The sequence below is a fragment of the Elgaria multicarinata genome, chromosome 3 (assembly GCF_023053635.1).
Source record: "Elgaria multicarinata webbii isolate HBS135686 ecotype San Diego chromosome 3, rElgMul1.1.pri, whole genome shotgun sequence".
Taxonomy (NCBI): domain Eukaryota; kingdom Metazoa; phylum Chordata; class Lepidosauria; order Squamata; family Anguidae; genus Elgaria; species Elgaria multicarinata.
The window spans coordinates 52365404-52599578 of NC_086173.1; the positions used below are offsets into that span (position 1 = coordinate 52365404).

The following is a 234175-nucleotide window of genomic DNA, read 5'->3' on the forward strand; positions in this document are numbered from 1 at the left end:
TCCAGCACTGTGAAGAAAAGAAGTACTGGGTGAGGCTACAGCCACTGACATCTTCATTTCCCCATAATTCTGCTAGGCCCTACTATTAGTGCAGGAAAGCAGCAAACATACACACCCCATCCACCCAAGAAATAATTCCATCTCTAGCAACCAACATGCCCTTTTATTTTCAATTACGACAATAGCCTTAAACATAGAATCTCCCCACCCCCAAAAGCCAGGGCTCCCCCACCCACCCTAACAGGCCATGTCAAATCTATGTTGGTAAAGTGATGTATTTATATGCTTACATTGAGCATTGTTAATCTGATCCTAACCTAACTTCCAAGTTACGTTTAGATCACACCAAGGAAAGTGTAACTGAGGGTGAAAATTTTATGTAAATATATATTTATATGTACATAATTATATGTATAGTAAATATGTGTATGTCAATATGATTTATTACTTGTTAGCTGGCTTGCCTATGATTTCACAAGCCTCTTCCCATTTCAAGCTGCTCTCCTGCACAGAATTTTTGGAGATAAACTTTCCTTAGTGTGAATTTATCCTGAAAGCTTAGTATCAGATGAACCAATCTTGATTGATAAGCATATAAACAGACAAATGTCATTTTTTAAAATCTGTATAGACTTGATATGGCCCCATGGGAGAAGGGAAAGAAGATTTACATCCTAAGTTTTTTGGATTCTATTACTATTTGAAAATAAAAGGGCTTGCTGGTTGTCAGGAGTAAAGTATTTGTCTGTGCTGCTTTTGCACTACACACTGTGTCAGAAACCTGCAGGTATTCTGGGCAAATTACATGGCGACAGATGTATCTTCTGGCACTTTTCCCCACAACATCTTGCTGAGCAAGCTACCAGCCCCCTGCTGCCCACCACCTAGCCTGGTCAGTTGGTCTGGGGGACTGGTGATGGCCAAGCTGTGGAGATGGGCAGCTGTCAGTCTAGTGATGAAAAGAGAAGCTGTAGACAAAGAGGCTCCAACAGCTGAAAACCACCATTTCTATTTCGTTCGTGGGTGGGTGGGGGGCATGGAAGGCACTTTTTGTAGGCTCCCTCAAATCTTGGACATTTGGTATGCAAAGCATATACTTTACCACTGAGATTCAGCACTTTCCTGTTATTTTGCATGTGTCAGTTTCACTCTTACCTTTCAGGTGTTATTACAAGAGACCTTTTAGCAAGAAAGAAAGGCTGTATTATGGAGCCTTATAGGTATTAGGTAGATGTAGTTCCAAGTGCATCCTGAATATATTCATTCTCATTTATTTATTTATTTATTACATTTCTATACTGCCCAATAGCTGGAGTTCTCTTTCTCAGCTATTCAGTCCTTATCTGCCCTTGGAATATTTTGCAAAAAATATATATGTCCAGTTCCATAGCCTGGATATGTTTCCACTTCTGTAACCTAGTTTGGTTAAAACCATGTTTCTCTGCTTTTGTGAAAGTTGGCAACTGTACCATGATCACAATGGTACTGAACTGTTTCTTTAAAAGGTGAATATTTAATTGACTAAAAAAACCCTCAACTTCAGTAGAAACAATTTCTCATGCAACTTAAACTCTACTTTGCACATAGCTGATTCAGGGGTTATTTAATGCAAGAATTAGCAGTGGTGAATAGGAGTGCTGCCTCCTGTGTACTCCTCACTTCCACTTTTAATCAACAACCTCCGAATGGCCAGGTCATAGATTGTTGATCATGACATGCGAACCTGGAGCACTGGGTTGTTTGGTGCCTAACGTCTCACTAAGTAATCATACACCAGACCATGGGTTAACTGTTGATTGGTTTAGCCCCCGAACTACCCAGCACTCCAGGTTTGCATGTCACAATCAACAACCTATGACCCAGCTGGTCATAGGTTGTTGATTAAAAGAGGAAATGAGCACACAGGAGCCAGCGTGCTCATGCACAGCAAATCATGGGTTAATTCAGCATGCAAACTTGATCTAAGTCTTAGAGCAATAACTCCATATTCTACAAAGCTTTCTTCAGTGGCTTTGGAAAAGCCGAATCTAGGCTCCCTGTGAGAGGTACAGACCTAAAGTGTAAAGCACTTTAATCTTGTCCATTTGATAAGTCATTGTTCAATTATTATTATTTTTAAAGTGTTTGGGATGGGAATAAGTTTCAGATCAAGTTCTAAAGCAACAACGAGCTAACCTGGCCATTAAAAATTGAGTCTTGCTTATTACATACTGTTTTTCAATTGAGAAAATGTAATTATGATCATTATGGAGTATGGTAATACCATGTTTCCCACCCACTCTCATAACTGCTTAGTCAATTCACTTGACTTTTGCTTCCCTAGAATTTTTGCTTCCTCCTCATGGGCACAACAAATGGGTATTCACCACTGGCAGTACAACCTATGCATGTTTACTCAGAAGTAGATCCCATTGTTTTCAATGGCGCTTACTTCCAAGTAAGTGTGTTTAGCAAGTTTATTTCTTAGGACATTTGCTGTCCATGTTTATTCAGAGTAGGGTTGCCAACAATTTTTCTAGCAAGGCTTCTGTGCCCTTAACTAACTTCATAATAGTCAGGGCAGAAATCTGCAGGTTTAATGGTATCCTAAAATCTGGCACCTGAAACATACCATGTCACCCTTCTCAAAGGTAGGGCTGACACTATCGGAATTCCTGGGGAGGTTGGGTTGCACAGATCCATTCTGAAATGAGCACTGCTTGGTTATTCTGCAGAAAACAACAATTATAGTCAGATTCTCTTTCCTTTTGATACAGAGGATGGATTTCTACTATGATTTTAGAAAACGTTAGAGCCCCAAAAGACTTTCATAGCCGTTTTTCAATCATCTGGGCAACACTCTCAATTTCTTTTCAAATGGAATCAAATTAGTTCTGTTGTTGCCTTTTAGGTGTTCCTGAAGTCAGTGGAAATATACAATAAGACAAAGGAATGGCAAATTAAGGTTGGAATCTCAAACACATTTACTAAGCAGGAAGCTCTCTGAACAGTGGCACTTATTTCCAAGCAAACATGAGTAGGATTGCACTGTATGACTCTTTAAAAGCTTGTGAGCCTGACAACACTGCCTGGCAACAATTACTCATAATACTTACTCATGACAAATTACCTTCATTTCCATTAAAAAATCTCTATATAAAACACTTAGGTATGTTTCTGTAAAGGCTTCAGCTGATACAGGTTGCTAAGCCCCTCACCTGACTCCTCCGGGCTTTCCAAGGTAATCCTACCCCCCTTTCTGCCTCTTCGCTCTCCCCCACCCATGAAGGGGGCAGCGCCAAAGTCTGGAGCATGAGCAAGGCACGGCCAGGGCCCTTGGCAGCTGGGTGGGAGGCCGGTCGCCTGCTGTGAGCTGAGGCCCCAGCCTAATCTCATGCGAGCTGGGCGGGTGGCCCAAGGCTGACAGGAACCCCAGGGAGAGGGGGACACCTGCTCCCCCTCCCCCCGACCTCCCTGCCCCCCAGGTCTGCCAGACAGCGCTGAATCAGTGGCCTCGAAGCAGCCCGTGCCCCCACGATGATATTTAATTAATAAACTTTAAGATATGCTACAACGACGTATGTTACGCTGGGTACAGCTAGTTGCTTGTAAATCCTAGAAATATACCATTTGGGAAGAACTAATTGGACAGCTCATGCACTGGCCCCTTAAGTATCAGTCCTAAGAAAGTAGTGTTATGCTCACCCCACTTCCCCAAAGGTAAGAAGTTACAGAAGTATTCTTAATTTCATTTTAAAGAGCACTGAAAGTTTATGTCATTGTGTAGCATTTGAGTTATATTTACAAATACATAGGTAGAGCAGAGGTGGAGGCACAGCTTAAACCAGGGGTAGGCAATCTGGTGCCCCCCATGTTTTGGTCTACATCTACCAGAAGCTCCATCCAGCATGGCCAATGGTCAGGGATTATGGAAGTTGTTGTGCAAAATTATCCGGAAGACACCAGGTTGCCTACCCCTGTCTTAAACACTCCAGGAAGGAAAGGAACCTCTCATGCAAGCACTTGAGTCATTGCTGACTCCTAGAGGGACGCCTGCTTTCACTGACATTTTCTTGGCAGACTTTTTGTAGCGGGGTGGTTTGCCATTGCCTTCCCCAGTCACGGTCACCTTTCCCCCAGCTAGCTGGGTACTCATTTTACCAACCTTGGAAGGATGGAAGGCTGAGTCGACCTGAGCTGGCTGCCTGAGAACCAGCTTCCGCTGGGATTGAACTCAGGCCGTGGGGAGAGTTTCAGCTGCAGTAACTGCCGCTTACCACTCTGCGCCACGCGAGGCTCTAATACTCCAATGGACAGACAAATCCACTGCCCCACATCAGAAATCTAGAGAAAGCACTAGCCAGGGGGCTTGCATGAGGTTTGGTGGGGGCCTTGGCAGCACACCCATCCCCATTAGGTACCTTAGTGGCCGCAGCAGAGACAGCAAAGCCTTGCCCCCCACCCTGCACGGAAGAGAAGCTGGTGGTGAAGCCCCACTGGGTGGCATGGCTCTGCTTCCCTTACTTTAAAGCAAAGAGGCACCAGGAGCAGGAAGAAATCTGGAGTAGTGCTGCCTCCAGCATTCACCGTTTTAATTCCCCCACAATCTGTCTGGAGCTATGCTCTTTTGGGGTCCGAGAGACAGTATGGGGGAATCAAAATAGCGGTGCCAGCAGCAGCTCTAGTTTGGCTTTTTCCTGCTGCTAGGCTAGGCCCCACCTGCCTCAATCTAATATCACTGGGTGGGCTTTCTGGAGAGTTTGGGCCATCAGCAAGTGCCAAATAGTGCTAAGCCCTGTCAGCAGGCCTGCAGCCAACACCTGCTCTTAGCTTATAGAGCCCAAACTCGGCTTTCTCTGTCTCTTCTTGTTTCTGCTTTCCCACCCACCTCTCACACAGAGAATGTAGCTTACATCATCTCTCACTAGGTGGGGGAAGGTCTGCTTTTGCCCTGTTCAGAAGACTGAGGGTGATTCCAGACAGATGTCTCCTATCACTATCAATCAAAAGGCATTGTGCACTTTTTCTGTCCTTCCTTACGGATTTTTTTTTCTGGTGAAAAAGGCTAGGTGGAAGGAGGAGTGAGAAAACATAGGAGGGTTACAAGAGGAGGACAATGTTGTCAGGAAATCTCACCCACCCCCCTAAAATTCAGTGAATGAGACAGGATGATTGCACAATAAAAATCTCAGCTGGAAGCATCCATAAGGGAAATCATCCAACAATAAGCTCCCCTGGAAACACATCACCTGTGATTTTCTTAACAGGAGAGGTATTTGGCAAATTTGCCATGGACTGTGAAGAACATTTGAAGCTATTCTGACTTCATTAATCCTCTCCTGTCCAAGTGCCGGCCTCACAACAATATCATTAACGTGAGGAGCATGGTTTCTGCAAATATTCTACTCATAAAATCCCCAATAAATGACATTATAAAGGTAGGTCGGCCCAAGCCATTTTCTGCCTGAGGCAAAGGACAAGATAACATGACATCCCATTCCATATACAAAAGCCAACTGGACTGGTGGCTGAATCTTAACTCAACACTGGTGACAGGATAATGTCCTCCACTACATTTGAGGGGAGCAGGTTAATTTAGGGGGTGCAGGGCAGGCCAAGTGGGGCACACAGCTCTGCTTCCAACATTACACTGCTGGACCTTACCCACAATCAACTGTCACCTGAGGCAGCTGCTTTGCTCTGCCTATTGGTCAGGCTGGCTCTGTATAAAGGGATTATTTTCGCCTTTTTATGAGTAGAAGTTTAAAATCCAACATGAATCCTAGGAAGATAAAGGTTAGGTCTGAGAGCTGGAGGTAACTATGATCCATGTGTTTTCTCTGACATGTAAGGCATAAAGAAAAATGTTATGTGAATTTAAGTATAGAGGTGGGCACTAGTGACTCATGATATGTAATTTTAGCTTTGATGCTAAGCGTCTTCTGTGGCCTTTCACTAAGCAAGCTGCTTCGCTCTGTCAGTTTCCTTGCTAAAAGAGATAAAAAAAGAAAGCCAAAGGCTTTTGAATTGCATTCTCACAGATGATGGGAGCGTGGCTTATGGTGGCGAAAGGTTGGCTTTCTTACGTTACATGCATCATTCCCCTTATTTCCCACCAATGTTCTCTTCCTACATCTTTGGCACCTGCTTTTGTTCCACGAATCCCATAATTCTTACTTTCTTTTCGCTGCCCTAATCCCTGACAAAATTAATCCAGTGTTAAAAAAACATTTTTCTGAAGCTAGGATAAAGCATGATTTATTCAAATAGAGGCTGTTTGCTACATCTGAGGTTCATGTTTCTTAAAGCACAGAAATCTAAACGTTCAAGTTACATGCTGTGGAAAGCTGTTTACTCAAAGTGCTGTGGGAAATAGAGAAGGAGGATAGGGTAAGAATTCATATGCTTCAGAAAACACTTTTTTCAAGCTAAAGCTTTAATGTTAGAAGATACCATAGGGAACATATTGGAAGAAGAGTATGGCCTGACCATATAACCCCCACTCCAGAGCAAAATAGAAATAGGGTGGCCATATTTGAGGTGCCCCCCACACAAAAAAAGACTAAATGCATCACAGAGAAGGGGGACAAAAGAGAGCACAGATTTGCATTGTATATGCTATTTCATATGTATTGTGACCAAGCAACTAGTGTGCCTGCTTGGTTTGCTGTCTAGGTGCTAGAAAGTCTTGAAATAATGTGCCCGTCCCCCACCCTGCCCCCAGGAGTCCCTGTGCATCATTTGGATGCACAGGGAGCACCCAGGGTAGGGTGACCATATGAAAAGGAGGACAGGGCTCCTGTATCTTTAGCAGTTGTATTGAAAAGGGAATTTCAGCAGGTGTCATTTGTATATATGAGGAACCTGGTGAAATTTCCTCTTCATCTCAACAGTTAAAGCTGCAGGTGCCCTGCCCTCTTTTAAATCTGGTCACTCTAATATAGCTCCGGCAGCTTTAACTGTTGTGATAAAGAGGGAATTTCACCAGGTTCTCCATATAGACAAATGATACCTGCTGAAATTCCCTTTTCTATGCAACTGTTAAAGATACAGGAGCCCTGTCCTCCTTTTCATATGGTCACCCTAACCCAGGGACAACCCCGGGGGAAAAGACCAGTGCAGAAATGGCCTTAGTCTACTCATTTGAAATTGACGTTATACCGACATTGCAGGTAGAAAATAGCTTGTTAGAAGCTATTTAAGATATATGTGACTTTCAAAACACATTTGTCTCCCATTAAGTATGAAACGGACTTCAAATATTTATGTGAACAATCTCTGTGCTGATAATCGGTGAGTCAAAAACAAGCAAAATAGCAACATGGCAGTTATTGATGCAACAGGATATATACCTTTGTTGCATTCTTAAATGATGTCTCACAAAACAGCAACAGAGCAAGTTTGTAAAACACTGTTTAGGAATGCAACAATGGTATATGTTCTATTCCAGTCTTCCCCAACCGGTTGCACTCCAGATGTGTTGACTACAATTCCCATCATCCCCAGCCAGTATTGCCAATGGCCATGCTGGCTGGGGTGATGGGAATTGCATTCCAACACATTTGGAAGGTGCCAGATTGGGGAAGGCTATTCTATTCTATTGCATTTAACATCAATATTATCTTTCATGCTGCAATCAGTGAAGTGGGGTGAGTTTTTCTCATAGATCACATTTAGCACGTAGCAACACTCCCACAGCGAAGAAGCATGCAGAGAGAATATGCTCCTCAATATATAGCTATTCCAGATCCTAAAAATATAAGAATAAACTGGTATTGTTGTTCTGACTCTTACTTGTAATAGGGTAGATGGGGATGAGGACCACCATCAACCAGGTCTCCAAGTAAAGGAAGCAAAATTTCCCCAGACTTATAATGAAGCTTCGGAAAAATGAGAGAAATGTAACTGAGGCAAGTTACATTTCACACTTGTTCCTTGCATTATCACACTTGTTCCTTCTGTCATGAAGACAAGAAAGAATGGCTATAAATAGGGGTGTGAGTGGGGAGCTATACAGCCAGCATGATTGTACTGGAGTTAGACTGCACAATCACAGGTATTCCTGACTTGAAAGAAAAATAATCAAACAATACTATATGACAATTATGGATATGAGGGCGATCTGGCTGTGAGATCTGTCACCACATTGATAACCAGGGTTGATTTGGCTGATCTGTCTGGCTAGGCGGGTGTCCCCTTCCTCACCGCTCCATGTGTGTCCCTCCCAAAGCTCCATGCTCAGTGGAAGACGACCATCCCAGATAGAAGGAGTGTACTGTTCTTTGGTCAAGGGTATATGATATGGCAAATGCTGGGAGATAAGATGCAGATAAGATCTTGATATGCTGGCACAACAGCCAACAAACCCAGGAGGGGCAAAATACATAATCTAGGAGGAAAAAAGAAAATGGCACAAAACAGAAACAACCTCAACATCCACGGAAACACTGTCAATGCCCACCAATCAGGAGCTGTTGTGGCGACGACAACACCCACATATCACCTACGTAGAGGGAGCCAATGAACTCGTGTTGATGGGGGACATGTTCCCAGGACACTGTCCTGAACCACTCCACACACAACATGTCACAACACCCTGAGTCCAGATCCCCTGTGAGGCAGACAGCAATAATCCCCACTGCTGTGAGTCACCAGGCATTCCTGGCATGCAGGAATTTCAGTCCCCTTATGCTACACACTGCTCACAAGCACCATTTTTGAGCACAACACACACAGAGGGAAGAAAAAAGAGGCCACACAACGCAGCAACCATATAGCTTCTTTGGCAGGAGTCCTGCAGGGAGTATAGGGAAAGGTTCAACGCCAACTGCACTGGCTGCCTGTTAGCTACCAACCACATCCACGGTTATATTGTTGTCCTATAAAGCCCTAACAACTTGGGACCAGCGTACCTAGCAGACTGCCTCCCCTTATATACACCCAGATGACATTGAGCTCCATCAGACAAGCGCTTTATTGCACGCTTGTTACTGGGCAGTCACAGATTTTTATGGGTTTCTCTTGCAACGATGTCTGCCTCCCGCCCCTTCTAGCCTTCTTCACGCCACAAGAAAACACCTGAGTAAGTCCAACTTATTTTAAAGACGGAAGTTGCCACAATCTCCTGCTGTGTGTAGGAGAAGCAGCATGATCAAAACGGTCCACTGAATGGGCCACATGCAAGTTGTTTACTTCCTCTTTCAAAAGAAGAAGTAATGAGGGACAAACGTGTGGGCGGAGAAGCGACGGTAAGCAAACGTGATTTCCCCCTGTGTGATGACGCTCATTTACGACCAGGTCTTGCTGGTCATTCTGAAACAAATGGAATGTCGCCATGAAGAGCCTAGCGCACCTACCCTCTGGAAAACCCTCCCTTGTGCAATTTGGGAGGTGGAAAATGTAACATTGTTTAAATTCTTCCTGAAAATATATCTTTTCACTCAGGCTTTCCTTGACTGCAACTTAGTTTGGGTTTATGTGGCATTTTTAACTTTTAAAGTTTTCAGTTTATCCTGACTTGTATTTTATGATTTTAACTGTCAACTGCCCAGAGAGCCTCGGATATTGGGTGGTATAAAAATCTAATAAATAAATTAATCTAAGCAGGGCATGGATGGGAGGAGACTCTTCTGCTAAACAAGGAAAAGTGTAGGCTAGGACACCCAGTAAAATAACCCACAACCACACATTGCAAGCCAGTGTGATGTAGTGGCTAGAGTGTTGGACTGGGAGTCAGGAGATCCATGGTCCCCACTTGGCCATGGAAACCCACCAGGTGACTTCGGGCCAGTCACAGACTCTCAGCCCAACCCACCTCACAGGGTTGTTGTTGTGAGGATAAAGTGGAGAGGAGGAGGAGGATTACATATGCCACCTTGGGTTCCTTGCAGGAAAAAAGGTGGGATATAAATTCAATAATCATAAATAACTATAATAATCTCCAGTGGCTCACTGCATAGGGCAAGGGTGGGGAAGCGTTTTCAGCCGGAGGGTTGAATTCAATTTCAGAGAACCTCTCAAGGTGGTGGGTGGGGTTGAGGGCAAAGGAGTGGAGCCAAAGGCAATAGGGGTGTGGTTAAAATATGAAAAAATGCCAGCATATTGTAGTTTTAATCTTTTACTGCCAGTAACTGAGCCTTATGAGAGGCATTCCAACTTTTTAGAATGGGGAAAAAACTGCATAAAAGCTAGGAAACCACCAAACAATCAGTGGTTGAGGGAAAGCGGTGTGGCTGGATTCAGGCCCTGGCCCTGAGGTTCACTACCCATGGCGTAGGGCATGGAGTTGGGAAACTGGAGATGTGGATGTGAGCCTCACAGGGGGAATATGGCCCTATGTGCACTTTGGGAGGAAAGTAATATAAGACGCAAAAGAGGGGAAGTTCCCAGGATTTGAACCTGCATTGCTAACACCACAAGGCAGTTCCCTCCCTTCTCACTCAGACACAGCAGCAAAGAAATGGAAAAATCATGGGGCATGTATTTTCTCCCAACCTGAGTCATACATGCCAAGAGAACAGTGGCCACAGGAGAAGCCCTAGCCTAGTGGAACAGCTCAAGTCTCACATGCAGGGGGTCAACAAAAGCAGGGTGGTAGGTGTGCTTGCTCCAGTTCCATGGTAGGGATGCTATCACCTGTTGGGTAACTGTCTGTTGTGAAGCCTGCAAGGGTGGAAGACCCTACCTGGAGTGAGTAGTTAGGCAATCCTAGTCAATGCTGCTGGTCATGGGGTAGGCCTTCCTTGTGGAACATAGGAAGCTGCCTTATATACCAAGTCAGACCATTCATCCATCTAGCACAGCATTGTCTTTATTCTGACTATAGCAGTTCCATGGGGTTTGGCAGGGACATTCCCAGTCCTACCTGGAGATGCCAGGGATTGAACCTAGGACTTTCTGCATGCAAATAATTTAATCTACCGCTGAGCTATGATGACACACACCTTCCTTTGTAGTGGGTGGCATGATGCATTTGCTTAAGCTGGTGGTAGAGAACATGTGTGTGCCTCCAGATGTTGGACTGCAACTCCCATCAGCCCCAGCCAGCATAGTCAATGGTGAAGGATGATAGGAACTACAGTCCAACAACATTTCAAGGGCCATAAATTTCCCATCCCTGGTTGAAGCCAACCAGATTAATATTCACTAAATCATTATTTGCCCTGTAAGCAATCAATAGCACTTTGCATACACTTGTTGTTTGCCTCTATAACGTAGAGTATATGTTGTATTTTCATTTGCAATTCTATAATCTGGAAAGTATGGGGTAATTTCTTAGAAGCATAAAAATATACTGAACAGAATCCAAAAGAAATTGCATTTAACTCAATGGGATTTATTTCTGAACAAATATGAATAGGATGGCGTTGTAAATGTTGCAGGGGGTTGGGCTACATGGCCTCAAGATACTTCAACATCAACCTTCTGTGATGCTATGAATCAAAGGCTGAGTATATTCCCATCTCTGAAAACATGTTTGTCAGTATTATTTTTAATAATCTATTGAAAAGGAGATGGAAGAAACTGCAAAACAATTCTCTATATTTGCCAGTGAGCAAATTTAATTTGGGGAAGAGTCACAAAATTGCTGCCAGTACTGAGCAAAGAAAATGTTCCACAATTCTACTCCCTTAGAATTAACTTTCAAACTTCAACACAATGACAGTTCTTAAATTTGATTATGAGCGGCTAGTAATATGATACATTTTCTCTGCTACATAACTTCCTATGTACGAATATAAATTTTCGCTAATATAAATATAGATGCCAGAACCAAATACAAATAATAATAGAACGTCAAACTGGTTAGAAGAGGATCCGTGCGCTAAAAATACACTCTCTATAACAGGCAAAGTTTTTGCAATGATCTCAGCAGGGAAGCAGCAGCCTGCCAGGGCTTAGAACAGATCATGTGAGATCTACCCCTAAGGAAACCCCTGGTTTCAATGATCAACAAACAGCTCCTGTTTCAGTCCCTAAACAAGCCGCTGGAGGCTAGAGCATTTGCAGTCCACAGATAGATTGGAAAGAAGGGCGGAAGTAAAGCGTCACTCTTTGCCCTGCTCTAACCTACCACAGCGAAAGCACTAAAATCTATGGAGAACGCAGCCAATCCAATCCAAGCTCATTTAACTGTACCTGAAGTCACACTTATGATACTCTGGAGTAAAGCGGGTAATTTGCCAGTAGCAAGGATGGCGGGTCTAGAGGTGTTTGGGGAGATGGAGTGAAGGGTTGTCTCGGGGCATCCTCGAGTTAGCGGGGGAAGGCCCCAGGATCTGCCTGTATCCCCAGAGACGAAAGGAAGGAGACAGCAGGATAAGTCTGGTAAGTGACCTACCGATCCCTATAGTAAGGGTGGAAAAGAGAGAGGTATTATTACTCCACGGCATTGATTTTTGCCTCGTTCTTTGAAACAGGTTCTCACCATATCCCGATCGCTCCTCGTTTTGAATAGCGCTCTTGTGACACTTAATGAGACGTAAAAGATCAGGAAGCATTGCAAAGCTGTAGAAGCTGTTGTTTTTAGGTGAGGGCGGGTGCCTTGCTGCTCTTTTCTAAATGTTTCTCCTTCCCAAGTTATGTAAACTGTTGGCCAAATCTATAGGGCTGAGCATTTCCCTATAAGTGGGGTGTCTGGCTCAGGCGGTGAGACCGCTCAGGAGTGGAATGCGCCTTGCAGAAAGAAGTTTCCGCGCTACGCAGTCTCTCGCCGCTGCAGAAGCTTGCAAATCTTGCAACTCATGCGCCTCCCTCTGCCTTCCTCGCTGAGAAATCCTTGCTGACAAGGCGTTGCTCGTCTGTCTGCACAGTGTCAGTGTGGTCAGACAGCGCTGGCATTGCAGCATTGCTGAGCCTTCCTCCCACCCTCGTGCACCGTTCTTCCTGCCGGTAAAGGCCTGACACGGCTTCAGGAGTCTCTAAGTTCTGCGCTCTGGCCAATCTGTTACATCACAATATTATTAAGAGCAAAGCCGAGGACGAAGGTTAGGAATCATAGCAGATAGTCACCCATATTACCATGTTAACAGTCTTATCGTAGCGAGTGCCAGCGGTGCTTTTGACATTTGGAACGTCTAGAAAAGATGTTCTCTGCTCATGCTTCTGTGCTCTTTCGCACATTTGGTTGGTATTTTGCAGGAAGATATATACTGTATGGCGCAAGGATGCACCTAGCGAGGCACTTGGTGCTAGTTTACTCTGGCTGTCAGCTGGTTTTAAAAAGCTTTCTTATTAAATGGAAGAACAGACCTGTTGATAACCACTGAATAGTTCCTGATAAATATTGGAGCATCTCCTGAGCATATTTAGTTAACTTCCTTTTGACTAAATAACACAGAAAACTGGTTTCCTAAAATTTGCCTTTAATATATTAGCTGAATCAGCTGCCCAGAACAATGTCATAAGTAGTAAAACACTATCCACCCCCCACTATTCAGCTTAGTTTTCCAATTTAAATTTGCAGTTAGTGAATTGTTTAATTTGATTGATTAGTGCTTCTGCAACAGCAGTTCCTGGGTTGTTTAATCCAGGAACTGAGGTGATGAGCAGAGCACATGAGCCGTTTCAGTTTTCAACTAACAACTCAGAAGCACCCTGTTCTTCGGTTGTTTCATGTCACCCAAACCTGGAAACCATAGGTTAACCTCTGGGTTGGTTGGCTCTTAAGCATCCCAGTGCTCCGGGTTCACATGTCAAGCTTCATAACCTACAAAGGAGCTAATTGTGGATTGTCCTGTAAAGAGGAAGATGTGGGCCTGCTGCAGGCAGCGCACCTGCACATTCCTGACAATCCATCAGTCATTATGTGTGAATCAGGTCAATTAACAATCCTAATTGTTTGGTGATGTCCAAACCATGGGCAATAGTTTAGTTAACTCTAAGTAGTTTAACTCCTGGTTCACATGTAACAACAACACAAAGTACGGGTTGAGTATGGGTTGAATTGTGGGTTGTCATTTTGTGCAAACTTTGAATTATGATTAAGCATGAACAGCCCCAGAGTTAACAACCCAACAACAAACATGGGCATTCTTCCTGGGTTGTTTGTGGTTAACAAGCCCAGAGTTAAATCATAGTGCCGGGTTTGCACATAATGACAACCCACAATTCAAGTTTGGGACTTTATCTTAGCAGTCCCCAATCTGATGCCCTCCAGATATTTTGGACTCAAATTCCCATCAGTCCCAGGCAGCATGGCCAATAGTAAGGAACGTTGGAAGTTGTAGTCTAAAACTTCTTGCGGGAAGGCTGCTGTAGATGGCTGGAAGTTCTCCATGCAGTTGTACAATGGAACTGCCTGTTAACATAACTGAGAATTGTCAAGGGTTTTTTTTCCATGAAGATTGGCTGTGAGTTGCATTATCCAGAAAGTCAACATACTGTTTTTCCTTTCAAGGAGGACTGACAGTCAGTGCTGCAAGGATAGTGGATTAACTCCTCTTATAGCCTTTAGCAAAATTCTGGCTTCAATTACTTGCTGTTCTCCATCTGTGTGAGTGGGGAAAATGCTGCCCATGTGCTAACTGACACCCTGCATCCTTGGCACAACTTAGTTCTGCAGTAGAAGTATTGATTCAGTTTTAAAAAAACAAAACTCCACACATACATCCTTAAATGGCCATTAGTAGGCAAATATACTATTGCTTATTCCTTAGTAGTTGTTGAACTTGCTTGAATTGAAGTGCTTGTGAATATAATTGGCCAGTCTCATCCATTTGTCAGATTACTGGATCTGCTTTTGTCTAATCAGCATGCTTAGAACTGTATGAGATGTTTTGTGTGCAAATGCTTCTCAGATCCCTAGTTCATCGCAGTGGGTACAGTGGGCCTTCCTAAGGAGATGCTCTGTGTATCTTGCAGCATATTTTATATTTCTGAGCTAGCTGGGATAGGAAGTGGAGTACCATCCCATCTGCAACCAGTGGCACTAGGTTTGCCTCCTTTTCACCTCCTTGCTGGCTAATGGGATATCACCTGTTTTCAAATGGTAAATTTTGGCTTCTTCAAGGTTCCTGTTTGGATTATCTTAAAGAATAACATGGCTCAACATGATACTGATTCCTGCCTTTTCCTTTGATCTGATTTGACCCTACCAAGGAATTATTATTATTATTATTATTATTATTATTATTATTATTTATTTCTTACCTGCTTCTCCGATTGCATTGAGGCGGGGAACAACAGCAAGCATAAAATACATAAAATACTAATTAAAAACATAGCATACACTGTTAAAAACATCCTAAAAGCATATTAAAAGTATCCTAAAATTCTACTGGATAGGCCTGCTGGAAGAGATCACCCTTGATAGCTTTCTTGAACGCTAGAAGATTGTCAAGCTGACAAGTCTCCTCCGGCAGGCTATTCCACAGTCTGGGAGCAGCAGAAGAGAAGGTCCTCTGGGTAATGGTTGTCAACCTAGTCTTTGCTGACTGAAGTAAATTCTTCCCAGAGGACCTGAGTGTGCGGGGCGGATTGTATGGGAGAAGGCAATCCCGCAGGTAGCCTGGAGTAAAGTACAGAGACAGCTGCTGTTGGACTCAGCAGTTCACTAGCCTTAGTTTGAGGTCTAGAATTGGGTACAATCCAAAACAATGTTGTGCCTAAGGGCCTGTCTAAATGGCGTCTTTGACCTGTGGTGGCTGCGAATCAGCGCTGTGTTGATTATATGATGCAGCCACTGGGGGGCAAAGAGACGAAGATATGCAGCAAAAAAGTCAGGGATTTAGCCCAACTTTTCCCACCAGAGTGAGGTCAACACAGCTGTTGTGCCATCTATCCTCCCTCCGGTGCTGAGCCAGGGACGTGCCAGGGTGGAAGGTGACCTCCCATTGGTTGCAGAAAGCTGGAGGAGTGGGTGGGCCCAGTGAGCCAAATGGTTGCTGGAAAGCCCAAGCTGCCTCCTGATGCCACCCCCAGCAGCAAAAGTGTTTTTTATTTCTAAAGCAGGGGTAAACTGGAGGCATCAAGGCAGCCCCTAACTCCCATTGAAAGTAATAGAAGGAATGATATACAGAGGGAATCTAATAGCTTCATCCCACGTACCTGTTTCCATCGAATTATCCCCTACAGCACTAAGATGGCATTGTTGTTGTTGTTGCTAAATCACACCCCGGGTGGCAGCACTCCTAAGATCCTTTGCAAAGGGTTTAAGGGGGGGAAATGTAAAAAAAATCATTAAAAATCAATGGATGATCCAATCCGATTCAAATTTGGTATGCTTAAAGCTCTCCTTAATATCTATTACTGTGCCAATTTTGATGTCTTTATCCTTAAAGCTTACACAGATGTAAGCATTTATTTAATTTTTCTTTAAACATATCAAATCCTGCTCCTGCGCCTCAGTGGCCTCTCGGAAAACAACAAATGATTCGCTCGAAAGCTACTAGCAAAATAGCTCGGTCCTTTCCCCTTTATAGTACTTCACAGTCAAAGCAGATTATGAACTGGAAAACTTCAGAGTACTTCACAATAAAAGCAGATTATAAGATGGAAAACTTCGGAGTCCTTTGCATGCAATTCACAGTAATTGCACAGTATAACGCTGGTGTGATAAAGCTCTAAGTCCCACTGTGTTCAGTGATATTTATTCTCAAGTAGGCCTACAGCTTCCCTACTAATCCCATGCACGTCTTACTTCTGAGTAAGCATGCTTAGAATTGCACTGTTATGCTTCAATTCTAGGCAGTGGGACTTATCAGGAAGTAGAGATGTTTAGGTTCAGGCTGTTAATCATGATAAAATTCCCATATTTCCCCCCATGGAACTTTGTTGTTAACTTTTGCTGGTTTGTGCAAACAATTGGGAATTTGTTTAGGTCTGTGCATGTACATGTGTGCCTTCCCCTTCTTTATGCAGATACACTATATTTAAATCCTCATGTTAGGAACAAGATGTGTGTATCCTCTGTAAAGTTCTGTCTATACGAATTTGAAATAAATAGTGAGTTTTAGAAGAGAAAATAGAAAAGTTATCCTCTTTTGCAGGCTACTTGTTTCTGTAGCATATTTTTCATTTCTTTTATAATTGTGCAGCAAGTACATGATTTTGTAAAAAAAAAATCCTTGCAGCTGTTCTAGAAACTGGTATTTCTGTAGCAATGGATCTCATATATTGGATGGCCTTTAAGTTTATTTTAAACTATCTGAGCAAGTCTTAATTGGTCTTTCTACAGCATGTTGAAATCTTTAATGAACAGTGAGGCATGCATGCAAGTAATTACAAACCTTCCTGATACGGATTGAATTGTGACATGCTAAAGTATAGTATATGCTTGTGACAAACCACTCAAAAACGTGTCTGCTTATTGAACGGTGCCATCTGAACATAAATTAAAAAGTGGCTACTGTTTATGTGGAATTGTAATGCAAATTGGCCTGCCGCCTGCTGTCATGGTTGGGCTGAATCCAACTGCTGCATTTTCTCCATCGTATTTCTTCCATACTGCCTTTGTTTATTCCCCCAATTCCAATGACTCTCTTTTCCACCTGGCTCTCAGGCTATTTTCTTCCATGTACAGTTGTTTCACTTTGAAGAGTTATTTAGTGTGTGATGACCAGCTTCTATATTCTTGGGGGTGGGGGACGCTCTGTTCTCTAGACAGTGATTTTGGGGCCAGAAGTGTATTTTTGACACACAGGGCCCATTCAGAAGACACCTTAAACCATGGCTTTAACCATGATGGTTAATCCAGAAATCCAGACCATGTTCAGAAGACACCTTAAACCATGGTGTCACTTATTCACTTAAACAAAAAGTGAATAAGACTTTTTGCTTTATTCATCATGGTTAAAGCCATGGTTTAAGGTGTCTTCTGAGCACAGCCTGACTTTCTGGCTTAACCACCATGGTTAAAGCCATGGTTTAAGGTGTCTTCTGAATGGGGCCACAAATTGACCCCACGTGAGTAGTCAAGCACACTAATCAAGTTGATGCCTTTTAGCAGTAAGGATATCAGAGCTGTAGAGTGCACAGGCTCAGGCAAGGCATGAGTGCTCTTCAACATTTTTATTAATGACTTGGACAAGGAGGTGCAGAGAATGCATATCAAAGTGGCAGATGACGCAGAATTGGGTGGGATAGCTAATGCCCTGGAAGACAGAAGCAAACTTCAAAGTGATCTTTATAGGCTGGAGCACTGGGCTGAAAACAACAGAATGAAATTTAATAGGGATAAATGCCAAGTTCTGTACCTCAGAAAAAGAAACCAAATACACAGTTACAAGATGGGGGACACTTGGCTCAGCAATACTACAAGCGAGAAGGATCTTGGAATTGTTGTAGTTCACAAGCTGAATATGAGCCAATAATGTGATGTGGCTGCAAAAAAGCAAATGCTATTTTGGGATGCATTAATAGAAGTATAGCTTCCAAATCGTGTGAAGTACTGGTTCTCCTCCACTTGGCACTGGTTAGGCCTTATCTTGAGTATTGTGTCCAGTTCTGGGCACCACACTTCAGGAAGGATGCAGACAAGCTGGAGGGGGTTCAGAGGGGGGAAACAAGGATGATCAGGGGTCTGGAAGCAAAGTCCTTTGAAGAGAGACTGAAATATGCACTCAGGTAAAACTCACCCCTAGCTGAACAAAGCAAGATATCTGAGCATAGGCAAGTGCTGAAGGGATTTATGTGGTCCACTTGTATTTCTGAACCCGGCTTTCCCCAACCTGGGGGCCTCCAGATGTGATGGACTACAACTCCCAGCATTCCCCAGCCAGCATGTTGGGAGTTATAGTCTAACACATCTGGAGGGCACTAGGTTGGGGAAAGCTTACTTAACTAGTGGCTGCTGGGTAACTTTAGGCTATGTGAAGTAGGGCTGACACTGGTTTTCTAATAAATAGGGTGGGCTGGGGGTCTCCAGGCCTGGTTGTTCTCTACTTTGAATGTTGAAAATCAAGTTTCAGATCTTATGTGCATGATCAGAAAGCACGACTTGCTTTCAAAATGGCATTTCAGTTTGCTGCCAGAGACAGAATGTCTCACCGCAGTGCAAGCCGTGTTCCTGTCCTGCACAGCTGTCTTGCCTCCTGACCTTCTCGCTCAGTGCTGGGTCAAGTGGCACAGAACTGAGCCACCCCTGCTAACAGCTCAGATGGTGTTGGATCTCCATTGTGTTCTGGTTTTGCTGCAGACATTTGCAGCTTTTGTTGTTGTTGCAAAAACAACCCCAATCTCAAAATGGAGATTTACAGTCTGATTGAATTAGCCAGTGGTAGGTGTTGCAGCTTTCAGGTTATACTGAGCAAAGTATTTTGGGGTGGAGAAGCAATGGCTGTCCTCCATTTCTGAAAACACAAAAGCTGGCTGTAACTCTGATCTACCTCTAGCCTTGTGCAAAACACTCAGGAACGTGTCCCCAAATGCATTCCTAGGTGTAATGCTATTTACGCAGCACCTATCACTGACAAATTAATTCAGACTTCAAGTCTCCATTTTAAGACTGGGTCTATCTAAACTGCAGACCTCATGGTGACAACATCCTACCAAATTTTGGGACATTTCTTTTTCTTCCACCATCCCCTGCTTTTTGTACCACCTAGCATGACGAAGAGTTCTGGAGACAGCAAAAGCTTGCACATTCTTTCGTGGCATATTGATTGGTCCCAATAAAGAAATTGCCCAAGTGTGAATTTTGGATTTGTTTTTTTAAACTATGAGTTTCCAGTGTTAGCTGTTTCACAGAGCAGCCATGGTGTTTTCCAGTTTTCTTCTTTTAAAAACATACAGTGCTGCTCTTCTTTCCATTCTGCTACAGGTATCTCGGAGTTCAAGGAAGAGCATGAACTTGTTCAGCCAGGCTTGTTCTAAAGCATAAAACGCCTTCGCTTCTGGCTGCTGCCGCCTTCGTTGGCTGTGCTTCAAGAACACCTCCTGATCCTCTCGTTGCATTCTATTCCCTAACTGCGTTGATTGGGCAAGCTAAGCTAGTGAGAATCCTTTCCGCTGTGCATTCTCATCTGCTAGGATCACAGAATGGAAATTGGGGGGCACAGTTCAAACTGAAGACAAAGTCTGAGGGTGTGCTAGATTGAAGGCTTATATCTAAATGGGTTTGCTACGAGATGCTTGAAGATTCCCTTCTTATAACAAGATGGGGCTGAATATGGTTGATTCTGTCTATGCAAATAATAATAATAATAATAATAATAATAATAATAACAACAACAACAACATGAACAACTAAATTCTAAACCTTTAATAAATTATATATGTCAGTTTCCACACCCCTATTTGTTTATTATGTGTAATTTATCCTGCTTTTGTGTCGTTTATTTCTGCAAAGGATTATGCACCTTGCTCCCTGACCAAGATAAATCATGGCTTGCATTCCCCACCCACTGCCCTCATGGTTCATCCTACTTTCAAGAGCAAATCAGTGCTTGAGTTCATGAATAACTCATGACGTTAGTGTTGACTCCTTCATGCTTCTGGCTTGCAGCTTTTCCCAGCCAGTGACAATGATATCGATAGTATCAGGTTTCCTAGTTGAGGATGTATTGCATATTGCAGGTTTTAATGGTATGTATTAGCATGGATAGGATGTTTCTATATTGTTTCTTCATTTTTTTAAAGTTGCCTGGCTGGTTAGCCAATCCCCCCACCCCCCACCCAAGGACTTAATATATTTATAAGTAAAAGGATTGTCTATTTGGGTTGTAGCTATGCAGAGGGAACAGTCTGTAGTTAAATTTGGGCCTGCCTTGAATATGGAAATATAGACCTGTCCGGTTACTCAAAAACAATTTTAAAAAATCCATCCTTCTTGTAGATTGATTAGGTTCTAATCCTGACTTTACTATCTGTCAAAAGATCCAAGTCGGACTCTTTTTTGTTGTTGTTAATATTTTTATTTTCTACATGAATTAAACATACAACATTACAGTAATAAAAAAAAGAAACATCAAACATCTGCTACATACATATTGAATAAACGTTGAGTACATATAAGTTGAATAGTTTTTATCTATAAATTTTCATACTACAACATAATCCTTCTTAACACAAAAGTGCACCCCCCACCTCGGGATCTATTCCTGATTCCAAAATCTTATCGTTTCTTCTACTGGCGGTTTCCCACTTCCCTTAGTAAACACAAATATTAGGAACTGTTTCCAGATTCCTTCAAACTCATTTATTTTAGTTATGCCTTTCCTCCACTTAATATTACAAGTCAGTTTATCATTAATAGCTATATCCCATACTTCTTTATACCATTCTTCAATAAAATATTCCCCTTGAATCTTCCAGTTCCTAGCTACCATCAATCGTGCTGCAGTCAGCAAACTCGATATCAACTCTTTAGTTTCTTTTCCACATTTTAAATCTTCAAATAGTGACAGTAATGCAATCTTTGGTGTTTGTTCTATTTTCATTCCCACTATTTCTTCAATTTCTAAAAACACCATCTTCCATAATCTTTGTACATATTTGCATTCCCACCACATATGTAAATACGTTCCTTTTTCCCCACATCCTCTCCAACAATTTGCTGAATGCTGATCATTTATCTTATTCAATCTTATCGGGGTTAGGTACCACCTCCACAAAATTTTAAAATAATTCTTCTTTATTCTCACTGACATACTTCTCAACACTCTTTGTTTCCAATCAAGTCGGACTCTTAACCTCTAGCCAATCTGCATTTCAGGCGCAGACTATGATTGGAATTTAACCCACAGGTCAAAAAATGCGAGTTGGGAGAAGCAACTTGCCAGCTAGACTCTTTTAATGGAAGAGCCATTACTATAGGCCCCATCAGAGATTATCTGGGCAGAGACCTGATTAGAGATAAAAAAATATCGAGACAAATGGCCTTTAGTGACAGTCAGTTCTATCATACTCTTCTTGGCTGGCATTTGAGCCAATGACGAAGGAGGAGGCAAACTCCGGTGCTTAGGACAAAAAGAAAATTTATTATGCTCTGTGCGTTTTGGAGGGATTACCTCCTAATAAACCATAAGAGTAGTATCTTGAGGTCAACACCTTCATTCTTTTTAACAAAGTTTTAAGGGGCTTTTCAACATAAGAATACTACATTTTCTTAAACAACTTTAAAAAGATTTTTTTTAAATAATAATCATAAATTCCCACTTTTTATGCACATTGTTCCCATGTTTTTTCTCCTAACAAATTCTTAACAGTAGTGAAAACATTCCCTTTTTGTTTCACTTTCAACATAAATAATTATTCTCCTACTACCCACACACATAAACCTAAGCCATTGCCCTCCCAAGATCCCACAAGCATAAACACAAGTTGACCTGTTTTTTGTTCTTTTTTAATTTCCTCATCTCCAAGAGTAATAGTATTTCCTGCCATCTTTGCATCACCTGATGAAATCAAGGGTTCTCGCTTAGGGGCTTTGCTGGGCAGGTCTCCTAGATGTGTCAAGTGGCGAGATATTAATCATGTGCTGCCCTACATGAAATTTCATTCTGCCCATGTTGCTGTTTTTTTCAGCAGTTAGACTGATGAGCCCTCTTTAGTGGTGGGGTGGAAGACTTGCAAAAAAAATTTAAACAATTTTTTTGGGCACAACTGGAATCATCTTCTGTTTTCTCACTTGCATAGATCTGTTGTAATCTTTGATGCTCCAAAGCACTTTCCTTAAAGTGTGTGATGTAACTTCTATCCCCTTTTGTTTCCACAGATGGTGTCACTAAAGTACACTAACTGAAGTTCATACGTTATCTTGAGGAGGACCTCTCGTGGAGTGGTACTGGCGTGCTTCTGGGTATGCGCTATGCATTGAGCAACCATGGACTGCAAGGAGAAGCGTCTGGTAGGCCTGGTTTGCATGTAACATTAACCCATGGTTTATTTAAACCGTTGTTTGTTGTACTACCCAGGATTTATCTGGCAGACGACTGAACAAACTACAGTTTGTTTTCTCAATCCCTGGGTTGTTTTTTCCCCCACTTCTCCTTCTCTTGCTCACTCCTTGTATCCCAGATGCCTTTGCAGCACTGGCTGGTAAAGAGGCTGGGAGTTCTGACTGCTCTTGGCGGCTTCTTCTGTAGCCTGGCGAAAAAACCCACAGTTCTGGGTTAGGCTGTAATGACAAGCCATGGTTTAAACAACCCACAGTTCAAAATGCAACATCCACCCATGCGTTCTATTCATGAGTGGTTTGTTGTTAATGCCCTGTGCTCATCTTTTGGCACAAACAAATTAATGCAAGGTAACACAAAACTCCAGAAACTGTAAAAAACTTTATTGGTAGCAAATCAAGTTTCATAGACAAGCTTCTTAGCTCTCATGGCAAAAGCATGAGATTAGCTCTGAAATGCTGAATTTGGAAAAGCTGCTTTTGAGCACCTTCACCCCTCAATGACAATCATTGGTACTGCTGGAAATGCCCTTTTATAATAAATTATTTTTAGCTTACAGGATGTGAATGTTAGAAAGATAGGGCACCTGATAATGACTACATTGCTTGTGGTGGTGATGGTGGGGGAGGTGGAGTGATGCTACAGAACTTTCTACAAGCAAATGTGCTTAGGCTCACATTTGCTCACAGTTGTGTAGAGCAACCTTCTGCAACCTGGAGCCCACTAGGTGTGTGGGACTACAGTTCCCACCTTTCACCGCCCAGCATTGCCATGCTGGCTGGAGTTGATGAGTATTGTAGCTCGACACATCTGAGAACACCAGGTTGGGGAAGGCTGGTGTAGAGGAAGCAGTGTGTGAATGGGGGATACACACGTGCCTGGATCTGTATGCGAATAGAGCCAGTGTGCAGCGCCAATGTGGCTCTGCACACATTGTGGCTAAAGTGTTGGACTGGGAGTCAGGAGATTCGGGTTCTAGTCCCCACTCAGTCATAGATTATGTACACTGCCTTGGGTTCCTTTGAGGAAAAAAGGTGGGCTATAAATGCAATAATTAATAAATAAAAATAAAATAAAATTGCTATGATCACAATAGCTCTTCTTGGAGCCACTATTGTTGCAGGATTGATGGCAATTGCATGAGACCAGATATGTATGGGCTACGTTTCATGTGCTTCTTCCTCCATGTGAGTTTGAGCCCAAGGATGTGTGTATGTAGGATGAATGTAGCCCAATTTGGTAGAATGAATGTAGCCCAAGGAATGCAAATTACAGTCAGCCTTGGGACTAACACTTCCCTCATTGGTGTGTGTCACGATTTCATTGAGTGATGTGGAGAGTCTCAATGTGGACCATGATACAGTGGCTGAAAGAAGGAGAAATGGGGAGATGAGAGAGAAATAGAAGAACCAATAGGTGAATAAATCCAAAGTAAAGCATTTATTTCACAAAGTTTCTCCTAGATTTATTGCTCCAAAAGAGAGCCATTGAGAACAAATCCAGAGACAGATTGGCTTTTGCTGCTAGAAATAGACTCTTGAGTTCAGGTGGAAGCATGTTTTGAGTGGGTATTTAGGAATTAAACTATACTCTTCATGCTGTCTCTCTGGCTTCTTGACCTGCATCTTTCCAGAGAAATTAATTTATATGGAATCCTCATTGGAAGGAAGAGTTATGGAGTATTCCTCTCAACTTCTGCATTCCATCTCTTTTGTTATACTTGCCCCACACATGTAGATTTTTGGACAGTTGGTCTAGTTTGCATGGATTGTGGAGGAATATGGTTTCTAGGCCTGCCATTGTAAGTGCCAGGCTGAATGTTGTGTCTGTGAATATCAGGACGAATGTGTAACATCCTTTTATTAGCTGCGTATGTTAGATCTTGTTTGTCATTGGTCTCTTGAGACCAGTGCATAGCCTGATTTGAGCAGGCATGTTACCCTTGAATAGCATATCTGCTACCTATTCTCAGTTGAAGAGGGAATGCAGCTGCCAGGGTGTTAATCTCCCACTTTTTTAAAAAAGTGAGATGTTTTTTGGCTGTTGCAATTGTTGGGTGATGATGCAAGACATTTCTAGGGGAAGAGAGGGGGGAAGGAATACAAATTACAGTCAGCCTTGGGACTAACACTTCCCTCATTGGTGTGTGTCACGATTTCATTGAGTGATGTGGAGAGTTTTTAGCCGGGGAAGGGTGGGAAGGCAGTGTCAGAAGAGGATGTGGCTACACGAACTGGTGTATCTCTGTTCCCTTTCTTCAGAAATCCATCCTCCCTAGCACAGTATGTCTTGTGTCATGTGCTGGCGGCCCTCGCTGTTCAAACTGGGTGGAGTTTGAACTGCAAGGAAAAGGCAGAAGGACAGTGACAAATCTTGGGCTTGGAGAGTGGCAGAGAGCTCTGAGACCCAGAATAGCTGAGCGACACTCTGGTCCTCCATGGCTCACAAACCATTGGCAACTACATAGCAAATTTAGCTTGTTTTCAAGTGGATGTTTTTCTCCACCACTGACACTGCAGCGGCGGGGTCAGTGGGAGGGAGAAAGATTCTACAGAACAGACAGCATGGAAATAAAAATAGAATAGAACAGAATGGAATGGAATCTTGAGTTTCTTGCCATTCAGAGGGTGGGTATAGGTGAAGGTTTGGCTAAATGTTCTATGGCTAATCTGCATCTCCTTGCTCCTTGCCAATAGGCAGATTGATACAGTTGGCCAAGTTACCACAGAGTTATAGAGCTCGCCCTGGTATATTTTGCTATTCGTATGGACTCAAACTCTGCACCAGGTGCATTGCTCTGCAGTACGCGAATGGATATGTGTGTTACTGGCAGCTGTGTGAGTTTTAATTTGAGATCACGAGGAATGGGGGAATTTCAGTAGTGGAGTATCTCTGTCTGGATAACTGACATATGTGCCAGTGAATGATGCAGTTCTTCTGTCCTACGAACTAACAGCAGTGGAGGCTACATTCCAATAAAGATAATAAAGCTAGCTAATAATGGCTCAGTGACCCGCTTTGGTATTGATCAGTATGAGACATGGCAATTTCGATTCCTTGTAGAAATGTTTTCGTGATCTCAGACTATGGCAATGGTGTGTGTTGTCAGGGTTTATTTTTTTGTTGGTGGGGGGCAACTGTAGTGTAAAAGCTCGTTTTATGCTATTGCAAAATATGGGGCAAGTCTGTTTAGAGACCAAGCACATGTGTTATTACTTGGGTTTATCTGTAGCAGTTTCTGTGAAATTATGCTCACATCTTGAGAGGTTGCTTCAAGCTTTATTCTGTTGTTGGGAACACAATTGACAACATCTTTGTACTAGGAGTCCTGATAAAGCTATGGCCTGTGTGTGTATGTGTGGATGATGGATGGATATGAAATTTGCAACATTGGGGGCCAATGTCCCTAAGGCCCTGTATATAATTTGACCCAAGCAGCTTGCAACTTGGATCTGTACTTGTCCATGGAAACACAAGCTGTCAACACGTGGGACCAACATGGACATAATGTAGCCTGTTCTTAACCTTGACTATTAGTAAGAGACCAAGAACCATCTGCAGAATTAAGCGCTCCTCCTGCCCTGTCCTAGCCTGCCTTAGCCATACTTAGTTGTTATGTCTGCATTGATCTTAATTGTGCTGCCGGTGAAAGAGCCGGGGGGAGGTGGGCGGCGGCGGCAAGGACACGGCCGGATTCCCCAGCCTCCTCCTCCTCCGCCTCTTCCAGGGCAGGATCTACACAATCGTTTTTGGGGCGCACTGGAGGCGCACGCAAGCGCCTTCAGTACGCTGTGTAGATCCTTCCTTAGTCTACCCAACTGGTTTCAAATCTCCAAAGTTGCCATCCTTTGACATCTAACACACCATCTGCCCACCTGTCATCCAGTTGCGAAGTGTTAACCTCAGGCAGGTTTCTCACTTGTTTCCTTTCCGTTGTATGCCTTGTGGTCTAGCCTTCTTCATTGCCCCACATTACTGACCAGCCCTTTGCATTCAGCCTAATCTCTTCATTAGGTGGAGAGAGAACTTTACTTTAGGCTTACTAGCTCTCATTGAGATGGTAAATTGGTGTGTGAGCTATAGTCTGCAAGTAGGGGCTCATGTGATTGAATGCTCCTTTATAACTCCCCCCCCCCAATTTAATAACAATTTAAATATCCCCTCACATAAGAAAAGTCTAGCTTAACTTCCTTGGCAGTCTAGTTTTTGATGACTTGCGATTTTTTTGTAGGGAGGATCATCCAGTCACATGAGCCTTCCCTTGCAACCTGAAATGATACAGCCTAGATCAAGGTTTACCACCTTAGTGAGTTGCTGCCGCTGTTCCCACCAGAGATGCAGGTTGCAGGAGAGGTGGGGGCAATTGGCTCCATTTTAGCATTCTCTTTTCTTTCTGAGAATTCAGGATAAACCACCACTGATGACTATATGCCGCGTGGTTTTAAAATGTACTCGAAAATGTCAAGGCTACATTTTTAAGGAGTTGTTGAAATAAAATGTGATATATTGCTGGGGTTGGAAGAGACCCACTCTGTACAGCTGCGTTATTGCTGAGCCCTGAGATTTGTCATTTAGGCTCTGCGATTCACACAGTTCATGCCAACAGTGGCTGAGAATAAGAATTTCTTGGATGTGGCACTGCCTGGCATCCAGCCCTGGCTAAGAACCAGATATTGCAGAACATGAGTGTAAATATCTTAAGAGGTCATCCAGAAAACTTTGAAATTCAATTTGGCAAGCTGTTTATCTGTACTGGTTCCCCGATTTTCTATCAACACCCTACCCCCCACCCCCGGAATATTTCAAAACCAACCTAGTACTGGCAAAAAAAGTCCCTTCTGACATATGCAAAGAAATAGTGCAACATAGTTTGCAAGTCTTATTTTGTTGCTGCTCCTCCCATCTATTTTAACCTCACCGAGTTTTTTTTTTTAATGATGCAATGGGAATTCAGTTCTGTCTAGAACTGTGTATTTTCTCAGGCTCCGTCTGCTTTTTAGGCAGAAACACAGTTCTTACTCACTTGTTCCAGGGGTCCAGATGAAATTCGCCTAACTAATATTACTGTTCCAGGTAATTGTGATCAATTACCAATAACGGAGCAGGGAGGCTTTTTTTGTCTGTGACAACCCTTCATGTTGCAATACTTCTGGGAAAAGACGGTTTGAACTGCTGATCTGTATGGTGTGGATTTGTGAAGTTTAAAAGAGCATTATGTGCTGTGCAAATTCCTTGCACATTCTTACTTCCAAATAATAATAATAATAATAATAATAATAATAATAATAATAATAATAATACCCATTAGCTCTGCTATATTTTTGTTACCATTTTCAGCTTGTTTGTTTTTGTTTCATAGGTGTTTGTGCTCTCCTGATTTGGCATGGTGCAGCTGTTTCATCTTTTTTTCCTTCATAGATTTTCTGTGGTAAGAAAAAAGATGGAAGAAGTTGTAGGAAAACATAGGAAGGTTACAAGTGGGAGACGATGACATCTGGACCCTCCATTATATTCTTCTGTGAGTGAGGCAGGGAGATGGTGTCATAAATGCCTTGTCTGGAAGCACCCATTATGGTTGAACACATGAACTCCAGAACATGTGTGCACAAACACCTATGAAACAAGGGAACACCGCACCCCCTGAGAAAAAAGCCATTGTTAAGGTGGCTCTTACTGTTCTCTTCTGTTCTGTGTGTGGCGCTATATCTCCACTGAAGGTAGAGTATCAAGAGATTTGCACTGTCCCCATGGCTTTCAAATCATAGAATCATAGAATAGTAGAGTTGGAAGGGGCCTAAAAGGCCATTGAGTCCAGCCCACTGCTCAGTGCAGGAATCCACCCTAAAGCATCCCTGACAGATGGTTGTCCAGCTGCCTCTTGAAGGCCTCTAGTGTGGGAGAGCCCACAACCTCCCTAGGTAACTGATTCCATTGTACTGCTCTAACAGTCAGGAAGTTTTTCCTGATGTCCAGCTGGAATCTGGCTTCCTGTAACTTGAGCCCGTTATTCCGTGTCCTGCACTCTGGGAGGATCGAGAAGAGATCCTGGCCCTCCTCTGTGTGACAACCTTTTAAGTATTTGAAGAATGCTATCATGTCTCCCCTCAATCTTTTCTTCTTCAGGCTAAACATGCCCAGTTCTTTCAGTCTCTCTTCATAGGGCTTTGTTTCCAGACCCCTGATCATCCTGGTTGCCCTCCTCTGAACACACTCCAGCTTGTCTGCGTCCTTCTTGAAGTGTGGTGCCCAGAACTGGAAGCAATACTCTAGATGAGGCCTAACCAGGGCCGAATAGAGAGGAACCAGTACCTCACGCGATTTGGAAGCTATACTTCTATTAATGCAGCCCAAAATAGCATTTGCCTTTCTTGCAGCAATATCGCACTGTTGGCTCATATTCAGCTTGTGATCTACAACAATTCCAAGATCCTTCTCATTTGTAGTATTGCTGAGCCAAGTATCCCCCATCTTGTAACTGTGCATTTGGTTTCTATTTCCTAGATGTAGAACTTGGCATTTATTCCTATTAAATTTCATTCTGTTGTTTTCAGCCCAGCATTCCAGCCTATCAAGATCACTTTGAAGTTTATTTCTGTCTCCCAGGGTATTAGCTATCCCACCCAATTTTGTGTCATCTGCAAATTTGATAAGCATTTTCTGCACCTCCTCGTCCAAATCATTAATAAAAAATGTTGAAGAGCACGGGGCCCAGGATTGAGCCCTGCGGTACCTCACTGATTACCACCCCCCAGTTTGAGAAGGTACCATTGATAAGATACCGTCTGGAAAACTCCTGCATGAATTCCTCTTGCCAATAGTAGGCACTGGGACAGGTTTCCCTACTTGCACAGGGTTTCCCTCTGAGCATTTCTGTTGTACGAACTCCATTGGCTGCAGCTTTGCCTTCCTTACTCTCTTGTTTCTGGCTCCTGCAATTCTCCATCCCATTTGCTCTTGATCGACCCATCCCGGTTTCATGTATTACTTTCCCCTGCTTTAATGTTTTTAATTGGCTGGTGTGCACACAAATGAAAGCCGTGCAAAGCCAGCCCTATCATTAGGCAGAGTGAGGCAGCTGTCTCTGGCAGCAGATGTTGAGAGTCATGAAAGGGCAGGTATGCTGGCTAAGGAACAGTGGGAGTTGTAAGACTTGTTTCTAAGTATACATAAGATTGCACCCTAATTGGTTGTTGGATTTTTACCGCTGGGGAAAATATTGGCCCTAGGTATGATATACATTGACTTGTGATGGTGGGTGGGGCGTGGGGCATGCTATTTGCTGCTCTGCCTCGGGCAGCATAACGTTTTGAGGCAGCCCCACACAACAGTATTTGAGGTAATGCAGACAATATGGCAGGGACACGTAGTCATGAACCTATGTGAAGCATGACAGAGCTCTGCTCCTTGTTTTAGACTTCAGACAATTCTCATCATCCCCAGCCAATGTTCAGGCACGATGGGGCCTATAGTCCAGACTCATCTGGGGTTCCATGGTTGGAAAAGGCTGGGCTAAAGAGCTCAAATAGCAAGATTGGAAAATATTTCTCCTTGAGGAAGCTGGAGACATTGCTAGTCAGGGAAAGATAAGACCGAGCTAGACGGACAGATCACTTCAAGAAGGATGCAGACAAGCTGGAGAAGGTTCAGAGGAGGGCAACGGGAATAATCAGGGGTCTGGAAACAATGTGAGATGAAATGGCTTAAACTCCTCAGACATCTCTTCCATCCTTTAATCAATAGCTTGAACTCTCCCCCACCCCCCAAATTTGGAGTAATTGCCACTTGAGAAATACCATTGTCATTTACTTCTTCTGGATTTAACATACATTGAATAAACTGATATGTGGGTGATGTGATGCACATGACACAGCACTCTAAACCATAACAAATGAGAGCACATCCAGTTTATAAATGTGTAGAATTAAACATGAAACATTTCAGCATAATGCACCAGCTTCAGTCACAAATAAGAGCACGTTACAAAGGCTTGACGTATATTTCTAACACACACACACACCCTTTATGTGCTTGTTAGTATCTATCCACTTGCAAGTGGAATGGTTTTGTATCGTGGAGTGATTATCCTGTGTTGTATTTGCTAGGAACAATTGTAATTCACTTGCAGCAGTGAATTTGGGCTTTGTACCAAGGGCCAGCAAATCTAGGCAGTAGTTCTGTTAAGGCGACTGCCAAAGACTGTCCAAAAGATTTTCTTACTATTTCAAAAGTAAGGCTGCTCTGTTCTGTTAAGCAGAGACGTCCATTTCCAAGAACTTCTCTGTGACTTCACAGTCTGAGGTGCCAGCTTGCACTCATTCAAGATGGTGAGAGCGATTTTGGAAAATCTACCTGGTAGCATTGCTATCAAAAGCCCATCTGCTGAATGTGGTGTGTGTGTGTGTGTGTGTGTGTTTAGTACAGGTAGGACAGCTTTCCAGCCCTGCCTCCTGGAGTGCTATTTCCCCTTTTCCTTGATGGGTGTTCCAGTTACAATAAGTAACTGTGTTTTTTAGGCTGCCTAATTACTTATTAGGAATGGTGTTCAGGGAAACGCTGGTGGTGGTGAGAATCTGCACCGTTCAAGACACTTTGTTCCTCTGTGCGGTTAAAGGGTTTGTTGTCTAGGAAACACAATACCCTGGAGAAAGATGCTGCCTTTTCCTTCCCTCCTGCTTTCCTCCTTTCTTTCCCTGCTGATTTCTTTCTTGCAGTTAGTACCACAAACACTCTCTGCTTCTGTTGAATTTTACCCCTCAAAGTTTTATATGCATACACTTTAATTACTGAAATATTGGTGGATAAGATTTTTTGGGCCATGCAACCAAATTTCTGGGCCAGTGCCCTGCTGGCATTCATATTATGCTTATATAATGGCAGGCATGGAGTCATAGTATCGTAGAATAGTAGCATTGGAAGCGGCTATAAGGCCATTGAGTCCAACCCCCTGCTCAATGCAGGAATCCACCTTAAGGCATCCCTGACAGATGGCTGTCTAGATGCCTCTTGAAGGCCTCTAATGTGGGAGAGGCCATGATTTCCCTAGGTGATTGGTTCCATTGTCGTACTACTCTAACAGTCAGGAAGTTTTTCCTGATGTCCAGCCGAAATCTGACTTCCTGTAACTTGAGCCCATTAGTCTGTGTCCTGCACTTTGGGATGATTGAGAAGAGATCCTCCCTCCTCTGTGTGGCAACCTTTCAAGTACTTGAAGAGTGTTATCATGTCTCCCGCCAGTCTTTTCTTCTCGAGGTTAAACATGCCCAGTTCTTTCAGTCTCTCCTCATAGGTCTTTGTTTCCAGACCCCTGATTATTCCCGTTGCCCTCCTCTGAACCTTCTCCAGCTTGTCTGCATCCTTCTTGAAGTGATCTGTCCGTCTAGCTCGGTCTTATCTTTCCCTGACTAGCAATGTCTCCAGTTTCCTCAAGGAGAAATATTTTCCAGTCTTGCTATTTGAGCTCCTTTAGCCCAGCCTTTTCCAACCATGGAACCCCAGATGAGTCTGGACTATAGCCCCCATCGTGCCTGAACATTGGCTGGGGATGATGGGAATTGTAGTCCAACACCACCTGGGGCTGCAAGGGTGGGAAAGGCTGCTTCAGCTAGAGATTCCAGAAACAGAACCTGGGATGTTATCCATTCAAAGCATGTGCTTTGCCACTCAGCTATAACCTCTCTCTTCCAATATGGAGAGAATGCCTGCCCAAATTGTGGGTCTTTTGTACATGCTAATGCTAATGCTAATGCTAATGCAGTGGCAAAAGCTTCCGGTTGGAAATGGCAGCGCAGTCAGTAGGGGTGTACACTCCACACCAAAAATCTGGGGGTCTGTTGGACCTCCGAAATCATGGTGTGGTTAGGGGATGGTTTTAATTTTTGTCAGTTCCCATTGATGATACTAGCGCGGTTCTCCGAAAACAGAGTGGTTTTCTGACGAGTAATCAGAACTCTGTGTGCAGAGACAGAGTTGCCCTGAAAATTGGGGTGGGGAATCGCCTCATCAGAGCTCTGCCCCAAATTTCGGGGAGGAGCAGACCTGCTCTGCCCACCCCTAGTAGTCAGTTCATTCCTGCTTCGCTCCCGACTATCTGCTTATAAAAGGCTTTAGACTGCCTTGTTATCTAACTATTTAGTTTGGGGTTTTTTCCGCATGGACTTCATTTTGTCTCCGTTTTTTGTATAATTACCTGCTGTATTCTGAGGGAGGCTGTGAGGATGGCTCTACTGAAAACTAAGAAAGCCGTAGGAACGCCGCCCACACCCCTGGAACCACCTGCAGCTAAATCTACCAAGACTCTTCGGACAGAAGATGAAGGAGAAAACGTGAGTGCTTTAATGAAAAGCATACCACTACAGTTGTCTCAACAGTCAAAACAACTGGCACGCTTGGACCATATGGATCAACAATTGGCATACTTGGATCAGCTGGACCAGCTCCAGTCGATTTGGGATTCCATAAATACACTACAGGGGACCGTGGACTCTATGGACTCTTCTGCAGATGGAATCTAAAGTCAACAAGCTGGAGGATCGGCTGACTGTTCATGAAACTGTGACTACTGCATCACATAGTGTGTTATCTGCTAGAATTTTTCAGCTGGAAAATAATTCTCGGAGATGTAACCTGTGTGTTCTTGGGGTTCCTGAACAGTCTGCACAGACACATCTGGCAGATTTTATGGGGAAGTTCCTGTGTGAACTGTTAGCACTCCCTGAGGATCTTCAACTGGATATTGATTGAGCCTACCATGTGCCTGGAGGTCCTATGTGTAGATCCAGAGAGGGGCCAGTTATTATTCAGTTTCTATGTGCTTCAGCTAAGGAATTCCTTCTACATATGGCTCAGCGAAAAGGAGAGTTACGGTGGGGACCAACCAATGCAAAAATAATGGTGTATCCTGATTACTCAAAAGCAGTATCTGATCAAAGAAGGAAATTCACCAAGGCAAGAGACCTTTGCCAGGAACAAAATTTACAATATTATTTGCGTTTTCAGCAATCTTCTGAATTAATTATGAAGGCCAAATTAAAAAATTTCATATTCTTGAATCCGCTGAATCATTCTTAATTGGGCTCAAAACCAAAAATCTATCCCATGAGATCTGCGCTCTGACCTATTAGAGTGTTTTGAGGCTATGCTGTGCGAGTATAATTTATTAGCTCTGTTGTATCTTTAAACCCAATAAGAATTCCTGGGCATTGTGCCAAGTTGCTAGTCATTATCTTAGTTCCTCTCTTTATGTTCTCTCTCTCTCTCACACACACACACCTTATGCTTCCTTTCCTGCTCTTTCCTCACCGCTTTTATTTTCTTTTTTTCCTTCTTAATTTTTTTTGCATAAATTTCAGTGGCCCCATAGCCGAAGCTCTCTGGGTGGTTTACAAAAGTTTTTAAACATCAGGGAATATTCATTTTAACCACTTTATAAATACCTTTAATATTTTCTCCCTTTTTGTTCCTGTCATTTACTATACAGCTTGCATATACATTTATTAATTTTTTTGTTAATTACTAGCAATCCATTTAACATAGGTTTTAATATTAATGGACATATTATTATGATTATTTTATAATTACTTGTTGGCTTCTGTTCTTTTTTTCCTTTTTTTCTTTTTCAAGGCAGTCAGCTAATACTTAAATACTGACTGCTGGTTTGATTGAATATTGATTAATTCAATACATGGGGAGGGCAGGATGAGGGAGTTCAGTGTGGTCGCTAACAGAAAGCAGGATATTTTTGTTTTGTTTTAGGTTTTTTTGGGGGGGGGTTAGATTCCTCCCCCCCCCCCGTTTTTTTGTTTTATCCTTTGGGAAAGACAAATATTAGAGCGATTTTTTAATTTTATTTTCAAAGACCAATATGTGTTGTATTAAGGCTCAATGTGATTGTGATTTGAATGTAAGAAATATTTGCAACTTTGGTATGATTTGGTTATGTGGAGGGACAAATAACACGTTTCTTACTGTCCGATGCTTAATGTGATTTCATGGAATGTCTCTGAAATACTAAGAAGCAGAAAAGTGTGCTTTCTAAGCTAAAAGCTTAATGTTGACGTGGCATTTTTACAAGAAACTCACCTGATCGCTGAAGACACCCACTTGTTAAATAAAGACTGGGTTGGTGAGGTTCATATAACAGATACTTCAACACGTTCCAAAGTGGAGGCAATTTTAATTCATAAATGACTTCCTTTTTTCCTGCAACAGGGGATTACTGATCCTGATGGTTGCTTTTTAATTTAGGTTAGGAAATAGATAAAATCATTGCTATTATCAATGTATATGAGCCAAATATGGACTGTCCTGCTATGTTCCACAAATGTTTCAGTAAATTGGTTGATATGACTTATGATTACTTGATTGTCGGTGGGTATTTTAATGAGATCTTAGATCCCTAATTGGATAGAAATACATCCACCCCTGAGACCCAAACAGTGGTGAGACACATGTTTCAGGCCTATATGGTTGAACTCGGTTTGATTGATGTTTGGAGAATATTGTACCCTGATGATAAAGAGTACACCTTTATTTCACCAGCACATCATAACTGTTTTCGATTAGATTATTTCTTGGTTTCTACTTCTTTACTACAGCAAATAAATGCTTGCAGGATTGATACATTGGTAGTCTCAGACCACTCCCTGGTATGCTTGGAGTTCTCAGACTTGCCAAGGTGTTTGGGTCTTTGGCGTTTTAATGTTTCTCTTTTAAATGATGAGATGTTTAAATCTCAGGTCTTTGCTGAGTTGTCTGAATATTTAAATATCAACAAGGGTACTGTGGGTTCCTGCACCATGGAATGGGAGGCCAACAAAGCCTTTATTAGGGGCTGAATCATTGCCTATGCTTCACATAAGAAAAAGCTTAGAACAGCACAACAGGTGCTTTTAAATAAGAAGTTGAAATCTCTTGTAACCCAGTTTGGCAGTTCCCCATCAGCACAATTGTATCAGGAGTTGCAAAATGTTAAATGCGAGCTAAACAATATTCTTTCTCAGCAGGTAGAATTTGCCTTAACTTGCTTGCGACAGATATACTTTGAAAATGGAAACATCCTAGTAAAATTTTGGCACACCGTCTTAAACATCAAAAACATTGAAATGTTATTTCCGCCATAATACATACTTCTCCTACAGATATAAATTTGCAATTTTTAAGATTTTACATGGAGTTGTATAGTAAGGGTAGAGAGATATTGGAGCAAGATATGAATACTTTTTTTTGCTCAGATTAAGCTCCCTTGCTTAGATTCCTTGCAAAGGCAACATCTTAGGTCTGGAAAACCAAGGTCTGGAAAACCAAACCCACCTTCTTTAATTGGAAGCTGCATCCATTTCAAGGATTTTCGAGGTGAGGAAGAACCCCAGAAGAATTTATGAAACAAAGCATTAAGTTGTTGAAAGTATTTGCCAGGTATAAGTAAAGGAATCCCATGCATAACATAGAGAATTCGAGGCATAACATTTGTCTTAGGTGTGTTGACTTTATCCCACAAACTCTTGTTCAGAGGAGGGCAATGAGGATGATCAGGGATCTGTAAACAAAGTCCTATGAGGAGAGACTGAAATAACTGGTCCTGTTTAGCCTTGAGAAGAGAAGACTGAGGGGAGACATGATAGTGCTCTTCAAATGCTTGAAAGGTTGTCACACAGAGGAGGGCCAGGATCTCTTCTCGATCATCCCAGAGTGCAGGACACAAACTAATGGGCTCAAGTTACAGGAAGTCAGATTCCATTGGGACATCAGGAAAAACTTCCAGACTGTTAGAGCGCTACAACAATGGAACCAATTACCTAAGGAGGTTGTGGGCTCTCCCACACTAGAGGCCTTCAAGCGGCATCTAGACAGCCATCTGTCAGGGATGCCTTAAGGTGGATTCCTGCATTGAGCAGGGGGTTGGACTCGATGGCCTTATAGGCCCCTTCCAACTCTACTATTCTGTGATTCTGTGATTTTACAACTCCCATAAGTCCTAACCAGCATAACCAATGATTGGGGGATGGAAGGCGTTGTAGTCCAAAGAGGGCACCAGGTGGCCTACCCTTGTCTTAGAGTTTGCAGTAAAAGTAAATGATCTTCATTCAACATAGGAAGGTGGAGGGTGGACTAAACTAAAACCTTTCAGGCAAATTTCTCATTCATGGCAAAACGTTTGTTCATAGCAAAATCTATACATGGCCTTTAAACTGTGGATAATGAGGAGAACCTTGTCCTATTTTTTGACAGGCAATTTTTTGACAGGATTGAGATCTTATTGGACTTGAATCTTCATCTCAACAAAGATTTAACACACACACACACACACACACACACACACTGGTCTGATAGTGATGATAATGATGAAAAATACTTCATATGCAGGGACGTATCTGTGTTGCTTGAACAGGCCGAGGTAGCCTACATTATAGACTGGGCCTGGCTCATGTCATTATTGTGATTCATTCTTCTTTGCTACTTTTTCTCCCCCTTTCGGACTTTGGTATCTTGTGTGACTGCGTCTGCTGGCCCCATTGGCCCTCTGCCCCCCCTGAATTGCTGCTGCTGCCCAGATCTTGGTCAGTGGCAAGCCCTAGACACAATCAGATTGCTATTAATAGCCTGCACTGCACCTTCTGCTCTGAGTCTCCTCCTGAAATGCTATGAATATTTGATGCTTGGAGGGGAACTTGCTCTCCTCTCCCTCCTGATGACTTCTGGGAAGCCCTGCTGGGAGCAAGAGGCTGCTCTGGAGAGAGCAAGACATGCCACCGTAGCTCAGTAAATTGCAGGGCGCCTTTTCCTCCTGAATTTTATTGAAATCATTAGCTTTAGAAATGCTCAGCTTGGCATCGGAGGTGTTGGATTTATGAATCCATCATTCTCGCTTTATAAAATCCACGGCCGTTCTCAGCTCCTGAGATCAGTTTCCTCCTATTTAGTTTCCCTCTCCAACTTCAACCACTGTGGCCAATGCTGGCCTTTCCTTGCTGTACCATAAGCTCCACTGTTGGTTCTAAATTGATTAGCCTGTTCTCAGCATCATCCCAGGTTTAAGCATCCATCTCTGCCTTCTATCCAGGTATTTCATGGGGTATTTGGCTTTGAATGCAGCCTTCTGAACCCGGTGTGTGTGTGTGTGTGTGTGTGTGTGTGTGTGTGAGTGATCCTAAAGAACTTCCACGTCTTTCTCATCCCTCCCCTTCTCATCCCATCTCCAGCATGCAGCAGCGTGATTGGCAACAGGCTGAATTAATCAGTGGCTTGGTGCTTCACTCTGCCGTTCCTCTCTCTCTCTCTCTCTTTCTCTGCAGCGTTGCGCTCTGCGCACTCTCTCCCTCTCTATTGCTCTCTGCTTCTCTGTGGGTGGCAGCACTGGAAGTTGCTCTTCTCAAGGCTCCAACTGGTGCAGCAATCTTAGCCCAGATGCTTTTTAAGCAGACAGATTTGTGGATGTCCCAGCAAGCCAAAAGTGGCAAAGTAAGTTTACCTTTTGCACTCTCTTCCCCATTTTTTCAGACATTTGAATTCAAGATGGCTTTTCCCCTCTTCCCTGCATCTTTTCCTGAGCTACTGATGTGCCAAAGGCTTTTAACGGTGTGTGTGTGTGTGTGTGCATGCTGGGGGCTTAGAGCAAGTGAGCTACATTGAATGACAGTTAATACATAATGGGGACAACAATCTCTTTCTTTTTGGAGGTGTTTTTTTCTATTACGTGGTGGATATCGGCTGCAAGTGCAGTACCTGGGGTTGTCATGCCTTGAGCTATAATGAATCCTCCTTTCTTTTCAATGGCTCAGATTTGTCTATTTCCTCTACATGTCTGAGCACTGCACCACTGAATATCCCTTCCTATTGGTATATTTGGCGCGGAGGTGGGGAGTGTTGTTAAGGCTGTGACATAAACTAGCAAGGATTGTGTGTGCCAAATTTCCTGGATCTGGAGGATTGCCAAGTATGTCCAGGGGAAGCAAATGTGGCACTGATCCATCCTTGCAGATTAATAAATCTAGGATTACATTTAGCTGTGAGTAGAATGTGTGTGTGTGTGTGTGTGTGAGTGTGTGTGTGAGAGAGAGAGAGTGAGTGAGTGAGAGTGTAATTCCCAACAGTACCCATGTTATCCTTCAGAGCTAGGGAAATGCAGAGAATAATATATGCTTTAATATCGCATTATGTTATATGCCTTAAAAAACACCGATCCCCACGGCACATGTGTTAGCTACGTTGAGATCCAGCCCCAGAGTGAGCTGTAGGTGCAAAGAGGACCACAGGGACAAAGTAGAGGAGCTGCACAGGGTGCTGTTGCTTGCAGGCACTGCCTCTCTTCTCTCAGTACTCTAAAAGGAAGAAGAGGGAGGCAAAGGCTGTGCTTTGCATTGTTGGTACCAAAAGGCTCGCCCTAGCTATTGGCATCCAGCTTTCTTGTACGATCTTAGAAACATGACATTGTTATCCGGAAGAAAGTAGATTTGTTCATACCACAACCAGTGGTAGTAGTCCAGTCAAGCCCTGTGTCGATTGGTAGATCTAGCTTGTGTTGCTAAGTTGGAGTTGCTAAATATAAAAGTTCTGTCATTCTAAGAGACAGGAATGAAATCATCATGTAAACATGGAATTACTCAGTTTATTTATTGATTACATTTCTATACCGCCCAATAGCCGGAGCTCTCTGGGCAGTTCACAAAAATTAAAAAGATTCAAACATTGCTCCTGAAACTGGACAGAGACTCGTGCTGCGGTTATGATTGATCTAAACTCTTAGGGATAAAGCCAGTATATGCTGTGGATTTCCATAGCTCATGATTGCCAGCTATTTTTTGTTATGTGTTCTACATGTCAAATCCGTATTATAAGCCGGTATCACTCTACAAGCCCTCTGTGCCTTGGTGTGGCACTACTTCTGGTCTACTGAGCTGGGGAAGCAAACACAGTGCAATATTGGAGAATGCTTGGCTGCCTCTATCCTATAACCTGGTCCATGAACTCACTTGCTTCTACTCTGGAGGCTGTCTAAACATTCTCTTGGCCTCATGGTGACTGTGAATGAGCACTACAACAGTTATATGATGGAGCCACCAATTCTCAGCCACCGGGGGCAAATAGACGAAGCTGAGCATTGAAAAAGTTGGGGACTTATCCTGACTTTCCCCACTGGAGCGAGGCTCTTCCACCATCTGACCTCGCTCCGGTGTCGAGCCAGGGGCATTCTTGGGTAGAAGGCGACATCTGATTGGTTGCTGGAAGCCAGGCAAGGGGCAGGGGGTGGGCCCAGCGAGCTGAATGGCCACTGGAAACCCTGTGCTGCCTCCTTCATGGGGATTACCTGCTGCCATCCCGCAGCAGGAAAACTGTGGGGGGGTTTAGTGGTAGCATGGCACCAGAGTGGTGCTGTGAAGGCAGGTTCCTGGTGTGCCACAGCCTCCTCCATTCTTGTGCCTTTTGAGGCACATATGCTACAGGTTGTCCAATCAGGCCTTAATGGATGTGATCCAGTGTTCAACCTCTTATGGAGAGGTTTTCACTCCCCCTAAAGGATTAGGTTCGTAGTTTCAGGGTGCTGAAGGATCCAGCATTGTCATTGGAGACACAGGTGACCTCGGTGGCGCAGAGCACCTTTAATCAGCTTAAGCTGATATGCCAATTGCATCCTTACCTAAACAGAGTTAGCCTAGCTACAGTTATCCATGCTCTGGTAGCCTCTTGTTTGGATTACTGTAAGGCTTTATACATGGGGCTGCCTTTGAAAATGGTCTAGAAACGCCAGCTGATCCCAAATAGGGCAGCAAGATTGTTAACAGGGACTGGACTATATGAGCATATTGAGACCTGCACTGGCTTTCAGACATTTTCTGGGCCCAATTCAAAGTGTTGGTATTGACTTTGAAACCCCTACATGTCTTGAGGCTGTCTCCTTACATTTATAGACCTGACTGGACCTCAGAGGCCCTCTTCCAGGTGCCCCCCACCAAATGATGTGAGATGGGTGGATGCTAAGGAGAGGGCTGTTTCAGTTGTGGCATCCCAGTTGTGGAATGCTCTCCCCAGAGAGACTCACCTGGGGAGACCTCACGTTGTGGTCTTTTCATCGCCTGGGGAAGAACTTTTTATTCTCCCAGGTATTTTAGTTCTTCAATTATCTGTTGCATTTTTAGATCTTTACACTGCTGCCATTTGCTTTTTTTAAAAAACTGTTTTTACTGTGGTTTTATATTGTAGTTTTAAACTTGGAAAAGTTTAATATTACGTTTTCATATTGTATGTATGTATGTTGTGGTTTAACTGTTGTGATATGCCCACAGAGCTTCACTTATTGGGTGGTATAGAAATGTAATTAATAATTAAAAAAAATGAAGCTCAGAGTATTTTGCAGCCCTGCTGGAATAATTTGTGAAACCAACAGTTGCTTGTTTTTTTTTTATATATATATATATATATATATATATATATATATATATATATTCTGTTAGAAATTCATAAGAACCCAGAGGCTTGCTCAACCCTCCCCTCCACTGGACTCTTGAGTCTCAGACACATCTAACAGACATGGGTGTGCATGTGTAGGCAGCGTTGATAGTGGAATGAAGCCCACAGGGCACACAAGTGAACAAATCTTTGCCATCAATGTCCCTTTTCTTTCCCATGGAAAGAGAATGCTTTCTCACGCTTTCCCCTTCCACCAGGTGTTCCCATGTGTAGATGCTATGAATTGGACTCAAAAACTATTGGCTAAACCTAGCTCTCTGACCCAGATATCTCTATTCCCACATCCTAACAGCTCATGTTTAACAAACCATGGGCTGCTGAGAAAATGAGTGAGAGCAAGCGTTTGTGCTGGTTTCCACCTGTCCCTTGTGATCAAGTACCCACGGATGCTTCGTCTCTGGGTTGTTATTTGTGATGTCTGAACCCAGAATTTGGGCATGGTGGGGGATGAACAACCCGGGGGATTCGTTGATTCAAAACCAGCATGCACACTCATTTCCACTTGTTTTCTCAACAATCTGCAGTTGGATAACCGTGGGCTCTTAGGAAGTTTGTTAGGATGAATGTTTGCTACTTTTAAGTGGCGGGGGAACATTTTTGTTTTCCTATCACTGCTTCTGAGGTAGAGAGAGAGAGAGAGACTGAGACCTTGAGGGCAATTTACTTTGGCATATAACACTCTGAGGAAAGTAACTGCATGTTGTGCTAATTCTCTCCAGACCAGCTTGTTGTATAACATGAAAAAGCGCTGAGGGAATAACAGCAACAAGGTCAGGAGTATAGGGATAGGTTTACAATGGAGCATCAATGCAGCTAGTGTTGTGAAATGTGTGTTCCTGTTAGCTTGCCTGTTGGTCTTGGTTGCTTTTTATTCTTAATTCAGCAAGCTGCCTGCTGAATACTGTACCTGCTTGCTGATGAGATGGCAACTCTTCAAGACTGGCCATGCTGGCAATAGTTTTGAATTTTTATATTCTCATTCCTAGCAATAATGAAGTCAAGGAAAGTGTATTTGTTGTTGTTGTTGGTAGTGGTAAATCCCAGCAGCCCACGAATGTGATGTTGACCTCTTTAAAGACAGCAAGAAGAATACTCCACCACCACTACCACTCTGTGGTTGCTTTCAAAGGAAATAATTCTGGCGCCTCAGCATTTGAATGCCACCCCCCCCCCCCCGCCCCAGACACATACACCAGTCCTGGCCAAGATAAAACCCTGTTTTCGCATTTAGTTTCTACTATGAGATGATGTCCCTGATAGATTGCATATGGTGGTGAATATGACACTTGTTTGCTCCTCCAACAGAGAAGAATCTGATTGTTTTGTGTGTGTTCCCCTCCACTTGTTGGCGGTTACATAACTGGCACTGTAGACAGAGTTAGTTGTCAAAGTAACTCCTCATGTATCTGTTGCATCTCAGGGGGACGTAAGCTGTGTAATGGATTTATAGAGCACAAAATAACACTGCTAATGAACAATGCTTTTTCCCCTTCAATATTGGAGGAGCACAAACTTTCAGAAATTGCCAAAATAGCCTGTCCTTCAAATTGCCAGTTTGACTGGGGCAGATTACCCCCCCCCCAAAAAAAAAACTCTTTAAAAAATAAAATGCATGATAAACTTTCATGATGGGACAAACAGCATAATCCCAAATTGCATCTGGATCATGCCCTGATTTAGCTGGCATGTGTAGCTTGCAAGCCTGTTAGTAGGAGAAAGCTGCAGAATGCCCCCAGGAGGGCCTGTGGGTGCCTTGAGATTTTGGATGGGGCTGACGAAGCAAGCATAGCAGTCCCGATTGGAATGCAGCATAGTCCTGATCCCTAAACCCTGCTAAAGATTCACAAAGCCATAGGATTGCATGGTTGTTCTCTCTCACTCTCCAGCCCTCCTCATTTGCCTGCAAATCTCCTCTGCTGATACTAATTGTTGTTAAGGATTGTGTTGGCACACATGTTAAACATGGTCAGCACTAATCTGGTTAGCACTGAAGCATTTTGCTGTGGTGTAGGCAAGGTGGGTTAAGGAATTCATGCACAAGAGGAAAGGGACTGCTAGTTGTTGGGTGGTAATAGGACCTGACCTCCCATAAATGGGACTAATCTCCTTTGAAAGCCATCCGAGCCTTCAGCTGTCACCACATCTTCTGTAAGTGAATTATGTATGGAGAAGTACTCTTTTTTGTCTATTGTGAATCTATCTACTGCCAGTTAATTTCATTGGTAGGCTCCATACTTCATTTTAAACTGGTACAAGCTTTTGAATGATTTTTTTTGGGTCTGGTCAAGATACAAGTCTCAATGAGTTCACTTATCTATCTATCTATCTATCTATCTATCTATCTATCTATCTATGAAATTTTTGTGCTATTCCACCTATGCACTTGATCATCTAAATTCCTTGTAAATTTTGTCTGTGATTCTAAAAATACTTAGTAGAGAATAGGTCACATAGGGTGCCATAGGACTGACTTCTGAGTAAACATGTGTAGGGTTGTGTTGCATGTCTGCTGATGTTCTTTTTGCAGGAGCTAAACCTGAATACTCTACTTTTCTTGGATAGTTCATGTTCCTATCTTAAGACTTACCATCTCTGGTTACATCATGCCTTGCCCCCTTTTTTATTCAAGGATATTGGATCTAATTTATTAATTGGTTCCACATTGTTATATTGGAGTTTGCTAAGAAAAACTAAGAAAAATAACAACCTTGTATTTACTGTTATTGGGAAGAGGAAAAATATTTGAATGGGAAATGCAAGAAGATGGGCTGTGGGACAGCGAATAATGAAGTGAACAAATGGCAGGTCTGCACACAGAAATATTATTTGTACTTAATGGTTGAAATGTGCTTAGCTATTGATAGAATATGCAAAATAGAATTGCTTTTGATAATAAACCTCTATAATTGTTGAGCCTTGTGTGGCGCAGAGTGGTAAGCGTCAGTTACTGCAGTTGAAACTCTCCCCACAGCCTGAGTTCGATCCCAGCGGAAGCTGGTTCTCAGGTCGACTCAGCCTTCCATCCTTCCGAGGTTGGTAAAATGAGTACCCAGCTAGCTGGGGGAAAGGTGACCGTGACTGGGGAAGGCAATGGCAAACCACCCTGCTACAAAAAGTCTGCAAAGAAAATGTCAGCGAAAGCAGGCGTCCCTCTAGGGGTCAGCAATGACTCAAGTGCTTGCACGAGAGGTTCCTTTCCTTTCCTTTCCGTAATTGTTGTTATTTACACCTTTCCTTTCCCACTATTTTGACCTTTGTTTCTCCTTATGACTTTTTGGAGTCTGCTCTTTTTGCCTTGAGACCTTTTCATTGCCACTTTCCCGCTGTCCTTTTTTGCAAATATATAAAGGTATTTGAGTCTCTCAACTTTGGCATGCACAGCCATGGGAGGGGAGCCAGCAGAGGATGAATTCATATCCCTCTGTGGGTTGTGTTTCCATAAGTCCTTCCACTATCTGTCTATCATTTACTCATTCTTTCCTTCTTAGCTAAACCAGCCAGGGGCTTCTCTATACTCTCTCTATACTCCATCATGGCTGTTCAGTTGCATCTCATTGCCAGTGTGCCAATGTGGTGTAGTGGCTAAAGTGTTGGACTAGGAGTCGGGAGATCCAGGTTCTAGTCCCCACTCAGCCATTGAAGCTCACTGGGTGACTTTGGGCCAATCACAGACTCTCAGCCCAACCTACCTCACAGAGTTGTTGTTGTGAGGATAACATGGAGAGGAGGAGGAGGATTATGTACGCTGCCTTGGGTTCCTTGGAGGAAAAAAGGTGGGATATAAATGCAATAAATAAATAAATAAATACGATACAGCCGCCAACTCGCAGTCACATCATGCTTTCCCCGTGAAATTGCACTTTTTCGATGTGTCGTTTTACCACGACTTTTTACATTTCTCCAAGGTCACCATGGTTGTTTGTTGTCTGTCAGGGGTTGCTTCAGTTCAGATTAAGAGAGTGGGCATAGTTAGGGGCAGATCCCAGCGCAGGGTAGGTGGGGAATGCAGGGCAGGGGCCAGGGGGTGGGCTCGACAAGCCTAGTAATGGCTGCCATGGCAACATTGAAGTCTGGGGAAAGAAAGTAAAAGCAGTTATGATGAATATTACATAAGTTCAGTGAACTGCAGCAGCACAGATACATTGCTACAGTCTTTCAAAGTTGTGCAGAGTTGCCAGAAAATTTATTATTTATTTATTTATTACTTTTTTACACCGCCCAATAGCCGAAGCTCTCTGGGCGGTTCACAAAAATTGAAACCATAATAAAACAACCAACAGGGTAAAAACACAAATACAAAATACAGTATAAAAAGCACAACCAGGATACAACAACAAATAACAGTTTTCGTGATTTTTGGCCCTCCAATATTTGTTGCCCATTACTATTGTCTGACAAAGACACTTCCATTTACCCTGCCTGGTTAGCCTGTGCTCGCTCCTGCCATATAACCCTGTCATTGCCGCTTCGCACCAGCGATGCTGTGTGGTTTGCAGGGAATGAGTAGGCAAATAGTCATCATATAGACAGCCCCCAACATAACCTCGCTGTATGTGGTGGAGTTGTGAGCTGCTCTGATGGGCTACTATTCTGGCAAGATCCACCATTGCCTACATTTGTGGCAACGTGGGGTTGTGAAATGCTTATGAGGTAAAGAAACAGTTAGAAACAGGGTGAGGTTGATTTGACTATGCAGTTGATCTACTAGGAAGTGGTGCAAATATATGTGTATAATACAACAATGTGGAAGGCAGCAGTTGGAATTAACAAAATGGAAAAATACTAATCAGCACTCAACTGCTAAAATGTTAAATAATATCAAAGCAACTGGGGTGGTAAACAAATGTTTTATATAAGTTTATCATAAATGAACAAACATTTTATATAATAATAATCAAACATAAGTATTTGATGAAACTAAACAAATTGTTAACAGAACCAAAATCAAGTAGTTTACAGTAACAAAGTGATAATTGAAAACTTGAGCTACAGGCCTCCGGTTTTATTTCTGCCTGTTTCACAACAACTGCTTCATCTGGATCAGAATATCATAAACGGCTTAATGTTGCTTATGGTTGGGGAAAGAAGAGGATTTGTTGAGTTTTATTCCTCATATATTCAACAACGTTTTTAAGTCCTCCAAAACATGGATTGACTTTTGATCCCCAGCCAAAAAGACGCGAATCTCCAGGAGTGGTGAGTTCTTGACCAGCTTATAATGCTTTGTTAAAATGGGATGGAAGTTCACACTTAGCATTGCATGCTGGCTTTACTTCCCATGCAATGTAGCCCGTGCAAATCCCTTGGTGCTCCATTGTAGCCGTGCGCGTCTTTGGGATTGGGAGTGTGGAGATTCATTTAATCTTGTAATAAGCTGTACAGTGAAAGAGGCAAATGTTAGTGCTGTGGAATGAGCAATTGCTTATCATGTTGGAAAATAAACACAGACTAGGCAGAAGGCACCAGTGCTGAGAACACAATTGCATTGCCCTACTCAGCATTCTCCTTCCTAACTTATTGAATTCATGCTGGAACCAATCCTGAGCTGTCTCGCCACTTTGCTTTTCCATTATAATCCCTGCTGCCTTGCATTTTTGTGTAGCAGAAGGGTTGCTGCTATAGGCAGACTCTGAGGAATTAGCTACCAAGCCAAACCACTAAAGGGTACTGAAATAAACTAGAACTGCAAAAAAGATAAAGGGACTAACTGGTTTATTGCAGCATGTACTCTGTATAAAAATTTTGTATAGTCTGTAGGGGTTGCTTTATTTGCCTGCATCTTACAGAGGTGGGGAGGAAGAGGAGGATGGAAATGTAGAATGGACGACGCATCCTATTTGCATTTTGGGCTTTGTCGGCATCTTGCTCAAGTAAAATAGTTTACAGACCTTGAAAGCGAACTGACGGCTGGAGACTAGTCAGCTTGTGCTAATCGGTGAGAATTATCTCTCTGGAATTAAAGAAGCCAATTTTCATCACTTGCAAAAGGGTTTACCTCTAGTAACAGAGAGGACTGCATCAAATGGAGAAAAACACACAAAGGTAGCCATGTTGATTGTAACAAAATTTCCAAACTCTCTATTAAGTAATACCTCTATTAGGCTAACCAAAATATCACCCCAAAAGTGCAGGCTTTTGAGATCTCTAGAACTCTTCGTCAGGAACGAGCTTAGAAAAAAGCAGGTTTCTTGAGTGAGGGATGGTAAGGGAAGTGGAAAGGGGGAATCTGACTTGGAATAGGGGAAGAAAAAAATCTGACTTGATGGTGAAGTCATAGCATCTGTACAAGACCCAAGATGAAAGTGGTGGAGGAAAGGTCTGCAGACAGTCAAATTAGGCTTTGCAGGTCAAGTGATGGTTACAGCTTGGACATACAACTGCCCCTAGGATCTGGTTTCCACCAATTCCCAGGAGCAGCTGCACATCCAGCCTATAACCATCACAGGTCCCCTTGGAGATCCTGGAGCCTGGTTGAACTTCCTAGCTAGGCGTTAGTGTTAAATCCTCATACAATACATTCTTTGCCAAAGACAGAATCGTAAACTTGGATGGAACCCCATGGATTATATAGTCCCTGTTCCAAGTCAGGAAATCCTGTTCCTAAGATATTGCTTATGAATATCTACCTAACCTTTCTTTGAAGTCCTGCAGAGGAAAGAGGTTCAATCTATTGGGTTTGCCCCCCACCCCTACAAGAATTCTGTTAACTCTGCAAAGATGCCTGCCATTGCAGAACCTGCAAGGCTTGCATTAACATGTGCTGCCAGGAACATTGCCCATATCTTCCATTTTGTTTGGAGGTAATCCGGCTCCTGTCCAACAGAAACAGGGAGCCATGTTCTTCTAATCCCTAAAACCAGCTGAGCAGAAGGAGAATTGTGTCAGGTTTTATTCTTGGTTCTGCCAGGGGCTGCAGTATCATGACTTGCCTGTGCTTCATGAGAATTTTCTTATTTTAGACATCCAGGTTTTGGGGTATTTTTGTTTTGTTTTGTTTCTTAGCTGCAGAGGGATTTGCATCTTGATTTAAAAAGCTCAAGAGACAGCCCTAGGACATGGCAGCCTCAAAACCAGTCTTAAGCTGTATTTGAGCCACCTTTGCAGGGGTGGCTTCCCTAGAACAGGTTAAAGATCAGTGTTCTTGGGGGCAGGACCATAAACAACGCCTTCCTAGAAGTAGCTGTAGTTGCCAGTAATCCCAGGCTTCACACCTTATTTTAGCATTGCCTTTCACTACCCTCCGCACATCTCTCTGTTGTCTTTACATATTCTCATGTACAAGGACAATCCAGAGGTAGGCAACATGGCTCCATCCAGATGCCTTGCATTGTAATACCCATAATCCCTGACCATAGGCCATGCTGGCTTGGGCTGATGGGATTTGTAGTCCATAACATCAGGAGGGAGCCATGTTGCCTAACATGACTTAATCTATTATATTGTAGATGAGCCACACCCATCATATTTTGGTTCCTAAGGTAGACCATCAAAACTGTGCCCTCCTTTCCATTAGTGAACATGGGTGGGGGGAGGGTGAGCTGCTGGGAACCTCTTCTCTGTGCTGTCTGCACTGAAATGAGCAGGGATTGGTTAAGAGCATTTCTGGGCTTTTGTGCTGCTCTTGTTTAAATGGGGTTTGTATAAGCCCTATGAGGAGAAATTGAAAGAACTGGGCATGTTTGCCTGGAGAAGAGAAGATTGAGGGGAGACATGAAAGCACTCTTCAAATACTTGAAAGGTTGTCACACAGAGGAGGGTGATGATTTGTTCTTGATCATCCCAGAGTGCAGGACACGGAATAATGGGCTCAAGTTACAGGAAGCCTGATTCCGGCTGGACATCAGGAAAAACTTCCTGACTGTTAGAGCAGTATGACAATGGAACCAATTACCTAGGGAGGTCATGGGCACTCAAGATGCCTTCAAGAGGCATCTGGACAACCATCTGTCAGGGATGCTTTAAAGTGGATTCCTGCATTGAACAGGGGTTTGGACTCAATGGCCTTATAGGCCCCTTCCAACTCTACTATTCTATGATTCTAGGACTTCCTAGTAGATGTTGCTGCGGGAAGGATTACTAGAGAGTGACAGTATCCATGGCCTTGTGGGACAGGCCCAAGGTATTGGGCTGTGAAAGCAGTAGTGAGGAACGGGTACAAAACCTTTTCTGCCATGTATGAGTTCCCTTCACTTGCACTGCATTGTGCTGGGGAATAAGCTGCAGTAAGCTGGGGAGATGGAGCATGTAGGGTGGCTTCCTTGGTTGTGACCATGATTTCCAGTGGTTAAAGTAACACTGTTGTGCATTTCTGTGGCAAAGAGAGGATGACCATACAAATAGCCTAGGATATATTGTTCCAGAATGTTGTGGCACATTTATTTTCTGTGTGGCTACTATACTTGATCCAGAATGGGTTGCATACAGGTAGTCTGTCGCAGTTTGTGAGATTGATGTCCAGATAATATTGGTGATTGACAGGACCTGGGCTGTTCCAAGCTGAAGTTCTGAAATGTCTCTTCTGTGGAAGAAAGTTTTTCTAATGTGTGACAAGTGAGGGCTAGTATGCAAGAGGGTGTTGGATTTTGTAGTCATTGTCCCGCACTAATTTTCTGCTGTGCTGGAACATCTAGCTGGAGTCTTCAGCCGTCTGTGATTGGTTCTGTGGAGCTGTTCCTAAACTTGGCTTGATGTTTGTTTTGTATAAACCAATGGGGTCAGCATAAAACAAGTGTGACAGCACTACTAAGCTTACATATAGGAGGCAACTTGTCAGAGATCAACCTGTGGAGGGGGAGGTGCTGCAGTTGAAATGAGATTACATGTTTGATGGTTGCTTTCTATCTGTGGAGCCTTAGCTAGTTAGAAGAGAAAGCCTGAAAGTGTGTGAAGAAGCAGGAGCTTTGGGAGAGAGACAGCTACAGGAAGAAAACCGTATTTCTCCTCTCCCAGTACCTTGAAAGGTGAATAGAAACACCCCGGCAGAAAAAAGAGAATGGAGAGCTCAAGATACAATATTGTTTATTGTGGTTATTACAAGATGTGGTGTTATCCTGGATACTGGGCTAAGATTAGTCAATTCCTGCACTAGCCAGGTCATTTTTCAGTACCTAGCATATCTGGAGGTTGAGGAGGATGGCAATGCAGGAACTGCTCAGAAACATCATGGAGAAATGCAACATTTACTGTTCATTGTACTCCAGGATGAAATGACTGCAAATTTGGGTCTGACCACAACAAAGGCCCTGACTATCCTGAGAGACCAGCTATCCACACTGCTAGAGGGCCATCAGAAGGAAAGGAAGAAAGTGATTTCATGGAAGGTAAGCATGACAATTGTGTGAATTTATGCCACCTTGTTTTGTATGGCTTGGGGTTGTTTTTAATAAAGTGTTGCATATTTCATTGGAAGGGTTCACATTGTAGATCATTGGGGAAAGCAAGACATTTCCCATTACTGAAAGCTGAAAGGTGTTACTTAGGTGCCAGTCCACCTCCAGTATGAGCAACTGAAGTTGGGGCAATGGTGACTCCAGTCCTCTTGATGTTGAGGGAGGCTGGCAGCAATGGCTGAACACTGCTGAGCACATTGCTGCATGCCCTGCCTCCTCTCCCCATCCTGTTCTGGATTTGTTGCCAGTCTAACCCTAATCTGGATATGTAGATTTGGATTTGCATTTGTTCTAGGGACCACCATACTCTAATGGTGTTTCCTGGTGTAGAGAGGGCACTCCATTGAACTATTGCTAGAACTGTGGATCCTTGGATGGGAGTATATGTGCCCTGTACATAAATGATGAAGAAAGGTATGGGAGATGATCTTGTGTGGACACTGTTCATTTCCGCCTCTCCACCCTTTGTTGTCAGCTTAGACAAAGTTGAGGTTTCATTTTGTTGATGTAGCCTTTCCTCCTTTGCTCTTCCTTGTAGGAGGTGTGGAAGACCAGTTTCTTGTACCATGGCAACCGTTGCTCCTGTTTCCATTGGCCAGGGGCATCCCTGATGCTGCTGACAGTGCTGGTACTATTATGCTGTTATGGGAGCCAGCCGCAAGGAAGGTAAGCTTATGTTTGTGTATTGCAATATTTTTCCCCTTGCCTTTCTGTCCATACAGGACTCTAACAGCAACTAATATTCAGTCATAAAAAACATAAAGCGTCGTCGTCATTTCAAATAAATCACTAATCAGCACAAACTCAACTGATGGAGTGCGAAAACCAAACAAGATCACGTAAAGTGGTTGAAACCAATGGCCAGTTTCCATTCAGGTCAAAAGTGTGTTGAAACTGTAGCATCTAGACCTGGTGTCCAAAGACAGATAATGAGGGAACCAAACAGTTAGTCTGAAGCAAAGAATTCTTTAAGGTGGATACTAAGATTACAAAGTGGATACTAAGATCACAAGGTGGATACTACTACCACCACCAGCAGCAAGGAAACCACTGGTAGGGCATGGAATAAGGTCTCTGTTGCAGGTGGGCTCGTAAGGGAAAAGGCGGTCCATTAGCTTAAAAGCAGCAGAACTGCAGGATGTGTGTGTGCAGCTGCCTAGTCTCTCTGTGACCTTACATTCTATCCCTCTTCACTGGCCTCCTTAATGCCTTGTTTATAAAACCCTCCCAAGTCTCTTTGGAAGGTCTCCAGTAGAGAACTTGTTCATCGGCCTTCAAAAACCCAGGGTGAACATCCAGTTCAGCACAAAAGTATTTGGGCTGCCAATGCCTGGCCTTGAAAAGTTCTCCTGTGCCTTTTTAAATAGCTGCTTAGCAAGATGAGATGTTTGGCAAGCATGCTTTCATCCCATTGCTGCAGCAAAAGGATTGAGGATGTTTTACCTCCTGGGTTTCATACTGCAGTTTAAAGCTATGAAAGGCGTAGGAGCCCTGTCTGGCACTGGCAAAGAATCCTCTTGTGTGGAGTTAGGACGTGAGCCAGACAACTGAAGCTGTTTTGCACATTTAAATATTGCGGAGGGGAATATTTTTACGTATCCCCGTATGGTTGTACTGCATGTCAAAGCACAACTGACAAGCGATTTGCATTTAATCTTAGTCTAGAATTGTGAAATTTTGAAATTTAATGTTGATCCATCTTAACCGGTGTTGATCCAGATCCCTCAAAGGACTTGACAATCCCGAGATTTGAAAACTGTGATACCTTTGGAGAGTTTCTATTGGACTCTTTCCCCCCTAATATTGAACTCATACTGTTATCTTATCTAGCAACCTATTCAAAAGCTGTGGACCGTATCCAGCTGTTTTATCCTGTTTGCACGAATGATGTTGCGCAAGCAGAAATTAAGTTCTGAACTATGCGCAAGAGAAGAATCCAATTAAAGTTGTTTGTGCAAGCGCAGTTGCACAAGACGTTGGTGCATTATGCTTGTGCAGCCCCTTGCTCATAATTCTTGTGCAACCCATTGTGCAACCTGTTGCACAACAGGTTATGCAGCCATAATGGGCAACTGCTTGTGCAATGGAAAGAGTCAGCAAAGCTCTGCTAGTGCTATTTGAGTTTGCAGAACGACATCATTGGATACTGCCCAATGTATTCTTCCACAGGCTGCATCAAAGTCATTTGTGGGCCACTTGTTGTTCCCGCTGTACTAAATGCTCCCTTCTAAAGGAGGAAGTGAATCTCTCATACACCCTCCTTTTTCAATGCATCCACACCCTAAGCATAGATCCTTGTTTAGGGTGAAATGGGGGGAGCAAGACAGGGAGGGGGAGAAAATGGGGGGAGATGGTAGAACCTTGGTCATGAACCCAATGTATTTTATAAGGCAGACTTTTTCAGAGAGACAAACTGGAACAATTTCATGCATCAACACGCCTATGAATCCTTTGTGGTCACGATCCCTCTGCACCCAGGCTACAAAACCTCCATCATGAGTGAAGGTTACAATAGCTGGGATTCTTCAGCTTGGAAAAAAGGAGGCTAAGGGGAGACCTGATAGAAGTGTACAAAATCATGCATGGTGTGGAGAATGTGGATCGGGAGACATTTTTCTTCCTCTCCCATAATACTAGAACCTGGGGTCATCCCATGAAGCTGATTGGTGGGAGATTTAGGACAGATAAAAGGAAGTACTTCTTCACACAGCACATATTTAAAGTATGGAATTCGCACCGCAAGTTGTAGTGTTGGCCACCAATTTGAATGGCTTTAAAAGAGGGTTGAATAAATTCCTGGAGGAGAAGACTATCAATGGTTACTGGTCCTGATGGTTGTGTGCTACTTCCAGTATCAGAGGCAGTAAGTCTGTGTGCGCCAGTTGCTGGGGAACATGGGTGAGAGGGTGTTGTTGCACCATGTCCTGCTTTGTTGGTTCCTGGTCAACAGCTGGTTGGCCACTGTGTGAACAGAATGCTGGGCTAGATGGACCCTCGGTCTGATCCAGCATGGCTCTTCTTATGTTCTCATATCCGCCATTGAAATGGCCTGCTAAGCTGTCCTTGCAGGCCTTGTATGTTTTGAGGGACCTGAGCGAGCTGAAGACATGCCTGTTGGTTATGTTATTATAAAAAGCTCTTTTTGCTGTTGTGAATACACAATTTGAATTAGCTTGATCATGCAGGCTGGCCTAGGAGGTGCAAAAAAAAGTTCCTTTCTCTTGGGCTAAAGCCAGAGGCTGTTCTCCTTGTGACCCCTGTCGGAATTTGAATCCATGGTGTTGGGGTGGGGGCGTAGTCAAAATTGCCATGTATTTTCCTGCAACATACATATTTAATTCTTTTATTCAAGTGCTTGTAACGTCCAAGTGTTTTGCTTTGAACAGCGAAGGTTCTGAAATTGTGAATGCCTTGGCGCTCTTCCTCCTGGTGCTCCTTGATCTCGTCTTGATTGGACGGCAGGAGAGACTGAAGCGCCGAGAAGTTGAGAGGAGGCTCCGGAACATCATCAACAAAATAAACGGTGAGGCCTCCTCTTCCTCCTCCTCGGTCCTCTTTGCTATTCTGCACATGTTTGTCACTGCATCCTCTCAAAAGGCAGATCTGTATGATAGTCGGTGCGCCTGTCAGCAGTGGATTGTGTTCCAAAGTTATGATGTTATAGAAACTGTCCAGTAGCCATTCTCCTGAATTTATCAGTCCTGTATTTGTCTTGCATGCGTCCCGCAGCCCTCAAGGTTTTCCTCCAATCTCTATGATTGTTTTCAAGAGAAAGTTGAACCTGGCCTTGATTCTCCTTCCCTCATTTAGCACCCCATTTTTCCAGCAACCAAATGTATCGCCTCCTCTTCTTGATTCCCATCACAATAGCTTTACCGCCTCAGCTTTATAGCTTACATTCTTATGGCACCAGGGGAATATTTTCATGTTATTTTAGTTTTTAAAGGCGCAGACCACACCTTCATCCCAAAAAAGGATTTCAGGGTGGTATAAATATACCTCAGTATTCAACACAATAAAAACAGCTTTAAACCTAAACCTCAGTACTGTAAAACTGAAGTGCCAAAGTTAGTATAACGTTGTGCCAAACATACCTCCCATTGGAGAAGGTATGAGAAGGCCCTCACTTTTATATAGGAAAAGTCTACTTCTCTTACAGACAGTATACAGAGCAGGGCCTCCTCTGGTTAGTTTTATGCCTGTGGGAGGAGGTGCTCCTTCAGACAGGCTGCTGCTCCCTTTGTCGCTTGCAGTGACCCCGTTCCCTTCCCTCCCATTTTGACCTTATGCTTTCTCCTGTGGGCAAATCCCCCTACTATTTCCCAAAGGTATCTAGATGTGGAGGTTCCTGGTGCATTACAAGGGGAACATGGAAGGACATGTACTGGAGACCACAAGGTCTGTGTGTGGACCAAACTAGCTGTGACATTTATCGTACAAGTTAAATTCACGAACTGCATGAATGCTATTTGCCTGCATGTTTTTGAGTGTTTTAAAATGTAAATACCAGCTTTGGAGCAGCCCTGGCAGCAGCAGGATTACAGGATGGAGAGAGAATGCAAACCATCCGCACCCATCCACCCTGGTTGGTAATGGAGCCTTCCTTTCTGAAGTAAATTACAGGTCCACAAGGGTGATTTTCATCAGGACCACGATGGGAAGAAAGTGTTAAGCTCTCACTCCTCCCCGCAGGGTGAGGCTACCCCGTCCACAAGCTGCTATTTATATTTAAAAAACCAGGCATGTTCATCGCATTCACACAATTGATGCCATGTCTAGTTTGGCACTGAGGTGAGTCCAGAATGGATTTCCTTCCACAGTGAACATGTGGCTTCACACTCAAAGCCCTCCCAGTCTGGACACATAGCCATCATTCATTTCCTGTTAATCTGCTTTTCAGATGCCTTAAGGGATGGCAAAGAACTGAACTGGGCAAACGCCACGTACCCTGACCTTCACATGCCTTTTGCCCCATCTTGGTCACTGCATTGGGTCTACAGAGATGGCCATCTGGTCAACCTCCCCGTCAGCTTGTTAGTAGAGGGTGATGTTATTGCTCTGAGGCCAGGACAGGAGTCCTTCACTTCTCTTAGAGGGATTAAGGTAACTCATATTTCTCTTCCCTTTGGGTCATGATAATAAGCATGTGGGAGGTGTGATTTGGTGTGTTAGTGAGAGGTGAAGACCTGTGTGGTGTATGGAAGACCCAAGCCATATATGTCTGAAGTCTGATTTGGATGTCCTTTTGGTTCCAAAGCATCTACCAGATGTAATTGATATATTCTTTCATATTTTTTTCTATATAAACATGAGGACTAGAAACTTCTTTTTTTAGCTTTAGCAACACTGCAGCCTAAGCACTCCCAGACAATTTGTTGATCCTCATTTAGAAACTTCTTTCACTCAGTGTGTTTGAGAAACTGTATTGTGAGAGGAAGATTAGAATATTTATACCATGAGAGGGACGTTTTCCCCTATAACCATAGAAAATGCACACTGTAAAGGCCCATATTGTGCCAGCCAAAATAGCCACAAAGTATGTTGAAGTGTGCTGGATTCTGGGGAAGAATTTCAGTGTGTTAGTAAATGGAGTTCCACTATTGGTGTTGCTGGCATTGCAGTCTAAGTGCATATCTAACAGGATTACTTGTCATTCTTTTCCCCAGGGAATCCTGGGAATTGTATTTCTCTGAAGGGATCTAGTAAACTCCAGTAGAGATTTCGCCTTGCTTTCATCAAAAGATTATTCCCCATATTCTTTGGGGGAAAGCTATAACAGTTTAGATTGTTACAAGTGTAATATAAATATGCCTTTTATGTTCACATGCCATAAGAACAGTGTATCTTCTTCGATCATGTCTGGCTGAACTATCTGTACAAATAGTTTTTTAAAGGCTGATTTGTATGGTTTACCCCTGAGCAGAATCTCTGCTGTGGTACTTCTGAAATGTGTACACTGTTGCTTGACGCGATCCTTGTCCTTAGAGCTCATATAATGAGTTTGTGGATTAACTATTGCTGTCAATCTCCCCAAACCAGGGGTAAGCAACCTGATGCCCTCCAGATGTTTTGGACTACAATTTTCATCAGCCCCAGCCAGCATGGCCAGTGATCAGGGATTATGGGAGTTATAATCCAAAATATATTTTGTATGAGTTACAAGTAACTGTGGATGAGCTTGCCATTGGGGTGGGAAACCCAAGTAAGGTATAGCATGGGATTTGGTGCTCGGAAGCAATCTCAATGCAAATTAGTTCTTAAAAGTCAATGCAGTGTAGGCAACAGAATGTGTTGCTGCCAGTTCTATTGCTCTAAGAAGCAAGAACTTTCAGGAGGGTCTTTGAGTTTCCCATTTATTATTCAGCTTTTGGAGAGCCTGTCTCATATTTTTTCTAACAGGATGATGAGCACATAGTCCTTGAGCCAGGGGATCTCTTTCCTCCCTTTTCTCCTCCACCCTCCCCAAATGGGGAGCTAAAGAAGGGACCTCAGAATCCCCAGCTGTATCGACTCTTTCGTGTCACGAAAACTCCAGTGATTGACAATGTCAGGTAAGGTCAATACTGTTCCCATTGCCAGGACAGTCTTTCATTGGAATTTGCAGTACGCTTGTAGGATGGGTGGAGAATTCATCCATCAAATCAATCAATTTGATCGAGGTTATACCTTGTAGTCATAGAATACCTGGTGAGATTTTGGCTGCTGGTAGATAAGTGTTGTCATCTGACATGCCAGTTCTTGGAATGGAGAGTGCCAGTCTCATCAAATAGTTTAATAGTAGTTTTCTGCCTCTGTACTTTTTATGTACAGAACTGGGAAGTGTGATAAAAGAATAGTAATATATTTGACGCCATGTAAGATCCAAAGTACATCTTCTTTTGTTTCAGGTTGTGTTTGGACATGGCTTTGTCACGGCCTGTGACTGCTTTGGATAATGAAAGGTTTACAGTACAGTCGGTGATGCTCAAGTTTGCTGTTCCTATTGTGCTGGTATGTCCTGTTGATCTGCTGCTTGTGACCAGTCTTGGTTCAATCAGGTTTCAGGTAGTTGGGACTGTCACAGTTGATTACAACTTCCTGTGATGTGAGCAGTTCTAACTCGTGCAATAGACTCTCACTTAGTTTTGAGCAGAAGTTTGAAAATAAGGATGGGTGAATAACCGATGTTCAACCTCACCAAGATTCTCCAACCTTCAACTCACTGCTCATCCTTCCTCGATTTGCACTCTCATTTGCAGTTGCTGTTCATTTTGAGCAAGCAGGAAAATTGCACAAAATGAACAGCTATCAAACTTGAAAGTAGCGCAAAAAAACCCTACATTTGCACAAATTTCCCCCATAGAGTAAAGTGTGGGCGCTTTAAAAGTTGCACGTTTGAGAAAGTTGTGCAGTTTGAGAAAGTTGTCCATTTTTCAAATATACACTTGCGAATGTGAATGGTATTTTCCAAGTGATTTGCAAACGGAAATGAAATTCTCATACATCCCTCTCTGGAAGTCTTCAGGGCTTACTCTTCAGTTGTAGAATATGGGGAACGTTTTCTCTGCAGAAGAGAACTAGACAAAATTTGTGGAGGAGACAGGACACCAGCTGCCACTGTTTATTAATTACAACAGCTATTTATTTCCTGCCTTTTGGGATGCAGATCCTTTCAAGGTGGCTTACAAATGACAAAAAGATAAATGAATAAAATCACAATAAACAGTATTAAAATATAACAACTCATAGACTGGGTTCGGACAACATGATAACCAACAGTGGTTTAAATAGTTGATGGTTGGTTATTTTTAGCCCACTGTGGGTTATTGGGTTGTGTGGTGGCAGTTTTTTAACCAACAGCTGGTTATTTGGCCGAAATAACCAATGCTGTGCAGAGTTGGCTATTTGAACCACTGTTGGTTATTGTGTTGTATGGTTATTTCCTCCGCCACAGAGTCATGAGGCAAGAGCAGTCAAAGCAGTGGCTGCCGCTCTAGTTCAGCCAGCAGGATAGATTTTCAGCAGCAATGGCTGATGGGATACTAGCAGGAGGACTGAGGGGGGAAGAGAGGGCGGGAGATGAGTGAGTCAACTCAGCATGGACTAATAGTCAACTCAACACTGATCCTAAGCCACACTATGATTGATAATTATCATGATGTATGGGGAGTACCCGCTAGGTAAACAACTGTTGAGTTGATTATTATCCCACCATTGACTATTGTGTTGTCCGAATGCAGCCATAGAGATCTTTCGCACAGCGCAATAGATACTAGGCCCCGTGGGGTGGGGGGCAATTCAGCTGGAACAAGCTGTTCGAGGTGGTCTGTGCTTGCCTCCCTTTCTGCCCTCACTAGCCAATATGATCATAGTAAGACCTACCTTCTCAGGTTCAAAATTAAATGTACAAATAAACTGAAGGCAAATGAAGTGAATCAGCACCTTAGTGCATTTTTGTAGCTCCTCTGTTACATCCAAATTTGGGCCTTTAGGAGAAGAGTTTTAAATTTTTAATCTGCTGTGCTTCCAAAGACTTGGGGCTTGGCCAACCCCGGGAGATGTTGGACATTTGTGAACCACCCAGAGAGCTTCGGCTATTGGGCGGTATAAAAATGTAATAAATAAATAAATAAATAAATAGAACCAGGCATTGGATTGGGGCAGTGAGGCTCTGGGTTAATGCAATCATGCCCTGAAGATGTGTGTTTACTCTTCCAAGGAATAGTTATGTGGTGTGTATGTGTGTGTGGTTGACAGAATGGCTTCCTAATGTTGTCTTGTTCCCTTAAATGGCAGATTGGTTTCCTGGTCACCAATGCTATGCGCTTTGTTTTCATGGCTCCTGGAGTAGTCTCTTGGCAGTACACATTTCTTCAGCTGCAGGTAAAGAAGACTACATTCTTGTTTTCTCCAAACTCTAGTTAGTTGCCATGTATCTTCAATGTGTTGGTGTGTGTGTATGCACATGAAGCTACGGTATGAGTGTGAAATTTACTGACTTAATGCTAGTTCATCAAGGAATATCTGTGGTCTGCCTTTAAGGCATTCCATTGTGTGGAAGGCTCTCTGCTTCTGTATTTTTGTATGGGATATATCTGCTGCTGAGGTGTACAGTCTTGGCCTGCTTCCAGGGCCGGCGCCAGACTATATTGCGCCCTAGGCAGGCGCGTTCTGAAGCCGCCGCCCCCGCTTGCTCACTCACCGCCCCCTAACTCGCCTGCCCACCAGCTCGCTCGCTCACTCACTGCGCCCGCTCGCCCGCCCACCCGCCCGCTCACCTGCCGCCCGCTCACCGCTACAGCTCTCCCCTTGCTCGCCCACTCACCGCCCGCTTCCTCCTGCTCCCGGCTTTGAAGCCAGGACGCTGGTGTTGGGGGGGCGGGGCAGAGGCTTTGAAGCGGCGCGCCTGGAAGTGGCTTCCTGGCGTGCCGTACTGAAGCCTCCGCCTCCAACCCCAGCATCCTGGCTTCGAAGGAGCCAGGACGCTGGGGTTGGGCGGAGGCTGGGGCGGCGGCTTTGGAACAGCACACCCGGAAGCCGCTCTAGGAGAGCAGCTTCCGGGTACGCTGTTCGGCGCCCTCGTTTGCTTGGCGCTCTAGGTGGCCGCCTGAGTTGTCTCTATGGCAGCACCGGGCCTGCCTGCTTCTAGAAACATAGCTTCTCTTGCTCTTCAAGATGATGACTATGGTGAGAAGTTTCCTTTCCCATCTGAGATGATAATGGCAACTGTAGGTTCTCCTCTCAGTTTAATAGCAGACTAATAGATTTGTAGGCGATCCAACTCTCTGAATCTGAGCACTGACATTCTGCAGCCTATATACTTGGACAATTACCAGTCCTGTCCAGAAAGAACAGCAAGATTGGCCCAGGAGGCAGAGTGACTGTTGCACTAAAATAGGTGTGGTAGTAGAGCAGTACACCACCATAGTGGAAAATTCCTCTTCATTGAAGTTCTTCCTGTTTATGTGCTACAGTATGTTGAAGCACCCTCAGATGTTTCTGCCTCTATGACTATTTGGATGCACTCAAGTTAGGTATGTAATTGTTAGTGATTTAGATGCTTCAGTTAGTGCAAAATCCAGCTTCTTGAGATAATTTCTCGGGGTTCTGTGATCAGGATGAGGAGGGGCAGATGGGCAATCATTGAGGAGTCAAATAAAGGTAATTTTTTATATCTATATCTAGATATAGATATATGGTCTTCAGTGATTAGCAGTATTAACTAAACAACAAATATAACTATACAGACTAAGTACAAATAACTCTAACCCTAAAGCACCATTAACTGCAAATACAGTATTAGGACAGTGAAAGGGCCAAACTAAGCATTTGGGTAATCTCACATAATGGAGCTACGCATGATAGTTTTCTTTATCTTTATATAAGCACATCTGGCCCTTTTTGGATCAGGACCACAGTGCTCTGGGAGGAGGGGGATTAACTCCATTGGAGTCAATGGAGGCTTTTTTTCTTTTAACCCTTTCACCCAGGTGGGGATTTGAGGGGGGAATGGATCGGGGGGAAAGGTTTTACCTCCCCTCCCAGAGTACTATGATCCTGATCCAAATCAAAACTGTGTGTGCTTACACAAAGGTAAAGAATACATTTATGCCTAGCTCCACAATGAGTGGTCAGTTTGGCCCATAGTCTCTTTCACAATTTCTTGGACTCCTGTTGCAGGCCTCTGCTCCTGAGTTTTGCCATTCTCCCCTGGCTGAGGGCTGCTCGTTTTGCCTCTTTCTCTTTGTCGTCACCCTGCTCCCCCTTATCTTTCTCCTCAGCACCTCCACTTCATCTGCAGCCTTATCTTTTCCTTCTCCTCAGCTGCTCTTCTTTCTTCCTTGGCCATTCTGTGCTTCTTCTGCAACCTCTTTCTCCTCTCAGCTCCTTTTTCCTTTCCCCGCCCAGTTCCAGCAGTCTTGTGTTTTTTAATTCCCATGATGCCTCTTTCTTTTCTCCTCAGTTCCATTCCCTGTCCCACCTTTTACAGCTCATATTCCAAGGCCTCTGACTTTTTGAAGAAGTGAATTGTAGGCAGCCGAGCACATTTTGTCTTTGGTTTGCAGTCTGCTTTTGGCTCCCATTTTTCTGCGGGTGGGAGCAAGGAGAATTCAAGTGGTATCAATATGTCATGGGACTTCTTGTTCTGCATGCCTAAATAGGAATTGAGACAAGCTAGAATACAAGTCTTGCTTGATGGTCCTGTCATTCCACCTTTGGGTGCTGTGATGTCCTGGGCGTCTTACCTGCCCAGGTTCCTCAGTTCTGTTTTGCTGATGTTCAGGAAAAAATGGCAAATGACTTTCATGTAGGCATATATTGGCGTGTGAGAGCCTTTTTTGTCTGCATTTACGTTTCCTCTCTTTAACTTTGGGCATGGCTAGACAAGAGGGGTGGAGGGGGAGGATCTCGCGATATGATGATCGGGAGATCCACCCCCCACCCATCTACATGTATGCACGACGTCTTGGGAGGAAGAGGACGTTGCGCCCTCCATTTTGTGTTTTTTTCTAATCGGAATGAGCGCAGGAACGCTCCTACGCAAAAAGTAAGTGTTTTTTTTTAAAAAAAAACAAAACAAAAAACCCTCTCGCTCCCCTCAGCCCACCCCCACCCACTGATGAGCACAGAGCTCCTGAGGAGCTCCATGCCCGGCTCCTGGCTCCTCGCGGTTACGCGCGAAGAGTCGGGACGAAAATTGGACGGGTGCTCACACGTCCCACAGTCTCGGGACAAGCCCAAGACCATGGGAAAAAACGAAATTAAACTGTAGAGCCATATCCCGGGGCACGGGAGGGATCATCCCTCCCTGCCCCCGGGATCCCCTGTGCTTCATGTGGATGCACAGGGATGATCCTGGGGCGATCCCTGGGATATTGCCCCTTCTAGCCATGCCCTTTGTCTCTTACACTGTATTTTTTGTTTTTTTTAATGTATGTGTGTTTAGTGATTTTGAGCGCTGGACACTTCTTGAAAATCTTGGTGATCATGTTCTTGTGAGCAACCGGTTTCTACAGTCAATGTCCTCTTGCTTTGTGCCTTTGGGGAGATAATGCAACACCTTCAGCTCTGTGTGGTGGCTGTACTAACTGGTGAATTGGAACGGCTTTGCAGGTCAATGGTGTCTTGCCCATCCTCCCACTGCTGTTTCCTGTCCTGTGGATTCTTGCTACAGCCTTTGGTGAAGCCAGAGTCTTGGCCCAGATGAGCAAGGCCTCACCCACTTCCCTGGTAGGTATTCCTCAGCAAGGTACTTTGGGAAGGGAAGGGAAATGAAAGAGGATGGAGTGGGTTAAGAGGACATTGGACCATTGAGTCAGCAAGGGAATCCAGAAGTGCCTTCTAAGTCCAAGAGGTGCTGTGGACCCTTTTTTGCCATTTCCCCTGTGGGACTTGGATCATTTGTGGATACAAGTAGAGGCATTGCTGGGGGTGGCTGGGAGGGAAAGAGAAGCGAAACAGTTGGGTTTGGGGTGTGGGGATGGGAAAATGGGAGTGATAGGAGGTCCTGATTGACAAGCTGCTAGTTGCAGCTCTTGGTTAGGAAGAGTTCCTCCGAAGGCTTGAGTAGCAGGTCCAGGAGCCGACTGGCCTGCCTGCCAGTCTCAACTAGCAGTGGGACTTCGGCTCCAACTTTGGACAGTTCTGCAACATTTTTTCAATAACCGTCTTAAAATCTGTAAAAGATGCAATATTTGGGATACATTTTTGCAATCTCAGAATCTGTGGGGCCCAAGAATAACAGGAATGCCTTTTATCTTGGGAATCAAGGGTCACCCACGAATTAATTCTTATCACTCCAGCTGTTCCTTCTACCTCTCCTGTTCACTGCCCCTCTTCTCCCCTCCCCCCCACTTGCTTGATCTCCTTATTTTCCTCTTCCCTTTTCCATTACCTTGTTGCCAGCACCTCCATCCTCCCTCTCACCTACCCTCATATTGTCAATTGCTTTCATTTTTGCCTTCTCTGCCCTGCAGCCCAAGAAATCCTGCCTATCCTTTGTCTATGATTACATCCCGGATGTGATTCTGAATCTTTGTCCCTTCTCACCCGAATGCTTACTTGTGTCTTGGGTCGGTTCCATCTTGACGTAAGAGCAGTGCCCTCTCTTGTCCCTCTTTTCCTTCAAATCCATTTGGAATGGAGTGGGTGTGGTCCTCTACTCCAGCTTCTTGGATCATGTGTCCTCTTTTCTCACCCTAGCCTTCCCTCCATCTTTGGACTGGATTTGAACTTTTTGCTCTCCCACTCAGCATGATTCTGCTCCCTCTCTTTCATTTCCATCTCTTTCATTTTTTGCCTTCATCTTCCCTCCCTGAATTCCCTCTTCAATGCTTTCTCTGGGCTACTTTTGTATTTTGTACCCCACCCCATCTTCATGTCCTCTGTTGGTCATATTTAATTGGGTAATATACTTAATTCTGGTCAAAAGTTGTTATCTTCTACATCTAGACACCAGTCCAAGATGAACCCCAAATTTACCTCACAAGATACTCGAAAAGTGCAGCCAAGGCAGGATTCTCAATTCTGTTTAGGTACAGCAGGTCCTACAGAGCAAGACCCCCTTTCTCATCCATGTCTCTCACTGGTGAAGTGTATTTCCAAAAGGATGTTCCTCGTGCATCACTTTTCAGTGCCTTGATAGTAACCAATCTGTTCTCTTGCTGCAGCTGGCTAAGTTCTCAGAGGACACACTCAGCAGCTACACAGAGATGGTTTCTTCCCAGGTACTATTTTATTAATCAGTCTTGTACTCTGTCCTGTATGATCGTCCTCATTCTCTCTTTTCATGATCTGCTTTGCCCCCTCATGCTTATTTCCCTGTTGCTGGCGTCTCTTGCTTGTTGACGTTTCCATTTTGCTACTCTGTTACACTCTGCATGGCGGTTGCACATCTTTCATATGTGCGCTTCCTTGTAGGGGATGTTCACAGTATTTCCATTCCTTTGGATTCTCTGAGAAGAAAAAGTCATGTGATTTAACTTTGTAGTTGCTTAGGACTTTTTAAATTTTATTTTAAGCTAACTCTATTTCAAATCCTCTATTAGTCGCCTTTCTCGGTGGAAATAGCTAGTTAAAAGAGACAAGTAAATATCAGGAGTATTTGGGCTGAATTTTATGTATTATATTTCTGGGCTGGGGAATGTGTGGCCTTCCAGTTATTGTTGGACTGAAACTCCCATCAGCCCTAGTCAGCATAGCCAATGGGGAGGGATGATGGGAATTGAAATCCATCAACATCTGAAGGCCTGCATGTTCCCCATCCTTGTTATATATCATGAAACACGCATTGGGAAATGGAAGAATAGAAACCTTGTATGTATGTTTCTGTGGAACCAGACAGGAACACGGACGGGTTATGGAATTTCTAAGTACACGCAGTTATCTATATGTGAAAACCTGACTTAGTAGTTAAGGAGGCAGCACTTTGACAATCTGTGTAGGTCTGCTCTTCTCTACAATTCTCTCTTAGGTGCTCAAATGTCATCATAATGAATCTGTCTAAATCAAGAAGATAGTTTGTCCACACTTCACCCTCGCTCACCAAAAACATAATTTAGGCAAACCAAATAAAAACGATTTGTGGTACTCGCTGTTTTCCTTGCTCAGGGTCAAGAAACCATGTTGATTGCCCATTGACGTCATTAGCAGCTACACAAGGAATTGTGGGTGGTGGTGGAAATATAGTCCTGTTGTAAAATGAGGGATTGGACTGGAGTGACCAGAGCCCTGGTATGGCCAATCCCAAACATTCAAAATAATCGCTAGTTCTGGGTTGTTGTTGTTTTTGGGGGGGGGGGGGGGACCAAAATATTTTTTATTTGTATTTTTAATCCAAAGGGGATTATATGTGTGTGTGTGTGTGTTCTATATGTGCTTCTAGGCCCCTGTCCTCTCCAGTCATGAGAGAGGGAAATTTAACTTCAAAACCAGAAAAAGACAAAGCAAGCTGAAATTCTCGCTAAAAAGAAAGAAAGAAAATAATATCCCATGCCTTCACATGCCAGACAGTGGCCAACATGGGCTAGTAATTTCCTTCCTCTATTCTGCTAGTAGAAGAAATGAAACTAGTAGAAGAAATGAAACTCCGTGTAGGAGGAGGGCGGAATACAAGGGTAATGTATTAGTAATAAACGTAGGCATAAGAACATAAGAGCCATGCTGGATCAGACCCTGCTTATCTAGTGCAACATCTTTTCTCCCCCCGATCTTTAACAAAACGAGCATAATTGGGGTGGACACACCCACACATTTTTTTTTGTCCTAGGTAGGTTGGTAAATTCTATTCAAAATTGCTTCCCAAAGCTGAACCTAAGGTGAAGTCCAGAATTCTGTCTATCTGTAGCATTTATACCCTGCCATTTCATCAGTAGGCCTCAAATTTCATCGCTTTATATGCTCCATAACGATGCTGTCTAAGCAGTAGACAATGCAAACTTAAATATAATAAAAATCCATCGAATGGGTACCTTATAAACCAAATCCTACACCACGTGCATTTTTTGCAATCTGATGAACATCCCAGCTTGGCTTTTTCATGCACTAGATCTCTTTTCTGCATACAGAAGACAATATATATCTTCCTTTTTCTGAAGCAGCACGCTTACCTGTAGCCCTGCCATTCTGGAAATGGATCCTGTTTCCAAATAAAATTTACCTGAACTTCTCCTTGCCTGTACTTCCTCAGTGTATCCATAGGTATATTCGTATGGCTTTTTTCTGGCAGGAAATGATCAGGTGTATCTGGAGCCACTTCCTGCATGTTCTGAAGGGCAAGTCTCCAACGCTCACCTTCACCTCTAGCTTACTTCACAGCCTGGGATCTGTCACAGTAAGTATGATTGCAAGCAGAGATCTAAGAACAAACACCCTAATTTCCTAGAGAGTCCGGAGGGGCTGATTGCCATGGTTCATTGGCATCCTTTGTTGTCGTTATAGGGAAGGGCCGTGGCTCAGTGGTAGAGCGCATGCGTTGCATGCAGGAGGTCCCAGGTTCAAGCCCCTAGGAAGGAATCCTGCCTGGAACCTTGGAGAGCCATTGCTGCCAGTCAGTGTCAGCAATACTGGGCTATATGGACCAGTGGCCTGACTCAGTATAAGGCAACTTCCTATGTTTCTTCTGAAACTCATATGAGCATCTGATATTAGCTAGATGTTTCTAAGATAGTGGAGGTGTTCAGACTATCATGGAGGGAAAAGAAGCCATCATAGCTTCTGTCCCCACCCCTGTGCATGCTGCATGTGTGCCTGTCATTCACATAATTACCCACATTGCAACAGAGGTTGTCGTGCCTTCTGCACCCAGAGCATGGCAGGGTTGGGTACAACCACTACTACAGTTTGTGGATTGTAGGCTGTGTACCATGCCATGCTGTACCACAGGTAATTATGTAAATTACAGGCACAAGGGGGGTAGGGGGAAAAGCCACAGTAGTTTATCCCCCCCCCCTACAATCATTTGAACCCAGACAGTGGCTTACGATCTGATATCGCCATCACAGATGCTCAGATTTAGGCTGTAGCCTTGAGCAAACCCTTCTAACCTGGATGGGCCAGTTAGTTGTTGCTGGATCCAACTGACATCAGTCTCAGCTGGGTAGGAAATCAACCTGAGCTTTCTGGTTTTAAATCAGTCGCGTGTAAAACTGGAGTAAGCATCTTGTGCCCTTACAAACAACATTCCTCATGCCTATTCCTGGGCCTGGCTGTCTGCATCATTTCCTCTTCTCTGTATAAAGCATGGATGGTTTCCAGGAGACTGCTCTTTATGGAGCAGCCTGGACAACCCTCGGCAGTGGGTCATAAAGGACACCCAGAAGGCCATATACCGCCTTTTTCAACTCTAATACTATTTGACCCAAGTTGGCCTATCTGTAAACTGGGGATGCTACTTGCCATGGGTATCTTTCTTTAAAGTATCTTATGGTGGCACCTGCATCTAAACCTATCAAAATGTTTGGAGGTTTGCTCTGTATTCAGTAACATTAAAGGTTGGGAGGATACTTGGGAAGGGCCTTCCTTCTGCCTTTCATTGTGGTTGAAAGCTGTGGTGACCTGACTGATGTTTATCTGCTGCAGTGATTCAGACACAGTCTTGCCAATAGTTTCTTGTATATCTCTGGGGTGTTGTGGGATGTCTTGGGCCTGTTTTTAGGTGCTTTGCTGTGTGGATAAGCAAGGAATTCTGTCCTGGCCTAATCCCAGTCCAGAGACGGTTTTGTTCTTTAGTGGCAAAGTGGAACCGCCTCATAGCAGCCATGAAGACCTGACGGACGAACTCTCTACGCGCTCCTTCTGCCACCCAGACATGGATGAAGAGGTGAGAGACGGGTCCTTGGGCCCACGGAGGATGCTTTATCAAGGCCTTCAGAATCCTGTCCTCATTACTCTCCCCCCCTCCCCTCACCTCAGATTTGGGTTGCAAAAAAAAGCTTTTGAAATACTACAAGCAGGTATTTCAGGTTCTGCAACTCCAATATACTTCAGGAATACTGAAATTCATGCACCTTAAAGGCTTTGGATGTGAGTTGTGTTTGGAGTGAGAGGCCTGGAATGAAGAGGGAGGAGAGCGGAAGGCAGTTTGGAAGTCGGCACTCGGTACCAGGGAAGACGGGGAGAGGAGAGAAAGGGCTGGAGGAGAGGAGGAAGCAGCAACCACATAGTGAAGGAGTGCAGCTGAGAAGGAAGTTCAGGGAAGAAGGCAGCAGTGTGGTGAAGAAGAGAAAGAGGCAGATAGAGCAGCCCTCAGCCAGAAAGGAAGTGTGAACCACTACAACAGAAGGCAGCAGCAATAGATCAAAGGAGCAGACTGAAGGATTGGGGCAAGCAACGATTGTCAGTCTAACAACAGTAATGCTGTACTTTGTAGTGAACTGTGGTTTAAAGTCGGAATGGTTCGATTTGCTTTCGGTGGTTCTGTTTGTTATTTAATTGATAATGTTATTTACCGGAAGTCCTGAAGTTAAGTAAATACTGTAAAATATTGAGTTCACGGCACTCATCACACAGCAGATGGTTAAACTATGGAATACCATAAACTATGGTTAATTAACTATGGTTAAACTATGGTTAAACTATGGCCATCGCCACAAAGTGTGGTGATGGCCACCAATTTGGATGGCTTTAAAAGGGAGTTGGATAAATTCCTGGAGGAGAAGGCTATCCACAGCTACTGGTCCTGATGGCTATGTGCTACCTCCAATATCAGAGGCCGTAAGCCCATGTACACCAGTTGCTGGGAGACATGAGTGGGAGGGTGCTGGTGCACTCATGTCCAACTTGTGGGCTTCCCCTGGCCAGCTGGTTGGCCACAGTGGGAACAGAATGCTGGAGTAGATGGTTCCTGGGTCTGACCCAGCTCAGCTCTTCTTATGTCCTTAGTTGTTTGTCTCTGGAGTGATTGCAATCTGCTGCTCCTCATCCTAATTATAGAAGGAAGGAAAGGAAAGGAACCTCTCGTGCAAGCACTGAGTCATTACTGACTCTTGGAGGGACGCCAGCTTTCGCGGACGTTTTCTTGGCAGGCCTTATAGCGGGGTGGTTTGCCGTTGCCTTCCCCAGCCGTTATTCCCTTTCCCCCAGCTAACTGGGTACTCATTTTACCGACCTCGGGAGGATGGAAGGCTGAGTCGACCCAAGCCGGCTGCCTGAAACCAGCTTCCGCTGGGATTGAACTCAGGCCGTGGGGAGAGTTTCAGCTGCAGAAACTGCTGCTTTACCATATCCTGTAGTGAGCCCGCCCCTCTCTATCACTTCAGAGCAGCTCAAGAAAACCTGCTCAAGGGTCCGTCCTTTATTGACATCTTTTAGTTCAGGGGTGTCAAATGCCTTTCAGCCTGAGTGGTGAATTCCATGTGGTGGGCAGAGTCAAGGACAAAAGAGGTGGGGGTCAAAGACCAAAGGGCAAAGGCAACTCCCCCCTCCCAAACACCAGTGTATTTTAGCTGAAAACTCTTACTTAAACCATTCTGTTTTTGTCTGTTTTTATGCTTTTAAAATTTGTATATTTGCTTTTAATGTTCACTGTTTTCATTTTTATAAACCGCCCAGAGAGCTTCGGCTATGGAGCTGTATATAAATGTAAATAATAATAATAATAATAATAATAATAATAATAATAATAATAATAATAATAATAATTCACAGCCATAACACCATCTCCCTTGCTTTGCTATGCTAATTTAACATGGCAAGTCGCAGAGAACACTTCATAGAATCATAGAATAGCAGAGTTGGAAGGGGCCTACAAGGCTATCGAGTCCAACCCCCTGCTCAATGCAGGAATCCACCCTACAGCATCCCTGACAGATGGTTGTCCAGCTGCCTCTTGAAGGCCTCTAGTGTGGGAGAGACCACGACCTCCCTAGGTAACTGATTCCATTGTCGTACTGCTCTAACAGTCAGACACTTCAGTGTCTGTTAAAATCTAACTCAAGACCTGCTAGACAATGTTCCATCTAGTGATGTGGTTAATGTTTGCTAGGACAATTCTTTGCAGCCAGGGGGTAGGTTAGGAGAAGAAGTCTTAAGAACATCTTGCTTAATACAGTTCCTTTTGGAGCAGGTAGGAGAAAGGAAGGATCACCTTCCTTCTCTACTTACTTCTTTTTCTTCTTATGCTGTATTACAGCCCCATGAAAGGGATGCTCTGCTCTCAGGGCCTTTGTCAGATGTGGTTCGCATCACCAACGAACAAGACCGGGCTGAGTGGTCCACCAGCAACACCCCCAAATCTTCTGATACTCATATTCACAAGAAACCAGTCACCCGCAGCAAGCACCCTTCAGGGTCCAACGTGAGCTTCAGCAAGGACATTGAGGGTGGGGAGGAGGATTCTATGCAGGTAAGACAGGTTTCTATTCTGTTATTGTCAAGTCTTAACTTGTTTTTAGTATATTTGTTTTATTGTTTTAATCAGGTTTTTATTTTATTTTTTTATTTTTTGTTCATATGATTGTAAGTTGCCATTAGAGCCATTTTCTTGGTAAACAGGTAGGTTACAAATCAATTGAAACAAAAAAATAATTTCTTGCAACCTTCTTTCTAGTTTAATGCTGGTGGGTGGCAGAAGTAGAGAGAGAGAGAGAGAGGCCTAATCTACACCATACTGTACTATGAAAGTGGTATATAAGAGGCAAGAGCCACACTACTGCTTTATAGTGATATTGAAGTGCACTGAACTGTTGGGGGCCATTGACACATACCATATTCTGCTTTCATACCGCTATATCCTGCTTGGTGTGGCTCCGGCCTTTTATATACCGCTTTCATACCATTTTCATAGTGCAATATCCTGCTTGGTGTAGATTAGGCCGGAGGGAGGGAGGGGAAGGGAAGAGGGAATGGGTGATTCCTCCCACTTTTGACTCTGATCCCGCCCACCATTAGCATGCGGCCCCCTACAATGGATGATGGCCCTTGACAGAAAAAAGGTTCCCCATTCCTGAGGTAAGGTATGCAAAAAGCTGCAGATTTCAGGATGGGCCTCCCCCCTCCACTTAAGCCAAGAGCAGTTATCTAGCCTATTAAGCAGAATGTAGTAGATAATATGGGAGGGTGAAAGTTGTGAACATGAGAGAGGAAAAGGAACAACCATTGGGTATCTCACTGTGGGGCATAAGGAGTAAGTATGGCTTAGAGGAAAGAAGAGATGCCTGCTTGTCAAAATGCCCCATTGACCAATTTGCATGTGGTAATACAAGCAGGCTTAAGATTTGCAGGGGGAGGAGCAGGGTGGGAAGCAGGGGGAGAAGCCACAATGGCCTCTTCTCCCTATGCGAGTGTCCAAACCCCCCAATGTGTTTTTATTCTACAGAAAAATATGACAGCAGCAGAACTTTCTCAAAGACTGACAACATAACGAAAATAAAAATACAGTGGGTCACTGCCCAACTGATTTTGACTTTTCTCCACTTTCTACTATCACATTTTCTTACAATTTTCTATAGCCATGAGAGCTAGAAACTGGCTTCTTAAAATGGAAAGGTATCATTTCATGTGTGTGTGTGTGTGTGTGTGTGTAAGGTAAACGGTGGCTGGCGCCTAAACTATCACGCTGCAGCCTACGAGACTGAGCTGTGTTGAGAGAGATCCCCTATATTCTGTTGGAATTGATCGGGTATTTCTTTTTAACATTGAGCCAGGTTGAGGCTGACAGCGAGGGACTTGCGTGCGAGGCGGAAGACTTTGTGTGCGATTACCACTTGGAAATGCTCAGCCTGTCGCAGGACCAGCAGAATCCCTCCTGCATCCAGTTTGATGATTCCAACTGGCAGATGCACTTAACCTCCCTGAAGCCCCTGGGCTTGAATGTGCTGCTCAATCTGTGCAACGCCAGCGTGACGGAACGCCTGTGCCGCTTCTCCGACCACCTCTGCAACATCGCCTTGCAGGAGACGCACAATGCTGTGCTGCCCGTTCACGTGCCCTGGGGGCTCTGTGAGCTTGCCCGGCTTATAGGTAAGGATGGCATTATTTATTTATTTAGCACCATCAATGTACATAGTAAAACAATAAAACATCAACACCCTGCCACGTAGGCTAACATTCTAATAAAATCATAAGAAAACAATAAGAAAGGGAAGGGGAATGCACCAAACAGGCACAGGGGAACAATAAAACGAACAGTGTAAAAGTAAGATCAAGTCACGGTCTAAACGCTTTAGAAAAAAGAAAAGTTTTCAGCTCAGCTTTAAAAGCTGCAATTGAACTCGTGGTCCGCAAATGCTCTGGAAGAGAATTCCAGGCGTCAGGGGCAGGGAGAGAAAATGGACGAAAGGGAAGTGGGAAGAGTCATTTCATCATCTTTTCACAGAGTATTAGTAAAATATCCCCTACCTTACACAAAGAACCTAGAATATTCACATTTGGGCTTTGTTGGATCTTGCTTTGTTGGATCAAGCATCCTGAGATGGGGCTGCTGGATGCATAAGGGAGAAGTGATCCTTCAAGAGGAAATCTCACCCCTTGATTTCTTATGAGTTCTGGGGAAACTAGCCCAGAGAGAGCAGGCTACCTGCTTGGCTTTTATTAGGTTCTCGAACTCCAGGGGAACGAAGGGCATGAAGAACGGGAGAAACGCAGGCGGAGAGACTGTGCATGCAAACAGCACACTTCTGGTTTGCTCGTCTTAAACTTTGGACTGTGCACTGTACTGTGTAATTCCTAGACCCAGCTGGCTAATACTGATTTAGTGCAGTTAGGTGTGAAAAGGCAGCATAGATCATGTCGGCAAGCCACATGGGGAATCACTCTCTGTTGGATCAATGTCTGTCTTGCCATGATGAGACTTTTGAGTCATTTGCTGGTGGTTCCAACACGGTACAGGGAGAGAAGTACAACTCGGAGACTGATCTGTGTGCCCTGCCTGCCTTCTTTTACCTAATCTAACCATGCTAAATCAATATTGATGTATTGATTGCTCTCATAGTCTTCCTGCCTGTCCTCCTTAATATTATTTAAATATTTTTAGAGCACCTTTCCAGACATTACTTTCTCAAAACGGTGTGTGATGTATCTAACCATGAAATCACAATACAATAAGAGTTACATTTTAAAACAGCAAAATATAAGCATCAAAATAACTAAACTATAGAAGCTTTAAATCTCTCTCTCTCGAAGCCCTCATAATAATCAGTAACAAGCCATCTAAAACCAATCTGAAGTCCATAGTCTAAAAGACACTAATGTAATATCCAATATTCTGTAACAGCAATTTTAAAAGTTGCAATATATCAAATAAAATAATCTCAAAGATATATACCATGACCTTTTTAGCTCCACGAAGCTAGTAAAAGCAGGCAAAATATGAGAAACCCAGTGGAGAGATTGCTTCCTATGTAATTTAAGAGGGATCCTTCTTGCCTCCTATGGTTGTTTCATACATTCAGCATCTTCAACGCAATTGCTTCCAGTTTTGCATGAGGCCGCTACTAGACGCCAAGCTGGGAGGTGCCGTTTCTGTGAGCTGGTTCCTTCCCATCCCGCACAGATGGAGTTGCTGTGATTCGTGTGCAATTGCTGGACCTGAAGAACGGAGGATTATAATTGTGCAAATTAGGGTGGCCTATGCATAGATCCCAATGGTGAGGGCAATTTTTCATTTGAACAACATCTTCCCATGTGTTTCAGGAAGTGATTGTGTATGAGAATGCATGTAAGTTGTCCCCCAGTGATTATGTCTCAGCTGCAAGATATGCAGGAAATTGAACAATTAGCACAGGATCACCTCTTGGGTCTCAGGATGATAACAGCAAGAGGAGAGCAATTGCACATTCCTTGGGCCTCCATCTAACTTTTCTTCCAGAATTCCCATCCCATCTTACCTTTCCCTCCCCTAGGCTTTACACCTGGTGCCAAAGAGCTTTTCAAGCAGGAGAACTACTTGGCCCTTTACCGCCTGCCATCGGATGAGATGGTGAAAGAGGTGATGCTCGGAAAACTCTCATTCATCACCAAGAGGAGGCCGCCTTTGAGTCACATGATCAGCCTTTTTGTGAAAGACACCACTACCAGTAAGGCTACTTGACTTGGTGGGCTTCTGAATGGTGAACAGACAGAAGTATGCCTGCTACATGCAAACTCTGGGATCTCAGTTAGGCTAGCAGTCTACCCAGTGGATTCATAGTCTTTGTATGCATTCCGAGGAGAAGAACCACGAACTTGGGACAGAAGAAACTTTTCTGTTACAGTAACAACAATAATGGGATGGATCCAGAACTGTCTCTCAACCTTCCAGAGGAGATTTGGATGGGCTGTGGTGGTGGTGGTGGTGATGAGGATGAGGATGAGACCTGCAGGGGGAATGAGTGGGTGCAGAAAGCTCGTTCAGCAAACAATATCCTTCCGCTGGCAAAACGATGGATCTGGATCCAGCCCAATGCCTCCCAAGTGAAGCTTCCAAAGGAGGGAGGGATTTCTCAACGGCTGGCTAACCAGTCTATGTGAAGCCTTAAGTTGGAATTTGGGCGTTTATTTTTTCAAAACTGATACCGCTTTTTATTTTTTTAAAAAAATCAAAAAATAAAATCAACATAAAACCAATCAATAAAAAAAACAGCAGCAGAATAGCAATACAGCAATAAAATCTCTTCTTAGAATAGTCAAGGGTAGCTGGCAATACTAATGGCAATCCTAGAGGTCAGGAAAATACCCAGGCAAGCAGATGTCTCTTAAGTTGTCGGTGGAAACGTTCAGTACGGAAATCATGGATTGATGCTCCAGTTCATGCTTAGAACCAGAATGTAAAGTATATTGCCAATATGCTCCATGTACAAATGGATCACATTGGCTTATTCGTTATAGTTCCTTCTGTTTTTTTGTTTTTCTTTAAAAAAGGCCTACATCTGTGTTTCACACTTGTCTTGGCGGTTCCAGGCTCAGTGAAGGGCTGACCAGGTGTGGGAAGTGATTTGGATGATGGAGTCCTTCCTTTAATTACAATTTATATCCCATATTTAAAGCCCCAAAGGCCTTAGGCTGAAGAATAGCTGATGTAAAAGCCCAGAATATCATACTCACATCCCAGCATAACAAAAGAGATGGGCCTGTGCAATGACCAGCTTGAGAAAGCTGCTGCTAATCTCCCTTGTTTAGAAGCATAGGAAGCTCTCTCTGAAAACAGTCACCACGTTGAAGAAGGGAAAGTGGGGAAAGACTTGCCCTGGTCTGAGTCTTCTCGCTGGCATTCCTCACCTTGTCATCATCGGACGATTGCAGTATTGAGAAGAGGAATCACCGCTGGGAAGGAGCAAGGAGGGACGGAGCAAGGGGGACGGACGGTTGACCACTATGGCAGGCAGCAAGCTATGGTTGTCCGTTGGGGCCTAGGCTGTCTGTACCTGACTGGCTTCTTAAAGTGAATTGGGGGGAGGAGGTCTTGTTTTGGGCAGAAAGGTGCCCCAGAGAATAGGGCATACAGACAAATTGCACGGCCAGCGGTAGACCTTGCAGTATACACACACACACACACACGGCCCCACACCACCTGTCATAATGACAGGGGTTTTGTTAGTTGTCTTATAATGATCATAATCAGAATAATATATCAAAGTCCTAATAATTCTCCGGGAAAAATGGAAGGCTGCCTTTGGCCCCTCCTCCGGCTCCTGACAGCTGATCTTCTTCTGCGGCCTTCCGTTTGACAGACGGAGGGCTGTTTTTAGTGCCTTCCTCCAGTGTGTTTATCATCATTTGTCATATTGTTAAAAGTACCGAGATGCCTGTGGGTGGTGCGGCGTGTAAGAAATCTGTAAAATAGATGAGCCTGTCAGCGGGCGATGTTCAAGCTTGAGACATGGGCCCCATTTTTCCTCCCAGGCACTGAACAGATGCTTTCCCATGGAACTGCTGACATCATCCTTGAGGCCTGCACGGACTTCTGGGATGGCTCTGATATCTACCCGCTGTCGGGCTCTGACAGGTAGGCAGCCTTCCCTTATGCCTGCCCAAATCGCTGGCTTCCTAAAGCGAGTCACCGGAGAGGTTTCTGCCTGGGTTGGGTGCTCAAGGCAAAGTGCATTTTTGCATGAAAGGTAGAACAATGAGAGATCTTCTTGCACAGGAAGGTTTAGTTTTAGGAGGTGTACAGACAGTTCCTTTTCAGAAGGCGACATTGTAGAGCTCTCATTAGCACAGGTACACACATGCACTTTTTATGGTCTATCAGTCTGTGGTCAAACTATGTTTTTTGGGTATCGTAATATGTTTCAAGCTGTGCCTTGAAAAGCACTGTAACAAAATGTTGCAGTGTGGCGTGCCCTTGCTCAGTTTTCTGGCTAATCAGCCATGTCTTTTTTCTATTCCATTGCATTTCCGCTAACAGGTTTTCTGTCCCCCTGTCCCGCCAACAGCCAGCCCTCTGTGCCCTCTGAGCATGCTCTAAGCTCGTAGGGCCGTGTTTGGGGTTTCTCACTCTGCCTGATTAGGGTATTTTGCTAAAGTTTTTTTGTGTGTGTACGTCTTCAGACCTTGAGTTCCCACAAGCCTGTTGATATCTCCTTATAGTGCGTAAATGATATTGTTTTGGCTACAAAGGTATAGGCAGTTGGAGAACAGTCTACATTTGTGTGTAGGTAGATAAATGGTATTTCAGCGGAGGTGTTCTTCTCCACATGAGCACTCTCATGAGCCCTTTCTAAAAGGAAAAATTAGTCCAACGGCTTTTTATTTTTTTAATTAAGCTTCTTCCTTTCAACACTGTGTGATCGCTCTTTCTAGTTTTCTATTGTGAATGTCTCTTGGGGTGGGGTTGAAAGGGGTCCACTGGTTCACAAAATATGAAAACCATTCTTATAAAAGGAAACGTGCTTTGAAGTATATGAACGAGAATGAACTAAAGTGTCTCCCTTCCCCTACCGCCCCCCCCTTCCCCATGTCCAATAGGTTCTACGCCTGGTAACACGACTCCTCTGGGTAGTATTTCTAGTGAGATGAGTCCAGATGTTGAGGCTGTTTGTGCAAAATACGTCTCTGATGGTCCTTTGCCGTTGCCTTTTTTCTTGCCCTCAGGAAGAAAGTGTTGGATTTCTACCAGCGTGCCTGTCTGTCGGGTTATTGCTCTGCCTTCTCTTACAAGCCCATGCACTGTGCCTTGTCCTCTCAGCTCAATGGCAAATGCATAGAGCTGGTGCAGGTCCCCGGACAGAGTGCCATCTTCACCTCCTGTGATCTCCCTGGGACTACCCCCATCAAGCAGAGTAGCCGGAGGAACAGCTGGAGCTCGGATGGTACGTGCCATGCCTCCCTCCGCTGCAGGCCCTTCTTTACATACATCTAGAGCTCTGCCGGTTCCGGTTTGCTTTTTTGTCTGCCTACAGTCCCGTGTATTCAAGCTTCCAGTAAGGTAGACCTTGATACCTGGGACGCCACATTTTACAAAGTGTTACAGGAAGTCTAACAATGTCTTAAAACAGATTTAAAAAGAAAAACCAGTCAAAAGTAGAAGCTTTTGAATCAAGCTATTACAATGTTTTTTTGTGTTGTTGTTTTTACAAAATAGTAAGTTCACCCCAAATTATTTATGCTGTAAAGGAAGTTGTCTAATGGAGGGTTCTCCAGTTATAAAATATTTTTTTCTTAATTTACATGGTTATACTCTTATGGAAAAGCAGTATCGCTGCATGAGGATCTTCTTGCATCAGGATTCATTTTATTCTGGTTCAAGGACTCGCCCTTCTCTCCAATTGATCTGGCAGTTCTGGAAGAATCCTGTTTGTCTCAATTCTTGACACATTAGATTTGGACAAGCTGCCAGGTCATCAGAAACAGGCTTCATTTGATCGAGTTCCTTCCTATCCCTTTCTGTCCAGTCCTGCTGCTTACTAGTTTTAGCCAGGCAAGATCTTTGAGTGTCCTTGGGCAGATCATGAAGGATTAATTTAGATATCCCAGTTGTCACTGGATAGATGCAATATCTTGCCTTTGAATCCCAATTTCCTTATTTTCTGCTAATGTTGGTTCCTGTCAAGAACAAGTGGGAATAGCTGATCACCTAAAACCTACTCCTAGCTTTTGTGAAACAGCACAAAATTGAAGAACACTCTGCAAATGGCTGGGTGACCCATTGCTGGCTTTCACATGCTCTTCCTATCACTGTTGTCTTAAAAGTGGTTAACATCTTTTTGTTTTCTTCTTTTCTCTCTCTCTCTCTGTGTTTGTTTTACACTGTGTTCTTTGGGGTGTTTGGGTTATGGTTGTGTATCCTGGTATCTCTTACTTCTTCATGTTGTTCTGTGTATGTGTCTGTATGTTCTCCTATGACTGTCTCACTGTGCCTGTGTCCCCCTTCCTGTGTATCTGTCTACAATGTCTGCCTCTACACACTTGCCTGTTGTTTACATGCCCAAAGAAGGGATTGGGGAAGTGATGGAGAAGGAGGACTGTATCCAGGCTCTGAGTGGCCAGATCTTCATGGGAATGGTCTCGTCGCAGTATCAGGCCCGATCAGATGTTGTTCGCCTCATCGAGGGACTAGTCAATGCCTGCATTCGTTTTGTCTACTTCTCTCTGGAAGATGAACTCAAGAGCAAGGTAGGCTGCTCCTTTGCTTACTATACAACTTCTTTATGGCCCCATTCAGAAGACACATTAAACCATGGCTTTAACCACGGTGGTTAAGCCAGAAAGCCAGGCCGTGTTCAGAAGACACCTTAAACCATGACTTTAACCATGGTGAATAAAGCAAAAAGACATATACACCGTGGTTTAAGGTGTCTTCTGAACATGGCCTGGTGTTCTGGCTTAACCAGCATGGTTAAAGCCATGGTTTAAGGTGTTTTATGAACGGCCCCTATGTGTATTGTTACATCCTATTCTTTGTAGGGATGGTTCTGACATAATGTAAATTTCAAGTTTATTTCTCATTTTGATGTGTGTATTGCAGTTTAGAATTTATATACCTATGGATTAGCCTGATGGCAAATTCTGAGGATGTGGCCTCATCTCTTATGAATGTCACAAGTAATAGAATGATTTTTAGCTTTGCATTGTGGTTATCCTCAGCGTTTAAAATACAAGAAGACCTATACTTTCTCCCAAAGCCTGCTAATGTAATCCTGGAGATGTACACTAGGCAGGGGTTTCAGCAAATGTACATTTGGACTTATTTTGATAAAAAGAAGTTGAGTTTCCCCAATGTCTATATTAGGAAGTTTAGCAAAGCACATCCAAATATGCACATGCATGAAAAATAGGTATGTCTCATGTGCTTATAAGCCACCATGGGTTAACATGTGAACAGGCTCTCCATGTTCCATGCACCCTCTTATTTGGTTGCACCACCCTAGTGCCTATCCTCAAAGGTCCAAATATTGCAGCCACAATACGTTGGGAAGACTATGGTTCCGAAATCCCCTGTTTGGAAGACTTATGTACATTTCTGTGAAATGCATAGTTCTTAGTGCATCTTTGTTTGCTTTTGGTCAAAGTGACCAAAAATCTAAACTTCTTCTTGTGTTTGTTCATGAAGATAAATCTGGATATGTAAACCCCAGGGCTTTGACCTTATTATTATTATTATTATTATTATTATTTATTTATTTATTTATTTATATATATATATATATATATAGCACCATCAGTGTACATGGTGCTGTACAGAGTAAAACAGTAAATAGCAAGACCCTGCCGCATAGGCTTACAATCTAATAAAATCATAGTAGAACAATAAGGAGGGGAAGAGAATGCAAACAGGCACAGGGTAGGGTAAAACTAACAGTATAAAGTCCGAACAACATCAAGTTTTAAAAGCTTTAGGAAAAAGAAAAGTTTTTAGCTGAGCTTTAAAAGCTGCGATTGAACTTGTAGTTCTCAAATGTTCTGGAAGAGCGTTCCAGGCGTAAGGGGCAGCAGAAGAAAATGGACGAAGCCGAGCAAGGGAAGTAGAGACCCTTGGGCAGGCAAGAAACAGGCATTAGAGGAGCGAAGAGCACGAGCGGGGCAATAGTGTGAGATGAGAGAGGAGAGATAGGAAGGAGCTAGACCTTGAAAAGCTTTGAAGGTCAACAGGAGAAGTTTATATTGGATTCTGAAGTGAATTGGAAGCCAATGAAGAGATTTCAGAAGTGGAGTAACATGGTCAGAGCGGCGAGCCAAGAAGATGATCTTCACGGCAGAGTGGTGAACAGAAACCAACGGACTGATGTGAGAAGAAGGAAGGCCAGAGAGGAAGGCCTAATCTCTCTAAAGCCTCACCCCTTCCATTTCCACAGGTGTTTGCTGAGAAGATGGGTCTTGAGACGGGCTGGAACTGTCACATATCCCTCACACCCAATGGAGATGTGCCTGGTTCTGAAATCCCGCCCTCCAGCCCCAGCCACGCAGGCTCTTTGCGTGATGACCTTCATCAGGGTGAGATTGAATAGCCCTGGGAGAATGTTGGCTGCAAATGAAAGTGTCTGGTTGTTTGGTTGTTTGGTTGAAGCCAACCCATTTGATGCATAGCAAGCAAGGCAGGCAGCCTTGATGGCCAAACCTTAGGATAGCCGTTCTGCGAGAGAATTCCACTTTGCTCCAACTTAACTTCTCAGCACCAACTGTGTAAACACCAGGCAAACACGCAAGGTAGATTCTGTTTAGAGAGGGATACCAAGACATACTAATAAATAACACTGGGGTGATTTGTTTTCGTCGAGTATTGATTTGAGTACAGATCACTGGATAATTTGGGGTTAGACTACCAGCCTGCCAAAAATGTGTATTTTTATTATTATTTAAAATGGGTACTGTGCTGAGAAAAATTCTCTTTGAAGTTGGCGGCTCTTGTGGCCAGGTCCCTTTTGGTCGGTTTGCTTAGTTGAAACCTTTGAGATTTTCTCTCTCCTAAAGCCTTGCTGGAGACCTTTAAGTAACCTTCACTGCCATTGCCATTTGGCTCCTAAGCAGAATTCAAACCCAACTCCGCCCTGTGTTCCAGAGCAGCAGGAACAAACAAGCAAACAAAAAAGAGGCAATATTGTGCAATATTGCTGCCATGAAAGTGGCCCTCAAAAGAACGTTTCTGCCTCAGCTCAATGTTTGCGTCCTGCGCTTGCATTCCCAATTGGTCTGTTCTATGAAGGATTGCCACTTTTTTTTCCTGTCAGGGGTCCTGTGCCTATTATTATTATTATTAGTAGTAGTAGTAGTAGTATACCACCCCATAGCTGAGGCTCTCTGGGCAGTTTATATAGGATAAAAACACTTAAAAACAATATACAAAAAAATTAAATCACAAAAACATACAATTTAAAACCACAAAAACATACAAAAACAAACCCAGGCTAATTACATATTGCTAAATGCCTGGGAGAAGAGAAAAGTCTTGACCTGTAGCCGAAAAGATAACAATGTCAGCGCTAGGTGGGCTTTGTCAGGGAGATTGTTCCACAATTGGGGGGCCACCTTAGAAAAGGCCCTCTCTCTTGTTGCTGTCCTCTGAGCTTCCCTCAGAGTAGGCACCCAGAGGAGGACCTTGGATGTTGAGGTAGGTTCATGTCTGGAGAGGCGTTCCATCAGGTATTGTGGTCCCAAGCCGTGTAAGGCTTTATAGGTTAAAACCAGCACCTTGAATCGGGCTCGGAAACATACAGGCAGCCAATGCAAGTGGGACAGAGTGGGTCTTATATGTTTGAACCGTCTGGTCCCTGCTATCGCTCTGGCCGCTGCATGGGAGATGCAGGCATTCAGCAGGTGAAAATCTTCCTAACATTGGAGGTGCAGTAATGGGGAAAGCTTTGCCTGATGGATGTTATACAGCTGTTAAAAGGTGCAGGAACCCTGCTGGGAAACAATGCGGCAAGCCCAGCTGTATGCAGAAGCTGTGCACCTTCTGTCCAGTTTGCCATCCTATTAGCTTTTTGCTGAAGCTCTTCACATCTGTTTGAATATTTGCCATTGTTGTGATACTGTTGCCTTTGGGGTGCTTCAAGATGTGGCTATATGTTATCTCCAGTAACAGAGGCAGTAAGACTATGTGCAACAGTTGCTGGGGAACATGGACAGGAGGGTGCTATTGCACTCATATTTTGCTTTTGGGTTTCCCATCGACAGCTGGTCGGCCACTGTGTAAACAGAAGACTGGACTGGATGGACCCTTGGTCTGACCCAGCAGGGCACTTATTATGCTATTATGTTTTATTAAGCAGCCCTCCTGCCTCACTTACGGAATTTTAGCAGGGTGGATTTGTCCAGACGTGGACCTCTTCCATTTGTAATCCTTCCCTTGTGTTCCCACCACTTCTTCTCATCTTTTTTCTTAAGAAAAACCATTAAGGAGGGAAAGACGGAACAGCTCCACCCTGTCTTTTGATTGGTAATGGCAGGAGCCCCTCTGTCTGGACGCACCCCTGATTTTCAACCCTTTCCACGCAACTTGCTCTTTTTTGCAACCTTTGTGAGGCAGGAGAAAGGAGGCAGCAGAGAAGAGATGTAGCTGAGGACTCATTTACGTCTGAGCTGGCGCTTCTGACACTGGGTAGATGAGTCATTTAAATCACCTTTTATTTTTGGAGAGAATTGAGTGGGATCTGCCAGCTGATGGAACACAGGAAAGTAGAGCTTGCTTTTCCAGGCTGCCGCAGTGCCACGTGCGAGGGTTGTGCGGGGGGCTCGTGTTGGTGGTTTGTGGCTCGGAACAGAATGGAACGGAGCTGCCTAGGCGAGCGTTGTGTGTCTTTTAACCCTGCCGTTCCCTCTTGTCCCCACCAGTCTCTCGAGACGATGCAGAAGGCCTTTTGCTGATGGAAGAAGAAGGACACTCGGACCTTATTAGCTTTCAGCCGACAGACAGTGATATCCCCAGCTTCCTGGAGGATTGTAATAGGGTGAGACTGATATTTCGGCCCTGGTTCAGAACCAGAGCAATTGAAGTGTCTCCCGGTAACTAACCTTTGCGGCTTTCGCTGCTTGAATCAACATTGCTTGCTTCCCCCACCACCTAACTTGGTATCAAAAACATTTGGGTTGGTGGTGGGGCAGTCCTGTCTGGCAGGGTGTGGGGATCCTATGATTGTAAGCTTCAGAGAATCTTCAAAGGCCATTTACAGCAGCACCCTATGCATGTCTACTCAGAAGTAAGTCCCATTGTTTTCCTGAGTAAGTGCATATGGGATTGCAGGCTTGGTCTAACAGTTTCCTCTCCCAAATCATGTCCAATGGATTAAGCATCTATAATGTTGGGATCGCAGTTCATCAAATTATCTTTTTTATTTAAGAAAAGAAGTTAAGCTGTGTCGGTTTTAGAGGAGCCTATAGGACAGCCAGTGAACAGGATATAATAAGCTCATGCAAGCAAGTCATGGTAAAACATTGCAGATGATGCTTTTAAAAAGAAAAGGGGGAAATTATTTCCTGACCACAGACGAGCGCAATCTTAGAAACAAAATCCCCAGTCAAAACACATGCAGATGCACACACACAGACTTTTATTTTTAATTTTGACATGGTTTTCTTTAACAGATCACGACAAACAATCTATAAATACATTATAACATGGTGTTTTAAATTTGTAATTTTGCATTGCTGCTGTTTTTATCTGGTTGAGCTTTTTTATTGTATTTTATATTATGGTTTTATACTGTTGTTTTATATTATGAATGGTTTTAATTTTTGTGAACCGCCCAGAGAGCTCCAGCTATTGGGCGGTATAGAAATGTAATAAATAAATAAATAAATAAAAGAACACATCATCAGAAAGGATAACACAAAATGGAAAACATCTTCCTCTTTTGAAGGATTTTGTTCTAAATGGCTGAGCATTTCATACTTACAGTAATAAAACAAAGGATGATGCAGTTTATACTTTGTGGAGGAAAACTGTTTGATTAGCACATAAAGACGGGCTGAAGCCGTTCTTGATTCTTCAGGAAATGGAAGTAATAGTACCCCGAGCCCATTTATATCAGAAGAGGGGTGATGGGATAATCTTGGCGAGAGAAGGCATATTGCTCTGTAGACAGCTGCTTTTGAAGAATCCAGTTTCTCCCTTCCCAGCCGACCTCCTTCATTCACCTTATGAAATGGGCTAAATTAATATGCTTAGACCTCACAATGGGATTTGAACCTGCGCTCTGCCTTGTTTGAATGATCTCTCTCATTGTGGTGGAAGGTCATCCTACACTAGAAGCCCTGTGCAAGTAACACAGCTGGGTGACCACCCACAATAACTTTGCAGCCTGTTGTAAATATGTGTATTCAGAAGTAACTCCCACTGCCTTCAATAGGTCTCAGTCCTTAGTAAAGTATGTTTAAGACTGCAAACTTTCATTTATTTGTTTTTCGCAATACATTTGTTAAATGGACGGCCACCTAGATTGTAAGCCTATGCGGCAGGGTCTTGCTATTTACTGTTTTACTCTGTACAGCACCATGTACACTGATGGTGCTATATAAATAAATAATAATAATAATAATAATAATAATAATAATAATAATAGCAGCATACACAAGGAAAACTCATTCTGTTTCTCCTTTTTGAGCAGAGAAGCTCTTGATCTATTTTAATTAGCGTAATGCACTGTCTTTTGGGGGAAAGTTAACTAATACACTTTAAGAAAAGGATTGTGGTCTTAATCTGGCTTTGCTTTCCAGTGCAATTCCCAGACTTGTGGATGTTCTGAGCTAGTTATACTGCTGGCAGTGTGACAACTGAGAAGGGCAGACTGTGGCTTGTTTAGACAGATTATGAACGAGTCAGTGGCTAATTGCAGCGCAATACTTTCTGGCAAGAGTCATTTTCTGTTTTCTCCTGACATAGTCCACTGCATCCAGCAACGGACAGGGGTTAGCCGCTAGGGTGATCTCATTGCTCTGCCTCTCTCCATCTGCAGGGCATGTGGCTACATGGTAACAACCTTCCTGTCAGGCCAATCAATAGTCTGTTTTGCTTGTCTTAATTGCCTTTTCCTTTCACTTCAGGCCAAACTTCCACGGGGGATCCACCAGGTGAGGCCCCACCTGCAGAACATTGACAACGTGCCTTTGCTCGTTCCTCTGTTTACAGATTGCACCCCAGAAAGTAAGCGAGGGTCAGGCTCTGAGATTATTACTTTTTGTTGCTCCGATGGGGAGACCCGGCAGAAAACTAGCGTCTGTCCATGTGCAAGCCCTTTCTCTGGTTCTCTTGCAGCCATGTGTGAGATGATCAAGATCATGCAGGAGTACGGGGAGGTCACCTGCTGCCTGGGCAGCTCTGCTAACTTGCGCAACAACTGCCTTTTCCTTCAGAGCGACATCAGGTAAGAGGCACGGGGTGGGCCCAGGCTCTGATTCTCTCGCTTTGAGGAATACTAATTAATTAATTAATTAATTAAGACATTTGTATCCTGCCCTGTATCACAAGGATCTCAGGCCGGCTGTTCTCCTCACACATACCACTTTTTATTCCTGATTCTACTTCTGCAATGGATTCAGTGTCAAGTGTTTTTCACTTGAGCATCCATGTGCAAAGCCCAATGAAGCATGATCACTCCTGGGTGTGTGTTTTTTTCTTTTGCTTTGCCTCGGATATTATTATTATTATTATTATTATTATTATTATTATTATTATTATTATTTATGGACTTTGTACCATGGAACAGTACCGCTACCAGATACCTCCTTGCAATTAGTAAGGGACATGTGAGAAAGATTACATTTGGAAAGGGATGCTCTGTGTCAGGAGTGAGCAACTTGTAGCACTCCAGATGTTTTGGCCTGCAATTCCCACCCGCCCTAGCCAGCCTAACTGATGGTGAGGCATGATGGGAGTTGTAGGCCAAACCATCTGGAGGGACACACATTTCCCCTCTATATGCAACTATTTTATACCACCCTTGGCTCCGTGTTGGACTCTCTCTTGGTGGCCTGGTCTAAAGCCCTGACGCAGCGTGAGAGGCCCTTCCTCCGTGTTGGGAGCTGCTCTGTCTCCTAAAGGCATAAATGCTAGCAAAGTAGAGAGAGGAAAGCAGGTCACAGCAGCTGCGAGAATCAATTTAGATAAAGGCAGAGAAGACCGTTTTAAGCCCTCAAGCTATAATTGCTTCATTCATCCATCAGGATCGTTCTGTTAAAAGCACCTTGTGAAAATCAAAAGGCCTTAAATGAATGGCACAGGGTTTGTTTGAAGAAATATGGAAGGTTAATTTTTGGGGAAATATTTTGTTGTCAGGGAGGCTGGTAGCTTGACCCAGTTTTTATTTATATATATTAAAGACTTGGAGATGCCCTTGCTGCTGCTCGCTGCTTTATTGTTCTGTCTTGCTACTTTACCCCCACTTTGTAAAATGTAAAAGCTTACATGCTGGGCTTGGTATTCTCTTCTCCCTGAAAACAGCACCAAGTGTGCTTCTGAACAATTTTCAGTTAAACACCTCTTGCACCAATTTCCGGACTGCTTTTTAAACTCCGGGGAGTTTGTAAAAGTAATTTTAGAGAGAATAGCATATTTATTTCTTACCCGCCTCTCCCTCTGGATCGAGGAGGGGAACAACGTTAAATACAAAATCACAATAAAATGCATAAAACTGGTTAAAAACATATAAAACAAACATAATATTAAAATAACAATTTGGACATGTTAAAAAACATCTGGGTAGGCCTGCTGGAGAGGATGTGTGTTCTAACAGAGGGGTAAGCTTCATTGTGAGTAAAATTAATCAGATGACTAAATAAGCTATACAGTTTTAGTACCATATTTTAACTATTTGTGGTGTTTCATCTGGTTTTAGCTTATTCGATTCCTTGATATATGTCCTTTACATGGTCTGTAAGCTGCCACAAACTAATTTTGGAAAGACGGGGTATGAATTTGCCAAATAAGTAACAGGATCAGGCTACGATGCCCGACACTGTTGACCATAGCTCAGTGGTAGAGAGCATGTGCTTTGCATGCAAAAAATCCCAGGTTGCAGCCCTTGGCATCTCCAGGTAGGGCTGGAAAAGAATCCTGCCTGAAACCCTGGAGAACCGTTGCTGCCAATCAGTGTTGATGATACTGGGCTAGATGGACCAAGGGTCTGATTCGGTGTAAGGCAGTTTCCTAAGAGAGTGTGAAGCTCTTCCTCTGGTGGGGTTTGTTCGTTTTGCCTTTGTTATGACCTATGGTCAGAATTTCTGTTTCGGTCTGCTCTGATCCGATTGTCTGGCAGAGGAAGGGAAGCATAAGAATTCTCCACCCAACAACAGGATGTTGAGCTGGATGCCTTGTTGTGGATGGCCAAGAAGTCACAAGAACATAAGAAAAGCCCTGATGGCTCATACCAAAGGCCAATCTAGTCCAGCATCCTGCTTCCCACATTGGCTTTACCAGATGCCCCTATGGGAAGCTGGCAAGTAGGACATGTGGACAGTAGTCCTGTCGCACTCTTGTTTCCCAGTAACCGGTATTGAAAGTCTTTCTGCCTTTGATCCTGGAAGTAATAAACAGCCATGATGGCTAGTAGCCATTAGTCGCCTTATCCTGGCCCACCACTGGCCTAAAATTATCCCTGTTTTAGATCCATGTTGTGTTCCCAGAGTGTTTGACTGGATACACTTGGCTTATTCCCCATTATGTCTTCATCTAACCTGTGTAGTATTGTCTGTACAGCATAGCCTTGGATCCACTTTATCCCTCCCGCTGCTCCTGGGAGACGTTTGGTTATGCCACCAGCACTAACATGACCCGTATCTCTGATGAGCTCACTCCTCTCCAGCTGTCTGGCCAGTTGAACAGCTTGTCCTGCTCCCTGTCTATTTATCCGGAAGAAACCATTGGGATCGTCAGACTTATAGAGCAGGTAAAAGCCCGTTCTTCTTTCTTTCTTTCTTTCTTTCGAGTTGTAGAAAAAAAGCAGTTGTGACATCATCAGCCTCTCACCTTAGTTACAAGTGTAACGTGTTAGCATCTGTTTTGGCTTCTAGACTGCATTTAAATTGTATTTTATATCATGTTTTTATACTGTTGTTTTATTCTTTGAACGGTTTTAATTTTTGCGAACTGCCCAGAGAGCTTTGGCTATTGGGTGGTATAGAAATGCAATAAATAAATAAATAAAAAGACAAAGATAGATATCTTAATTCAGCTCAGTCTGGGTTAATTCCCAATGTGCTCTCTTTCTACTAATATCCAAAAAGGGCTCTGCATCTAATTTAATATGTCAAAAAGCATAGCCCATCCTTATTTATTCTTCTTGATGCTGAGAAGGTGTTTGACAGGCTAGAATGGCCCCTTTTTAGTTTTTTTTTCTTTTTTGAAAACCTAATTGAAGTTTTAATTTTTTCCCCAAATTTTAAAAGTGGGTTAATTTACTGCACTCATCCCCAGAACCATTCTTGATTCTTAATGTCTCTGTTCTAAAAAAAATCCTATTAATAGAGGTAATTGTCTCCCTCTTCTCCATGCAGATGCTTCTGCTTGCTGTAGGTGGTAGAACTGTGTGTTTGCTCATCCCTTTCAGGCCATCTCAATAATGTTTGCCTTCCTTATAGGCCCGGCATGCAACATATGGCATCCGCAAGTGCTTCCTCTTCCTCCTCCAATGTCAGCTGGCTCTGGTCATCATCCAGGTGAGCTATTCTGAATCACATCAGGGAGTAGAGAGTTCATCTTCAAAGTAGGGAGGGTCATCTATGAGGAACAGGGACCCAGCGGTATTCATTTTCACTATGCAATGCCAAGTTACCCTGGTCCTAGTTAAGATCCAAAATATGTGATGGACTATCTTTGAATTTAATTCTAAATCTATAATTCCAGAATTCTACAATTGTAATAATGGAAGGTAAAGTGAGCACACTTTGCTAATTTTGTTCTGATTTTCAAAATAAAGGTCTTCCAGAGTTGCTGGGCTTGAGGGTATATATGAGTTATAGAGGATGCTGTATCCCAAGAATTGCTGTGATGAGTGGAGTGTGCAATCCACGTGCAAGTTCCAATTTCAATTGACAACTTAAGAATGTCTCGTTCCTGAGTTGTTTCGTGGCTTCCGAACCCAGAAACTCTGGGTTGTTTATAGGTTAAATAACCCAGCATTAATACAAGAATTTCCCATGGTTTGTTGTTGGGTTATCTCCGGATTGTTTAACCCACGAACAACCCAGTAACAGGGTGTTCCTGGATTGTTGTTTAAAAGTGGAAACAATGAGCACATAAACTTGTCACTGCAATTCCTGGGTTAAACAATCATCAGGAACTGCTGATGTGACATGCAAACCTGGTCAATATCACAAGCTCCCTGGCTTGGGCCTGGGCCTCTTTCTCCTCTTTGGCTGTTATCCTGTATCTGCAAGATGGGTGGGTGGACTTGATCGGCGTTGTTGGATCTTCCAATCTGCTGCTGAACATGCCTTTTTCTGTGTTTTGCTTAGTTCCTCTCTTGCCTGGTGCAGCTGCCTCCCATTCTCAGTACCACAGACATTTTGTGGCTCTCCTGCTTCTGCTACCCATTGCTAAGGTAAGTTCCTTCCTGTGATCCCTAAGCTTGTTCCCTTTTGGGACTGTTCACAGGGGATTGGCTCCCTTTCTGAAGATGAGATGGGGCACAAGGGAGACCGAGACCAAGTTTTCATGTTCTGGCCAACATATTAGATGCAGCAGTTCTTTTCGGAGGCACAATGCATAGGAGCCGATATGGATTGGTTTTAACTGTTGGAGGAATTTGTTATGCCTTTGCTGTGCACACATTCTCCATGCAAGGAAATCAGTTGATGTACTGAGCTGGTTTTACCCATTACAGCCCCCATGTAGAATTCATAGGTTGTTAGCATGACATCCAAGCCTGGTTACTCGAGGCATTTAGGGGTGTTAAATAACCTGGAGTTAACTCAACAACAAACCATGGGTTAACTCTGGGTTGTTTAAACAACTCAGAGTGGGTTTTGGAACCTACAAATGGGTGATAGTAGGTTGTTAATTGAAAGAGGAAGCAACAAGTGTGCCAGAGGCATTGGAGTCATGTGTGTGCTCGCACTCACTAGCTTCCAGCAATTTGTGAGTTAAATAACCCATGAATCACCATTACATATGAACCCAGTTTCCCTCTTCTCTGCAGTCCACTCCTTGTCATCCTTTGGTTTCTAGGGGTGCATTCAGCATTCTTGGAATCAATAGACCATTGAGGGTGGAGATAGGCTAAGCAAAGCGTGTTGTGAACGTCACCTGGCTGGCGTTCCCTGACGCTCCAGGAAGAAGCTGCATGGAAACCCCCCCCTCCCCCAGTTGTTATAGAGGTGACTCTAGAAGCAAGATACTCTGCTGACAATCCAAGCAGCCAGATAGGGCTGGCAAAGGGCCTTGTCTGAAACTCTGGAGAGCTGCTGCCAGTCAGTGTAGACAATACCGAGGTAGAAGGGCCAAGGGTCTGACTTACTGTGGCGCTGCATAAGGCAGCTTCCTATGGTGGTGACATCCTAATTTTCTAGACTGCTGCTTTTCCGGGCTAATTCTTGCTTTGTTTCTTCAAGTGTGTCCCTCCTGGGCAAGCCCCCTCATAGTTCCATCATGTCTATGGCTACTGGGAAAAATCTGACCTCCATTCCTAAAAAGGTAAGAAGAGGTTCTAATTGGATGTCACGTGGCTTAGGGTGTCACAAGGTGTTAAAGCAATTTCCTTGCCTGATGCTAACGCATGACACCAGCGATAGCAACAGGGAGCAGTGGGGAAGATTTTGTTTGCATTTTTCTTTGTTAAGTTTGTTGGGTGTCATCAATATGCTGATGATACTCAGCTCTGCTTCTCCTTGTCGTAGGTGTCAGCTGGGAGGGTGAAGGTGCTGGACCAGTGCCTGGAGGCTGTAATGGGCTGGATGGGGGTTAATAAACTGAAGCTGAACCCTGATAAAATGGAAGCTCTGTGGATTGGTGGTTCCTGAGTCCAGGAATTGGGTAAACAACATGTTCCGGATGGGGTTGTGCTCCTTCTGAAGGAGCAGGTGCATACCCTGTTTCCCCGAAAGTAAGACATCCCCCGAAAATAAGACCTACTTCCAGTTTTGCCTCTCGCTGTAATATAAGGCATCCCCCGAAAATAAGACCTACTTCCAGTTTTGCCTCTCGCTGTAATATAAGGCATCCCCCGAAAATAAGACCTACTTCCAGTTTTGCCCCTCGCTGTAATATAAGGCATCCTTCTTCATGGAAAAATAAGACATCCCCTGAAAATAAGACCTAGCGCATCTTTGGGAGCAAAAATTAATATAAGACACTGTCTTATTTTCGGGGAAACAGGGTAGCTTGGGAGTATTCCTAGATCCATCCTTGTCACTGGAGACCCAGGTGGACTCTGTGGCCCGGAGTACTTGGGGTCAGCTTCGGCTGATCCGCCAGCTATGGCTTTTCCTGGACCGGGATAACCTAGCCACAGTAGTGCATGCACTGGTGACTTCCTGATTAGACTACTGCAATGTGTTCTATGTGGGGCTGCCCTTGAAGACGACTCAGAAGTTGCAGCTAGAGCAAAATGCAGCAGCTAGACTGCTGACTGGTACATCTTACAGAGACCACATAACACCAGTCTTAGAGGAATTGCACTGGCTTTTCCTGGACCGGGATAACCTAGCCACAGTAGGGCATGCACTGGTGACTTCCAGATTAGACTACTGCAATGCACTCTACGTGGAGCTGCCCTTGAAGATGACTTGGAAGTTGCAGCTACCCTGTTTCCCCGAAAATAAGACAGTGTCTTATATTAATTTTTGCTCCCAAAGATGCGCTAGGTCTTATTTTCAGGGGATGTCTTATTTTTCCATGAAGAAGGATGCCTTATATTACAGCGAGGGGCAAAACTGGAAGTAGGTCTTATTTTCGGGGGATGCCTTATATTACAGCGAGAGGCAAAACTGGAAGTAGGTCTTATTTTTGGGGGATGTCTTACTTTCGGGGAAACAGGGTAGTGCAAAATGCAGCAGCTAGACTGCTGACCGGTACATCTTACAGAGACCACATAACAGGAATCGCACTGGCTGCCTATATGCTTCCAGTCGGAATTCAAGGTGTTAGTAATGACATTTAAAGCCCTAAACGGCTTGGAACCTTGGTACTTGAGAGAGCGCCTCTCCCTATATATGCCTGCCTGAGATTTGAGGTCTGTTGGAGGAGCCCTCTGCCGTGTCCCACCAACATGACACATACACTATGTTGGGATGTGGAAGAGGGCTTTCTCTGTTGTGGCACCCTGGCTGTGGAATGCCCTCCCCTTAGAGGCCTGACTGGCACCAATGCTGATCTTATTCTGGCTCCAAGTAAAGACATGTTTTTTTAACAAAGCCTTTGGTGGCTAATATTCACCAAGCCTATACATAGTTTTAATTGGTTTAATTGGTTTTTACTGTTTTTAAATTTTGTACTGGATCTAGCTTATTAATAGTTTAATTTGTTTTTAGCTGTGTATATTTATTGTTTTATATTGGTTGTATGATTTTATCTGTACACCGCCCTGATATCCTTGTGATATAGGGCGGGATACAAATGTCTTTATAATAAATAAATAAACAAACAAAATGTTTGGCATGCTGGGTTATATCGCCGCCAGCTTGTGGATCAGGTACTGCCTCCTTTTGCTCATGGCTTAGTTTCTTGCCACCAGCAGGAGTAGCTGAAATTTCATTTCCTTCCTACAGCAAACTGGGGGCCAATCTAGAGGATACATTTAGTGCAAGTATACATTTAGCACGTCTGACTTCTGTATTTAAATAGCAAGTGTGTGTGTGTGTGTGTGTGTGTGTGTGTGTGTGTGTGTGTGTAAGCAGGATTGGAAATGTGCAGGAGGCGTTTCTTACCTCTGCATTCTGGGATGATTGAGAAGAGATCCTGGACCTCCTCTGTGTGACAACCTTTCTTGAAATACTTGAAAGGTTGTCACACAGAGGAGGGCCAGATCTCTTCTCGATCCTCCCAGAGTGCAGGACACGGAATAATGGGCTCAAGTTACAGGAAGCCAGATTCCGGCTGAGCATTAGGAAAAACTTCCTGACTTTAGAGCAGTCCTATAATCTCCATAGCCAATTGAAATAGAATGGCTGCCTCCCTTCTTCTTTCCAAGTTTTATCCTATAGTTATTTGTCTATAGACCTTACATCTTCCTTCCTTCCTTCCTTCCTTCCTTCCTTCCTTCCTTCCTTCCTTCCTTTCTTCCTTCCTTCCTTCCTTCCTTCCTTTCTCCTCCTCCTCCTCCTCCTCCTCCTCCTTCTTCTCTCTCTCTCTCTCTCCACACACACACTCCTCATTGGTTGATCTTGACTATAAGGTAAAAGATCCCTGTTTCTGCGCAAAAGGTTCAACAATCCAAAATCTGGCAAAACTGTAGCGGTGACTGGGGAGGTGCGGGTTGGAGATCTGGGTCAGCAGCAGCCAGGCATCCCTGTGATCATCTAGGCTTAAGAAGCAGCTGTGGAGGGGTACCTTTTTGTTAACATGGTGCTGCTAAATGGCCCTCTTCCCTGAGGCTGGCGAAATTGAGGGTCTGGGCAGGCGCTGCGGGACTCAGCAAATCATGGCCTGTGAGGCTGTGAGTAACTGTGATGTTCCTGGCAATGTTTGCAGACTCAGCACTACTTCCTGTTCTGCTTCCTGCTGAAATTCAGCCTCACCATCTGTTCCTGCTTGGCTTGCTTTGGCTACACGCTGCAAGATTACTGTGCAAACTTCAACTCATCTGCCTTCAATGTGAATGTCACAGGCTGCTCCTCCATCATGCTGCACAGGTAGGGTTTGGTTCTCTGTTGAGGCTCCCAAATGTGGTCATTTGAATGACTTAAGCAATGCGAATGGGAATAGCGTGCAGAGTTTTAACTTGGTTTCTCTTATTCTGCGGTAGCACTGTTTGGATTTTGTAGACGTTTTAGTTGTTTCAGTATCATCCCCAGCACTTGGGCTAGAACGGTGAGGAGTCATGGAAGTCAGGCGTGTGTTGCTCTGCCCTTATCCTGTGGCAACATTGTGGGGAAATGGCTGCCATTGTGCTACCATTGCTGCGGCAGCAAATAAGGAGCTATTTTCCTTTAAAACAAGGCACGTGAGGAGGGCATGCCTTGTTTTCTAGCAAAATCACACCTCTAGAAGACTCTTGGGAGCAAATTTTTGCTTAAAAACAAGACGTACACTCCCCACATGCCTTGTGTTTAAAGGAAAATCAAAGGGGTTTTTTGGGCACTGCCATACTGCCGAATTTGTAGCAAGGGCATCAGCACAGTGGTGAGGAGGGGTGTGGCCCCTGATGGGGTCCAGAAGGCCAAATTGGCCCCCAGACCCACGGAGATGGCTCACCCCTGTTCTAAAGTCTGGCCGGAGCATCAGCTGGACCACCAGTTAGGTGAGTAATAAATTAACCCCAGGGTTGTCAGGAAACCATTTGGATCCATCCGTTGCTGGGTACAGACCATTCTAACCAGTCCCCTACCACTGTGGCATTGCAGAATCGTTGCAAATCTAAACCTGAAATTTCCAAGATGGTGTGGGTGCCGCCAGATTCGGGACGGACACCTTCCTCAAATTGCAGCCGTATCAAACCCTGGCACAGGATCTAGGCTTTGTCACTTAGCTGATGTCATTTTCTTTGTTCCTTCCTGTCTTCCTCCTTAGCTGCGATCAGTGTGTGTGTGCATTTGTGCATATGGCTATCGTGTTCATTTATTAGATAGTACCTATGACATCACTGGTGACGAGTAACGTACTTGATCTGTTTCTTAGAAAGGTAAAGGATCCTGCAGGACTAAGCAATCCTCCCAAAGCAATGCTCTATTTCACTGATGGTAGTAGAAGTTGCAAACTTTCAAATTATATTTCTCAGTCATAAAGGAGCGAACCCAATGAAAGAGCTTGTCTTGCCTGAATTGCAGAGCCCACGGGATCTTACTAATAGCTAAAAGTTGTTCCCCTTACTCTCAGTTTTTTTCAGATGGGGCTTGCTCATACTTTAGCCTTAATCCGCCCTGTGTGATGCCCTGTGTTTGTTATTTCAACAGTGCAGAAACCCCCCCTGATTGGTTTGGGTCATTTTCCAACGTTCTTCTCTTGGCCCAGAAGTTTACAGCTGGCATGATTGTCTTACATACTGGTAAGCGATTTCTGTTCCTTATTGCTTGCTGAAGTGAAGGGGAGGACTTGCAGGTGTACATACATAAAACATAGGGATGGTCATGATCAGGCCATACATTTTGTGCAGTCACTTCTTTCACACAAAACTGATCAGTTGGTGGGGGGACAGTGAGGGGGACAACGACAACAAAGAAAAAGAACCGTGTGGCGAGTGTGTGCCTGTCCAAAATCTTTGATGAAAATTGCCAGCCATAGAAGTAGAAGGAAACTCACAGCCTGTCCCTTTCTAAGGCTCAGGCCTAAGACATCCCAAACAATTACTAATCCGGTCCCCTCTTCCAGAAAAGGAGATACCACAACTTCAGATGTTTCATTTCCCCCTCAGAACTATATTCTGCTACTCACTAGGTCATGGTATTGCCAAGGAGTGAGGGGGGAGAGATACATCCTGACAGGCAGAGCTGTAGATGTCCCATCCAAAACCTTAATTTAAAGTTCATTTTTTTTAAAGCTTCTTCTTTGAAAAGAATTAACTTTCCCCCCACAATTCATCCCTCCACAAATAGCATAGCAGAAACAAAATTAACGCTACCAAAATTAGAATTTCCTTTCTTTTTCCTAAAGCTTTTAAAACTTGATTTTGCTCTGACTTTATACTGTTAGTTTTACCCTACCTTGTGCCTGTTTGGTGCATTCTCTTCCCCTCCTTATTGTTTTATTATGATTTTATTAGAATGTAAGCCTATGGGCAGGGTCTTGCTATTTACTGTTTTACTCTGTACAGCACTATGTACATTGATGGTGCTATATAAATAAATAAATAAATAAATAAATAAATAATAATAGAATCTATGCAAAAAAAAAAAAGGAGGGGGGAGGAAAGCAGAGACAATGATGTCCGCTTCATACATATAAATAAAGCAAGTAATGGACCAATGACAAAGTCAGCACAGCCTGACGGACGTTTTGATAGTGAAAGTAGACTGCAAACCTAAAACGGTCTGACATTACAAGGCTTTCATATACCTATATAGTTTTATAGTTTTGGAGCTGTGCTGCTGATCAGTCAAGATCTCTGACATACACGGTGAATCGACACCAAATGAGCAGAAAGCTTTCTCTGGTTTAGCGTGACTCATGCTAACTTTAATGTGGTATGTACCCTTCTCATCAATTAGAAAATTCCACACTTTGCCAAACCGTTGAAGAACAACGTAGAACAGGAGGAACTTCCACCCCAGTTTTAGCTAACTCTAACTTAGCTGCCCAGTAGTTAGATTTTACAGGCAGAGCCTGCAAGCATCTCCTGCACTGCCCCCATTGAAACGCTTGAGTCTTTTACCAAAGCACGGCTGTTAAACGCACTCCTGTAAATCGCTTTTTCAATTTCACCGCTGAGGGCAGCAATAAAGCAAAATGCCTGGCTCTTAACTGTTCATCAGTACAGCTGTAAAAACGAATCACTGACCAGTTTAGCGGTGGTGAAGACTAAACTCATTGATCGGTTTAATGACATTATAATATGTGTGTGGGTGGGTGTGTATTTGAAGATTAAGTGAGTGTGGCTTTTGGATGTAGTGAAGAGCAGCCAGGATCAAATATACAGTGGTGATGGTGTCTTCTGGCTTTAGGAATGGTCTCAGGCCTTTTTTGCCGAAGACAGGGCAGGGTTACGTTGCAATTTGTTTATTATTTATTTATTTATTTATTTTATTTTCATTTCTATGCCTCTCCATAGCTGAAGCTCTCTCGGCGGTATACAACAATTCATAAAAATACAACGTAATAAAAATAGTCTAAAAAATTTAACATGGAAAAATTAAAACAACATAAACCGCTAAAGACCATTTAAATAAACAATTTTTTCCCCTAATAGATTTGTTCTAAAACAGCAGGCGTTGATGCCTCATCATATGCCATTAAATACCTGGCAGCCGAGGGTGGTGTTTACCTGGCGCTGAAAAGATGACAGGGTTGGGGCCTGGCAGGCCGCAGTTGGGAGCTCAGTCCATAGTTGTGGGGCAATGAGGTTCAAAAGCCACCTACGCTTTCTAGGTATTTGTGTAAAGCTCCCTTTCTGTTTATGAGAAGGCTGCAGATCAAAAGCATGTTTCTTTTCCTTCTTCACAGTGTTTATCTCTGTCACCCATGTCCATCGCACCAAGCCACTGTGGAGGAAAAGCCCCTTCACTAATTTCTGGTGGACCCTGACGGTAGCAGTTGTGTGAGTATCATTTCCTGAATCTTCTCAGCAGCGTCAACTGGATCCATCTGGCCTTCTGGAACTGGCTGGTCCACTTCCTTGATTCCAGATGTTTTCCATCCAAGTACTCCCTTCATCCTGTCCTCCATTCTTCCTTCCATTCTTTTCTTGCCGCATCGATCTGTAGTCATTTTTCTGTGTGTGCTTCTGCAGTGCCCTGTTTTTCTGCCTCTGCCTTCAAATTCCTCGACTCCCTATTTATTATTTATTTATTTATTATTTTTATTTAAGGATTTTTATGCCGCCATTCAGCCAAAAAAGGCTCTCACGGCGGCTTACAAAAGTATTTCTTGACAGTCCCTGCCCACAGGCTTACAATCTAAAAGACATGACACAAAAGGAAAGGGGATTGGGAGGGAGGAGGAGGAGGGGGAAAAGGAAAGCACACTCAGGCACTACAATCTTAGTTGGAAAGTTCAGCAGTTACAGTTGACAGCAGGAGGGAGGGGGCTCTCAGCTGGAGCTGGACCCAGGCACGGTGGAGAGGTACCTGGCTGCTGCTTCCTCCCTCACTGGTGGCCTCTGCAGAGACAGTTGACAGCAGGAGGGAGGGGGCTCTCAGCTGGAGCTGGACCCAGGCACGGTGGAGAGGTGCCTGGCTGCTGCTTCCTCCCTCACTGGTGGCCTCTCCAGAGACTCCCTAGTCTCAGATCTGATCACGTACCTCTCTGTGACTTGGCCTTTTACCATGAGCCTGTGAATATTCCAATATTCTAAACTTTCAACATTAGAAAATGGACTTGTTTGCAGACCCTGCCCACTTGCCGGTTTCGTGTCTCAATGCTGCGTTATGTGCTAAGCCTGCTTGCTGCTTAATTAGATGCCCTTTGGTTGCTGATAGAAGAGAATACTGGGCTGGTAGCCCAAAAGTGTCCCTTACTGAGGTGATGTGGCTCAAGTGTTGCTGTCTTTTCATGACAGATTGCTGGGTCAGGTGATCCAAACCCTCCTGGACCTCAAGCTCTGGGTAAACCTTGAGTCTCCTGTGACCTACAAAATGGATGACATTCCCATGGCCTCCTGGCTGCTGGGTTTGCTCTCCCTTATCCTTGTCGTGATCATCAATGAGACGGTCAAACTCCACGAAATCAGGTAAGGGAGCCTTGCCTCATGGCCTTGCCAGCACTCTCTCTAGTACGTTTCCAGGGTTCTCCTAGCACTGTACGTACGTGATTTTGGTAACCCTTACCAAAGCCCTATGGGGATGAGATGAAATTGGAACCAGGCCTACCCTCTGACAATTCACTTAAGCCAGGCAACCCAGCACCCTCCTGATATTTTGGACTACAACTCCTATAAGCCCCAGCCTATGTTGGGGCTTATGGGAGTTGTTTCCCAGAAACATCTGGGGGATGCCTGGTTATCTATCTGTCTGAAGCACTATGCTGTGCCAATTGTCGGATGTCTTTAGGACGCATCTCTCTGTTCCCACATTGGCAAATACGTTCATCCGGTGTTAAGATCGTTCAAGGGAAAGCCATCCCTTGTTAAGACTTGTTTCCTATTGTCTGATGCTGAGAAGTATGTATCCTTTAGAACTGCCAAATTCCTTGTCAATGCTCTACAAATACGTGCCACGAAGTCAAGAGCTGTATGAAAAGCTATTCAGCTCTTAATGGTTTGTTGGTGGAGTTTTAAATTGTATAGTGTTTTATTCTGTGTTTGTTTGTGTATAATGGCAATTTGCTAAGACACAATGAAGAACTTCTGGCTGGCATGGTAAAGCTGACGCGAGAAACAATCCCCCTGCAAAGAAGGAATATATGCAAGGGAGTCCCTCCTCCTGGCTACCTGCTATTTTGGTGCTATGATGACAGCGAAGAAAAAAAAAGGCAGGCATGTTGCCCACAGCATACATGATCCATGCTAAAGCACCTCTTAGTCACCACCTATGGGTTGCAAGGCTTAGATTGCCACTAGGAACATGGCACGACCTGCCAGGTCAAGCTAGTCCAACGTTGCTCTTTTCGAGAGCTGCCGTACAGGTTGGTTTCCCTCTCTCCTCCCGCCACGCCTTTAAACCCCCCAAGCCCCGTCTTGGTAATGAGGTCAGACCTCTACACCTCCAGGGACAGTTAGAGTGAGCAACTCCTTGGAGGCATCATGTTCCACAGCTGGCATCATGTTCCAGCAAACATCCCTGGCGCTCAATTTTGGGTTCCAGGGAGGATAAACGGCAACCAGACCCATCCTTCTGACCTGTCCCCTCCTGTTATTGACTTGGCAACAAGAAAGTATGCATAGGGCTGGCTGCTTTGTTGACTGTCTCCCCAAATGGTGTTTCGGGACTACCAAATGCCGGCAGCCTCATCAAGCCATCGCCTTTTGCTTGTCCTTGTCCTTTGCAAACCAGAGATTGCCTGTGACGATGGCCGTTCTCTTCTTAACTCTTGTAGTGTATAGCCGTGGGCTATCTCATTGTTCTCCTTGGGAAGATATTGGGAGGATGGGAGGATTTCAATTAACAGAATATTGATTTGACGGGGAATGGGGAGAGCTGTTTCACAGCCATCGTGACTTGTGCATCAAAATAAGTCCAGCTGATGTACGGGATGGGAGAGACAGCGTCCTGCAGCCCAACTATCTGATAAAAATTTACCCTGAAAAGCTTTCATTTTGTGAAACTCTAACTTACACACTTTGTCCAATGCTTAGACTGCAATCCTCTTTATACTCACTTGGGAATACGTCCCATTGAACTTAGCGGGAAGGAAGCAACTTCAAAGGAAATATGCACAGAATTGCACTGTTCATATATTTGTGATTCAAAACTAATGCTTAGATCAGGAGTGAATTTTCTTTTCATTGAATAAAGAATCGGTTTCAGGAAATCTGGCATTTGTGAAAAGAGCTTAGGGTGTCTGCTCCTTTCCACAGGGAGCCAGGTGTCCAGTGTCGTCCTGTGAGCAATAACTGAATCAGTTTAGTGTACACTGTGCCAAGAAAAAAAAGTCCAAACGGCTGTGCCAAGGAAACCCAAATCCTCCTCTTGCAAAAGAAAAGGAAAGAAAAGAAAAAGACAATTTGCATTATTTAGTGGCACTTATTTATTTAGTGTAATTTATGCCGAGTCTAACACTGGAGCTTTTACAGCATTAGGAATATTTTGGCAAGGATTGGGGTGGTAAATGGCTATGAAAAGGAAGAGGCATGGGCAGGTGGCAGGAACTGAGACCCATGGAGGAAGTCAAGAATTCCAGGCCAGTGACTTTCCAGCCAAGGCATAATACTTCAGCACATACAGCCTGTAAACTTCCCTGTACTGCAACCACGATGGCTGTAAACCTTTCTCTCTCCCCCTCCCCGCTTTTTAAAGAGATACTCCAAAATCTCACTTTTTGTCATCAAGCCTGCCCTATGCAGTGTGTCCAGGAAGAACGTTGAGTGTGCACAATCTCATAAAATAGGCTAAACGACTGGTTTTTCAAACTGCCTTCAGGGAACTTCCCTGCATGAACAGGCTTCCCCTGGAGTGCATCTTCTAGATCAAATGCTCAGTTCGCTTGGTGTATGTTGGCCTCACTGCTGCTCCACATGAACTGCAAATGCATTCCTCCACACCCATAGGAGATGTGGGGCCATTGTTGGCCCCCTGCCTTGCAGAGCAGCCTGTGGATAAGAAACCTTTGGTAAACTTCCAAAGAACCCCAAAGCTCTCTGGGCTGTAGCTTGAAAAGGGCTGGACGAAGGCACTGCACACAATTGCTCAGAGATCTTGTGCGAAATGTTGGTGGAGTAGCGGGAGCCACAGCATGATCTGCTCTTGCCTTTCCCCTGACCTGCTTCTCTCTCTCTCCCCCATACAGGGTTCGAGTACGTTACCAGAAAAGGCAGAAGCTGCAGTTTGAAACCAAGCTGGGCATGAATTCTCCATTTTAACCCCTCCACCAGCAGGAGATGCCCTGGAACTGCGAACCCGAGAACTGGAGGGCCTGAGGACTGCATGTTCCTTTCCCACACAGCTGTGTCACTTTGCTGGGAGAGAAAAACAGCCGTACATGTGAATCCCTCTGGCGGGTGTGGATCAAAAGAGACCAGCCCCAAGGTTGGGACAGCTGCAGCAGGAGCTCTGGATGAAGGTTCAGTGCCCAGGGGACAGACAGCATGGACGGCACACAGGCTGCTGCTACTGTTATTTATTTTAGTACCTCTTCCCTTGGGAGCTCCTTGTAATCCAGCGTATGCCGTTTTGCAAGGAATTTTTATTATGACGTGGCTTTCAGCCTTTCACGATTGGACATTTTAATTCTCCGCCCCTCTTGCCTTCCTGACCTCCCTGTCTGTCCCCTCTGTTCATGTGTGGTGATGCATCTCGCTTCTGGTAGTTCTGGGGATGCTGCACGTTTCCCCCAGGAGGGAATGAAAGCTAGCCTTTCCTGCTAGCTGGCCCTACAGAAGGGTCCCAGGGAAGCGTTGCCCAGAACAAAGGCGCCTTCTCCCAATTTACAGAGAGGAGGCTGCCCTCTCATGGAAGACCCACAGGACTGCAGCATGCCTGGCAGGAGGGCTTGGGGGAGATTTGCTAATGAGTACAAAAGTGACTCTGCAGGCAGGATCTCCAGTTGAATTCCTTTGGGATGTAAAGTGCATAACGCAGAGTTAACAGGCAAGGCCCTTCATCCCTATAGTGAGAGTTTTCTTTAGGGATAAGAAAGTTGTGCTTTTGTGATGATCTCAGCTGGGCCATGTTCCATAAGGAGATTCTCCCTTAATGCTCAGTACTAAAAGGGCTCAATTTGTCTCTTTACTTCTCTCTCTCTCTCATACATATAGTATTTGATAAAGCTTTTTGAATGACCAGGGATTGGGAGATAATGAGGATCCGTGTGCTCCTATACACATAGAAATCCAACTGCCTGGACCAGATCTGTGGCCAATGTTGGTTTCATCCAAAAGTCTGTTCCCAAAATAGAGACCCAGTCTGGGGCGGGGGAATTCACCCAGTACTGGTGGGAATCTACATCCTCAATCCATCCCCTTTCTTACCTGCCAATTTTAGCTATGGTGGGTGAATTCTGGATGCTTTTTTGGCAGGAGGAAATGACGAAGACCTCTGCTGACCAACCTCTCTTCTCCACATGGCTCTGTTTAGGGGCCCATACCAGGGGCAGCCTCTTTTTCAGCAGGACTCTTTCACTCCCCCCCCCCCCCACACCTCCTGCCCCAATCACCCTTCAATATCAGGGCATGTTTTGGTCAGGCAGAGGATATTTTGGAGTAAATATTTTGGGGATATTGTGGACTGATGTGGAGTATTCAGGATTCCAGAATGAACTACTCCTGAGGTGGGCAGAATGTAGATGCTGGGACTTCAACTCCTAGCATTCTTGACCATTGGCCATACTGGCAGAAACTTCTGGGATCTGCTTTCTGCTCACTCCTGATCTACTTTACTTGTTGGGTACTTTGCCTAGAGCAACCTGGCTGGCATGACACATTTATTAGTAATGTGTTGTGATTATGTCTCTCCATACGAGTTTAAAGAAATGCCTATTAATGCCATCTTGAAATTGTCAGGGCAAGCCTTTTCCAACCTTGCGCCTTCCAGGTGTGTTGGACTACAACTCCCGTCATTCCTGGCTAGCATTGTGTAATGTTAGAAGCAAGTGATAGGAATTTTAGTCCAATGTGCTGCAATTGTCTCCAAAAAAAGTTGTAAGAAATTCCAATTAATTCTAGCTTGAAATTGAATGGGCCAGCCCTTTCCAATCTGGTGCCCTTCAGCTGTGTTGGACTACAACTTCCATCATCCCTGGCTGGCATTGTCGAACGCTAGCAGAGGGTGATAGGCACCAGGTTCGAACAGGCTGACTTTAGACAGTCCAAATCACCTCATACTATATGTTTAAAAACATTGGCCCATTGTAGCATGGCTGTTGCTAAATCTGCTAAACTCTCTCTGCTTTCTTAAAGAACTGGTGATAAATTGACTATTCATGTTTGTGACTGAACACCATTTGGGGGGTACTTTATTCTTCCACATTAGGCAAAATGCTGGATGATGATTACATACTGTGACCTGATGTTATTGGGTTTCCTTCTGAATGGGGGAAGAGATCTTTGATATGTGAAGGATTTTAAGAAGTTTGTAGCATATTGCTAGACCAGAATACTTTCTATAACGTCCACTGCACATGACAAAGTTCTCAAAAGTTGTGGTGTGTATGTTGGCTGTAGTTGATTTTGGCTGGGAATTTGGTCAGTAGCCTGTTTTAAAATTTTAAAATAGGTTATTGTCTAGAAATTGTTAAAACCACTTCTCCTTTTCTCTTTCGACATAGCTGTTTCCAGCACGTAACTAAAAGTGTTTTCATCTTCTCACTTTATGTGATATGTGAAATATTTGGAAGTTAGGCTGATTTATATTGGGAAACGGATGCTGATCGCGATTTGCGAAGCCACATTTAAACAATTCCCTTTGCCTCCACCCCTGTCTGAACCAGTTGGGAGACCCACAGGAATTTTTGGGGTGATTTTAAAATGTAATACTTGTCAAAAGCGCAATGGGGCAGTTGCCCAGCTAGAGAAGGTATTTTTCTGTAGATTCCCCCCACCCCCACCCCATGATGGTTGATCATTCTGAAAAGGACTTTCCTCCTTGCACTTTCATACACACATTTCCCTTCTGGATTGTTCTCAGTTCGTCGAAACATGAATGAATGAACCTTTTCGGTGGCTGCCTCTTGAAAGGCCTTGTTCCCTCAACCCCTTGGCCAACCAGGCCTTCAGAAAAGCGTGGGGGCACGGCATTAGGCACGAATTGAATCCATCAAATTGTTTTTAAATGGTGTATATTTTATATTTAAGAGATTTTTGGGGATGTATGTAAAAAAAATAGATTTGTATTAAAAAAAAACTTGTAAATTCTATAAAAAAGAAACAAAGAGCACCTGATATGAATGGCAATAAATGATTGTCTTTGATACAATACGCTTTTTGGAGACTACATGCTTATTTTTTCTAAGCAAGTTGGGATAGGCCTTGATGCAGGCTGCTCCACTTCCTAATGTGAATTCCATCAGGGATGTCACCGGTTTAAACTGAACTGCTCCTAAGCAGGTGGGGAAAGAGACTTGGACCCTCTTGTTGAGAAAGCAAAGTAATTTTAAGAGCCTTTGGTAACAGCATTTAAGCACGCTTAAACCTCCAAAGTGTTCTACAATGCAATCCTTATAATAACCCTGTAAAGTAGGCCAATATTCTTACCCCATATATTGCAGATGGAAGGGGAGGAGAAAGAAGCTCGCTTAAGACCACGTAATGAGTTCATAGCTGAAAGGAGATTTTAACCAGAGACTTCTTAGCTCACATTATGTAGATTGCAACCAAGTGCACACTTACTTGGGAGTAAGTCCCATTGAACTTGATGGGGCTTCCTTTTGAATAGTCAAGTCTAGGATTGCATTGCTAGCCGCTATGCTACACCATCTCTCTCTGTCTCTCTCTCCAACTTCAGACTACTAGTGATTCTCACTTTATACCCTCATCAGGTCTTGAAGAGTGCAGGCATCGCTCTTTAAAATACTGGAAAGCAGGTTCCTGATCCTTTCCCTATGGCTGCTGCTGAATATTTTAAATGGGGCACGTATAATGTTTGCATGACACACTTTGAGATGCTCATATTTTTGTATTTTGGTAGCCATATCTGGGTACAAAATGCACAGTGAGCACTGGCACTAAGTGGTGTACAAATGATGGTTATCTTTCTTTTGAGTTGTAATTAATTTTAAAAAATTAAAATTAAAAAATATGTTTATTTAAAAAAACTGAATTCAGCAAACATGGAAATGGAGAACTCAACTGAAGAAAAAGATGAGACTCAGCAAGCCAGACACAGCCATCGAAAGGGAAAATTATTCCCACTGTTTAATTCCATTAAGTTGGAGTTGATGTTAGTGAAAAACAAGAAATCATGATTTAACACAAACAGGCCAGATGGTTAAAAAAAACTTCCTGGCTGGTGTTTGCCTGCACTAATTTCCACAGGCCACCTCCTGCTACATGTAGCAGATGTAGCCAAGGTTGGTTAGACACAATCGCATCCATACATAATTTACACAGCATACAATATCTTTAAAATAAAGAACTAGCTCTTAAAAAATAAGCATTCTCTGAAAGACAAAAAAACCCAGACGCTTCCCTCATTAGTGATAACAAAGAACAGCATTTTACTGCCCCCTAGTGGCTCAGACAGTAATGTGGTTCCACCCCAGACCCTAAAATACAATTCTGGTTAGTAAATATATAACAAACCCACATTTTCAAAATATATACATTTGTATGGTTTTTCTTTTAAAAAAATCTTTTACAGTTTTATCAACAGTGAAAAAAATGGACTCAGCCCAAGTCAGCTAGTGTGAAATTCAATCCCTTTTACTTCTTTTTTTAAGGGTTTAAAGAACTCTTTTTATAAAGTGCCACCGGTTGCAGCTATTTTTCTTAATTATTCTTTTAGCACTAGTCATCAACCAGAGGATGACTAATCCACTCGACACTATGGATAAAAAGAGTGTCAGAAAATGAAGAGCAACTATGTCAATGGCCAAGACCTGTTAATAGGCTCTGTTGTAGACCCCAAATCTTGCCAGCCCTCGTTGCTTCCCCCCCCCCGCGTCACCGTTTGGATTTCACCTCCTTCCAGAGAACCATCACCCACCACTCCAGGATTCAACACTGAGAAACCGAGGAACAGTGCATCCTGGCTCTATCTGCCAAGGCTTTCGCAAGGATGACAGGATCCGTTGTCCTCATCTTAAAACAGTTGAGTTGCCATGTCTGCCTCCAATGCTGGTAATGCTGGCAGAAGTCTTGAGACTGGGATATACAATGCCTTCATTTCAGATGTAGCTAAAAACAAAAGAAAAGCCCTCCTTGGCGGGATACAATGGTCATGCTAGCTGGGAATGATGGGAGTTGCAGTCCAGCACATCTGGAGGACATCAGGCTGGGGAAAGCTGGTCTGTAGCATGTACTAACTGCGATTTTATTTTTCCCTTCTCTTGCGCAGTCTAGTTTCTGTAGGCTGCCAGGCTTGCACCACCTTGGACGTATTTCGATAGGTGCTGCAGACACACAAGATCTTCCTCTTCAAAGCTGAACTGCTCCCAGGAAGGAAGTGGCGTGTCACAGGGCTGCAACAGGGCCTTTGTCTCCTGCACAGTTCCACAGAGGTGGTGTAGAGGCTGTAGGCTCACTTCGGACAGGGAGACAGGAAGTGGCTATTGGTCCACCCATGGTCCACCTAGCCCAGTATTGTTGACACCAATGGGCTGCTGTGGCTGTACTGAGATTCAGGCAACAGTTTATCCAGCCCTACCGGGAGATGCCGGGGATTGAACCTGGGAAACTTCTGCATGCAAAGCGGGTGCTGCAGCACCAAGTTACAGCCCCTCCCTAATGGACTAAGAGGGGCGGACCTGGAAGGCCGTCTTGTCTGTAGCCCAAATTCTGACAGCTTTTCTAAAATGCCAAAAGAGAGCTATTTGTTGTCAAGTATGTTTTGTTCCCTACTGAGAAGAGAATTTGGGTGATTCCAGACAAGGTGTTTATTGTGCAATTGTCCTGCCTCCTTCAGAGGATTTTACAGAAAGAGCCAGACAACGGTGTCGCCCATTTATAACCTTCCCATGTTTTCCACCACTTTTTCTGTCTCTCATTCTTACCAGAAAAAAATCCATGAAGGAGGCAAAGACGGAATAGTTGCACATGGCCTTTTGATTGGGAGAGGTGTGCCCTCCATCTGGAAGCATCCTTTACAGCTGGGAACAATCACTTTTCATAAAGTTAAAAGGATAGCAAACCAGCATGTCAGGCATTGCTTTATTACCTTTGCCAGTAGCCACCAGAGGGTGCTATAGACTGTAAACCACTAATCAGCATTTTCCTCCCAGATTCTATTGAAAGAAAAATCAGAAGACAATCTTCTTTCCCACTCCGCCTGCCCCATGCACTGAACGAGTCCAAGGTATTCAGGAAAGAAGGTCAAGTAGTTTTCAGTTCCCTTGAAAAGCCCGTTATTGAAATGTTGATCCCATTTTGCTTGCCGGGGAGTTTTGAGAGCCACCGACGGTGCCAACTGCTTTTAGAGGGAGCGGGGAAGAAGGAGCACTGTGAGGGATTTCAATCCACCCGGATTACATGGTGCTTCCTTTATTGACATGCTGGAAAAGCTCGAGGACTTGTCTTGCTCTGCAAGCTGCCAGGCTACTAGTCTGGTTTCATTTGGGCAACTGAGGTGGCAGTAGGCCTCACTGAGCGCTCGGTCCCTTTGCGGCTGTCACCGCCTAAAAAAAGCTGACACATTGTTGGCCTCGTTGAAATGGCGGAACGCAGGAACAGGCAACGGGCTGCTCTTTACAAGCGGCGTAGCAGTCTGGGGCATGACGTGGGTGGAGGCCACAGCTCCCAGGAGGCTCTCAATAGCCCCTGGCATCCATCTTCCTCCGCAACGCGTTAAGAGCAGTTGGCCTTCAATCAGCTCCTCTCTGTGGCACTAATGTTGTTGTGGGTGGCCAGTGCTTATGGGCCTGGGAAGGTTCTGGAACACAGAGGAGGAAACTGAGTCGACATTAGTTCATGTGCTCTTATCCCCAGCTTGCTTTAGACCTCTTGGAGGAATGGCCCTGGGGTGTAAGCGGCTGGCTGCGGTCGTCTCTGGCTGGACGTTCACACACAGGAATCTGATCTCCGACGGGAGCAATCAGGTGAGCAAGATGGTAAAGTGCAGGTTGGGGAGGCCTGAAGTCGTTGGAGGGACTCATCCCCAAGGCTGCCCACCTGTCGTCAGAAATGGCACGGCAGAAGGTTGAGCCCCCGGCACTGCATCATGGAAGGGAGCCAGCCCTCAATCCAACATGGCGTCCAGCTGCTCGGCTAGGTCATCAAACATGTTGCTGATGTCTTCCAGGATGTTCTTGGCCGAATGGGCTTTCCCATAGTGGCTGAGGAGACAAAGGCAGGAGAAAGATTCAATTTGACTGCAAGGCTTTGGACTAGAACTTGACAGCTCATCCCCTGCCGGATCTGAAGTCCTCTTTTCCTAAGAGCCAAGGGCCGCTGGTCACATACTACCACACGCCATTGCTTTCCCCTTCCTTTCCTTGTCACAGGAATGATTTGCTAATGGCGAACTACTGCTGTGGTCACCATAGAGTATATTTTAGAGCAGTCTTCCCCCAACCTGATGCCCTCCAGATGTGTTGGACAATATCCACCAGCCTGCACTGTTTCAGAGCTTCTTGGACTGTATCGGTCAGGGTAATTGAACGTCTGCAAGTTCCTGGCTGCACCGTTCACATGAATAGCCCATTCATGTGAAAGGAGAGGGAAAATATACACCTGAATGTAATGGGCGAATGACTTAAGTGTTTGCTTTAGGGTTACTTTTCGTGATATTTTGAGCCCCAGCACGGATATCGGAGTATACAACGTACACATGCATAGGCCGATGTGATCACAAAACGTGGCTTTTCCCTTTAAATACATAGGAAGATGAGTAGGGGCCAACTTCTTGTTTTAAAGAGAAAAATCCACGTATGTTGACCCCACAAAAGTTAAATAAAGAGAAAAATCAGTGTATTTTGTCCTCACAGAGGCAGCGCATAAGTAAAAGTTTTTGGGGGAAATGCAACATCAATAGAAGCAATGAAGGCATTTGAAACACCTGAAACATATTAACAGACTACAGCCCCAACCCAATAGTTCACAGCTGTTTGGTAGTTTTGGCTGAATCTGGCTGGGGAAATAAGCCTGGAAAAAGGAAAGGAAATGCTTGTAGGTCATTCCAGTGCTCTAGGGAGAAGGAGGGGGGATCCTTCCTGCGCTATCTTCCCTATATACCCAGGCTGGGTGCCTAGCATTGCTCTAGGATCCTGCTCTACCTGTGGAGAGACAAGTGTTGGGGGTTGCCAGAAGCATCATTTAGGAAGCTGCCTTATACCGGTCCATTTTAGCCCAGTATTGTCGACACTGACTGGCAGCAGCAGCTCTCCAGGGTTTCAGGCAGGAGTTTTTCCAGCCCTACCTGGAGATGCTGGGGATTGAACCTGGGACCTTCTGCATACCAAGTGGGGGCTCTACTGTACAAGCTACGCCACATCCCTCATGAACTAAGAGGGGTGGACCTGGAAGGAAGTCCGGTCTGTAGCCCAAATCCTGCCCGCTTTTCTAAAATGCCAAGAGATCTATTTGTTGCTAAATGTCTTTTGTTCCCTACCGGGAAAAGGAGGGAGAAGAGAATCGGGGTGATTCCAGACAAGACATTTACTGTGCAATTGTCCTGCCTTGTTCAGAGGATTTTACAGTGGGGCCAGACGACGAGGTCTCACATTTATAACCTTCCCATGCTTTCCACCATTTTGCTAGCAAAAGGTCCCGGGTTTGACCCCCCAGCATCTCCAGGTAAGCCTGGGGGGGAAAAAAACCCTGCCTGAAACCCCAGAGAGCCACTGCCCGTTTTTTAGTGAGTTTTGTTGTCGTTTAGATCAAAGCCAAACGATGGTAGAAGCCGCCCCTGAGCTGTGGCGAGGGCGGGGGGGGGGCATAAAGAAATGGCCGGAGCAACACCAGCGGCAGGGGGATGAATTCCGAAGTGCGAGCGCTCGTTACAGCGGTCCACAACGGCAGGCAGCGGTGTGGATCCATAGCAACAAAGCCATTCTAGCGGCGGTGATCTGCTAGGAGCAGGTCTTTTGTAAAGCAAATGGCTGAATTGCCCATTCAAGCCGCCCCAAAAGGCTTTGCGTTACAACAGGGGGACAAGGCGTTGACGCTGGGAAAGTTCCCTTCCTTGCAGCTAGCTACTGAGAGGGTTGCAAGTTTAAGCTTGGAGGGAACAGGGATTTCTAAGGGGTGGGGGTGGGGGTGGGCGGATGACATCAGCATCCCTGCTAATAAAAACACGTGCTGGTGCTGCTTTCTTGCAAGCCCTGGGTCCGCTGTGCCACTGAGCGACAGGCCTTTGCCCAGTCAGTTCCCCACCCAGCACGGACGCCTGCTTGCACGTGGACCATAGCTGGACCGGGGCAAATGGGTTTGGCCTATATATGGGTGCTCTCCATGACGAATGCACCCATGTGCCCTCTGCACCAAAGATGCCTACATCTTCGGAGCCATTTGGGGGCAGATACCGGAGGCTTGAGGCGCCGGCACATCCCTCTCTTCATGCCCAAGCGATACCTCACCTGTCAGCTTCCTCAGCAGTGATTTTCTTCTCGGCAGCCTCCAGGGTGGACGCCAAAGACGAGTTGGTTTGCTCCAGTCTGTGCTGCGCCAGGATCGTGTCTGCAGATGTGTTCAGGGGCCTCATTGAAAGGGGCACCCCAAAGCTCAAGGCCGGCTTGCTGCCTAGCCCTAGCTTCACGGCGTAGGGGCCTGTCGCCTCTGGCCCCGTCTCTGCCGTGGCCCAGGGGGCAACTGTGTTGCGGGAGTTCTGGAGGACTTGTTGGTAGATGGTCTTTGGTCCAGAAAATACCAGCTTGGTCGAAGCGACGGACGTGTGCTTGGCCAGCGGGTCTGAAAGGAGAGATCGGGGCTCAGTGTCCTGCCTGATGCTGGCCAGTCTGCAACGTGTCCCATAGAGTGAGGCGAGCACAGCTTCCCCAACATGCCACCGGCCTGTAACGGCAGGCTTCCCTGCCTTCGACATCGTAGGCCTCTTCCCCATTCCCCAAGAGAGAAATCACAAAGTCTGTCTCGGATTCCCACAGCTCACTTGGGAGTACAGTGGCCCCTGCCAGGCTACGGATGCAGCCCCATCCCATGGATTAAGGGAGGGTCAAGGCCATTTGTCTGCAGGCTGTGGAAGGAAGAGTTAGGGGAGGCCCTTCTCTTATTTTTGCATTTCTCTACAGCAGGGGTTTTGAACCTCAGGCTCGTGGGCCACATGTGGTCCTCCAGAATTCACCCTCTGGCCACACCCTCTTCCCCTGGCCCCTCCCCCTTTCCCTCGACCACCAGTTGTCCGGCTCCCCAGCTTTTGTGCAGTTCTCCCCATTCGTGCGGGATGAAAATCCTCTCCTAAGGCAGTAACCTAAATCCTCTCCTAAGTTTTGCCCTGGCCCCTTTCGCCTTCACAGTCTCCTGCCCTGCTGGGGCTGGAAAAGCCGTCTGTTCTCTTTCTCTCCCTCAGAGGGAGACCAGAGCGGCCCTTGCAAAAGCCCTTCCTGCATCATCTCCCCACCCTCCCTGCTGTGGCCTGCCAACCCAGTCCGATCTCCCCGTCTGTCGACCTGCATCGCTCTTCCACCCACCTGAAGGCACTCAAAGCGGCGCTCACCCAGTTCTTTCCCAGCTCTAATGGGCTGCACGGGGAGCGTCTGGAATAGCCTTGCATGGCCTCCCTCCCTCCCGTCCCTGCCAGAAAGGTGGGCTCAAGGCCAGCACGCCGGCACCTTTTGCCCTTTGAGGGGGGGAGACTTAGAATGTTTCCGACTCCAGCAAAGAGGCCAAATTCTGCCACTTCTCTGCTTGCCCACAGGCAACCGCTAGTCTCCCAGCCAAGCGACACAGCCTGCAGCTTTGCCCATTGCCTACCAGTCGCTGTAGCTGCCGTCTTCTGCTGGACCAATCCCCCGTGCCTCTCCATCTGCAGTGGTACTGGGTTGGCTGGTTTCAAAGAGACTGGCGGCTTCTTGATCCCCCTCTCCAGAGACAGGATGCTTTTCTCTATCTCTGCGATCTGGAACTCCATGCTGTTGTCCTCCAAAGCATCCCCAGCGGGCAGTGGCGGCTCCAGCACGTGCAGCGAAGGCCCACTGATGCTTACTGTCTGCGCCTGGGCGTATTGTGGGGCCGGGGCTGTCGCGGCTGGGCCGGGGGGCGCCGCCACCCCAAAGGCTTTCAGCACCTTCTGGAGGGGCTCCCGCTCTTTGCACCTGGGCCTCCTTTTGACTGTGTCGGATTCTGTCAGATTGAACTCCAAGGCAGAGCTCTCTTGGGCTGGGAGCCCCGGTTGCTCTTCCCCACTGGGCTGAGCTTGGGGGGAGTCCGAGTCTGGCGCGGGGGCGTCGGCCTTGAGCTGCCCAACAGGCTTGGGCCGCTGCTTGATGGTCAGGTTGCCTTCTTCTGCAAAGGGAATGCACTCGCTGGAGCTGTTCTGGGAAGAGCAAGGGGACTTGGTCCCGTCGTCCCGCCCGCTCGGCGCCTCGTCCTCCGTGTCTGATCGGACGTCCTCGTGGCCGTGCCGCAAGGCCTCCGTCATGGTGACCGCAGATTCGCTAAACGTTCGTCTCCTGGGGAGGTTGCTTTCGAAGGCATGGCTCCTGCCGCTTGCGGCTTCGGCGCTGCTGGGCTCCCCTCCTGGAACGGAGTTGCGTGAGCAGGTTCTGCTGGCCCCACCCTGAGCCGAACCTGAGGACGTTGAGGACTGGAGCGGCCGGGCTGGGCTCCCGTTGGGGAGAGGCCCGTCAAGCGTGGCTGGCGCGTTTCTCACAGGGCCCCCCTGATCGAGAGCGTGATCTCCTCCCTCCTGGGCTGGCGAGGGCCCTTTCTGCACCACTAGGCCCTGCTCGTACTCCGCATCGACAGCCTGAGCGCTGGAGACAGAGCTGAGGCGCTTGGGCGGCGGGGGCGGCGGACCTTTCCTCCTGGCCCGGATGGCAAAGGACTGACTGCGCAAGACCTTAGCGTCCGATGGCGGCTGCATCCGCGGCACCTGGCTCCGCCCCGGCCGCCTGGTGAGGGTGGCGTACGAGCCCACCGAGCTACTGGGAGGCAGCTCCTCCTCTTCCGTCTCCCCGTCGGACAGGGCGTAGCGGTTCAAGCTGTGTGAGCGCTTTTTGTGCTTGAAGACCTCGCCGCCGTGTGGCTCGGCCCCAGGCCTTGGGGGCCCATGGGGCAGCTCCGTGGGGCCGCAGTGGGAATGGAGGTAGGAGAAGGCTTTCTGGGCTGTTGACTGCAGGAGGCTCCTCTGGGCGGAGAAGTGAGCTGGGGCCTTAGCCTGCTGAGGCACAGGAGGGGGAGATGGCTGGGACTTCAGTGACACGTGGGGGTACATGAAGACATATGGGGCTGTCCCCCTGCTGGCCATGTGGGGGGAAGTGCAGGGAGATGTGGCCGGCGCTGGGCTTGGCGCCTCCAGTGGAGCCGGCTGGGGAAGGAAGTCCCCTTTCATAGCGCTGGGCCTTTGGTACTGATCCATGCCCTCGGGCAGATTCCTCTCCCTCAGGGGGCTTCCTGTGCAACTGTTCGAATAGCAGTTGACGCCGTCTGGACTGCTGAGCTGGGGAATGAATTTCCCATAGCTATCCAGGCCGGGCCGACCCTGGGGGACGGCGGTGTTTTCCACGAGGCGGGGCTGGGTGGAAGAGCGTCCGCCGCCGCTGCTGCTCCCGCTGCTGCTGCCGCCGCTGCCCAGGCTTTCCTGCGAATGGCTGGAGGTGGTGCTTTGGGACAGCATGTTCTCCTGGGAGTGCCCCGAGCCCCTGGACCGGACCCCGATGCTCTCTTGGCTTCGTGACATGCCTTGGGTGTTCTTGATGGTCAGCGTCTCCTGGCAGCTGTTGGACATGGCCGTCTGGAGCTCGTAGCTGAGTTCGCTGTCCTGGAAAGTGGTCAACTTGGGGGTGAGGGGAGAGTGGCACTCCCCGTTCTCCACCGCCTCTATGGTGACGATATCCAAGGCGCCAGGGATCTTGCGCCTCAGAGTGCTGGTGTCAGCCTGGCTCAGGCTCTTGCGCAGGTCCGCCAGCTTCTTGACAGCCAGCATGATCTTCTTTTGGTGGCCTGCAGGTGGCACAAGAGAAGCAAAAACCGAGCTCAGGGATTGTGGGAGGGGAGCCTTATCGCTCTATCCCAAAGCATTAGCCAGGGGGACCATGGCCGCCTGTCTCATCCCACGCCAGCCCTCGTTCATCCAGGCCGTCACATACACCTTAGACGAAAGGAGCAGGCCCTCTTTTTGGTAGTAAAAAATAGCCAAAGGCAAGGGCAGAACCAGGTAATCTTCTACAATAATATTATTAGTAAAAGTTTTATTGAAGTGCCAGGTGCCTATGCGTTTCGAACGCAGTTGCGTTCTTCCTCAGGGCTTTATAACGTTCGTGCAGTTGTCTGCACGAACGTTATAAAGCCCTGAGGAAGAACGCAACTGCGTTCGAAACGCATAGGCACCTGGCACTTTAATAAAACTTTTACTAATAATATTATTGTAGAAGATTACCTCGTTCCGCCCTTGCCTTTGGCTATTTTTTACTCCCCTACGGGGTTTTCCTTGTTTTCACACCTCTTTTTGTTATACAGGCATTAACCTGATATAGCACTGAATAGGAGAACCACAGAAGGTCCATGTCCACAGCGAGCCAGTGGGGTGTAGGGATTAGAGAGTTGGATTGGGGAGACCCGGGTTCAAACCCCCACTTGGCTATGAAGATGGCTAAGTGGCCATCTCTTACTCTAATCTACAGGGCTATCATGAGGATAAAAATGTGTGTGTGTGTGTGTGTGTGTGTGAGAGAGAGAGAGAGAGAGAGAGAGAGAGAGAGAGAGAGAACACCACATATACCACCTTGAACTCCTTGGAGGAGAGTTGGGATATAAATGTAATAGATCATTTTTTAAAAAAAGTAGTATGATCAAGAAACCCAAATTCTACATTTATAACTAATTGCGCAAACTGCAAGCTTGTCAGCTTGTTTTATCTTTTAGAACTTCATCATGGACCAGCTTTATTTGTATCCAGGGTCTTCCTTTTCCAGTGCCCAAAGGGACCTGTGTGTGATACATGACCCACAATAAGATCTTTTTCCTGCATCTCTTTGAATGACTTGTTCTCTGGAACCTTTAAGATTTATTTATTCCTTGTTTTGCAGACCACGTTTTCTGAAATTCTGGACAAGGCAATGGGAGAAGTGCTGAATGAAGCAGGGGAAAGAGGGATTTGCAGGAGGAGGGAGGGAGGGAGGGAGGGGCTGGCTGGACCAGGGGAGGAAAGACACTGGACTGTCTGTTTGAAGTAGGTCTCTGGTTGTGTGCCCCTGATAACTTCTAAGTGTGGCTGGCCGGGGAGAGAGCCAATCGGCATTTTTGGACAATGCTCACGGATGGGGGCTCTCTTCCCCCTGCCAAAACAGGCATCCAATTACCCTGGGAATTTGGTTCAGAGCCAAATACCACACTAATTGTTGCCTCCAAAGAAGGGGGCAAGATACCCCCCTTTCTCCCCCTCTTCGTAAGGGCTGCCTTTGGCAGGGAGCCAGTCTAAAGTTGACGGGGAGGCCTAGCTGGCTAACATGGGAAAAAGTCCTTCCTCATCAAATCAGACTATGAAAGAAGGTGGGAAGGAAACGCTCCAGGGAAGCGCTGGGACCTGCTGCCTCCTCTTCTACTGGAGCTCCTGCAGCCTGATCTTTTGTGGGGGGAAGAAGGAGGGAAGAAGGATCAAGCTAAACGTTGTTGCTGCCCTGAGGCTGACACACAATCATTCCTCTATGAAACAGGCGGTGGAGAAAGACAGTTTCCAAGCCCCAACTAGAAATCTAGAGCTGCCTTCCTAGCAAAGCAAAGGGGAATGTTGTTGCTGCCCTTGTCAGAGGAAACAAAATGGGAGTGCGGGCTATATATAAAAAAGTGGTCACTGGTTCTAATAGGGAGTGATCACCAGAACATACAGTATCTTAGTGCCAATCGGCTTGCCATGTGCACCAGTTGCTGGGGAACATGGGTGGGAGAGTGCTGTTGCACCATGTCCTGCTTGTTCATCCCTGTCCAATGGCTGGTTGGCCCCTTTGTGAACAGAGTGCTGGACTAGATAGACCCTTGGTCTGATCCAGCATCAGGGCTCTTCTTAGGTTCTTATGTCTTTAGGATGCAAACACTTCACAAGTTAGACTTCCTCCTCATGTGCAGGTCCAGATAACACTAATTTGGGGGTGATTAATTTCACTATTTCCAATCACTGAAGCCATATTGTGAGAGGGGTGTGAGAGGGCTGGCAGAGATTAATGAAAGACGTGCAGCCCATGAGCTGGAAATGTAGGAGAATGTCCCACAGCGAAAACGTTTTCTAGAGGGGTAGCCACATTTGTTTGTTGCAGCAAAAACAATAAAGCAACTAAGACTGGGTTCAGACAACACAATAACCAATGGTGGTTTAAATAGTTGACAGTTGGTTATTTAACCCTCCATGGGTTATCATGTTGGGTAGAAGAAGTTGTTTTTAACCAACGGTTGGTTATTTGTCTGAAATAACCCATGCAGATAACCAATGCCATACAGAGTTGGCTATTTGAACCACTATTGGTTGTCGTGTTGCGTGGAGGGCACCGTTGGTCATTTCCTCAGCCACCATTGGTTATTACTTCAGCCACAGAGTTGCGAGGCAAGAGCAGTCAAAGCAGTGGCTGCCGCTCTAGTCCAGCTGGCAGGATAGATTTTCAGCAGCAATGGCTGATGGGATACTAGCGGGAGGACTGAGGGGAGGAGAGAGGGTGGGGGATGAGTGATTCAACGCGGCGTGGACTAATAGTCAACTCAGCGCTGATCCTAATCCACACCATGGTTGATTATTATCATGCTGTGAGGGGAGTACCCTCTAGATAAACAACTGTTGACTACCTCACTGTTGACTATTCTGTTGTTTGAGCAATTGAGTTGATTATTACCCCACCGTGGACTATTGTGTTGTCTGAACATAGCCTATCACATTTATTACAGCATAAGCTTTTTTGGACTGCCGTTCACTTCATCAGATGCATTAAATGCTGTCCTGAGTTGCCAGTACATACACATGTGGTTGGGGGTGAGGGAGTAATACTGGGAGTTGTAGGACTTTTTCTCTGTCTGAACTTGAATAGGACTGCACCCTTAATAGATTTTTTTCTGGTCAGAAGAAAGATGGGAGCGGGGGGGGGGGGTTGGGGGAACGGGAGTAGAAGACAACAAACTCTCAGAATGAGGCAAGCAACGTGTCCGGAAGCACCCATCCCTGGACAAAGACTCACCTCAACTGCAGCATCATTGGAACATATGAACCTAAGAAGAGCCCTGCTGGATCAGACCAAGGGTCCATCCAGTCCAGCACGCCGTTCACACAGTGGCCAAGCAGTTGTCGGCCAGGGACCCCACAATCAGGGCACTCATTCATAAACCGAGCCTTGGCTGCTGAGCTGAGATGCAAGGGAGACTATTATATGAAGCAGAATATCATACGGATGTCGTTTACCCCCAGTCACAGCCCCTGGCATGTCATGTTCGAAAGGAGCGGGCAGAAAGCCAGACATCCCCAGCGCCCCTGTGGCCTGGTTGTCTCCCCTCCTTTCTCCTCACCAAGCTTGTTGACGCCGATCTCCTGCAAGTCCTCCCAGGTCAGGTCAGTCACGATGCTGATGGAGTCGTAGCCGTTGCTCACCAGCTTCTTGTGGTATTGGGGCAGCCCGATGGCACTCAGCCACTCCATCAGGTCATCCTAGAAAAGAGCACAACAGTGATGAGCTCTTAGAAGTGAATCCTTCTGTTGCTGCTATCCACGTCTGTGGTGCCTGGAAGAGCTTAGAACAGGGGTAGCGATCTTCTGTCAGGCCAAGGGCCACGTTCCATTTTGGAGGAAGGGGCCACCGAGCCACAGGCAAATGGCCAAAATAGTCCCCTATCTTTTTTGCTATATCTTTGAAGATTTATAGGAGCCAATTTTTGGTAAATAATTACTATTAGATCAAATTTTGGGGCTCAAGGTGGGGGGAGTACTAATAGGTACTTGGAAATCCTTGTACCTGGGGCATAAATTATTATTTTTAAAAATTTGCATTTTTAAAAAAAATCTGTATAAAATTCTTGATGAAGACCTTGTGGGTCGAAACAGGTTTGGAATCTATGTTTGTTGTATGTTTGTGGACCATTCTGTTCATATCTTAAGTGTACATATTTGCTTTATGATTAAATAAATATATTTTCTATGGACACAATTTTATTTCAACAGGCATACTTACACCAGAATTTGATATATTGTTTCTAATCAGTTTCCTTAAACCTATTTTCTTTTCAGGTTTTTTTTTGGGCTAAGATAATACTTTTTAAAAAAATCAAAATAGAAAGGTGCCAGAATGAAAGATACCTGGCATAAAGCTCTTGCTGCCAGTCACTAAAGCCTTAGGAGAGGTATTTCAACCTTTTCAAATGGAGGCAAATACTGCACAAAAGCTGAGAGATCACCAAACTCTTAATGGTTGTAGGGAAAGGGTTGAGACTAGGAGAAAGGGGTCTGGATTTGGTCCTTGGGGCTGAGCTTCCCCACCCCTGAGCTAGAAAATTATTTGAGTAGGTCTTGGAAGGGACACAGGTCAGAGCATCCATAGGCAGAAAGAATTGGTTTATAAATGCCACCAATCACCTGCAGAGGATTGCATCCAGGGGTGTTGATCCACCAGCAGACATGAGTCATTGGCTAAACAAAAATTTCCTCTTCCCCACAGCCCCGCCCTGCCCCAAATCTGCTCTGGATGATTGGTTGGGGGACTTTCCAAAGCAGATTTGCTGGGAGGACGAGAGGATGGGGAAATCCTGTTGCATAAGTGGAATAATGGGCTGAAGTTACAGGAAGCCAGATTCTGGCTGGACATCAGGAAAAACTTCCTGAATGTTAGAGCAGTACGACAATGGAACCAGTTACCTAGGGAGGTTGTGGGCTCTCCCACTCTAGAGGCATTGAAGAGGCAGCTGGACAACCATCTGTCATGTATGCTTTAAGGTGGATTCCTACATTGAGCAGGGGGTTGGACTCAATGGCTTTATAGGTCCCTTCCAACTCTACTATTCTATGATTCGGCTCATATGAGGGTTGGATCCAATCCACAACTTACAACAGCCACTTAAAGTATCCCAAAGTCCCAAATTTAAATCCCATTTCAGTCAACAAGCATCTTGGGCTACCCACTACCTCTCAGCTGAATCTACTTCACAGGATCATTCTGTGGGTAAAATGGGGGGAAAGCTACGTTTGGTGCCCTGAGCTCATTGTAGACGGGCCAGACATAACAGAAATGTCATAATGGGGAGGAGGAGGAGGAAGATGAAGACGATGAAGAATCATCTCTGGCAGTGAGTGTCAGAGCTATTATTGTGACATGCTCTAGCTGCTCCTGCTCATGCAATTTGGAATGGGTGGGGAAAGCCTGGGCAGTGGTCCTGTTAGCAAGACGTAGCATGTGACATTCTATTGATGATGATGTCTATAATAATAATGGTCTTACATAGAGCTTTAAAAACATTTGAAGTATAGTCCACAACAACCCTCTGTAGTAGATTACTATCAGCTCCATTTTTCAGATGGGTACCTGAGGAAGGGAAACTTTGGGCCTGTTCAGACAACACACTAAGCCATGGTTAGGCCACTAACCCTTTTGCAGCAAGTGGTTAGTGAGCATGTTTAAACCATGGTTATGTAGCCACCATGGTTAGGAATGGTTCACACGACACACTAAGGCCACAGCTAGACCTAAGGTTTATCCTGGGATCATCCAGGGTTCGCCCCTGCCTGAGCACTGGATCCCCTGTGTGTCACCTAGATGAACAGGTTTGACCCCTGCACGATCCAGGGATAAACCTTAGGTCTAGCTATGGCCTAAGTCATGGTTCACACAACATGCCTTTTTATATTGCCTTTTTAATGTTTTAACTTTATACTTGTTATATTTTATGGTTTTTCATTGTGCACTGCCCAGAGAGCTTTGGCGGATGGGCAGTATAAAAATGTAATAAATAAATAAAGTTTAGCTCAAAACACTTAACCACCATTGTTTAGCATGTTGTCTGAACAGGGTCAGAGACTTGGTCAAGGTGACACAGCAAGGAGAACTGGGCTTAAATTCAACTCTTCCACATCTAACACTGTGGCCATGTGAGCTATATTTTGGAGCCACACAGCTGTTTGCTGTTTGCTTAAGAACCCCATAAACCTTTCTGTAGCCTCCCGCCAAATATATAAGCCCTGGGGCACACCCTGCTCTGCACACTCACAGGGATGTAACTTGGGAGCCATTCAGCAATGCTGAGCTGTCCAATCTCCGTAGAAATTTTCTTCCTGTGGCCTGGCTTGGTCACTCCAATGGCTGTGAGATCCTGGGGAGGGGGAAAAAGTGGCACAGGTTTAATATGTTAATTAAACCTGTTAATCTACTCCCAGGCATATTTATTTATTTATTTATTTATTTATTACATTTCTATACCGCCCAATAGCCGGAGCTCTCTGGGCGGTTCGCATATGCCTGACACTTGGCCTAGAATGAGGAGCTTGGAAACTATATGCAGCGCATGGTCTGCTCCTGGGAAGGGAGAGGCGAGTTCTCCCAAGCTCTAAGTGATGATGAATGTATGATGGCCGGGAAACCAAAAGGCTTGCTCCCCTCCATTTTGCTCAGCACGCACCCACCCTGGCTTTCCTGCCTTACCTCCGGAGTCATACGGCTGATTGTAGGCACATCGTAGCCTGCATTCAGGAAGTTGGCTGTGTAGCACTCCAGCTGGAATTCACACAGCCAGTTGTAAATGGCTTCAGCATCCTGGGGAGGAGAGACCTTTGTGAAAGTGGTGGCGTGGCACGAGAGGGAGTGGGAAGGGCTTATACATCCCCGCAATCGCTTCCAGAGACAGCGATGGAGTGCGTGACTCCACATATCTCACCCCTGTTGCATCCTCCCATATCATCATGCCAGTGGGAGAAATGCAAACATAGGCCCTTCAAGGGTGGTTCCAGTTTCCCAGCCTCAGACATACGTACAACACTCAATTCTAGTACCTTCCCCTCCAGGAGTTGTTCTGGGCGTATATACTGATGGGAGAAGATCCTGTCGCTGGCGTTGCAGTTGGAGAGGTTCTGGTGCGCCAGGGTCCCTGCAAGGGGTCAGAGCAGAGTCAGAGCAGGCCCCAGAGCTTTGGGTGGAAGCAGTCACCCAGGGCACAATCACCCAGGGAGCCCCTGCTGCCCACACAACCTTCGTTTGTCTCAATGGGGCTTGTCTGGGAGCTGCAAACCAGCCATACGGATGGAAATGAACAAAGGCTGCGGCGGCTCTTTCTGATTTGTGCCGTGGAGGAGTTTCATAGGTAAGCCAAAGGTGAACCGCAGGCTTTAGTTAGTTTGTTTAATTTCTATCCCGCCCTTTCTCAAGGGCGAGTACACAATAGTTTGGGGCCGGGTGGCGGAGAAAATCACAATAAAACAGAATATCCAATTTCATGTGTAAATAATGTAGAAATTAAAAATTCCTCTGAATTGCCCTTGCAAGGGGCAACCCAGTCTCTCCTCTTACCTTGCATGGGATTTGTTTGTCCATTGTGAGAATTCGAACCCAGGAGGTGCTGCTGCAGATCCTCACCACCAGGCGAAAGTGGCTGCGTAAACAGGAGCAAAGGCTGGGTCATAAATAGGACAATGTAGCTTTCCTGCACGCTCAGCGTTTTGCACACAGCGTCAGTGAAGCGATTGCAGCTTAATCTTTCTCCCACCTCTCATCTAGTTGAGCACTGAAAGGTACGTTATTTCTAACAACCTTTGCATTTCCATATATGAACACCATCTATCTACCACAGCCTGCCCCAGCCTTGGGTCCTCCAGGTGTTTTGGTCTACAACTCCCAGGATTCTTGAACCATCAGCCATGCAGTCTGGGGCTGATGGGTGTTGATGTCCAAAACATCTGGAGGGCACCATGTTAGGGAGGGCTGATCTTCAGGCAGATTCACGGTGTTAAGAACTTAGAGGAAGCATTGGCCGACTGGGAGGAGATCGTGACATGGCGTGCGTTTGGGGGTGGGGAGCAGAAAGAGCATGGGGGGAAGTTTTTAGGCAAATAGCATAGCCCCCCACCCCACCCACACCACTTACCTTCGCATTCTCAATGAGGATTCCAGTGGTTTGCCCATTGGTGCCTTCAGTACTCTGCCCGCTGCCAGCACTCCTGATGCTGCCAATGCTGCCCTCGCTGCCCACGCTGTTCCGGTCGCCTGCTGTTTAGAAGGAGAGGAGAAATTTCAGCATGGGGGCTGCAGATGGGGTGGGTGGAGTGGGGTGGGGTGGGGGTGGGGAAGAAGGCTGTCCTGTTGCCCAGGGACAACTAGGCAAGCGGGCCAAGTTCAGCGTGGGAGGCGTCTGCTGGTAGTAGCAGCCTATCATGGCCTCTGCTCCAGAGGCCTTGGGTTTTCCTGCAGGCTTTGCCACAGAGCACCTGGGTAGGCTCCCCTGGCTGCCAAGGAATGCCGCTCCATGACTTCTTCCCTGCAGGGACATGCAGTGATGGTGATCCCACCTCCCCCCAGCCCCAATGAATCAGGCTGGGAATTGCTCCGCTTTCACAGAAGCATCAAGGCAGAAGGTCCATCTCACGCCAGATCGGACAGAGGGAAAGGGGGAAGGAAGGGACACAGTGACAGCTAGGGAGCAGGTGGGACGGCATGCGGTGGGGTGTACTTTTTGTGGAGCCTGGAGTGGTTCTCAACGTCGGCACTGAGGGAGGTTATACCTGTGGCAAAGATGTCAGTCTTGCAGGGTCTGGCATGCATTTTGGCTGAGGATGTATATCTGCGGCAGGTACGCTCCGATGTGCCAAAATGTCTCTCCCTAAGGTTTATATGCAAAGGGAAGGGATTGCCTGGATGAACCAAGTGTGCTTTTGGTGGGGCTTATCAGTGGCAGGTGAGTACAGGAAGGGTTGGGAGTGTCCCCAGGCGTGTTTTGCCGGTGCAATAACAGCGGATAGGTAACGGGGAAGGGCAAGAGTGAGCATGTATGGAGGTGCGCTGTGTGGGTGGCGGAGATCACCCTGTGCATACTGTGAGAGGTCTGCATGCAGGGGGGAGCAGGAGCCTATTGGCCAATGTTCTCTGTGCTATAGCACTGACGCAAAAGGGGGATACAGATCAAGAGCAAGGGGGTCTGCGAGAGAACATGGTTTCAAAGGTTGATGCTCAGGGTATAAATGTGTGAGGAGGAAGAGGAGGAGGAGGAGGAAGAAGAGGAGCTGATCCACCTACAGCTCTCTGAAACCAGATCCCTCCCCATCGGCTGCTTCTCTCCTCTTCCTCTCCCAGGCAGCATGAAGGGAGGGAGAGTCTGTCCAGCCCGGCCCAGCCCAGCCCAGCAGTGCCCCTGACCTGGGCTCTCAGCTACTGGGGCTGTCCTGGTCAGGGCGAGGTGGCTGCAGGCGGCGGGGAGGCCGAGGGATGCCTGCGGCAAAACAGGCGGAGAGGCGTCTGTGTGTGGCTGCAGCCCACCAGGAGGGGTGGCGGCAGTGGCAACCTGCTGGCCCTTGGCAAGGCTCTGGCACGGGTGTAAGGGCACCATGCGGGGAAGAGTCAGGCCTGCATGTAGAGACAAAACATGCGGGTCAGAACACAGCGCGTGGGAAGGTGGGGTGGGGTGGGGTGGGGTGGGGTGGGAGCGGGGTGCGCCTATGTCGCTGGCCTCCTCTGCTAACAGCAGCCAGGAGCACGGTGCAAGACTGGAGTATATGGGGACACTCCTGGGACTGGGGGCTGCTTAGCTGCTGCCCCTGGAGCATGTGTGGGTCCACGGAGAGACAATGTTGCTGGTGGGTTTAAAGTATTCAAAGTGGGGTGGGCAACTCGTGCCTCTCTGGGTGTTTTGGCTTACAGCTCCCATAGTCTCTCGCTATTGGCTCTGCTGGCTGGGGTGGATGGGAGTTGTAGGCCAAAGCCTCTGGAGGGCCACAAGTAGCTTTCACGCCTCTGAGTCAGAAGGACAGAAGGTGGGACGCTTATTCATTGCACAGGCTTTTTCAGAGTGATTCCTACAAGGAATTTCTCAGGAGCCAACCATGGACAGTAGCAAAAGAGCCAATGGGGCTAATGCAGAATTCCTTTTTTCTGTCTTTCACTGGACCTTTCTCTAGCCTACATCAGAGGAGTCCTCCTTATGAAAGGGCTTCTCTTATAGGATTCCTCCAGAGCTCTACCCAATTTTTTAGTTTCATCATTCCCAATTACTTATGGCAGGAGAACATTCAGAGAGTTGAAGGTGATTTGAAAGCATAACCAGAGTTTATGATGTGTCTATTAATCCCACTTTCACTGCCAGTGTGCAAGCTTTGCAGGGTTTTGCATTTTTTAAAAAAACCTGCAAAACCTGTTTGGCCAGAGGTGCCCATAGTACAAAAGAAGGATGTGTGCATGCATGAATGCATACTGAGGGGAAAAGAAAATGCCATCTAAAACAAGCATGTCTCTTAAACTACCTGAACTGTCTCCAACTTCAGGTGTCTTAAGACAGAACAAATGATTCTGTCTTAATGAACAAGTGATTTACTTACTGCAGTGGGTATACAACTACATGGAGAAATTGGGCAATTGTAGTATCTACCTATAGACTGAAAATAATTACATAATTTGCATCCAATCAGAAATTACATGGGTGGACCCTGCAGCTGGCTGTCTCTTAGTACAGCTGTATACACACTTCAGTATGTGTTTCCATTTGATAAACGGTGGTCTGACTTTGTCCCTGGATAAACTCGAATGCAAACACACCATCACTCCTTTCTTGGAGAGATCTCCCATATCATCCTCTCCCCAAAACAGAGCAGAAAGGAACCCTATGATGTCCTTTTATGAATTAACTGGACATGATCTTTCTTGAGGTGAAAAGGGGAAGTGCCGACTCTTGTACAAAGAGTGTGCGTGAACAATATTGGGGGACAAAAAAGGGCCCTTCAATGTCAATCATCATAATGCCGAAGGGCCTGATGCTGTTTGTCTTTGCTCATGTGAAAATAGCAACCACAGGCAGGGAGGCTGTTGTCTTGAGCTGTTGGGAGGAGGAGGAGGAGGAGGAGGAGGAGGAGTAAATTATGGGAACAGGAATTCTTGTTGCAGCGAGAAGGCGGCACTGGGCAAATGGGTTTTACTGCGAAATGGAATCGCAGAAGTTCCTACCCTTCTTCCCCACCCTGTAATCACAAATTTGGTCTCCCACAACGCTCCCCAGTTGGGTCTCCAGCCAACCTGTCCGCTTGCTGATGACTTCGACGATGGATGGAGGGAAGTAGCCCACGCGGTCTGTGCCCTTCTGAGAGTCATGGATATGGCCCTTCCAGCGTCCATCTGCATGCTGCTCCAGGACCTGACAAGACAGGATAGTTCCCATCACCAATGGGACAAGACAGGACTGTAGAATCAGACATTTGAAAGGAACCACAGGAGTCATTAAGTTTACCCTCCACGACAAAAGCAGGATTGGTGGTTTTTTAAGAGCCTAGTGGCTATGTGGCTGAGCCATGAATGAAGAAGTCCAACCCACTTCCTTCTGCCATGAATTTGCTAGGTGGCCTTAGTAACTCAAGATTTTTCTCACCCTGGCAACATGGGGATAAAAACAGTAGCCCACAGCTTACAGGACTGCTGTAGGGATGCTAACCAAGTTAACGTACTTGAAGTGCTTTGAACGCTATAAAGGATAGATCCATTGAAAACAATGGGACACGTTAATCATGGCTAACTTAAGTCCCATCAGTTTCCATGGATCTGCTCTAAGCATGACGAAGTCTGGATCCAACCCACTATAATTAGGCCAACCATATCTTTTCAGCCATAAGAACTAGAAACTAGCTGTTTAAAAAGAAAGAAAGAAAGAAAGAAAGAAAGAAAGAAAGAAAGACTTCTCAGCTAAATTCAATGCCTGCATTTAGAAATTACATCCAGGGTGGGGAACTTGGCCCTCTTTCACCCTGAGGCCAAATTCAGTTTTGGAGGAGCTCTCAGGGGCTGAAGGCCAAGGGTGTATAGCCAAACCCTCAAAATACAAGTATATGGTAGTTTAAAGCTCTTACTGCCAGTAATGCAGCCTAAGGAGAGGCATTCCAACTTTTCAGAATGGTGAAAAAAGACCCTGCAGGAAAGTCAGGAAACAACCAAATAGTGAGGGGGGGGTAGAGGCAGGGGGGAGCTATACAGGGAACAGGGGAGGGTTGGAATTGGTTCCCCACCCCTGGTTTATATTATGCACTTTTTCTGCAGAACCATGTGGCGCACACAGAGAGCTTTGTTCAGATGCTGCACTGACCTTTCTAATCCATAGCAAATCATTTCTATTGTATATGCATCCTTCTTTAACCTCTTGCCCACAACCAGGCACAGAGCCTACCCAGGTCTGATTACAATAGTGGGCTTCCCACCCACCCCTGTATTGTGGATATGATATTCCTGCTCACATAAACCAAAGCTACATTTTGTTGCCTGGGGTGGGGGTGGGGGCGTTCCTGGCCACTGCAGTCCCATCTGGGCTCCGTATCTGGGATTGCACAAGGCTAACAGGAAAGCGAGGCTGAGGAAGGCGTGCTGCATGTGGAGCGCTTATGACCACCTAGGAGCTTATATGGCTTCCGCCAATCTCTCACCGTGATGACATCTCCGGCCCGGATGTTGAGAGCAGTTGGGTCGTGGAGGTTCCAAAAATCCTTCAAAGCTCGGACCTTCAGGATTCCTGATGCCTCTGAAGACAAAGGGAAGATGAAAGAGAGAAGAGGGGGACAGAGGAGGCAAGACAGGGGGAGGAAAATCAGCAAGAAGAAGAGGAGGAAGAGGACAACGTTACTCCCTGTGCACTTAATTCATCCTACGCCCCACTAATGAACATCCATGTTTGTTGTAGCCACCCTGTTCGCCCCCTGCCACCACTACCTGCTATTGGGACTACTTTTTGGCCTGCTCACCTCGTAGTAGTTGTTTGATGTCCTTGCTGGCATGCGAGGTGGTGAACTGGTTGACAATGTCCAGGGCTGTCTGGTTGTAGGTGTTGCGGATGTTAACATCAATGCCACCCTACCCACAGAGACAAAGTTAATAGCAGGCCTCGTCAGGGAAGCCCTCTTTGAGGGAAGTGTTCTTGTTTCACAATGCAAACACTGGGCTCAGCTCCAGCCAATGCTAGGCAGTGGTTAGAGATTCATGGCTACCTCCTACACCACAACCCTTGACAGCAAGAACAACGACTGCTGACGGAAACAGTGGTGGGCCCTCCTGGCCGGGGTGGGGAGCAGTGCAATTAGCCACTCCTCTCCTGCTCTGCCGCCTGATGTGGGCACCTCAGTCTGCTTCCTGATAGGGTGGGCCCTGGAGCAGCTTTCTCACAATTTTAGGTTAGTGGCTATTTAAAACCCATTAGAGGCCTTGGGCTTGGCACATACTCTCCACCTTAGCTTATTATTATTATTATTATTATTATTATTTATTTATTTAGCGCCATCAGTGTACATGGTGCTGTACAGAGTAAAACAATAAAATAGCAAGACCCTGCCGCATAGGCTTACATTCTAATAAAATCATAATAAAACAATAAGGGGAAGAGAATGCACCAAACAGGCACAGGATATTGTCAAGGTGAATAAGGGCAGCACACTAAGGTACAGTGCTAAAAAAATCATTTTTAAAACAGCAGTTTCCTATTTCTGTTTTATAACATTGTTTACAGTTACTTCATGGGGACGGAGGGGGGTGTTTTAGGGTCGCTCTGGCTAGCCGTGCCCCCAGTGGTGTGCATGCTTGGTCATGTTCCCCTCTGGCTGCATATTTGGCAGCCTTGCGAAAGGGTAAAATGCATGGACTAACGTCCGAAGGCTCTTCCACAAGTGGAGGAATTGTTCTAGGCTTCCTCACATGGTGTGTGCATTGTCACGGGGGCATGCTTGTGACCCCCTCTCACGTGCTTACACGTGTGATCAGGGGTTGTGTGGAATCCCCCTACCCCAGCTCTTTGTTACTTCCAAGGGCCTGGCTGGTGACAGGTGTCCGCTTTTATAGAGAACTGCCACAATCTAATTCCACTTTAAAGATAAAGAAGCTCATCAGAACTGTTGCATCTATGCAAATTTTACGCAGATCATTGCTCTTTTTTATCCTCTTTTTAGGCAATACATTTCCTCTTTTTTGGTGATTCGTAAGTAGCCACCCTATTTCCGCATGATGATGATAATAATTTATTTATTTATTTATTTATTTGTTACCTGCCTCTCCCTCTGGATCGAGGCGGGGTACAACACAAATAAAAACACCATAAAATACATACAACTAATTCAAACGTTTAAAACCAGTGCGCCATTAAAAGCAGCACACCATTAAAAAAGGCATCTTAAAATTCAACTGGGTAGGCCTGCAGGAAGAGATCAGTCTTTATGGCTTTCTTAAATTCTGGAAGACTGTTAAATTGACGAATCTCTCCCGGCAAGCCATTCCACAAACTGGGAGCGGCAGAAGAAAAGGTTCTCTGGGTAATAGTTGTCAGCCTTGTTTTTGTTGGCTGGAGTAAATTCTTCCCAGAGGACCTGAGTGTGTGGGACGGATTGAATGGGAGAAGGCGATCCCGCAGGTAGCCTGGACCCAAACCATGTAGGGCTTTAAAGGTGATAACCAACACTTTATACTTTGCCCGGAAACTAATTGGCAGCCAGTGAAGAGATTTTAAGACTGGTGCATGAGCTCTGAGGCCTGCAGCCTCTGTAAGGCAGAAACCCTTTGGTCACCAAGCAACCCTCCCTGACCTTGACTATAGTGTTACTTTTAGTCTCACTTGCAGCAGCAGGAGCACCACCTCCGTCTTTCCGTACAGCGCTGCTTCATGCAAGGCGGTTCCTGTCTTCGTCTGTTTGTTGATCTCAATTCCAGCTTTCAGCAGTTGCCTGTGCGGGCAGGAATATTTAAGCAATGAGCACCAGCAGTCAAATTATGCAGGCCTGAATTCCAAAATCTTGATGCCTATTATATGGCAATAGAGAGGACAGGGAGGAAAAAGAGAAGGGCAGCCAGGCATAAGAAATAAATGGGGGAGTTATTTGTGCTGCAAAAAGGGACTGAATGGTAGAAGCACAGTGTGGGTATATTTGCCCCGTAGTTTAATATAATGTGTTAAGTAACTACATACCGCTGTAAGGATTTCACTAGAAGACCAGTGGTAATTTGGTGGACATAATTTCTACTAGTGAAAGATCCAGAAGACAGACAAAAAGTCTTACAACTCCCAGCATTCCCCAGCCACCCATGGCTGGGATTTCCTGGGAGCTGTAGGACTTCTCCTGCTCCTAAACATGCATAGGAAAGCAACCTTAATTGCCCCCCCCTCCCACCCGGGAGATCTGAGAGAGAGTGGAGATGATTCAGGAATAGAGTAAATTGTGACTAGTTTTATCCTTGTGGGGAGAAATATGTTTTGTAAAGGCAGCATTCTCTGTGTTCCTTTAATGCATGGGGATATGAAATAGCTGCTACTTTTCACCAATCAAGGGGCTAGAGCTCAGAGGAAATGCAGTAGTTTAATTCCTTCTATAGAGCAAGTTTGAAACAGAAGCGGAGTCATTTACTGCTGTAGTTAATTGCAAGAGTAAACAACAGCTATTTAGAAAGATAAGTATGTAATCTCCTGGGACAAAATGAGCCTTCCAGTTTTGCTGCCCAATTTGCAGGCCACAAAAATTGGGACATTTTTAGTGAGTTTTAGGGATAGGGGACATTTTAATGTGTGTGTGAACTCATTAGCACTCCTCCAAGCTCTTTAGCCACCATTTTGTTTGCCCCTTATGATGTTCTGAGGGTGAAGACATTTGCACCCACCCCTGAAAATGCAAGAGGGAAGGCAGTTTCACCCCCTCGTTTATTCCCCTACAAACAAATATTGGCCCAAAGTTTGGCCCTATATTAAAAGGCCTGTAACTCACGACATCTGGACTAGTGAATGAGGCCGGGGGGTTGGAATCGCCCAGAGAAGTTACCTGATTATCTCCTTGTGCCCATTCTTGGCTGCCAAGTGTAGAGGAGTGGTGTAGTTGGGGTCACTTGTGTCTTTGGATTGTCCCTCAAGCAGAGCCACGCACATGTGACTGTTCAAAAGCAGCTGGGCCACCTAAAGTGGACAAGAAGGCGATGGGGGTAATGAGAAGAAAAGAGGGAGGCAGAGGTTTGGTAGTATTTTTTTTAAAAAGCATACACTGCAGGGTGAATGTTGCACTATTGGCTATTCTGCCCTATTCTACAGAAGAAATAGAATAGAGGAAGAACCATAGTTCAGTGACAGAGTTCCTGCTTTGCTTGCAGAAGATCTGAAGGTCAATCCCCAGCATCTCCAGTTAAAAAAGGATGAGGCAGCAGGTAATGGGACAGACCCGTCTCTGCTTGAGAGCCACTGCCAATCAGAGCTGACAATACTGGGCTAGATGGACCAATGGCCTGGTCTGGTATAAGACAGCTTCCTTTGTTCCCAAGTGTCAAATGGTCAGTACCACCCCAGAAGCCATTCTGCTCATGCCCATTCTGTCTTTGACCTTCTCCTAGAATGACGATGGTGATAGTCTTATACATGATTACTCGGAAGTAACTCCCACTGTGATCAATGGAGCAGGGCCAGTTCCAGGTTTATTTTTTGCAACAGGAGGGGGCAGGCTTGTCTAAGTGACCTCTATTGGTGTCTGTCCTCTGCTAGTGAACCCTCTTGCACTTCCTTGGTGGCAGGAGGTAGCAGTGCTCCGAGCAATGCTATAAGCAGCACCAGATGTCTTGAGTCTAGCTGCATTTTAATTTCCCACAATCCTCCTGAGTGAGGCTACAATGTCTGGAGCACTGCGGGAAATTAATATGGCAGCTAGACCCAGCCAACTGCCCAGAATGCTGGCCTGGAATTTTAATGGGGGCCCGAGGACAGAGGTCAGCAATGGATCAATAGGGCTCTCTGACCTCTGTATGGCATTTGCGAAAGTGGGGGGGGGGGACTGGAGAGGCCATGGGAAAGAGGTGAAGGGCAAGCCTGTTTCTCCCAGCCCACTTACACAGGCCTAAGTCTGGATCCAACCCAAGGTTTCTGTCTCTTTAACACCTCCGAAGAAGAGGATCAGCACTGTGGAGGAGCCACTCCTTCCATTCCAGCATAGTAGAGAATGTAGGGAGGTGGGACACGACACCAGCTGTACATCTGCCTTGCTTCAAAACACTTAAAGGGGCGGAATTCCTGTGCATTTCGGAATAGGGTCATCCTGCTTATCGCCATCCTCTCAGTTCTCTCTTTTTCCAGACAGCACCTGCCTAGTCCCTTCAGTCTCTCTGCTGCAAGTCTTGCATTCCTTCCAGCTCCTTCTGCCCAAAGGGGCTACAGAAAGGGTACAATGGTAGGGCTCGGGGCAGATAACTGGGAAAGGTCAGGGTCGTGGAAAATAGTTTCTCCTTCAAGGACCCTTTTCCCTCCCCTGAGAGGCTTTGGATTTGAACTGACCTCACCCGCAGGAAGCACATACACACCTACACAAAGTACAGTCTGTACCCAGAGGCCCGGGGAGTGTTGTTTTGCAACACAGTGATTCTAGATTTATCCTGCTATCTATAGCTTTTTTATTATAAAAATGGACATTCAAGCCACCCCCTGCCTTGGGGATGAGAATAGATTGTTGCCATTCCATCGCCTCCCTTTTGGTGCAAACCCTTATAACGCTATTCCCCCAGTGCACATTTATTTGCTGTTCTCCCTTAGGAGCTCAGGGGGAAGCTTCCCACCCCCAGGAATTCCTTCCAAGCAGCCTCTGCACCTGTCCTGAATACCGGAGTCAGGAATCCTCCGCCAGCTTCCAGCCTGGCCAGGTTGGAATCCCAGGCCTGCTCTCCCAGCTGGCTTTGGTTCTGGCCTTTGCAGCCTGGGCGGATTATCGGGGCTCAGGCACTGTCTGGCTTCTGATGGGAGTGGTGGAGAAAGTCCTGTTTGCTGCTCTGCCGCAACTGCAGTGGAAATGGAGACTCCTGGGGGCTGTGTGATGTCCCAGAATCATGGCGAGGCCCTCCAGGGTATCTTTGGTCCATTCGTGTGCACTTGTAGCAATCTGGTTGCCACAGGAAACCGCTTTTTGGCATGGGGGAGGGATTGGGCTTCTAGGGACAGTTGAAGAATTTACAGTCCTGTCCCACCCTCCCAATCACATGGAAGGTTTCCACGCCAGCAGCCCTCAGGAAAGTTCCATGGGACGAGACAAGGTTGAAAAAGATTGTCGTTGATAGTGGTGCTGGCCCTCCTGCAGCGTAAGGGCAGTAGTAACCACGTCAATGTAGGTGAATTTGAACGGGGCCTATCATTGTCCTGTATGCTCTGAATGGCGTAGTTGCAGGTTCAGTAGTGTGGCCGGGTGTCCTTCCTGACAGAGGACACTCCACTGCTGAAAGGCATCCTCAATTCAAAGGGCTGTCCAGTCCAAGTCTTGTTTAAAGATAAAAGAACCATCACAAGAAAGAGCCGGGCTTTCAAACTGCCCATCAACAGCTCCTGGACAGCAGACTGAGCAGGCACACAGGTCACTTAAGTCACTGTTTTCCCCACTAGAAGGAGATGCATTTCTATTTAAATTATATTAATTTTCTCTAAATTTGCATCTATGCATATAAATCAGCGCATGCAAATGTAATGCAATTTGATGCCCTCTTTTGTCCTCTTTTTGAGCGGTGCGTAAGTGATCACCCTAGTTGGCCACCGACCCTTCTGCTTACCTTCAGCCTCCCAAACTCGCAGGCCAGGTCCAGGGGGGTTTTCTTTGCCTTGTTGACAAGGCATGGGTTGGACTGGTGCTGGAGCAGCATCTCCGACTGCAGGTGGATGGGTAGGAACATGGAAAGAACAAAGTGAAACTAGGGGTATTGGCAATAACTCACCCAACTGAATATCTCACTTCCCTGTGATCTGTGCAGCACGAATTCAATGGCCTCCTGCAAGAAGGGCCCTGCAAAGGACCCACAGCAAAACAAAGTTGTCTGCTGGTCATAGTGGACCTGTGAGATGCCTCTGCTTCTCCTGCTGGTCTAATCCAAAACAGTCAAACCCAGAGGTTCTCCAACCTTTCCTAAACAACGCTCAAGTCCTACCCAAAGTTAATTTAGTACAAACTAAAGATCACTTCAGTGCTCTCATTTGCCTCCCCGAGAATCTCTCTACCCGCACCTCAGCGAAGAGAAAGGGATGTCTGCTTCACATAGTGAGAATCTAGGAGAGGATGCACATTCCTTAAATTCACAAATTCAGTGAATCTGGTATCTGATGCAGAGCCTGGTATTCAGAGAATTTCAGCTTAGGTTCCCCCCCCTTTTAATGAGCAATAGTCTAGTCCTCATCATAGTGTACAGAAGCTTGAAAACATGTGAGCAATGTCTGATGAAGGCTCACAGAAATCTGGCAGAGTGTTGGGGTGGTTTCTGAAGAGGCTTTAATGCTGTAGATATCTCTTTGTCCATGTCTGCTGTTTGCTCCCTGGCTCTAACCATAAGTGCCTAATGGAATTTAATAAATATGCACTGTTATAGTGAACAAAATTTAGATGTTCCTGATGGAGAGTTCTTTTTATCTTATAGAGCTAAGTATATGCAGCTCTGGTCATAGGTTTAGCCCAGGATAAAATACTACATAGATTCATGCTTCTCAGACCAAGGTGACTTTTGCAATTTCCCCCCTCTTCACCTCCTGCTGAAATTTGTAGAGGGAAGTTATCCTGGGTGTTGATTGTGATTGCTTGCCATTTCCCACACAAACTTTACAGCCCCATCCAGGCTTTGTGCTGGGGGAGTCCTGTTAATGCAGTAGTTTCACAATGCAGTTTTTCAACTAGGTTGTGGATGGTGGGACAGGCATGTGAGTAAGCAATGAGGGGTGTGGGATGGGGATGACAGAATGTTTTGGGATTGGTGGATGTGAACTGTAATGGCCTCTTTCACTCCCTCCTGATGGTTCCCCACTCACCACTTCATAGTGGCCATATTGTGCAGAAAGATGTAGCGGGATCTGTCCATCCAGCGATGCCATATTGACTGAAGCAGCTGCCCGTAACAGCAGGCGCACTGGCTCCATCTTGCCTTGCCAAGCAGCGTAGTGTAGTGGGCGCATTCCTGTAGGGAGACAGCGTTAGGGGACAGCCTGCACTATGTGGGAACTGTAGGGCAAGGTGTGCAGAAGGTGGATCTCCTAATTTGTGGGACTTCAGATCCCAGAAGCCCCTACCAGCATAGCCAATGGGCAGGAATGCTGGGAGTTGAAGTCCAAGACATCTGGAGATCTTCCTGCCCACCTGTGCTGTATGGGTATGGAACAAGGGTCTGAGCCTAATAAAGCTCCAACATACTAGCCTCATCAGTTCCCTTCTCAAGCTTCTGGCCATACATAGGGTCAGGGGGGTGGGATTAGTGAAAGGCATTGAGCAGGGGGTTAGACTTGATGGCCTTATAGGCCCCTTCCAACTCTACTATTCTATGATTCTAGTGGAGGCAGAAGATGAGTATTGGCAGAACCTTCTGCCAATGATACCCAAATATTAATCAAATTGTATTTCCCTTGAAGAATTACCGTACATTCCCCATCATATTGTTTGCCAAAGACATCTTTTCCATCCTGAGCTAGCTTAAGGTCATTCCCTCACACTGGCTGCTGGGGCGACAACAGGTGTGTGTCTCTCTTCTACTCGATGAGACATGAGGAGAAGACTGAGGAGGAGGCCAACAGCCTGCTTACCATTGATGTCCTTAATATCCACAGTGGCCTGTGCCTCCAGCAGCAGGGAGATGAGCTCCAGGCTCCCAACCAGGGCTGCATGGTGTAGCGCTGAAAATCTGTGAACAAGGAAGGGGAAAGCATCCTTGGATGGAGCCAAGCACCAGGGACTCCTTAACCACAGCCCAGCCCAACTAGTCTATTCACCCTCTGGGGAACCACGTTGGCTGCTTCTAGGCTCACATGCAAAACAACTGAGAGCTACACAGCAGTGGCATCAAAGCTCTCTGCAGAGTGCCTGTAAATACATGAGGAGGTTGTCGCTGCCCCCACCGCCTCTAGCGACCAGTGATGTGCTCAAGTCTTACCACCCTTCCACCATTCATATCCTTACCATGGATATGAAATGGCGGTCACATTTGTTTTAACTGTGACTCCAGACCTATCGCAGTTACAGGAACCATGCAGTAAAGCTTTTAAGAGCGTAGTGCAGTGATTAGAGTGTTGGGCTAGGACCTGAGGGACCCCGTAGGCTTCCAGACAAGGCTTTTATCATGCCATTTGCCCTGGCTTATTCATGGAATTTTACGGGCGGCCTAAACAGCATCGTCTTCCACTCATCACCCTCCTGTGTTTTCCTGAGGCTTTTACTATAGAAAATCTGCTAAGAAAAAGATGCAATAGCTGCACAATGCCTTCTAATAAGCAGCACTTATCTGGAAGCACCCTCAGGTTCAGATCCCCACTCAGCCATGAAGTTCTCTGGGTGACCTTGGGGCAATCACTATTTTTCAGACTAAACTACCCCACAAGTTTTGTTGTGAGGATAAAATGAACGGGAGAGAGACATGTAGGCCACGCTGAGTTCCTTGGGGAAAGGGAGGGCTATAAAATCTTGATGTGTCTTACTGGGCCAACCTCTATTGAACAAAAGTAGGGTGGCTTTTGAGTTATACAGAGCTTTCTGTTGGGTGAGGCGTTCTGTGTAATTCAGGCTTCGTAATTTAACATCAACTGCTGTAAATCCAATAACAGACTGCTTTGTTTATTTTCGTTTTTGTATTTTTCCAGGTTTATTAGACCGAAATGAAAGAAGTTACAGTGTTCATTTTAAAGTATCTTTGGGAATAGGGATATTCTGAAATAACAGACATCTGCTGAGCTTTCTGGGGCTGTCAGTTTCCAAAATCTCCTTTAAAACAAGAGGTGTAGCTTAAAATAAGTGACATCTGGCAACCCTAGTTCTTTGTGAATGCTTTCTGCTTTCAGCTTTCTAGCACTGGCTAGAAAAGCTGAAAATGCTTAATGACACATCTCCCTTTCTTGCATTTCCCAGTAAAAGTTTATTCTCCCAAAATTGCCCTTTTCTTCAGAGACTTTGCTATCTATAACCTTGTAGGTGGGAAGGTTCTGCATCTGTGGTTCTGGGAGTACAGAACAATTTCTTGCTGGGTGTAATACTGGGCTTTGACATTTATTTCCCCTGCTCTGGACTGGTATATTCCTTGTATAGGAAGTGGAGTGGCATAGGACAGGGTGTATTAGAGCACGGGTGCACAGAATTTAGATTTCCAGAGGATTTGGGCTCCAACTCCGAAAAGCCCCTGCCAGCATGGTGAATGGTCAGGAATGCTGGGAGTTGTACCAAAACATCTGGAGATCTATTTTCTGCCCACCTCTGCTTTAGAGTACTGGTGGTGCCCAGCTTAATAGAGGAGTGCTCCCGCTTCTTTTAATATCTGGCATGCAAGGAGAAGTTTTCCAAGAGCAGCTTTTCTAATTGCTGTACCATTTTAAAATGAGAATATGCTTATGTCAAACTTCTCCCTGCCACACAGCTCTTAAAGGCACAGCAACTGTCTTTGGAGCTGCTCCTCAAAATATGCTAGGGCTGTGTGAGTGGCATTTTCATTTCTCTTTAAGGGAGGGAAATCACAGGAGACGTCCCGTGAACAATGGTAAAAAGTCAGCCCTGGTGAGTTACTGCTTGTGATGGCAGGGAGTGCCCTGTTTTTTGGCCAGTGATGACCATAAAGTCAGACAGAAAAAACTCACAGTGTGGTCTCTCTGGCCTGGGGACAGATTCCTGGGCATAGAGTATATTACCCCACACCCGCCCCACCTCTTCTAGTTTGCCCTGTCTATGGCGGTCTCTCTCTCAGCATGGCTTTCCTACTGTCCGAGTCTGTGAGGCCACAGAGAATGAATAGGCCCAGTGTTTCTGGTCTGTGAAAGAGGCTTGTTTATCCAGAGTAACACCCCCCACCGGCGCACCGCCCCAACCCACCCAGCTCCCGCCTTCCCCTTGCCCAGTGCCGATCTGATTCATTCAGAAAGGCCGAGGCAGGCTCAGAGCCGGCGGGAGCCAAACCCCCCAGGGAATGGAGAGCTGGGAGAGTGGGGACGTTATCCCCAGTGAGGCTCAACTGAAGTTGTAGCCTAGCCCAACTCCTGGAACTGCTTAACTCTGAGGGAAGGCCACAGCAGACTGGAGGCATTTGCTCCAACTGCCTAGTATAGGAGCCTGCCTGATTGAGGGGGGAATAGCAGCCACTTCAGGGCGAAATGCAAGGGAGGAAACCCCTAGCGCATAATGACAGTAGCCATAGGGGAGGTCTTCCCCTGAGCCCCAGGCAGCCAACTAGCAGTCAGCTCCCGCTGCGCCTCTGCTGCAGGCCTCGGTGTACCAATTATCCCCACAGTAACCTCTCTGTGGGAAGAAGGGGGCCTTGCAGGCAGGAGACTGGCCAGAGGCTCTGAAAGGGCACTGTGCCCACGCAAGAGGCAGGCCCAGAAGAGCTCTGATGAATAGCGCTGGAGAGCAGCGTTGCCATTGCCTAGCAGGGGTGGTAGGCAACATGTGTGGGTCCCAAAGCACTTAGAGGCAGGCCGCCAGCCTTGGTTTAAATTCTCCGTGTCATTACAGCAAACAATAAGAAGGAAACTTTCAACCCTGTGGGGCTGCAACTAAGCTTCATAGAGAGACCAGGTGTTCTCTTTTGTAGTGGACAGACCTCTATTTGAAGGACTGCCAGAGAACCAACCTGTTTGAAGGGCTGTCCTGTTCAATTCTGCTTTAAAGATAAAGAACCAGAGAACCATTGCCCAGCGACACTTGACACCTGGACAAGAGACTGAAAGTGTCAGGCACACAGGTCCCCCTGGTCACACGATGGTGAGATAGATTGTGTTTCTATTTAAATTATTATAATTATTTCTAAATTTGCATCTGTACCTATAAATCAGAATATGCAAATGTTATGCAAATTACTGTCCTGTTTTGTCCTCTTATGCGGGGGATTGATAAGTGGCCACCCTATTTCTAGGACCCATCATGTTAGGGTTTCTACCCTTTTTGACATGGTTCCTTTCTCTATAACAGCGGCATAGCAGTCAAAAGTTCAACAGGAACAGTGCTTTGTGAGAGTGAGGGGGAAAGCCTCCCACCACCATCATGCAACTGTTACGAGTGAAGCGAAGTGCCGCTGAAGGGCCAGTAAACAAGACCAGCCTTCCCTAACGTGATGCTCTCCAGAGGAATTGGAGTACAACTCCCATCATCCCCAGCCAGCATGGCCATTGGTGTATGACAAGCTGGAATTAATAAGAATCCCATGCAACTCTTTTGGAGACACGATGGCAGCGAATTACAACTAAAAGTGGGCAGGCTGATTAGCACCATAGCGTCAGCTCCTGAAACAGGCGTTTGACAGCTGTAGAGCTAAGTGTTGGACCCTGGAGAAATTCTGTAACATCTGCTAATCCCTGCACAGACCTGTCTGAACAATATGATTACAGACTCAACACAGCATTGGCACAAAGGACAGGGCCAGTCCTACCATTAGGCAGAGTGAGGTGGCCGCCTCAGGCAGCAGATGCTGGGGAGCAGAAGTAGAGCTCCCTGGCTGTTCCTCTAGAGCCCCCTGTTCATTTGCCACTGTTGGAGGAGGACAGATCTATTTGTGCTACATAGCCTACCCTGCCACCCCAGCTAGCCTGCTGCCTTTGGGCACAGTTGAGGACACTGCCCCTTCCACCTGTATTGAAGTAAGATTTGACTCCCTGTCCAGTTGGCTTCTGTACTTGGAATAGGAGGGCACGATCTTGTCCCAGTGGCAGATGGTGCTCACTGGGGCTGGTGGGGCAGAGGGCAGGGCAGATACTCAATATTCTACTGAGATAGTGGGAAGAGGGCAGGAGAAGATCAGGCATGGCAATTGGCAGCTGCATGCCATGCACTGGAGCAAATGTCCCTGGTTGGTGGGGGGGAATTGTCTGCCACAAGTGGGTGGGAGAGAGGCAGAGAGCCACCACCCCATTTGCCCCAAATACAGAGCTATCTCAGTCTTGTCCTTGAATACGCAGCCTAAATGCCTGTCACAAGTCACCTTAAGGGACACCCATGATATGTCATCATGTCAGTCTTTGGCTTGGCTCACCTTTTGCTCCCTCTGTCAACATTTGTTCTCTGGGTCTGGTAAACAACTGGGTAGTTGTCCTGCTTTGCCATTATCTCCATATCTTGATTTCCTTATTTCTACCTATTTGTTCTGCACTTTGCCTGTTCCAGGTCTCCACAGTTTGGTATACGTAGATGGAAACTTTGGGAAATGAGATCCTGTCAAGCTCCCAAACTACATTTCTTGGATAGCCCTTTGTACAGATGGTTATCTCAGACTGTGTCTTGGCTCAGTATCTGAAGTGTTCCTTGACTCTGTCACAGGACTGAATTCTGACAAAGCCACATTCACCTCAACATCTATTTGAAAATCTGTGGGAGTTAGCTGCAATGTCCCAGTTAGAATAATTGGCCTGGGGAAGCAGATGAGGGTGAGAAGGCCACATCTGGGGAGCAAACATTTTGCTATACATACATATAAGAATACATATAAGAAAGTAGCATCAGCGCTATAGGAAGAGAAATATAGGAACTTGTACCATTAGTTAAGCAGCATAAGCTAAATTGTAATGCATGCTATGACCTTAATCCACTGTGATTGCTTGTCAGTGTTCTGGGAAGCTACTGTACTTTTTGAAGAGTGGGGTTTGCAGATAATATATTTTCTCAGCAGGTAAGGAGTGACTGCACCTCTGAGTAGGCGCCTGTCACTGCAGCTCTAAAATCACTCTGTTGATGCAAACTCTACCCCAGCCTTCCCCACTCTGGTGCCCTCCAGATATTTTGGATATTAACTCCCATGAACCCCAAGCAGAATGGAAAATGGTCAGGAATGCTGGAGTTGTAATCCAAAAGATCTGGAGGAAGCCCGTTTGAATAACTTGGTAGAGCAGCATTTGTCAATGAGACGTATGTCCTGCAGTTGTTTAAAGATGGGGCGTCTTGCTCTATTCGTGGCTTATGGATTGCCGACTTAAATTGACTTGTCCCAGGTTACACAGGGAGTTGATGGTAGAGCAGAAACAGAACCCACAAAGTGTCTTAGCTTGTATTCTAATCTACAAATCAGGGAAGGGGGCAGAAATAACTGTAAAATCTGTATCCCTTGTTGAATAATATATTCACCATTCCCTCCGACTGATCAGCGCTATTGCCACTGTTTAATCAGACTAGTACATACCCATCTACATCCTGGTAGTTCACATTCAGCCGTTTTGTTGATCCCAAGAGTTCTGAAGAAAAACAACAAGAAAGAAAGGGGGGAAATGCATCAATTCAGGATACAGGTGATGAGTAGTGGGATTTCTTTGGATGAATATAGATTTCAGATGAACACTCAACAATATCTGCCACAGGAATCTGCAGGTCTCTGATCTGAGAAGATGCTGAGGAGAAGCACTCTGGCTACAAATAATGGGTGGTCAGAAAACTGTTCCAGCACATCATGTGAATGAGACCAGAAAAGCCATTCAGCGAGCACACTCCTCTTGTCCAGTCTCCAATAGTTGTTTGGAACTAATGCATTAAAAGGTGTTTGCAAAGAACAGGACTATGGTTGAGTGATTTCCATCATGTAGGATGGATTAGTCATAGGATATTAGATAAGAAGAATGCAAACTCTCTTGATGACATGCACGTCTTTACTAGCTTTCCCCGGCAGTCCTAGGGACAGATCATCCTGCAAAATGGTTCCATTCCTCATGAGTTTTAAGAAATTCTGGCAGCGGCAACAGCAGCTCTGCGCTCTCCTGCCTGGATCTCTTCTGTGCACAGGAGCATTGGGTTCCCTCTCCCACCCCCTCCACCTGTCATCAGTCCATCTCCAAAGACCACCATGCTAACCTTGCTGTGCACAGGACAGTGCCTGACCCATCCTTTCAGACTCTTCTCCTCTCCAACTCCTTCAACATTGCTTTCTCTGCACCTTTCTCCATGGTCACCAGCCTGGTACCAGCTTCATTCTTTGTTTCCTCTTTCTCCAGCATGGCTGCTGCCAAACCATGCCCATCTCCAGAATCAGTTCAATGTGTTGTGTGACATACACAGAACCGGGTGGAAAAAGTCCCAATCCCCATTCCCTCTGGGCGGCGGGTCAGTGCCTTCATTCTGCTTCCATCTGGGAATGCTCCCATTTTATAGAGTCTGGTGCCCAGAAAAGTGCAAGGCTGGGACATTTTGCTTCCACCGCTCTGCCACTTACTCACTGCCAGGGAAAAGCCCACAGACCAGATGGCTGGCATTTTTGTCCCACAGGCAGGGGGCGGAGGGTCCAGAGGTTGTGAATGCGGCAATTGTATATGTCTGACATTCCGTTCACCTTGCCCAATCTCCAAATCCTCCATTTTCTAAATACTATGGGGTCTAAGGAAGTCTCTGCCAGGAAGAAGGACCCATCTACATTTCTAAGCCAAGTATGCAAGCTTAACCAGTTTAGATTCCTTTACACTGAAGCCAAGTTAATTCTTTTCTTACACAGAATAATGGGAACTTTTATTCTATTGCAAAATAAGAGGGATCAACAGAAGGAATGGACATCTATGGGAGGGAATCACATCTATTACTAGTTTTAACCATTTTTTGGTATATATTTACATAAAAAGCCAGTTCAAAGGCATAGCTCCCCCCTTTTTATATATATATAAATGCTGGCCTTTTGTTTTAATGGCTTCAGAAATATATAGTGGTTTATTTTAGCTTGTGTGGAAGGGCCAGGCCAAAGAGGTGTCATCACTGCTGCTGTTTCTCATGCTCCAGAAGCCATTGAAGTCTCATTGGCTAGCAATGACCTTCAAAATCAATCTTATATGATGCTATGTGGCCTATAATATAAGTTACTATTTTGGTAATGGCAGCCATCTGACATTAGACACCTGGGTCAAGAAGGCAGCAAAATATCCCCGAATTTGCTGAGGCTACGTGACACATCTGCCTCATCCCAGTGTCAAATGGCTTAATGAATTATCAAGCAAGTTGACTTGTTTTGGCTCAGTTTTAGTTTTAACAAGTAGCTTTTACGTAGGGCACTCCATTGAGAATGAAGATCAGATCAGCAATGTACCGTGGGTCTGGAATTACAAACACTCTTTGATCCACAAGACCTGCATTCCAGGCCACGGGCAAGAGATGCATTGCAAATATCATTATTTACTAGTGAACTCTGGCTGGACCTTTGGATTTCTGCTCCAGCCCTGAATCTAGCCTCTGGCTTGCACAACTTTTTCCCACTTTCCCAAAGAACTGAAGATGTGTCTCGACCCTGTTCCATATCACCGAAGATTGATGATATCATATTTTGTTAAGGTTGCAATTCTAAACACAGTTATTAGGGAGTAAATTCCAATCAGTTGAGTGGGATTGACTTTGAGTAATGCTTAGAATCATGCAACCCTTTTATAGTACTAAAGTACAAGAAGTTTCTTCAGAACTGAACAAGCAAACTTTCCAAACACACAGTTCCTGTGGTAATGGCACGTACAAATACCATACATCCCGGATTTCCTGAATAGCCAAACTGATTGCCAAATTAGTTAAAGCAGTAATGTTATGCACAATCCCTTTCAGGTTGAGTGAATCAAATGGGAGTTACATTTGGGTATATGTGCCCAGGATACCAAACTAAGTATGTAATCCTGTCGGGATGGCCATAAGTCTCTGAACTTGAAGGCTTACAGCCATCCAATGCAGAAGATGAAGCATGGTGGAGGCGATCTTTGTCTCCACACTCCTCCCATTCTGCATTTTTAGCTAGATAGGCTTTTTCACCGTCTAACTGGGGATCTGCAGAGTGAGAGGGAAGGAAGCTGGAGAGGCCTGGGGATACAGTGTATCCTAGCCTCCTCAGTCCCCTCCCCTCCCCAATCACTGGCATGCCCCCTTTCCCTCCTCTCCAAGGTCACTCGGAGAGGCAGCTGGTGCATTTCTCTCTGGCTGCAAGGAGGAGGGGAGCTCACATTCCTGGCTTCAAGGTTGGAGCACTGTTTCTGACCTCAGATCCAGGAATCTGAAATAGCCAATCCCCCGCGCATCCCATTCCTCATGACTCTGTCTAGGGCCATAGGATTGCTCCTTAAAGTGATTTTTAAAAACCTAATGTCCTTAATTCCTGCGATTCTATTGGGCACATGGAAATTTAAAAAATGGTGCCCATTAATATGTGGAAAAATAAATCAGCTAAATAGACAACATGAGCTTTTTATGCTCTTCTTACATTATTATGATTACAGAGAATCCTCCTACACTGTTTATCTATCTAAACACACACACACACAGGCACACACACGGGTACACACATCATGACTTCACTGGGCAATGTGCATGACAAAACGTTACAACAGGGAGAAATAATCAGTGGTGTAGTGGAGCCAAAGCTCATGAGGATATAGCAAAGGCACTCTTTTATTAGCAGCAACACTGGCATCATCTGTCCTGCCCCAGACTTCCCTCTTTCCTCTGAGCCTAGCTACAATTCTCAAAGTAGCTGGGAGAAAATAAATTTTCTCAGCAACAATATATTGTAATGTAGAGTATGTGGTCTGATTGTCTTGAATGGACAATTAAGACCCATTAGCTCTACAAGAGACCTGCTCCTGGTGGAGATCAAAACTGCTAGAAATGATTTGTTGATATGGCTCTACAACTGCCTGCATTTTTGGATTCTCCATGGGGGCATAGCTATGAGGATATCAGGGTGAGTGGCTTCACTTTGAAATTTACCCCTAAATGAGCAGAAGAGGAAGAAAGCCCTAAGGATATAAGCAAGCCATGTGGTTGCATCTACAATTTCATAAAGGATGAGGGTGTTATGTTATAAGAGTTGATTAAAAAGCTTTCTTTTCTTTTTTTGAGGAGGGATTCAGAGAGGCCTTATGATTTAGATGTTCTGGGTGAACGTAAGAACAACCTTGCTGGATCAGATGTGTTATCGTCCATCTAGCTCAGCCATGTGGCAGCTGCACTTCTGGCTAGCTACCACATGGTAATAAACATTCAACAGATCTATCTATCCTCTGTAAGTTATCCAATCCCTTAAAAAGAAGAAGTGTCATTTAGGAGAACAGCTATCACAACATCCCCCTCAAAGTACTTCCGTTTGTCTTACAAGGAAGATGAAATTCTAGAGACAGAGGACCACATGGGATAGAGGGTACATATGGAGCAAATGAGGGTGATGGAGCTGAAAGAGTAAAGTCTCAGTGGTTGAGGGGGGTGGAGGCAGGGAGGAAGGGAAAGAGAGGGGTAAGGTGAGAGAGAAAAGCAGTACATTTCTGACTGTTAGATGTGTGGACAGTGACAGGAGAAGGCCACCAATGTTGGACCCTGAGGTTCCAAATGACGTCTGGCTGGCTCCTTTTTGGCCTTGGTTCGGATGTATCCATCAAGGCAATTCTTATAGTCACAGTCCCCACAAGTAGCAAGATGGATAAGGGCACATCTGCACAAATGCTTATTTTGGAGATTGGATGCGCTCACTCAATCCATGCAATTTCCTGCAGGTCCTTTGTGATGTGGGCTTTAGCTGATGCTGGTCAGCTGCTAACACAACATGAAGGATGGGGGTGAACATGAGACCAGTATGAACTGGAGTGGGCACAACTGGAATCACAATCACAGTGACAGGATGTCCCAGAAGAAATGCTACATGTCTTTTTCAAGGAATATTTCTTGCATGTCTGATTAGAGCTACGGATGGGTGAGAATTTCATTTCAGTTTTGACAAGAATTTACCAAAATTCACAAAGTTCTCAATATTCCATACAAAAAGAAACTGATTTAAAAAAAAAATGAATATGGGAGGAACTGAAACTGACAGATCTGTTCCTCCAGGCCCAGGGCTTTGAGTCTTTTGTTCATAAAAGTCTGGTTTGAATCTCTGTCTGTCCAGCCATTTTAGTGCTTAATTAGGGTTGCCACCTCTTTTTTTCTGACAGGCTCCACATCTTTAACAGCTATATGGCAGGCAGGTACAATATGGTCCTCTCCAATTTGGGAATAGCTGTACTTACTGAATTTAGCTGGTGCAGATGGGTGAGAATTTCATTTCAGATTGTTTTTAGTAAGTATTTACTGAAATTTGGAAAAAAATTGTATGCTGGAGAGAAAGAACTTGAATGGGGGAGAAAGTGAAACTGGCAGATTTTAGGGCTGTGCACCCCACCCCACTTACCTGGCTCCGTTGCTGTCTGGGCGGCAGCTTCAACTGGGCCTCAGTTGAAGCCGCCACCCGGACTGTGTTGGAGCCAGGTAAGCCCCCCTCTCCTCTGCCCCCTTACCTGGCTCCCCTGCTGTCACCGCACGGACTGTGGCGGCGGTGCCAAGTAAGCCCCCCCCCATTTACCTGGGTCTGGAGCTTCGGAACGGTCCGAATCATTTCGGACTATTCCGATCCGATCCACGCTGATCTGGACCTCCCCCAATCCACTCCGGAACCGGGCTTCGGAGGTCCGGATCGGCCTGTCGTAACAGAGCGGAGCACAGCCCTAGCAGATTTGCCCAGTCCTAGTTAGTACTGCACTAGAACGCCAAGTTAAGAGCAGTAGTCTACTAACCCTAGCAGCTGAATTACTTTGTACAGAGGTGTGTGTGTGTGATAAAGGAAAGCCTGCAGCTTGTACCATCCACAGCAAATGCCTTGCATCCCTCCTCCTCCTCCTCCTCCTCCTCATTGGCACTGATAAGATTTTCAGCTAGGTTTTCCCAGGCTCACTCTTGTGAATTTGGTGTGATCTGCATTCAAATGTTTTCCAGTCTTTTGGAGCACAGCTTCTGTGTCTCTCTCTGCTCCAGTTGCCTGGAAGACTCTGGCTGGGATAAAAGATTGCATTGCATAGAGGGGGGGAAGCTTCACGACCCCCGCTGGAGAGGCAAGGCAGGCCGAATGAGAGGTGGGCTCATTGACATATGCAAATGTGGGCTGAAAAGGAAATGCTGTTTTCCCCTGGGCTAATCAACGTGTTTTGTAAATAGATGTATTAATGCAAAACCCTTTTCAAGGAGCTGATTGCACAAGGGTGCGTGACAGACTCAACTGCCTTTGTCAGCCTGCTGGAGCAGAAACTGGGGAGATCTAAACAGAATCCAAATGATTAGGTCTTTTAAGGACTTTTTCAGTCTTCAAAAGTGCTCCACAGTCACTTATGTGCTGGAGACATGACTGGGTAAAACCAGCCTGTCCTTCCTGTGTAGATCTGCTCCCAGGGGTTCCTTTCAAGTGAGAAGGACATTGTTTTTTCTCCTATTCAGCCAAGAGCGATGGAACCCAGGTGCTGAAAGCTAAGGAAGTTTTATTTGGAGAGGGCTCATCTTCCACATCAGCAGCCTGGACCCTAATGAGTCCATTTGATTGCCAGCAAAGAAGCCTGCAGGATTGGCCATAAGGAAAATCTGAAGGCTGGGGGGTGGGGGTGGGGGTGGGGAAGCTTCACCAGGTGAATTTCTGTTTATCTTCCAGCTGTCAAAGGCTCAGAAGCAGAGCTGGGGGAGGAGCCTTCCAGCAGAATGACTTGAATTTCTTTAGACCCATTTCATGTGTGCTGAGGCTGGGGAGGGAGGCAATGAAACAAAAAGCCAGAGTCAAGGCTGCCCCAGACACACCTCATACTTCTGAACTATTGGCTGGGTATGCTGGGGATAAGGCAGCCAAGACTACAGTATAGAAAGGAGGACAGGGCTCCTGTATTTTTAACAGTTGTATAGAAAAGGGAATTTCAGCCGGTGTCATTTCTATGCATGCAGCACCTGGTAAAATTTCCTCTTCATCACAGCAGTTACAGGAGCCTGGCCCTCTTTTCTATCTGATCACTCTAACCATACTTCTGCAGCTTTAACTGTTGTGATGAAGAGGGGATTTCACCAGGTGCTGCATGTATAGAAATGACACCTGCTGAAATTCCCCATTCTACACAACTGTTAAAGATACAAGAGCCCTGTCCTCCTTTTCATATGGTAAGGAAATGATGCAACTCAAGGCTGCAAGGACCCTGTAGCCATAAAGTTGCCCACTAGATGATCAAGAGGGACTTTAGGGCTATAGAGTTACACTACTTCAAGTACAATAGGCTAAGAGTTGGCCACCTTTCTGCCTGGCTCTATTGCCTGAAATGCAGAAATCAAACAGGTGCAGATTTCACTAGCATAATGAAGCAGGGATGGGGAATACTGTGCCTGTTGAATTTCTGTGAATCGTTTAGATGTTAAGTGTACAGAGCCTTTGTCAGGAAGCAGTCACCTTATATTCCTGTGAGCTGCCTGCAACATTGTAGCAGGTAGGGATTCCTTTTTGGGTATTAGCTATTCAATATGGCAGTGGACACTGGTTAGTCAAAAACAGCAGAGAAGACCTAGAAGAGAGGTGGGGCCTATTACATCTTCCCCATGGCTACAGAATTACAGCTTGTGGTTCCTGAAAAGTGCTGTGCTGTTCGGTCCTCTAAATGCTCCTTACAAGAGTTAACAATATTGTTATAACTTCTGTCAGAAAAGGGCTATTGTATGTGGGCCTGGAGATTTTTCTGGGACCTTCTATCAAGGGTTTTGAAAATCCTTGATAAAACATGAATTAATGAGTGAAAATTTAAATCCCTCCCGGGAAAGTAAGACACGGAATTTGCCCTCATTTTACTGGTGGGTAAATTGGAACAGAAGGGGGGGGGTAGAGAAATGAAGACAATGAAATGATTTGTTTCAAATCACAAGAAAAAGTCTAGCAGAGGGATCGGAGGATGGAACTTGGATGTCATGACTCCAAGGAACTTATGTAATAGGGTAGGAGCAGGGCAAGGAAAAGATATTAAAAGGAATGAAAACCCTAGTTACATAAACAATAATTTATATAATTATAGAAATAACAGTAATAAATATTATTGGGCAGTTTGCGCTTTTTAATCTACTTATGTTGTGATGCTATAATCAAAATAAAGTATATACATATTTTATATTAATAAAATAAAATATATTATAAAATATGTTTTTCAGTATACAAATAGCTTCGTAATAGTTTTTTGTTGTTGAACCAGTCTTGAGGGATTGGATGAGATGGAAATCAGTGATTTGGCCGAGGCTATCAAATGAAACCAAAACACTTAGATGATTTATCTTAATATTGGCATTAATTCAGAACACATTTCTACAGATATGATAAAGGCAAACATAGAAGATACAGTATTGCAGGGTTTTGAAAGAGCCAAATAATCGCTTTAAGGCTATCCTATGCACACTTACCTGGGAGTAATCTCCAAAGAAAACAGTGTGACTTACATTAATAAGATTGCACTGTTAATAACTTTTTTGTTTAGCAATGTCAGTAAATTATTATTATTATTATTATTTATTTATTTATATAGCACCATCAATGTACATGGTGCTGTACAGAGTAAAACAGTAAATAGCAAGACCCTGCCGTGTAGGCTTACATTCTAATAAAATCATAATAAAACAATAAGGAGGGGAAGAGAATGCAAACAGGCACAGGGTAGGGTAAACAGGCACTGGGTAGGGTAAAACTAACAGTATAAAGTCAGAACAAAATCAAGTTTTAAAAGCTTTAGGAAAAAGAAAAGTTTTTAGCTGAGCTTTAAAAGCTGCGGTTGAACTTGTAGTTCTCAAATGTTCTGGAAGAGCGTTCCAGGCGTAAGGGGCAGCAGAAGAAAATGGACGAAGCTGAGCAAGGGAAGTAGAGACCCTTGGGCAAGCGAGAAACATAGCATCAGAGGAGCGAAGAGCATGAGCGGGGCAATAGTGTGAGATGAGAGAGGAGAGATAGGAAGGAGCTAGACAGTGAAAAGCTTTGTAGGTCAACAGGAGAAGTTTATATTGGATTCTGAAGTGAATTGGAAGCCAATGAAGAGATTTCAGAAGTGGAGTTTCATGGTCAGAGCGGCGAGCCAAGAAGATGATCTTAGCAGTAGAGTGGTGAAGTAAAATGTTCACATGAACTTTTGCAAAATTTAACTGAAAATGAACAAGGAAGTGGCCACTGTGATACATACCTGGGTAGCCCCTAAGATGGACAACTGTAGGGTGACCATATGAAAAGGAGGACAGGGCTCCTGTATCTTTAACAGTTGAATTGAAAAGGACGATTCAGCAGGTGTCACTTGTATATATGGGGAACCTGGTGAAATTTCATCTTCATTACAACAGTGAAAGCTGCAGGTGTCCTGCCTTTTTTGTATCTGGTCACTCTAGTATAGCTCCTGCAGCTTTCACTGTTGTGATAAAGAGTGAATTTCACCAGGTTCTCCATATATACAAATGACACCTGCTGAAATTCCTTTTTCAATACAACTGTTAAAGATACAGGAGCCCTGTCCTCCTTTTCATATGGTCACCCTAGACAACTGTAATGCACATCACATCGGGGCTCCTTTTGAAGACTGTTTAGAAACATCCGTTGGCTCAAAATATAGTTACTTCTGGGAGTGAGTTGAAGGGAACAACTTAATTTTCTGCTAAAACAATTACATTAGCTCCTTATTTACTTATGAGCACAATTCAGAGTGCTACCACTGACATTTAAAGCCCTAAACGCCCTGGGCCCAAGTTACTTAGGGCAGGGGTGGGCAACTTGGTTTTGGCTTACAATTCTCATCATTCTTCCCCACTGGCTGTGCTGGCTAGGGCTGATGGGAGTTGTAGTCCACAATCTCTGGAGGGATCCAGGTTCGGGAAGGCTGTAGGCTTAGATCTTCAGGAGAGATCTTGCTCTGAATACCTCGTTTGCCTGAAATCAGATTGGTACATATCTGGAACAGGACCTTTTCAATTATGCTTGCCTCTCTCTTGGAAACCCCTTTTCAAGAAGGTCTGCCAGGCTCACATTCCACAGAGAGGTCAAGATATTTCTATCCCAGAAAACTTTGGAGGGTGAAACAGATTGCTTTTTAAACTAACCTGTATATTTATTTGGCTGCTTATTCAGTGTTTTTTTTTAACACAGTATAAACTGTGTGGTTTATACTGTATTTCGTAATTGTGTTTTTAACCTGTTGGGTGTTTTATTGTGGTTTTAATTTTTGTGAACCGCCCAGAGAGCTTCGGCTATTGGGCGGTATAAAAATGTAATAAATAAATAAATAAATAAATAAAAGCTTCAAGTGGGTCCTGCCTGGTATTCAGTCTTAACAAAATCAGTCTAGCAGCTTCTGCAGACAACTGCACGAACGTTATAAAGACCTGAGGAAGAACGCAACCGCGTTCGAAACGCGTAGGCACCTGGCACGTTAATAAAACTTTTACTAATATTATTGTTGAAGATTACTTGGTTCCGCCCTTGCCTTTGGCTATTTTTTACTCCCCTACAGGGTTTTCCTTGCTTGCGCACTTAACAAAATATAACCAAAGAGTAAAGTGAGTCATTATTTCCAATACTAAAAGTATTGGTTGAAAACAAATCCAGCTATAATCATATATATATATATATATATATATATATATATATATTACCAGAACTCCTTTTCTTTTCTAATGTAATATCTCTCTCCATGAAGAACTGTGTGGTATTGGCAGTCCTTAGTTCCTATTTCTTTTATTCACAAGAACAGAAATGAAAACTAGGTTTACTTTATAGTTATTTTTATGACTATATTATGAAATCTGCTGTGAAACTCCTTTCGAGTTATATGGTGGCATATAAATCTAAGAAAATAAAAAAAATATCACTGGGTTTATGGGAATTAGGAACTCAACTCTGGCAAGCATAACTTGCTATCTAAAATGCCAGTGCGTCAAAATAGTAGGTGAAATACTAGCAATTTTCTGTTTTGGCAATAGGCAATAGCTATGTCAAACTGCTGTGTGGTTTTGTTCTAGTCATTTTCATCCAAGATGGTAGCTAAAATGAAAACTTTCACAGTCCCTTCAAATGTCTGTAACTGTTGACTATGCATGCGGATAGCATATGATGAAGCAGTTGTGTGAATGCCAATCATGCATACAGACTGTTGTGTAAATTGGAGTTCTGCACATTACTGAAAGAGGGATTTTGTACCCTCGTGAGCAGAAAGTCCGCTGTGTGCAAAGTTCAGTGTGTAGGATCTGCAGTCACAAAACTTCCTCAGTGCTAGAGGGTGGACAAAACTGTTGATTTCAACTTTGCTCAGTTAATAGTTTTTTCAATCTTAAATTTATTTCATCCCATTGAGAATTGTTTTTTTAAAAGCCAGCAGAAAAAAAATGTATACATTTTTCCTAATATCTGCATTTTTGTACACAATTACAAGCAATTTAACCTAATATAATACATTTCATATATTATTTTCATTAATAGAAATGTTTTTGTGTGCCCTTTTCTCTAATATACACATTTGAGCACACTTTTTTAATAAGAGGGCTGCAATGCAAAATTTGAGAAAGTGTGAATATTGGAGAATGAATGCATTTCGGTTCTCATATTGGTTTGGGAAGTATGCATGCAGCACCTGGTGAAATTCCCTCCTCATCCCATCAGTTAAAGCTGCAGGAGCCCTGCCCTCATTTTAATCTGGTCACTCTACAAAAGAAGGCAGGGCTCCTGAGGCTTTAACTGTTGTGATGAGAGGGAATTTCACCAGGTGCTGCATGCATACGAATGACACCTGCTGAAATTCCCTTTTCTATACAACTGTTAAAGATACAGGAGCCCTGTCCTCCTTTCCATATGGTCACCCTAATGGCCCATGGAACAAACCATAGGACACACAGATCTGAAAGGGCAGGAAGTGGAGGAGGAAAGTGCACACCTGTCTGTCAAACTCCCAGACCCATGATGCAGCTTTGGAAACTAAACAAACAAACAAACCCAGCTTCACACAATAGACCCAGGAGAGATGGACAACTACAACTGTGCTTTAAAAATAACTCTGGCTGCTGCCACCCCCTCTCAGGCTATCCTGTTAGCCCAACTCAAAATGAAGCAAAAGGCAGCAACTTATTGTGGGAGTAAATCCCATTGAATTCAATAGGACTTACTTCTAAGTAGTCAGGTGTAGGATTGCATTGTAAATAGGCTTGCCTGCAACCAATATGTCCCTACTGAATCTTCAAAGTTGGTTTCTGGTCTCAAGTACTGGATGATCACATATTTTAGTGACAATGCATCCCAGTTCAAAGAAACAGAGTCATCTCTACACATCGTTCTCATAGCAGCTTGCAGGAGCTCCCTCTAGTGGCAGAAACGTTAATAATTTTGTGGTGTCGTTTTATTTATTTATTTTACCACAAAATTGTTATGCTTAGCCTTTGGCTACGGCTTCAGAACACATCAAATTCCAGCCTGATGGTGGTTGACATGGGCAGTTGGGAGGAGATATAATGGTGCACCATGTGTCCTTTTGCTCACCCTGCTGTGTACTAAAAAGCAAGTGAGGCTGCAACGTAATGAAAGACTGTGAGACCTGTAGTTGGGATTTTCAGATTCTCTAACAGGCCAACTGTATATTTAATCATAGCACAGAAGGAAAACATTTTGTAGGTTTAAGTTCTCTGGGGGGTGAGGGGCGGAGCGGGGAGAAAAGCTCAGTCTGTTAAAAACTCTTCTTCCTGCAAAATTATTAAAGGCACAGCCGCCCTGCTCTGTTTAGATGGAAACTGGTAACAGTATATGGCTCCTACTCCAAAAAGCTATGGCACAAAGTCACCCTTCACTAGCAAAAGCGGAAGGTGGAGGAGTTTTTAGTACATTTTCAAGGCTCCATAGAAGCAGTGGGAGTTAAGCACAGAGGAGGGTCACAGCTGCAAAGCTCTGTCAGATAGTAGCTGGATGACAGCCCAATTTAACCTGAAGTGCAGGGCAGAGTTGCCCATTCAACTTTGTTTTCTTTGAATGGCTCCATCATTTGCCATGTACGTTTCTCTGGAAAGCTGGGGGCGCAGAGGGGGGGGGTAGAGAAAAAGGAAGGGGCAATTTGGTAACACATATGTACTTTCCCTCTTCGGTTTCCAGTATCCCTGGGATGAACACAGCGCTAGTTAGGGTGACCATATGGAAAGGAGGACAGGGCTCCTGTATCTTTACAGTTGTATAGAAAAGGGGATTTCAGCAGGTGCCGTTTATATGCATGTAGCACCTGGTGAAATTCCCTGTTCATCACAACAGTTAAAGCCTCAGGAACCCTGTCTTCTTTTGTAGAGTGACCAGATACAAATGAGGGCAGGGCTCCTGCAGCTTTAACTTGATATAATGAGAGGGAATTTCACCAGGTGCTGCATGCATACGAATGACACCTGCTGAAATCCCCTTTTCTATGCCACTGTTAAAGATACAGGAGTGGGGTAAGGTGGAAACCCAAGATGGTGAACTGAGGGCCTTGCATTGTGGTACTACTGGGTGTGGCTTCAGTTTTGTTCCATCTCTCTCTCCGTGTGTGTGTGTGTGTGTGTGTGTATGCACATTTCTCAATATGCATTTTGTACACAATTACAAGCCATCTAATCTAAAAGAATGCATTTTATATGTGGAAGTGTGCATGAGCGGTTTTGCTTTGCTTCAGGATGTTATGTTTTCCATGTGTAGTTCTGAAAATTGGGAAAAGAGAATGCAAAGGCTGATTGCCTCCCTTCCCCACGAGGTATTTTGCTTGATCCTTTCCCAGCTAGAGGAGCCAGACTCACAAAAGGTATGAAAGCATCTTTGGGTCTATAAGCTTCAGTCTCTCCCTGACCGCCCCCACCCCCACCCCAATTTCCGCTCACACCCATCTTTCTTTTATCACTTCACAACAGACAAGAAACCAAGAAACTCCAAGGATGGTGATGTCATGGCCTGCAACAATAGCAAAGCCATGGAGCGCAACTTTGTGGCAGAGAGTCCAGCAGCTCCCACTCGTTTTCACTCTGCTCCATCCATATTACATAGGAACGGGGAGGGGGAGGCAAAAGGGAGGGAGGGAGGGACATGGGCTTCTTCGTTTCAGAACTCCTAGGCGAGGCGGTTTTGTTCTCACATTCCTTCAAAGGATTTAATTGGGATTGGCAAGGGGTGAGGTCTGTTTCCAGCCTTCATGGTTCAACCTCCGCAGTGGACACTCTGCTCTGTTTAGGGGATTCCTTATCTACGATTGAGCAGATAAAAGGTGTTGAGCTTGTTTTTGGAAGCCCAGAATCAAATCCCTGATCAGTTCTGAGCTCACTGGGAGGTCTCTCCACCTCAGCTGACCAATCCGTAAAATGGAAATTTTGCGGTGCGATAATGACCAAAATGATGGTGAACAAGAATGTAGAGCACAGTTTTATTTTTAAGACTGCTAATAATATAGAAGCACAAAGTGTAAGTGTGTGCAAGAGAGAGAGAGAGAGAGAGAGAGAGAGAGAGAGAGAGAGAGAGAGAGAGAGAGAGAGAGAGAGAGTGTCCAGCGCAAGCATTTGGAGGCTAATCATTCTGTAAGAATATCACTTACTCTCTAATGAGGGCTACGGGTGGGGGGACCTAGTAGTTCTATAGAGTCTTTCCCCCTTGAAAATTTCTCTCTCAGTTCTTCGCATACCAGTCCCTTTCATCCTGTAGTGTAGGACACCATCACTGTTGCTCACTTCCATGTTCATTGTCCTGCTTCATTGTCTACATCAGGAATAGATGACCTGATGCCCTATAGATGTTTTGGACTACAACCTCCATCAGCCCTAGGCAGTGGGAGTTGTAATCCAAAATATCTGGTGGGTGATGGGTTACCAACCCTTGGTCTGTATGGGCTCCCTTTCACTCTTTCAGTGACCTCCTCTGTTCCCACGGAGATATTTTGGAGTGTGGGGCAGGGAGCCATAGAATGGGCCTTTTGTTGATCACGTTCCCTTCCAACTCTGCTATTTGAGAGGTGTGGTGCTGACCTCTAAGACCACAAGGCCGGGCAGGCCTCTCCCTGGGAAGCAGCTACAGAGATTGAGGCTTGTGTATGTTCCGGTGAGTGACCCACAGCATTCTGTGATGTGGTTGCCTGGTCTTTCCAAGGGACGTCACAGGCCTCAGCTGGTTGTCTCAAGCTCTGTCTGAACCCTCTCCAGGCCAGATTCTCTCTTGGTCAGAAAGCACTAGGCTCAAAGCCAAGAAAACATTCATACACATCCAAAGTCCAGAAGGGTAACTGGAATCCCAAAGAATTCAATACATCCACATATGGAGGGTGCCTCGTGCTTGCTATGCTGTGATATTCCAAAGCATACCAGGTTCAAGGGGTAATAAATGAGCCTTGCATGTTAACCATAAAATTGTGATATAGGATAGGAAGCAAAGGACACTGGCAAGGAGGAGAGCAGCTACAGAGGAATAATGTGCGGAAGGCTATTCTGCAGTAACTCAGACCAGGGTTTTAGCAACATCTGAAAAATGCTGTTCATAGTTGAAGGCACTGGGACACTGCCAAAAAGCCAATTCTGTGGTCAGAAAACTAGAATGTGCAATAAACGAATTAGCCATATTTGCACAATTATCTTGTGTGTCTGGGTGTCTTCTTTTATAGGACTGTCCTCTATTTGAAGGGCTGCCAAGTCCAAGCGCAATTTAAAAACAAAGAACCATCAGAACCATTGTCTGTCAACCACTTTTAGAACCTAACCAACAAGCTGAAGAGGCAGGCACACGCAGTGGCAAATGCAATCAATGAGTCTTGTGACTTAAAGGAAAGATTGTGGCTGTATCTCTATAGAAGATACAGAACTCACTAACCTGCAATGCATATCTTTAGGACAGCATCTGTTCATGGAACAGGATCATGCACATCAACCTGATTATTCAAATAAAACAGCCATATTTTGAATGCTGGTGATGTGATTTAAAAGTATCTTTTTTTCGTATTGTATGTCTCATTTACTATGTTCACAAGAGATGTGGCTTCCAGAAATAACTTGGGGCCTAGGGAGTCCTGGACAATAAGCAGACTTTAAAACAAAGGGGTATGTGGAAACACCACCATTCAGCCTGCTATAACTGCCTTTCATGCCGTTTCCTCTCTCTCTGTATTGCTGAATAACGACATCTGACTCGGTGAGCTGCTACGATTTTGTAATAATTTATCTTTGTCCATCAGCACAGAACAGCCAGGTGTCAAGTACCGCCAGCTATCAACTGTGCCCAGGTGTTATCATGTTGGCAGTTGGGGTGTGTATTCTTCTGCCCATAGATAGCTGAGGGGAAATTCAAGGCCACAAACACTTTGCCCACGTTCCCAGAGTGAACTCTTATTTACCTCCACTCACAATATTGCACCGTTGCCAAAAGCGGGCATGTTTTTGCTTCACACTTGTGGCATGGGCAGGGCAAAATGGGCTGTTGATTGGGGCTGTGTGGGCATGCTCAGCTAAGTGAGTCACGCTTCATTCCTACTGCCAAGTGCCCCAAAGGCTAATCTGGTACGGCCCACGCACAGCAGTTTTGAAGGTGGGTACTCTATGAGGTGGGGGAAGAGACTTTAGTTCCTTCTAGGATCCTAGGGGGGAAACTAAGTCTAGTAGGTAGCAAAGTTTTGGTTTTTTTTAAAAAAAACCCCAGTTATTTCTAACAGTTGGAAGCTAAAGAGTTGCAAATCCATCTACACAGCTGAAATATTTGATTACCAGCTGAAGTGAAGAGAACATATTTCTCCTTAGACACATTTGCAAAAGCTCCAAATTCTCATCTAGCTGCCACACCCCACGCTAGCCTGTTGCTGGCACCAAACACAGATCGTTCTGTGCTGAGGTACACGTGGTCCTGTCCTCTGCTTTTCTCCCATTAACTAACAGCAGGTACTTTGGGGCGGGGTGGGTGGGGAAACAGGGTTAAATCTCAACTTGGGCAAAAGGCTACGGTGTTTTGAAAACTCCTGCCCATGGCCAGCATAACGTGTTTGTAGGATTAGGAAAGAAACCATTCAGCACCGGCCACGTTTCTGCTCTCTTACCACCACCACCACCACCACCACCTCAACAACAATTCAAGCAGCTCCTTGCAGACACTGAGGACAGTTTTCTCAGGGCGACTGGTGGGGTGAATGTGCCCACACTTGACTTGTGGGAGGAGCTCAGATGGTTTGATGGAGAGGAGGAATTCCAGAGGCAAACATGGGAGCCGTCCCAGCAGACTAACGAGAGTCCCCGGGGAAAAATTGTTATGACGTTCTGAAGGGTGCCAGTGTGGGTCATGCCTAGCTGAGCTACAAGCTTCTTCCTGAACTTTCCAGTTTTTTTTATATGTGTGCCTTTACTGGGCTGTAGACAGAGTGATGACATGTTCCCAGGCCCTGCAGTCACTGCAAAATCCACTGCGGGCTGCAGACCATGTAAAAATATAGTATGTCAGAGCCAAGAAGGCAGGTCCCTTGTTTTTCATATGGGCTTTGTTTTACTCTAGGATTTCTTTTTCTGAAATTTTAAAGCATGTACCAGGAACTCCGGATCACTGCTCTCTCCCTTTTTTCTTTTGATCTGCCTTCTCTGCAGCCTGGGACAATAGCAAGCACAGCAAACCTGAGCCATCCATCTTTTTGTTTTGGACCACAAACAGTGGTTTGTAATATTGGTGGGATCCTCCTGGTTTACAACTCCCACTTGGATTCTGTTCCTAACCACGCGTATTTGGGGCATAATTCAAAACAGAAATGGTGAGGGCTTTCTCCAGGCCTCCTCCAACCTGGGATCCTGCCATGGTTGTGTCTACAACACTGCAAAACTGTCGCTTGTTTTTAATAATAATAATAATAATAATAATAATAATAATAATAATAATAATAATAATAAAATATTTCTTACCCGCCTCTCCATCTGGATCGAGGTGGGGAACAACAAGTATAAAATACATAAAACTGAATTAAAAACATAGTATACATTATTAAAACATCCTTAAAACATCCTAAAAACACCCTAAATCCCACTGGATAGGCCTGCTGCAATAGATCAGTCTTTATAGCTTTCTTAAAAGCTAAAAGACTGTTGTTGATGAGTCTCCGTTGACAAGTTTATCCTGGATGATGTGTGCTAGTGCACAAATAAGCCACATGGTCAATGCGGCAGAATCTGGGAGATCTCGAATCTTCGTGCCTGCAATGGGGGCACTAGATGGGACACCATGCTCGATGGAGGAGGAGCATGAACTACCATATTTCTTCGATTCGAAGACCCACTTTTTTCCCCATACAAACATCTCTAAAAATGGGGTGTGTCTTAGCATCGCAGGTGCATTTATTATTTCTTAGAATCAAAGCTTTTTTTCTGTTGGTGGTACTGAAATTAGTGTGCGTCTTATAATTGAAGAAATACGGTATCGATATCCTGCCTTCTAAAATTAGTGGCTCCTGATTGTACAGCCACAGACTTAGTGCCCCACGGTGATAAGTGCCCCAATCCCCAAACATGCTGACTGAAGATCATCTATGTTAGGGATGCGTATAGCCAGATGACTATTAAAGATACAGGAGACCTGTCCTCGTTTCCATATGGTCACCTTACTGTAAGTGAACTTGGACCAATTGCTGTCTCTCAGCCTACCTCGCAGGGTTGTTGTGAGGATAAAAGGGAGGGGTGGGTGGGCAGCAGACCATGGATGCTATCTTGAGCTCCTTGGAGGAAAAGTGGGATATAAGCGCAGTATGTAAATAAGAAAATATAAACTGACACAATCCAGTGCTCAGCTGCTGCGGCCCACCCCACAGAGCGCATACTGCTTCCCTTGTCTCAGTCAGGCATCCTCCTGATCTGGCAGAGCAGCAAAGTTTGCCAATAGGCCCTTGAATCAGAACTGTTGCTGGCTTACATATCTATGGAGGAGGAGTAGCAGCAGCAGCAGCAGGGGCAGCGGCGGCTGTCAGGAAGCGGTTAATTCCAAAAGGTGGCATGAGAAAGGACACGTGCCTTCACTGATGACCTTTATGAGTACAAACCACTCCGTTGCACACAGGCTCTGGGCAAACAGGATTGTGGAGGAAGGGGAGGGGGGAGGAAGGCGACTCTGGTGAGCCAATAAAACCGGCTGCTGGAATTAAGTTAGTTTCAGTCTTGCGCGGACCGACCTGCAGCTACGTGCCACTTCTCCACAGCCAGAAGCATAAAAGGCAAAGAGGAAGCTGCTCAAAACAACGGCTGTGCGGTTTTATTGTCCCCAATATCTCCCAGGAGAAGCTGAACCTTACCCACCTCGGGGATACAAATCATTCACCCATTAATCTGTATGCTGAAGCTTGGATTATTATTTTGTAACATTTTATTATTTAAACTACTTATATACCATTTGATATCATAAGAGCTCTACATGGTTCACATAAGAAATACATCAAATACAATGGATGATGATGATGATAATAATACTGAGAAAAGAGAAAAAGCAACAACAACAATAAAGTTTTGGATTGGGGCATCTGATGCCATGGTCAGAGTTGTAAAATAGTGTGCATTTTCTTGATTCAATGAAGCACTGAAGCTATTTCACCCTCTTATCTCCCCTTCACACACACCAACTCCCACAACAAAGAGATCTACCCATGTCAAAAGCAGCTGTTAATTAAATATACAAAAATATTACCTGTAATGAGATACTGCAATATTTACTTTAATTACATAATTAATTAATCGCTTCAAGGGAAGTCAGCATTGTAGAACATCTCATGACGGTACTTAAGAGCTTGCCGCAGGTGTTCAGAAGAAGAGTAAAGAGTGAATTGGTGGAAAGGGGAATAATAAGGAAAGTGTAAGAGAACAACACTCTTAATAAAACACTGGGTACAGAAAAGGCAAGATAGCCGGCCTGTTTAGATGACACGCTAAACCATGGTTAGGCCACTAACGGTTTGGCAGCAAATGGTGAGTATGTTTAAGCCATGGATATGTAGCCACCATAGTTAGGAATGGTTCACATGACACGCTAAGCCATAGTGGTCTGGTTCAGACAACACACTAAGCCACGCTACTTAACCACAAAATGGTTAATGGAATGCATTAAGGTTAATGCTTTCCCTTAACAATTTTGTGGTTAAGCAGCATGGTTTAGCGTGTTGTCTGAACCAGGCCAATGTTTCGCTCAAAATGCTTAATCACCGTGGCTTAATATGTCATCTGAACAGGGTCAGTATCAAGTAAAGAAAAACTTTACCTGATTGACAACACCAAAGCAAATATTTGACAAAAGAAAATAGTGGTGAATGTATTGTGTTAAGCAAGTGATTAAGGGCGCAATCCTATGCATGCCCCAGTTGTAGGACTTTTTAAAATCTAAATATGGATTGCGCCTTAACCCCCTCTGTGCTAATGAAGAACATGCAGAAAAGATATGAAGTGCTAGTTGCTTAGGAACACATTAAAATGACCCATGTGTGTCACAGGTGTATTAGGCTTGACCCAGCTGTACAAGCACCCAAGTGGTCGGTTTAGGAGCACTAATTTTAGGGGTGCAAATGAAGCAGTGTGAGATCGGAGCATTGTGCCATAGGGCTCATCTAGACCAAGCAGGATATTCCACTATGAAAGCGGTATATAAAAGGCAGGAGCCACACTACTGTTTTATGGCAGTATTGAAATGCACTGCAGGATCTACGCTACTGCTAGTGGTACTGAAGTGCACTGGCAACTGTTGGGGCCCATGACACGTCTTCACCAAGCAGGATATAACACTATGAAAGTGGTATGAAAGCAGTATATGGTATATGTCATGGGCCTCAACAGTTGTCAGTGCACTTCAATACTGCAATAAAGCAGTAGTGTGGCTCCTGCCTTTTATGCACCGCTTTCACAGGGGAATATCCTGCTTTGTGTAGATGAGCCCTCAGGCCTTAGCTAGACCTAAGGTTTATCCCGGGATCGTCCCTGCCTGCTCCCGGGATATCCTGTGTCATTTACATGAACCTTAGGTCTAGCTAAGGCCCCAGAATTCCTTGTGATGTTACAGCATTCGCTGCAGCATTGCAAGGGATCCTGGGATGCACCTTCTGGATTATGCAGTATAGCTTCTTGAAGGAACAAATTGCTCTGAGCAAATTGTGTGTAAATGCCCATCATCTTAACTGTGATATGGGGGGGGGGGGGGAAGCTCTGAGAAAGAGAAGGAAAATGAAGCAAGGGATTCTAGATTTTGAATAGGTTGTAAAGAGAGAAACATTGCTATTTATTATCAATGAATAGAGAGTACATAAACTATTGTGACCATATGAAAAGGAGGACAGGGCTCCTGTATCTTTAACAGTTGCATAGAAAAGGGAATTTCAGCCGGTGTCATTTGTATGCATGTCGCACCTGTGAAATTTCCTCTTCATCACAACAGTTAAAGCTGCAGGAGCTATACTGCAGCTATACTGTGACCAGATTTAAAAGAGAGCAGGGCACCTGCAGCTTTAACTGTTGTGAAGAAGAGGAAATTTCACCAGGTTCTCCATGCATAGAAAGGACACCTGCTGAAATTCCCTTTGCAATACAACTGTTAAAGATACAGGAGCCCTGTCCTCCTTTTCATATGGTCACCCTAAATAAACTGGATCTTGCAATTTCCAGAGTTTTCTGTAGTAGCAGAATTTGCTTTTCCTGTTCATACATCATTTTATTTATTTGTTGTAATTGTATCTGATATTTCCTCCACAAAGTTCAAAGCAGTGTATGTGGTTCTCACCCTCACCTCCATTTTATCCTTACAGCAACCTTGTGAGGTGTGTTAGATGAACAGTTAGTGACTGGCACAAGGTCATCAAAGGAACTTCATGGCCATGTGGGCCATGAACCCAGATCTCCACAGTCTTAGTCCAATATGAATAATGTCTACTATTTGTCCCTGGTGAATTGTGTTTTGTTGCACTGCTTGGTTTGGAAATGTGAAATAAGTTATGTGAAATATTTTTTTAATGATTGTTGATTATTTTAAAACATGTTAATTCATGGTTTTATGTTTGTTTTCGTTGTAGAGTGCCCTTGAGAAAGGTTTTTTTTATAATCCCAAATGTGTCGTGCTTTAAATAAAAGGCATTGCAATCTTCCAACTAGTAGCGCTTTTGTGTTCAGGCATTTGGGAGGGTTCCCTCCTTCCATCTGCATGATGTTTTGGTGCCTTCTGTAACTCCCATCATCCCCAACACATCTGGAGGGCACCAGGCTGGGAATCCTGCTCTACTCATATTGACAGGCATCATAAAGAAAAATAATTACTGTGTAAGTGGCTCAGTGCTTTAGAAACACACACTAACATTTCCTGCTTATCTTTTGCTTAAACTTGTTGATTGTTGAACAAATGTGGTGAGCCAGTGTGTTGTAGTGGTTAAGATGTTGGACTGGGACTTGGGAGACCCTGGTTCCAGTCCCCATTCAGCCATGAGGATCACTGGGTGACTTTGGACCAATCACTGATCATCAGCCTAACCTACCTCACAGGGTTGTTGTGAGGATAAAATGGACAAGAGGAGGACCATGTAAGCCGCTTTGGGCTCCTTGGATGCCTTTATAAAAGTAACAAATAAATAAATGCATCCATAAATTCATCCTGCTCATGTTCTTGGATACTGTGAGAATATGACAAGGGAAAAACTGTGAATTATGGTGCGCAGATATAATGTTTCATGCCATCATGCTATTAATATAATGGCAAGAAGAGAGTAAGGATACCCAGTATATGATTATATATTAGGCTAGGACAGATTTTCACAGAGATCTGCATTTTCATCTTTATGAACATACTTTTGTGTGTATGCTTAAATTGGCACGGAAGCTGAAATGACCTATTGGATGTCTTGTCTTCATGAGCACAGTTATAGTTTTGGCCCATTCACTTCACTTCCCCTCCCTCCTGGGTCCAAAATATTTGTGTAACCTATAAAGTGTAAGCAATATTTCTACGGTGATTTATGAGTGTGGATGAATTTGGTTTTCTTCAACTGGCTTTAGAAATAGTTGGAGGAGGAGGAGCACTTGGCAACTTCAGTCCATACCCAGAACATTCCTTGCCTAACAAGAGGAAAAGCTTTAGCAGGCCTGCCATGTTAATGGGTGGTTCCTATTTCCCCTTTAGCTTTCATGGGGGTTGAGACCAGTCAAACCGAATCAAGTTTTTTTGAAGAGATTAGGAGGAAAAGCAGACAAATGCCGGCAGGCTGTTCCATGCTGTTCAGTCCCCATCAGCACCTTCTGCAAAGCGTAATTGTGAAAGGGAGGGAAGGAGGCAGAGCAGGAAGAGAGAAGATGCATTTTCAGTGGAACGGTGACCAAAAATAATGGTTCTCACCAGCTACTTTTGCTCCTCATCTTCTTTCTCATCATCACTACCACTTTCTTGCTTGACAGGCAGAGAGCCAGCCAACAAACTCGCAATGACACCTGGTGCTGCTCCTTCTCATCAGCACCGTTCTCTGGACCAGAGCAAGAGACAGGTGAACAAGCAGGCTGGAATGGTGAAGAGGAGGAGCAACTCCTTGTGAGTGGCCCCTGCTAGGATGTGAGCCCTTGGCAGGTACCTGTCCATGCCTGGTTCTCAGGCAGCCCAGCAGCATCTGTGCCAACCCTCTCTTGACTCCCATAGATGGACCACCATAGATCCCAAAGCAGAGCAGGAAGGAACCTCTGGAGCGTTTCAAGGAAAGTTACAACACACGGGAGAACAATGAGAGGAAAGAGGATCTGGAAAGTCAGATTCCCCTTAGCCAGGAACAGGGAACGGCACACCCTGCCCCTCCTGAATTCAGGACTATCAGTTCAGTACAGAGGGCACAGCGCCACGACAGGAAGGAACGGCAGAGGGTAGAATTTGTAATGGACAGAAAGGAAGGCCTGGGGCAGAATTACCATTGGAAAGGACAGACACACAGAACATAGTGATGTGGAGAGCGTTATGCCGTTACTTCGGGTTTAGAGGGTTCTCTTGTACGGAGGATGACTCCACACTTTGACGTTATAAGTGTTTGCCACAGGCACACCAGGGTTACACCCATGTTTCATGCCAAGTGTGAATAGCAGCTATACATCCTTAAATACCTGTGTACTCCATAGGGAGCTATAGTTTACAAATAATGGGCTGGATCTAGTAAGACTTATAGATCCATTGAAATCTATGGGACTCAGTTATAACTTGTCCCATGGCTTTCAATTAGTGGGTGGCCACTTATGAATCACCCCCCCCCCCAAATGGCACAATTTTGCATAACATTTGCATGTGCTAATTGATATGTGGAGAGGCAAAGTTAGAAATAATAATTATTATTTAAATAGAAATACAGAATATCTCTCCACGCTGGGGAAGACAGTGATCAGGTGACCTGTGTGCCTTGCTCAGTCTGCTGTCCATTGGACTGGACAGCCCTTCAAATAGAGGATACCTTCAAATAGAGGACTGCTCTATGTAAAAAAGGACACTTGGCCTCCCTGATAATCTAGCTCCAGCCCAAAACATTTTCAATAGAGTTCGGCAAGAAATTAAACTAAATAACAAAACAAATCACCAACAATCTGATGTGTGTGTATGTGTGTGTGTTTAAATTCTTTACCAGAGAACCACGGTTAAGATGGCTTCAAATAAGACTCACAAATTGGAACAAATTACTTTAAAGCCTGAGTGTTGAGGAAACTAGACTACTGACTAAGGAGGCAATGAGGCAGCCATGTTCCCAAACTTTAGGAGGCCTTCATATGATCACCCAGCATGGTCTCGATTATTCCTCCTCTATACATTTTGATTACTCTTTTGTTCGCAGAATCACAAAGGATGAAAAAAAGGGTCCTTCTACTGCACTCCAAGAGTGTTTAGACGGAGGAGTGGTGATTCTAATCTGTGACTGTGGGAATTTACCAAATTAATAAAGCTGAGGGGAGATTGATATAGAATTGTGAAGAGTATTCATTGGAAGAGGAGAAAGAAAACTCTTTAGTCATGCTGACTATAAACAAGAGAGAGTTTATGGATAACTAAACTGTATTAAGTGATATTGAAACCACCCCTTAAAATGTGGGGTGGTGATTTTGAGAAAAAATATCGTAAAGAGAGAAATAATTAATATCTGTTATGAATTAATAAAGAGTAAATAAGCAGGATCTTGCGAACGCCCCTCTAATTCTCCGGATGACAGCAAACAACCTACAATCTGTCTGTTCAGGTAATCCTGGATTTAGCCATGTGTGTCTGCATGAGATAGTAAAGGAAAACTGAATACATTACAGAAGTAAGATTTTTTGCAAGTAAGGTCTGTCTAGGGCTTCATTTTCAGATATAAGATATCAAAAGCTGGTGCAGAAAAATGTTGAACCTGATGTAGCTGTGTGAACTGACTGATCGAGTTACTAGGAGTAAACAATTGTGTGGATTAGAGGCTCAGCGTGTTTGTTTCCAAATACTTCTCCGAAGGAACTTCCAGATGATATTTTTTAAAGTCTCTCCCCCTCCCATGCTCAACACACCCCTAGCATTCAACCCATCCAGTTCCACAGCATAAGTACTATATCCTTAATTGAACAAAATGGAAGGGTAGCCTTCCTAGTTTAAATACTGAGGGTGGTATACATGTGCATTACAGTGTTGCAAAAGAGCAATATCTTTGAAAGGAGGGTGGGATGGAGAAATGAAGAGGAAAGATAAAGGAGAAAAAGATTTGGTGAATGGCAGGGCAACAGACATTCCAAAATGGAATGTATGAGTGAGTGAGTGAATAGGATTTGTGCCCTCATAGCAGTGTTGTCATCAGTTAGGGTGACCATATGAAAAGGAGGGCAGGACTCCCATATCTTTAGCAGTTGTATAGAAAAGGGAATTTCAGCAGGTGTCATTTGCATGCATGCAGCACCTGGTGAAATTTCCACTTCATCACAACAGTTTAAGCTGCAGGAGCCCTGCCCTCTTTTGTATCTGGTCACTCTAAGATACAAGCCCTACCATTAAGAAGAATGAGGTGGCTACCTCAGCAAGCTGATTTGGGGTGTCATAAAAAGGCAGCAAATTTATCAATTTATTTATTATTGTGTTTTTACTTCCAAGGAGAAGTGTTTGTGGGATTTTCTATCTCAAGCACCAAAATAATTTGGTCAGCTAAGCCTTGACTTGCCAGGGGTGTGGGGTGGAGCGCGCGCACACAAACACCATTTCTTGTTCTATCTCAGGTCCCTAATTGGTCCAAAACAACAAGTGCTTATTGTGATGTTTTACTACTTATGCCTATGTTGTTAAGTATAAAGTATAAGAATTTATTAAGGTTTGCAGAGTTCTAAGTAAGTACTCACTGTATGGTTGTTGCAGATTGGTAAGTATGAACCATAGAGAGGAGAATGAGGGGAGTGCTGATTGGATGTTTGTGTAGAGCGTTTGGATTGGCTGTGAGAAGGGGAGGACTATGGAGAATATATATATATATAGGCTGCTTCTGAGCAGAGAAGGTATGGAATGCATTTGAATAGAGACGGGAAGGGTCTCTGTGTTTGTTGTTTTGGTGGATTAGAGTGTGGGAATGAGAACAGTGTAGTTTAGAAAGGGGTAGAGTAGGTAGGAGTACTTGAAGTTATATATTGTGAAACATTAAAGTGAATTAACCTATAAAATCATTATGCTTTGTGCTCTGAAACCATATGCTTGTCACTGAGAGAAACCAATAAGCTTTGAAACTGCATTATCATCTTGTTAAATAAATAATGTTCATTTAAACCTGGTGTGGACATTGGAGTACCTGGGGAATGGTACAAGTAATCATATGGTGGCAACGGAAGGGAGAAGGTTGGGTCAAGGGTGCTGATCTGTGCTGCTGTGGGGGCCTAAGCAGAAGTAGGTGCGCCACAGGGACAGAGTTGGCATCTCCAGCCCTGATGAGTGCACCTGAGCTGGGTCCTTTGGAGTCATAAAAGAAATAAAGTGATCCAGAAGTAAACCCAGTGGAGGGTGGGCGTCACACTTATGAGCATTAGTGCCACACTAGTAAAGGAAAGGGAGGAATTGCACATACCCACCACTTTAGTATTGCATGGAGGATAAGGCTAGCAATGACTACTAATCATGAAGGCTATGTATTGCCTCCACTATAAGAGGCAGTGTGCTAGGGAATTCCAGTTGCTAGAAAACATAAGCAAGAGGGCGCTATTGTGCTCGTGTCCTACTTTGGGCTTTCCAGAAGCATCTGGTTGGCCACTGTGGGACCAGTAGGGCGCAGCTAAAAGTACAGCCCCCTCCCTCCCTAGTCTTTACTGATGATATGTTTGAAGAGATATTATGAACTTCTAAGCAGTCTCCCACCCATAAGGAAAGGTTCCCAACCATTAGGTAGATCTCATCGTGAACTGAGGAAGTTTGTATTCTCCTGGAGCCGAGAATCTATCCTTTCCCCACCCCAAGATGGAAACAGCTGGAGAAGTAATTTGGCGGGGATGGGGTGGGGGGGATCAAGCCGTTCCTTCAGAGATATGGAAAGGTCCTTTCCCAGCTCACAAGGAAACATATTACCGGCCTATGAAGTCACTATTTCTTCTGGGATCCGGTGTTCCGTTCTCCAGGATGCGAGCTCAGCGGCATTTTATTTACACAAGGAAGAGGTGGAACCTTGTCCATTTCCTCCATCCTTCCGAAAGGACAGGACACCTCCCTGGAGGGGCTGAGATGCATGTGATATGGCAGAGAGGATCTGGTTCAGCAGCCGGACTCACTCCCAGTCTTGGCAACAGAGGCTCTTTTTCTCATCACTGAAGTTTTCATGGGATGTATGCTTTGAAAAGCTTGTTAGCTATTCCAAGCCAGGCGTAGATCTCAGTATTATATTAGGGAAATAGAAAACCTTAAACATCTTTGGGATAATAGATCTAGGGCAGGAAATTTGCAACTTGGGCCGTACAGATTTTGGGACCACAATTCAATCCCTGCCCATTGACCATGCTGGCTGGGACTTGTGGAAGTTGGCACCAGGTTGCCTACTCCATTATAGGAGGATCCATTCCCAGCACAAGATCTTGGCAGCTCCCATACCACATGAGCCCCTGCATCTGGAGGTGTGCATTGGGTACTGCTGTTGACTGAGCAATAAGGTGATATGTGATGGAAGGCAGTCACTGTATTTGTCATTGTCCAGGTATGCAGGTGGAAGTATACTATCCTGAACCTGTGTGTATACAGTTCAGAGATCCATAATGGTTTTGCACACTCATATGCACAATTTCATAGTAACTTTTCATAACAATAGATGTATCAAGAAATCTTTGTGAGTGCTAGCCCCTACACCAGTCAGTCAGTATTATTGTATATAACAAGGGGAGGCAACTTGTGATCCTCCAGGTGTTTTGGAGTACAACTGCCATCTTTCCTTACCATTGACTGTGCTGACTAGGAGTGATGGGAGTTGTAGGTCAAAATATCTGAAGGGTCACAAGTTGCTCACCCCTTGTATATAGTTAAAAGATCCTGTATGCAAATACAAAACCTGGAGGCACATCCACATGTTCTTCCAGTCACAAGCAATCCACATTTAAAATAATTTAGAGTAATTCTGTTTTTTCCAAATTCTGATTAGCCAAGTCACTTTTTTTGTTTTGGCAAAAGCTACCAATAATGTGTATTTTCTGGTACAAAGCAAAGCATTCTGGAGAAGTATTTGATAGTTTAAAAGTTGTGTTAAAACAACCTTGCTGAAATGACCTTGAGGCAGCAGTGGCCACAGGGCAGATGAAAGGGGGGAGGCTGTAGGAAGGATCAGTAGAGCCACAAAGAAGATGAATACATATCGAAAGTGGTGATGTCACACTCCTCCACCCGTTACCATGACTTTATATGGGGATGAGCCGGCAAATGGTTACAATGGAGCTGGCCCACACAATGGCTGTAATCACTACCACAGTGGAGGAGCTTATAAATATGCAATTATGTTGCATGTGAATTGGCCTTTAGCAAAGCATTTGTGATTCACACGCATACACACAACACTTCAGTGTCTTTTCTGATCAGCTTGATATGTGAGGGCTGGGTGAGGGCCAAATGACCCTCAAAGAGAAGTTTTATGAAACATCAGAGACCTTGGGGTAAGACGGGGAGGTAAATTGAGGACCCGCGATGAAGCTCGCCAGCACAGCCCGCCTGCGCTTGTGTCCCTGAACTAGAAGTCAGAACAAACATGGCATATTAATGAAATCCACAGAGGACGCTGCTGACCACGATGGGCTTTTGGGACACCCATAAGGGCAGAGAAATAATATACAAGGACTTAGAGAGATTAGGGGAATGAGCAGAGAATAAACAAAAGCAGATTCAACTTGGGAAAATTGCAAACTACAGCATCTGGGGAAAAGATAATCTGCTGGGTGGATATTGAACGGAGGAGGGAGAGACCTTGGGAGCAAAACATAGAGGAAGAACGGACACTAACGCTCGGAGTGGGCAATGTGGTAAAGGGGAAGTTGTCAAAAGGTTGGTAAAATAGTGAACTGTGGGTGAAAACACATATTGCTTTAAATTAGCAGCTATGTTGTTGTTTTTTACTCTAGATTAGGCACAGGGGACCAATCTGAATTCCACCTGCTCTAGAGTCAAAATGAAGATAAAAAAGACCTAGCTGCTAGATACAAATTTAAAGTGATGTCTGTTTTTACCCTGCAGATGCTTTTATGTCCATAGTTCTCAGAGCTGAGGTAGCCCCTCTGGGGGGACGGGGGGGACGTAGTCAGTGGATTCAGAGAGGAATGGCTGGGTTTATGCCAGCCACTGAAGAGCCCTGCACTGCTGTCAGAGTGTCCTGCCACTATAAAAAGTTGGTGACGGGGGTTGGTGTGGACCAACCTTCCCCATCCTGTTGCCTTCGTGATGCTTGAGACTATAACTCCCATAATCTCTTACCATTAAGCATGCTGGCTAGGGCTGATGGGAATTGGTCTAAAACATCTGGAGGGCAGCAGGTTGGGGAAGGATGCAATTAGGGTGACCATATGAAAAGGAGGACAGGGCTCCTGTATCTTTAACAGTTGTATTGAAAAGGAAATTTCATCAGGTGTCATTTGTATATATGGAGAACCTGGTGAAATCCCCTCATCACAACAGTTAAAGCTGCAGGTGCCCTGCCCTCTTTTAAATCTGGTCACTCTAGTATAGCTCCTGCAGCTTTAACTGTTGTGATGAAAAGGGTATTTCACCAGGTTCTCCATATATAAAAATGACATCTGCTGAAACTCCCTTTTCTGTGCAACTGTTAAAGATACAGGAGCCCTGTCCTCCTTTTCATATGGTCACCCTAATGCAATAGCTCTTTTAGAAGCTGCACCTCCATCTCTTTGGCCTTTGCAGCCTCAGCCATCTTCTTTTGGAACCAAACTCAAAGCTTCGGTATTCTAGTCCAAATTTTGAACCCTGTAACTCAGGGGGCTGCAGTCTGATACAGGAATCCTCTGCCTTGTAGAATGCCTTTGAGATAACGCAGAATTTCCCCACTGCAATCAGTGACCCACTTATATGCAGGCCCTCCCCTCAGAATAGTGTTTTCTTATGACTCTTATATTTTCTTCACATTGACCCTTGTGTACTCTGGTGCTGCCCAAATTACTACTCTAACTCTTTTAAACAGCCCTGCAAGCATTTCTATTTGTTGCTCAAACTTTAACAAGGGTTTAAGAACTTTGCACCTGTATACCCAGCTTTTAGTGCTTTGTTGACACATAGATATTGGCAGATCAGAGGAATTTCAGAAATCAGTGACAAAACCAGTCAAGAAGCTAAAGGAATTGTTTATCAAAGAAAGTGGAGAATCGATATTTCTTTAATTCAGTAAAAACTATAATTTAGTATTACAAATATAAGAATTGATAGCCATGTGGTGGGGATGTGGATATTAAATCCAAAATTATATTAACAATAATCTAACCACTATTTCCTACAGGGGCCAAACATTTGAAGTCACGCATAACATTTGTAGGGTTGGCTGTAGGCATGTTCAATGCAAACATACCTTTTCCTCTCTACTCCAGAGTCAAACTCTGACCACTTGTGATGTTAGAAACACACACACACACAAGCAGTTTTCCTCTAAGTTAAACAGATATAAAATAAACTTTGAATTCATAAGTGGATAAACATATACATGGTGTATTTTTTCTTTTTTTTAAAAAGCCTGGACTAACCTATAAATTAAAAAAACCCGTTCCAACTCTTAACTCCCATGTGATTATCATTCCAATATGGAAACAGTTATAGAATTCATAATGAAAACGGGAAATGCATTTATGAAGTTAAAGCATGTTTTGTGTATAAAATTTTAGTATGATTGATAATATATTTAGAATTGTTTGTAAATGTGTTTGTATTGAATTTAATGTGCTTGTATTGCTTTTAAGTAAATGTATTTAATAAAGAAAACTGAATGCATTTCAAAACACTACCCCAGCTTGATAGAATGTATATCTATCACAGTCTTCTCCAACTGGTGCCCTCCAGATGTGTTGCACTACAGCTTCAATAATCCATAACCAGTAAGGCTTGTGGACTGCTGGCTGCCAGATGATGGGAGTTGTAGTCCAACACATCTGGAAGGAACCAGGGGAAGGCTGATCCATCATGTGAACTAGCACCACAAATGAGGGAGGTATTCTGACTTCTCTTTGAATATTACATCTGTCTTTATCCTATATCCAATCAGGGATGCTCTCTTAAAATAAGATAATCTAAACGTGTGTGTGTGTGTGTGTGTGTCTGTAAAAAATGGTGCTGTCTGGCTGATCAATAGTTTAGGTAAAAGGTATTAGAGCTAATTTTCAGATTCTGCAAAATCATAAGGTAGAGCCTTTCCTCAACTGTACCACTTCAGATGGGAAGTGGCTACATTTTTAAATGCTCTCCCATGGTGACTCCCCCAAACAGGAGACTGAAGTGGTACATTCCAGGAAGAACTCTGCCATGTGGTTTAGCAGAATGTGAACCTTGATTATTATTCTTAAAGAATTACTCTGACATGGTGCAGCACACGATAAATTCAGCTTAGAACTAGTGTTAAAACTAGTGCAATTCAGGTGTCTTAAATGAGTCTTAACACAACAAAGCATTCTCCTGCTTTGCTTTTAGAAAGCTCTGACCTCTAGACCTCCCATAGCAGCCTTAAGTCATTTCACTTACTGGTCATATAATCCTCAATTTGCACAATTCTGAATCAGTCCTGCAACTCCAAAGCATGTTAGAGCTGGCCATGCGCCAAAGCGGCAGGAGTCCATCTCACTTGCTAGATCAATTATCAGCCTAATATGGGGAGCAGGAACACTTCAACCTTGCTCATATGCTGAAAATCAATTTTCTTGTAAAGCGGAGTAATCAGACAGGCACTCTTTGAATTCAGCACTTGCTCAGAGCCAATTTCATGTCATGTTTATCTGCCCAGAACTACTGTTTGATTGTTTGTTTGTTTGTAGAAACCACGAACTGTGCAGTCTAGTTAAAGAGTGCATGGAATATTTGATAACTACACGAGACTGTTTCAAAGCACCAATTCAAGAGAGCTGGTGGCATTCTGAGAGCTCCTACCTTAAAGGTCTCACCAAATGAGACATGACCAAGGGAATCATAAAGGGAAGGGGAGGTGAAGCCGCTTGCTCAGGGTCTCCCAGTAGGTCCATGTGGGCTAAGTGTTGCTATTCGTAACCTTTACCCCTTTCTTTCCTAGTGCTGAATGGGTCTGAAAATTTTGCCCAGAGATGGGATAATGAATGGTCTGAAATTACGAAGGCAAACCTCGACTTGTTGATCCCATCCAGCAGCATTTTTTAATGCTCGGATTGTCAAGTGGGAAGTATTTTAAAAGTGCTCCACAGATGCCCGGCTTTGACCCCAAGGAGAAGATTATTGTCTGAAATGACTGGTATAGTTCAAAATTCCCTCAGGGTTCACACCTTGTCCATTCACTGGGGAGGGAAACTGAAGGATTTTGTACAGTACTTTTTGACACTCGTTTTCCAAGAGCAACATATTTCTCTGGGAAAGGATAACTTCAAATAAAGGGGTTTGCGCTGTGAGGACTCCCCTGAAGGTCCATGGGTGCAGCATATCCTTATCACACCCTTTGCAGAACTCCACAACCATACTCCACTATCAGCAACTGTTTTATTATACAGCAGCCATTACCAGCGTCAAGCCCTCCCCACAGATGTTTTGGACTACAACTCCCACCAGCCCCAGCCAGCTCAGTCATGCACCATAATAGGTGGATATGATGGGATTTATAGTCTGCACCTGATAAAAATTGGGATGAAGTAAGGTGCTGGGATTAGCCTTTAAGATTCTAAACAGTGGGATTATCTGAGGTGTCTACACACACTTTAAGACAGGGGTGGGCAACTTGTGGGGCCTTCAACTCCCATGATACCTCATCATTGGTTATGCTAGTTTCAGCTGATGGGAGTGCTAGGCCAAAACGTCCGGAGGGCGCACGTTTCCCACTTGGGGTTTAAGATCAGCACCTGAGACCCCACTCGTGAGGGCTGTGAGACTGGCAAGTACCAGGGGCAGCTCTTTTGCTGTGATGATGGCCCCACATCTTTGAGGCACCCTCCACAGGCAAGTGCATATGATCACTGCTGCTTCAGGGGAAAGCTGCTGTTCCATCAAGGGTGAGCTATTCCACCTGCTCCCCCACCCACCTCACTTGGAGACCTTAAAAGCAAGGCTGTAGCTTGGGAGGCCCCTGTTTCAGGGGAGAGGTGCGGCTCCGGCCAAGGGAATCGTGTCTCTCATTTGCCCTGCTCCATCCCCCTGTCAGGGAAACCTTAGAAATTGCTGGTGATTATTCCAGACCATCTTTGCCATTTGTGCTAATGGGTTTTTGCTTTTGGACATGACGGTGTGCTTGGGCTTCAGGGTTTGTTTGTTTTAAATAGTTATGATATTTCTGCTTTAAATGTGTATTTAGTGCATTATTTCAATATTGTGTATGTGTATTTTTGTGAGCCACTTTGGGGGACTTTTGGCCGAAAGGCAAAATAGAAATAAAGTGTAAAAAAAAAAAAAAGGTCCCTCTTTGATGATTTATAGGAGTATTTTAAAATCTTATTTATTCCAGTCTGCACTGCATTTTTGTAGACTGTGCTTTTATGCTAACTACATTTAACTGCTCTTGATATCATATCTGCTGTTTTAATTATTTATGTACTGGATATTTGTTTTTATCGCTTGATTATTTATTTGATATTTTAAAATATGTTCTAACCCACTTTGTGAGGGTTTTTACCCTGAAAAGTGGGCTGGAAATACATTAAGGGTGCAAGCCTATGCATGTTCAGAGAGAAAAATGTCCTACAACTCCCAGCATTCCCCAGCCAGCATGCTGGGAGTTGTAGGAGTTTTTTCTGCCCGAATATACATAGGATTGCACCCTGAGTGAATGTATAAAATATATGGGCTAGTTTTTTTAAAAAAACATAGATATTACATTTCTCGGCTAGAGAATTCTAAAACTCTGTATGAGCCAAGGCTCATAATTTGGAGATCATTTGGTTTTAATGTCAAACAGTTTGAGATTGTTATCTGAGAAGAGGCAACAGTAGGATTAAGAAAGATAGTTACATATTCTTGGGGGTAGGGGGAATCCCTTGAAAACACTGTAAATTTTCAATAGAAGAAAAAGCAAGAATGGACAGGTGAGAACTGAGCCTTCTACTTTTTGGTTCTTCATGCACTAGGACAGGTGAAAGGAATGGGAAGCCCCCCTCTGGCTGAGTCATGCCTGCAGGGCAAGGTGAAAAGGAAAAGATTAAATAACAAGGGCAACCTCAGAATTCCTCTGCAGTAAAGGTAGGGTGACCATATATAAAAAGGACAGGGTTCCTGTATCTTTAACTCCTGTAAAGGAAAGGGAATTTCAGCAGGTGTCATTTGTATGCATGCAGCACCTGGTGAAATTCCCTGTTCATCACAACAGTTAATGCTGCAGAAGCCCTGCCCTCTTGACTAAATGCAAAAGAGAGCACAGCTCCTGCAGCTTTAACTGTTAGATGAAGAGGAAATTTCACCAGGTGCTGCTTGCCTACAAATGACACCTGCTGAAGTTCCCCTTTCAATGCAACTGTTAAAGATACAGGAGCCCTGACCTCCTTTTCTTATGGTCACCCTAGTTAAGGTAGCTGGGTGTTAAACTAAAGATGGTGCCTGTCCCTTTAAAAGCTCTGAGGCTCCCAGAGAGAATGCAGCTGCTGCACCTCCTGCCCATTTTCTTCATTGCTCCCTTGATCCTCACTTTCTTCCTGCTTTCTGGGGTGAGCAGGGCCTCTACTGGGTCAAGGGAAGTGATGTGTGTATGTATGTGTAGTTACTGCATCCAGTCTATTGCAACCTGGGGGCCTTTAAAGGATCAGACTCATATTTGGGTGACGATCTGGCACTTCCCGCCCACTTGCAGTAGATACACCTGAAACACAGTATCTCTGCAGGGAAGGAAATGCCATTATCAAGACAGTGGCATTTTTAACCTGGAAGAGGATTCCCCTAAGGCTGATCCAACCTAAGGCCTAGAGATAATGGTGTTCATTATTAAGGATTTGACAGCGATGTAAAGAATTACCATGATCTTCACATCTTTGAGTAACATCCTTCAATGAGTATTTGGGCCTTTCCAAGATCCCAGCTGGAAAAGCATGGATTTTGGTGTCTTTCCTTACGGCCGTCTTACAGTAGAACTTCTGAGAGGGCCGTTCTCTCACTGTCTGCATTAATGCTGTCCTGTCACTCTTGAGTGGGATTCATCCCCAGCCCTGCTCTTTTCTCACTCCTGCTAAAACACCTGCTCTCCTGGAGGTAGGATTTATTAGCTTCCCTCTTTGTCCAGCAGCCTTTGATTTGCTGCTCCATATGCCATGATCCGAGTCGGCCATGCATACAATGCAAGAGGAAGGGTTGACAGATGCCGTGTGACCAGCTGGGGACAATGGTGGGGGCATAATGGGGGAGTGGCTGACTTACACATGGGTTGGGCAGAGGCGCTTATGACAAGGCACTGGTTGGGAAAGTGAGGAGACCAGGATTCTGGCTATCTCCACAAATTTTGTCTTACAAATTCCAGGATGACAATCAATTGCACTACTGTGAGACTGGATGAGGACTGAAGTATTACCTAGTATTAAGTTGCTAGGATATTCTGTAGGCAGGGCCGGCCCGACTATGAGGCAGAGTGAGGTAGCTGCCTCAGGTGGCAGATGTGGGGAAATGGAGCGTGCTGTGTGTACCACACGGCCTATCTGAGCTCCCTAAGCTAGGCTGCTGCCTTAGGTGCAGTGGAGGACACTATCCCATCATGAGTGCAGAAGAAAGATTCAGTTCCTGGTCCAGTTGGTGTTTATGGATATAATGTGAGGGGAACCATCTTTTTCTTTGCCGCAGGCAGCAAAATGTCTTGGGCCAGCCCTGCCTACAACTAATTTAATTGGAGCTGTCATCAGCCCATGCCTACAATGGAGGATGATTTTTAAAACATACTTCAATCCACTCGAGAATAAGTGGTGTGGGGCTTGATACAAGCAATGGACAAGTAATAAATGGCAGTCTTCTCCACCAGAGAGTTCTTTGCCTCCAGTTCATAGCTTGGGGGTGGGGGGAAACACCTGTCCTAACTGCCTAAGCCATCTCCACAGCACACCTCACCCCATCTGTTCCTGTTGCTAGATGCAGGCTGTGTGTGTCTGAAGAGCTCCTCTTACATTTCACAGTGTGGACTTAAGGTGAAACCCGTTCCTTTTGTGTGGTTGTGGGCCTGGCCAAAATCAATCTCTGAAAAAGAGCACTCCATGTCCACAGCAGAGGCACCATCGAGTCTCTTGCTTTCTTGAGCCAATTTCTGGTAGGTTGTCACTCTTTGGGATGGGTTGTCCCAGGGGTGCTGTGAATCATAAAGACTGAATGATGTGTTGCACTCCTGGGCAGATAGACTGGGTCTGTTACGCTAACGCTTTTGCAGCAAATAGTGAGCGGCTTTAAACCGTGGTTATGTAGCCACCATGGCTGGAATGGTACACACAACACACTATGCCATAATGTTGAACTCAAAATGCTTAACCACCTTGGCTTAATGTGTCTTCTGAACAGGGTTGTTGTTTTTAGAAAGAGTGAGAACCCACTGGAAATGGCCCAATTAGTGGAGTCACCCAGGATTCCAGCATCTGCAAGCATTCTGGGGAGAAGTGGGGAGAATAAAAGTAATAATAAAAAGTTTTGACCTGATCATGACCCTTGCCTCCTTCCTTGGCCTATAGTTCTATTTGCTCTAAGCCATAGGAGTCGTAGGACTCATCAAGCAGAGACTTGCCTGGCTTTCGTAGATCCCCTGCCAGGGGAACTTGATCTGTTTACAGTTCTGGGGGAGTCACAGTGACATGCTATGAAAATTGTCACGCCACGCCTAGTCTAGGAGCAGCAGCCTACAACTGGGGAGTTTGGGATGGAGCAGAGATTCACCCAGCGAATTTTGAAAGAGGAGGCAGAACTGCCTCTCTTGAACGGTTAAGAAGAGTGGAAGTAGGCATGTGCTAAAGGAGCACAGCAGTTGCTTCAATGTACACCCTCATCAGCCCCATTTCAGCACTGTACCGGTTGAACAAAGGGGAGAAGAAGAACTAGTTAATGGGACAAAAGTTTGATTTAAATGTGTAACAGCCTAGTCATGTGGTAGAGTCCTTCTTGGAGGGTACCACCTCAGAATGCAAGTGACTAATCATGTTTTTAATGCTTTTCCATCTCAAAATAAACAAATGTCCTGCATGTAAAAGATTAGCACATTAGACAGAGGAGTTCTGTCCAGTCCTCTCTTCGCGTGTTTGCATTTGTAGCGAGTTTGCCTTTCAAGCTCTGTGAAGCCAGCCGTCCTTCCTTGTCCTACTCTCCTTTTCTCCTCTTCCTCTGTTGTCTTCCCAGTTGTTGATCTCAGGTTGTTAGGTTCTCGAGGGCAGATACTGGCCTTTTATTTATTTTGCGTATGAACCTCTGTTAAGTGCCATGTGTACTGATTGTTCCATGTGTATGTAGGCATGTACATACAAACAAACAAAACATTAATAAATCACAGCAGTGACAAGCTGTAAAATAAAGTATGTGCAACTTTCAAGATGAAGTGCTTGCAAAGCCACTCTGCTGCACCAAGCTGAAAAAGGAGGCAGAGAGCAGAACTGCCTCTCGTGAAAGCCTGATAAGAGTCAACCTAAAGTGACAGAAGGAGCCCGAGGCAACTATCTGCTCCGACACCTGAGGAGGAAAAAGCCAACCTTTGCTAGAAGAGGTCTAACAGGAGCAAGCAGGGCATGACCTCAGCCCTGCCTTCTCTGAGCCCCAAGGTGGTGCTCCTAGAAAGGTGGCAATGCTTGCATTTGGGGATTAGGCCAAGGAGAGAGCCAGTGACCAGAGAAGGGAGGGAAAGGACTCATGGCAAAACCATCCTTGCTCAAGAGCTCTGGACTTGGGTTGAAGAAAACAAACAGAAAAAGGAATCCTAAGAAGAACACAGTTCCATGTGGAAGCCAGCAAGTGCTGCTAAATATAGCCAAGGAAACAGATGCTCCAAGACACAGAGCTCTGAGGTTATGAGGAAGAAACAGAGCATTAGCTCACAGAACTGGCAGCCGCGTGTGAGGAAATGATGCACACCTTTCCGAGGGCTGAGTGAGCACTTGAAGGAACACATTGCCGGGCACATGCAACTCACATGTGCACATCAGCTCTAGTGGCTCCTTGAGGAATGTCCAGGGTGCTTGATACTAACAAGGTATATCTGCAGCTGGGAAGTTTTTTAATCTTTGGAATGTGACCTGTTGCCAAACAGCCTGCAAAGAGAGGCAAGCCTGCCCAGGCCTCTTGCCCAGAGCTGTGTATGCCTCAGCAACTGGGTCAGCGGAATTTCTGTCCGCAGAGAACAGCCAAGGAGGGAGCAGATGCCCATTTTACTAAGTTCGTGGAACTGGGCCTTCAGTACCTTAAACAGCGGTACCATGAGATGTGGCCCTATTGACATTGCTAGAGGCAGCCTTTACTGTGTGAGACAATGGACTTGCAACACAGTTCTTTGACACACATGTCCTCATTTACATCACATGCAGCTGGCACAGATTCTTCGGTTACTGAGTATTCAGCGTGATTTAAAAACAAAAGCAAGTGTTTTGATTTAAATCCATACCCCTTGCACTTATGGGAAAAAATAGTCTAATATTGGGTGACGTTGATGGAGCTGATTGTCAGAATTCAAGGTGGATTTTAAAAAATTCGACTATTTGCAAATTTACTTTTGAAATTTACCTTGGAGCATTATTTTTTAACTAATTAAAGTTAAAAACTTTAAAGGCGATGATATTAAGCACCAGCTTGCCCCGTTCAATACTTTTGTGCTCCCCCTCCCATTCAAGAGACTCCAATTATTTTCAGGTCTACTCCATCTTCTCCCTCAGTATCCTGCTCACTATGATCCATAGTGCTTGTCTTTATTAGTAAAGTGAGCACAGGTTGAGAGCGGGGACAAAATGGAGTCCAAACATGGCCACCCAGAAAGAAGAGGGATCAGCAGGAACCCTGTGGTTTTCAAAAGTAGAACAAAGAAAGTATTTTTTTAAAAGGCGGGGGAGGAGGCAGCCCCATTCTAAACAGTCCAGGGAGGACTAAATATGCTCATTAGCCATGAAATGTTGAATGTCACTTGGAAAAGAAAAAACGAACATTTAGATCCAATCTCCTGTATGTATGGCATCCCGAACATGGCCTTATCCACAGGTTTGAATCTATATGGACCAAGCCTTGGGGAGATTTCACAGTTCTTTGGGGAAACGTATCCAGATGAGCAGCAGGTTAGCAGTGTCCAGATTAAGTGATGGTCTGGGGAAACAGCCCAGCACACCTGCATTTGCTGGAACATAGTATGTCAATTTCAACCATACCACAATAAAAAAACCTTGAAAGAATCCTCAGTAACTGAAATAAGTAGCGTTCCCCGCCCTGGTACCCTCCAAATATTTTGGATCACAACTTTCATTAGCCCCAGCCAGCATGGGTAAATATCAGGGATGATGGGAGTTTGTAGTTCTAAACTTCTGGAGGGTACCAGGTTGGAGAAGGCTGCAACTGAGAGTATTGGAAGAATATTTCCCGGGAAGATTAACCTTGTTTGTAGGATGGGTGGTTTCAGGCAAACATCATAGAGTGGGATCAGCTCTGTAATGTATTTGCAAAGCAACACTCCCTATTTGTTTAAGCTTTAACAGAAAACATCAGAAGGTGAGGATCTAGGATCATGAATGCAAAGAAAAAGTGAAGCTGTTATTTGCTCTTTTGTTATAGGAAATTGCTAGTAATCTGACAAGCATCAGATCTTTCAAAAGCAGCTGTTTCTCTACCAATGTACCAGTAACTTCTAGATCTTGTTGCTGTATATTATTAAGGAATAATAATACCCTAGTTAAATTCAAAACTGTAACAGATGGACTACAAGTTCATTAATGGGTTATAAGCCACAGAAGTCAGGGGATGAAATCACATTTCAAGAAGTCTCTACATTTCTACTTAAAAGAGAAAAAGAAAAATAACAAGGGATAGATAGCTATCTCCATGGAACAACACAGTTTCTTGCACCAAGTCTCAGGAAAAAAGCAATACTTCTAAAGTAAAACTAGCTACTCGGTTTGCTAGATTATTTTCTGACAGGCTCCATTTTTGGAGTTTTACATAATTGATTTTAATTAGCCAAAATCAAGGAGGATATTAAGATTATGCAAATTCCAGCGAAGGCAATAATTAATCAAAGTGTTCAAGAACTCTAGCCTCTGGATTATGGGCAGTAGTGCTAGTTTCCATGGTTGTATCACAGACAATAAGATTTTAGTAGGCACTATCTGACCTAGTTTACAGGTAGAGCATATGAAATCATGCCCTTGGTTTATTTTTGTTAGGATGATGTTAGCAACGTGTTCCCAACCACACAATAATTTGCTGGGTGTATCCCATGTGTTATTTTGCATAGTGGATGAGTCAAGGTGGAAGCAAAATGGATAGGTAGGCTGTGAACAAACAAGCAGATTCGGAGGGCAGGAGCCAAAGCATGGTGATGGCAGTGGTCATAATGAAACCAAAGGCTTGGTAAAGCGGAATCTGATGTACCAATGTGGGTACCAAATGCTTCAAGTAATGTATCAAAGTGCAGATCAGTAATGACAATACACCATTCCTGTTGCATTTCTAAAGATTTTTAAGATGGCATATCCCAATCATCTTAGCTAACTACTGTTAAAATGTCTGTTTTCTGAGGGTTAGTTCTGAAAATACTTCCCACCACCGTGTCTACCCCATATTAAGACTCTTGACTACATACAGACTTTACGACTCCAATATCAAGTCAGTTTCCTGCCACATGTACACACAAAGACTGTGTGATAACCACTGGTGGTTTAAATAGTCAATGGTTGGTTAATTAACCCACCATGGGTTATTGTGTTATGTGGGAGGGAGTTTTTTAACCAATGGTTGGTTATTTGGTCAAAGTAACCAATGCAAATAACCTACAATGTGCAGAATTGGCTATTTGAACCACTGTTGGTTATTGTGTTGTGTGGAGGACACCGTTGGTTATTTCCTCAGCCACAGTTGGTTATTTACTCAGTCACAGAGTTGCAAGGCAAGAGTGGTCAAAGTGGTGGCTGCCGCTCTAGTCAACCTGGCAGGATAGATTTTCAGCAGCAATGGCTGATGGGAGAGTGGGAGAACTAGTGGGAGAACTGACGGGGAAAGAGAGGGCAGGGAACGAGTGAGTCAATTTAGTGTGGACTAATAGTCATCTCAACGCTGATCATAATCCACACCATGGTTGATTATTATCATGTTGTGTGTGGAGTACCCCTAGATAAAACAATTGTTGAGTTGATTATTACCCCACCATTGACTATCGTGTTGTCTGAACACAGCCAGAGAAACTGATAACGTGCATTCATCACTCGTGTGCATGAGGTACAGACAATTTCCTACACATGTGTAGAAAATCCATCCAGTGTGAAGCTGCTCTGCATTTCCTCTTACTGCAAGCCTTCTAACAAACCTTCCTTACATGGGGGGTGGGGAGTTAACTTATGCTTTAAAAACACAATGAATGCCTAATGACTATGGCACTGAACAAATTGCTGAAATCAAGTATTTGATTTCAGTAGTAAACTTTCAAATATGCTGTCAGAAAATGCAAATTCTGAGAATGGAAGGCAAAGTCTTCCCTTGGAAGTGGCCTCTCTTGTTGTTACCAAGCAACCGGGAAACCCCCTTCCTTGGCACTTCCTGTTCAGCTGTGGGATTTTCCTGTCCACTTGCTGGAACTAAAGGAGTGTGCCCAGGGAAATTCCATCCCTGCCCGTATTTCTTGTGTAGGAATATAATGGCCATCCGAATTACGCTCTTTTAGCACACTATTTGGCCAGAGAACTTGGACAGCATCACATGATACTAATTCTACTCTGCCTGCCCCACCCCCAAATCTGGAAAGTTGCAGGGGTTCCCACCCAATCAACCAGCGTGTCCTCCACTGTCCCTGCAAGGTTTGGAAATTGTCTATGTGATCTTACACCAGGGCTAGTATAGAAGCTCCTTTAGCCTGGGTGGGGATTGGAGTGGGGGCAAAATTCCTAGATTCCAGAGGTGGGTGGGGCCAAAGGCAAAGGGGGTGGGGCCAAAATACCATCATATTGTAGCTTAAAAGCTCCTACTGCCAGTAACTAAGCCTTAGGAGAGGCATTTCAATCTTTTAGAATGGAGAAAAAACTGTCACAAAAGCCAGGAAACCATCACATGGTAGTTGGGGGAAAGAGATTGGGACCAAGAGAAGGGTGTGTGACCAATATGGGGACCCCACGAGGGCCAAATTGGGACCCCGGGTCTGGTTTTCTGCAGCTCCGCCTTACAATGGCCAAAATGACACAACTGATTCCGTGGGGGGAAATTTACCACAGAATCCTTGGCTTATGCATGTAGGCAGTTCGCAAATGTTCTGTCCCCGCATGGACATGTGAGAATGGGGGAGGCAGGGCAAAGACTCTGGCATTGCACTGTCCTGCCTTCCACATGATGAGTTAGATCGGGATGGGGTTTGATCTGGCCCCTTTAGTACAACGATGGGGGTTTCCTTTTCAGTCCAGGTGTAGCACTTCATACACCACACTGTTCCATCATGATTTTCAAGGGCTTCACTTTAAGTCTTTTGCATCTGGAGGGAGCCTTTCCCAACCTGGCTCCCTCCAGATGTGTTGACTACAACTCCCAGCATCGCCAGCCAGCATGGCCTGCTGCCTAGGGATGCTGGGAGTTGTAGTCTACACATCCAGAAGACGGCAGGGTGGGGAAGGCTGCTTTAAACTAATGGAGTAGCCCGCCGACTAATGGAAATGCCTCGTTTCAGCTCTACACAATTCCACAAAAGAGATATTCCTCCTTTATAATGCCCATTGTTTTTGAAACATTTAGCATCACAGTTAGAGAAGGTTGTCGCACATTTGGGCCCAGAGGGCAAGATGCAACACAGATAGGGGTAGTTTCTTTTATGGCACTAGTGAAAGATTGTGTAAACATTCAATCTACAGGACATTCACCTTCAAGCAGAATACATGGCAAGTTCATTTTTCTGCTAAATGCTAAGTCAGGTTGCTTATTCAAATACTTTTCTTTTTATTGTACATGTGCAAACAGCAGCATGGACCAGACTCCCCATTCACCACCACCACCCAAAAAAACCCCACCCTCAGCTATTTATTATTACAATTCATTGGGAAAACCAAGGACAGAAAAACTTGGTTTGGAGGAAAAGAAACAAGTGCAACTTAATTGAGGATTGTTCCCAGTTACTAGTCTAATCTATCTAGACCCGGAAATATTGTTGCTCCTGAGGTTACGGCAGGCCCAACAACTCATGCAGTCTTCTGATGCAAAAGTGAAGCTGTTTCTTCCCCTTGTGCTGAGGTTTTCTGGGCTTGCCCCCAATGCACAACATTTTCTGTTGCATTCCCTAAGATAATATGAAATGAAAAAAAAATCCCTCGTGTGCAAGGGGCCGGAGAGGACCAAGGATGTAATGAGGTGACAGTTTTGAAAGGGGGTGGATAGGCTACACACCCATTCTCGCACACACAAGCCCATGTATACTTGTGATGACTTGCGTCTACTTGCACTGACGGCGTAGCTGTTCTCTGCCCACATGCCCTCATCATAAGCTACTCATGAAGCAAGCAGACCATACAGCCACATGGCAGGAGAGTGCAAAAAAGATACCCCAATTTTAGGGGTGCCCACGTTGATGGCTTCCCAGTCTCCAGTTTGTACCCTCCTGCACTAGCGGTGAAGCGCAAGTGGTAGAGTTGTGTGTGATAAGCGAAAGTTCACTACCGTGTGAGGCCAGCTTCCCTCTGTTGTGTACACAACAGAGATAGTCCCTTGCAAGTTGACAGTGACATTTAGCTAGCAAACGTCAGTCTCAGAAATATGATGCAACTACTTCTGCTGAGGAAGAGTCAAAGGGCAGCTGTGTAAAACCACGGGGCCCCTTTGCCCGAAAGGCAGCCTGCTCTTGGGGCCTGTGTAGTTGGAGCGGTCAGTCAATATTTGTTTAGCACTCACTCAACAGCAGCTGCTCCTGAGAATGGACAGTCAACTTTAACTGCTACATCTCCCCTCCCCACCCCACCCCACCCCCGGCAGGGACAGCAGCTGATATGACAAACAGGGTCCTTCATCACTGGACAAGACTGGGCGGCTTCACACTCCCAAAACAGGAGATGGTGATCGCAGAAAGCAACATGTGTACAAGGACTCCCGGCAGCACCTTTTTACATGTTCTGCTGCAATCGATGGTGGCACGGCGAGAGGAAGAAAAGGTGCTTGTTTGTGTGGCTTTATCTCTTGTCAAATGGCGCCAGTGTGTAGCCCTACCCTTATCAAGGGCTGCTAACAGCGCCTCGCGCACACACTCACGCGCACACCCACCCTGGCTGACACGTGAGTCGCGCAGTTGTTTGGCTTTCTTTTAAGCCCTTGATTGGGGTGATATCATCTACACCACTGCCAGAAGATCGGATTGCTAAGCTGGAGCGGTTGCCGGGAGGCAGTGGGCATTTCCAGACAGGCTTACAAACCGCTGGAAAGCTTGTTAATGCAGGTGGGGCTTCCACCTACAACGTGCCACCCCAGCCTCAGAATTCTGGCTCCAACCTCAAAACTGAAGTAGAGCAGGGGTGGGTGGGGTGTAGGGAAGAGCCCCACACACACACAGTTTGGGGCAGGGGGTCAGACCCCATTTCTCTTCTCTAACTTTTAGCAGTCAAGAAGGGAGAAGTGGGTTTGTTTTTGCATGTGTGTGTACTTTTGTACTTCTGAAGTGTATTTCCCTAGCAGCAACTCCAACATTGGCACACTGCCAGCCCACGCTGAGCTCTTTTAAACACACACACACACACACATTGCAGAGATATGAACATATAAAGTAACTTGGCAGATTTGACTCTTGTCAGAGACTGACTGCACTGCACCAAACATTCCAGAGAGTCCATTCCAGACGAAACCATATTCTACAGGAGGCGCTGTTGATGGAAGAGGCAATTCAATCATGAAACACAACTCGGGTGTACGAAAAGAACCTTCTCCTACCCCTTTCCCTCCTAAGAAACCCTTGAAATGCTCCTGCTATTCTCAACCTCGTGACATGCTCAACCAAAGCACAAGGAGCCCTTGCGAACACCTGACTCAGAAACTGGGGCTGCTGCTTCAGATTTGGGTTGGAGAGACGTGTGGTCCATTTGCCTGCTATCCTCACCTGCTTTGCTCCTATAAGCAACGACCAGTTCAGAAGCGGAGGGCAAATAATAGCCACAACATATCCAAAGGTAGCATACAACATTGTGACTAGAACGGCAGCTAGGAAATGTCTTCAAGCTGCACTGCCCTACCTAACCGATTGCTGCTTTTTTATTATTACATTTATTAGGGATGTGCTCCGCTTCTCCTCGAACCGGAGAAGCAGGAAGGGAGCGGGGGGCTTCGCCTACCCTTAAGGCGGAGGCGAAGCGGATTGGGGGGGCCAGCGGAGCGTGGTGAAGAGGATCGAGGTGAAGGCGGATCCTTCGCCATGATCCGGAGCTCCGCCAGAAAGGTAAGTGGGGTTTACCTAGGGTGACCAACTGTCAGGATTTCCCCGGATTTGTCCTGGTTTTTGTTCTTTCCATGGTGTCAGGGGGGATTTTCTATGATTTTCAATAATGTCCTGGAATGACACACCTTCCTCTTTAAGTCTGCCATTAGCATGGCAGGAGGGAATGACATGCTTTCTTGAGGCACATCATTCCCCCACCCCAAGCTCCAATTGAGGTCTTAAAGGGGAAAGTGGGTCATTCGTGGACATTATAGAAAAGGCCCCAATTGGAGTGGATGGTGGTGGTGCAGAATGAAATCCTTTCCCCTCCTCCACTCCAATCGGGTTCTTTAAGGTGGCGGGGGAATAACGTACTTTCTGCAGGACTCAGAAAGCTGCTTCCCCACACACACACTAGGTGTCCTCTTTTTTCGTTTCCCAAATATGGTCACCCTAGTTTACCGGACCCTGCCGCTGTCGCTGTCGCCCATGCGGCGACAGCGGCAGAGCCCGGTAACCCCCCTTCCTCCTCTCCCTTACCTGCGTCCATCCGCGGTCCCTCGGCTTCTTCAACTGAGCCCGCGGCTCAACCAGGAAGTCTAGGCCACACTTGCGGCCCAGACTTCCTGGTTGAGCCACGGGCTCAATTGAAGAAGCCGAGGGACCACGGACGGACGCAGGTAAGGCCCCCCTCCCCCTTGGTCTCTGCAGGTAAGGGAGAGGAGGGAGGGGGCCTTACCTGGCGCCACTCCCCTCCACTGCGGAGCTCTGATTTGGAGCCGGAGCTCCGCGGCGAAGAGGAGCGGACTATGGGCAGAGCGGCGCGGAGCGGAGCAGGCCGATCCGAAATTTTCAGATCAGCCCGCGGGGTGGATCGGGGGTCCGTGCACACCCCTAACATTTATATCCTGTGTTTTTTACTCTTGCAAGGAGCCCATGGCAGCTTACATATTCTTCCTCCTCTCCATTTTATCTTCACAACCACCTGGTGAGGTAGGTTAAGCAGAGAGTCAGCAACTGGCCCATAATCACCCAGTGAGCTTCATGGCTGAGAAGAGACTAGAACCCAGTTCTCTCTGGTCCAAGTCCAACACTAACCGCTACACCACACTTTTGTCCTTTTCTCTTGCACCCATGTGATTTTTGTGGTGCTACTGCTACATCAGAAGTGCAAATTACTATTTTAGGACAGAATGGGAGCATCAGTGGTGAACCTCCATGTTACCTCTGAGTACTAGACTTTGAGGATGAACAATGGATCATGGCCATCTTCACCATATGTTCCCAGAGGCACATGGCTGAGCAGGTGTCTGCCTAGCGCCTCACCTCTGAACTGCAAACCTAGTTCTGTTAATCCCAAGTGTGAGATGGCCGGCTGCTGTTGCTAAGTGGCATGGAAATGCAAGTTGTTTAGGCTCAGAGGCACTTTCTTCTCTATTAGTACCTCACATGTTCCAGGGCTAACTAGCATTGTATACCTTCTAATAATAACAACATTAAAAAGAAAACACACAAAAAACCTATTCAGCACAACATGAGGCAGAATTCTGCACTAAGGAAGTGTCCAGAATAACACATCTTCATAGGGAATAGTGCGGGGGCAGAGTAGTATTCTTCTGGGCACAGCTTATTTATTTATTTATTAAAACATTTGTATCCCGCCCTATATCACAAGGATTTCAGGGTGGTGTACAGGTAAAATCATACAAACAATATAAAACAATAAATATGCACAGCTAAAAACAAATTAAACCATCAATAAACTAAAACCAGTATAGAATTTAGAAACAGTAAGACCAATTAATACAATTAAAAGTATGTGCAGGCTTGGTGAATTTAGCCATCAAAGGCTTTGTTAAAAAGCCATGTCTTAACTTAGTGCTGAAATGAAGCCAGTGCGGGCACCAGTTGGGCCTCCAAGGGGAGGGCATTCCATAGCCAGGGTGCCACAACAGAGGAAGCCTTCTCCCACGTCCCACCATAGTATATGTCTCGCGTTGGTGGGACGCAGAGGAGGGCTCCTCTAACAGATCTCTTGTCTCAGGCAGGCATATATAGGGAGAGGCGCTCCCTCAAGTATTGAGGTCTCAAGCCGTTTGGAGCTTTAAAACGTCATTGCCAACCCCTTGAATTCTGACCAGAAGCATATAGGCAGCCAGTGCAATTCCTCTAAGACCGGTGTTATGTGGTCTCTGTAAGATGTACCACTCAGCAGTCTAGCTGCTGCATTTTGCTCTAGCTGCAACTTCTGAGTCGTCTTCAAGGGCAGCCCCACGTAGAATGCATTGCAGTAGTCTAATCAGGAAGTTACCAGTGCATGCAGTACTGTAGCTAGATTATCCCTGTCCAGGAAAGGCCATAGCTGGCAGATCAGCCAAAGCTGACCCCAAGTACTCCGGTCCATGAAGTCCAGCTGGGCTTCCAGTGACAAGGATGGATCTACGAGTACTCCCAAGCTATGCACCTGCTCCTTCAGAGGGAGTGCAGTCCCATCCAGTACAGGTTGTTTACCCAATTCCAGACTCGGGAACCACCAATCCACAGAGCTTCCATCTTATCAGGATTCAGCTTCAGTTTATTAGCCCATTACAGCCTCCAGGCTTACACTATGAACCAATAGCCAAGAAGTGTTTTGTTGAGTGACCTACTTCAGAACTATTTCACACATTATTTTATGATATGGGAGGGCTCCAGCAAGTCACACTTGTATTAAAAAGTGAAATGGAAATATACATTACAGGTTCTCAGTAGGTAGCATGTGGCTGTTCTCAAATCCTCCTGTGTGCATTGAAGTCTCCCTGAATATCCAGTTGGTCCATTGATGAGGGATTTAGTGTTTAATATCTATCGAAAACTTAGATTGTCACTGTCACACAGCCATGAAATGGAACTGAGGCAAGGCTTATATAGGTAGTGTTTAAATCAGCCTCCATTATTCCCAGCCAGAAAGGCCAGGTTAAGGAAGGCTGGCTTAGAAAGTGGCAAACATTTATCAATGGCTCCATTTCAGTTCTATGGGACATAGGTCTATAGCCCTGCCCTGCCTGGGAGAGGGAAGGATGCTGTGGTCATCAGGGGGAAACTGGACCAAAATGGTGCCCCCAAGTGCATTCCTTTTACGTTCATATATAAACAAATGACTTGTTTCCAAATTAATGAAACAACTGTGGTGCCAGTGTGGTGTAGGAAAGCCAATGTGGTGTAGTGGTTAGAGTGTTGGACTGGGAGTTGGGAGATCCGGGTTCTAGTCCCTACTCAGCCATGGAAGCTCACTGGATGACTTTGGGCCAGTCACAAACTCTCAGCCCATCCTACCTCTGGATTATTGTTGTGAGATTAAACATGGAGAGGACACCTTGGGTTCCTTGGAGGAAAAATGGCAGGATATAAATGCAACCAACCAACTGCACTTGGTGGCAGAGTTACAATGGGGTATAACCTGCTCTCTGTAGGAGACCAGATGGCCTGGTTCCCACCAGGATTTTGCAGGGCCCTCAAGTCAGCCTTCTTCTCTCTCTCCTCCAAGTATGCAGAAACACATTGCAGCCTGCAGGCATGGCTGTAGCATACAGGCTTTCCTCTGTCCCCTCACCCATCATAATGAAATGTGTTCTGGGAGCCTATTATGAAATTCAGTTTGTGCATATACACTCAGTGCAGATATTTTGCTGCCTGAAATGGCGCTCAAATTGTTGCCTCCCCCTCTGCTCCTCCACCACAAGGACGAAGCCTGGAAGAAAAAAACCTTGCTGCACCTTTCAGGGACTAATTCCTGCCTTCAGGTGCTGTCTGAAGTGGGTTGCTTCACCCTGCTGAATGGCAGGCCAGGCCCTCAACGCTAGGCCATAAACTCTCACTATCCCCTGGGTTAGAAGAGAAAGGGGCTGCTTATAAGAAAGATGAGGACAGAAAAATATGGCCAGTAAAGACCTTGTCCCTTTTAGACTAGCCCTCCCTCAGAACACATTGTGTCAGTCTCTCCCCTAGGCAGCCTGGACTCTCTGTGATACAGTGTTTGCTCTAGGTGCTTATCTTATTTTGCTAGGGATATGGTGCCGCGGATTTTAGGCCCATCAAAGGAAGGCCGCCCTATGACGTGAGTAGCGCAGCACAGCTAAGCAGGAGGGATAGACGGATAAAAAACCTTGAAGTGCAACTTCGTTGTTGTTGAAACAAATCACACATCTTTCAGTTAAGTTGATTTCATCTTGTTTCTTATTCTTACTCCTTGCTCATTCTTTGACACACACATACACACAATGTCTGCAAAAGGAATTTGGCACATGGGTCTAAAAATGACTGCTATCAGCTAGTTGAATTTCCAACTTGGCCGGATAAGAAGCAGTAAGCACAATGGATTTTTTACACACACACACACACACACACACACACACACACACACACACACACACACCCCTCTGCTGGCAGGACCTTACCCACCACAGGAGTCAACTTGGATTCCAGAGATCCCAGCATAAGAGAGAGTGCCAAGCGAACACCACTGCTGGCACACGACACAGCAGCCGTTGTGTGAGAAGAACCCCTCAGTGAGGCACAGGCAGAGTGGAGCGGCGGAAGAAGCAGTCTGATAAGACATCATTCCATTGCTGCCAATTCCAGACACTTACGACCCTATCCTGAAACTCCCTTCCCCTCCTTGTCATCCAGATTTGAAGTGGGATTTGTTTGCTGCTGGTGGGAACCTTGAACCTAATCAGGGGTGTGTGCAATGCCCAGCGCTAAAGATTAGCCCTCCTAGATGGAACGTTAATGGATGGAGATTTAACTTGCTTTACACAGGAGGGTTAGCCCTTATCCCTAATGTAAATAGAGGGGCTCATAGTCACACTGTGACTTAATATCTAGGCTCAAGAGTTCTATAGACTGGGGAGCATTTTTAACACAAGCAGTCTGGACAAAATCAAACATACCATATGCACGGTGCAGCAGCTCTTCTCTGACTGCTTGAAGGACAAGGTGACCTAGAAAGTTCTTTACTCTTTTCTGTTGTTTTTTTAGGGGAGGGGTCTATTTAACTAAGGAAATGAACTTTTTGCATGTTCTGTTTCCCCCTGTTGACTGAGGAGTTCTCTAGGCAAAAGCCACACAGGTTTGTAGCCTCTGGCTCAGCAGTGAGGGAGACTCCTCCAATCATTGCAAATGCACTAAACGGAGAACAAATTTCTTCTGATGGCCACATGGAGTGGTGGGCAGTTACACAGTTCGTTCCAGAATAGATGCAATGAAGCCACCACCACCACCCAAACAGGAATGCTGCAATGCTGGTCAGTTGCCTTTTTATTTTTTGGGAAGCACCAGTAGAAATGCCATACCGGATGATGTGATGCACTCTCATTCTAAGAGGGCCAAGAGATGGCTTCAAAGAGGATCAGCACTTGATTCTTAGTTGGGTGTGGGAGTCAGGCATAGGTCTGACCTGGGATATTTGTAGCATGATGTCACCTGGGGCAATTTGCCACTGGCCTTAGCTAGACGGGGCTTTATCCCGGGGCAAACCCCGGGATCGTCCCTGTGTGTCCACATAACGCACAGGGGATCCGGGGATAAGGGAGGGATCATCCCTCCCTTGCCCCAGGATAGAGCCCTCCACTCTGGGCCCAGTTTTTCCGTGGTCTCGGGCTGAGCCCAAGACCGTGGAATGTGTGGCCAGTTGCTGTGGATTGACCTGGCTCTGTGCGAATCCTCGCACAGAGCCAGGAGAGCTGCGCCCATCGGGTGTAGGGTGGGGGGGAGCGGGGAAATTAAAGTATTAAAAAAAACCTTACTTTTTGGCACTCGATCACTCCTGCCGCTTTAAAAAAATGGCGAGTGCAATGCCTCTCCTCCTGAGGTCGTCGCGCCTCACGTGTAAATGGTGGAGGGATCTTGCGATAATCACATCGCAGGATCTTCCCTCCTTCAGCGTGGATTAAAAAGTATGTCTACTTAAGGCCACTGTTGCAGAATCATTTGCACCTTCTTAAAATTCCAAATATGCCCAACCAACCCAAAAAATTGTGAATGAGCCATTTGTTTATATACGAATGTAAAAGGATCAGCACTTGGGAGCACCATTTTGGTCCAGTTTGCCCCTAATGACCACAGTGTCTGCAGCATCCTTCCCTCTCCCATTCATATTATGTTCCAGTTAGGGCAGAACAGGGCTATAGAACTCTGCCCCATAGAACTCAAACGGAGCCATTGACAAATGTTGGCCACTATCTAAGCCAGCCTTCCTTAATTCACTAGGTTTATCTGGATCTTCAACTTTTTGGGGTTGGTTAGGCATATTTGGAATTTTGAGAAAATAAAACCCCTATGCTCACAATTCCCAGACAAGGAAGAGCCTATTATGTGTGGGTAATACACAAAGAATAACATTGGGTGGTGAGGAACAAAAATGTAATGGTAACAAAATGTGACAAGAGTACAGATTTGAATGTATGATCCACAAAGGATTTGTTCACCTTTTTGCCATGGTGAACTCTGCCCTCCATGCTGACTTGTATTTAAAATATTCAGTGGGGTAATCCAGGTGAGCACAAATGCTTGGGGGAATTTGATAAACCAACTCAGCACATGCTCTATGATCTAGAAAATGAAATTTGGTACCCAACTTGTATTATCAATTTTTAGCCAGTGGTGTTTTTTTAGTCTACATCAAGGGAGTATGCCAGGGGTAAACAACTTGGTGTCCTCCAATGTTTTGGACTACAACATAATGCCTGACCATTGGCCATGCTGGCTTGGGTTTATGGGAGTTGTGCCGACCAGACGTTTTGGACTACCAGGTTGCCTATCCCTGATATATTCTTTTCTCAGATCCTTGCATTCTAACTCTTAAGGTATTTTCTCCTTGAAATGTCTGTTAGAGCCTTTATCAACAAGTCATGCTAGGGGACCATTTTGAGGTGGGCCAAGGAAGGCCCCAACCTCATCACCCTCTCCCTGAAAATGGCCAGCTCCATGTCATATTATTATGGATGCTGCTCGTCGACATCATCTACTTGCCCTTCCATTGACAACAATGGGGGCTAGCAGGCGGGGCCAGCCCTACCGTTAGGGAGAGTGAATCACTCACCTCAGGCAGGAGTTGCTGAGAGGCGGCAGCAAAAGCTAACCCTAAGCTAACCTGCTGCCTTCAAGTGTAGTAGAGGACACTGTCCCATTACCAGTGCTGAGTTACCAGTCCAGTTGGCTTTTGTATATGGAAAACATCATCTTCAGAGGGCACCATCTTCTCCTTTGCCTCAGGTAGCAAAACGTCTTCGGCCAATGCTAGGTGGCGACATCCAGGGAGACAAATTTGATCTCGGAGCTGCCACTTCCTGTCTCCCATGCTGATTCACTCCATGTGAATGGACTTGCGACTAGATTACAACGGCATGCTTTGATTTCCTGAGAACAGTTTACCTGGATCACCAATGCACTAGGGCGACCATATGAAAAGGAGGACAGGGCTCCTGTATCTTTAACAGTTGCATAGAAAAGGGAATTTCAGCAGGTGTCATTTGAATATATGGAGAACCTGATGAAATTCCGTCTTCATCACAACAGTTAAAGGTGCAGGAGCTATACTAGAGTGACCAGATTTAAAAGAGGGCAGGGCACCTGCAGCTTTAACTGTTGTGATGAAGAGGAAATTTCCCCAGATTCCCCATATATACAAATGACACCTGCTGAAATTTCTTTTTCAATACAATTGTTAAAGATACAGGAGCCCTGTCCTCCTTTTCATATGGTCACCCTAAATGCACTATACATGTGATTGCAACCTAACCAGTTTTTAAACTGTTTTAACATCTTCTGCTTCTTGGCAGTTTTTTCTTTGTCTCTTTTAAACACTTCTTCCACAATGTCAATCAGTAAGATTTAAATGTGCGTACATTTAAATCACACATACAAATAAGCAATGACCTTTTGCTACCCAAGGAGAATGAGCAGTTCCAAGTACAAACAAAAGGCATCCCTGTTCCACAGAATACTTTTTTTTTCCTTTGGCAAATATTGCAGTATGTTGAGGAATGGCCTAAAAAGGCAACAAATTAACACACAGTGGAATTTGGTTAAAATTAACTCTGATTTGAACAGTTCTACCAAAGTTCATATCTATCCAGTTTGGCTGGTTTTGTCTAGCACATAAAATTATGACCGAATGCATCAATTGTATACTTTTTAATGTTTACTGTTTTTAACTTTTGTAAACCACCCAGAGAGCTTCGGCTATGGGGCGGTATATAAATGTGTTAAATAAATAAAATAAATAAAATTCCACAAGTATTTTTTTAATGGGCACTGACTAGACAAAATATTCCAACAAACAAGAACTTCTATACAAAACAGCGATTATCCAAATTATGTCAAAACAAAAATTCACTAGGGAATTCATAAAGGCAAGGGGTGGGGTGGGGAAGAAGCTGAATATGACCCCAAAACAAATAGTCAAAACACTTGAAAATGTGAACTATGGCTTCTCTAATTTACATATCCATTGCTTTCAATGTTGACACACACATACGACCATAGTATTTGTCATGTGACCATAGAATGGGTTAGAACCATTTCTGGAACTGGAAAATCCACATTTGTCTCTGTTCTTATGACAATCGACTGGAGTACACAAGATTCCTAAAGCAGTGACTTCATCTCAAATTGTGCATATTGGAGAGTGGGATGCTTCCAGCTGCTTCCTTGCATTAGAACATACTAAATATAAATTCCCTTCCTTAGTTTCACTCCACAAAGCAGCAATGGCTTAACAATACCAAACGGAAGTACTACCATTGTTTTATGGGGAATAGGTGTTCCAAGAGACATGAGGACTCATTCAGAAGTCTCCTTTCCTGCCAAGGCAGCACTTATTTAAATATCTAAGAACTTTGGAATTTAGTACAATATATCCTGCTAACTAGAGAGGTGCCTCCCATGATGGATAGCAGATTCGTCCTAACAAAGAGTGCAGTGCTGTACTTCCAGATGTGTTGGAGTGCAACTCCCATCAATAGACATGTTGGCTTGAGTTGCATTCCAACACACCTGGAGTGTTGCTTCTAGATTGATCTCCTGATGGCCAATGCAGCATGTCAGGGCTCATGCCAGATATAGGGTGCTGCAGGAATAAGTTAATATAAAAGAGCCTACCCAATGCACTCACCTGCCTTACGAGACCTGCAGCAGCTCTGACATTCAAATCACAAATGGAAATCCCAAGAAGATTAAGCTGAGGTGCTAACGGATGGGGGGAAATTGCATCTTCTGCTGAGCATGCAGAATCAGCTTGCCTAACCCTGGGAATCCACATAGGGACTGTTGCAGTCTCTCTGCTGACAGTGGTTAGTCTAAAATGGGATGTATCCTTCAAATATAAATGTGTGGATCCAACATACACTAGTGCAAATGAACTAGCAGGATCAGCAGAGGTGGCACAGATATCAGCTGAATCTCTCTCTCTCTATCGGAAGGGCTCACCATTGTACTGCCAGTTTTGGCATCTCTGCTGCCGGAAACACCTTCTTAAAATCAGCGTGATTTGCATTACTTAGATATTAAATCTGCTCATACTAGGTGTTTGATTTTATATCCGGTGGCACACTCAAGTCTCATTTTGCCTTTCTTTCTAAGTCCCCAGTGAGTATCAAAACCCCTCTCCCATTAATCGTAGCTATTCAAACAGAATATAAATAGATGGAAAGCATGAGCATTTTATCTCTGCTCATTCTTTTAGTTTTGCATTGAAGGATGACAACTCAGAAAACATCACAGCAGTCTCATCTCTGATCCACTGAAAAGCTCCAGGTGGTAACTTCTTCTCCTTCTCCTCCTCCTCCATCATGATCCACTGGAATATTAGAGCAACTAAACGTGACAGAAACCATTCAGAGACGCAAGCCTTGGTGAATATCTAGCTTGCCTGGCAAACCAGAGGAAACACGGCAAAATCCGCTTGCGTTTTCAGAGGTGAATCAACTGCATGAAGAAGCTGCAAAAACTTCTGCAGCTCATGACAAGAGACTCTACAGCTCAGAGAGTCTCTTGTAAATATATAAACCCACATCATAAACATGCGTGTAAGAGAGGCACTCCAGGTCTTCCTTTCCTGTAATTTAGAGCAATGCTTTAGAATTCCAGTTGCCTCTTCCTACCTTAAAAAGTCATTGTGCTTCCATGTGCTAGCTCTGCTAAGGTGTTTGGGGAACACATCAAGAATGGGAGTGTTCTTGGAATACAAGTGAAACCTTTGATAGCTTTCAGAAATAGTCCTGCTCTTATGAGCCAGCCAAACTGAACTCTCCCTTCCCCCTCGAAAAAGGCTTGCTAGACATTATCCTTTTCAAGCGACAATAACCCCACCACCACCACTACCGCCGCCGCCTCCCCCCCCTCCGCCCCCAGGAATCTAAGGCTCAGTCTTATTTTCTTCCCTTCTCCTCTAGGGCTACTGTGCTCACCCCAACCCAGCCAACTGGCCCATTGTTAATAAGCGCGTCCAGCCGAGAAAGTGATTGATCATCAGGGAGAAAGGCCAGAGCCCTGACGGGTCGTTTAACAATTTCAATTAAAGTCCACGGCATTCAAACGCTGACAGAGGCGAAGAAAGAAGGGTGGGTTTTTTGTTTTTTTTTAAAGGGAGAATCTTCTGTTGCTGCTGTGGGTGACAGCTCCTATGGCAACTCAGCAGGGTCAAAAGGGCTCTCCCCAGAAGGTGCAAGGTTTGAAAAAGAAGGCCCCCCTCTGTTCCCTCTAAGTTGAATTAGCGAAAGTAGGAAAAGCCACCCCGCTTCCCTGTCCCTCAGCTCAGCTGCAGGATTAAATAAACTCTCCACTCCTGCCTTCCAATAATGCATGGCCCAGTCGCCATAGGGCCACCCAATAATAGGTGCTGTGACCCATTTGCGGAGCTACGTTTTTCAAGCCATGCACTGCCAGAGAATATGCCCGCCGTTGAATATTAAAGTACGTGTCCCCGAAGTTCCCGTCGCTGGGACTGGCGCTTGATTCTTGGTTACGTGCAGTGACTTTTTTTAGACACACGCGATCCCCGAGGGCTAATCAGAGAGACGCAGCTCTGAATCCACTGAGACAGCAGAAGGACTCTTAGAGGGATTTTTAAAAAACTCAGCATCTCGGCCTGTCATATGGAACAAGGCGCTTTAATGAGCGGCAAAATGCGGAAAACATTCTGCTCCCTACGTGGCATTTTGGAGAGGAGTGAGAATCGGAGCAGATCGGGGCAAAAGACTTTTGTAAGGGAGGGGGAGAATCTCCACCAGCAACGGGACGGTAGCGGTGTCCTATCAAAAGGAAAGGGAGTTGCCGGTAAAGCAGGGCTGGGCAACTTGTGGCTTTCCAGGTGTTTGGGCCCACAATTCCCATCATCCCCACCATTGGCTATGCTGGCCAGGGCCAAAATACCTGGAGAGCCACAAGTTGCCCATCCTGCAGGAGAGATTTGTAGTGCAAAACATCTGGCAGGCACCAGGATGGGGATAACTGAAGGGAACTATGGGTACCATTACGCCATGAAGCTTCTATAAAGTGCTCTTTGGTGATTAGATACAGGGTCCTGGAGGCAGAAACGTATTCGTGCCTTTCCCAAGGCAGAGGGACCACTATCCCAACATGCCTCAGCCAAGCTGACCGTTTACTTCAGAGGCATTGGTTTCTTTCTCAACTTCCTTATTTTATGGAAAGCCAATATCCTCCATTGTTCTTTTTGTCCCACAAGAGCTGCGGTCGTTCATTGCCAGTGATCCATTTAAACTCAGCATCTTGTTTCCAACAGCGGCCCTTATGACAGCAAAAAGGTGTCATGTGATGCAAGGCAAGCACTGGAAGAATCCATTCTCCTCCTCTGGCAAGCAGGTGTCAGAGACGCTCCCTGAAGTTTCTCTTGCACTTTGACCTTTGGGAGCCTTAGTAGGCTCTTGTCCTGCCCCTCCCCACCCACCCCAATCTCTTTCCTGGCAGATTATTTTAAAATCTCACCCAAATCCCTTATATCTGCCACAAAACCATTCAACAGAGCCTTAGCTTTCTGTCTCCTTTGATCCTGTTGTCCCCCCTGGTATCCCCCAATGCAATCCGGCTCCTTGTGTCAGGAGCGAGAGAAGGTCTCCCCTGTTGTAACTTCTGGGGCAGCAAAAGCATCTGTTCCTTAAGCCCAGGGCTAGTGCAATTCCCTACATCCTTTTCCCAATCAGAGGGAGCTTTGCAGCGTTTAACCCTGGCGTTTTATCTCTTCCCTGTTTTCTTAATCTTCAGTCTAGCTGTAGTTTCCACTTAATGAACACATGACCCCCAAGCTGCTCTTTACTCTCACCGAATCATTTCTTTTGATTAAACCCACCCCCACCTACAATAATATTTTGTTTAACAGGGATGCCCCAGATACATAGGCGCCCAGAGTCCTCCAGCCACAGCACATGAGCGAACACAGAGCAAGCTCCCAAACATTCCTTAGCCACTACAGCCACACAGAAGAAAAGACTGGCACTAGTATCTGGCAACCTGCCAGAGTTCAGAAGGGGAGCAGCAGAGCAGCAAGGCAGAGCTCCAACCAGCAATTCTTGACCACATGCTGCAGAGCAGGAAGGAGAAGTCGGCAGTTTCCAACTAACGCATCACCCCCAAAGAGGAAATGCATCACCCAGAAAAGGAAAGGACAAAAACAGCACATCAATTTTGCTCTTCCTTCTTACACTTCTTTCTCTGGATGACCCTTCGGACAGAGGACTATGCTCAGTAAAATAAGATACATGGCCATCCCATTTACAATGCTCATAACATTTCCAGTAAAAGTGTATGGCCACAATCCAGCAGAGTTGGGGGCACTTCAGCCCTTTAATTTTGGTTAGTTGGGACCACATCTGTGTTAGACTGAGCTAATGACTTCTCATTCACATGCTCTAACTGAAGAAGGACTGCTTCTTGCCTAACTCATCTTTTAATGACCCCAAATTCTGATCAGAAATTTCCCAGGTCATTAGGACTTGAATCCATCCAAGATCAATCTATCCTCATGGCAAAAGATATCCTGCATCAGATTTTCCTTTCTCTTCGACAGTCTCCCTGATTATCTTTGTGGAATCCTGTCTGCTTATAGTCCTCAGCCACTTCAACTTTCCAGCCCTTGGGAAGTCATTGGGATTTCATAAAATGTGAATCACAGCAGAGGCAGAACCAACTGGAATGAACCCCCCCTTTCTTTAACAGTTTAGCTATCATAATCAACATGGATTGGATCTGCAGTCCCAGAATGCAGCTATTAAAATAATCCACACACATCATTACAACAGTGCCAGGAGCCACATCCTCAGCACTGGTACATCCAAAATGGTCCACACAAACGCTTGGTGTCTGCACTGTATTTTATAGGTCCCCATACTGCAGACCCAATTAAAACTCACATAGAAGGTCCCCACTCCTGCAGCAGTAGCTTTTTGCATTCCTAGCATTGTGTTAAAATATCACATTCATCGAACCCACCCAGAGGATGCTCTGCTTGTTGCAGGCCAGCTTCCCCAACCTTGTGCCTGCTAGAAGTTTTGGACTAAATTTCTCAGAATTTGTGATCGTTAGCCATGCTAGCTGAGACTGATGGGAGATGCAAGTCCAAAACATCTGGAGGGTACCAGGTTGGGAAGACTGTTCTAGATGAACCTGTTGGTCCCAGTCTTTGGCCTGGGAGCAAAATCCCACGATCCCTTCTGCTGCATTCGCCATTAGCAGCCAGAAGACTCTTGTGACCTCACCAGTGGTTGTTGACAGATCACAGAAAATCACTGCATTGAAATGTAGGGAAATACTCACTACTTTTGGATGCCTTGACCTTAGCCACCAGTTTCTGCACACCAGGTACATCCCCATTTTTCACAGCTTGGATCAGCTCCTGCTCTCGCCCCATCATGAATGGCAACTGCTCCTCTGCTTTAGGAAGCCATCAGGGTGCTCCGTGTGTGTGATAACTAGTCAAGATAACTCCAGTGGAATGGTGGAAGGAGGGGGGAAAAGCCCAAACAAAAATATGTTCAGAAACCCCACAGTACATTAAAAAAAAAAACCTCTCTCAATTATGATAAATGCTACTGGGAATTGCACTCCTTTAAAAGGGAACAGAGAGAAGTTGAAAGCTTGTTAAAGAATTTGTAATCAATTAAATGGATGATAATTCAGTACTTAGGGAGTGAATTCCAGCTGTTGGGAGAAGTCAGGAATGAGAAATTAATGGTCTATGAAAAGGTCCAGGCAACAGAAGGGGTTATATTTAGCTTTCCTTGCTAATTCAGGGTGTCCCAACAAATCTCCAGTTCTTCCTAGGCAGATACCAGGCCCATCACAAGTGGGAGGTATCCTTTGGGTCTTCAGGTCTGCACATCCATTGCAGTTGTTCAGATACCTGTGAACACAAAGGGCAGAATCAGATTTCAAAAAAGCTGCTGACTCATTGGAATACTGAACTAAAACAAACCCTGGATTTCAGCAATGAATTATGCAATTTGCTTGTTTTCACTTCATACATATGCCATATTCACATTAAAAAAACAATTAGAAAGATCAGAGAAGGAAGATTGGGCTGCACAAAATTGAATGAGTGTTAGGTACATTGGAAAAGGAAAGGAGCCACAGGAAAAAAGAAGTAACAGGTGTGCTGAGTGCTTAGCAGGTGTGCTGAGAAAAGTAATCCCCCGAATACTACAAGCACCACTTAGTTTTTCCTTTGCTCTCAAAGACTTCAGCAGAAACTTGTTAGACATTTTCACTTTTTTCGCCCTGTTACAGCCTTGAAGTCTAGAAACGTGCTCTATGAACACTAATTCAAGTCAAGAGTCTCCACATTCTGCAAAAGCTATCTGATAACATGACATCCGTGATGTGATTGTAGCCATGCACATTCCTTATAACAATTGTCTTATTCATCATCATCATCATTATCAACAACAACAGCAGCAGCATAGTAGCCACTTTTGCTAATATTTATTGCAGGGATGGGAAATTTATTTGCAGGGGTGGTTGGGAGGGCCCTTTCTCCCTCCCCCCACCCCCCACAAACCCACTGTGGGCTACTTCCAATTGGAAATCTACTAGCAGTGGCAAGGGACCATGCATGGGCTGCAAAAACACACACACAACAACAACCAATGGGGGATGCATGTGGCCCATGGGCCTCAGAATGCTCACCCCAGATATAATGTAAAGAAAGACATCAGACCATCCACATGGCAAGAAAGGAGAGCAAAGGTCAAGCCACCCACAGGATAAGAAGGGAGAGGCAGAAAGAGAGCGATGAAGACAGGTGTGTGGGGAAGCCATATGGCCGGAATGGCCACATTTGGACCATGCAGGCATTTGTAAACAGAAGATATTAAAAAAAACCAGTCAGTCACCCCTTACGTCAGCTCTGAAACATCAAGAACCAAATACAATAATTGAACTGGATGAAATGTGGTTGCAACTTAATGGCTGCTACTGTGCAGTTTTGTTTTTAATACCAAGACAAACATAAATACCCGAAGCCAGGCTGGAACTGCTTCATGACAAAGCAGACTTCACTGAAGGACATAGCAAAGGAAGAGGGAGGGAGCAACCTCCCCTGTCCCACCACCTACAGAATTTTGCTAGCTCTTTGATGCTGCTACGATGTGCCCCCAATTAACTGTCAGTAGTGCACCCCCTGCCCCATGTGTGATCACGGCATCAACTTTGAGACATGGGATCTGGGAAGGGAAGGAAGTTCCAAGCATCATTTCTTTGTCCTGAAACTTGGGATATATGAGAAATTCGGGTCAGTTCAGTTTTGAACAGATGCTACCCATTTTTGTATCTCCTGGACCCAAACATGGATTCAAAAACAATCTGTGGCCAAACTCTGCACATTTCCAAGTGATTCGCAGCCCATATTTGAAAATGCAACTGAAACAAATACATGCTTCTGAAAAATGTGTTCAGCATGCTTTAATCAATGGAAGAACAATAAATACATTTTTAAAATGTGCACACCTGATGCATACATTTGGGGAAATGCACATGAAAATGCGCACACTTTTTTCTGTAAAAACAACAACAAAGCTCGAATCTGATGAGGACATGAGTCGGAACACGCTTTGAGGTGGAAGTCGGAGAACCTCAACAAGCTCAGTTTTTGCTGGTGCCGCACATCCCTCCCTGAAACTAGGAGCTGTAACCCCCCTCAAACAGCCCACCCCAACCTAGATGTTTTAGACTACAAGTCCCATTGTCACTGACCACACTTGCTGGGGAAGATGGGAGTTGTTGTCCAAAACATCTGGAAGCATCCAGGCTGCCCTAGAATGTGAATCTACAAATGTTTTCTATCCAAGTGCTCTTAAAATAAATGCAAATGCATAAAATCAAGGGACTCTTTGGATTCGGTCCATTTCTAAAATATTGACTATAGAGCAGAATCACGGAGTCATTGGAAGCCTGGGGGAAGTTATTTTAATGCAGGTGGATCCTCTTCTGCAGAATGAAAGATTTTGGGTAGCAGCTGATCCATCATCATTGCTCTCACTAATCTCTTTCAGCATATAAATTACTCTGGTTGTTATGATATTGCCCCATATTTCTAGCACACAGAATCTTGGGAAAATTACACAACTGCCGCATGCTGCTTACTTTATTTCTGCCTTTAGTAGGTTTTATTTAATAACTCTTCCCCCGCACACTCCCTTCCTTAGAGCTAGGGAGGACTTGAACTGAAGCTTGCACAATGCTTGGAGATTTTCAGATAAAACAGGTTACTTGAAGGTAAAAGCAGTACAGATGTAATAATCGTATAGGTAGAGATGGAGGTCAGTTACCATACTGATCTACTCACTTACATAATCACTGTTAGAACATTCTCCACCCCCTTATGTCATCCCCCTTGTAACGGAACAGTATTAGATTGCTCTGTGGAATTAATCAACCTTCCAATTTATTTCCCTGAATCAGGAGAACTCGACAGTCCCCAACCCAGCATAGAAGAACTAAGGCCTCAGCTAGATGAGGGCAGTCAGAGGGAGGCAATCTCATGATTTTATGATTGCGAGATCGTCACCCTGGTTTACACGTGGCGCACGACATTGTGCCCGCCATTTTGTGTTGTTGTTTTTAAAGACGAAGGAGTGCACGAACACTCGTACTCAAAAGGTTAGTTTTTTAAAAAAATTAAATTAATTTCCCTGCTCCCCACCCCACACCCAATGGGCACAGAGTTCCTGAGGAGCTCTGTGCCCCGTGCATGGCTCCCGTCTCCTTGTGGTTACTTGCGAGGAGCCAGGACAAACCACGACGCGTGCCTACATGTTCTTTGGTCTCAGGATCGTCCCAAGACCGCAGAAAAAGTGGGCTACAACTGTATGGCGATATCCTGGGGCAAGGGAGGGATCATCCCTCCCTGCTCCCAGGATGTCCTGTGCGTCATTTGGACACACAGGGATGATCCCAGGGTGATCACCGTGATATCGCCCCATCTAGCTATGGCCTAAGTATCTGGGCTTGAGGTAATCAGCAGAGCCCCACTTAGTAGTGCTGAATGTAATGTGTCTTGACTCCTTCCATACATGCCCATTCAAATCTACTGTCCAACTGCATGTACTCATTTCAAAAGGCCCTCTTCTTCTAGCTTGGGGCTACTCATTAGCCACCACCTTTTCTATTCCACTTTTTGCGTCTTACTACTAAGTAATGTCACTAAACAGTAGTTGTCCTGAATTGGGCCCTTAGGATCCTGCATCCTAAGGCTCAGTTTCAGATCTGGAGGTAGAGCATACCTTAGAATCGAAGAAATACAGTATTTCAGTAGCCATGTTAATATTAGGATTGCAGCTTATAAATCGTCAAATCAAAGGGCAGCCATTTGAATATACTAATTTATATGGAAAGGTGCAGTAGTTGTTGTTATTGAAAAGACTGTGACCAGGTAACCTGTGTGCTCTGCTCAGTCTGCTGTCCAGGTGCTAGATGTTGATGGGCAACTATTTCTGATGGTTCTTTATCTTTAAACTGCTATTGGATTGGCCAGCCCCTCAAATAGAGGCCATTCCTCTATAAAGGGGGACAACTCGCCACCTTAGCACCCATTGTTTTCCCCCAAAAAACCAAAGGGATTTGTACCTTTGCATACCTAGTACATAGATCCATGTCATTATTTATAGCAGTGGTTATTTAGGTCTGCTTCAGACATGGTGGAAATTCAGGACAGAAGCAGGAAACGCTGCTGGCTTCCTGGCTTCATCCCTCGCCATCCGACCAGGACGTTTGCATCTTGCCTCTTCCCCCTTCCGTAGTCAACATCTTGCTCAAAGGTGCCATCAGCCCAGCCCAAGTTCACCAAAACAGCAGCTGTTACCACTTCAGACTGGAACACTGAAGGTGGCAGCAACACACAATTGAATGCTCATTCACATAAAAAACTGCTGGCACATTAAAACAACAACAAAAACAATGCTAGATGCCAGGGACAAAGGCTGTCTCTTAGTGACACTAAACATACTCAACAACTCCTTTCAGTTGAAACCAATTTCACAGCTGAAATTGGTGTTCATTTCTTTTAATGGCAGGGGAGGGCACCTTGGTGGGCATCAAGAACAATAGCTTGGGGTGCATTAGTGCTCCCGGGTACCACATTGCCTACCTTAGTCTCTTTCCTTGACTTGCTATTAACCAAATGCACAAATAATTCTTTTTGGCCGTAGGGAAGCATTCGGGTATGAAACTCCCATTTTGCATGAAGTAGTAAGGTCCAGGTAGAGCTGGACATGAGCTGAATCACAAGGTGTGTCTGTGTGTGTGTGTGTGTGTGTGTGTGTGTGTGTGTGTGTGTGAGAGAGAGAGAGAGAGAGAGAGAGAGAGAGAGAGAGAGAGAGAGAGAGAGAGAGAGACTTCCTGAAACAGCACACATCCCTCCCGCTGCGTCCTTGCTTCCCCCCTGCCCTATCCAGACGGCTTATGCATTTATCAAATAAGGTTTCCAGGCATGGCAAATCTTATTCATGTTACAAAGCTCAAGAACTGCATACTACACCAAAAAAACATACAGCTACAAGGAGGCGGCAAATTACATAACACACTGATAGCCTGGTCTGAACTCCACCACTATCCCAACTGAACAGAAAGTTTATTTTCCCCCTTCTGGACAGCACTGTCTAAGTATCAAGTATGTCACTCAGGGAAACGTTATCCATGTTGCCTTTTTCTAGGTGAAAAAAGGATCTGTTTAGTCCACTTGTGAATGTTGCACGCAGAGGTCATCTCAAATTCCGCAAGCAGAGACTGCAACTGTGGGCACCTCGTCATATCATTATGGCTGAAGAACTAATCTCAGCTCCCCTCTCATTTGCCGGGCAAGGACTTCAGTGCAGAGGAACTGGGTCACTGAAATCCATGAGGCAATGAAGAACACCTTCAGGTCCATGTAGCAAGGACCTGGGGCACCAGCTGCCAGGATGCAGTTGCTAGCATCCTGTGGCCTTGCTCACACACCTGGATTCATCACTTAAAGATCCCCACATTAAATGATGGCCTGGCTTGTATGTGTGAAAGAGCTATTATAGACTGAACATCACAAACAGACATCTTAATATCACTGCAAATGCAATCGCTTTCAGTGGAAGCAGTTCACACACTCAGCTGAGAATTATGAAGGGCCAAACTGGACGTCACACAGGAGATGCACATAAATGTCTCTCAGTGATTTCCACATGGTCCAAGAGATGCATGCAGCCCCACTGGCCTTCCCCCCTTTTTTTTTGCATCCCCCCATTTGTCCCATCGCTGCAAAGATAATGGCCTTGTCTCATTGCTTGTCTTTGAAAAAGAAAAATAACCGACCCACCAAAGCAATTGAAATAACATCTGCTGAGCCCTCCTGCTTCATTCTGCATCTTTCTGGTGAACACACATTTTTATGGAACAAAAACACCTAAACTTGGACCTTCAGCAGTCTAATAAAAAATAAGTTGTTATAGCGGTTTTAAATGTATGTGTATATTGCATGTTTTTGTGGTTTTGAATTTTTGTATATTGTTTTTAAGTGTTTTTATCTCATGTGAACCGCCCAGAGAACTTCAGCTATGGGGCGGTATACAAATGCAATAAAATAAATAAGTAAATAAATAAAAAGCCCTCTTTTAAAGGAAAGTTGGCAATTTGTGGCTGAATTTTGGTGGCTCAGTGGCAGGAGCAACACAAAATTGCTCACTATTGCTGCTGCTGAAATTCATGCGTAAACCATTAATTTTCTTTTAAAAAGAGGCTATTTCCCCTATGCCACTGGATTTCAGTGTCACAGCAGTGGCAGGGCAAATGGGGGCAGGGGTGTAGCCTCTGCTGGAGTTTGGGCAGGGGTGTGTGTCAAAGTAGCCCCATGACTATGGATATTGTCCACCCTTACCATAAAGGAGTGGTATGGAAGAGGAGCTGCCACCCGTTCCCTTCCAGCCTTTTCGTTATTCAAAATCCCTTCTCTCCCCCCACCACTTTCTTCTTCACCTAGTGGGAAAAATAGTCTGGGAAAGGATGAGTTGTCAAGTGATGTGGCAGTAAGTCAAAAGAGAATTTCACAAATCCATGGAAGACAGGTCTAACAGCAGCTATTAGCTGTGATACCTAAATGGAACCTCCAAGTCCAGAGGCAGTATATCTTTCAAAACCACATGCTGATGGCAATGAGCTGGGAAGGGCTGTTACCTCCATTCCTTACTTGTGGATTTCCTGGAAACCTGTGGCTAGCCATGGTTAGAACTTAGACAGATAGGGTGACCATATGAAAAGAAGGACAGGGCTCCTGTAGCTTTAACAGTTGTAGAGAAAAAGGATTTTCAGCAGGTGTCATTTGTAGGCAGACAACATCTGGGGAAATTCCCTTTTCATAGCAATACTTAAAGGTGCAGGTGCCCTCGTCTCTTTTGTATCTGGTCAAGAGGGTAGGAGTCCTGCAGCTTTAACTCTTATGATGAAGACAAAATTTCACCAGCTGCTACATGCATTCAAATGACACTTGCTGAAATTCCCTTTTCTATACAACTTTAAAGATACAGGAGCCCTGTCCTCCTTTTCATATGGTCACCGTATAGACAGACCTTCGGTCTGATCCAACAGAGCTGTTCAGTAATGGGCATTCATGAGTAAACCAGCCTTATGATTATTATTTGTGAGAACAACTAAAGTCTGTGCAAACAAGTGGTGGTGGGAATCCTTTAATGTACCTGCTTTAATAGAATTGTATCCACCCACCCCCACCTGGCAGACACAGAGATGGGTCTTCAGATTTAACTGGACTTGAGCTATTGCACTGGGATTTCAGGCAGATTAAAGGAGGTAACTAGTAGCATATGGTCATTCCCCGGCTGATTTGGGTGATGAGCGAATTGCAGAGCAGCAGGAGCAGCAGTAGAGGCGGCAACACCAAGGAACTGAGGAAGTGACAATCCCACAAGACTTGCTAAACTAATCCGGGTGCCGGGCTTAGTTGATAAAAAGTGAGCAGGTGCAGCTGAAGCCTCTTTGTTAATCACACCCCCTCACTTCCAGGTGCAGGGAGGCTAATTGTAGTTCCTCCTTGCTGAGAGGAAGGCATTCAGCATATGTTCAGAAGCACTCACTTCATTCTTACTTCACAGATTCCAGGGTTTCTTTATTATCTATCTATCTATCTATCTATCTATCTATCTAAGTTATTACATTTATATCCCCTATTTTTCCTCCTACAAGGAACCCAAGGCTGCTTACATAATCTTCCTCCTCTCCATTTTATCCTCACAACAATCTTGTGAGGAAGATTAGGCTGAGTGTCAGTGACTGGCCCGAAGTCACCCAGTGAGCTTCATGGCTGAGTGGGGACTAAAACTTGGATCTCCTGAGTCCCAGTCCAACACTCTAATCATTCTATCACACTGGTTCTTGTGGCAAAAAGCCTTATTCACTGTGGTTAAAGCCGTGGTTTAAGGTTTCTTCTGAACACAGCCTGGCTTTCTGGCTTAACAACCATGGTTAAAGCCATGGTTTAAAGTGTCTTCTGAACGGGCCCTCTGTCTCAATCCTGGTAAACCCTGGCTTAAAATAAGATCTCCAGGGTGATCAGACCTTTGATATCAATTTAGAAGCCCCACCCCAAGGACAACTCATTGCCACCTTGGGGCCTTGAAAAATCCTCACTAGACATTGTCTTACCCTCTCCAATATATAGAGGGTAATCTCCAGCATTCAGCATTCCCCAAATTGAGCCAAAGCAATGAAAACACTGGAAAATGTGAAGAATTTAAATGTGACGAATTTAAAAGCTAACATGAGTGCCACCCTGAGTTTCTTGATGGTTCCCCAGCTTTTGCGTGGTTCCCCTTTCCACTTCTAAAATGTTGAAATGCCTCTGGTAAGGTTTAGTTACTGGTAGAAAGAGCATAAAGTGACCATATAATGGTGTCTTTGGTATTTTGGCCCTTGTTCCTAAAAAGAAGAAGAAAAAAGAAGAGTGGTCTATAAAAGAGATGCCAGAGCTGTGCCACATTCTTGGACATTTAAACATGCTAGAAATCCTGTTTCTGCTTGACGATCCTCCGCTAACGTTTTCCCTCAAGTTTGCTTGCATCTGCTTTGCAGACTTCCTGAATGGAGAAACACTCAGCAGTGGCAATGGGACAAAGGAGAGCCAGCACCTTATGCTACCTGTAAGGAGGGGTCCCCCCTGGTTTTTTGACCCAGACCCCAAACTGAGAAGGGTCTGACTGATCACTGGCACTGGTTTCTGCATACTTCAGTTCAGAAGCTGCAGCTGGATAACCGGAACCAGAAGGTTTGAACATATAAGACTGATTCTGGCCCACTTGCATTGGATGCCTATACAATTCCGAGCCCAATTCAAGGTGCTGGTTTTGATCTATAAAGCCTTACATGGCTTGGGACCACAATACTTTTGTAAACCACTAAGACAGCTTCAGCTATGGGGCGGTATATAAATGTAATAAATAAATAAATACCTGACGGAACGCCTCTCCCGACATGAACCTACCGACATGAACCTGCGCTCTACATCTAAGGTCCTCCTCCGAGTGCCTCCTCCGAGGGAAGCTCGGAGGATGGCAACAAGGGAGAGGGCCTTTTCAGTGGTGGCCCCCCAATTATGGAATGATCTCCCCGACAAGGTTCGCCTGGCGCCAACATTGTTATCTTTTCAGCACCAGGTTAAGACCTTTCTCTTCTCCCAGGCAGTTAACAACATGGGCTGGGTTTATTTGTTTCTAACTGACCCCAGAATAGATGTTTTTACAAGGATACTGTTGTTTTTATGCTTCTTATGTTTTTAAATTTTGTATAGTTATTTTTAATGTTTACTGATTTTAACTTTTGTAAACCGCCCAGAGAGCTTCAGCTACGAGGCGGCATATAAATGCAATAAATAAATAAATACTTAACCTGCCCCCTCTGCTTTTTCATGAGGCCATCTTCCCTTCTTTTGGGAAGAATAAACTGAGAGGTGAAGAGCGCCACGAATCTGGGCAAATTAACTGCCAGAAGTCAACAATGACTAATCCCTATTAGTACCGGTAACTTAACACTCTCCACTTTCCATTGCCACACAAATCCCCATTTCCTTCATGTTTGGACAAACCTGAGAATCCTCCTCAGCTGTTTACAACCTTTGCTTGGAGGTATTTTTTCTAACAAGATACACAAGCTGAAGACAGAAGTGTCACCTTAGCTGCTAATGTAGAAGTGATAAAGCATAATCCCTATCACCTCCCCCAGATTCCTCACAGCATTTGAAGGGTAAACTGCGGAATAGCTGATGGCAGAGGGGGCACTTTCCTTTTCAGATGTTAATCAGGCACAACAGAAAGATTTAAATGTTCAAATGGTCTTGGGATGGGAATAAAATTAACCTCCTGACCACTGAGAATTAGGAGTGAACTTGACTCAGGAAGGATCTAAAGAGAAAGAAGAAAGTATTTAAGAGTGATTTACACAGCCACACAGATTCCCAGGAATTTGAAATTTTGAAGCAGACCCACACCCCAATAGAGCTATGGTTATGTCAATAGACTGGGCCACTTATCCTATAACTGTTGTGAGGAAAGGATTAAAAGGATAGTCAGAAATCCAAGAAACCACTCTATCACAACTTGATTGCCCTAGGAGACCGAGCATATATCGAGTCATACTAACCATGAAACCATCACAGAGTGTTTGCTCTCAGTCACACAGAGGACACATACCTGAAGTTATGTGGGGGTGAATTCATATGACTAGGTAACAAAGACCGTGCATTCAGATGCACAGATGATCCGATAAACCGGTGGGGTGTGGGTGGGGGAAATGAATGCAAAATTATATCTCATCTCAGTTAAAGATACAGTAGACTTTCAAGAGATGTGAGCTGAGCACTTGCAAACAGCAACAAAAAGGACATCTGGCACTGGCAAGGAAGCTCTCCACACAATAGGGTGGAATCATATGACGTTTCGTGCTAGATGATATCATGGGGTGCAGAGTCAAAAATCTCCATAAGGAGGTAGCAGGGTCATGCTTAAGGATCACCCCCAGCTTCAGATGGTTTAGGACAGCCTTCCCATTCTCAGACCCTCCAGCTGTTTTGGACTACAACTCTCATTAGCCCCAGTCAGTATGCCCAAATGACTGGGGATGGTGAGAGCTGTGGTCTATTATTATTATTATTATTATTATTATTATTATTATTATTATTATTATTATTTACATTTGTATACCTCCCCATAGCCAAAGTTCTCTGGGCGGTTTACATCTAAACAACTGGAAGGCACCTAGTTGGGAAAAGCTGGTTTAGGAGATGGGGTGCCATCTAGACAGAGTAGGGAGCAACCCACCCACCCCTCATGCTTAAGGCCACACATGAATGATCAACCTTCATGAGTTCCTGCTGCCCTTGGTCTACATTTCAGATGTCTGGGTTCTGCTTCACTGATATCTGAAACAGCACCCCTGTTACTATATGTCAGAAATTCTTTAACCTCAAATCCTAAGAAGAAGATAGGTGAATCCTGACAGGGGGAGTGCACAGAGATATGATGGAAAAGGCCTGTGCTGGAGAATTCAAAGTTATATAGACCTCCATTCCCAAAAGGCCCATCATTGAAATTCTGTTGCCTAATAAAACATTGTCTTCAATCAAAAGGACAAAGGTTTCCCAAGCCACAGCTGGACTGCACAGCACCCTTCCCCAAGCGGGTGCTCTCCAGATGTGTTGTACTACAACTCCCATCACCCCAGCCAGCATGGTCATTAGCTTGCTGGCTGGTGATAATGATGGGCATTGTAGTCCAATCCATCTGGAAGGCATATGGCTTGGGAGAGGCTGCTGTAGATCTATTCCGGCAGGTTGTATAGAAATCAAGGGGACTGAATTGGCACTGGCTTGCAACATATGGAGTGCCATTCAGAAGCCAAACAGCTAATTGTTATTGCTCTGTTTGGATGCACTGTAGATTCCTTGCAACTGGACATCCTGAAGACCATGTGCAACACTTGTGATCAGAGATCAAAGACAAGACCACCTGAACCCTTGCGTTTATGAGAGTTAGCACCACCCATCTCCAGGACAACCACTCTGCTATGGTCAAGAAGAGGAATGAATTTTTATCCAGGTGAAACTAGACCTGGGTGCAGGTTGGCAGCTACTTTGTCTACTGCACTGCTATGTTACAAAATAAGTGCAAAACTATGTACATGGAATAGGCACAATTGCCAGAAGATCCAGATCCAAAGCTAAGGAACTCTCAGGGGTCTCAGCTTGAGACCCAGCCTAGTGAGTTATCTGTGATCAATATCTTGGGGCTATATGTGATCAATATCCAAAGTCTTCAGTGGGCAAGGGATTGACGCTCAGGGATAGAACCCGAGCTTTGCATGCAGAAGGTCTCCGGTTCAATCCCTAGCATCTCCAGGCAGGGTTAGGAAAGGCCACCCCCTGCCTGAAATCCTAGAGAGTTGCTGCTAGTCAGAGTTGACAATACTGAGCTAGATGGACCAAGGGTCTGACATAGTATATGGCAGCTTCCTACATCCAGGAGTACCATGGACTCACAGATCAGTAGCATTTAATAGGTAAACAGCAAGAGGCCTATGGCTTGGCTGCCAGCTATAAATATGAGCGGGGTCACAACCTTGTAAAGAGACGAAATGAATTGGGATAAGGATTTCCACATGCGGCAGGCTTTTAGGTGAACCAGGGTTGATCTGCATCATGAATCTCAAATCCACAGTGGCTCTGTAGGACAAGAAAAAGCGGGTTGTCCTGGCCTGGAGTGTCAGAAGTGGAGGACCCAGGGTCAAAGTCAATTTAGTTTGCATGGGAAGCTATTGGTTAAGGCACAGTCACTGGGCTTAAAAATCACATGGTCATGTTTATTGGCGGCAGCTTCTGCCACAAGCCATCACTGGTATGTAAGAAGTGGAATCACACTTAACAATGCAACGCTTAACAACGCAATACTAAAAACAATCATCAACAACAACAGCCCTGGGCAGATTTAATCCGGAGTCACTTTTCTGGCATAAAAATGATCAAGAGAAGTATTAATGGACAACCATTTTACAGCAGTCATGGAAATGGAGAACCTTATTCATTTTAAAAATGGACGTGGAGACATTTCAATGCCATCATGTGTAATGGATTTTACAGCCTTATTCAAAAGATGTGCCAATAGAGTGCTTGGGATGGACGATGTGAACTACCAGCCCAGCATAATGTCATGAAGTATGATCATACACAAGTCTTGCAAGGACATTGCACCTACATTACATGTGTATATATCAGCACAAATGTTCAGATTTGCTATTTTGGAACTCCAGTAAAAACAAAACTAAAACAAAAAATACTATTGTGGTCAGAGAGGATTATGTTTTTTAAAAAACAAAAAAACCTCTTATCTTTCTGAAGAACCAGAAATTACCAAACTTGTGTTGTGAATTCAGCTAATAGTGGATATACTGAAGAGCTTTGAGATGCTACAATGCTCATCTTAAATGGGCTCCAAAGAAATAAATATTCCAAAAAGATTCCCGTTCACCCACCCCTTAGGAAAGAATTAATCTGAGTTATGGCTCAGACCCAAAATCTGCTTTTAGTCTTCAGGAAAGCAGCCCTCAGACATATGAAATAATAGTAGAGTGCCGTGATGCATACATAACATGAATTTTCCTGACCATTAGGTAATAATTACAGCCTGCCCTGTGCCATGTGGGTTAAGGGGCAAGGCTTCCAGGGTTAAAAGTCAACCACTGAGATCAGGTGTGAGTGACTAGTGACACCACAAGGGATTTTTCATCCGGCACAGCCAATCTCACTTTCTTCAATCATCTGACCGTTTTCCACTTAAACTGCACCTTACAGTTCTTGAGCGATATTCCTTCATCGAGCAATATTCCTTCATTTCTCCTGCTCTCATCTCCCCCCCACCCCGGTCTGTTACAATCCAGACTCAATATTATAATAATGTCTTGCTGTTTGCTTCTGTACAAAGGATTCTACTTTACCCTATGGGTCACATCCAAAATCCTATACCCTTATGAACTTTGCAAGGTCAGCAGATGGATCAAAATACACCCAACTGAGAAGCTGATGCACGAGAAGCAGACTACGGCAGAGGGTTAAATTGATCTGCCTTTCCACCTTTCTCAGAATCTGGCCATGTCAGATGCAGCCCTGAGATACGGTACCCTCCACCTCTTCGGAGTGTTGTCTGGAGTATAAAGGGCTGATAAACATACCTCCCACCGGAGAAATCTAATCTCTCAGTTCAGGACTCTACCTGCTGAACTCAAATATCTCAAACATTCCTTCCTCAAACAACTTGGGAGGGAAGGCTAAGGAAGGGGATGGCGGTGGGGTGGGGGCGAGAGAGAAGATGAGTGGAATTATGTAAGAGGAAGGCTAAAGATGCTGAACAGCAGTTATTAAAAAATACCAGCCCTGTAGGGAAAGGCAGGAGAAACATTCCCTCAGCAGGAAAACAAAGCCCCAGAGCAAAGGTTGGGGTGGAGGTAACCTTTGAAGCACAACAGCAAATATTTCAGCTGTATCGTTTTTCATGCAAGGGGCACACATCAGAAAGAGACACCCGGGGGGGGGGGAGCAAGGCACAAACTCCTAAGACCCCCCTAAACGTTGACAGCATTTCTCCCTCTCTCTCTCTAATGAGAAACCGAGGAGAGGTGTTTGTTTGTTTGTTTGATTGCACCCAGAGACTGCAGAGGGAGGGAGTTAGAAGGAAACCAAATTGGGGAGAGGGGATGTAAGGAGAAGGGGGAACAGTCATTGACTCTTCATGAGCGGCGCGCCAGAAAAATGCAAACCTGGAACAAGTAAATAGAAAGGAGACTTTATAGACCAAGGGGAACCATTATTAGCGTTTCATCAGAACGCGATCATGCAGCTCCCTGGCGCGAAGAAACGTTTCTTGAAAGTTTCTTTTAAAAACAAAACAAACAAACACGCACACAGCGATCAAACCAAGCCCTTGAATCCTCAACTCCAAAGGCGGAGCGGAGTTTCGTTTTGGACATAGTACTAGAGCCTGAGTGTTTGAAATCTACAACACAGATACGGAGAAGTTACCAAATAAGGAGAATAAAGGGGCGGCGGGGGGTGGGGAATGGGAGAGAAATAAACCTTTGTGGGCAGCAAAGAAGAATTCGAACTGATTCCTTCCCCTCTCACCCCTTTCCCACCCCCGCCTCAAATTCTTTCTTTCGCACAACTCACCTCATCGGGGAGATCCAGCGTTTCCAGCAAAGTTGCAAACCCAAGACCGAGTTCTGTCACCGGCTGGCTGGCTGGCTGGCTGGCTTTCTTTCTCTCTTTCTTTCTTTCTCTTCTCCTCCTCCTCCTCCCACCCAGCAAAGCTGGTGAAGTAAAAGCCAAGGGCTGAACTCTACTTCCAAGGCACACACAAATGCTTTTGATCTCTTCGCAGTCCCGGGCTCGGAGGACTTGGTGGTGCTGGAGAGAGAGGAGGAGGCGGGAGCGAGGGCAGCAGAGGGGTGTGCGTGTGCGCGTGTGTGTGTACGCGCACACAAAGTCTACGGAACCTGAGAGCTCAAGCGGAGGAAAGCTTGCCACCCCAGCGTCCCCGCTCCGCTCTTTCCAGATCTTGCATTCTTCTGTTTCCCAGGGGCACCGTCGACCCCAGTTGAAATTGACTAGTCTCGTCAGTTTCAAAAGGCGCCTGGGAACTCTTCTGTAAAGTAACCGCCGCCACCTCCTCCTCCCCCCTCCCTCCTCCCTCGCTCGCTCTCTCCAGCCAGGATCGCTCTTTCTCTCTGCAGGAAATCCCTCCCAGGCTCCTGTTCTTCCCTCCTGATTGGAAAAAGCGAACGGGGGGACGGCTGGGCGAGCTGGGCAGGGCCAGAGAATTGCCTGGCTGTCACTCATGGGCTGCGCGCGGGGGTGGGGGGCGGATTCATGCAGGGGTAAACCCAAGGGGAGTGTGCGGTTGTGTTGTGAAGCGTGTTACCTGAGCCCTTGGCGCGGCTGGGAACATGTGCGCACAGGTAGGAGAGGTTCTGTGTCTGGACCAAGGGGGAGCTGAGCCGCCTCCTTCTGCCCTCCCTCTTTTTAAGTGAGCGCCCGCAGGCTCCTCCGCAGTCTCAAGTGGATTTACTAAGAGTGTCTTGGCAAAGAGAAGCGGCGTAACTGTTGCCAAGCTATGTCTAAAAGGAAGGGCAGAAGTCTTACCGGTATCCTTCAGAGGTACCTCGATTCCCCGCCATCCGCTCACGACATTGCTATCTCATGCCTGTGTATTAATTGTTGTCTCCCCGGCGCTAGGAATCCTCAGATCGTCGCCAATGCTAGTCCTACTTAGAGAAGACCTATTGAAATGAATGGGACATAGGTTAGTCATGAGAGCATAAGAAGAGCCGTGCTGGATCAGACCAAGGGCCCATGTGTTCCAGCATTCTGTTTTCACACAGCGGCCAACCAGCTGCCCACGAGAAACCCACAAGCAGGACTTGAGTGCAACAGCACCCTCCCACCCATGTTCCACAGCAACTGGTGTACACAGGCTTACTGCCTCTGATACTAACCTAAGTCCTATTCATTTCAATAGGTCTACTTTAAGTATGGCTATTATTTTGTTGCCCATGCTTGGATTGGGACTATTATAGGGAATGTCAAGCCCTGGACTTCATGGTCATATGCACTCACCCACCCTTTGAGGTGGCCCTTATGAATTACTTTGGTTGTGAAGCACACATCTAACATTTCTCTTCCCCCACTGCACGTGCTTTACCACTGATTCCACATCCCTTAAATATTAGAATGTTTGCCAAGTCTGATTTAAATACTACTACTACTACTACTACTACTACTAATAATAATAATCTGAACATGTGCAGTGTTGCATTTTAAGCTCATTTAAATCATAGCCCCATCACTACTACAGGAATAAAGTGGAGGTTGCTTCTGCTGCTTTGATGCCCCCATCACCTGCTGCTCTCTGGGTGGTCATTTGGGGTCCCTTGGGCTTGGGCTCCAAGGTCCGGCCTTAGATGCACCACTGATTAGTCCTACCTTCTCTGTCTCAGTTTTTAATACAGGATTCAGTTGGGATCTTGGTTTTAAAGTTTAATATTATTGTTAATGATTTGATTGGTTTTATTTGGGTCTTGCTGTTCGTGTTCATAAGCACCTTGAATTTCTTGGGGAAATGTTTTTGTATTTAATATATTTATAATACATACATAGAGTGCCTGGAAGTGCACACTACTTATTTCAGTAGCACATCCATCCATATAATGGTATGAGGTGATAGCCACTGGGCTGTATCCAATGTTAGTCTAACTTAAGTCTCATTGTTGTTTTTAAATGGATACTGTTGTTTTTATACAGTTTTTATGTTTTTTAAAAATTTTGCATACTTTTAATGTTTACTATTTTTAATTGTTGTAAACTGCCCAGAGAGCTTCGGCTGTGGGGCGGTATATAAATGTAATAAAATAAATAAATAAATTCATTCCAATGGGTCTACTCTAAATAGGACTAAGATTGGATATGACCTATTATGTGTAAGACTGCAGGCTCAACTGTTTTCAACACACCCTGTTTTGGAGTGGGAGAGTAAGGCTCTTCAGAGGTTTTTTTGGAGCATACTCCTCTGCTGTGGGGAAGGTGGGGAAGGATAGTACCACCACCACCATACTCTGAAGCCAGTATCCTCAGATATACTACTCAGGTATCTGCTTTCCATTTCTGTATGTGTTGGACTACACATCTGGATGGCACCAGGTTGGGGAAAGCTGCTGACTCATGTATTTCATCACGCTGCCACCCAGAGGTTTCAGACAAGGTTAAAGTGGTGTATGAAGGACAGGCAGCTAAACTCTGCCATAATTATCTGTCTTCACTCTTTGTGTCTCTTCTTCAGCAGAGGAATCAAGAGCTCCACTTTTAGCTCTCCTGCTCTTCAGTTGACGAGGCTGGATGCAGTGGAAATAGGTGGAAGCCATACACACTGCAACAATTTAGGCTGCAGGTGAGCAATACTATTTCTTTTTATGTTCTGTCCAGGGCCAGCCCAGGACACTTTGCTGCCCATACAGAAACCAGCTGGACTGGCAGTGGAATCTTACATCAACACCGGCAATGGGGCAGCGACTTTCACTGCACCTTAGAGCACCAACCTAACCTGGGGGCGCAGGATAGGCACACACCGATTTGTCCTGCAACACCTTGCTTCTGCTCTGCTCCTCCCAAAGCATCTGCCTCCCGAGGTGGCTGCTTCATTCTGCCTAATGGTAAGGCTGGCCCTCATACCATATCTGTCCTTGTCTGTACCTCTCTCTCTCTCTCTCTCTCTCTCTCACACACACACACACACACACACCACTTGAAAAATGCCTCTGCTGTGCTAGTCCCCACTTCGCCCCATTACAGACAGGTTTTTACATTGGGTCCAATGTCAGCAGTCCATTGAATCCACTCCGGATTCGAGTCAGAACTCTTCACACCTTGGATAGCTCCTTTAGAGTTCTGAGTGGTTTCCAGCTATCCAAGGTGTGAAGAGTTCTGACTGGTTTTGACTGAAACCTGGAGTGGATTCACCACCCCACTAACACTGGAGCCTCCAGCCTTCACTGGGTTGACGAACTTAATGCTACCTCATTCCACTGCACTTGTGGATCCAGCCTTCAAGTTTAAAGTGTTCAATGCCTCAAGAAGGTGTTCAGCCTCTGAGGAATGCCTCTTGTGAGTTGCTTTGGTTATCTGTAAAGGGCTGACCTCATTCCAGGACCATGCAAGAGATCTGTTTGTTTGCTATGAGCACCAGCAATGTTCTTAAGTAAAAGAATGATTTACTTTGGGGGCGGGGGATATATGACCTTGTTAATGGCTTTGGTGACCTCTCCAAGAGCATTTCAAAAGGCAGCAATGGCGCATGTAGATTATTAATTATTCTTCCATAGATACCACAGCCGTTGGCCTGGTGTCCATCATCATGGCTTCAGGATCCTGTATGTGTGGTAGTTGTGAGGTGGTTGTTCCCAACCATATTTACATATTTATTTCAGAAAATGTTTATACTGCTTTCTATTTAAAAAATTTAAACCCAAGGCGACTCATAAGTTATGCACAAGATCTCTGATGGGTGAGCATGTGCGACAAATGCCGATACATCACTGAATGAACAGTGATTGCTATTCAGAAATGCTTATAAGGCTGAAGATTGTTGTCCCAAATCCTCCTATCACATCCCAGCACCTCCCAAAGCCCCTCCTGGCGATCCTCTGCTGAAAGAGATCCAGCAACAGCAGCTTAGGTGCAAGGATGAGACATGGCACCTGGTTTTGACCAGTCAGTTCATTTCTTTAACATTCTTCTCAACTTCTTTCCCCATCAACCACAATAAAATTGTGCCATTTCTTTACCGTGTTTGCGTGTGTTGGCTTTGTTCTATGACCTGCAGTGCAATAGCATTAGAGCAGCCTTGTTCTGCCTGGTGTCGTCTCTAGATGCTGACTGGGAAATAGGAGAGCTGCAGTCTAACACATCTGCAGGCATCGGGTTGAGGAAGGTTGCAGATCTCTGTCCCGGCTCTGCAAGCTGTCCATTGTCTAACTTCACAGGGCTCTTCTTGGGAACAAGTATAGCCCCACAGTACAGTTTCTGCCAATACTAAAGTCTGTTCGAGGATTAGAACACACCGTTTTAACCTCATTTGAACCCAGAGACCAGGTAATCATACCCACCTGTGAAACAACGATCCAGCCACCAGGAACCTATGACTTGTGCTCAATGAATAACACAGTCTACGAAAGGAAAAAAAGCCAAATTCTGTGTGCCAAAGCCTTAACTGTGGTTGAGGGGGTGGGTGGGGAACCAGTGGACCCACATATAACAGGGTTGTGGTGGCCAGTTCTGTGCAAGCATTAGGGCAACAAATGTGTAAGAAGCCAAAGTGGAGAGAATGCAGGCTGCTGTCTCAGCTAGTGAAGAATGTTTGATTCAAATATTGTATCACAACTGTATTGGCAGAGTTTGGTGTGTGTGTGTGTGTGTGTGTGTGTGTGTGTGTGTGTTTGCTGTGACAGCTGCCAAGTCATCCAAGCATTTCTGCAGTTGCAAAACTGCAGAATCCATATGACTCAGCTGCTTGTGATGCTATATAAACAGCAATGATTAATTGCCTTTTTATTCATTAGCAGAGTGAGCTTGCTGCAAGCAAACAAATACATTCAGTGGAGCCCATCATCCACAAGGGGCAACTGTTTCTTGCACGCTCCTTACAAGAAGGACCATAGCCCAGTGGGGAGAGCACCTGCTTTACATGAAGAAGGTCTCAGGTTTGATCCTTGGTATCTCCAGGTAGGACAGGAAAAACTCCTGTCTGAAACCCTGGAGAGCCGCTGCCAGCCAGTGTCAACAATACTGAGCTAGATGGACCAAGGGAGCTTGTTATGTTCCTATACCAGATAATGGTTTAAATCCTGTTGAAATCAGTGGACTAACTGCTGCAGCCCAATCCTGACCAAATTTACTTGATAATAAAATCCCACCGATTTTTGGGGGACTTACATTTAAGCCAGTCTAATTGATTTAGAGAGTCCACTGCTGTGGCACAGTCCTATACATATACACTATAACTGCCATAATCCCTGATCATTGGCCATGCTGGCTGAAGTTGATGGGAATTGTGGTTCAAAAGTTCTGGAGGGCGCTAGGTTGCATATCCCTTAGCTGCTTAAAGTTCTCCTCCTAACAATAGTGTGTTGAAGATGTACCTGGTACAGCTTTCTAACAGAGGGTTGTAAGGCGCTGCCTACCACAAAACCCAAAGAAACAGTTAATCTAGTACAGTAGTGTCAGGACTGGTGGCATCTCTCCAGGGACTCAAGTAGAGTTCTTCCCAGCCCAGGTAGAAAGACTGGATGTTGAGAATGGAGCCTCCAAGGTAATCTCTGCTCCTCACCTACAGCTTTTTTCTTAAGTGTCTCAGGGCAGGAGTTTTCCAAAGAACTCTGGGCAGTTTTCATGCCACAATAATCAAATTACTTGTAAAACTGAGTTTTATTCTTTAGGAACCTTGTCCTGAGAGATGTCCAGAATTTCTACTGACTTCCATTGGACTGCTAAGCACTCAGTACCTCTCTAAGCCAGAGCGTTATGAAATTAATCTAAACGAGGATTTCTTGAGCAATCTGAAGGATTACCAGAAGGAAAAGCGGATGGGTGAGGGAAGAGTAGGATCACTGTTTCTAAGACACACCCTATCTTTTCCAGTTTCTTAATAAAGAGATTATTATGCATGTTTGATTATAAATGTCAGCATTTTATGGCTGTTATTTTGAAGAGCTGTATCTATAAGTAGACTTGCTTGGGAACATCACAAAGTTAAAGGTCTTGTTGTTCATTATCTGACTGTGCCAGAGCTTGTAAAGTGCATTGACATTTATAATGACTCTCTGAATTTATGTGGCACCCTTTGTCCTTTTAAGGATCTTAACTAAGCTTCGCAGCTCCCCAAGGAGCAGATAAGCCCATTTTGAAGAGGTGCAGAAAAAACTAATAAACCCAAATCAAGGCCAGCCGTGTTTTAAAATCAGGACATCTCAAATGGGACACCTTTGATAAGTGGCCTGGTTTGTAAAGGAACGAGGCTCAAAACTTCACAGAGATCTCTTTGAACAGTTGAGAGTAGGCCCAGTGTCCGCACACCTTGGGCAGCTGCCGGGGGCTCAGGAGCCCAGTTCCTGATGCCAATCCTGGGGGCCCTTGAAAAGCAATGCTAAATTGGGAACATGGTGGGAAATGAAACTGGTGCCTCCTAGACCCAGCTGCCCAGTGCTGAACAGGAGTGCTGCATGCCACCATCACCAGGTAAACTTGCCAGGTCTCACTGATGTAGGTGGCAAACCTCAAACCAGGAAACACCCTGGTTGAATTATAATCCAGGCAATTATCCTGTTTGGACGGCACGCTAAGCTGCAGCGGTTAAGCATTTTGAGCTAAATATTATGGCTTAGTGTGTCATGTGAACCATTCCTAACCATGGTGGCTGCATAACCATGGTTTTAAAGTCACTCACTAACCATTTGCTGCAAAGGGGTTAGCAGCCTAACCATGGCTTATTGTGTTGTCTGAACAGCTCCCCCTTCTTGTATGCAGAATATATTTCTATTCCATTATGGTATTTTTTTTTTGTACTTTTGGCCACACCCCTTTGGCCCTGCCCCCGTTGCCTTCAGCCCCACCCACCACTGGAAAGTGGCCCTCAAGGCTGCTCTGAAATTGAATTTGGCCCTCGGTTTTAAAAAGGTTCAACACCCCAGCATTACACACTATTCCAGACCAGGATCTTTCAACACCACCACGGGGAAAATGGGGAATTTCACTCCATATTCTCCCCAAGCCAGGTCCTGAAACTGGAAATTAGCCTAGCTGGGAGGGAAATGGGGGAAAAGGCTGGGTGGGTGTTAAGCTTGCAGTCCTTACACCTGCATTAGTATTACATGTCAGTGCTAAGAGCTGCATAATGTATACTTGTGCCCTTAGTGACTGAGTATCAGGACAGGTAGCACAAATACGCTGACTGTTGTGCACAGCAAAATACGTCACAGTAATTCTAGTTTGCATTCCGAACTTGCAGTTGCCAGTGCAATTTCCCCCTCTTTTGTTTAAATTCATACAATTTCAACAATACAATGAAGAGGATGAAATCATGCGATGAAAGCAGCGATTTCAGAGCGATTTCAGAAAGGTGGCTGATGACCCTCACATGGATTCTGGGAAACTCAGGGCTGGGTGCCTGCAGTGAGTGACAGACAACAAGGCAAGGCAGTTCACAACAAAGGCAGAAACTCATTGGGTGGTCACCTTAGTATAAAGGGCGGAAGATACCATTGAGAGAAGGAATGTAGACGGCGCTTCTTGAATTATTTTGCTGAATTATCTTGGAACAAAACATGGGGTAGTTCGAAGCTTTTCTACAATGTCTTTGTATATTTTTATGGAGAGAGTCTGAAAATGTAGGGGATGACCCCCCACCCCCCAGCTCAAATGCAGAGGGTTGCTTCACATGTTACATGCACACCTTTCATATATATGTGTGTGTGAATATTTATTTATTTGTTACATTTATATTCTGCCTTTCTTCCCCTCTCCCACTTTATATGCACAACAACCCTGTGAGGTAGGTTAGGCTAAGTGTCAGTGACTAGCCCAAGTGTCAGTGACTAGTGAGCTTCACGGTCAAGTGGGGACTTGAACCCAGGGCTCCCCAGTCTAACACTTTCACCACTATGCCACACTAGCTCAGTGAAGTGTCCAGTGACAAACATATGTATTATACAGCTATATATACTAGTGAGCCAGGATTGGCCTGTGTGTACACTGTATGTACATGCTTGACAAACAATGCTTGCTACTGCATAAGATGTGAACGAAAGCCTAGCTTAAGGTATGGTAGAAATAAATGGTATGGAACAGAGTACTTTATTTTTTGCACTTCTTCTTGCCACTTGCTTTTCTAACACTGACAGAGACCAGATACTAAGAAAGAAGGGACTGTTGATCTGCCCCAGTATGTTGCCCCAGTGAAATGATTGAGACTACGTGCGTGTCTATAGGATGCTATCTTTTCAGCCTGATGACGTGACAAGCTTGTGACCCTTAAGCACATAGCCAGTTTAAGAGTCAAGTCCTTCTCCCAGCTCGTCAGCCTTTCTTTCCGCCCTTAGTGATAACAAGCATTGTCTTTATGCTGACTTGGGAGAAGTATTTTAAAAGGGGGGGGGGTAAAGGTGTCCATCTCTGCTTAGATGGTCAGCAGCTCTTCCAGGAGTGGTACCTTGTTGGACTCTATGTATATGGACCTAAGGGTGCAAGATCCATATACACAGAGCAGGGGTGCACAACCTATGGACCTCAGGCCGTGTGAATCCCTCAGCTGCTTTCAATGCAGCTTGTGGAGCCATGTGAACACTGCCCAAGGTTTCCGTTGTTAGTGTGTCTAGGGAAATCCTAGGATTTCCCTTGCTAGTGCAAGTGCTAGCAAGGGAAATCCCAGGCTTTCAAGAGGGAATGCAAAAGTGTGCGAGTGAAAGAGTATGAGTGAGTGAGTGTGCACGTGTGTGTGCAGGCACAAACACATGCACATGTGTGACCCCGCAGCAGACACCCGATGCAGGCTTTGGGAGCAAAAAGGTCATGTGCCCCTGACTCAGGAAAGAGAAGGAAAGAGTAATACAGATACATAAGAGAATTACGGAGAGTTCACCAGGGTAGCCTCAGCTGCAAAGCGCAAGCTGTGATAATACAATAGGCTTTCTTGATCAACATTTCAATGGTGATCATTGCAAAAATAAGAGAAAAGAACATTCTGGTGTCTGTGTTGTGGAACTGCTGTGCTTTGAAATACAAAGCATCCATTATATGCTGACTCCCCTTGACGTTTTAGAATGGGGTAATTTCCCCCCATAAGCTCCAGTGAAACTGCTACCATAATGATCCATTTTTCTTGAATGAAAGATGCAATTCTCAGGATTCTATCTAAGAGCTCCAGGACTCAGTCAGTCGATCAGCACCTTGTAGGCTGGGATGGATGACAAGGGATCCTGGGGCATGACTGATTGCACAGTGCAGACTCCATGCAGGAATGAGAACAGCAAAATCAAAGAAATCAACCAAATGCACCCCCAGACTCTGCACAAAATCCTTTTCTTTACAAATGGAGAGAAATAGGCAGACTGGGGGTATCTGGGCTGATATCTTGTCCTGCGGTGTCTGCTTGATGAGAAATAAGACAGATTTCCTGTCCCAGAACTATGAAAGAGGCATGTGACTTTCTTGTATGTCCAGTTTGGACATAATGTTCTAGGAGCCCTTTCGTAGGTGATAATCTGTATAGCCCATCAGACATGAGCTGTATCACAGATCCTGCATGCAAATAGTATCATTCAAAAGCAGCCTCTTGATCACAAGCAGAGAGGAGATCTGTCAGAATGGCTCTATGTCGCAACGTCAGCTTGCTGGCATGCAGCTCAGAACAAACAGGTGTGCTCACTAGGTATCTTGCTGTTTAAAATGGCAACTAGTGGCCCAAAAGTGTTACTCCAGCTGAGATGAAATGGCACTGGATGCTCCTGAGCCAGAAAATCCAAATGGCACCACTTACAGTGGTTAAAAAGAAAAAGCGATAATATAACTAAATAATTGATCGTTTCTTTTCCTTTTTAATGGTAGTCTATTTGCTGCCTGAGGCTGCCTCATTCTGCCCAATGGTAGGACTGGTCCTAGATATGGGAAATAAGCCCTTGTCTGACATAGCGGACGATCACTCTGCACATCAGTGATTGGGAACTTGTGGCCCTCCAGATGTATTTAGACCAGAAGTCCCATCGCCCTTGAAGCATTGGCCATGGTGGCTGGGGCTGATGGGAGTTGGAAACCAGCAACATCTGGAAAGCCACACTGGTGGAGAACCTCAGGCCTGGGGGCCAAATCCAGTGCTCCAGAGTTCAGCAGAAGGTCGCATGGCCTTTTCCCAGACCCCCCCCCCCACCTGTTTAGTGGTCTTCTGGCTTTTGCACAGTTTTCCCACTTTAAAATGTTGGAATGCCTCTCCCAAGATACCGGCAGTAAGAGCTTTAAGCTAAAAACGGGTTGGCACTTTTGGCCCCGCCCTTTTTGCCTTTGGCCCCGCCCACCACTGGAATGCGGCCCCTGCGAGCTTCTCTGAAACGGAATGTGGCCCTCGAGCTGAACATGGTTCTGCAGCCCTGTTTTACACCAACATGTGGTACAGGTGATTGTGCAATCAACGATCTGTCGGGAGAAAGAAAGGCAGTGGTCTCAAAGAAACTGTATTGTGTGATTGCACCCATAGTTCTCCGCTCTTTCCACTCTTTTTCAGGGTTTCCTTTGATGACAGATGGCTCACCTGCAGCTATTCTTGACATTGGCTGGATCTGTAGATGTTCATCAACCTTAAAAAAAGCATCTTGAGTAAATAGGATGGAATAGCTCAGATCCTGTGCAGGAACATGGACACTCATGCAACTTTCGCACATGATGATATGGTGCTGGTGTGGGCATTTCCCTCCCATTTTTGTGTCAGGGAAAAATGCCCTGTGCATAGAGCATCCCTGTGAAGCTGGGAGACTGTGAGATGTTATCTTGATGGGTCACTGTGGCCATCTAGAGGTGAGTATTAGCACTGCAGTTTTATTTCAGAATGTTATAAAAAAAGGATTGAATAGATCTCCTCCTATGAGATTTATTCCCCAATGGAGTCTAATAGTCATATAATGCCTGCCATGCTTGTGACTGCTGCTCTGAGGGATTTTCAGCCAGCAGGCATCCCTCTGTTACCTGCACAATATACCAGGCAGCAGAGCAATGACTGTGCAGAGGATTAGCTGGAAGTATAAGCATGGGACAGAGACAGGGGAAACAGAGGTGAAGAACTCGACTGAATCCTAGCGTGAGCTGATGGGTTTCCACCCCTTCACTCGATGTGACTGGGGCATTAACCGAGAACCTGAGACTCTGAAATATGACATCACATACAACAAAACCAGTGGAGGCTGATGGCTCTGAATTTGGTGGGCTGTGAATCCATTCTGGGTTTCAATCAGAACCAGCCAGAACTCTTTAACCCTGTTCAGGCTACCTGCTAAGCCATGGTGGTTAAGCATTTTGAGCTAAACGTTATGGCTTTGCCTGTGAACCATGTCTTAACGTGTCGTGCAAACCATTCCTAATCATGGTGGCTACATAACCATGGTCCAAAGATGCTCACTAACCATTTGCTGCAAAAACGTTAGCAGCCTAACCATGACTTAGTGCATTGTCCGAACAGGCCCTAAAAGAGACATCCAAGGTGCTGAACCTATTTTGGGGATAGGTTCCCACAGAAACTAAATACTTGAACATCAAGCACATTTTCCCTCCCTTACTCCCATTGGTGTAGTGGTGAGATGCAGGTGCTCATCTTGAGATTCTCTGTAGCTGTGCCTTCAAGGAGACTCCAAAAATGTAGGCAGCTGTGTTGACCCATTTCAACAAACCAGTTCTGGCAATTCTATCTCCACCAAGAGCTGGTTATTTATGGAGTTCATGAGTCTTCACTGGCCATTCAAGACTGAGGCAACCTGAAAATACTTTGCATTTCAAAAGTGAACAATATATCGTTACTGGGAAAATTCATTCCCCCATCCCCACAACTATTAAGAACTAATGACCCTGTTCAGACAACATGCTAAACCACGCCAATTAAGCGTTTTGAGCTAACCATTATGGCTTAGCATGTCGTGTCAACTATGACTTAGCATGTCATGTGAACTGTTCCTAACCATGGTTGCTACATAATCACGGTTTAACCATGCTTACTAACTACTTGCTGCAAAAGGGTTAGAGGCCTAACCATGGCTTAGTGTGTCATCTGAACAGGGTCATAGTCTGAACGGGGTGGCAGATGACATCGGTGTCCCTGCTAAAAATGCCGGTGCTGCATTCTTGTGAGGCCCCTGGTTCAAACGCCTCCCCACCCCTGCTTTGTTTATGATCCTGCTTAATGAAGCATTCTGGAGAATTCGAAAGCTTGCACACTATTTTGTGATTTTGAGTTGATCTAATAAAGGTATTAGCCTATTGATTTTAATATTGATTTTGGTTCATTTGAAGACTTTCAGTTCCCTCATTTTGGCATGACTGCATTATTTTACTTACTTAGATTTCTATCCAAATAGTAGGTGATTATTATTTTTTACTATCGCGTTAACTCTCAGCATCTTCTCTACACAGCACCTCCTGCATGGGATAAATTATTTCTGCTTAACAAGTACTGTGTTCCTAACAATGTCCATCTTGCATTTGCCTAAGTTAACTTTAAAATGTAAGAACATAAGAGCGATGCTGGATCAGACCAAGACTCCATCTAGTCCTGCATTTTGTTCACACAGTAGCCAACCAGCTGCACAGGGGAAGCCACAAGCAGGACATGAGTGCAATAGTACCCTCCTGCCCATGTTCCACAGCAATTGGTGTATATAGGCATACTGCCTCTGATACTGGAGATAAAAGCCTCTGACTAACCAACCTGGGGTAGGATCGCCACTTTTTTTTTTAACTAGCTCTGCTCCTGTGCTTTTCCAAACCACCTAACCCACAGAGTGTAGTTTTTCATGCACCTTAATCTCCATGCCAGGAAAGCACTGCGTGCTTAATGGATGTGTGTCCAACTGCTATAAAAGTCACCAGCGGTAGTAGTATAATTTATTGTGCATGGCCATAGGTCCCCACAACAGAACATTTAAACTGCTGCATAACACAAAATTACTTAACCTCCGTCTACAGTCATATCTCTATTACAAGAGGCACAAGAGCAGGGCTGGTGAAAAAATGTTGGCAACCAGACCCTGTACTATGTTGCCAACATTTTGATGTGGGTTTTTCATGGGCTGCCCCATATTTCAGCCCCTGTACTCGATGCAGTGATCCAGGAATGCAGGAGCTGGCTCTTGGAAAGGGACAAGGAAGTATTTTTCCACTGAAATAAAACCTGCTTCCTTATGACTGTAACGAGAAGCACCACTCAGCATTTTGACAGATTAAGGACGCTGGCTAGAAATGCTGATCCTTTCCCCAGCCCTGCTGCTCTGACATCTTCGGGGTTTAAGATAACACGACACAAGAGGGCTGCTTATATCATGGAAATGAATGGAAGCAAGAAGTGAGGCTGCAGAGACAGGTCTTTAGGAAAGCACATCCAGAATGCAAGCCAAGTCCACTACAAATCATCAAGAGATTGGGTTGTGGGGTTGCCCCTCCCCCCCCCCCCAACTTCAATGCAGGGCCCAGATTTTTAACTTCTTGTGTGTGCTTTTGAGCCCAGCAAAACCATCCAGGCTAGATCTACACCAAGCAAGATGTGACACTTTGGAAACGGTTTGAAAACTGTATATGTAGTGTGCCCTGGGCCCCACAGTTGTCACTACTGTTATAAGTAGTTTAACTACTGTTAAAGCAGTAGTGTAGATCCTGAAGTCATCTTTCCTCCTCCAAAGTTAACAAGTTAATCAATACACATGATTTGGCCTAATTCCCAAAAGCTGATGCAAGGATGCTCAACTGACACCCGGATCTTAATCTTTCCAACTCATTAGTGATTGGCTGTTAAATGGACCTGGCCAATGCTACATTGTGTTCTGGGTTGTCTTGGACTACTGTAAGTATGGATCCAACCAACTGAAATGATAGTGGCCTCCATTTTTGTGCAAATAGGTAGAATTTCGGATTCAGAAAAGGGTTGGGAGCATCATGTCAGGGGACAAGAAAGATGACATGTTGTTTCTGTTTCCATGCTTCTTTTTATGACTAAGTGAATGTATGACAACTTGATAACAATCCAGAAGGGATGGAAAACAAAGTGAAATTTTCCTTTGTTATTTATATTGGTGGTGGAGATGGTGGCAAGTATTGAGCCACTGAGAACACTTCATCAGATAGGACCCCGTGAACTGGAAGCTTGCATATTCTCTGATCACAGAAAAGAAATACATTTCTGATGATAAATTTCCTTTTGTGTTTTAAAAAAACTAGTATTGTGATAGTTTGCGCTCGCTCTCTCTTTCTCTCTCTCTCTCTCCACACACACACACACACACACCATTTTTAGCAGTTCATAATAGTGCATTGTTTACATGAGTGACTTATTAGCAGTCTAGATGGTGTGTGTTTGGATAGGTCTATACACAGAGGCACCCGCAAATCGTTAAGGAAGAATGGACAGCAATTCTCATCTTGGCTTTGCCTGAATCTAGGCACGCAGGTGGGCATGTCAAAACAGGTCTATAGAAGGCAGGACACAGCTGCTTCCTTTCACATTCACTTACTAAGATTCACCAAATGGACCCGTAGCAACCACCCCTTGCCAAATGATGCACATATAGCCCTCTTTTTTTAAAAGAACATCCACTTTATGAATTGTCATGTTCATAAACAAATGGGGAGTTTGGCTTTCAAAATCTCTGGATTTTTCAGAGTTTAGAATTGGGGGGGCAGAGAAAAAGATGACGGTGGGAGAGGGACATGGCTGCATTATGAACATCTGGGGAGGGAAAGGGCCTGGAGGCAGCAGGGAGAGAGATAGGTATGCGGAGGTCTTGCCCTAATGCAGGGGTGCACCATCTTTTTGCCTCCGAGAGCAGCATGTGATGCTGAGTCAGGGGTCGCAGATGCACACATGCATGCAAACCAGAGATTTTGACACAAATCATTCTTTCCATGCTGCTGCTACCAGTGAGGAAAAAGTGGTCTGTATTGGGACTGCTGGAGGAGGCAAGTACTTGAAAGGTTGTCACATAGAGGAGGGCCGGGATCTCTTCTTGATCATCCTAGAGTGCAGGACACGGAATAATGTGCTCAAGTTACAGGAAGCCCGATTCCAGCTGGACATCAGGAAAAACTTCCTGACTGTTAGAGCGGTATGACAATGGAACCAATTACCTAGGGAGGTTGTGGGCTCTCCCAAAACTAGAGGCCTTCAAGATGCAGCTGGACAACCATCTGTCAGGGATGCTTTAAGATGGATTCCTGCATGGAGCAGGGGGTTGGACTCAATAGCATTACAGACCCCTTCTAGCTCAACTATTTTATGATTCTATGAATTCAGGGGCATCAGGATCAATCCACCTTTGAGGAGTGCAATTAAAGTCTTGGAGGCAACAACTGCCCCCCACCTCCGGCCCCAGGCCGTGGGTTGAAGCCCCTTTGTATTTCTAGGTCTGCACTGCCTGCGGATTCTCAAACTCTGCGCCTGCAAAACATGAGGGCTAGAAACATGCTTCTGCGAAAATGAAATAAAACAAAATTATTATATAGATTGTGCCTGTGTGGCTCTACCTTCTGTTAATTACTGGATTCTGTGGCATGCAGTTTGATCGCATCCATGCAGACTGCAACAACCCCGTGCTTGTTTTTGTAATACACATGTGGTTCCTGACCAGGCAAAGAGGACTCCTGCTGAATGAGTCAGAAGCCAGACACTGCCAAAGGTGTCCATGCTGTGAGCCAAATGTCTCTAATTCTCAGAGCAGGCTCCATACACCGAGACAATCGCTGCCGTATAAAACATTATTAGATGCCATTGATTCCTGAGAACTTCAAAGACATCGCATGGAACAGAAGAAACTCTGCATCTCCTCAGAGTATTTGATGTCATAAGGTTTGATCGGGCTACGTAAGAAGTGTCATTTTCTGGTAGTTCTTATGCTAGTAGTTACTAAGCAGTCTCACTGCTCAACTATCACAAAGTCCTAGGATGGGGCCTATGCATAGGTGTGCGCAGCACATTTCATTAGGGTGCACCCATGTGTGTTTTTTTTTTAAAGGCAAACATTTATTGAATATTCAATCATAAAGGCCATTTTATTTATTTATTTATTTAACACTGTAGACACTGATGGCCTCCTCCTGACTTGCTGGAGGGCCATTGCAGGTGGTGGGGGGGAAGAGAATGAGGAGACACTCCTTAAGCCACAGCATTGGTGGGGCTTTGTGGTGACACTGGCTGGAGGAGGGGCTTATGAGGCGATATTAGCCTCTAGGGAGGTTCTTAGGACAGCAATTCCATTTTGCTCCTGCTGCCAGGAGCAACGGTGCTCTCTTGGAGGCAGCTGTTCTTTGGCATGGCGGCGAAGCAGCTGGAGGGCAGCCAGAGAACTGTTCCCACTGCATTTGGATCCCCCTCTGGATCCCTACTCAGTGCCCCCCTCATTTCAGTGCTCATTGCTTGAGACATTAGAGTGTGCCTGGGCACACCCATCATACCCCTTGCAAACCCTTCCATGGGCCAATGGAAACAGACAGAGACCTGCAGGACTAGGGAGACATATTTAAAATATTTGCTGTGATCTAGGAGGCTAAGAGATTAACTCATTTTGGTATTTGCTTTATGGGTATCCCATCTAGGCTGGCCAAATGCAAAAGAAGAAAGGGCTCCTGCACCTTTCATAATAGTGTAGAAGAAGGAATTTCAACAGGTGAAGCTTGCATGACAACTGTTAGATGTACAGGAGCCCTGTCCTGCTTTACATCTGGCCACCCTAGTCCCACCTGAAATCCCCCCAAATCACTTTAGCTTCACAACAACCCATTTAGGTAGGCTAGATACACTGTTCATGTATCCATGAGAATCTAACGACTTTAAATGCCTCGCAGAATCTTAAGCATTTCATAGAATCATAGAATCATAGAATAGCAGAGTTGGAAGGGGCCTACAAGGCCATCGAGTCCAACCCCCTGCTAAGTGCAGGAATCCACCCTAAAGCATCCCTGACAGATGGTTGTCCAGCTGCCATTTACTCTTGTTGGGTTTTTTCTTCTTCTTAAAGTGCTTTAAAGCCATTGAAAAACAGGAGGACAGGAACGCTGAGCCAGAAAGCAGCTTCTGTTTACAAAGCTGCGGCCAGTGGCTCCACACTGTTGCAAAGCAAGGCTCCATTAAACCAGACATGGGCAAGGTGTACACACCCCAGGGCTGAATGTGGTGTTGGGTAGAGGGGTGGGGTGGAATTCCTGGTCATGATTGCAGGAGTGGCAAGGGGAGGCTTTAACTTTGTCCCATCCCAGTGGTGTTGAATAGGATGGTTGGGATTTACACACACGTCTTTGGATTTTCTGCCTCAAATCCCAAAATGTCTTGAGCCATCTCTTACCAGCCTACAGCACTTAAACAGGGATGACCACCAAAACATGGTTGCTTCCAGATTCTCTGTTCTGCTTTCCATATTGCATAGTGTGGTGCCGACTTTGATGCATGAATAGGGAGACACACACACAGCCCAAACTCAGCAGGGCTGACCTCCCATAATTTGATGTAAGTAAAGTAATTCACACTATCACCTAAAGATCCCCTACCCCGATTAAGTCCTGAGTCTAAACTTACCTAACTGCATCACTGGCTACAGAAGTTACCAGGACTTTTAAATGGCCACATGTTAAACAACAAGGCCACTTAATCCAACCTTTCATGTACATGACCACATAGGCAGGAGTTATAACACTAATGGTGTAAGCACTGATGTGGGCTCCTTTCTTGACTGTATACACACCTGAGTGCTACATAACACCACTACATATCAGCATTAGTTACATAGTACCATGGACAGATGCACAGAACACAGGGCCGGCCTAAGATGTTATTCTGCCTGAGGCAAAGGACAAGATAGCACCACACACACACACACACACACACACACACACACACACACACACTCCAATTCTATGAGGCAAAGCTGAGTGGACTGGTAACCGAAACTTATTTCAATACCAGCAACATAAACCTTGAGAGCTGCAGGCTAGTTTAGGAAAGGAAAGGAACCTGTCGTGCAAGCACTGAGTCATTACTGACTCTTGGAGGGACGCCAGCTTTCGCTGACGTTTTCTTGGCAGGCCTTCTAGCAGGGTGGTTTGCCGTTGCCTTCCCCGGCTGTTATTACCTTTCCCCCAGCTAACTGGGTACTCATTTTACTGACCTCGGAAGGATGGAAGGCTGAGTCGACCCGAGCCGGCTGCCTGAAACCAGCTTCCGTTGGGATCGAACTCAGGCCATGGGGAGAGTTTCAGCTGCAGAAACTGCTGCTTTACCGCTCTGCGCCACACGAGGCTAGTTTAAGGGGTAGCCAAATATGAAAGGAAACCCCAAATAGCATGTGAAAAAAGCCAAGGGCAAAGGGTGGAAACGGAGATATGTCTAGGAAATATTTATTTGTATATGCCAATGCGTTTTGGACTTATGAAGTCCTTCTTCAGGGCAATTCAAGTAAGAGTTTCAATTCAAAGAGTTTCATATCTTCGTTTTCACCCCTTGCCCTTGGCTTTTTTCATGTAGTTTAGGGGGTGCACAGCAGGCCATGTGGCACACAGTTCTGTTCTCCAACACCTGTCCTCAAGTGCCCACCTGCTAGTATCTGCTACCTGAAGTGACTGCTTCACTCTACTTAATAGTACAGCTGGCCCTGATGGGAGAACAACGTAGCCAGGATTGCACTGAAATGATCCATGCAGCTCTGATTTAGTTACCAAAAACACGTCTGGTTTTCCTCTCTTTTAGACAGCTCCCTTGACATGTTAGCTATTTTGGGTACATATTTTGGTCATACAGCACCAATTCTATGGATCTGTGCAGAAAAGTTTTAAAATTGCCCCTGTGGGACTTCCTGCACAGGTCCGTGCTTTGTGTCCTGGACTTGAATGAAAAATAGCAAAAGTTTCCATTCTCAGAGAATTTGCACATCTATTTGCAAAACCAAAACAAAACAAAAAAGCCTGACTCTTCTCTGTTGAGAATGGAAATTGTAATATGAAAATCACATGTCACAAAATTTGGGCTTAGCAAACATTGTGGCCCTGTTAGCAAATAAGGATGCCAAAGTCAAATCTGGAGGCTTTGTGGGTTCCACTGCAAGAAGTTGGATATACAGAGTATACAGAGGGGGAGGGAGGGGGAGGTGTATTGGACTCCAAATCCCAGAAGCCCCTGCTCACATGGCCAATGGTCAGGAATGCTGAGAATTG

The 234175-nt window shown here is 45.0% G+C and overlaps 2 protein-coding genes across 6 annotated transcripts; one reads left to right on the plus strand and one right to left on the minus strand.

Annotated features, from left to right (window-relative positions):
- Nucleotides 1-12124: 12124 nt before the first annotated feature.
- Nucleotides 12125-104301, plus strand: TMEM94 (transmembrane protein 94). The gene is made up of 33 exons (XM_063120281.1): nt 12125-12306; nt 22634-22765; nt 38105-38270; nt 50477-50596; nt 51204-51331; nt 54052-54188; nt 55566-55768; nt 57065-57216; nt 57553-57655; nt 59441-59527; nt 62759-62875; nt 64315-64371; nt 66372-66476; nt 67800-67964; nt 70275-70487; nt 71788-72103; nt 73984-74157; nt 75962-76064; nt 77153-77370; nt 78492-78673; nt 80353-80491; nt 82829-82944; nt 85037-85136; nt 85248-85356; nt 87687-87876; nt 88568-88645; nt 89444-89529; nt 90539-90620; nt 93615-93775; nt 95036-95127; nt 97239-97332; nt 98293-98463; nt 101178-104301. Exons 3-33 carry the CDS (start codon nt 38217-38219, stop codon nt 101248-101250), a joined length of 4125 nt encoding a protein of 1374 aa, XP_062976351.1. The 5' UTR covers nt 12125-12306; nt 22634-22765; nt 38105-38216; the 3' UTR covers nt 101251-104301.
- A 913-nt stretch (nt 104302-105214) lies between these two features.
- On the minus strand, nt 105215-215361 carry CASKIN2 (CASK interacting protein 2). Of its 5 annotated transcripts, none has more exons than XM_063120276.1 (21): nt 214862-215361; nt 199939-200524; nt 140379-140430; nt 134821-134918; nt 134056-134201; nt 132816-132911; nt 130070-130200; nt 128875-128983; nt 127022-127130; nt 126707-126792; nt 125316-125433; nt 123450-123656; nt 122185-122306; nt 121611-121692; nt 121097-121191; nt 120750-120860; nt 120319-120420; nt 117634-117772; nt 111904-114093; nt 110553-110883; nt 105215-108311 (listed from the first exon to the last, which is right to left on the minus strand). In XM_063120276.1, exons 2-21 carry the CDS (start codon nt 200033-200035, stop codon nt 108215-108217), a joined length of 4518 nt encoding a protein of 1505 aa, XP_062976346.1. In that variant the 5' UTR covers nt 200036-200524; nt 214862-215361; the 3' UTR covers nt 105215-108214. The 5 variants fall into 5 exon arrangements, with proteins under 5 accessions (XP_062976346.1, XP_062976345.1, XP_062976349.1 ...); XM_063120275.1 differs by having other exon boundaries at nt 126707-126801; XM_063120279.1 differs by lacking the exon at nt 123450-123656 and having other exon boundaries at nt 126707-126801.
- Between the last annotated feature and the right edge of the window lie 18814 nt (nt 215362-234175).

Coding starts and splice junctions, on each gene's coding strand:
- TMEM94 (XM_063120281.1), top strand. CDS start 38,217: ATGCTTTTTAAGCAGACAGATTTGTGGATGTCCCAGCAAGCCAAAAGT. Junction 57,656..59,440: donor TTGCTGTTCCTATTGTGCTG/GTATGTCCTGTT, acceptor CTTAAATGGCAG/ATTGGTTTCCTGGTCACCAA. Junction 88,646..89,443: donor TGGCTCTGGTCATCATCCAG/GTGAGCTATTCT, acceptor TGTTTTGCTTAG/TTCCTCTCTTGCCTGGTGCA.
- CASKIN2 (XM_063120275.1), bottom strand. CDS start 200,035: ATGATGGGGCGAGAGCAGGAGCTGATCCAAGCTGTGAAAAATGGGGAT. Junction 126,802..127,021: donor CATCAAACAACTACTACGAG/GTGAGCAGGCCA, acceptor CTTTGTCTTCAG/AGGCATCAGGAATCCTGAAG. Junction 120,421..120,749: donor TCAGCCGTATGACTCCGGAG/GTAAGGCAGGAA, acceptor CCCCCTCCCCAG/GATCTCACAGCCATTGGAGT.